Source organism: Scyliorhinus torazame, chromosome 11, assembly GCF_047496885.1.
Source record: "Scyliorhinus torazame isolate Kashiwa2021f chromosome 11, sScyTor2.1, whole genome shotgun sequence".
Lineage (NCBI taxonomy): Eukaryota > Metazoa > Chordata > Chondrichthyes > Carcharhiniformes > Scyliorhinidae > Scyliorhinus > Scyliorhinus torazame.
The window spans coordinates 124,113,723-124,402,080 of record NC_092717.1 but is presented as its reverse complement, the minus strand read 5'-3'; the positions used below and the strand labels follow the sequence as shown (position 1 = coordinate 124,402,080).

Genomic DNA, 288,358 nt, shown 5'->3' with positions numbered 1-288,358 from the left:
CTCTGCGTATCTCCTGGCCACTCTCAAATTCTCCCCCGCTAACCTCTGCCTTTCCATGCCCTCTGAACTCTCCCTATGAGCCCTGATGGAGATTAGCTCTCCCCTGATAACCGCCTTCAACGCCTCCCATACCACCCCCACTCGCACCTCCCCGTTGTCGTTGGCCTCCAAGTACCTTTCGATACACCCCCTCACCTTCCCACATACCACCTCATCTGCCAGCAGTCCCACATCCAGCCGCCACAGCGGGCGTTGGTCCCTCTCCTCTCCCAGCCCCATTTCCACCCAGTGCGGGGCGTGGTCCGAAACGGCTATGGCCGAATACTCCGACCCCTCCACCCTCGGAATGAGCGCCCTGCCCAGAACAAAGAAATCTATCCAGGAGTAGGCTTTGTGCACGTGGGAGAAGAAAGAAAATTCCCTGGCCTGCAGTCTTGCAAACCTCCATGGGTCCACTCCCCCCATCTGATCCATAAACCCCCTAAGCACCTTGGCCGCCGCCGGCCTCTTTCCCGTCCTTGATCTGGAGCGGTCCAGTGCTGGATCCAGCACTGTATTGAAGTCCCCTCCCATTATCAGGCCTCCTACCTCCAGGTCCGGAATGCACCCCAACATGCGCTTCATGAATCCAGCATCATCCCAGTTCGGGGCGTATACATTTACCAACACCACCCACATCCCTTGCAGCCTACCGCTCACCATTACATATCGACCTCCATTATCCACTACGATAGTCTTGGCCTCAAATGACACATGCTTTCCCACCAAAATTACCACCCCTCTATTTTTCGCGTCCATTCCCGAGTGAAATACCTGTCCTACCCATCCCCTTCTTAACCTGACCTGGTCTGCCACCTTCAGGTGTGTCTCTTGGGACAGTCCCGTGTCCGCGTCTCCCTCGCCCTCCAGTTCCCCAGCCGGGTGACCTCCGTCCCGACCACCTCTTCTGTGTCCCATTCCCTTTCAGCCAGTGCAGCAGCAACCCTTTCCCCCCCCCCTTCCCTCCCTCCCCCCCTTCCCCCCCTTCCCCCCCCTCCCCCCCGCTAGACCCCTGTCTAGCTTTTTTGCTCCCCCCATATCACTCCCGTAAGTCAGCTGACACCTGCTGACCCCGGCTTCCCCCGCCGTCCCTTTGACCCCCCCGTGTGGGAATCACCCAATCAATCCTTCGTTCCCCTTCCCGCCTTTCTTCCCGCGCGGGGGGAAAAAAAACGCGCTTTCCAATGCCTGCCCCGCCCCCTCTGGCGCAGCTCCTGTCGCGGCCTAGTCTCTCTCCCCCAGCCCATATAACATTTCCTGCGCGTGATTGACCCCCTATATACAACAACCATCATACTTCAACCCTTAAACACCCCCCACCCTCACAAACCCTCAGTTAGAGTCCAACTTTTCAGCTTGTATAAAGGTCCAAGTAATGTTGGTCCTTGTATGTAACCCACAGTCGCGCTGGCTGCAACATTCCAAATTTCACTTCTTTCCGGTGCAACACCGCTTTAGCCCGGTTGAAACCCGCTCTCCGCTTGGCAACCTCCGTGCTCCAGTCCGGGTATATTCGGATCTCTGCATTGTCCCACTTGCTGCTCCGCTCCTTCTTGGCCAATTTCAGGACCCTCTCTCTGTCCGTAAACCGGTGAAATCTCACCACCATCGCCCTTAGCGGCTCAGTTGCCTTGGGCTTCCTCGCCAGTATCCGGTGCGCCCCGTCCAGCTCCAGCGCCCTCGAAGGGGCCTCCGCGCCCATCATCGCCCCAATCATCGTGCCCGCGTATGCCGCGGCATCGGCCCCCTCCACTCCTTCTGGGAGACCCAGGATCCTCAGATTATTTCTCCTCGACCTGTTCTTCAGGTCTTCGAGTCTTCCCGCCCACTTCTTGTGTAGCGCCTCGTGCCGCTCCACTCTCACCGCCAGGCCCAAGAGCTCGTCCTCATTCTCACTCACTCTTTTCTGGACCTCCTGGATCTTCACCTCGTGGGCCTTCTGGGTTATCCCTAGTCCTTCAATTACCGCCAGCATAGGCGCCGGCATCTCCTTACGCAGCTCCTCGAAACAGCGCTTGATGAATTCCTGCATCTCCTCTTTAACCCCGGCCACCGCCATTTTGTTTTTTTCCCTCGCTTCTCCCGCTGCTCCAATGCCGCTTTTTTGGCCGTTGCACTTCGGGTCCGGGCTATAAAAGTCAGTAGGGGACCTCTCTCTCCTCTTCCTCATGGGTTGTCTGCAAAATAAATTACGTTGGGGCTCCTCTAGCGAGCCCGAAAGTCCGTAATCGCGGGAGCTGCCGAATCGTGCGGCTTAGCTCCGCATAGCCACAGCCGGAAGTCTATTATGCACACTTTTAAGGACATGGAGCTTCGAATCATGCCGGCAAACGCAGCGGCCACTTTTAAACATTGGTTAGCGTACTTCCAGGGATACCTCCGAACGGCCCCCGGCATACCTACAGAGGAACAGAAAATCCAGGTCCTGCATGCCAGGGTGAGCCCTGATATCTACATGCTTATAGAGGATGCGGAAGATTTCCCGACGGCGATCGCGATGCTGATAGGAATCTACGTTCGGCCAGTCAACCAGGTCTACGCAAGCCACCAGCTCGCGACGGGACTGCAGATGCCCGGGGAATCGCTGGACGAATTCTACAATGCACTGTTGATACTGGGGAGAAACTGCAACTGCCCATCGGTTGCGGCTAATGAACACACAGAGCTGCTGGTCCGAGATGCGTTCGTGGCAGGTATGCTTTCATCCCAAATTCGCCAGCGATTGCTTGAAAGAGACACACTAGGCCCCAAAGAGGCACGGGCTCTCGCAGCCTTGTTTGATGTGGCATCACAGAACGCCCGCGCCTACGCTCCCGACTGCGCAGCAGCCCCTTGGGCACCGTGGACTCCCGCCACGACCGAACCCCCGGGACCTCCCGCCCCCCCCCCCACAGGCCTGCGCTGCCAGAGCAGCGGATCACCCGGGGGGGCCCCGCTGCTACTTTTACGGGCAGGGGAAACACCCCCGGATGCGCTGCCCGGCCCGCTCGGCCCTCTGTTAAGGGTGCGTGAAAAAGGGGCATTTTGTCGCTGTGTGCCCAGGGGGTAGCCGCAATCTCCGGGGGGGAACCCCAAACTCACCCCCCCAGCGATCCATGTGCGGCCAACGGGTGCCGCCATCTTGGGTCCCGGACTCCACACGGGCGGGATGGGCGCCGCCATTTTGTGCCCCCCTGGCAACGTGCGATCCATGGGCGGCGCCATCTTGCCCACCCCCGACAGTGTGCGACCCATGGACGCCGCCATCTTGGCTGATGTCTAAGGACCCCGGGATGGATGGCCACACGAGGCCTGAAGAAAATGCTCCGGTGCAACAATTACGACTGGCTTCGGTGACTCTGGCCCCAAATGCTCCAAACAGCATCAACAACGATATTCGTAAACGGGTATGAGACGCCCTGCCTGATCGACTCTGGGAGCACGGAGAGTTTTATACATCCTGATATGGTAAGACGCTGTTCCCTTCCGATCCACCCAAGTAATCATAAAATGTTTCTGGCGGCGGGGTCCCATTCGATAGAGATAAAAGGGTTCTGCATCGCGAACCTCACGGTGCAGGGGAGGGAGTTCAAAAACTACCGGTTGTATGTCCTTCCCCACCTCTGCGCTGCCACACTCCTAGGATTGGATTTTCAGTGCAATCTCCAGAGCTTAACGTTTAAATTCGGCGGCCCTATACCCCCACTCACTCTCTGCAGCCTCGCGACTCTCAAGGTCGATCTGCCTTCCCTGTTCGCGAACCTCACACCGGATTGCAAACCAGTCGTCACTAGGAGCAGACGGTACAGCGCCCAGGACCGATCTTTTATCCGGTCAGAGGTCCAGCGGCTGCTGAGGGAAGGCATAATTCAGGCCAGCAATAGTCCCTGGAGAGCCCAGGTGGTAGTTGTAAAGACCGGGAGAAGCAGAGGATGGTCGTAGACTATAGGCAAACCATCAATAGGTACACGCAGCTGGATGCGTACCCTCTCCCCCGCATATCTGACATGGTCAATCGAATTGCACAGTACAAGGTCTTTTCCACGGTGGACCTTAAGTCCGCCTACCACCAGCTCCCCATCCGCCCGAGCGACCGAAAATACACTGCTTTCGAAGCAGATGGGCGGCTCTATCATTTTTTGAGGGTTCCATTCGCCGTCACTAACGGGGTCTCGGTCTTCCAACGGGAGATGGACCAAATAGTTGATCGGTACGGTTTGCGGGCCACGTTCCCGTATCTCGACAACGTCACCATCTGCGGCCACGACCAGCAGCCGCTGACGCTCCCGCGCATGCGCGGTCTTCCACCGGCCAGCGGAGTCCCTTCGGCCCCGGCTGGCGTGGCGCCAAAGGCCTTCCACACCAGCCAGTGGGACGGCAACCACTCCGGCGCGGGCCTAGCCCCTGAAAGTGAGGGCTTGGCCCCTAAAGATGCTGAGAAATCCGCACCTTTGGGGCGGCCCGATGCCAGAGTGGTTCACGCCACTCCATCCCGCCGGGAACCCCCGCCCCACCGGGTAGGGGAGAATCCCGCCCCATTTGTAGAATCAACACGTGATTCATGACGGCCCAGTTTATCTTAATCTTCCTTAGCTAAGAGCTCCCAAACAATGCTGGAAAGTTTCTTTGAACAATGTGAAGAGGAAACTCCACTTCCTGCTCATTAACTTCCATAGTCACATTGATGAAGTTCTTCGGCAGCACAACCTCTTCGGTATATGTCCTCAGGGCCACATCAGATGGTTCTAATGGCAAATACTTCAATTCCTGACAGTATATAGATTCAGGAATAAGTGATCGTTGCTGGTCTCCTTGTACTGCTAGAATACCAAGCTCAAATTCCTTCAGCTGACTTGATACTTTGGTACTCGGTGAGTCTGCATTGAATTACTTCATTGGTAAACTCGCCCTGTAGACTTTGCAGTATTTTTTTTAGTACACTTTTTTTGTGCTGATGAAGGTTGGCATGACCAACATGCCTTGGCAATGTGACCAACTTTACCACAACTTTTGCATTTTTTTTCCTTGCTCCAACAATCTCCATCCATATTTACCATTTGGTTGCAGCGATGACAGGGTCAGTTCTTGGTAGATCTGTTCCTCACAGACTCCATCTTATGGACTTTAGCTCGAACTCCAATCAGTGAAATTTATCTCCCAGCAAGTTCCCATAGACCTGTGGTTTCTCCAGCAGATTTTAAGATTGATGCACCTTCAGTCAACAATTCCCTTCGGATGGCTTCATCCCTGAGGCCACAAACTTATCGGTTGCGAAGTGTATCATCCAAAGTCTAGTCAAATTTGCAGTTCCTTTCTAGCTTTTGCAGTGATGCAACAAATGGTGAAATGTTTTCTCCTCCCTCTTGTGCAGAACAGTGAAAGCGGAATCTTTCGGCTATTAATAGTGGACGGGGAGAGAAATGTTCTTGCAAGATAGTCATTAACTCATTGTGGTGTTCCTTGTGTTGCTTTAGGATGGTTGGCGAAGTGTTCCACAAAGATTACAGTGTAGCTTTTAACTTAAACAAAGCTGTGATTTTGTTTACACTACTAAACTGGCTTTTGACACTTAGTCCTCTGGAATATAGAATTGATCAATAACATCTAACTCGTCTACTGCTCATCTCACTACTGGTATAAATTATAATCTAACCTTCTCACACTAACTGCTCTTATGATCTTCACTAGTTGTCTCCTGCATACACTCCTCCCCAAAGGTCACTGCTTTATATAGTATCTGCAGTCCCCTCTAATGGCTTTTCTTGATACTACATTAACCCTTGTAATGCTGATGGTTATGATAATACTACACTCATCATGTGACCTGTCTCCAGGTTTAGCTGGGTGAACTAAATTCTGTAGTAACCTGAATGCTTTCATCCCAACTGAGCTGAGAAAAGTTTCAGTATGCAGGTCTGCTGGTGTCTGATTGGCTTTAAGGAACGACTGGAATCTTTCCTCATAAAACTTCCATATCTCCTTCTCCTCATCAAATACGTCCATGGTGCCTTTCCTTCCTGCCATTTTTGGATTGCAGTTCCCTTTTCTGCAGCCTCCAGCCTGTCTTCCCTGCTGTTTATTTTCTTCCTGTTGAAAGCAGACAAACTCGCTGCGCCCAAGCAGACGAGCTGTTTCTGTGCCTGGCTATCGATTCCCGGGCAATAGGTTGCAGTGGCAGCCCCGTAGGTTCGCGTTCCTGCGGCCTGTTTTAGTGCCTCGTGCCCGGCCTCCGCAGCTCCTCCCACTACAACTTTGATCAACCTTTTGACATAAGCCCCAGTATTTCACCGTTGTCCGATAGCTTTTTAAATAAAAAACGTTTTACTTGCACTTGTGGCTGTTGCAATCAAGCAGATAATTTGCCGACGCCCCAGTACAAACAGTACGGTGTCCAAATATTTACCTAAGAGCTGTTTTTCCTTTCCAGATTGATGATTTCACCTCGGAGGTCAACAATATTTCTCCTGAACTCACTCCCAATGGTTTATGGGCCTGGATCTCCATCAATGATTCCTTCTTCTGACTCATAAAATCATGGTCGAAAGTTGTTTTTCCCCCTTTTGGTTTGTTCACAGTCCAGATCTTGTCGCCAGCAGTTTCTCTTTGTTATTTTCTTTGTTGTAGCTGCACAGTGAAAGAATCAGAAGTGGCACACGTCAAGTTAGTATAACATAGTGCAAGGGCTTTATTTACAAGATACTGCTCAAACAGGGTACATTGGTGAACTCCACAAAAGCCCGAGAAATGCTCTGAAGACCTCATTGAGTAACACGTGACATTACACCAGCCAATGGCGTTACTCTGATATATAAAAGCACAGGAATAGGAGAATACATCAGATGAGTGCATGGCTGGAGAGAAGGTGTAGGAGAGAAGGCTTCAGATTTCTGGGCATTGGGACCAGTTTTGGTGAAGGTGGGATCTGTACAAGCCGGTGTTAGGAAAACAAAGGCAGTTTTAAGGGATTTTATTTGTATTGGTAAAAATTTGAAAGAAGGTATAGTTTTAAGTGGGATTAATTTAATATTTGTGTGCCTGGAAGAGTAAAACCTATAGTTAGAGTCATGCTGGACAAAGATGTTTGTATGTGTGGGGGGTTTCAGTCCCAACTGTATCTTTATTGTGTTTAGAGAGGGTTACGGCGTGAATAATAAATAGTAGAAGTCATTGCTTAGCAACAGGAGGCCACTTTTCAAGGGAAGGGCTTTCCTTTGTTCTTAGTTTTAACTGGAATCCAGAGCATTTGGAGACAGGACACTGGGGATTGAACAGCTCTCCACTCTGCCAGGCTAACCTGGACAGGACAAGGGAGTTGCAAAGGTGCAAGTTTCCTAAGGAACAAGGTACAGTGCAGATAACCAGGGAATTGGGACAATAAGAACATTTAAGACACCTGAAGTTAAGAGAACAGAAACCAAGGTATTTTTCATAAGAATTCAAGGAAGAGTAAACAAAATGTTGTGCCTTAGAGAGACAATTGCAGTAACTCAATTTAAGGTGTGTCAGCAGACTTCAGAGGTAGATGAAATTTTAATATAGTTAAAGAATCGAGAGTTAAAGCAATTGTGAGCAATTTGCACAGTAGTCAAGACAAAGAAATCCTAAATGGGTGGATGCAAAATCCTGGACTGGATTCGATGTTAAGAGTGGAGCAGAAGCTTTGTTTAAAAGGGTCATTTGTAAAAGCTGGGCTGGATTTCAGAATGCAACCTGCTAAAGGAAAGCTTTATTATGAGAGAAGATTTTAAAGCGTGTTTTGGGGGGTGGAGTTTGGAAACTCTCAACTGGGGGGATTTCTGAGGAGAAATCCATAGACACAGAGCGCAGTGCAGGTATTTGACCACAGTCATTTTGTGTTAATGAGACCATTGTAGCTTAAAATGTACCTTGTAATTATTGTTAATCTTAAATATGTGTAAATTTGTTAAGCTAAGGGGGTAGTAAATGAGTATTGTATATTAATCCAACTTTTTATGTTAAATGTTTATTTCATAGAATTTACAATGCAGAAGGAGGCCATTCGGCCCATTGAGTCTGCACCGGCTCTTGGAAAGAGCACCCCACCCTAGGTCAACACCTCCACCCTATCCCTATAACCCAGTAACCCCACCCAACACTAAGGGCAATTTTGGACACTAAGGACAATTTATCATGGCCAATCCACCTAACCTGCACATCTTTGGACTGTGGGAGGAAACCGGAGCACCCGGAGGAAACCCACGCACACAAGGGGAGGATGAGCAGACTCCGCACAGACAGTGACCCAAGCCGGAATTGAACCTGGGACCCTGGAGCTGTGAAGCAATTGTGCTATCCACAATGCTACCGTGCTGCCCTCTATTTCTCTTTTTGTTAAAACTAATAGACTGTCTATGACTCTGTTCCTCCACGTTTTATGAAAAAAAGCAAATGTTACCGTCTTTAGAGACTGGGAGGGATTCTCTGATCCTGAGGCTAAGTGTTTTTTTAAAAATATATTTTTATTAAGGTATTTGCAAAATTTTTATAACAATAACATTGACATGGTAAAATAAACATTTCCCCACCCGACCCAATCGTCACACACCTCAACCATCTAACACCTATTCGCCCCCCCCCCGCCCCCCCCCCGCGCCAGAATGCTGCTTCTGCCGACGTTTTAATTCTCCCTGAGAAAGTCGACGAATGGCTGCCACCTCCGGGAGAACCCTAAAATTGACCCTCTTAAGGCAAACTTTGTTTTCTGAAGACTGAGAAACCCATCCATGTCACTGACCCAGGTCTCTACACTCGGGGGCTTCGAGTCCCTCCACATTAACAAGATCCGTCTCCGGGCTACCAGGGAGGCAAAGGTCAAGACGTCGGCCTCTTTCGCCCCCTGAACTCCCGGATCTTCCGACACTCCAAAGATCGCTACCTCTGGACTCGGCACCACCCGAGTTCCTAGCACCGTGGACATTGCCTTCGCAAACCCCTGCCAAAACCCTCTGAGCTTCGGGCATGCCCAGAACATGTGGACATGGTTTGCTTGGGTTCCCACGCACCTCACACATCTGTCTTCTACCCTGAAAAACTTGCTCATCCTCGCCGCCGTCATGTGTGCCCGGTGGACCACCTTAAATTGTATGAGGCTAAGCTTGGCACATGAAGAGGAAGAATTGACCTTGCTTAGGGCGTCCGCCCATAGACCCGCCTCTAACTCTCCACCTAGCTCGTCCTCCCACTTGCCCTTAAGCTCCTCCACCGGGGTTTCCTCCGCCTCCAACAACTCCTGGTAGATATCCGACACATTCCCCTCCCCCACCCAGGTACCGGAAACTACTTTATCCTGTATCCCCAGTGGCGGCAGCAGCGGAAAGGCCGGCACCTGCTTTCTGAGGAAGTCTCACACTTGCAAATATCTAAAACCATTCTCTGGTGGCAGTTTAAATTTATCTTCCAGCGCCTTCAAGCTGGGAAAGCTCCCATCTATAAACAGATCCCCCATCTTCCTAATTCCTGCGCTCTGCCAGCTCTGGAACCCGCCATCCAGCCTGCCCGGTTGCTGCAAATCGGGGTCCAGACCGATGCACCCTCCAGCTTCTTATACCTCCTCCATTGCCCCCAGATCCTCAGTGTCGCCACTACTACTGGACTTGTGGAATATCTGGCCGGCGAGAACGGCAGAGGTGCCGTTACCAATGCTCCCAGACTGGTGCCATTACATGACACCGCCTCCAACCGCTCCCATGCCGAGCCCTCCCCTGTTACCCACTTCCTAATCATGGCCATGTTAGCTGCCCAGTAGTAGTTGCAGAAGTTCGGCAGCGTCAACCCACCCTCCCCCGACTACGCTCTAACCACATTTTCTTCACCCATAGGGTTTTATTCGCCCATACAAAGCCCGAGATGATCTTGTTCACCCGCTTGAAAAAGGCCTTAGGGATGAAGATGGGGAGGTACTGAAAGACAAACAGAAATCTGGGGAGGACTGTCATTTTCACGGTCCGTGCCCTCCCTGCCAGTGACAACGGGAGCATGTCCCATCTCTTAAAGTCCCCTTCCATTTGCTCTCTGAGGCTAAGTGTTGACGTCGTCGTAAACACCGTCGCGTTTTACGACGATGTCAACAGCCCCCCAGGAGCAGCGATCCTGAGCCCGACAGGGGCCAGCACAGCACTGGAATGAATCATGCAGCCCCAGCTGCCGATACCTGCGTCAAACGGGTGCCGCGGGTCTGCGCATGCGCGCTGCGGCCGGCGCAAACTTGCGCATGCGCGCTAGCTTCCTTTTCCGCGCCGGCCCCAACGCAACATGGCGGAGAGCTACAGGGGCCGGCGCGGAGTAAAAGAGGTTCCCACCAGGAGAAGCCGGCCTGCCAATCGGTAGGCCCCAATTGCTGGCCAGGCCATGGTGGAGACCCCCCTCCCGGGGTCGGACCCCCCCCCCCCCCCACCAGGCCGCCCCCGCAGGACGAAGGCCGAAGTCACGCCAGGTAAGGCCACATGTGAACGGCGCCGGCGGGACACGGCCTATCCCGGCGGCCATATGGCTCATCCCACGCGGAGAATCGGCAGGGGGGCCCCCACCGCGCCAGCGCTGATTCTCCGGTCACTGAAAATCTGCGGGGCAGCGTCACGTGAATCGCGCCCAGCCCGGAAATTCTCTGACCAGGCCCGGGGTCAGAGAATCCCACCCAGGGTTCCATTCTGGGATCTTCCAGTCCAGTTATAACATCAACTGGGATTGGAACATGGACAGTCTCCACCTGAACAGGACCGGGATGAATGTCCTTGCAGGGAGATTTCCTAGTGATGGTGGGGAGATTTTAAACTAAATTAGCAGGGAGATGGAAACCTGAAGGCAGATACATTCAGGACAAATAAAGAACAAGGAGTGGGAGGCAGAAAATTAGCAAGTGACTTTGAAAGACAGAAGAAACAAACGTTAAAAGGCCTACAGTACAGGAATTTTGCACTGTTGGAAGGTATTTATTTAAATGGAAGGAGTATAGCACACAAGCCTGATAAGCTGAGGAACAGATAGACACTTGACAACATAATATCATTGCCATAAAGGAAATTTTGTTTAAGGCGGGGTTAAAATGGCATCTCAAAATCCCTCGATATAAAGTTTTATGGCAGGATAGGGCGGGTGCTAAAAAGGTGGGTGTTATAAGCTGCCTGCTTACCATTGGCTGGGGACTAATGACAATCCCACAATCCTGTGGGAGTATGAGCTTCCCCAATGAGGGGGGGGGGGGGGGAGAAACCATTAGTAAACTCCAAGTATAAATAAAGCTGGCCAGTTTAGTAACCAGCAGGAAGAAGTGTGCAGCAAGGGAAGTTGCTGCTGCTGCTGTTACATATATATGTTATTGTAACTAAATGTTATTACTTTGTATCCTTAAAACTCGTGCTGGATTCTTCGTGGCCCTCACAAAACTGGCGACGAGGGTTAAAGTGAATAGCTGTCTACACTGCTGAAGACACCTCCCTGGATTTTTGTTGGATACAGGTTGGAAGTTGTTTTCTATTATACCATGCCTCTGTACGGACGTTTGGATGTTTTTGATGCTGCGCTGGAAAGCTGGAACCAGTACGCACAACGGATGCGTTACTATTTCCGGGCAAACAGTATCACCGAAAATGAGCGCCAGGTGGTCATATTGCTCACCGCCTGCGGCCCGCATACGTTTGGGGTGATTAGGAGCCTTACGTACCCAGTTGCGCCGGACACCAAAACGTTTGATGAACTTGTGAAAAAAATGGGGCAACATTTTAACCCAACCCTGTCAACGATAGTCCAGCGTTACCGGTTTAATACCGCTGAGAGGACCCCTGGAGATTCCCTTGCCGATTTTCTATCCAGGCTACGCAGGATTGCGGAGTACTGTGACTATGGTGAGACCTTGTCAGAAATGTTACGCGACCGTTTGGTTTGCGGTATTAACAATGCGGCCACCCAGAGAAAGTTGTTAGCTGAGCCAACATTGACTTTCAACAGGCAATTCAAATAGTATTGTCCCGAGAGAGCCCAGAACGAGGAGTGCAGGAGCTACAGGGAATGGAAGTGCATGCCTTGGGGCGCAACCCCTTCTGTCCGAAAACGTCCCCCCGCGCTCCTGCGGTACCTTGGGCGAGGCGACGTCCGGACCGACGTCAGTGGCTGTCGGACATTCCTCCCCGAAGGGAGCCTTCTCCAGAACCAATGGATGAGGAGCCATGTCCGTGTCAAACTTGTAGGCGCCGACCCCGTCGCGGCGCCGGTCCTGGGGGCAGCCGTCGTTCCGACCGAAACTGGGACCAGCCCAGGGGCCGTAACTGGGACCAGCCCAGGGGCCGTACCTTCCATGTGGATGAACCTGCGGCGACTACTCCTGAGGACGTGGAGACGGAGGACGACTGCCTGCAGCTGCATTGTGTAGCAGCTCCCCGTGTGGCCCCCATTAAGGTGACAGTATGGGTCAATGGTCACCCGCTTGAGATGGAGTTGGACACTGGCTCAGTGGTCTTCGTGATCGCCCAGAGGACATTCGACCGCATCAAGCAGGGTATACAGACCCTTACATTAACCGACTCACAGGCCAGGTTGGCCACCTACATGGGGGAACCACTGGACATTGCAGGAACTACAACGACCCCTGTTGTTTATCGACGCCAGGAGGGGCGTTTCCCACTTATCGTGGTGCGCAGCATTGCGGTTGCAGTGGCAGCACATCCTCCAAACAGTTTCTGGAGGGTTGACTGAGGTGCTAGGACGATACCCAGATGTATTCCAGCCTGGTTTGGGGAAAATAAAAGGGGCCGTAGCCCGTATCCACGTCGAACCAGGAGCCACGCCGCGCTATTTCCGGGCGCGCCTGGTGCCTTACGCCTTGCTCGAGAAGGTAGGAGGGGAGCTCACTCGTTTGGAGAGTTTGGGTATTTTCAGGCCCTTCCGTTTTGCTGACTGGGCAGCACCAATTGTACCTGTAATGAAGCCAGATGCCACAGTTCGCTTGTGTGGCGACTATAAACCTACAGTGAATACGGCTTCCCGACTCGACCGATATCCAATGCCTCGCATAGAGGATCTCTACGCCAAGCTTGCAGGCGGACTCTCCTTCACAAAATTAGATATGAGTCACGCCTACCTACAGTTGGAGCTGGACCTTGCCTCCCGACCGTATGTAACGATTAATACACACCGCGGCCTGTATGAATATACACGGTTGCCCTTTGGAGTATCCTCTGCCTGCGCTATTTTTCAACGTGTTATGGAGGGCATTTTGAGAGGTTTACCACGTGTTGCTGTCTACTTAGATGACGTTTTGATTACAGGGACGTCGGAGCAGGAACATTTGGAAAATCTGGAGGCTGTCCTTAGACGCTTTTCGGAGGCTGGAGTCCGTTTATGTCACACAAAGTGCGTATTTCAGGCAAAGGATGTAGTCTACCTAGGTTATCGGGTGGACCGCGAAGGTTTGCACCCCGTCGCAGAGAAGGTGCGTGCGATTCAACAGGCCCCCGCCCCGACTGACACTTCGCATCTTCGTTCTTTTCTCGGTCTCGTAAACTATTACGGGAAGTTCCTCCCCAATCTGGCAACTACACTGGCCCTGTTGCACTTCTGCGAAAGAAAAATCACACCTGGGTTTGGGGTCAGCCGCAAGAAACCGCTTTCCGGCGGGTAAAGCAACAATTGTCGTCGTCTGGGTTACTAACCCACTATGATCCTGGAAAGCCTTTGCTCATCACATGTGATGCATCCCCGTATGGTATTGCCGCTGGCCTGTCCCACAAGATGGAGAACGGGGCCGGGCGACCGATAGCTTTCGCCTCCCGCACATTGACTGCAGCGGAGAAAAAGTACGTGCAGATCGAGAAGGAGGGCCTGGCAGTGGTTTTTGCGGTGAAACGCTTCCACCAGTACGTGTATGGCCGCCATTTCACTATCGTGACTGATCATAAGCCTCTGCTGGGACCTTTCAGAGAGGATAAGCTAATACCGCCCATTGCTTCCGCAAAGATCCAGCGCTGGGCTTTGTTGCTTGCTGCGTACGAGTATTCTCTGGAGCACAAACCAGGAACGCAGATAGCAAATGCCGACGCACTGAGCCGATTGCCTTTATCCGACCGGCCCCATGTCGACCCCCATGACCGGTGAGGTGGTTGCAACCCTAAATTTTATGGAAACCTTGCCTGTCACGGCATCACAGATCCATGAGTGGACCCAGACGGAGCCAGTCCTGTCAAAGGTTCGGCACATAGCCCTGTATGGTGGGCAGCATAGACAGCTCCCAGGCGAGTTGCGGGCATTTTCCTCCAAGCTGTCAGAATTTAGCGTGGAAGACGGCATCCTCTTGTGGGGGACGCGTGTGATTGTCCCAGAAAAAGGCCAGGAGCTGATACTGAGAGACTTGCACAATGGGCATCCAGGTGTGACCAAAATGAAAAGGTTGGCCCGGAGTTATGTCTGGTGGCCAGGCCTTGACACCGACATTGAGAAGGTGGCCCAAAACTGCTCCATTTGCCAGGAGCATCAGAAGCTTCCACCGGCCGCTTCCCTACATCACTGGGAATGGCCAGGACGGCCTTGGGCGCGCTTGCATGCAGATTTCGCAGGCCCTTTTCAAGGATCCATGTTCCTTCTATTGATCGATGCCCAGTCTAAATGGCTAGAGGTGCATAAGATGCAGGGGACAACGTCCTGCGCAACAATTGAAAAGATGCGTTTGTCCTTTAGCACGCATTGCCTCCCCGAGGTGCTGGTCACAGATAACGGCATTCCATTCACAAGTGAGGAGTTTGCGAGGTTCATGAAGATGAACGGCATACGCCATATCCGCACTGCCCCTTACCACCCGGCTTCAAATGGGTTGGCAGAGTGCGCAGTGCAGACATTCAAAAGAGGACTAAAGAAGCAGTCTTCCGGATCAATGGACACAAGACTGGCTCGCTTTTTGTTTACGTATAGGACCACCCCCCATGCGGTGACTGGGGTAGCTCATACAGAACTCCTAATGGGCCGGACACTTAGTATGGTTTTCCCGGACATTGGCGCAAAAGTACACCGCACACAAGAACGGCAGGGACAGGGATTTTCTCGGCATCGGCCGATTCGGCAGTTTGCGCCCGGTGACCCAGTGTTTGTTCGGAATTTTGCTGGTGGTGCCCAGTGGGTTCCTGGCATAATCGTTCGCCAAACGGGCCCTATATCTTACCAGGTGCAAGCCCAGGGCCGTCTCCAGTGCAAACATGTAGACCACGTTCGGTCCAGAAGACTATCCCGTCCAAAGATTCCCCGCCCCCGGAGCTCATTTCTACAGCCGCAGAGACCAGAGACAAGGGAAGGTAGTCCTCACAATCTTCCACTGGTGCCTCACTCAAAGCCTGCGCAGGTCGTTACAGAACCGAATGGAGATAGAGATGCTGACATAACGGAGGCAGCAGACTCTGACTCCGAGATGGAGACACAGGACGCATCAGAGGGGGAATCCTCGGGTCCACGGGCCATGGATGTACAACCGTTACGCCGTTCATCACGGAAGCGCCGGTCTCCATCTTGTTACACGCCGCCTGATCCAGCGCCGCTTGCAAATGGTGTCCGGCCTGCGGCAAAACGAGTCCGACACCCTCCTTCGCCAGGGTCTTCGGTGGATTCCTTGGACTTTGGGGGGGAGGGATGTTATAACCTGCCTGCTTACCATTGGCTGGGGACTAATGACAATCCCACAATCCTGTGGGAGTATGAGCTTCCCCAATGAGGGGGGGGGGGGGGGGAGAAACCATTAGTAAACTCCAAGTATAAATAAAGCTGGCCAGTTTAGGAACCTGCAGGAAGTAGTGTGCAGCAAGGGAAGTTGCTGCTGCTGTTTTATATATATATATATATATATATATATGTTATTGTAAATAAATGTTATTACTTTGTATCCTTAAAACTCGTGCTGGATTCTTCGTGTCCCTCACAAAAGTGGGGGTGTAGCGTTATTGGTTAAAGAATCAATTACAGCTGTGAGGAGGGACGGTAATACTAAATTAAGCATCAAATGAGCCAGATTGGTTGAGTTCAGAAATAAAGAAGGGACAGCCACACTACTGGGAGTGTACCCCTGAATCGTGAGAGGAAGATAGAAAAGAAAATATGTAGGCAAATTTCTGAGTGCAAACAGTAGGGCAATAATAGTTGGGGACTTCAACTACCCTAATATCAATTGGGATACTAACAGTGTAATGGACACAGAGGATACAAAATTCTTGAACTGCATTTGAAAGAACTTCTTTAGCCAGCATGTAACAAGCCCATGAGAGGGGGCACAAGTCTAGATTTAGTTTTAGGAAATGAAGCAAAACAAGAGCAGCACGGCAGCAGACGTGGCTAGCACTGTTGCTTCACAGCGCCAGGGTCCCAGGTTTAATTCCCTGCTGGGTCACTGTCTGTGCGGAGTCTGCGTGTCTGCATGGGTTTCCTCCGGGTGCTCTTGTGCCAAAGTGCCCTTAGTGTCCAAAAAGGTTAGGAGGGGTTATTGGGTTATGGGGATAGGGTGGAAGTGAGGGCTTAAGTGGGTCGGTACAGATGGGCCGAATGGCCGCCTTCTGCACTGTATGTTCTATGTTCTGAGTGGATAAACAAGCAGTGGGGGACCATTTTCGAGATAGCTGCAATAATACGGTTAGATTTTTTTTTAGTTCATGGAATGCGGGCATCGCTGTCTGGCTTAGCATTTATTGTCCATCCCTAATTGCCCTTGAACAGGCAGTTAAGAGTCAACCATATTGTTGTAGGTCTGGAGTCACATGTAGGTCAGACCAGATAAGGATAGCAGATTTCCTTCCCGGAAGGACATTAGTGAACCAGATGGGGTTTTTTCGACAATCGACAATTGTTTCATGGTCATCATTAGGCATTTAATTCCAGATTTGCATTGGATTCAAATTTTGTCATCTGCCGTGATTAGATTTGAACCCGGGTTCCAGAGCATTTACCCTGAGTCTCTGGATTGCTAGTCCAGAGACAATACCACTACACCAATGCCTCCTCGCATTATTTGCATTATTATGGAAAAGGATAAAGATAGGACAGGAGTAAAAGTTCTAAATTGGGGAAAGGCAAGTTTTATGAAGCTGAGAGGTGATCTGGTGAAAGTGGTGCGGTTACAGCTACTTGAAGGGAAATTAATAGGAGGCATTTAAAAGTGAGATACTACAGGCACAGTCTGGAAATGCCCCCAGAAAGAAAACGAGTGGTACTGCGAAATATAGAGCCCCGAGGTTATCCAGAAGTATACAGGGTAAGATAAAGCAGAAAAAGAAAGTTGCAAAAAACTTAATACTGTAAAAAATATAAAAAGTACAGGTTGAAATAAAAATTCAAATTAAGAAAGCTAAGAGAGGATATGAAAAAGTATTGGCAGGTGTAAACTATGTTTGTGTTAGATCCGAGGTAAGCAGTCACGTAAAAGCCGTATGTTAGAGCACAAAGAGGTTTATTATTACTTACAGTCAAATCTCTACCACTTCCCGGCGGATGGCAGATCAGAGTATTTATAGTAGAGGGGCTAAACCTGTTAAGGGGGATGTTCATATTCCCTGGAGAACTTGGGAAACCTGATGGTTCCTACCTGTGACGTCTGCTGGGGTATTAACAGTTTTATAAATACATGAAGAGCAGGAGGATAACTAAGAAAAGGATAGGGCCTATCAGAGATGTACCTTATTGCATGGATGCAGAAAATGTGGGCAGAATTCTTTTTTTTTTTAACAAACAATTTTAATGAGGTATTTTTGGCATTACAAACAACCACAGTACAAAGAACAATAGTCATAATGCAGCCATCAACATCCGTCCCTCCAAGGCCCACCTATTTAACCCCCTACTCTATGCTAGCTACCGTAACCCCCCCCCCCCTCCCCCTCCCCGCTGACGATTAATTCTCCGCAAAGAAGTCAATGAATGCCACCTCCGGGCGAACCCTGACACCGACCCTCTCAAGGCGAATTTGATCTTTTCCAGGCCGAGAAAGCTCGCCAAGTCGACTTCGGAGGCCTAGAATCCCTCCAAGCCAGTTATATCCGTCGCCGGGCTACCAAGGAGGCAAACGCCAGAACATCTGCCTCTTTCTCCTCCTGGACACCTGAGTCTTCCAACACCCCAAAAATCGCTACCACCTGAACTCATTTCCACCCTTGTCTTCAATACTCTGGACATGACATCCGCAAACCCCTGCCAGTAACCCCTAAGTTTTGGGCATACCCAGAACATGTGGACATAGTTCGCTGGTCCACCCGCACACCTGACACACATGTCTTCCACCCAAAAAAATCTGCTCATCCGGGCCACTGTCATGTGCGCCCGGTGCACCACCTTAAATTGGATCAAGCTAAGCCTTGCGCATGTAGCGGTCGCGTTGACCCTGCTCAACGCCTCCGCCCATAGGCCGTCCTCCATCTCACCCACCAATTCCTCCCCCCACTTACGCTTCAGCTCCTCTATATGCGTCTCCTCCGCCCCCATTAATTCTTTGTAGATGTCCGAGACGCTCCCCTCCCCCACCCAGCCCCTAGACCATACCCTATCTTGAATCCCTCTTAGTGGCAGGAGTGGGAAGGATGATAACTGCCTGCGCAGAAAGTCCCGCACCTGTAGATCCCCCATCTTCTCAATTCCCGCCCTTTGCCATACCCGAAACACCCCATCTAAGCTCCCCGGAGTAAACAGATGGTTGTCACATATTGGGGACCAAACCGATGCACCCACTGCATCAACGTAGCTCCTCCACTGACCCTAGATCCTCAGGGCCGCCACCACCACGGGACTGGTGGAATATCTCGCCAGCAGGAAGGGCAAAGGTGCCGTTATCAGCACCCCCAAGCTGGTACCTCTGCATGAAGCTGCCTCCATCTGCTCCCAAACCGCCCCCGTCCCCACCACCCACTTCCTTACCATCGCAATATTGGCCGCCTAGTAATAATTACTAAAATTTGGCAGGCCAAACCCCCCTCCCCCCCGATTCCTCTCGAGCATCACCTTTTTCACCCGTGGGGACTTACCCGCCCAAACAAAGCCCAAAATGATTTTGTTGATCCTCTTAAAAAAGGACCACGGGATGAAAATCGGGAGGCATTGGAACACAATTAAAAATCTCGGTAATACCGTCATCTTAACCGTCTGCACCCTCCCCGCCAGTGACAGCGGAAGCGCATCCCATCTCCGAAACTCGCCCCTCATCTGCTCAACCAACCGGGACAAGTTCAACTTGTGTAACCAGCCCCAGTTGCGCGCCACTCATATCTCCAGATATCTAAAATTGTCCCCCACCAACCTGAATGTTAACTCCCCCAGCCGACCCTCCTGAGCTCTTGCCTGGACTACAAACATCTCACTCTTCGTCATATTCAGTTTGTATCCCGAAAACCGGCCAAATTCCCCCAGAATCACCATAATCTCCCCCATTCCTGCCCCAGGATCTGCTACATGTAGGAGTAGGTCATTCGCGTACAGCGATACCCTATGCTCCAACCCCCCCCCCCAACCAGCCCTTTCCAACCCCTTGAAGCTCTCAGAGCAATGGCCAGTGGCTCTATGGCTAACGCAAACAGCAGTGGGGAAAGGGGACATCCCTGTCTTGTCCCCTGGTGCAGCCTAAAATAGTCCGAGGTCATCCTTACTGGGCAGAATTCTTAAGGAGTGCTTTGTCTCTACCTTCACAAAGTATCGGGAAGATGCAGACATTCTAGTTAAAGAGGAGATTGCAAAATATTAGATACAATAAGCATTATGAGAGAGAAAGTATTGGAAGGACTGTCATCCTTGAAGGTGAATAAATGAATAAAGGCAGACCAACTGGCCTATAATTATTTCCCTCACACCCTTTTAAAATAATGGTACAACGTTCACAAGCCTCCAATCCTCTGGCAGCTTCCCCGTATCTAGTAAAGATGGGAAATGATCCTCAGAGCATCTGACATTTCCTCCATGGCTTCCCTCAACAGTATGGGATACAGTCCATCTGGCCCTGGTTATTTATTCACCTTCAAGGATGACAGTCCTTCCAATACTTTCTCTCTCATAACGCTTATTGTATCTAATATTTTGCAATCTCCTCTTTAACTAGAATGTCTATTGCCACTTTCTCCAATGGATTTACTATTTCATCCGTGTCGTGACCGGAGGCGTGGTGTGTTTCTCGGCGGCAGGAGGTGGCCCGCCATTGGCCGGCAGCGTGAACTTCTGGTAATGACCGAAAACCCTTGAAACGCCTGGGACGTTTGCTCTTCCCCATAACAGTCAATTTTCATTTGTGCCAGCCACATTGTCACAACCAGGGACAGTTAACTTATCCATTGGTGCACTCTCCACAGTCATTGCAACTGTTTTCCTAGGGGCATACCACCAGAACAGATGTGTTTTGTCGGCATTGTAAATTTGTTCAAGCAAAAGATTTTCATCTGAATTAAGCACAGCAAGCTCAATAGATTTTCCAGTGGCATCATGGTCTGCAGACGTTTTCCCGTACCTGAACAGGCGCCGGAATGTGGCGACTAGGGGATTTTGACAGAAACTTCATTGCAGTGTTAATGTAAGCCTACTTGTGACAATAAATTGTGTGCAATTTAGTAATGGTCAGAAATCCTGGGGAATGTGTTGTCCAGTTTCCTCCACATAATCTCTGAATGCAGTGATGACAGAAGTAGATAGCAATTTAAACCGCTTGCTGAGAGAAGCTACTGCCCATTCTCCATAATCTGGTCTCAGTTGGTCAACAGACTTTGTCAGGAATACCCAATTAGTCAATCAAAGATGCATGACTGAATTGGGCTGCAGAGGCTGAATGAGAGCCTTTCAATGATATGGTTGTGAATATTCGATTTTTCTAAATTATTAACAAGACTGGTAAACTGTTGATAGTTGATGCTGACAATCTTCCTGTTCCTATCTAATGGGGATACTCCAAATGTTCCCTGTGTGAATGAAACTTTGGCCTGAAGAGTTTTTGTGCCAGGTCACTCTTTCAGTCCATGCATAAAGTGTATGCTGCAAAGGATCAGTTTGTCTGCATACATAATCATTGTAGTATACTTCTGCAAATACTGAGAGCATGCCGCGTTCATGTAATGTGTCATACATCAGAACTCAGTCTAAGAGAAACAGTTTCAAGGAAGTTCTCTTCAACAGACCATCATAGATGTTCCTGTCTGACACAAACCAAGGCAGAAATTCTTAGTTTGGGAGATTAAGTGTCGCCAGGACAGAATAGTGTACAATTTGCATTCCCATTGGAGGCACTATTTGGTAAGCGAGTCAGGACATGCATATGGGCCAGCACTGTGCCCATGTGAATTCAGAGCAATCCCATTCCTGCTGGCATCTGGACTGAAATTAGCACTTGAGAGCCTGACAAGCTGGAGCTACTTATAAGCTCTCCACTGCGCACATGCTCTCATTCCAGCCAAGGAGATGGCTCCAAGGAGACCTACAGCACACTTTCTGGAGAGTGAGCTGGACTGAATGTTAGACGAAGTGGAGGAGAGGAGGGACACCCTCTTCCCCAGGGTGGGTTGGAGACTAAAGCGGCTGTAGTAAACAGCACCTGGGAGGATGGGAGGAAGTGGCAGAGATGGTCAGTGCTGCCAGCCTCATGAGGAGGACAGGGACACAGTGCGGCATAGAGGTTTAGCACAGGGCTAAATCGCTGGCTTTGAAAGCAGACCAAGGCAGGCCAGCAGCACGGTTCAATTCCCGTAACAGCCTCCCTGAACAGGCGCTGGAATGTGGCGACCAGGGGCTTTTCACAGTAACTTCATTTGAAGCCTACTTGTGACAATAAGCGATTTTCATTTCATTTCATTCATTCAGAGCAGCTCAGGTGAGTCACCACCTTCGTGCACCTGGCATCACTCTCGTCCCTCACGCTTCACCCCCCAATCCCCAGAGGCTAACCACATCACACCTGGCTGCATCTCTCTTACAACCCACCATCCACCAAAGCTGTACTGTCCTCGTTGGTCAGGGGCCTTGCATACATGTGACACTAACTACAGATCCCCTGTAGAACTCGCCTCCATGCATCCAACAATGTCCTTTATATGTCCCCTAGGACAAGGCAGCCCATAACAGGCGAGCGTGCCCAGAGAACTGGAGGGGGCATCCCTGACCTGCGTGCGCAGACCCTCGTGGTACAGAGGGCAATGGAGCTAGTGGGCGAGGCCGAGGAAAGGGCAGTGACTGACATGGATGTCGGTTTAGGCCAATCAAGTGAGAGCCCAATGCAAAGCTGATGTCCCGATAGCAAGAGGGTCACCCCTCTCCCACAGACCTGTCCTTCCCAAAATCTCACCATTTCTTTTGTCTTGCAGAGTCAGCAACAGATGACGCCGGGTCGTCTGGGGTTCCGACCTCCCAGCCACATCCCCAGCACCAGAGCACCAGTCTAGGAAAGACACCGACTTCTCATCACTGCTATCACCTGCGCCCTCCACCATTGCAGATGCTATCACCTCAGTGCGGCTGTTGAAACCCATAGAGTAAAGTGTATAGTGGCAGCATGGATACAAGGTTATCTGAGTGACAGGCAACAAGAGTCCGGCAGTAAATGGTTGTTTTTCCATACAGGAGGAAGGGAAAGAGTGGTATTCCACAGGGATCAGTGCATAGACCATTGCTTTTTTTGATGTATATTAATGACTTATGCCCAGGTTTTCACTCCTGAGTCACGAAGTGAAATTGGGAAATCGCTATCCCTGCCTGAATTCACCTGACCTTTGGCATCTTAGTTTTGGGGGAGGAAGGGGGGTGCAGGCTAGGTTGGGGAGGGGGCGGAGGGAGGTGGATGGTGCATGCAGGATGGAGTCTTACTCCCCATTCCCGGAAGCAGAAAGGAGGCAATCACAGAGGCTGCCGAATGTTGAGGTGGGCTGTTCAAAAGGCTCGCCTCAATTATTTTGGACGTCATCCCAGTTATGTTAATTATTAGGCCCTCTAAAGCCCTTGCCTCTCACGCCCACGTAACTCCCAGCCACTCACCATGTCTCATCCATGCCAACTCATATCGTCCGCCCACTCTTTATGACCTCTCATGCCATTCCTGCCAACCGTGCCCTGATCCAGCACCAGTGTCCCCTCATACCCTCCATGCCAGTTCATGGCCCACCCACTCCTATGGTTCCTTCTACCAACTCATGTCAACTTACCCACCACCTTTTGTCCTTACACCCTCCATGTCAACTCACTAGTTTCCACCTTGGGCAGATATCTGGAGCCTTTTTGAGATTAAATGAAATGAAGTTCTAAATATCTATTATAGACTTAGCTATATTAAAAAAAACACACCCACTCACATGGGGAGGGAAGGCATATGAGGAGGGAAGGTGGCCAGAATTAGAAACTGCTACTACAGAGGGGAAGGCAGGCAGGGGGTTTGGGTCTTCCGAACCTGGTGTATTATTATTGGGCAGCGAATGTGGAGAAGGTACGGAGCTGGGTCAGAGAGGTTGACTCCCAGTGGGTCAGCATGGAGGAGAGTTTGTGTAGGGGGTCTGGATTGAAAGCACTAGCAACAGCACCACTCCCGGCGGCCCTGGGGAAATGCTCAGGGAATCCGGTAGTAATGGCTTGGTTGAGAATTTGGAGGGAGTTTCACCAGCACTTCGGGTTGGGGGCAGAGTCAAGGGAAATGCCGATTCGGGGGATCCATAGATTTGAGCCAGGGAAGTGGGATGGAAATTTTCGGAGATGGGAGGAGAAAGGAATTAAGACACTAAAAGATTTGTTTCTTGGGGGTTGGTTTGCAGGATTGTAGGAGCTGGAAGCGAAGATGGGCTGAAGCAGGGAGAAGTGTTTAGGTACATGCAGGTTCGAGATTTTGCCAGGAAGGAGATACAGAGCTTCCCGGTAGAGCCGGCCTCCACATTGCTGGAGGAGGTGCTGATCGACAGGGGGACTGGAGAAGGGGGTAGTGTCGGCGGTTTACGGGGCTATTTTGGAAGAGGAGAGAGCACTGCTGGATGGGATCAAGGCAAAGTGGGAGGAAGAGTTGGGAGAGGGTATGGAGGAGGGCTTCTGGTGTGAGGGGCTCCGGAAGGTGAACACCTCTGTCATGATATGCAGACATGCACGTGGTGGGATGCAAGCAGGCGGCTGGTGAGTGCGGAGAACGGGTCATGGACGGTCGGCGGGCGGGGCACTTCGGTGTGGTTTCCCACTGTGGAGGGTGCGGGGCGCTCACACTCCGCCTCTTTCCACTGGTGACATCTACAGTGTGAGTCAGGGTGTACATATCATACAACTCCTACAGCACGTGGCTGAGAGCTAGTCTGGTTCAGTCAGACAGATTAAACACAGTAGGTTAGCAGAAGTCGAACTCACAGAGGATTGAGCTAACTGTGTGACAGGTTCAATAAATCATATTGAACTAACTTCAAGGTGTGGAGTATCTCTCAGGCAAAGCTGCATCCAGTTGCAACACGACAATCTCCACCTCGTGCGCGACATTCGGGCTGATACAGCTGAAGGTGGTATTTAGAGCACACCTCACAAGGGTGAGGATGAGCCGGCTCTTTGAGGGCGTAGAAGATGTGTGTGAATGTTGCTCGTGGTGGGGGAGGGGGGGGGGGGGGGGGGGGGTAGGGTCGCAAACCACGTTCGTATGTTTTGGTCCTGTCCAAAGCTGGAGAATTACTGGAAGGAGGTTTTTAGGGTAATTTCTAAAGTGGTGGACATAAAACTGGACCCGGGCCCTTGGGAGGCCATCTTCGGGGTGTCGGACCAGCCGGGGTTGGAAATGGATGCGGAGGCAGATGTTGTAACCTTCGCCTCATTGATGGCCCGAAGGCATATCCTGCTGGGATGAAGATCAATCTCTCCACCCTGTGCTCTGGCATTACGGGGGGACCTGCTGGAATTCTTGACTCTTGAGAAGGTCAAATTTGAACTGAGGGGAAGGCTGGAGAGGTTCGACAATTCATGGGCATTATTCAATATGCACTTTTAAGAATTGGATTCCATCGAACATTAGTGGGGGGGGGGGTCGGGAAGGTTGGGGGAGGGGGATTTTATGTGTTAATAGTGACTATGGGTGATTCCTGATTCCTTTTTGTTATCTGTTCACGTTAACATGCATACTGCTGTTTGTGGGTTTGGTGGGAGAATGGGATTGTTGTTATTGATATGGGGATTGACATTGCATTCATTATTGATTATTGTTGGTGGGTGTAAATTTGGGAGAAAATGGGAAAAAGGAGGAGAATAAAAATATTTTTTCAAAAAACACACCCACTCATAGCCCGTTCAAAACATTTAAATCCCATCAGGTACATAATCCTTTCTAAAAACAAATACTTCTATTCATAGCACCACATCAAAGGCAGCTATTCTTTGAATAAATTATTTGAGCTGTCAATCAAGCTCTAAACTTAGGCACCCCTTCTGAGTTAATGATAGGTTGTGAAGAGCAGCCAAGTGTTAATAATAACCTAATGATAGTCTTTGGGGTAATGTCAACAAACAACGATTGTAACTCCTTGAAGATACTTTTCAACTCTGACACAGGCAGCCTATTTATTTTTAATTAAAAGGCCTCAGGATTTAAATAACTTCACAACTAATGATTTTTTCGTCGTACAATCACATGGCCAGCTTTTTTTTTCAAGGATTGGATATTTAAATAATTCCACAACTTGACAGTTATACAGACCTTATCCATCCTTCAAGAGCATTCACGGCCACGCTAAAAGTTTGTAGTACCCATACTGCAGGTAAAACCATTGCGGCAGCAAATCGGGGTCTCTTTGAATTCAGCACTGAGTTCAAATGGCCCTGCTAAGTTTGGGTTTCCCTCATGTGTGAATCATGTCCTGCCCCCTTTCCTCTACTGGCAAAGATGAAATCTGTTGGAAATGTAGGGCATGACTCAACAGACTTGAGTTGATGTTTCTCGCCGCTGCAGTCGCACTATTCAACGACACTTTGCTAAAGCTCGCCAGCGAGAAAGGCTCCTCGCAGATTGGGGCGCCATTTTGTCTGGCTATCCCAATCTTTTCCCCCTTTCAGGCCCCACCAATTTTTGACCCCCCCCAACCCCCCAACAGTGGCGAGGCCCCTGGGAACCCCTCTTACCCCCTCTACCTGGTAAGACCGCCCTGGGCCTGACCCCTGGTACTGCCAGCCTGGCACCCTGGCAGTGCCTCTGCCAGCCTGGTAGTGCCAAGGTGCCCAGGTGCTAGAGGGAGACCCAGGGTGCCACCCTGCCCTGTGCCCAACCACCCGGACATCTTCAATGGCCTGGGTGACCCACAGGTGTCGTTACAACAGGTGAATGTTTGTGTGGACCAGTACTAGAAGGCGACCACCCTGGAGAGGTCTCCCTGGCGTGGCCATTGGGTCCCAGGTGCCAGTTGAATCCGGCAAATGCATATTTAAATAAGCTGTACAGCTAATTTAGATCTAGTGATCTGGATCATGCCCTGTGAGGGCGAGATCCAGATTGCTACGTCTTGCGAGATTCTGTTGAATCTCGCAACATGTTTCGAGCATCAAAGGACTCATCCTGACACCACAGAGCACAATTTCAAAAAGTTGAAGATGACATAGTATTGTGAGTTGTGAAGAGCACGGAGATAAACTTCAGTGGACATGGACAGGCTGGTAGAATCTGTGGACATTTGCTTGGTAGGTTTTAATGCAGAGAGCTGTGAAGTGGCATATTTTGGTAGGATGGGGAGAGACAATATTAAACAATGCACAGAATTCTAAAAGAGTTGCAGGAACAGAGTTGTATGGACAGAAATTATTGAAGGTGCAGGGTGTGGTAATATCAGGTATTGCAGTACCTGAGAGGTGAATGACCATTGGCTAGACCGAGGGGTCTACCATTGGATAATGTACATAGCCCCGCCCTGAGAGGCGGGGTATAAGAACCGATGCCATCCCAGCAGCCTTCACTTTCTGTATCACCACTGCTGGGTACAGTTCTAGCTGATTAAAGCCGATTAGATCTGACTCCTCTTTGTATCGAGAGTATTGATTGTGCATCAATTTAATCAGCTAGTACTTTTGAAGGATGGATCTCCGCATCAAGCCGGCGTGCCTTCAGCTCAGCCCTCACGCAGAAACCTCCGCCGCGATTTTTAAGCATTGGCTGGCGTGTTTTGAGAGCTACCTCGAAACGGCTACCGACACCCCCACGGAAAGGCAGAAGATACACCTCCTACATCCGCGGGTCAGCCCGACGACCTACCCCCTGATCGAAGGGGCGGCGAACTATGCTGCAGCCATGGAGCTGCTAGAAGGACATTACATTCGTCCACTGAACCAGGTCTACGCCCGTCACCTGCTGGCAACGAGACAACTCCGACGCTAGCAGAAGGCCACCACAACGATCGCCATCAACGGCCACGTGACGTCGTGCCTGATCGACTCCGGGAGCACGGAAATATTCATCCACCCCGACACGGTAGGGTGCTGTTCTCTGGTCACCTATCCCGTCAAACAAAGGATCTCCCTGGCCTCCGGGTCACACGCGGTGCAGATAAAAGGGTTCTGCCTCTCGAACCTCACCGTCCAAGGCAGGGAATTCCGCAATTTCCGCCTGTACGTGCTACCGCACCTCTGCGCAGCCACCCTTCTCGGGCTGGATTTCCAGTGCCACCTACAAAGCCTGACTTTTAAATTTGGAGGCCCTATACCCCCTCTTACTGTCTGCGGCCTCGCGACCATTAAGGTCGACCCGCCTTCTCTGTTTGCGAACCTCACCCTGGATTGCAAACCCGTCAGGAGCAGACGGTACAGTGCCCAGGACCGGACCTTCATCAAGTCCGAGGTCCAAAGGCTGCTGAAGGAAGTGGTCATCGAAGCAAGCAACAGCCCCTGGAGGGCTCAAGTAGTGGTGGTAAAGACCGGGGAGAAACATAGGATGGTCATCGACTATAGCCAGACCATCAATCTGGTTTACGCAACTGGACGCGTACCCTCTTCCCCGTATTGCCGACCTGGTAAACAGGATTGCGCAATACAAGGTCTTCTCCACGGTGGATCTCAAGTCCGCCTACCACCAGCTACCCCTCCGTAATAGTGACCGCCAGTACACTGTCTTCGAAGCAGATGGGCGGCTCTACCACTTTTTATGGGTTCCCTTCGGTGTCACGAACGGGGTCTCGGTCTTCCAGCGTGAGATGGACCGAATGGTTGACCGGTACGGCTTACGCGTAACGTTCCCGTATCTCGATAACATCACCATTTGCGGCCATGATCAGCAGGACCACGACACCAACCTCCGTAAATTTCTCCAGACCACGCACCTCCTTAATCTGACCTACAGTAAGGAGAAGTGTGTGTTTAGCACCGACCGTCTAGCCATCCTAGGCTACATAGTGCGAAATGGAGTCATAGGCCCTGACCCCGAACGAATACTCCCGTTTCCCATTCGCCATCCCCTGCCCGGACATGACCACAACCACCGTCATCAAGGCCCTCCAAAGTATTTTTACACTGTTCGGGTTCCCCGCATACATCCACAGTGATAGGGGATCCTCCTTTATGAGCGACGAACTGCGTCAGTTCCTGCTTAGCAAAGGCATCGCCTCGAGCAGGACGACCAGTTACAACCCCCGGGGAAACGGGCAGGTAGAAAGGGGGAACGGAACGGTCTGGAAGACATCCTGCTGGCCCTTCGGTCCAGGAATCTCCCAGTCTCCCGCTGGCAAGACGTTCTCCCAGTGGCTCTTCACTCCATTCGGTCGCTGCTCTGTACTACCGCAAACCAGACACCTCACGAACGTCTCCTTGTTTTCCCCAGGAAGTCCTCCTCCGGGATCTCGCTCCCCACCTGGCTAGCGACACCCGGACCCGTCCTGCTGCGGAAACATGTGAGGGCGCACAAGTCGGACCCGTTGGTCGAGAGGGTCCACCTGCTGCATGCCAACCCCCAGTACGCCTACGAAGCTTTCCCCGACGGCCGCCAAGACACGGTCTCCCTTCTGGACCTGGCGCCTGCTGGAGTCCCACGCGCATCCGCGCCATTGCCCCCACCCCTCCGCAGCACCTGACCGGAGGGTCAGTATTGCCGCCGGAACCCCTATCCAGCGCCGAACAGGCACCGACGCCCCCTACAGGCGCCCCTCCCCCTGCCCACTTTTCGCCCCAACAGCGCCGCCTAGGGGTGACAAAACTGCCTGGGAGGAAGACACCACGTTCCCGGAGTCACAACCGCCGGGGCCCACACCAGGATCGCCGCCGAAACTCAGGCGCTCCAGAAGGACGACCAGGCCACCCGATCGTCTGATTGCTGCATCATGAAACAGAAACAAAAAAAGAAACTTTCTCTGTTACCCTCGACATCATGGTACCTGCAATACCTGGTCCTACCATGCAAAAGGCGACAGTAACACTGGCCATAACCCCGCTGGGTTCTTTTTAACAGGGGGTGAATGTGGTAATACCAGGTATTGCAGTACCTGAGAGGTGAATGACCATTGGCTAGACCGAAGGGTCTACCATTGGATAATGTACATAGCCCCGCCCTGAGAGGCGGGGTATAAGAACCGATGCCATCCCAGCAGCCTTCACTTTCTGTATCACCGCTGCTGGGTACAGTTCTAGCTGATTAAAGCCGATTAGATATGACTCGTCTTTGTCTCGAGAGTATTGATTGTGCATCACAGGGCATGTTAAGAAAGTCGTTATAAAGGCATCCAGGATCCTGGACTTTCTAAATAGAGGCATAGAATAAAAAGGAAATGATGATAAAAGTTTACAAAACATGCTTCAACCTCAAATGGAATCTCAAGTCCTTCTCACACTTTAGGGAGAATATGAAGGCTTTAGGCCTGGTGTCTACAGAATATGGGGCGTCATTTTCCGACCCCCCAGCGGGTCGGAGAATGGCCGTTGGCCGCCGTGAATCCGCCCCCGCCGGTTGCCGAAGTCTCCGGCACCGGAGATTGAGCGGGGGCGGGAATCGGGCCGCGCCGGTTGGCGGGCCCCCCCGCTCGATTCTCCGGCCCGGATGGGCCGAAGTCCCGCCGATAAATTGCCTGTCCCGCTGGCGTAAATTAGAGTACCTATATACCGGCGGGACAAAGCGGCGTGGGCGGGCTCCGGGGTCCTGGGGGGGGCGCGGGATGATCTGACCCCAGGGGGTGCCCCCACGGTGGCCTGGCCTGCGATCGGGGCCCACCGATCCGCGGGCGGGCCTGTGCCGTGGGGGACTCTTTCCCTTCCGCCTCCGCAACGGTCTCCACCATGGCGGAGGCGGCAGAGACTCTCCCCACTGCGCATGCGCGGGAAACTGTCAGCGGCCGCTGACGCTCCCGCGCATGCGCCGCCCCGACATGTCATTTCCGCGCCAGCTGGCGGGGAAACAAAGGCCGTTTCCGCCAGCTGGCGGGGCGGAAATCCTTCCGGCGCCGGCCTAGCCCCTCAATGTTGGGGCTCGGCCCCCAAAGATGCGGAGCATTCCGCACCTTTGGGGCGGCGCGATGCCCATCTGATTGGCGCCCTTTTGGGCATCGCGCTGTTTGGGGAGAATTTCGCCCGAGGAACTTCACTTACATAGCTAGAGAAGCTGGGATTGTTCTCCTTAGAGAAGTGAGGTTTCAGAGACGAATTGATAGAGATGTTCAAAATCGTTCGGGGATTTGACAGAGTAGACAGAATCTGTTTCCATTAGGGAAAAATAATTTGTGTGTGTGTGGATGAAAATGAATGAAAAACAAAAACAGAAATGGCCTCATAAATGTAAAAATAAGTTTCTGTTCTGTTCTTTAAAATTATTTAACAGAGTTTTGTCTATAATCTAGCAACCTTGAATGCTCAGTTATATGTTGGCATTGGAAAAGTACTCCTATGTCAGTTAAATAGATAAATCAAAGTCTCACTTGTTTCAAGCATAATTTGGCCCCCTCAGGGGACACCTGTAATGCATGAATACAGCAGAGACCTGCTCTTACAGGCCTTTGTTCATTGCATCCCTACAGCGTGAAAATTGGGATGTCCTCCAAAGCTGGGGTAAATTAAATGTAAAGTCCCTGGGCGAGATTCTCCACTCCCGCGCCGGTTGGGAGAATCGCCTGGGCCGGCAAAAATTTCCCGGGACGCCGGTCCGACGCCCTCCCGTGATTCTCCCAAGCGGCGGGAACGGCCCGGTCAAGTTTTGCGGGCCGCAGGCCAGAGAATCGCCGAAGACACCCAAAATGGCGATTCTCCGGCACCCCCGCTATTCTCAGGCCCGGATGGGCCGAGCGGCCAGGCCAAAACGGCGGGTTCCCCCCGGCGCCGTCCACACCTGGTCGCTGCCGTCGTGAACGGTGCGCTGGGGGGGGGGGCGGCCTGTGGGGAGGTGAGGGGGGATCTTGCACCGGGGGGTACCTCAAATGTGGGGTGGCCCGCGATCGGTGCCCACCGATCGTCGGGCCGTCCTCTCTGAAGGAGGACCTCCTTCCTTCCGCGGCCCCGCAAGATCTGTCAGACATCTTCTTGCAGGGCGGACTTAGAGAGGACGGCAACCACGCATGCGCGGGTTGGCGCCGGCTAACCCGCGCATGCGCGGATGACGCCCGTTATGCGGCGCCAGCCGCGTCATCTATGCGGTGCCGCCTTGACGCGGGCGACAAGGCCTGGCGCGTGTAGATGACACGGCCACGATCCTGGCCCATTGTCAGGGCCTGAATCGGTCGGGATCGGGGCCGTTTCGCGCCGACGTGAACCTCGACGGCGTTCACGACGGTGCGGCCACTTCGGCGTGGGAGTGGAGAATCCCGCCCCCTGTATTCCCAGGTGACCATATGCTGCTTTGCCCTTTGAGGAGGGGGGGGGCGGGTGAAGCTGACTCGTGGTGATTTAACTTGAGGGTCACCACATCTCAGGCAAGGGGCAAGGTTGAGAAGGCAGGGCCTTCATGAATAACCTCACTTGGTACAAGAATTGAACCTGCGCTGTTGGCCTCGCTCGACATTACAAACCAGCTGTCCAGCCAGCTGAGCTAAACTAAAGCAGGGATATTATAACCTGGAGAAGGTGAAAATGAGTCATTAGTGTAAGGCACTTGCAGCTATGACAGAGGTGTAGTTCTTTCTGGAATTAGTAGGATAATATTGCCAGATCGTTCCGAATTTTCTCTAAGATCACCACCTCAGTATACAAGCAGTGATAATTCAGCCAAGGGCATTGAAATATTCTTTATGTACTTGGTTAGCTGAAAGTAAAGTGGGCTCGATTCTCCGCTCCCGCGTCGGTTGGGAGAATCGCCTGCCGCGCTATTTTTCCCCGCAACGCTGGTCTGACGCCCTCCCGCGATGCACCCAAGCGGCGGGAACGGCCCCGTCGAGTTCTGCGCGGCGCAGGCCGGAGAATCGCCCGGGACACGCAAAATGGCGATTCTCCGCTACTCCCGCTATTCTCCGGCCCGGATGGGCCGAGCGGCCTGCCCAAAACGACGGCTTCCCGCCGGCGCCATCCATACCTGGTCGCTGCCAGCGGGAACAGCGCGGGAACGCTGGGGTGGTGGCCTGTGGGGGAGCGAGGGGGGTTCTTTCACCAGGGTAGGACTAAAAAGGGGTCTGGCCCGCGATTGGTGCCCACCGATCGGCGGGCCGGCATCTCTGAAGGAGGACCGCCTTTCCTCCGCGCCCTGCAAGATCCATCCGACATCTTCTTGCAGGGCGGCCTCGGGGAGGACGGCAACCACGCATGCGCGAGTTGGCGCCGGCTGGCGCCGGCCAACCTGTGCATGCGCGGGTGACGTCAGTTACGTGGCGGATGACGCAGCGCCGCTTTAATGCGGCGCCAATGCCCGGCGCGCGCTGACGACGCTGCTTTCGCGACACGCCCCCTGAGTTTCTCGCGGCCCCGATCCTAGCCCATATTCGGGCCCTGAATCGGTCGCGAACGGGGCCGTTTCGCGCTGTTGTTAACCTCAATGGCGTTCACGACGACGTGGGCACTTAGTCGCAGGAGCGGAGAATCGCGCCCAGTGTGTCCCATGTTACAAATGGTGCAACTTAAGGAAATGTCCTGTGTCAAACATCAATTTATTTTAATAAGCAAATTCCACATCTCAGAACTTTGCCTTTTAAAAGATTTCTTTAACTAACAATATGCCTTGTTATATCCCCCTCCTCTTTCCCATCAAGAGTAATTCCATGATATTAATCAGACAATATGCCCATTTTGTTTTGAACTGGATTCAATGTCAGATTCTAAATATGATAAAACTGTTGTTGTCAATAGTAATAATAAGTCTCTTTTCCTCAGGCATTTCTAGGAGGAGGTTTTTCATGCAGAAAATGCAATTCCACCAAGTCATAATATACCATGATAAGCCATAAGGTCATGGAGTCATAATGGCACAAAAGGTAACCATTCAGCCCATCAAGTCCATGCCAGCTCCCTGTAGAATAACCCAGTCAGCCCCAATGCCTCACTCTTGCCTTTATTTCCTTTATGTGCCCATTCAATATGTGTTTGAAATAATTGATTCAGCTAATGGGAACAGCTTATCTTTGTCCACCTTATCTAAGCCTGTCATAATCTTGTACACTTCTATCAAACCTTCTCTCAATCTCCTTTGCTCCAAGAAGAAAAACGGCAGCTTCTCCAACCTAACCTTGCAGATAAAGTCCGTCATCCTTGCAACCACTCTGGGAATTCTCCTCTGCTCCTTCTCAAGGGATCTCCCATCCTTCTTACACTGTGTTGACCTGAAATAGGTGTAATGCCCTTAGGAGAAGGAAAGATGTTATGACAACCTAAGTGATCTGAATAAACGAACATGGGATGATGTCCAGACGAATACAGAATAGCTGATGAATATTCACAGTAAGTAAGTGGAGAGAGAACTGAATATAAAATGTAACAAAGTGATTGACCTAACCACTGGGGTTTGTTCCTTGTATAACAGTTTTTTTTTGTTGTAATATTAATTCATGCTGTTTTATATTGAACAATAAATCTTACGCAGCATAACATTTTCAAATTGAGTAACATTCAGTTGCAAAAGTCAACATTTGTAAAGCCAAATGGGGTGAGCCCATTTGAGTTTGAACAGTATTTTACCTAAAGGCCTTGGGGAGCTTGCAAAGGGGATTTATCAGACGGCTGCAAATTCTGAAGTAACTAATTCTGAGTCAGGGATGTGGACTCACCAAAATTAATCTGAGCAAAATAACACTGATGGAGAAAATAATAGCAGGAATGTTCTTTTACTGTTCAGAATCTAAAATATTTCCTGCGGGCCTGTCCAAGTCCTTTAAAGTAGCCAAAAACTTTAGTTGTGTTGAGAGAAACTAGATTTATTTTCTTTAAAGCAAAGTTAGGTGAGTTTGATGTTCAAAATCTTGAAAGGTTTTAAACAAGTAAATAAGGCAAAACCCTTTCTAGTGGCAGGTCAGTAACCAAAGGACAAAGTAATTGACAAAAGAATGAGAAGTGACATTAGGGAAGAAAACTGATGCGGTGAGTTGATATGGACTGGGATTTAGTGGAAACCGCCAGAGTGGGCTGGGCGGCAGGCTGGCCCACATAATGGTGGGTAAGCTCATTCCTGGCGGTAGGAAAACTGACCCCATTTAATCAGTGACAGGAATGGGCTAATATGGGATACTAGCTAATCAGGCTCATTATTGAGTCACTCAAAGACCATTATCCTTAAATACACCGGGACTTAGTGGTAGCTCAAAGATTCTCTTGAACTCACATGGGTTTACATTGCCGCCTGAAGACTGTCCAGCAGCGGCCTCCAATAATGTCCCTCTTTCAAAGGCACTTAATACCCAATTGAGCGATCTGGTATTGGGAATGGGTTGCCCACTCAGAGCCACAGCCATGCCCTTGCATTGAGCGACGCTCATTAGCGACCCCTCCTCCGCCCCGTAATCCCCAACCCACGTTTTTAAAATAAATTTAGAGTACCCAATTAATTTTTTCCAATTAAGGGACAATTTAGCATGGCCAATCCATGTGCAAACTCCACACAGACTGTGACCCAGAGTCGGGATCGAACCTGGGACCTTGGCGCCGTGAGGTGGCAGGGCTAACCCACTGGGCCACCGTGCTGCCCAATCCACAACCCACTTGTTTCCAAAGATCTAGTGATCTTCCCTGGTTAAGGCCTCAGAGCATTACTGGCAACAGTCACCACTCCTGATGGTGCTGCCTGTAATGCAGATCTGCTAGCTGCTGATTGTATAGCAGCTCTCGGGGAAGGAGACTTAATTCTGTGGGAGCCTTGATGTTACCTAACTAAGTACCTGATTGCACTTTTGCATCAGACACCCCTTGGAGAGGTGACGTGGTTTTCCACCAGTGGGCTGAACCCGCGTCACCTACACTAAATTCAGCCCATCATTTGGAATGCACCGCATGAAGAGGTGGTGGATGCAGTTTCAATAATAATTTTTAAAGGGGAAATGGATAAACTAAATTGGAAAAATCGGTAGGGGAACAAGCAGGGGTGTGAGATTAATTGGATAGTTCTTTCAAAGTATCAGCACGGGTATGATGAGTTGAATGGCATACCCCTGTTTTTTTTAATAATCTTTATTGTTACATTGTGTTACATTATTCTTGATTTAAAGGGCAGCACGGTAGCATTGTGGTAGCACAATTGCTTCACAGCTCCAGGGTCCCAGGTTCGATTCCGGCTTGGGTCACTGTCTGTGCGGAGTCTGCACGTCCTCCCCGTGTGTGCGTGGGTTTCCTCCGGGTGCTCCGGTTTCCTCCCACAGTCCAAAGATGTGCAGGTTAGGTGGATTGGCCATGATAAATTGCCCTTAGTACCCAAAATTGCCCTTAGTGTTGGGTGGGGTTACTGGGTTATGGGGATAGGGTGGAGGTGTTGACCTTGGGTGGGGTGCTCTTTCCAAGAGCCGGTGCAGACTCGATGGGCCAAATGGCCTCCTTCTGCACTGTAAATTCTATGATAATGAGGTCTATGATAATTTCTATGGGAAGGAATTCTCCTTCCCTTTTAGTCATTCTCCTTTTTTATAATAATAATCTTTATTGTCACAAGTAGGCTTACATTAACACTGCAATGAAGTTACTGTGAAAATCCCCTTGTCGCCACATTCCGGCGCCTGTTTGGGTACACAGAGGGAGAATTCAGTATGTCCAATTCACCTAACAGCACGTCTTTCGGGACTTGTGTGAGGAAGCCGGAGCACCAGGGGGGAACCCACGCAGACACGGGGAGAACGTGCAGACTCCACACAGACAGTGACCCAAGCCGGGAAACGAACCTGAGACCATGGCGCCGTGAAGCAACAGTGCTAACCACTGTGCTACCATGCCACCCTTCCAAAATTCAAGTGCACATTCTATTGGATATGCTTCATTGTCTCCTCAAAGTAAAACATAGGGCAGGATTGTTTCAGATGGCAGTGTTTCAGCCTTCCCCGCCACCTGAAGAGTCAGCAGGGAAGGCAGCCTTGCCAATCACAGAAAAACCCACAGCCTTTCAACACCGCGATGGAGGTCTCGCATCAGAGAGAGGGCAGCCAATATGAGTGCCTAACAGGTCTGTAGCCTGAGCTGCGGTGGCCAAGATTGGGAACACAAACAGAGACTAAGGGAGCATTCAACGGCCTTGTTGTACCCTCGCTCGAGCAAAACGAGGCCGGTGAATAGCGGGCGAGGCCAAAAATGAGAACCTCGCCAGACAGTTTGCGATGCAACTGGCCAGCTCCCATAGGTGAAATCGGGATCTCACCATAGTGAGGTGAGAAACCAATTACCACCACTTAAATCGTATTTCCACACAATTAACCAAAGCCACCCCATATCCAGCAGCCTCCCATCATTCGGCGACCTCCCCACCAAGTGCTCAGGTTGGAGACGATTAGTACTCCTTTTGAAAAATGTGAATCTGGTGGAAGGGCTTCTGTGAGGAGCTGAGGAGGTGAGTAGCCATCTTTGCTCACAGGCAAAGAGCCTGGGGGGGCTGGGCTTTCCATGTCAGTGCTCAGCGGGGGAGTGGGGGACCTTCGGCTGGGGATGGTGGACTAACTGCAGGGGTGGGTTGCCATGGGAGGGTGGGGGGGCAACCAGGGGGGCATCCGTGTGCGGCACCACCATGCCAACCCCTGGACCATGTGTACCCATTCCGGGGGGGGGGGATCTCTGTCCTTGCCCGTCTGCCCCACAGACCACCCATAACCCCCATCGACGCTGAAGCCTCTGGTCGTGCGGCTGAAGGGCGCATGGTAACACAGTGGTTAGCACTGTTGCTTCACAGCGCCAGGGTCCCAGGTTCAATTCTGGCTTGGTTCACCGCCAGTGCGGAGTCTGCACGTTCTCCCCTTGTCTGCGTGGGTTTCCTCCGGGTGCTACGGTTTCCTCCCACAAGTCCCGAAAGATCAGGGGCGAAATTCTCCCCCAACGGCGGGATGTCCACCGACTGGCGCCAAAAACGGCGCCAATCAGACGGGCATCGCACCGGCCCAAAGGTGCGGAATGCTCCGCATCTTTGGGGGCCGAGCCCCAACATTGAGGGGCTAGGCCGGCGCCGGAGGGATTTTCGCCCCGCCAGCTGGCGGAAATGGCGTTTGTTGCCCCGCCAGCTGGCGCGGAAATGCGGCGCATGCGCGGGAGCGTCAGCGGCCGCTGACAGTTTCCCGCGCATGCGCAGTGGGGAGAGTCACTTCCGCCTCTGCCATGGTGGAGGCCGTGGCGGAGGCGGAAGGGAAAGAGTGCCCCCACGGCACAGGCCCGCCCGCGGATCGGTGGGCCCCGATCGCGGGCCAGGCCACCGTGGGGGCACCCCCCGGTGTCAGATCGCCCCGCGCCCCCCCCAGGACCCCGGAGCCCGCCCACGCCGCCTGGTCCCGCCGGTAAATACCAGCTTTGATTTACGCCGGCGGGACAGGCAATTTCTGGGCGGGACTTCGGCCCATCTGGGCTGGAGAATTGAGCGGGGGGGTCCCGCCAACCGGCGCGGCCCGATTCCCGCCCCCGCCCAATCGCCGGTACCGGACCCCGGCGGGGGGTCGGAGAATGACGCCCGTGCTGTTAGGTGAATTGGACATGCTGAATTCTCCCTCAGTGTACATGAACAGGCGCTGAAGTGTGGCGACTAGTGGTTTTTAACAGTAACTTCATTGCAGTGTTAATGTATGCCGACTTACGACACTAATAATGATTATTATTATTATCATTGCTAATAGGGAATTGGCAATCCTGGTTAAGTGAGCACTTCCCACAATCCAAGTGGATTCCCGTCTGTGGACAGGCCTTGTAGCATGTGGGAGTCATTGCCTAGCATCCCAATCACACCTTGATGCCTGAACACTGTGCCTGAACACTGCGGGAGGCAACACCAGACACGTAGCAGCCAACATCCGAACACCCAGGGGATGGGACACAGCTCCGAGGACATGAACATGGCCGGAGAGTGGGCGAGTGCCATGGAGACGGGGGATGCCTGGAGAGATGGGCCAAAGGTTCAAAGGTCAGTGTGCATTGCGGAAGAAAGTGACAAAGGCATCATACCGGTTGTGCCCAAAGGTGTTTATTATGTTTTACAATTCCCCACCCAACCGATGGTGCTGTGTCATCCCCCACCCCCTCACCCCTGACCTACTTCCTCCACCCCTTCCCCCCCCTCCCCAGTGCCCTCAATGAACCTCAATGTCCTTTGTCCTCCTAGCTGTACCATTATGTCTAGGTGTGTGCCCAGGTTGCAGATCTGAGGTAGAGGCAGCCAGCTGCTTACCTCGTCCCATGGCCTTCGATGTCCCTGGCAGGTGTCCTCTGGTGGCTCTGGGGTTTCGAGCCCCAGCTGCCCCTGCATCATCTGGCTCTGCCCATGGTCCACACCATATTGTTGACACCCTTGCTGATGCTCCTCAGTCACTGGGGCATGCTCCACAGCGCCTCGGCAATTCCCACCTGCGACAGGACGACCTCAGCAGCGCCTTGGTCATTCCCATCTGAGAGTGGGACATGTCCCACAGAACCTCAGCAAAGTCAGCCTCGTACTGAGTCCCATCCCTCAGCGAGTCGGACATTCTGCCAAGGCCCTGTGCCATGGCCGTCACCAACTGCACAACACCTTGGACACTCTCACTAGTGGTGCTGGCGTCTTGCACCAGGCTCTCCACTGCGGTCATCACCCTAGCAGTGTTGGCCTTGGTACCACGCATTGCCGGCGACATCGCCAAAGGTCGTAGTTTCTGGGTCTCCTCCAAGCTGTCATGGATCTGCTGGAGTGACGCTGACATCTCCCTCTGAATGTCTCGGCCGCACCCTTTCATCTCTATCAGTACTGGGATGGCCTCTTCCACAGGCTCAGCATCAGGCTGGGACCGAGCTGGGTCCTGGGATCCAGCAGCCCTTTGACTGCTGCCTCGCCTGGGGGTTCCTCCCTCCACCTGATGTGCATCATCAACTGTGTGGTGCTCATTGTTGTGTTATGCTGCTTCGTGTTGCATAAGCTGCTTACTTGATGTATGCTTTGAAATGAGTTCAACGTGTTTATTGAACTATTAACACACTTCTTAAATGAGTTTGACTCTCTGCTGATCTAACTGTAGTAACTCAGCCTATCTTTACCAGCTTGCTCTAAGCCACGTGCTGGGTGTGATGCTGCTGATCAACCCTGATGTATTCTCTAGATGTCTGTCTGTGGAAAGAGGCTGAGCATGTGTGCCCTGTCCTTTTATATGGGGTGTGAAGTGCCCCCTTGTGGTAATGCCACCTCTGGGTGTCCTGATTACCCATTGGTTGTGTCCTGTTGTAATGACCCATTGGCTGTATGCCTGCATATCATGACATCTCTGGTGCTCCCTCTAGTGGTTACTTAGTCATAGTGTATTTACATTAACCCCTTGTGTATATACAGTGATGCATATCACCACACTCACCACTAACATTTCCCACCAAGGTGTGTGTATCTGCACTGGTGGAGGGTGGGGGTGAAACAAAAGAAAAAATGCTGGAACATCTCAGCAGGTCTGGCAGCATCTGTAGGGAGAGAAAAGAGCTAATGTTTCGGGTCTGATGACTCTTTGTCAAAGAGGGTGGGGATGACAGCTGTACCGCGACAATATGGTGGCATCTTCGGAGCTCTCCCATGGTCTCATGGGAGGCTGGAGAGGGGGCCACCCGGGATGGGCCGGCACCATCGGCTGGAGGACCTGCGGGAGAATGGACATGTGGTCAGTGGGAGGGGTGGGTCAGTCAGTAAGGCAATAACAACTCACATTTGACAGGTCCCCCAGGTGGAGCACGGTGGTTCCTCACCTCTGCAGCGTCCACCAGCCTCCGATTGGGTGACCATTCTGTCCTTGGCCACCACAGTCACCTCCATAGATGGCCCGCTCCTCGAAGATGGTGAGTATTTTTATGTCCAGCACCCCACCGCCAGACTGGGCCCTCTCCCGGTGATTATGGGAGAGCATTTCCTGAGGAGACACAAAGAGGGCATTGTTTGCCACACATGTGGTTCACAGTGGTGGGAGGGGGTGTGTGTGAAGGAAGGGTTGGGGGGTTCAAGGGGGAGGGGTGTGGGAGGAGGATTGGGGATCACATAGAGAGTTGGAGGGTGGACGCTTGCGTGGGGGCAGAAAGGTCTCGGAGGCGGGTGGGGGGGCATTGGTGTGTACTCACTCGTGCTGCCCGGTGTAAATCGTTGACCTTTTTCCTGTACTGGAGGCCAGTCCTCCTGGTCACACTCACAGCACTCACAGCCGCCACCACCTCGTCCCAAGCAGCACTGGCTGCCCTATGGCTGTCCCTCCGGGACCCTCGGGGGAACAGGAAATCTCTTCTGGCCTCCAGTTCACCCAGCAGCCTCCCCAATTCAGCATCCCTGAATCTTTGGCCGATCTCCTGGGTGCCATTGTTGCGAGCTGGCTGGATTGGCTGAGGAAGTGCTGCCTAAGTGCTGCTCGACCTTGTTAGTGGAAGGTGGCGAGCGCGATGCTGGTGTGGTAAACCACTGTTTGTACCTCTATTAGGTGATGAATGATAGGATCTGTACTACAGGTACGTTGGTAATCCCTGCCTGCTGGCTCCGCCCAGTAGGCGGAGTATAAATATGTGTGTCCTCCAGGCTGCAGCCATTTCACCAGCTGCAGTGGGAGGCCACACATCTTAGAGCAATAAAGCCTCAGTTGTACCCAACTCAAGTCTTTGTGCAATTGATTGTGCATCAGCTGGCGAATCAGCTGGGGAGCTTTCATTTGCGGTGAGAAGCCCCTGGGGCCTCGTTAAGTGGACCAATTAACATTGAATAGCATTGCCGGCCTCGCAGGCCGAGCGCCGGGAAGCTCGCAGCAGTTCCTGCTCGTTACGACACTTAAAAATGTTTCCGGAGAATCGTGCCCTTTGTCCCTCTATCCATGATAAGATAAGTGCAGTTCTCAAGGCAGGGAAGGGAAGTGAGATCCAGAGCACGCGGGAGGGAGGGAGGGAGGGAGGGAGGGAGGGGGGGAGGGGGGGGGGGGGGGGGGGGAGTCAGGGAAGGGGGGGGGTCAGTGGGGAGAGTGAACAGGGGAAGGGAAATGGGATAGAGGAGAAAGGGGGCGCTGGGAACGATCTTGGTACAGAGGCCAGATGTGTAGGGGGCACGCATGAAAGGAAAACCTTGAGGAGAAGGACAGGATTGTCAGATGTGGACAGGGGCCTTTGAGGCCCTGAATTCCTCTTTGCTAGCTTCAAAATTGGGCTGGGGCCAGAAGCAGCCCTTAAGTGGTCAGTAATTGGCTACTTAAGAGTCTCAATGGGGTCAAGAGTGGGTGAGCTGTCCTGAGCCTCGCCTCGCCTGCCCCATGTAAAGTTGTTGCCAGGTTGAGGAGAGGCAGGTGGATGGCAGGAAAAGCACTTTGGAAATTCTACAGGCTCCCCCAACTGCAAAACTCCAGTGGAAGCCTGGAAAATTCTGCCCATAGATTCATTTAAATGTGACGTTCCAGTCAAACATGCTCATACTCTCAAATAATGCATACTTTCCAATCTGGAACATTGGTTTAGCGATTAAGAGTGGGAACTCTATGCGGCAACTTTCTGCCCTTTTCTGCTGTTTGCACTCATAAAACAAGATGATAAATAAAACAGCTGTTTGTGCCACCCACAGTCCGTTGCTTTTACACTGGCCCCATATTTTCCGGGAGCAATAATTCTGGTAAAGCAAGCCCAAAACAGGTCTGTGCATAAAATCAAATTGGAGCCAGGTGGTGTTATTATACAATTAATGCCATTTTCAACTTTAACCCACCTGACTAATGAAACTTCCTGCTCTTGATCACAGTCATAGCTAGTAAACATTTGAAAAAGCATTTCAAATACTATTTGAAGGGAGTCTGTGCTGCTCTGAGATAACATATGTAGCTTTTGGAGACATTTTTGCAGATTTTTAAATTCTTCACTGGACATGATTGTGCTTGTGGCTATGAATGTAAATTCTGAATTGTAAAGGTACTTTCTTCCCATTATTTTCTTCGTAATTGTTTTTTGTTTATGTTCATTTTGTTGAATCCAGATCCCTGATTTTGTATTAGTTTCCTTGGAAGTTGGTCCCTTCCACTCACAGTAAATACTGATGAAAAATGATTATTTGACATGTCCGCCATTTCCTTATCTTCATTGTCAATATCAACACTTTGGCAACCTTCCTTTTCCTAATATTCCTAAATTCTTTTGTGTTGATTTTGATATCCTACGTTAGTTTATTTTCATACTCCCTTTTTGTACTTCTTAAAAACCTGTCCTTTGTTCGTCTTTCCCATTTGCCAGGATCTGTGCTTGTTTATGCATTTTCTATGCTTTATTCTTTTCTTTTTATGTTGGGCGCAATCGAGCGCCCAAAGACAGAGTCCCGTTTTGAGTGTTTCTAGGCACCTGCCGCGCCGGGAATGACCCCATTGTCACACGGGACTCTTCTTTTTTGGCCTCGGTGAGGAATGTCACTTACCTCACTTCCTGCACTGATGACTCAGCGCATCAAAACAAGACGAGACCGGGTGCCATTTTTAAATACCGCCCGGATCTTTCTACCCCTCTCGGACTCCCCACTCTGCCTCCGGACCCCCCCCCCCCAATGGCCCAACGTATCTCTTAAGAGTGTTGTTGAGCCCACTCTCACCCCACCCATGGGCAGGGTACCAACGGACCGATCCCTGACATGGGCAAAATCCCTGACAGGCACCTTAGCACTGGCAGTGCCCCTGCCAGTCTGACAGTGCCATATGGGCATCCTGACATTGCGGTGGTGCATAGCAGTGGTGTGTGGTGCCAGCCATGACTTGTCGGGGTGTAGGGGGGTCAGGATGGTGTCGGGGGGACCGGTGCCAAGGGGCCAGTGTCAGTTAACCCGTGTGGTCCTTTGAAGGTCTTTGGCTCTTTTCAGCACAGTACGGCGGTCCTCCTGGTCAGGTTTCCCACACTGACGGCTGCTGCCACTGCCTCCCAAGCATTATTGGCTGCCCTGTGGCTGACCCTTGCCTCCCTTGGAGGAACAGGATGTCCCATCTTGCCTCTACGACGTCCAGCATCCTCGTCAGGTTGGCATCCCTGAAGCTTGGCGCTGTCTCCGTGGTGGCATGGCTACGCGTGCAGTACGGATGTGTTCAGGGTGTGTGTTTATGTATGGTTCCCTCTCATTAGTGGGGGCCGCCGAGCGAGGGCCTAGGCGAATTGCCGAGCGAGACATCCATTTCTGCCGAGGAGCTCGTGGGGGATCATTTCCTGCACTGAGTGCAGTTCAACAGTAATTAGGAGCTCACCTACACAGCTGTCGAGGAGCTCATGGACAGCCTCACACGTTATGGCACTTAGGACTTGTCCTGTTCAATTGCGCCTATTGTTTCAGAAAACTATCTCTGACACACGCGATCACTCATTAATACTCTACCTTTGCTTCATGTTTGTCTAATCTCTGCATTTACGTGATCTATCACTTAATAACTGCTACAGGGGACCAATATACAATTCCACTGCAGTCTTAAATAAGTTTCTGTTTCTTAATTCTACACGAGGTCTTCCCTGTTCGCTTTCTTCCAGTTGTATCCTCTCTTAGCTTTGAGGTGATTTAATCTTTCATCGTGAATGCTACTCCTTCCCTCCTACCATTTTCTCTATCTTTACTGTCGACGTTATAAGCTGTACATATACATATTCCAAACCATACCTGCAAATCAAATTATGGCATATTTCATACCAAGGTAAACTAATCATACTTGTACATTGCATTCCCTTAATGGCTGTCCTAGAGTTCCTACACAATGTTATCCTAGTAGCTGCAGCATAATTGGTGGAAGGTTGCTGACATTCAGTGGTGGAGACTAGGTGGCCTTGGAGGATGACCTCAAGCAGCTCTGTTGCTGGAGGGCCTGGCTTCAGATTGTACCATTTTGGCATGCTCCTTGAAAATGAACTCAGGCTTTCAGGCATCTGGCCAATATACCAAACATTTTGTTGTAGGCGTCCACCAGTCTTTCTCTGTAGCCTCACCTATCAGAGTTCTCATTTCAGTCCTCAGCAGCAGAACTTGCTTGCTTATGCTTACCTGAAAGGATAAAGAGAAAAGATTGCAGGGGTTGTAAAAAATTCTTAAACCATCCGCAACTTGTAAATCAGAAGGTGAGATGAGAGGAAGGTGGGATGTGAGAAGGAGGATTAGATATAAGAGTACCAATTTTGTCAATGGATTCCATGCCCCAGTGACCATGGCCTCAATAATTACCCTTGCCACAATTACCAGTACTGTCTCCTCCAGGGAGTTTGAACATGCAGGCATGCCTCTCTCCTTCTGGTTAGTTCCTGCTACCCTTGGTTTTGCATCATGTCTTCCTGCAAGAGAGAGGGAAGTCTGTCCATGAGTGTTGCCTGGTATATAGTTGGATTAATAATAATCTTTATTGTCACAAGTAGGCTTACATTAACACTGCAATGAAGTTACTGTGAAAAGCCCCTAGTTGCCACATTCCGGCGCTTGTTCGGGTACACAGAGGGAGAATTCAGAATGTCCAAATTACCGAACAGCACGTCTTTCGGGACATGTGGGAGGAAACCGGAGCACCCGGAGGAAACCCACGCAGACACAGGGAGAATGTTTTCATGGTTGAATAGTTAATAGTGTGCAAGCTGTGACATGTGGGTGTGCGGCGTACAAAAATGTTGGTGTGGAGGGTCAGTGAAGCCTACGAGTGTTAGGCATGATCTTGATTGATATGAATTTTTGGTAGGTGAGTGATGGTGTGGGGAATTGGTGTGGTGAGACTAATAGTACTGTTGGTGGGAATGATAATTAAAGATGCTTTCAGGTTGACCAGTTGTGTGAGGTCAATTAAACTTTCTATAGCACTACAACCAGGTCCCCAAGGTAAAACTCAGCACTGACCTCTGTTGATATCTATTCCCATTGACTATCATTGCGCATCTGGAGGGTGCCATTTGCCCGCTGCAGACACAGGAATGTTTCCTCCTTTCCACCTCCTCCACCAAGGCCTCCGGTGTAGCATCTGAAAACCTTGGTGCACTCACACATTCCCATGGCCAACCATTATTCCTTGTTGCACGGCACCATCCTGAATGCTGTCAGCACACCCAGCAGCCATTTTAAGTAGTACTGATGTGTAACACTATTGAGCTCCTTGCTGATGAGTGCAGCCAATCGACAGTGCAGTTAGTGCTGGGTACACATAGGAATCATTATAATCAGCAGACAGCACGAGGTTGGCGTGATGTCTGCAATACACTAATAGGCACGGGGAAATCACTCAGAATGATCCCTGCACCTGTTGTCAGGGGTTATCTAATTTAACCCCTCCCTCCAGACCTCCTCCTCTCTTCTTCGTATCTGGTTCCCACTAAGGAACAGATGTTTTAAATACAGTTTTAACGACAATGCAGATATCTTAGAATGACAACCAGAACGATTAACCGTTGCCTTTGCATAGCAAGAAAAGTTCTGTTGTTCAAAATGTGAATTAAATAATCTAATTGATCTTTGGAATAAAAATGCTATGCTGCCAAATTATGTCCTTTGAAATGAGGGCTCTTCCTGACATAATATTACACTAATATAAATTATATAGTAATGTTTGTTCAATTTACTGGTTACCTGCTTTAATTAACTAGTATGATCCTTCTGAAATGTTCATCATGTGGACTTATAACAGTGCACAATAAATTACAAAAGGTTTCTGGTTAACTCAAAAATGTGATTTGTCACCATGACTTTTTTATTTTTTTCAGCATCGTCTCATGATTTTTGCGCTGTTAGCAGTACAGAAATTGGTAGCCTCCCTCTGAGAGCGCAACAGTAACCATTATAGGAAATGGAAATGTCAGACTGAAGCTGTAGAAGGTATTCTTCTGAGATTGGAGATTCAATTCCATTGTTTTTGGTAGGTTTACTGCATAGTTAGGTGCCAGTTCTCATCTGGGAGTACTTAATACAGTAACTGGGTTCCTTGAATTCGGAAAGCATTCCATTTTCCAGCATCAATGTTCTTAATTTTGATGAGCAGTAACACTATAGAGCAAAAGGCCTACTATAATTTACCCACCAAGGGATATTGGCAAGCGTAGTTTTCCCAAATAAACTAGTGACATGGAATAATAGATACTTGGAAATGATTACAAGGCAGTAATCTAATTAGGCAGTTCAGTTGTGATAAACCACAAGAGCAAAGCTTGAACACTGACATCCTGAACTGCAAGATTAAATTGCTGCCTGGAAGTTATGCCAGAGTATCTATTATTTTTAATAACAAACTTGACAGAGCTGCTCCATTCTGATTTAAATCTGCTTTCATTCCTGATTCAGCTGAAAGTGATTTTTAGAATTGAGACGGGGGGGGGGGAGGGGGGGGGAGGATGGCTATGTTTTCGCGATCTCCGGCTCTGCCCATCTTTTAGTCCTTTCATCCTTGTCCGCAGTTCTTTTTTGTCTTTTCGTGGTGTACATGGTTTGTACTATGTGCACCATTGACAACGCCTTTACCCTGAGGACTGCCCTGCATCTCAGTTGTTATCCTGTGCTTTGCACCCTGTTGATCGTGTTGTTGTTTGCTTGATGTTGCCAACTGTTTCCTTTTTACAGGGAAGTGTATAATGTGGGTGAGATGGCCTGCACCGTTAGTTATCCTGATTTAACAAGTTTGTATCATTAATGTTGAATTCGGGATTTATGCAGTCTTTACTCTAAATGTATGAAAGACAGGTGAGTAGAACTCCGGAGCCGGTTGAGGGGTGAAAGGTTGGGGTGGAAAGGATTAGTTTCTCCTCGCTACAATCGAGGAAGGCCCCATTCCCAGTCAGAGCTAATCAGTTTTGGCGGGTTAAAAAAAAATCTTCTTCTTTTAATTTTGTTTTGATAATAAATCAAACATGTTTTATCTCCAGAATTCATCTTTACTTTTGTGCCTGAGGAAGTGAGTTGGGTGTTGCGTGAATAAATGCATCGGTGCTTTAGGCCCAGGCAGGCTACATGTTATCCTGTGGAGGAATGGGTTTATCTGACTCTTCCTTTGGGTCGAGTTGGTCTTTTCTCCTGATATTGGTCTCCCTCTTTAGCTGTTTTCCCCTATGTGTGGAATCTGGTAACTCGGGTCTTTATTTCTCAATCCTTGCTCTTCTTGTGATTCTCTATGGGAGATCCAGGGTCTATTCTGAGTTTTACTTGGACATGTACTAACCAGCCCTCTCTTTGTAGTACTGTAGTCATAGGATGGTTCTCTCTTCTGTTGTGGACCAAGATAGGGGTTCGATTGCATTGTGGCTTTTCACTCTAATATTATTCCTTCCTAGCACAGGGGTTGTCATGGTTTTCTTTCTCCTCTCTTGGTTTTCTTTGAAGTGATGGGTATGATGTAACTCTGTGCTGTAAACAGCTGACTTGTAATGCAGAAGATCAGCAGCGCAAGTTCAATTCCCGTACCGGCCTCCCCCAACAGGCGCCGGAATGTGGCGACTAGGGGCTTTTCACAGTAACTTCATTGAAACCTACTTGTGACAATAAGCGATTATTATTATGCTGTTTTGGTGCAAATGGTCTTGTATTCTTGAAGGGAACATGTTGGGGTTGTTTATAATGACTCCTGTTATGTGCTGTACCTAATTTACATTAATACAAATGTGTTTTCTCTTTTTCCTTGGTTTTGCTGCGATGTTTGTAAAAATTAGAATAATATATTTTAAAAAAAGAATTGAGAAACCTTTGCAGAGTGTGCAGTTTGGTGAACCCATTTTAAAATGACTATGATACTCTTCTTGTTATGGGCGAGGGGAAGGTGGTGGAATAACTTTCCCACTTGCTCTTCACCCTTGAGTTGTCTGCAGCAAGATGTGGTTTAAAAATTCTGAATAATGCGATTTTCAATAATAAAACAAATCTATTGGGTAAGTTTAAATCAAAAGAAAGGATAATATTTATTCACACAACACACAACTCACTTCCTCAGGCACAAAAGTAAAGATGAATTCTGGAGATAAAACATGTTTGATTTATTATCAAAAGAAAATACAAGAAGTAAACCTCATCCAAATTTCAGCCCTTTAAAAATGCACATGTTTCCGGGCTGGGTAGTTTCTCTCTCTTTGCATGAATGGAAGTTGGAAGCCAGATAAAGTTGTGCCAAGAATAGTGAGGCGAAGCTTTTCAGGTGAAAATAAATTAGTCCCGCTCTCTCACTACCTGGGTTGATTGGTTGTTCGGTGGATTCTGTTCTCCTCACTGGACAAATGGTCCCTCTTGTCCTGCTCTTTGTCCAATTATGTATCCTTCTCTGGTTCTTGGAGTAAAAGAATTTATGATCAAAGGTCAGTTTTGGTTCATACCTCCATTGTCCACAAAACTGATTTGAGGTTAAAAGTCACTGCTGCACAATGGGGTTTTAATGGTGACTGTTCACACCTGCTTGTGAGGAATTGGTTTTGCTGGATATTTCATCATTAAGGGTCGAGTTGGCAGACATTGCATGTAGGAGGGCATTTGATTTAAAGGTTTATTAAATATCCAGTCATTGGGAGGTGTAAATTCACAAGTGGTTTCACATTGTGAACATCACTCACAGTCACATATATTTTAAGGACTTTCCAGAAGCTGGTTCACACATGAATTAATTCTTTGTTTGTGCTGAAATCACAGAAAGTCATCTGACCCTCAGCAGGCATCTTGGGAAGACATTTTTTTAAAAAAGTCAATTTTCAACAGTCCGCATTAACTGAAGTCTGTATCTTGAAGTTGGGAATACAGCAGCCTTGCAGGCATGACCATGACACTTATGTGTGATTACATGAAATACCAAAGAGGATATATCGTGAGTACATTAAACTTTTGCCCAAGTATAACTGCAGTTTTTCAAGAAATGTTCTGATCAGTAGGCAACAAAACTAAAGGGAGGAAGGTATTTCCTATTTTACAGAATACTAAGAGATAAAAAGTTTTACTATTTTATGTTGTATTTTAGAAAGTGCAGGACTGGATGCAAGTTGGTTGCAGTGTGGGATTATTTGAATCGAATCAAGCCAACAAAAACAACAACCAAAAGAGAAAACGCTGGAAAATCTCAGCAGGTCTGGCAGCCTCTGTAGGGAGAGAAAAGAGCGAATGTTGAGTCCAGGTGACCCTTTGTCAAAGCTGACAAAGGGTCACCTAGACTCAAAACGTTAGCTATTTTCTCTCCCTACAAATGCTGCCAGACCTGCTGAGACTTTCCAGCATTTTCTCTTTTGGTTTCAGATTCCAGCATCCACAGTAATTTGCTTTTATTTAAAAAAAAAAAAAATTGTATTAATATTGCACTGGTAATGTAAAAAATATCCTACAGGTACCTCCCCAATGTGCAGTAACTCTGATATAGCTTTTGGTGTTTTACAAATCTAAATCTAGTCTCGTAAAGCTCTGGGGTATAAACCAATCCATTCCTTGTGATTTGTGTGCTTTGAACCTTTCTAGGGCGTTCTATTTTATTTATATCAAAGTCACTGATCTTACTTTGGTTCTCTCAGTTTGGAAAGAATGCAGAAAAAATGTCCCCCTGCATCATTATTGAAATTGTGCTTCACTGTCAACCACAGTAAGTATCAATCTCCTAGTTCCCCCCAAGCAAACATCTACTTCTTGGGGCACAGCAAATGTTCCCAGTGCACTGTTGATGGAGGTGAGCAACTTGACAGGATCCTCTTGTGCATCAGTTTCAGAATGGCGGCCCCTGATGCTGCTTTTTTGTGTCCAGGTTTGGTCAACAAAACTGGGTATGTGGTGGACAGAAAACATGATTTTCTCATTTGATTAATAAATTAATTGATTAATAAATGGGATGTTGTGGAACACCCTCTTGAAATGTGGTTGAAAATACCTCCTTCTTTACACTGGTATGGCAATGAACAAACTGGACGTCTTGTCATGGCTCTTTTCCTTCTCACTTTTCAGTAATCCTTTTCTTCAGCCTTGTTCATAATCACTTTACTTGAGTATAACAAATTGTAATAACTGTTTTCTACAACACAAATGTAAATTGTAATGGTTTGATCTTTTAACACCCATTTCTATTCTATGAACAATTAGTTCTGCTTTATCATTCATTTAGCAAGTATGCGATAAGCTATGTGATCCTCAACTATGCTTTGTTACCACCAGGGTCAACTGTTCCAATGATCTCGCAGCCAGCCTTCCAAACATTTGAGCTCATCCAAACCTCTGCTGCCTACGGGAGCGATTTAACCACCCCACTGCACTCAGTGTGGATCTGGGTGTGCCAATTAAATAGCAGGAAAGGCCATAAATTGGAATTTGTGTCGGGTGCGAATCTGTTTGCTATCTAACCAGCCCATTCCCAATGGAGAGTACCAGATCTCACCGAAATGTGGAAAGCGTATCATTAACCCTGATTTTCTCCTTATATGCAGATGACTTGTTGCTGTATAGCTCAGAGCAGAGTACTTCGGTGGGAAACATAATGTGGTTGCTCCAAAGATTTGGGCCTTTTTCAGGGTACAAATTGAATTTAGGGAAAAGGGTGTACCTCATGTTGTCCCTCTGGAATTGGGAGTGGGAGTGGGGCTGCCATTTCGGCTGGCGGCATCTCATTTTAGGTATCTAGGGGTACAGGTGGGTAAAGGAGCGATGTGGGGAGGGGCCTGCCGAATCATGTACATATGTTTTGGTCCTGCCCGAAGATGAAAAGGTTTTGGAGGACGGTGTTTAGCACCATTTTGGGGGTTCTGCATTTGGACGTGGAGCCCGGTCCCCTAGAAGCCATATTCGGGGTGTCAGACCATCCAGAGCTGCAGGCGGGTGCAGGGGCAGATGTTTTAGCCTTCACCTCACTGATTGCTTGTAGGAGGGTCTTGTTGGGAGTGGCGGGACCTGCTGGAGTTTCTGATCCTGGAAAAGGTGAAATTTGCTTTTAGTGGCACGAGTGATGGATTCTACGAGTTGGTTACCGTTGGCTGTTGGGGGGGGGGGGGGGGGGGGTGAGGTTATGTGAGCTGGGGTTTTTTTGTGGGCTGGATTTGAATTGTAAAACTGTTGAAAATGTTGAATAAAAGTACTTATAAAAAACCCTAATTTGCACTAATTTCAATCTCATTAGTGAGATTGAAGTCGAATGCAACAGCCTCCCGGAAATTAATCGGCTCCCCAGCGTGAAATCCAGCGGTCGGCGTTTACCACAATTTTTTTAAAACTTGAAGTTGCTAATGGCTACTGAGGGGAACGGAGGTGGTGAGTAGCCAATTCCATTTTTGGTATGCAGCTCAAGGGTAATGGAGCTGCTGGCCCAGTCCTTGGGTGGAGTGGGGCGGTGGTAAGAGGGGTCGCTGAAGGGCTTTTCATCCATGAGGCCTTCACATCATCTTCAAATATTGTGGAGACTCTTAACAGGGGTAACTACAGCTGCAGCCTGTCTGTCGCACCAAACACTTCTAGGGCACAGCCTGTTCTTGGTTATATGCTAAAGTCACTTTAATTCCCTTTGTCTGTGAGCAGCCTCTACTTGCACAGATGAAGGCTACAGCTAATGAGAAATCTGCCTTGTTAGTTGTGAGAGCACTTCACAGCTGCAGGTTTGTTTGCTGTTTGTTCCTGCTGGTGGCTCAAGATACCTGGAGGCTGCTGTTTTTGTTTCCTTCCTTTTCTGTAGCTGGAAAGAAGGACAATTGTTTCTAAGATACCTGGGTCCTGGAACACCCTGCGCAGGGGGATGTACGAGTCCAGAAGGCAATCCGGTTTGAAGCAAGGAGATGCTGCGGGACCTGGTGTACGACATGGACCCAAATGGGCCACCTGCTAACGCTGTTGGAGAAATGCTTCAGCAGATTGCCGATGCTTTTGTTATTGTTGTGGGGAGTGCTGCATGTAACTGGCACATCACCGCAGGTTAAACACGCTGGAAGTCAAGGATGTTCAACATTGAGCACTAGTGGAATATGTGGATGCCAGGATTTGGTTCTGGTGAGATTGGGGTGTGGGAGGACCTGCACAGTTGCGGCTCCTGGACAGAGAATGACACTGACACATGGAACAAGTAACACATTGATGGACAGATCATTTCCGTGAACAGTGATACCGTACCTTTGTTTTATTGTGAAAATTATTTGATGTAGCTTTGTATTGGTACCAATGTTGAATGGTGACATTTCCTTCTTGTTTAATGGTTGGTGTGATATGTGGAATGCTATGTCGTTGATTTTCAAATCTTTGTTACTGTTGACCGTTTTTGCCAATTGTAATCGGCCAGGGTTTAGAGAACCCCAAAGTGTAGTGCACCTGACCCACAACTTTTAATAGATTGTGGTATGGGGAGCACACGACCCACTCTACAGGTGTAGTACAGCAGAAATGGAAAAGTATTTTTTTAAAAGCAAAACAATGTTTATTCTATGAACTCAAGTTAACCTTTTTAAAACATAGTGAACATCTTAGCAACCATTAATTCAAATACAACCCCCAAAGAGTACAACACTAAGTAATCCTTAATAACTTCCCAAACATCCAGAAGACAAAAGAAACACCATTTAACAGAAGCACATCAGGTTTACATTCACTACTGAAAACATTTATAATTCTAAATTCACCAAATGATCAGGAGAAAATATTTTCATGGCAGAGAGAACAACAGTACACCTGCTTTTTCTGGCTTCAGCTCCAACACTGAAAACGAAACCAAAAAAACACACACACCTAAGCTTTTCTCAAAGTGAAACTAAAAAGCAGAGCCAGAGCTCAGCTCCACCCACACTCTGACATCACTGCAGTAACATGAGCATTCAAACATTTCTTAAAATGAAATTCTCATGACACCTCCCCCAAGAAAAAAAAACCCATCACCTTCAAGATGGTTTCATTTTTCACCTTCTCACTATCCTTTAAGATCCCCCCGCAAGTCTCCTCGCCCTGATGAAATGCATCCCAGGGTGATAAAAAAGATGGCTAGGGAAATTGCAAATGCACCAGTGATAATTTATCAAAATTCACTAGACTCTGGGGTGGTCCCGGCGGATGGGAAATTAGCAAACGTGACACCACTGTGTAAAAAAGGAAGTAGTCAGAAAGTGGGTAATTATAGGCCAGTTAGCTTAACTTCGGTAGTAGGGAAGATGCTGGAATCTATCATCAAGGAAGAAATGGCGAGGCATCTGGATGAAAATTGTCACATTGGGCAGACGCAGCATAGGTTCATAAAGGGCAGGTCGTGCCTAACTAATTTAGTGGAATTTTTGGAGGACATTACCAGTGCGGTAGATAACGAGGAGCCAATGGATGTGGTATATCTGGATTTCCAGTAAGCTTTTGATAAGGTGCCACACAAAAGGTTGCTGCATAAGATAAAGATGCATGGCATTAAGGGTAAAGTAGTAGCATGGATAGAGGATTGGTTAATTAATAGAAAGTAAAGAGTGGGTATTAATGGGTGTTTCTCTGGTTGGCAATCAGTAGCTAGTGGTGTCCCTCAGGGATCAGTGTTGGGCCCACAATTGTTCACAATTCACATAGATGATTTGGAGTTGGGGGCCAAGTGCAATGTGTCCAAGTTTGCTGACGACGCTAAGATGAGTGGTAAAGCAAAAAGTGCAGAGGATACCGGAAGTCTGCAGAGGGATTGGGATAGGTTAAGTGAATGGGCTAGGGTCTGGCAGATGGAATACAATGTTGACAAATGTGAGGTTATCCATTTTTGGTAGGAATAACAGCAAAAGGGATCATTATTTAAATGATAAAATATTAAAACATGCTGCTGTGCAGAGACCTAGGTGTGCTAGTGCATGAGTCGCAGAAAGTTGGTTTACAGGTGCAACAGGTGATTAAGAAGGCAAATGGAGTTTTGTCCTTCATTGCTAGAGGGATGGAGTTTAAGACTAGGGAGGTTATGCTGCAATTGTATAAGGTGTTAGTGAGGCCACACCTGGATGGAGTATTGTGTTCAGTTTTGATCTCCTTACCTGAGAAAGGACGTACTGGCGCTGGAGGGTGTGCAGAGGAGATTCACTAGGTTAATCCCAGAGTTGAGGGGATTGGATTACGTGGAGAGGTTGAGTAGACTGAGACTGTACTTGTTGGAATTTAGAAGGATGCGGGGGGATCTTCTTGAAACATATAAAATTATGAAGGGAATAGATAGGATAGATGTGGGCAGATTGTTTCCACTGGCAGGTGAAAGCAGAATTAGGGGGCATAGCCTCAAAATAAGGGGAAGTAGATTTAGGACTGAGTTTAGGAGGAATTTCTTCACCCAATGGGTTGTGAATCTATTGAATTCCTTGCCCAGTGAAGCAGTTGAGGCTCCTTCATTAAATGTTTTTAAGATAAAGATAGATAGTTTTTTGAAGAATAAAGGGATTAAGGGTTATGGTGTTCGGGCCGGAAAGTGGAGCTGAGTCCACAAAAGATCAGCCATGATCTCATTGAATGGTGGAGCAGGCTCGAGGGGCCACATGGCCTACTTCTGCCCCTAGCTCTTATGCTCTTATGTAAATGCACACAGTAAATATACTTTTTCGTTTCCAAAAACAACACACGCAAACAGGTATAATAATATAGTCAATTTTTCTTTCTTTTTTTTGTTCTTCTTCCTCCAACTGAGCCTGCTTCCGTTCATCACATTCGTGACAAAGCATCAGCTATCACATTTTCCCGTCCTGCCACATGTACAATTTTTAAATGAAATGGCTGTAACAATAAACTCCGCGAAACAGCCTTGCATTGTTATTCCGGAATTGCTCCAAAAACCTCCACGGATTATGATCAGTATATATAACGGTGTGAGACAGATTGCTGGTCACAGAAATATGAAAATGTTGCAAAGCCAGCACCAAACACAAAGTCTCCTTCTCCAATGTGGAATACTTTTTCTGGTGAGAATTAAATTTCTTTGAAAAATAACCAATCGGCCGCTCTAGCCCTTCGTCGTCATCTTGTAGAAGCACCGCGCCTATACCTACATCACTCGCATCAACCGCCACTTTAAATGGTTTCGTATAATTTGGGATGGCTAACACAGGAGCAGTGGTCAACACAGCCTTCAGGCCGCCAAATGCTTGTTGACACTTCGCTGTCCACGAGAATTTGTTACGCTTCTTTAGCAAGTCCGTCAGTGGACTGCACACTGCTAAAATTCGGCACAAATTTCCAGGAAAATCCACTCATACCAAGAAATCGCATTATTTCCCGTCATGTCGAGGGTATCGGAAACTCCCCAAAAACTTTTGTTTTCACATCCCGTGGGACCATTCGACCCTGTCCGATTGTATGGCCAAGGAAAGTGACTTGGGCCTTTCCAAATTCACTTTTGGCTAGGTTTATCACCAAACCCGCCTCCTGAAGCCGATCAAATAACTCCATCAGATCTTTTAAATGCTGCTTTAGCGACTCGCCCCCCGAGTTTCTCGCGGCCCCGATCCTGGCCCATTTTTGGGCCCTGAATCGTTCAAGATCGGGGCCGTTTCGTGAACCTCGACGGCATTCACGACGGCGTGGGCACTTAGTCGCGGGAGCAGAGAATCGCGCCCCCTGTCTTTATCTTTTTCCCTGATCTGTATCTCCCTTTCTCTTTCTTTTTGTTCTGCTACGGCGGTTCTTTCTTTCTTTTCTCCTTAATTCTCCTCTCTCTCTCTTTCGTATTCAAGCTGCTTTAATTCTTTCTCATGTTCCATTTGTTTAAGTTGTAACTGAATTTTTGCCATTTCCAATGAGTCAAACTATATCTCAGGCAATCTTAAATGCTTAGCCACCGCCATAATTACCTCACCTTTTTGCATTTTGTCAGGCAATGTTAACTGCAATGTTTTTGCCAAATCTAACAGTCTGCTTTTCGTCTCTGTCCGTAAGGTACTGCGTGTGACCGTCTCCACCCCCAAAAACTTCAGAGCCTCTGAAAGAGCCATTGTCCACAACACACTCCCTACTTAAATTAAAATACCACACCTGAAAAGCAACCACAATATGCTCACCCCTCACTGTCTTTAAGTTCACGAAGCCAATCCAATAGATGGACTTTTATCCCGGACGAGCCCCCAATTTGTTATGCGCCAGGGTTTAGAGAACCCCAAAGTGTATCATGGAGTTCACTTGACCCACAACTTTTAATAGATTGTGGTATGGGGAGCACACGGCCCACTCTACACGTGTGGTACAGCAGAAATGGAAAAGTATTTTTTTAAAGCAAAACAATGTTTATTCTATGAACTCAAGTTAACCTTTTTAAAACATACAGTGAACATCCTAGCAACCATTGATTCAAATACAACCCCCAAAGAATACAGCACTAAGTAATCCTTAATAACTTCCCAAACAACATCCAGAAGACAAAAGAAACACCTTTTAACAGAAGCACATCAGGTTTCCATTCACTACTGAAAACATTTATAATTCTGAATTCACCAAATGATCAAGAGATAGTCTTTTCATGGCAGAGAGAACAACAGTACACCTGCTTTTTCTGGCTTCAGCTCCAACACTGAAAACAAAACCAAAAAAAACCACAGACACACCCAAGCTTTTCTCAAAGTGAAACTAAAAAGCAGAGCCAGAGTTCAGCTCCACCCACACTCTGACATCACTGCAGTAACATGAGCATTCAAACATTTCTTAAAGTGACATTCTCATGACACAATGAAAGAAATACCCACTGCGCCACCGTGCTGTCTCCCAGGGAGCATGCATGACAGCTACATCCTGGGACACCCAGAGATCCCGGGGATCTTCGAGGACCACCACAGGATGACAGGTTGGCTCTTGGGTGATAAGGGGTACCCGCTGAGGTCCTGGTTGATGATGCCGGAGCCTGGAGACCGAGACGGAGACCCAATCTAACAAGGCCCATGTTGCCACTGGTGCTGTCATTGAGCAGTGCATCAAACTGCTCAAAATGCGGTTCTGATACCTGGACCGCTCTGGTGGTGCACTGCAGTACACCTCCCATGGGGTCTCTCACTTTGTAGTGGTCTGCTGTGCCCTCCATAACCTGGCATAGCAGCAGGATAACATGCTGGAGCAGGAGGAGGGACATGCAGCCTTGTTTGAGGAGGAAGAACAGGAGAGGTGGAGGATGAGCCCAGGGAGGATGGACAACAGGTGGCGGCAAGGGTCCGGCATGTCCAGAGAACCAGGGAGGCCCTCATCCTCACCCGATTCTTATATGATGAGGCTTTGTCTGTCAGCTCATCCCCCTCCCCTATTCCCTTCCTTCTTCCCACCCCCCATTCCCTTTCTTCCTTCCTCCACCCTCATCCCCATCCCGCCGACTACCTTGTTCCACCCTCACAGGGTCTGTGTAACACCATCCCTGGTGATGGGCCTATGTCGGCACTTTCAGGGGGTCAATATAGAAGACAGAAGAGTGATTATCATTTGCTGCAAAGTAAGCTCTGGTGTTCCTCAGTATGTTCAAGGTCTGACTCCAGTCCTCCTGCTGACAGTGCACTCACTATCCTCTGAACAGGGTGTGCATCGGGGTGGGGTGGGGGCGGTTGATCTTGGACTAGAACATAGAAAATACAGCACAGAACAGGCCCTTCGGCCCACGATGTTGTGCCGAACCTTTGTCCTAGATTAATCATAGATTATCATTGAATTTACAGTGCAGAAGGAGGCCATTCGGCCCTTTGAGTCTGCACCGGCTCTTGGAAAGAGCACCATACCCAAACTCAACACCTCCACCCAACACCAAGGGCAATTTGGACATTAAGGGCAATTTATCATTGGCCAATTCACCTAACCCGCACATCTTTGGACTGTGGGAGGAAACCGGAGCACCCGGAGGAAACCCACGCAGACACGGGGAGGACGTGCAGACTCCGCACAGACAATGACCCAAGCCGGAATCGAACCTGGGACCATGGAGCTGTGAAGCAATTGCGCTATCCACAATGCTACCGTGCTGTCCTTAAGAACAAATAAATCTACACTATATCATTTTACCGTCATCCATGTACCTATCCAATAGCTGCTTGAAGGTCCCTAATGTTTCCGACTCAACTACTTCCACAGGCAGTGCATTCCATGCCCCCACTACTCTCTGGGTAAAGAACCTACCTCTGATATCCCTCCTATATCTTCCACCTTTCACCTTAAATTTATGTCCCCTTGTAATGGTGTGTTCCACCCGGGGAAAAAGTCTCTGACTGTCTACTCTATCTATTCCCCTGATCATCTTATAAACCTCTATCAAGTCGCCCCTCATCCTTCTCCGCTCTAATGAGAAAAGGCCTAGCACCCTCAACCTTTCCTCGTAAGACCTACTCTCCATTCCAGGCAACATCCTGGTAAATCTTCTTTGCACCTTTTCCAGAGCTTCCACATCCTTCCTAAAATGAGGCGACCAGAACTGTACACAGTACTCCAAATGTGGCCTTACCAAAGTTTTGTACAGCTGCATCATCACCTCACGGCTCTTAAATTCAATCCCTCTGTTAATGAACGCGAGCACACCATAGGCCTTCTTCACAGCTCTATCCACTTGAGTGGCAACTTTCAAAGATGTATGAACATAGACCCCAAGATCTCTCTGCTCCTCCACATTGCCAAGAACTCTACCGTTAACCCTATATTCCTGATTCATATTTGTCCTTCCAAAATGGACAACCTCACACTTTTCAGGGTTAAACTCCATCTGCCACTTCTCAGCCCAGCTCTGCATCCTATCTATGTCTCTTTGCAGCCGACAACAGCCCTCCTTACTATCCACAACTCCACCAATCTTCGTATCGTCTGCAAATTTACTGACCCACCCTTCAACTCCCTCATCCAAGTCATTAATGAAAATCACAAACAGCAGAGGACCCAGAACTGATCCCTGCGGTACGCCACTGGTAACTGGGATCCAGGCTGAATATTTGCCATCCACCACCACTCTCTGACTTCTATCGGTTAGCCAGTTCGTTATCCAACTGGCCAAATTTCCCACTATACCATGCCTCCTTACTTTCTGCATAAGCCTACCATGGGGAACTTTATCAAATGCCTTACTAAAATCCATGTACACTACATCCACTGCTTTACCTTCATCCACATGCTTGGTCACCTCCTCAAAGAATTCAATAAGATTTGTAAGGCAAGACCTACCCCTCACAAATCCGTGCTGACTATCCCTAATCAAGCAGTGTCTTTCCTGATGCTCAGAAATCCTATCCTTCAGTACCCTTTCCATTACTTTGCCTACCACCGAAGTAAGACTAACTGGCCTGTAATTCCCAGGGTTATCCCTAGTTCCTTTTTTGAACAGGGGCACGACATTCGCCACTCTCCAATCCCCTGGTACCACCCCTGTTGACAGTGAGGACGAAAAGATCATTGCCAACGGCTCTGCAATTTCATCTCTTGCTTCCCATAGAATCCTTGGATATATCCCGTCAGGCCCGGGGGACTTGTCTATCCTCAAGTTTTTCAAAATGCCCAACACATCTTCCTTCCTGACAAGTATTTCCTCGAGCTTACCAATCTGTTTCACACTGTCCTCTCCAACAATATCGCCCCTCTCATTTGTAAATACAGAAGAAAAATACTCATTCAAGACCTCTCCTATCTCTTCAGACTCAATACACAATCTCCCGCTACTGTCCTTGATCGGACCTACCCTCGCTCTAGTCATTCTCATATTTCTCACATATGTGTAAAAGGCCTTGGGGTTTTCCTTGATCCTACCCGCCAAAGATTGTTCATGCCCTCTCTTAGCTCTCCTAATCCCTTTCTTCAGTTCCCTCCTGGCTATCTTGTATCCCTCCAATGCCCTGTCTGAACCTTGTTTCCTCAGCCTTACATAAGTCACCTTTTTCCTTTTAACAAGACATTCAACCTCTCTTGTCAACCATGGTTCCCTCACTCGACCATCTCTTCCCTGCCTGACAGGGACATACATATCAAGGACACGTAGCACCTGTTCCTTGAACAAGTTCCACATTTCACTTGTGTCCTTCCCTGCCAGCCTATGTTCCCAACTTATGCACTTCAATTCTTGTCTGACAACATCGTATTTACCCTTCCCCCAATTGTAAACCTTGCCCTGTTGCACGTACCTATCCCTCTCCATTACTAAAGTGAAAGTCACAGAATTGTGGTCACTATCTCCAAAATGCTCCCCCACTAACAAATCTATCACTTGCCCTGGTTCATTACCCAGTACTAAATCCAATATTGCCCCTCCTCTGGTCGGACAATCTACATACTGTGTTAGAAAAGCTTCCTGGACACACTGCACAAACACCACCCCATCCAAACTATTTGATCTAAAGAGTTTCCACTCAATATTTGGGACGTTAAAGTCGCCCATGACTACTACCCTATGACTTCTGCACCTTTCCAAAATCTGTTTCCCAATCTGTTCCTCCACATCTCTGTTACTATTGGGGGGCCTATAGAAAACTCCTAACACGGTGACTGCTCCTTTCCTATTTCTGACTTCAACCCATACTACCTCAATAGGGTGATACTCCTCGAACTGCCTTTCTACAGCTGTTATACTATCTCTAATTAATAATGCCACCCCCCCCCACCTCTTTTACCACCCTCCCTAATCTTATTGAAACATCTATAACCAGGGACCTCCAACAACCATTTCTGCCCTCTTCTATCCAAGTTTCCGTGATGGCCACCACATCGTAGTCCCAAGTATCGATCCATGCCTTAAGTTCACCCACCTTATTCCTGATGCTTCTTGCGTTGAAGTATACACACTTCAACCCATCTCCGTGCCTGCAAATACTCTCCTTTGTCAGTGTTCCCTTCCCCACTGCCTCATTACATGCTTTGGCGTCCTGAATATCCTGAATACTGTGCCCGGGATGCAGGCAGGCCCACTGTGCAGATTAAAGTGAAAAGAGGCTTCACATGTATGATGTGTAATATGTTTTAATATTGAAAACTGGGCATTTCCATCTTCCCTAGCTACAAATAGTGATAACGCCCCATGCCCCTCAATCTTCTTGATCTCACGTGGTCTCGTGCTACATATAGGTCTATCCCAAGATGCACATCAGGGGCGAAATTCTCCGGTATTAGCGCGATGTCCGCTGACTGGCGCCCAAAACGGCACAAATCAGTCGGGCATCGCGCCGCCCCAAAGGTGCGGAATGCTCCGCATCTTGGGGGGCCGAGCCCCAACCTTAAGGGGCTAGGCCCGTGCCGGACGGATTTCCGCCCCGCCAGCTGGCGGAAAAGGCCTTTGGTGACCCGCCAGCTTGCGCGGAAATGACATCTCCGGGCGGTGCATGCGTGGGAGCGTTAGTGGCCGTTGACGGTATTCCCGCGCATGCGCAGTGGAGGGAGTCTCTTCCGCCTCCGCCATGGTGGAGACCGTGGCTAAGGCGGAAGGAAAAGAGTGCCCCCACGGCACAGGCCCGCCCGCGGATCGGTGGGCCCTGATCGCGGGCCAGGCCACCGTGGGAGCACCCCCCGGGGCCAGATCACCCCGCGCCCCCCCCAGGACCCCTGAGCCCGCCCGCGCCGCCTTGTCCCGCCGGTAAGGGAGGTGGTTTAATCTACGCCGGCGGGCCAGGCATTTTAGCAGCGGGACTTCGGCCCATCCGGGCCGGAGAATCGCGGGGGGGGGGCCAACCGGCGCGGCGCGATTCCCGCCCCCGCCGAATATCCAGTGCCGGAGAATTCGGCAACCGGCGGGGGCGGGATTCACGCCAGCCCCCGGTGATTCTCCGACCCGGCGGGGGTTCGGAGAATCTCGCCCCATAAGTGGAGGCAGCCTGCTGCTTTTCCCACCCTGTGGTGTTTGGTGCCCTTGGCGGATGTCCTCTGGAGGGCCTGGAGCCGGAGGGCCTTGGTCGACTTACCAGTGTCACTGGCTTCGCCGTGCCGCCCTGTTCTGCCCGCTGCCCTTGAGATGCGCTGGTGTCAGGGGAGGGGGAATTCAGAAGAACTGGAGACCACCATTGTATCTTTATTGGCAGGCCTCAGGTTGGCCTCCAGCATTTCCTCCTCCCGACGGTGCACTAGACGTTTCCATGGCAGAGTGGCAGCTTGAGTGACCTCTAGAGGCCTCTGCGTCATCTGCCTCTGCCAGTACTGGTGGCTCCTCGTTGTCTGCACCATCATGTCGACGCCCTCAGTGAGGCTGTCAGTGGCTGGCCGATACTCTGGAATGTTCACCTGCATCTGGGACATGTCCCTCAACGACTGGGAAATGATGTTGAGGCCCTCAGCCTTGGTCATCATGAACTGAGCCATGCCTTGGACCCCACCACTCAAGATGCAGACATCATGCTCCTGGCTTTCCACTGTGGTCGCCACCCTATCTGTGTTGGATTTGGTGCCACGCACTGTTTGCAAAATCTCCTGCGCCCATAGCCTTTGGGACCGCTCCAATTTGCTGTGCATTCACTGGAATGTTGCTGACACCCCTTCCTGAATCTTATGGCTGTGTCCTATCATCTGCATCAGCTCTGGGAGAACCTTGTCGAGAGGCTTGGCATCTGGATGGGACCCAGCTGTGTCTGCTGGGATCCAGCAGATCTCCGACTGCTGACTCCCTTGGATGTTCCTGCCTCCATCTGATGTGCATCAGCAAATGTGTGGTGCTCGCTGGATTTTGCCCCAGAAGACTGTCCACTACTGTCACCTACCAAGGTGTGTGTCTCTGTGCTGCTGGAAGGTGTGGTTGATAGCTGTGATGCCTTGATGGTGGTCTCCTCGGAGGTCTCCTTTGAAGTGGTCTCTTGGGTGGCAGGAAGGGGAACGACTCTGGATGGTCCAGCCCCATCAGATGGCGATCCTGTGAGACAATGGACATGTGGTCAGTCAGAGGGAAGGATCATTTTGTCAGACATGAACAGCTCATTTGAGACAGGTCATCTGGGTGAAGGGTCAGTCGATCCTTACATCTGCGATGGAGGCCAATTTCGCTGTTGGTGACTGCTCTTTCCTCGGACAACCCCGCTATTCCCAGGGCCCATTCTTCATAGGGGGTGAGGATTCTGTTCTCTGGTATTCCGCACCCAGCCACCCCCCCCCCCCCCCCCAATCTTGGTCACTTCCAGCTTATTATGGGCTATCCTCCCCTGCAGGGACAAAGAGAGAGCTTTGTGAGCCACACACTTAATGGATGGGGAGGGGGTCAATAGCAGGTGGCATGTGTGGGCACTGCAACTGGACTAAAGGAGTTATGCTGGCGGGTGCTTGGGGGTGCTGTGAAACAAGCATGAAATACGCCTGTGGGGAGGGTGCGTGGTATCAGCCAGTTATCTGTGAGGGGATGGGGGAGGAGTTGTGGATTTGAAGGGTGACAGGCAGAACTGATGTCAGGAAAGGTTGTAAGTTATCCTTGCAGCTCAGTGGAGGTCATTGGTCTTTTTCAGACATTGGGTGCTGGTCCTCCTGGTCATGCTGCCTGCACTGGGAGCTACTGCCGCTGCCTCCCAGGCGGTACTGGTGGTCCTGCTGCAGGCCCTCTGAACCCCTTTGGGGGAAATGGATGCCCTGTCTCTCATTCACAACGTTGAGAAGCCAGTCCAGGTTGGCATTGTCAATGCAAGGAGCAGGTCTGCATGTTGCCATGCTTGTGAGTTGACTGGGAATGAGTGGTGAGGAAGCGTTTAAAAGCAGCTCCCACTGGTTAGCAGCGAGAAGCAGAGGCCCAAGTCCAGCGAATCAGACCGTGAGACAGCTAGTAATGGTGAGGCACTCGTGGGGCCTCATTTTAGAAACTAAGTGCTGTTAAATACAGGCTGCAATCCCGCCAATGCAGCCATTGAGAAACACCCTGCCAATCAAGCCCAAAATGATACGTAGAAATGTTTCCGTTAAATCGTGCCCTATATCTTAATTGGTATCAAGTCTTTTACCTCTGTGCTCGCTGATCTACATGGTCCCCAGGTCACCAATGCCTCAATTTTAAAGTTTTCACCTTTAAAATTCCTCTATGGTCATGTCCCTCCTTGCTTCTCGAGGCTCCCCATTTCTGCAACCCTCTGAGAGCTCCCTAACCCCAACATTTTCTGCATATACATTTATTTGTTCCATTGTTGGAGTCATAATAATAATAATCTTTATTGTCACAAGTAGGCACACATTAACACTGCAGTGAAGTTACTGTGAGAAGCCCCTAGTCGCCACATTCCGGCGCCTGCTCGGGTACACAGAGGGAGAATTCAGAATGTCCAAATTACCTAACAGCACGTCTTTCGGGACTTGTGGGAGGAAACCGGAGCCCTTGGAGGAAACCCACGCAGACACAGGGAGAACGTGCAGACTCCACACAGAAAGTGCTACCCGCTGTGCTACCAGTGTTGCTTCACAGCGCCAGGGACCCGGGTTCGATTCCCGGCATTGGTCACCGTCTGTGCGAAGTCTGCACGTTCTCCCCGTGTCTGCGTGGGTTCCCTTCGGGTGCTCCGGTTTCCTCCCACAAGTCCCGAAAGACGTGCTTGTTAGGTGAATTAGACATTCTGAATTCTCCCTCGGTGTACCCGCACAGGCGCCAGAGTGCGATGACTAGGGGATTTTCACAGTAACGTCATTGCAGTGTTAATGTAACTCTCCTTGTGACTAATAAAGATTATTATTAAAATTCCTTCAGCCATCTCTACCCGAAGCTCTGGGATTCCTTGCCAAAAGCTTCTCCACATCTTCTTCGTTAAGATGCTGCTTAAAAACTGTCTTTTTTCCCCCGATTACACTCCTGTGAAAAGCTGTTGGATCTTTTCTATGTTAAAAGGTGCTATATAAATGCAATTTGTTATCGTTATCAGAGCCAGGCAGGATGTCACCTTTCCAGGGCAATGTTGAAGTAGTTATAATAATAAAAGGGTAATTGCACATATTGTTATATATGTTGAATTTCAATTTACGGCTGGAAAATAATAAGCAGAATAAATTAGGCGACATTATTTTGTCTAATTTTGAATATGCGGAATATAAATTATTTGAACATTCTCTCACCTACCCAGTAACATTAACTTGATAAATGAAACGTATGCCGTATGTCTTTACAGTAGAATATTTGGTCCTGACGGTTATACGTGGGATGGAAATGACCTTAATTTTCCGTATATTTACCTGCATAAAATGTAAAATAAGATGTATAAAGGATTGAGCAAAAATGGTCGTCGCTTTTTCAGTATTTTTAACGAAGCACAGAGGTTTATCGTTGTGTTGCTTTAACGCCCACTGTCTCCTGAATCTTGGTCTTTTCAGTAAATGATCACCCACTGCAATACGCCTCCAATTTTCCTTCGCAAAGGAGAGAGCACTTCGCCTGATTTAGGCGACTGAACCATTAAATAGGGGGTGTAAACTGACAATCATCCTGGTCGCGATTAGCTTCTGCTGGATTTCTTGGCAGGCTGTCAGCGGGTACCATTGCCACTGAGTGGGCAGGTCCTTTTTGAAGGAGACAATGTGAGTTGGGACGTTGAGGCGAGGGAAGACGTTGTTGCTGGAGGTTTGATCCCCTGTGTGTGTTGTTGGAGGTGGCTGTGCTGCTGGCAGTCCGGCTGAGTGTGGAAGCAGCTTCTCTCTCAGTATCGCTGCTGGAGCTGGCTTACAATGTTACTCTGGGTTACAATGCCGGGTTACATTGTCTCCAGCTCAACCTGATCCGGCCTCCGCTCCGTTCGCACCCCGACCCAAGAATTAGATCGCAGCATACATGTTCTTTGTTGGTAAGTGAGATGTGTTTAGTTTACATATATATATGAATACGGGCAATCATTGCAAGCGCGCTTTGACTGTACTTCCACGGTTGGTAGCTCCCAGCTGAGGCTCCGCTTCCTCGTCCGCTGGAATTGTCTCTGTGTCTTGGGGCGGGGAGGGGGAGAGATTGGCAGAAACGCCTCTTAACGGTAGAGGAGCTTCTGTCATTTTTCCAAGTTGCAAAGAGCGCGGAGTACCCCAGCGCTGGTCTCTGCTTCGTGCCGCCTGCCGCTCTTTGTGTGTGTGTGTTTTTTTTTGAATGAAGTGGAAAGGTCATGAGTGGAGTAAGAAAAAAGGAAGTTCCAGCCGGCATTTGTTTTGGAAAATGTTTAACTCTAGGTGCTACTGTGAAGCTCTTGGAAAAGCGGGGAGGAGAAGGGGTTGTTGGTGGATTTAAAACGCATTGGCAGGAGGCTAAAAAGCCAGGGATATTACTTCAGAGAAAGGTGACTCTCAAAACGGTCAGCGGGTGAAAGGCTGGCAGGGGAACATCCAAAGGCTGTGAGAAATGGGTCTTGAGAAATTCAAATGAACCTAAACCGACCTCTAAACTTTTGCATCATCTGCATTTCGGGACTTGGCTGTGACTGGGCAGAACATCCGGAATATCTTTTTTTTTAAAGCTGAAGTAACGCAAGAGCTCATCTTTTTAAAAAAAATGTAAGATGGCAACGGTTTCAAAATTTTCTCGCAAAATTGTTGATGCCACTCGGCCCGATCGTACCTGCTCTCCTCATCGCCGCTGTCCTGCCTTCTCCCCGGTGACTCTCCTCTGCACGTTGTTTCTCTCCAAATAATCATCCAGTTCCCTCTGGAATGTTCTCGATTGAACCTCCTTCCACCACACTCTCAGGTAGTGCATTCCAGACCCGAACCACTGTGTGTGGAAAAAGTTTTTTCTCACACCGTCTCGTTCTTGATACTTTTAACAAGTGGGGACTGTTTCTCATCTTCTCTGTCCAGACCCCTCATGACTTTGAAATTGTAGCTCTGTCACAACATCACAAACAATTCTGTCAGAAATGTATGGAGGCAGGCTTGTTGGTATGAAAGAGGTAGAATAGATTCAAGTGCCAGGATCCTTGATGTTAAGAACCTTGAGTCGTTTTTGATGATCCCGGAGCATAGAGGAGCCACCAAGCATCCAGGGCAGCACGGTAGCATTGTGGATAGCACAATTGCTTCACAGCTCCAGGGTCCCAGGTTCAATTCCAGCTTGGGTCACTGTGCGGAGTCTGCACATCCTCCCCGTGTGTGCGTGGGTTTCCTCCGGGTGCTCTGGTTTCCTCCCACAGTCCAAAGATGTGCAGGTTAGGTGGATTGGCCATGATAAATTGCCCTTAGTGTCCAAAATTGCCTTTAGTGTTCAACATTTCCCTTAGTGTTGGGTGGGGTTACTGGGTTATGGGGATAGGGTGGAGGTGTTGACCTGGGTAGGGTGCTCTTTCCAAGAGCCGGTGCAGACTCGATGGGCTGAATGGCCTCCTTCTGCACTATAAATTCTATGTTCTATGATTGTTTGAAAACCAGTGACATTTTAAATTAACCTTGATAAAATACAAGGTTTGATAGTACCAGCAGTAGGGTCAAGCAACCAGAGCACTTACTTGGGGTCCCAGGCCGTGATTATAGTAGGGTGTGTGAACTAGAAAGTTTGGGTCATGTGGAAAGACCTACACTTCATCTGATATATAACCTTCCTCTGATATATCCTCTTAAAGTGGTGTAGTTTAGTTCAAGACACTTTGTGAAATTTAAAGTGTAAGTCATCCAAATATGTGGGTGACAGGAGGGACCTCCCTCCATAAATTAGCCTCTGCGAAAGACTCCCATGAATTTAATGCGGGAGCTGTGGTCTGACTTGGGTAGACAGTGGGAGAGAATGGATGGAAAACATGCACCACCTTGGAACATTGAATGCTTTGTGCAGCGGGAAATGAGAGGGGCTTCTAGCCTACAGTATTTATGGAAAGGTCATAAATTGGTGTAGGATCCTGGCATTGCAACAAGACTAAGAAAAGCTTAAATAATTGGTAAACTGTAATTGACTTTGAAGAACTCGTCCATATATTTTGTCCTGTAATAATGAAATTTGACTGCAAATGTTTCTCAAGTGACCATAGTCACCAAATTTTCTAAACTCAATCTGAGAAGACTGGGTGGGAGCTCAGTAAAGTAACTAGGATGGAAAATGTAGGCTTAGCATGGCACGGAAAACATATTAATCAGGCTATATTTTGTTGCAGATAATACACTACAGTTGACAACATATGCATATAATTATCACAGATGAGACATCACACTATTGAAGAGCATTCAGGTGCCCGTTACAAATAATACAATAACGTGGTTCAGGAATGTCAGTGTTTTTTTTACCCATTGTTTATATGGCTAGTCAGCGTTGGCTTGACTTGCAGAAAAATAATTGGTCACAGAACTTGACCGAGCACATTCTCCAAGAACAGCTTTCTATTTTGTGGAGCCCTCACTTTCTTTTATAGATGTCCTTGCTTTCATTCCAAATGGAAAATATTGACTGGCATATTGAACATGACACAAATGTTTCTTTCTGATTGGTAGTAACAACAGAAAATCCTTTTTTGAAGTTGTCTGTTAAAGCAGCATTACACTTAACACCATTTTCACTTTACACAGAATCTCAAATCTTTCAATGTCATACACCATTCAGTCAGTATTGTAGCTATGGCAACTGCAATAATGTTGTAACACCTATGTTATAGCTAATTGTCATAATAGAACTGTTCTGCAAGTTTCTCAATTTTATAATTGTTTAAATCTTTAGGCATCTTTATCCAAGACAATTGTGCTGCAACTCACTTATGCATCAGTCATAATTCAAACCACGAATTCCAAGGTATTCTGGGTGAGCTTTGTGAAATGAGAACTCATCCTCTGGGAACATTGCTTGTCCGGGGACAGAGGACCTCATCTAGGGGCTGTCCCTGGAACACAGGGACATTTGGTTACATTACTATCATTTGGGGTGACTACTTGGGTTAAGTTGCAATTAAAGCGAAGGATTTACTGTGCAGTTAAGTTTCAGAATGAGCTGTTCTTGTTCTGACAATAGTTCGTTCTTCAACCAAATAGGTATGGTTATTAAAATGCTCTGGTGTTTTTATATTGCTATCCTGTTAAATTGTAGTGCTTACACTTTGTCAATATATGCAAATATTATATAAGAGGCAGCTGAATGCAATAAAGACAATAGACCTTAACAACATCTGGACTGCTTGTTCTGAACACCTGTGCTCCCACACTGAGCTCATCCAATACAGCTGAGTTAGACAGTGACTTCAACCCAATAATATGGAAGATTGACTAGGTATATCCTATCCACCAGCAATAGAATAAATATAGTTAACCAGCCAATCAATCTTATCGGCATCAGTAAAATAATGTAAGGATTCATATTATGTGCCATGAAGCTATATCAACATGGCCTTGATTCATTTATGGATGCAATAACTATTCCTGAGTGAAAAGTGAAAGTAGTTGCCCTTGATGACAAATCTACATTTGATGAGTATGGCACCAAGGAACTCTCGCAAAACTGAGATCACTGAGGAAAAGGCTGGTTGAGGTACTTTAAGTAATTGGAGGCAACCTATTGACCTAGGTAGGGAATTGGTTACGAGGTAGGAGGTAGACAGTAGGTATATACTCCAGTTGGCAACATACGGTGTTGCCAAATAATCAAGACAGTCTCAGCATTTCACTGCATTTTTTACAATCTTTATCTTTATTTATTATTATTTTTTTAAAAATTCCTTTTCTGAGTTACCAAGCTAGGGCTCAGAGTGTGGGTCAGGGACGAACCCCTAATCCAGCTCCTTGCCTGCTCCAAAAAACTAATTCAAATTGAATCAAATTTATGGTCCCCACAAGAAAGACATACCAGATCTGAACCCAAAGGCTCAATCTACAGACACTTGATACTACACTTGATCTTAGCCAAAAGGCCGAGAAGCGATCTTCTTTATCTTTATTGTTACAAGTAGGCTTCCAATAACACTGCAATGAAGTTACTGTGAAAAGCCCCCAGTCGTCACATTCCGGCGCCTGTTCGGGTACACGGCGGGAGAATTCAGAATGTCCAATTCACCTAACAGCGCGTCTTTTGGGACTTGTGGGAGGAAACCGGAGCACCCGGAGGAAACCCACGCAGAGACAGGGAGAACATGCAGACTCCACATAGACAGTGACCCAAGCCAGGAATCGAATCTGGGACCCTGACGCTGTGAAGCAACAGTGCTACCCACTGTGCTGCCCGAGCACGGTATTTCTAAGTTATTCAAGTTAATTGGTAGTGCACATAATGTATATGGAAGTAGAAAGTTGCCAAAGGATATTGACAGATTAAGAGACCAGACATGCAAAATAAGCAGATTGTGTTGATTGTGCGGTATAAGGTGACCCACTTTGGACCCAAAAAGTGAACTTGGAGCATTTTCTGAAAGGTGAGAAGTTTGGAACTGTGGATGAGCAGAATGGTTTGGGGGTCATAGTATAAAATCACTGAACGCTACTGAACAAATACCAAAATAGTTAGTCGAATGGAATGTTGCCCTTTATCTCAAGGGGCTGGAGTAAAACCGAGGTGGAAACTATGTGATGTGAAGCTCTGGTAGCATTTGTTTTTGGGCATAGCAACCATGGATGGATATATTGGCCTTGGTGAGAATGCAGTACAGAGTCACCAAGCCAAAAGGATTAAGTTATGAGACCAAGCTTGCATAGAGAAGCCTTGTATTCCCTTGAGTATAGAAGGTTAAGAGGTAATCTATTGAGAAGTTTAAGACGAGAAAAGGATTTTATAGAGTAAATGGAAACCATTTTCTCTGGTGGGGGAGTTCAGAGTAGAGGGGAAGAAAGCAGAGGGCAGGAGTGAAATTTTGGACTAAATTAATTGAAACTTAAAAATAATAGATTTTTGTTGGGCAAATGGACTCAACTAAGATGGATAGATGCTGGTAAGGTAAAATCAGCCATGATCTAATTGAATGGCATAATCAGCTGAAAGGGATGGACCCACTCTTATTCCCGTGAGACCTGTCATTGCAGCCCAATGGTATTAATGGAAGAGCTTTTTATTGGACTATCTTAACTCTTCAATAACCCTCCCCTTATGAGATCAGGAATGAGGCTACTGTGAAGGACAAAAGTAGTAACATTGTGAGAATGCCTTCAACTCCAAGTTGCACACTACTCTGACTTGGACATGTATATTGCAGTTCATTCATTCTGTCTAGGTAAATATCAAGGAATTCTCCAAACAACAGCATCATCAGAAGTTGCTGCAACATTTTGTGGAGAAGGCCCACCACAGTTTTATCAGGGAAGCTAGTAATAGGAAATATGTGGTCTTGCCAGAGTTTCCCACGCCTCAAATTATAAAAGCAAAGTATATATATCTATACTTTGGTCTAAGAGTGGGAGGGAACCCAAGCCGCATTTTAAAAGCTTTTTAGGTGTGTAGCTGGCACAGCATAAATATTGCAGGCTACAATTACTTTGAGTTAACTGCAGGATGCTTAATTGCTGGAACACCTTTTGGGAAAAGACATTTAGTTTCCTGAAACTTCATCATTTCTAGCTTGATGCAATTTTGTTGAAGCCCTTTTTTGCCTTTTAGCTTTTTATGTTAGCGCAGGTTTATGCTATTTGAAAATCGCTTATTTATAGCAGCAAAATATGATTGATTGAATTCTGTTGTGGGGTTTAGAATCACAAATTTGCTAATATTTCTGCAAACATGTAATAATCCCCACCCATACAAATTTTAACAAAACAAAACTTTAATCCACAATGTAAAATATCATTTTTGTAGCAGTCTGTGAATTTGAATAATGGGGAGTATTCGCGTCAATGCAGGCAGCTCTGAAAGTGGAGATTGAGTATCAACAGACTGACTTGATTGTATTACATCATGTATTGCAACCTGTAAGGTGAGATCACTATGATCAACTAAATATATTGTCCTCTGGTTACTTTGTCAGACAGTCTCAGTTAGGTTTGTCTAACCACTGGCTGGATGGCTTAGTTGCTGGAAATATTTCTGGAGGGAGTGAAGCCATTTCGGAGAACAGCAGGAAAATGGTACTCTGGTCACTGATATGTTGATAAATGGCCACCGCATTTACAAGAATGGCATTTTGTTTTACTACTTAAACTTTCTAAACCTGTATAGAATCAGAAATCTGATCCAGCTGTGGAAAGAAAAGGAACTGGCAATAAATGTAAGTGAGTTTTGATTCTGCTTGTGTAGTTTGGCTGCTGTCTGGCATACTCGGACTGCACCTGTATGAGTCTTCTGATTTATTGCTGGAGTGTGTTTCAGGTTCCGATCTGCTGCAGCAAATAAATGTTAAAGTACGCAACATCGTAAATCACGTGTGTGTGTGATCATTTTTCTGCCTTGTTTATAATTGTGGAAGTGCTTTGCTGTCGCTTTTGATATATTAATATCTCAATCACCTGCAAGAAGACCAATAATAAATTGTCATGTTCAGACATTTACCTTTTTGTGTTAATTTGGAGAGGATATGAATGTACAATGATCCATTCCTTTTTTCTTTTTATCATCCCTTCTGTAAGGGACATCAGGACATTTTCTACAATAGGGATGCTATTTGTGGGATAAGTGCAAATTGTTACCCTAAATGGCAAGCATTAAGGGTCAACCGTTACCCTAATATTCCAGCTTGAATTGGCAGGGTTCATTTTCTGAAGTTTGATTTCTCCAGCTTCCATGACTTCTCTATCTCTGGTCTTCTGATCCTAAATATCAGATTCACTGAATTTAGACTCTCAATTTGCCAAGGTAGTATTGGATCTCTTGACCTTTAGATTGAAGCCCAGTATCAGAACCATTAGAATGTTGCACACCAAGTTGCTGTTTTAGATATCATAGATATCATAGAATTTACAGTGCAGAAGGAGGCCATTCGGCCCTTTGAGTCTGCACCAGCTCTTGGAAAGAGCACCCCACCCAAGGTCAACACCTCCACTTTTTTTTACTTTCAGTTCCTGAAATATAGGTTGCAAGCCAAATATTGCAGATACAGTTTATTTAATTAATTTGGTTCACTTGAAATGCCTTGGAAAATTATGGACAAATCCGTGAATTTGTGCAATTACTAAGCAAACATAGAAGCATTTTGGATTTGTGTGTTTTCATCTTGAAGGTGTTGAATTGGAATGTAGTTTTGGTATGGGGTAGACTCATTTGTTTGGTAGCAACAGAACACTTAGAAAGATTCTTCAGTACCTCAGGTGAATGTCCTCTCCTCTTCTTCCCCATAAGCTTGCATTTATATAACCTGTAGTTAAACCCCATCTTCTCTCCTAAGGATAATTTGGAGAAAAATGATACTGAGAGAATTCCTGAGGTAAAGCAGAAGATCTGTTGTGCGGCATTGGGAATTGGTGGAGGACAGAATTCTGGGTATAATGGGTGAGTGTACAGAATACTAATAGTTAAGCTTTCATAATTCACTTAAGTTCCTAATATTGCCTTTTAGCTACTAATCACGTTTGCAAGGTGCCATTAAACTGAAAATTGATCCAGTAAACCATTTTATGCACCCAATGAGATTGCGATTTTTAGCTAATGGCTTAAAAAAAAAATGGGCCTCAAAATTGTGGGACACTATTGTTTGCGATAAGTATGGTAGTGCCAACTTTGAATATTGCAACTGACTACTGTGAGACACAGGGCCTCTCCAAAAAGCTAGCACTTCCATATGAGTATGAAAACAATAATTTACATGCATTTGGCTGGCTAAGGATACATTTGAAGCAAGCTCACTTCAGCAAACTGATTGTAAATTCCAGCCGAAAAGTTGGAGTTGCTGAAGTGCATGTTTGTTCCCCGTCCCATCCATGTGCTACTGGCAAAGATACATTGATGGGCGGCACGGTGGTTCAATCGTTAGCACTGCTGCCTCACAGCGCCAGAGACCCGGGTTCAAGTTTGCACTTTCTCCCCATGTCTGTATGGGTTTCCTCTGGGCACTTGGGTTTCCTCCCATAGTCCAAAGAAGTGCAGGTTAGGTGGATTGGACATGCTAAATTACCCCTTAGTGTCCAGGGATGTGCAGGTTAGAGTTTATGGGTCTACGGGGATAAGGCCGGGGAGTGGGCTTAGTTACGCTGGTCTTTCAGAGTATCTGTGCAGACTCGCTGAGTCAAATGGCCTCTTCCGGCACTGAAGGAATTCTATTTTTACAAAAGCCATTCTGGAAAACTGGGTTCTCTTGCATGTTCTTCTTAATTATGCATGAGATGGGAACATTTTTGTTGAGTGGATTCTGGTTGTTTTAGTACAGTCCAGTCTAATCCATGTTTCACTGTTTTTGACTGGAGAGAAGGATGAATTTTGTGGCTTTTCTCCTGGAATGAGCCTAATAAAAGCTTGTGACCGAGAGCTATCTACAATATATTTGCTAGATTATATTTATGATATTTGTATCTTGGTCGGTTACTGGTCTGGTGGGCTTTAAAGATTTGTAGCATCCATGGATTTTCGATGCCCTGCTGCCTTCTACCATTCGCAGTGAGCATTGAATTTGAGTTCTTATTTCACTTTCAAGTTCCAGCCATGTGTGCAACTACGATTAAGTAAATTTGCATGAAGAAAAGTAAACGTGGTCGATTCTTCTGTACATTCTTCTGTATTAGGGAAAGGGACTTTGGAGTAGGCTAACTGAACATTCATCTACATCTGTTCTTGTATTATTTCTTTCAAAATCATATTCCCATAAACTAAGGGCGCGATTCTCTGGCCTCATAATGCTCTCGCTCAAGCGAAACAAGGCCGGTGAATAGCGGGAGAGGCCAAAAACGAGATCTGCATCGGGCACCAAAAAGTTTGCGAAGCAGCCGGCTCGCTCCCGTAGGCAAAATCGGGATATCGTCGTAGCGTGGTGAGAAATCAATTATGACCACTTAAGCCCAATTTCCATACAGTTAACAGGAGCCACCTTATTATTGTTAACCAACGGCCTCCTGTCATTCAGCAGCCTCCCCAGCAAATGGTTACGCTGGCTCGATTAGTACTCCGTTTTGAAAAACGTGAACCGGCGGAAGGGCTTCTGTGGGGAGCCGAGGAGGTGAGTAGCCATCTCTGCTCACAGGCAACGAGGCCGGGGTGCTGGGCTTGTCAACCCAATGCTCGGTGGGGGGTGAGGAATCCTCGGGTGGGGGCCCTCCATAGGATGGGCTATCATGGGAGGGTGGGTGGGAGGAGCTGGGGGAGCAACCGCGCGTGGCTCCACCATGCCAATCCCTGGATCATGTGTACCCATTCCGGGGGCAACCCTTGTCCCTGCCCATCTGCCCCAATAACCACCTATAACCCCTAGCGACTGCTGAGGCCACTGGCTGCGCAGCTGAAGGCTATTGCTAATAAGGAATTGCCAACCGTGGTTAAGTAAGCACTTGGCACATGTCAAGTGGATTCCCGTGAATGGGTGGGCCATGTAGCATGTGGGGGTCATTGCCTAACATCCCAATCACATATTGATGTCTGTACACTGTGCTTGAACAATGCGGGAGGCAACAGCATACACAACAAACGAACACCCAGGGGATGAGTTAGAGCTCCAGGAACATGGCCACGGCCGGAGGGTGGGTAGCACCACGGATTGGGTGGGGCGATGCCTGGAGAGATGGGCACAGGGTCCGGAGGTCAGCCTGCATTGCAGAAGCAAGAGACAGAAGCAATAGTAATGGTTGTGCAAAAACGTGTTTAATGTGTGTACATTACCCCTCACCGCACTATACCCCAACCCCCCCATCTCCTCCCCCGGTACCCTCAGTGATCCTCAACGTGCTTGACTCTCCTATCTGTACCACTAGGTCTAGGTGTTTCCCCAGGATGCACATTGAGGTGGAGGCTTCCAGCTGCCTACCTCATTCCGTGGCCTTCGATACCTCTGGCGGGCATCCTCTGGGGCTGCCCTGTCCTGTGTGCTGACCTCGAGATGTAGCCTCATCTGAGGGGTGGAACTAGGGGAAGCTAGTGGCCACCTTCAACACTCTATGGGACAGATCTGCGTTGGCACTCAGTGCCCTTCCTCCCGGTTGGTGCCCATAGGGTCCTGGGGTTCACCTTGGGACGCAGCTGGTTCGAGTCCCGGCTGCCCCTGCATCATCTGGCTTTGTAAGAAGTCTTACAACACCAGGTTAAAGTCACCTGGTGCTCACCCCAGTCCAACGCCGGCATCTCCACATCATCTGGCTTTGCCAGCCCTGGGGGTTCCCCATGGTCCGCATCATTGTGTAGATGCCCTGAGCGATGCTCTTCAGAGACTGGGCATGCCCATCTGATAGCAGGACATGTCCCGCAGAACCTCTTCAAAGTTGGCCAGCGAGTTGGACATTCTGCTGACACCCTCAGCCGTCACTGACTGAGCGACGCCTTGGACACCTTCACGCATGGTGCCGATGTCGTGCACCAGGCTTTCCACGATGGCCGCCACCCTAGCACTGTTCGCCTCGGTGCGACGCATTGCCGGCGCCATCTCCTGCGCCTGTAGCCTCTGGGACTCCTCCAATCGGCTATGGATCTGCTGGAATGATGCTGACTTCTCCCTCTGAATGTCTCGGCTGTACCTTATTGTCTCGATCTCCTCTGGGTACGTCTGTACCACAGGCTCAGCATTGGGCTGTGACCCAGTTGGGTCCTGTGATCCAGCAAACCTCCAACTGCTGCCTCACCTGGGGGTTCCTGCCTCCATCTGATGTGCATCATCAACGGTGTGGTGCTCACCAGATTGTGCCCCCGAAGTCTGTTCACTAACATCTCCCACCGAGGTGCTGGAGGAGGGTGGGGATGACAGCTGTGCCACGACTATAACAGTTGCTTCCTTGAAGCTCTCCTCCGAGGTGTTCTCCTGGGAGGCTGGAGAGGAGGCCGCCCGTGATGGGCTGGTGCCGGGGGCTGGAGGACCTGCAGGAGAATGGACATGTCGTGAGTGGGAAGGATGGGTCAGTCAATAAGGCAATAATAACTCAGGTTTCATGGGTCCTCCGGGTGGAGCCATGTGGATCCTCACCACTGCGGCGTCCACCAGCCTCCACATGGGTGACCGATCTGTCCTCGGCCACCCTATTCACCTCCATGGGCATGCTCCTCGAAGGAGTTGAAGATTCTTAAGTCCGGCACCCCTCTGCCAGTTTGGGCCCTCTCCCGAAGATTATGGGGGGGCTTTTCCTGAGGAGACACAGAGAGGGCAACGTCAGCCACATGCGTGGTTTACAGTGATGGGGGTGGTGTTGGTGGGAAGGAGGGGTTGGGGGGATGAAGGGGGAGGTGTGGAGGAGGGTTGGAGTCGCATGGGAGGGTTGGGGGGATGCTCCCTTGGGGGATGGTGGTGCCTACTCACTCGTGCCTCCTCGTTTACCTTTTTCGATACTGAAGGCCAGTCCTCCTGGTTACACTCCCTGAGTTGGCAGCTGACGCCACCTCATCCCAGGCGGCACTGGCTGCCTTGTGGCTGACTCTCCGGGACCCGTGGGGGAAAAGGACATCTCTCCTGGCCTCCATGGATCCAGCAGCCTCCCCAGGTTAGCATCCCCGAATCTTGGATCCGGTCTCCTTGGTGATGGCTGGGGTTGACTGTGCAAGTGCAGCTTAAGTACTGCTCGACCTTGTTAGCGGGGGCCTGGTGAGCGCGGTCATGGCGAATCAGCTGGCAAGCCTTTATTTGCGACAAAAAGCCCGTGAGGTCTTGTTAAGTGGACCAATTAATGTTGAATTGCGTTGCTGGGCCGACCGCCGGGAAGCTTGCGGCAATTCCCGCTTACTACCACACAGAAATTTTTCTGGAGAATTGCGCCCTAAATGTTTTGGACATTTGGATTTTTTGTTGTGAAGATGAAGTTATTGACAAACTGTGATTTATACTGTGACATTGATTTGTCATATCTGCTAGTTTAAAATTCAAAGATTTGTCATTGGATTTGATCCCTTGAGATTATCTATTCCACGGTTGCTGTAATTCAAGAGTGCACAATGATTTATTTATAGCACTTTAGCAGTGGCCACAATTTCAACGCTCAAGTTAATTTCAGCAGAACTCCATTGTGATGAAGTGCCTTTAATTAAAATGTTACTGTGGATATTTTCAATGTAATCTGCGGTATGACCCATGTCAGAGGTGTATCTTTTGAATGGGACATTAAACTGAGGTCCCTGGTGGACTGGACATAAAAGGTACCGAGGCACTGAGTCAAGGAGGAACAGGGGAATTATCCTGGGGACCCCAGACAATATATCGAGGAAGAGCAGAGGAATTATCCTGGGTACCCCAGAAAATAAATCGAGGAAGAGCAGGGGAATTATCCTGGGTACCCCAGACAATAAATTGAGGAAGAGCAGGGGAATTAACCTGGGGATCCTAGACAATAAGTCAAGGAAGAGCAGGGAAGTTATCCTGGCTACCCCGGACAATATTTATTCCTCATTGAAATATCTCTGGTCATTTATCTCTCTGCTGTTTGAGTTTGCTGCGCACAAATCAGAGGCTGTGTTTTTATATTACGACAGTTCTATTTCAAAATGACTTCATTTACATGGCCATCCTGAGGTTGTGAATGGTAAATACAGGTCTTTTAATACATTTTTATTAACATTATGAATAAAAATGTAGCCATAAAAGTTTGGCAAATCAAGGTTTTGATTTTGAGCAAGAAATGGAATTAAATATTGTTTGGAAATGAAACACTTGTGACGGCTGGATTTTTTTTGCTTTCACAACCCAAATGAAAACACATTGCAGGTTACAGCGATATACCTTCCATATTGCAAGCATTGTTTATTATAATTAAAGTAAGAGTCACACTAACCTTCTGAACTAGTAACTTGACTTTCTAAATAATGCACATCACTGCTTCCTTGATATCCATGCCCCATTTTATTTATCTAGTCCCGATGAGCAGGCTTCTTCTCGCATTCATTGGACAGTTTAATCTCCATACCAAATGGCTCTTCCAGTACAAGGTATAAATGTGCACATTGCTGCATGTCTGAATGCTGTTCAGAATCAAACCCTGAATTGTGAGGCCCCAGGCTGCGCAATTTCCATGGGCCTGAAATTCTTTTCAAGCAGATTTCTCACTGCCACTTGCTTCAATAAATTCAGCGCAATTCATACTTGTGTCAGCTGTTTTCCACCCCCATGCCCCCACCCCCCAAACCTTCAACAATGAATGGAGATTGCCTTTTCAGCCTGCAGTGGTATATTTCACTGTTTATTTATGGGCCAGCCAAAGAAAATTAATTTAAAAACTAATCTCTGCTGAGATTAGTTCAGGAGCTTGGACATTGACATTGCTGCTTTGTCGTTTTGAGTCTCGCATCTCCACCATTTCGTTTTGAGTCTGTTGAACAACTGTTCTTTCTAAAACCATTTGATGCCCTGATGTAGGAGTTGACAAAGTGATCCAGTGATTTCCCTTAAGCAGAATGAATTTGGGTAGTTTTATCATCTCCAAGAAACGCTATAAAGTGTGCTTATTGACCAGACTGCCCATGTGGCGACTGGCCGCAGTCTTTGGGTCAGGTTTTACACCACCATCTGTCAGCAGGCAGCCTACCTATTGCACCTGATGGACCCTAAATTGGCAATTTTGCAGGATTGAGCTTCAAATTGAAATCCCTGACTTTGTTTAGGATACAATGAAGACGCTCATCATATTCAGCTACAGTACAACTCCAGATAAAAAGGTCATCAACTATGATTTCACATTGTTGACCTGTAAAGAGCTGTTCCATACAGTGTTGAAAAACCTCTCTGCCAGCAGAGATACCATACGACATTCAGAGAAAACTATCTGCCTACCAGGGGCATGAATGTGGTCCACCTTGAGAATGCCAGATCCAGTGGGATTTGTCAAAATTTGCATTTAACACACTCTTGCTTCTGATCTACTGTCTTCATGGAGTGACTATCTTCATGGGATGATGTGGCCTGAGTATATATCCTAACCGTACCATCTGTTTTCATTGTGGCTACCAGCCGAAGCCCATTCTGTGGTCTCTTCTGCAGAGGTAATTATGCCCATTTCTGTCATTCGATGTAGCTTGTTGATTACCCCTTGCGTCACCACAATCTGTATCCTTCTTGGTGCACGTTGTTGGTGTGACCAAGTTGTCTATGGTAGATAACCGGTAGCTTGCTGATTTTTGTCTGACAGTTGAAAATGTCACTGTACCTTATCATCTCCTGGGGCACAGCATGGACTTCTGAGCCAAGTTGGGACCATATTCGGAACATGTTTCTATAGGAAAATTGCAGGATCCTCTATGTCCTTCCGAATTTAATTGAAACAATCTAAATTTTGCGATCACAGTAGGACATGCAATGTTCAGCGGGATATAGGCTTATACCTTTTTTCATTTTTTTCAGACAGTGCTACATGCAGAAGATAATCCATTTGTGCTTGAATCTGTATAGTTGCTTGCTCAATTTTCCATCCAATTTACTGGAGGTACGGTGAGGAGTTGTCCTGAAACCAGAGGAAAATTCTCCACCCGCCCACTGTGCTTCCTTGTGTGTAAGATGGTTTAGATCCAAAATAATATTTTCCAGGTGATTATCACCTGGGTGTAGGATATCCGTGATATAATTGATTAATTTTGTGAAGCTTCTGAGTAAAGCATTTCTGCATGACATTCTTCCATGTAACTTGATATGAAGTTAGAATCAGTGTTTCTGTCTTTTTTTCAGCACATTTACTGAAAGCTTTGTTCTGTTTATCATGCTGATGCTGCAATATCTTCAGCTTTTTAAAAAATAGCAACTGAATCATTTTTTAAAATTGATTTAGAGTACCCAATTATTTTTTTTTTCCAATTGAGGGGCAATTTATCGTGGCCAGTCCACCTATCCTGTACAGCTTTTTTGGGTTGTGGGGGGGTAAGACCCATGCAGACACGGGGAGAATGTGCAAACTCCACATGGACAGTGACCCGGGGGTGGGATCGAACCAGGATTCTCAGCGAAAAGCAACTGAATCCTTTGGAAAATTTTGGTCAGGGCAATACAATGACATTGAAGGTTTTGAAGTGAGATAGATTCTAATGACTGAGAAGGTGCATAGATTTTTACATTGTGTTCAAAAATCAAATGAGCTCTCGATCTAGTAAAATCAGTGATATTCCTTACATTTTCTCTTCTGTATTTCTATATTTTTGTAAACTTTCAGAAAAAAGCTATGTTATTGTATTGGTAGGTAGAGAAACTATTGTTCGATGTTCTGACTTTGAAATGATTGTTATATATTGTTGTATGATCTGTAAATATCTATAAATAGCCAGTAAGTGCTTGTTTCGGAATCAATATGTTGTTTAAGTGTTCCAGGGGGCCACATTTCATAGCAGCGCCAGAGACCAGGGGGCCACATTTCATAGCTGCACCAGAGATCAAAGTGATGTGTGCAGAGTCAGTTCAATCCTGTCCTGTTTTTTTTTGTACTGGACAGCATGGCAAAATTAAATGGAGGGTGGGAATTTTCCCATTTTGAGACCAAACAAAGGCAGGAATGTAGAGTGTTTACTGCTGCAGCGGCCGGTGAGAAAACACACCAAATCGTTCGGCCCCGAACTCATAGTTAACCGGGTGTTTCACACTGTATTGAGTGGCACGGCAGGCCTGGATGGTAGATCCAGGTGCCATCTTGACAAAAGTACTCAACATCACTGACTCACTATTGAAGAAAGAAGGTGGATCGCCTGAAAATGAAGATGGATCTCCAGGAACATCTGAGGCTGGAAGATGGGCCCCCTCCAGGACACCTAATTTGGAAGGTCCACCTGCAAATGCACCCACAAACACACTGCTGTGGTGTTCCAGGGTTGCAAGCAGCCTCCATCCTGAACTCCGGATGCAGCCCCAGGTGTTGCTCAGATAAGCCACAACATCATCTGAACAACACATTGTTCCGAATGTGTTTCATGACAGTGTGTTTTCCTGCTCTCATCATGAAAATTTGGCACGGGATGCAAATGAGTTTCACGTTGGCCTCTGGCGGGTTTTCCAACCCCCACCATGACGGGCACTAGTGGAAAATCCCACTATAAATTAATGGTGGCGTGAAACCGATTTCTGGGCAACGCACCATATTCCGTCCCCCCACCCTCGCACCATGCCTGCCATCGAACTTGCCGGTGGGGGCTTGGGAGAATTCTGCCCAGAGATTCTGGCCTGTGTATGCTTAATGTGATTATTGATAACATTTAGAAACTAAAAAACAACAAGAACATGTAGCATGGGGGCAGCATGTCTCTGAGCAAACCTAAAGCATTTTAAACTAATTTGATGGTAATTTGTAAAATCGACCTGACCCACATATAGTGCCAGAAGAGAAACGTGTGAAAACAAAGTTAAATGTATAGCTGCAGCCCATAATGAATTGGGAAGTTGATGATGTCTTGGAGGTATTTACACCGTTTAAATGAGAGTGCAGATTGACATTCAGTTTTCTAAAAGGCACCAGCAATGAAGAGAGGGTCAGCTACATGCTTCTGTGGATAGGAGATATAGAATTAAATGTATTTAATAGTAGTGAGCTTACTGATGAGGACATCAAAAGACCCAAATGATTGGAATTACCGGTCCGAATTGAAAGGTGTCAGACAGGAGTCTTTAAAATGTTTTTTTAATAATCTTTATTGTCACAAGTAGGCTTACATTTACACTGCAATGAAATTACCATGAAAAGCTTTCAAGTTGTCACTTTCCGGCGCCTGTTTGGAGACACAGAGGGAGAATTCAGAATGTCCAAATTACCTAACAGCGTGTCTTTCGGGACGTGTGGGAGGAAACCGGAGCACCCTCTATTGATATTGTTGGGAAAAAAATTTTTAAATGCAGCTTAAAATGTGTAGGTTTTAAGGGCACAAAATGAAAGGCTGATTCATCTTTTTTGATGAAAATCATATGAATTTGGGGTTCTGCATAGTATGAAGTGCAGAAAACGCTAATCAAGAAAGCTGAGCTGACAATATCTGTAGATACTGCCAGAGCGCACAAGCCCACAAGAGAACAGATGAAGATGCTGACAACCCAAATGGTTAACCTTCTTCAGTTAAGCCAAGAGAATGGCAGCAGCAACAAAAGAGAGGAAGATATAGATGACCACATGAATTCCCATACAGGAAGATATGTCATGCATATAGATTAGTCTGCAGAGCTTGTAGAAAGGCCAATCGCTAGGCAAAGATGTGCAGAACAAAAGTAGAAACTGGTGGATGAAACAGCAGTGTCAGAGCAACTGGGTGAATGGACAAGAAAATAAACCAAAATATCCACACACTGGGAGATGATGGTGAATTTCTGAACACAATGGACATGGAAACCATTCGTATTGCATGATGTTGGAAAATAATTCCCAGAACCATTCAGATCAGGAAAGATTATCGAATTACAAGTGAAAAACTGATATCGGAGCAAGGAGTAACATTACCTTGCTCAGACTATCCCAGATGCTCTTTACTGAAAATTTAGAAGAAAATAGTTAGCCAAAGATTGGTGTTCTGGCGGCATATTGGGGGACCGAGATTCAAGAGCTGGGGACAACCCAAATTGGAGGGACACGCAAAGAAAGATGGTTACTGTATGGTCTGCATCACTGAAACAAATGGTCCAACTATTCTGGAGTTGAGCTGTAGTAAACCATGAGGTAAATGAGGCAACAGAGGATTGAAGAGTTACACCCATTGAAAAGCAACTCCGATCTGTTGTAAATGTACCCCAGTATTTCGATGAGATGGTTGCATGCTTTGAAGGTGTTGAGTATGACATCGCCATCAACCCAGTGATTCATCTGCTATGTAAAGTACCGATAAAACTAAAAGGAATGTTTGATTCTGGCAATTGCCTTTTATCTCTTGGTGCTCTTTGACAGAGGCTACAGGTTTGGGCAAATTCCCTCACTGAGAGAAGCCAAATGAATGGCTAAGAATTTGCTTGGATCCCAAAAGTCAGTCAAGCCATTATGCCTCCGACTTGTAGAATTAACCTTCATTGCTCTTTGTGATGAGTTGGCATGCTGCTGCACAGGCAATGTGCGTGCTGTCCATGGAGTTGCAGAAGTTGAACTTCTAACTTGTAGCTGTTGCCTCTCCCTCTGTCATGCATCTGGCCAACACAGGTAGAAATCTACCTAGCCACAGCATTCAAAAGGCACAATGAGATGTGATTTCAAAAGTAATGGGATGCAGGTGTCTGGACAAATGATATATAGTTGCCAACCCTTCGAAGCAGAGAGGCAGTTTAATCTAGACCAGAAGCCTAGATTAGCATCTACATCTTGGAGCTAAGGTCGTGCAGAAAACTTGTAAAGGTGGGTGTAAATATCTTTGCTGGACCAGAAAATTTGTTTTCCAAACTTGACTATTCACACTGTTGTGGGGTAATTTTAAGATGGATTTGATTTAGATTTATTTAATTTGGATTGTGTTTGAGAAAGGGAGTCTTAAGGAGATCTATTTTGGAATAAGGGATGAGAAAGGCAAAGGATATATTTTAGAACAAGCTAGACTGCTTAAACATACTGGAGGAAGTTTTACAATGAAGATTAATGAACCCCACAGAATACTTTACAATTCAGATTATAAAACTTGTGTTCTGTAATCAAAAGTTTATGCCATTATTGTAGACTTAAATATTGCCATCCTAATTTTAGTACATTTTACAGAGCAATATCACAGGTGTTTTAGTTTTAACTCTCACATATGGAGAACTTTGTTATCTGGCCAGTGGTCTAAATAACCTCTTCTTCTGTAGTGACGTTTTTGATACAAATATTCAGACCAAATTTATATTGCAATTTAAAACAAACAACTTGCAACTTTTCTATTGTCTATATTGTATAAAATTTGCCTGGCTAGCTCAATGTCGTCTTCCTCAGCCATGCCAACTCCTGCTAGGACTTTGCTCAATATCTCAATTGCTGAAAATGGACAATGTACATCTGTTGGGAGATGACTTCCAACGGTAAAATGTGCCAGTGTCAAGTTGCGGCTCAGTGAATAGATCTCTTGCATCTGGGTCAAAAGATTGTTCGTTCAAATCCCACACCTACAATTTGAGCACAAAAATCTAGGCTGACATGTTTGACGTTTAGCTGCTGTTGTATAAAGAGTCAAAGGTTATTCTCCTTTTGACAAACACCTTTATTTCACTTTAACAGACTCTGCACAGAACTCCATCTTCACATCGCCTGACACAAAGGCCACCTCGAAGCCTCTTTACATATCAGTGTCAATTATTGGATACTTAACATAAATGAGACAACTAATTGGAATGTCTCTTAACCCATTACTTAACAGTCTCTCCTTCCTTGGAGAAAAAAAATAATTAGGTGAAAACAAAATTACAAGAAACTCAAAAACACACATGCAATTTCCCCCCTTCTCTTTTTTTCCCATTTTTTTTGGGAAGAGAACAAAACAGACATAGAAATAGGTGCCCTTCATTAACAATATCCAAAAGTTTCTGTGAACTAGCCCCTCTTGTAAAACAGTCTGACAATTGATGGCTTCTGTCGACCCATTTAATTTTTGCTATTTTCCTCTGTCCAACATCTGCTTCAAACTTGCGATGTCTATCCCAACCTTTTTTCATTGACACTTTTTGTAGCGTGCACATTTTCCCACTGGGATATATTGTCAATGTGACATTCAATAGGTATATTACCCAAATCCCCAAATTTCAGTCAATATCTGAGATATATAAAAGGCCATAACCACCGCCTCTACAAGGCTTAACTTATCTGAGATATATAAAAGGCCATATCCACCGCCTCTACAAGTCTTAACGTCTCAGCAGCCAAAGTGCTTTTGACCACTCTCCTTATTTTCTTTGTTTCCCACACAAGCGGGCAACATTTACCATTGTTCCCCAAAAGGAAAATTATAAAACCTCCTGCACTTGAAACCCCATCACATAAATTTGCATAGGACGCATCACTATAAACTATGGGCGCGATTCTCCGTTCCCGTGACTAAGTGCCCACGCTGTCGTGAACGCCGTCGAGGTTCATGACGGCACGAAACGGCCCTGATCTCTACCGACTCGGCCTGAAAATGGGCTAGGATCGGGGCCGCGGGAAACTCGGGGGGGGGGGGGGCGTGTCGCGAAAGCAGCGTCGTCAGCGCGCGCCGGGCATTGGCGCCGTGTAAAAGGCATAACTGGCATCACCCGCGCATGCGCGGGTTGGCCGGCGCCAACCCGCGCATGCGTGGTTGCCGTCCTCCCCGAGGCCGCCCCACAAGAAGATGTCGGATGGATTTTGCGGGGCGCGGAGGAAAGGAGGTCCCCCTTCAGAGAGGCCGGCCTGCCGATCGGTGGGCACCGATCGCGGGCCAGACCCCTTTTGAGTCCTACCCCGGTGAAAGAACCCCCCTCGCCCCCCACAGGCCGCCCCCACAGCGTTCCCGCACTGTTCCCGCCGGCAGCGACCAGGTGTGGATGGCGCCAGCGGGAAGCCGTCGTTTTGGGCAGGCCGCTCTGCCCATCCAGGCCGGAGAATAGCGGGTGGAGCGGAGAATCGCCATTTTGTGTGTCCCGGGCGATTCTCCGGCCTGCGCTGCGCAGAACTCGACAGGGCCGTTCTCACCGCTTGGGTGAATCGCGGGAGGGCGTCGGACTGGCGCCCGGGGGAAAATGGCGCGCCATGGGATTTTCCCAATCGGCGCGGGAGCGGAGAATCGTGCCCCATGAGTTTCAAGTGCCTAAGGTCACCTAAAACCGGGAACTTCATAACACACTCCTGCATTTTTAGTTTGACCAATGCTTTATTTGCTCTTATTATGTCTTCCACATTGGGATCATTCATTTTTGTACTCCACTCTAAGACGTCATGTCTGTCTGCTCTGTCTAACCTTGATGAATGTACCCTAACAGTTTGATTACCATGTTGCAAAATAATTGATTTGCCATCTACGCCTATGATCTTCCCTGGGCCTTTCCATTCATTACACTGTCTCTCTTATAGTATACTATGTCTCCTTGCTGAAAAACGGTATCTGATGGTCGTACATTATGTCTTAAAGCTCTGAATTCTTTCAGAGACTTCTGATTCCAAAAAAGCTTTTCTACTGCTATGTAATGCATTTAAATGTTCAGCAAAGGCAGAGCTAATTGTAGTCCCTTCCCAAGCTGGAGGCTGGTTATCTAAAATGGACGGAATTTTAGGATTTCTACCAAACACTAATTGATAGGGATTATAGCCCCCAACCATCTGCAATGAATTCTTTGCATGTCCCGCCCATGCTAAAGCTGAATTTAGCTTGCAGTTTGGTCTATCTGCCAAAATTTCCCGGAGCATGTCATCTATTACGGCATGATTTCTTTCACACACACCATTACTAAATGGGCTTTCATCAGCCGTATTCATAACTGTGATATTCACGTTTTCACACACATCCCTAACTCAGCATAAGCAAATTCTCCCCCATTGTCCGTTAGGAATTTTTCCGGTGGGCTCATTCCTGTCCCTGTCCATTTTTCCACAATTTGATCCAGATTTTCTCTCTTCTCTTTACTTCGTACAATCGTTGATTGACTAAATCTGGTTGCTAAATCTACAAAATGCATAATAAATATATTATTGGCTTTATCCCAGATCTTAAGGTCCATGGCCTCAATGCCATTAAAATCCCTGGCCAAAGGTAGGGTTACTATCGATCGTGCTGGTGTCCTTCTGTACTTTCTACAAACTTCACAGCGATCACTAACCCTTCATCCCTTACCCCTGCATCCTTTAATACATTTTTCAGAGGGAAATGGAAGGGGGTGGTTTGAGGGGGAGAGGAACATAGAGTGTCACTGTATGCAAATGACCTGTTGCTGTATGTGGCGGATCCAGTGGAGGGGATGGTTGAGGTCATGCAGATCCTAAGGGAGTTTGGAGACTTTTCGGGCTATAAGCTCAATGTGGGAAAGAGCGAGCTCTTTGTGGTGCATCGGGGGATCAAGGAAGAGGGATAGATGACCTACCGTTGAGGAGGGCGGAAAGGCGCTTTCGATACTTGGGGATTCAGGTAGCAAGGAGTTGGGGGGCACTGCACAAACTCAATTTGACGCGGCTGGTGGAACAGATGGAGGAGGATTTTAAAAGGTGGGACATGTTGCCACTCTCGCTGGCGGGCAGGGTACAGTCGATTAAAATGACATTCCAGTGCAATACTTTTTAAAAATAAATTTAGTGTACCCAATTCATTTTTTCCAATTAAGGGGCAATGTTAGCGTGGCCAATCCACCTACCCTGTACATTTTTGGGTTGTGGGGCGAAACCCACGCAAACACCGGGAGAATGTGCAACTCCACACAGACAGTGACCCAGAGCCGGAATCGAACCTGGGACCTAGGTGCCGTGAAGCAGCAATGCTAACCACTGCGCCACCGTGCTGCCCTATTCCAGCGCAATACTGAGGGAGTACTGTCCTGTCAGTTAGATGGGATAAGGCCCCCATCTTCCCTCACATAGTTGTTCAAAATATTGCTATGCAATCTTTTGCAAGATGGCAAAATCATACTCTTCATATGGTATCAGTGCAGTATTATCCCATAGGATGGACGACGGATCTTTCTTATGACCAGATTAAACTGGGTGTTTCCAAATTTACTGGAGAGGGTAGAGGTCAGTCAGAAAAAAGATCATGATTCGGGAAAATCCAACGTCTTTCAATGGAGGATACTGTATACGTCAGAAATTTTGGAAGCGGCTCAAGTTGGGTCCCATGAGTCATTGTATCAAACTCAGGACCTTTTTAAAATGTATTTTACTACAAACTTGTATCAAAACGGGTTACAGCGAATAAACACTCCAGGAAACATACTTCCCAACAATCAACCAGCTGTACAGATGTTTCCCCATTTTCACCACCCCCCCCCCCCCGCAACGAACAGACATCCCACCCTTCCTCAAACCCCCCTGACGAGTCCCTTAACTCATACTTTATCTTCTCTAACCGCAGGGAGTCGTACAGGTCACCCAACCAAGCTGGTACCCCCGGTGGCGATGCCGACCGCCACTCCAGCAATATACGGCGCTGTGCAATCAGCGAGGCAAAGGTCAAGACATCGGCCTTCCTCCTTTCCATGAGCTCCGGCTTCTCTGAAACCCCAAATATCGCCAGCAAAGGGTTCGGTTCCACTTCCTCCTCCACTGTCCTGGCTAAGACCGCGAACACTCCCGCCCAGAATTTCGCTGCCGTCACCATAGCCATCAAAATAGACCCCTTACAAGATTCCTCCTCCACTCTACCCCTTCTCCTTCCCACCACCGCTGCACCTTGTCCACATTCACCGCCCAATAATAATGAAGCAAGTTCGGCAACACCAACCCCCCTGTTGCCTCTGTAGCAGGGTCCTCCCCACCCTCACACCTTCCCCGCCCATACAAAGCCAGAACTTATCGTGTCCACTTTCCGAAAAAAGGCCTTTGGTGTAAAGATCGGAAGAGCTTGAAAAATAATCAAGAACCTCGGCAGAATATTCATTTTCACCACTTGAACCCTCGCCGCCAAAATTAAGTGCAATGTATCCCATCTCTTCAGATCCTCCCTAGCCTCCTCTACCAGCTTCGTTAAGTTCCACTTATGGAGCCCCATCCATTCCCTCGCTACCTGAATCCCCAAATACCTAAACCTATCCCTCGCTACCGTAAATGGCACCCCCCCCCCATAAATTATCCCACTGTTCTAGCTCATTCACGGGGAATACCTCGCTTTTCCCTATATTCAGTTTGTACCCCGAGAACCCTCCAAACCTCCCCAGCAGGTCCATAATCCTTCCCATGCTCTCCAACGGATCCGAAACATACAGCAAGAGGTCATCGGCAGAGAGCGACACCGATGCTCCCTCTGCCCCCTCATCCCCTCATATCATTAGTCCTCACCCTCTCCCTTGGTGCCACATACAGCAACCGTACCCATCCCACAAATCTCAGCCCAGACCCAAACCTTCCCAGAATCTCGAACCAGTACCGCCACTCCATCCGATCAAATGCCTTCTCTGCGTCCATGGACACCACCATCTCCGGTACCAGAGCCCCCAACAGATTCATCACCACATTCAACAGCCGTCTTATATTACTCGCGAGCTGCCTGCCCTTCAATAAGACCGTTTGATTTCTGCCACCCCCCGGGACATACTCCTCCATCCTCCCCGCCAACAAGTTAGCCAATACTTTCACATCCGTGTTCAATAGTCACATGGGTCTATACGACCCATATTCCACTGGGTCCTTCCCCTTTTTGGGGATTAGTGTGATACTGCCTGCTTCATCGTCTCCGGCAACTCCCCCTTCTCTAGTGCTTCATTAAACGCCCCCAACAGATGTGGTGCCAGGTCCGTCGCAAATTCCTTATAAAATTCCACCGGTTACCCATCCAGCCCAGGGGCCTTCCCCGACTTCATACCCCTGATACTATACAGCACCTCCCTCTGCCCCAGGGGCTCGTCCAACGCCTCCCCTTTTGCTTCCTCCACCTGAGAAAATTCTAGCTTGTCCAGAAACCGCCCCATGTCCCCCTCCTCTCCTCCCGGGTCTGCCTCATTTAAGTCCCTGGTATTCCCTAAATGCCTCATTTAGCTTCCCTGGCTCTGACACCCCATCCCCAGTCCCAGTCCTTATCTTCAATATTTCCCTGGACGCAGCCTGTCTCTGCAGCTGGTTCGCCAGCATGCGGCTCGCCTGCTCCCCATACTTGTATTGCATCCCCCTTGCCCTACGCAGTTGCCGTACTGCCCTCCCTGTTGTCAGCCTGTCAAACTGCTCTTGTAACATTTTCTCCTTGCCAATCCCTCCACAGTGGGCATCCCAGAATAATCCCTGTCCACCTCCACTATCTTGCTCATGAAACAGTCATGTTCCTCCCTCCTTTCCCTATCCGCACGAGCCTTAAACGAAACAATTTCCCCCCGGACCACTGCCTTCAGTACCTCCCAAAAAATGGCCGCCGACACCTCCCTGTTCTGATTCAACTCCACATACTCCAACTCCACATACTCCTTAATCGCCGCCCGCACCTTTTCACAAAAACCTCCATCCGTCAACAACCCATGTCAAACATCCATCCCGGCCTCTATTCTCGTCCCGATCTAAACCGAATCTCCAGCCAGTGGGGCGCATGTTCCGGGATATCTATCCCCGCATACTCTGCGCCCTCCACCCCAACCAAAATCTCCCGATTCACTACAAAGTAATCAATCCTCATATACACCTTTATAGACGTGTAAAAAGAAGTAATACTCCTTTCCCCCTGGGTTCTGAAAGCGCCATGGATCCACCATACCAATTCTCTCCATAAACCCCTCCAGCTCCTTTGCCATTCGTACCCTACCCATCAACCCGGGGCTCGATCTATCCACCCTCGGATCTAAGAGACAGTTAAAATCCCCTCCCATGATCAACTGGTGCGTGGCCAAATCTGGAATCGCTGCCTGAAACCCCCTCATAAAACCCGCATCATCTCAATTTGGGGCATACACATTTACCAACACCACCGGTGCCCCTTCCAATACCCCACTCACAATCACATATCTCCCACCCGGATCCCTCACCTCCTTCGCACTCACAAATCCCATTTTCTTGCTCATTAAAATTGCCACTCCCCTCGATTTCAAATCAAACCCCGAGTGAAAAACCTGCCCGACCCACCCCTTCCATAACCTAACCTGGTTCTTCACACGGAGGTGTGTCTCCTGCAGAAAGACCACCCCAACTTTCAAGCTCCTGAGGTGCGCGACCTGTTAGCCGGCCCATTCAGTCCCCGGACGTTCCACGTGACCAGCCTTACCGGAGGCTTACGCCTCCAATCCCCTCCACCGTCTGTCATCTTCCCCACTTAACTCTCGCCCCTTTAATTCCACCCTATACCGAGCCCATCCCAAATGGCCCCCTTTCCCCGTCCATGACCATGTCATCTCTCAGCCCCTGCCACATCGCAACAACCTCCCCCTCCCCCGGCCATCCTTCTCAGCCTTCTCCCCCACCACCTCACTTCCGTTCACCAGCATAACTTGCTAGCGCAGCAGCCCCTGCCCAAGGCACTTACCAATGACCTCCCCATTCTCTCCCCCCCCATTCTCTCCCTCCCCCCCCCCCCCTCCTTGTCAACCCCAGGAGGAAGGCTCCCTGTTGACGTTGCCCTCCTCCACCCAAACAAAGACTTCTCCTGAACTCCAGGCAGCCTTCTCCAAAAGCAAACAAACAAATGTTAAACATAAACAGTCCCAGAAAACAGGAAGAGGGACAGGAACATCCATCCCCACAAAAACCTTCAATACCGTACAATCCCAACAGTAAACAGCACCCCCCCCCCTCCTCAAAAAAGATTAACATTCTCCAATCCCTACCTCCACTTCAAACACGCTCCCAGCCATTACAAAGTGCCAGCAGCCCTGTTCCCAAGGATTGTCCGCTCAGTTTTCCCGCAGTTTATGCTACTTTAATGAAGTCTTCAGCAACTTCTAGGCCGGGGTTCCTGGAGCCCGTGCCGGGTCAGAGAATCACCGGTGACACGGGAAATTCCCGCCACACCGCTCCGGCATTGGGACGTGATTCTCCGCCAACCGGAGAATTAGCGCCAATCGCGACCGCGCAGTCGACGCGGCAGCGGTTGGTGGCCGTGGAAAGAGGCCCCCGCGGCAATTCTCCACGGTCGACCAGTCGGATTCCCGCCGAGTTGGAACCACACCGGCGGGAGCTCGGACCCGCGGCCACAGTGGCCGTCCTGGTGGGTGGGCTGGTGTATCAGACTGGGGGCCTCCATGGCGTCCAGGCCCGTGATCAGGGGCTACCGATCGGCGGGCGCCCACGATCTGGAGGGGGCCTACCTCCTTCTGCACGGGCCCGCTGTAGGGCTCCGCCATGTTGAGCGGCGCCGGCGTGGCAGTGCAGGGCCACGTATCGTCGCCGGAGATGCGTGAAGCACTCCGGCACCCTGCTGGCCCCCTGAGGGCCGCTGAATCGCTGGGCCAGGAGGCCCATTGAAGCCAGCGTGCACCACTCCGGTGTTTACGCCGGCGTCAACAATTCGCCTGGATTTCGGAGAATCCTGGCCCACTGGTCTCAAGATAAAACTCCTGGCATCCGAACGTCACCCATAATTTCGCCAGGTAGAGCACCCCAAACATCATCTGCCGCTGGTACAGCACCAACTTGGCCTTGTTGAAACTTACCCGTCGCTTTGCCAACTCGGCTCCAATGTCCTGATAAATTCAGACCTTATTTCCCTCCCAGGCGCAGGTACTCTTCTCCCTGGCCCATTGCAGAATCTTCTCTTTCTCTTCAAATTTTTGGAGACTCACGATCACTGCCTGCGGTGGCTCCCCAGCTCTCGGCTTCTGCCTCAGGAACCTATGCGCTCGTTCTACTTCAGGTGCCTTATCCAGCACCTCTTCTGCCACCAGCCCTGCCAGCATCTTCGAGACGTACCTTGTGGCACTCACACCTTCCACTCTTTCAGGCAAGTCCACCATTCGCAGGTTCTGCCTTTATTGTCCTGCTCCTCCACCTTTGCCTTCAATGTTTTACAGAGGTCTCCAAGGAGGTCCACCTCCGCCTCCAGAGGCACCACACGATCGCTGTGGTCTCAGATCACTCCTTCAATCTCCCGAATCTGTGACCCCTGCACCTCCAAACACTTCTCCACCCGTTCCAGAGAACTCTTCAGGGCTGCCACAGCTCCTTTGATGGCCTTTGCGCCATCTTCCTGCATTTTTTTCCTCTGCTGCTGGAAATCAGCTTTAATAAAGGCCATCAAGTCAAGCTGAAGCCTTCCAGCTTGCATCAGCCCTTCCCTACCTGCATGCCTAAAGTGACTGTTGCTGATTTTGCAGCACATGTCTTCTCCAACTTTTCAACCAAATCTCTCACTGTTTTCTGTCGGGTCTTGTAACCACCAGACATACCGTTCCCGGGGGAAAGTACTCCTCCAACATTCACTTACGTCTTTTCATCAACATTCCACACCCCGTATTGGGTAAAAAGAGCTCTTTTCTGTGACTTTAAGCAGGAGCTGCCCTGTATGTGACCACTCACTCCATGGTCTATTTCGGAAGTCCCTAAAACAGGACCTTTGGTCTTGTGTTGTAAATGTACAAGGAAGAATCGCCCAGGAGCATGTGGACCATTTTGTGAGGATGAGAGTTGTCCTGCCACCTAAAAGCCCATGTTGCCAGCAGGAAACATTGATTACTCAAGCATTGAAGGACTGAGCCAGCCTGTGACTGGTGAGTCTGTTGTCCCCATGGAAACGGATGAAGCTGAGATGCCACGTACAAGTGCTTTCTGCAGAAAGCATCCCCAATGGATTTAGTCCCCTCCACTAACAATTAGTCTACCATAAATTGAGTCTTTCAGGTCATTTCCAATTTCATGTGTTAATTTTATAATTATCAACTTTGGTCCATTGTTCCCCAAGCTTTCCACCACAGAGTTTATTTCCTCTCGTGTCTGGGCCTGTTGTTGTCTAATCAATAGAAATTGATTGCCATTAAGTCAACAACTCCATTATCTTTTTTTTAATCATGCTACTACTGAGATTGTGGAAGACAAAAATGATATACCATTGTCTTTTTTTGTTGTCTAACAATTCCTCTCGATTCCTGTGACTTTCTTATGAGTGCCACCTTAGACTGAATACCACGTCTTGGCCACTTACATTTTGACACTTTAATGATGCAATTACACTGTTACTTCAGGTTGACGTGAGGCAGCTTTGGGTGCTTATTCACACAATGTGGAGCAATATAACTGACCAGCTGAGCGCAATAAAGCTAACTGATTTAACATTCCTTCCAGGAAGACTTCTTGCAATTTTAGGTTTATGCCAACTGCAGTATAACTTCAACCTGGGGCAATGTTGCAATTTAAAACTTTTGAAGTGCTGAGTGGAATGTTTTATTGTTGGGTGAAATAGCCGTTCCTCTTGCATCTTCCTAATATAAACGATCAAGCTTTTGTCAAGTGGAATTCTGCAGTTGTGAAAGCATACAAGCACAGAACTTCATTGTCACTGCACTTCAGTGTGGGTCAGACTAAGGTCACTCTAATATAATTCCAGCCTGTCGACTGCTCATTAGAAATGGCAAGTATGAGTCCACTGCAGCCTGAGTAGGTACATGAAACTTAATTTAAGATTTGTTTCCAAATTGTTGTTGAGTGTTTTTGAGTGCCTGAGCCTCTCGAGGAACAAACGTTAACAGGCCTCAATAGGTTAGATTGCTGTGTCCAGTTTTGGTTGTCTCACATGCTGGATGATATTGTGGCTTTGGAAGGTGAGAGGGGGGGCACAAGATAAATCTTCACTTTAAAGCATCTTAAATTACCAAGATAGGCTCAAAGACTTGGAACTCTATACTTGGGAGAAGTGTAAAGGAAAGAATGTTGGGAATTGAGACATACCAATGAAGTGGAGTCACGGACAAAGGAAAAAGCCAATTTGCAGTAAGATTCCATGGACAACAGTGAGATAATGACCAGAGATTTGATGCACAGGGCCAGTGTCTCATCATCGAGTCGGGAATTTCCTGCCTCAGCAGACTTGTCTCCTCCTGGAGGTCCCATGCTGGCCCTAGTTTTGTTAGTCAGGACTGCCGTAGGTAAGTAGTATCAGGCGGGTTAGAAGGTCCTCCTCGGTTCTTTGGGACGTAAACCCAATTGTGTTAAAGGCTATTAGGTTCTCATACCCTTGTTCCACATGCTTCCTCCATGCTCACTCATCCTGTATGCGATGTAGAACCAATGAGCTGTATAATAACAGTGGCTCTTAAAAACACTGATTCAGAAATCTGCTGGGTGGCAGGGGGGAGGAGGGGGGAGTCTGCTGCTCTTACAGCCCTATTAAAGTGGGAATCATGCAGTCATTATTGTATCAATAACTGAAGCTTTACTCCACACAGAGATTGAAGGAAAGTGTTCAATAAAAGAATAACTTTTTGATTAAGCAAACACTCCACTTCCACCTGTAAAGACAGACCCCTGCTGAACTAATCCATGAGCGAGTCTTGGAGCCTCAGCCAAGCATTCATTTATGAGTCCATTTGTGAACTATTATCAGAAATGTTACAAATCTGGCATCCAGTCTTGTAAATATTTTACCCATGAAAACATTTCATACTTTTAAACTTCCTGCTATCCCAGGTAGAAACATACATAGAAAATAGAAGCAGAAGGAGACTTCTGATCGCGTGGGAGACCCCCATGAGTGCTGTTCCGTCTTGTCCCTGTTTGTGGAGACCAGTACTGAACGGCGCACACCCAAGGTCTCCTGAGGCGAAGGGGATAGATCCCACGCCGCAGGTAACTCAGGAATTTGCACGTTAAAGTCAGACTAGAACATAGAACATACAGTGCAGAAGGAGGCCATTCAGCCCGTCAAGTCTGCACCAACCCACTTAAGATGTCACTTCCACCCTATCCCCGTAACCCAATAACCCCATCTATCCTTTTTGGTCACTAAGGGCAATTTATCATGGCTAATCTACCTAACCTGCACGCCTTTGGACTGTGGGAGGAAACCGGAGCACCCGGAGGAAACCCATGCAGACACGGGGAGAACATGCAGACTCCGCACAGACAGTGACCCAGCGGGGAATCGAACCTGGGACCCTGGCGCTGTGAAGCAACAGTGCTAGCCACTTGTGCTGCCCTAGCTGTCTCGCTCTAATGTGCAGATTTGCTTAAAAGTGATCCGGCCACAATGGGCGGGATTTACATTACAACATCTCGCGAGGCGTTGCGAGCCAGGTAGATCTCGGGAGCGGGCCCCTCCCGGCTTCTGTCGGCCACACTGCCCCGTGACGAGCTGCTTTTGGGTGCAGCATGGCTGTTCAATCGCGCTGGGCAGATTTCTGGACATGTTACTTTCCACGTTTCACCAATGTGAAACTACCGTTTTGCTTTCTGTTCAGTCGGCACTTCTCAATCCATATGGTTACATTTTCTTTACCAGTTTTTATGCGGCACCTTCTGAAAATTCAGTTTTATGATGTAGTCATGAAGACCTACCCTTCAAAAAATCCATACTGAATACCCTGATTAGCTGAAGTTTTCTTAAATGCTCTCTAAACTATTTTTGCACTATGTATTCCAGCAGTTTATATACAATCTAATTAAGTCTTAACTGGCCAATAATCTTTCTCTTTTTATCCCCCTCCATCTCTAATGGGAGTAATATATTTGCCACCCTTGAGTGTTTAACAGTTTCTTATTCCAAAGATCTTTCAAAAGCTACCACCTGTCCACAACCTTCAGTATACTGGGTCACTTGTTCTCTCATTTGCCTTCGAGTTCTGAGTACATGGTGACTTTTCTACACCCTCCTCTGGAACTACTGTCCTATTTTGATACTCATTTGTAAAAATTGAATTTGAATGAGCAATACTTTCCTTCCTGAATCACAAAACCATTTTTGGGGTTTTTTTTCGTGTGTTTTTTAAAAGCACTAGTTATGTTGCTTAGTTGATTCCTAGCCTGTAGGCCTTCTTCATTTTTTCTTGTTTCCTTTTTATGTATTTTAATAATTATCATGGTTTCCTTCTGTAATTTCTCTCATTTATTTGCTTTTTCTTCCCAAAGGTTAATTTAACTTATCCCTCTGCATTATGAAAACTCTGCCATTTTACTCTGAGCCAAGATGTACCTCTAAGTCCATCTTTATAATTAAATATCTGCCAACCCTAGTCTACATTTTGACCTGACATTTTTTTTCAATCAGTTAATCCAATTTTGGTTCCCCACTTCATCATCTAGCTGAAATTAACAATTTTCCAGTCCACTACCTCAGAGCCCTGACAGCTAATTTTCTTTAGTATATTATCTATTTTTGGTGTGATTCTGATATCCACTCTCCCAAATATTCTCCCTACTTGTTCTGCTTCTTTATCTGGAAATAGATGTACTACTACCTCCCATTTTCTGGGCATGCAAGAGGTAGATTAAGCAAACATTCTGGGGTATATCCAAGATCTCTTTTCTATTTCGACCTTGTTTGACTTAGTACACTGGAGACCTTCTACTAATTTGCTTACTAATCTTCAGTTGATTTTCTACTATTTAATGATCTATAATTCCCTCTGATATGGGAATTCAGAAAATCATGGAATTTTACAGCACTGAGCAACACTTGCATGTTACTCAAAAGCTGTTGACTCCCCTGCCCATGACTGTTCAACATTTTTATTTTTCAATTAATTATGTACTTCTTCCAGCTACCATTACTTCTGTTTTCATCATGTTCCATTTCCAGCCATCTTCATTATAGAAACTCTCCTCAGCTCGAGCTCATTATTCTTTTTGTCACATTAAATTTATTTCCTTTTTGCAATGAACTTACCAGCAGGTTGAAACAGCTTTTCCAAATTGAACACTATTAAGGAGAAGTGATAAATTAAGAGGAAGTCTTCAGAAAGTTCACCCAAGTCAGAATGTATCAGGTGGAAGCACCGACAATTTATAATTCTATTTCCCATTCCTGGTTCAGAAGAAGAGAGCCCCAGTTTCTCTAATCCTCAAATCTAAAGCCTCTCAGCTCTGGCATTGTCTTAGTGAATCTCTTCTGCATCCTCCCTGAGACATTGATATCTTTCTGAAAGATAAAGATGTCTGTTACTGGACACTATTATACAGTAAATTGTGATTTGCATATGTTTGGCAATACCTGTTTGCAGTTTTACTCTAAGGAATCTAGTATCCAGTATGTTTTAATTTTAAATATTTTAAAAGCTTATATATCTGAGTCCCCAGGGCTTCTTGCTCCGCTACTTTTTAAAGTTTTACAATTTAATGTGTATTTCCTCTCCTTATGCTTCCTCCTGTGTAAGCATTCTCTATTATTTTTCTTTGCAGTAGCGGGTGAGTTTGGGTTGCTTCCCAATGGCGTGAAGTGAGCATGAGTAGATGTTCATTTCTAGAGGAAAAACAAGATTATTAGGAGGCAACAGGATAACTCTGACCAGCTTGTCGACAGAAGTACTAAATTGGAACTTAATCTGTGCCAAATTAAGAAAATGTTCAAAAGACAAAAGGTTGGCGCCCGATTTAGGAAATTACTTTTGGCATTCCTTCAATTTGGTGATTTCTTAAAATGCTTAAGAGACAAAATTAGCCTGAAACAAAAGTGAAGTTTACTACATGTGCCTTGTATTCCGATGTATTACTTAGAACTTGGTAGTGTAATAATCAGAACCATATTATAAAACTAAGTTTATAATGTGAATGAACACTGGTTAGCTTTGCTTTCTTTCTTGTTGTGCTATGCAATATTCAATGTATTTTTTTTGTCAGTACGTCAAATAATGTGTTGAAGATGTCAGGCGCGATTCAGCAGAGAAAGACCCCGCTATTCAACGCCTGTTTGCCGTTTATTTTGGCCCCAGTGAAGAACTCCCTGCCGAGGCCATTATTTAATTCATTTCCTGCACTGGCGAGCTGAGCTTGTCACTGCAGGAAGACAACTCGTGGATCAGGGCGCCATTTTTAAAGGCAGCCCCGTTCTTTCGACCCCCCCCCCCCCCCCCCCAGCACGCCAACCGCGGCCTCAGGACTCAGGACCCCCCACTCCACCCGACTTAAATCTTCCGGGGCCTTTGAGTCCCTGCTTCCCCCACCTCTTATGGAAAAGGCCCTGACCCTTGATGGGCATCTTGGCACTGCCAGCCTAGCACCCTTGCGGTGCTCCTGCCAGTCTGGCAGTGCCACCAGGGGAAACCAGGGTGCCATCCTGCCCAGTGTCCGACCAGCCGGAGGTCTCAACTCCCCAGTGAGAACCGCCCCCCCCCCCCCCCCCCCCCCCGCCCAAGGTACCATCACGACTGGTTCACAACTTTGTGAATTAGTACCAAACGGCTCCTGGTTGAGGCCTTGCTGGTGAGGCCGGTGAATCCTTGGTCCTGGGTGAATTGGGCGGGCACATATTTAAATTGGCCTAATGGCTCCTTTAAGTATGCGTGCCTGGATCTTGCCCAGCAAGAGCGAGACATTTCAAGCATCGCGATTCTCGATGAAGGTCTCTCGCGAGATTCAACGGCCAAGTTGGGCGGGATGAGGCCCCTGAATCACACCTTCGTCTTTTCGTGTTATCATTTTCTTTTTTGGTTTTCCCAATTATAATCCCAGGTCAAACCATTGAATGAACTGCTTAAGGGTCTGACTGAGACATTAATGTAACTATGTACCAGGAGATGTATAACCATGTCTGGAGTGATTTCTGTCTTGTGTATTATTTTCATTTTCTATCTGAAAGCCTTTTGTCTCATGGAACGAACGGTTGGACAGAACACTGCAAATGCTCTCAAACACTCGCTCGATGGAGCACACCTGGGGCTGGATTCTCCGAGCCTCCGCACCGAAATCGTGGTCCCTGGAGAATCGCTCGGAAGTCTCTCTCGCGCGAACTACGCAGTAGGGGGCCATTGACAGAGAATCCCCCCCGCGATTCTCTGTGGAAAACTGGCCGAATTCCCGACGGCATGCCGCCAATCGGCCGTCGGGAACGGCTGGTGGTAGCTGTGGACTCAGTCCACGGCAGCCCTGATGGGGGGCGGTGGGATCGATCACTGGGGGGGGGGGGGCCTCATGGACAGCCAGGGGGGCGATTGGGCATCACGGACCAGCGGGCACGCACAATCTCAGGAGTGGGTGGGAGAAAAGCTACATTTCTGGTGCCGCTCCGAGGTCCGAGTCTGCCATGTCCCATGGGGCGGCCGCTGCAGGCCGCCGCCGTGCGCACGCATGCACGGATTCCCGACCGGAAGTGCAGGGCCCCGTATCCGCAGCCAGAGCCCTGCCAGTCCCCTGCAGGTAGGAGAATCACTCAGGACTTTCTTAAGGAAAGTCCAGAGTGATTTGCCAGCGTAACATAGCCCCATTATTGGAGAAACCTGCCCCTGGTCTTTCCAAATACCAGAAATGCTGTTTGAGGGCTATATGATGTGTTCCAGAATTTAGTTAGTATTGTTGGTGGGGATACAGAATGTCAAGTAGTCAGAGAAGATGGTGTTTTTTTTCTTGTTCCCTTGCAGTCGTCAGCTATTTATTTTCCACCTTCAAATAATTATGGCAACATCAATTGCCACAACATGATAAAAATCATGACTGTTGCTGGAGTATCTTGCAGTGCATTGCGTTACTCTGAAATCACCTGTACCTGAATTGAAATTAACATGATTTATATATGTCACAGGATTGTTTGATGCCCTGAAAGTGACAGCAGTGTCAACAATTACACCATGTGCTTTAGGGAACCACCTACCTTATTGGGCCCACTCTAATTGATGTCTCCCTTCCTATTGTAAAAGTGGAAAGCTTGGTGACACTGGAAAACATTACTCCCAGGTCGCCGGAGGCCCTAGCGTGGTTGGGCTGTGGGAAGGGAGTTACCTTAGCACCCCTGACACCTGGGCACCTTGCACTAATGCCAGGTTGCTTGTGCCAGGAACTGTGCCTGGGGCTGACCTCAGGTGGGGTGAGGAGAGGCAAGGGAACCCCCTAAAGATGTAGGATGAGGCAGTGGGTGGGTGGGAGGGGGGTCCGGATGCCGCAGTGTGTTGTCTGAGGCGGTGTTGAGAGATCAGGGTGGCCTTTAAAAATTAGCTGAGCTTGTCAATGCAGGAACGAGGTAAGTGCAGCCTCAGCAGGGCATTCCCAACGAGGCCAGAAGAAACAGATTCCTGTTTGGTAGTGGGGTCGTTCACAGCGCTGCATACTATACGCACCCAAAATGGGACTATGTTTTGTGAGCATTAAATCGTGTCCAGTGTCTTAATCATATGATGTCATTCTTGGACCGTTTGTAGGATGTGTGACAAGTAGGGACTGTGCCAGCTTAGTTGTCTCTCCTCCTTCTTCTGGATTTCTCTTTCAAAACAAGGTAAAGAAACTAGGGTAACCATTAGCTGGGAGAGATGAGATGTTCATGGTCAGAACCACTTGCAGCTGCATGGCAATAGGAACGCAAAGGTCCGCTTTACCTAACACTCCGAAATAATGCAGGTCCTGCAAATATGGTAACTTAGTATTGTAACTTCAATGACAAAACTGTTTGCTTGCCTCCCAATGCCTGTTTTGTACAGGTTCTCAGCTAAACAAAACCTGTACTAGAAAATAGCAAAATAAATTTGGCCGCCTTGTGTTTTTCCAACCCACCAAGTGTACAACACAGAATTTGTAGAGAAATAAGAGCAAAAGAGCCTTGATGATAAATCCAGAAAAAAAAATTCTTCCTAACAGGAAATCTGGACCTTTCCGGTGCATGTCGCTGTCTTTTATCAGGTTGCTCTTGGAAGCTCTGACCTTCTTGGCTGCATGTATATCAAAATTGTTTACTCCAGACATTTTCTTGTAAAAAAATATAGACACATCTGTAATTAAAGCTGTTTAGTTATCTGGTTGATAGTAATCATAAAGTGAGCCTTGGCTGGATTTGTTGATGTTAAAAACTATTTAGCCTCTTGTAAATTTAGAAAATCGTGAGGAATTTCATAATCTGCATGCCTGAAAATCCTCATGGGCACCAAACTCAACATCTGGAAGATTCATGTGGTGCAAAAATTTTATAGTAAGTACCTCATCAATTATTATTTTACAACTTTATAACTTCTTCAAGTCTATTTTGTTGTCAACAATATATTATGATCATGTTAATTTAGAGAAAAGATGAAAATAATTTTAAAATGCTGTGGTTCTGTATTTCACTGTTTTTCAGAAAAAAGAACTGTACATTACAGAAATTGTATTTTGCGAGCACACATTATTTCGCTTTAAAGAAAGCATTACGAGAAAATCATAGAATTCCTACAGTGTAGGAGGAGGCTATTCGGCCCACCAAGTCTATACCGACCCTCTGAAAGAGCACCCTGCCTAGGTTCACTCTCCCGCCCTATCCCCGCAACCCCACAAAACCTCTGGACAGTAAGAGAGAATTTAGAATGGCCATTCCACCTAACCTGCACATTTTTAGATTGTAGGAAGAAACTAGAGTACCCGGAGGAAACCCACGCAGACCAGGAAAAACGTGCGAATACACACACAGTCACCCAACGTTGGTATTGAGCCTGGGTCCCTGGGTCCCCACTGTGCCAGCATGTTGCCCCATCTTATTGTATATCTGCAAAACAACTAAAAGATATTTCCTATAGATTAAACTACAAGGACTTTCCTTTGGCAACACTTGTACTTAAAAATTTCCAATAACGAATGTTTCATATGAAAGACATTTGGGAAAGGAGACGATGAACAAGTAAAATACGTGATGGTAGTCTTACATTTAACAGTAAGATTCTGGCAGTTCTTTTAGAGGCACGAAAACTTTGGCATGATTTATCTTATTTAAGTGCTCAAGTTCTAAAATAGACTTTATTTGCCATTTGTAAGCCTGCTGCCTTTTAGGAAGGTATTGTGAGATGCAACAAGTGATATCACCACTGCTCCAGTTGTGTCATGGAGGGTAGGAGCTTTGTGGGTTAGTATTACGTTTATGGGAGTTACTTACGGGTAGACAAAGGATAACCAAGTTGCCACACCATAGGTTACCGAACCAGTGGTCAGAGTTTACTTCTGAGTTGTTGCTTGCGTCACAGTCTATGATGGAAGAGAGAAGTGCCTCTGGTGATGTCACCACATATCACATGACATTCTATACAGAATGACGCTGGTTACAATACATAAATTAGATTTCCAGTTAGTAATATACCACTTAACACTTTCTAAAAAGGAATTTGGTGGTTACATGATGAGGAACAAGATTGAGGATTATAAGGCTAAAGTGTGTTTGATCAATTCTGTTAGCTAGATTAGCTCCTGTAGCTGCTGATTGTTATTTTGTGCTTCATTTAGGTTTAGTCAATAATGAATGTGTAGTAGAGAAACTGAGCAATAAAATCCCTCAGCTTTTTTTCCAAACTTGACTAATCAAGTTCTTCAAGTAATCACTTCACATGCCTGGTAGGTCGTGATTGCAATTACCCCTCCATGAACAGGTCATGAACAGGTACTTAAAACTGGACTAACACCTTCATGAAGCACTATATTTAGAGTTGGACCATCAGAAATGCTGCATCAGTTGAAACATTATGAAGATTGGGCAGGTGGATTTTTAACAAAGCGCATCAGCTGTTCAAGAAGAGCTGGAAGTTCTCAGTGTTGTAGCTACCATTCCTGCCTCAGTGAACTCTCTAAAATAATATCTGGTCATTCATTCACTTGTTTTCTATGTGCCCATGATATGTGCAAATTGACAGCACTGGTTGTAAAAGAACATTGGTTGCATTTCAAAAGAAATCCTTTATTTTTTTAAAAGCACTTGGGAAATCTGAGGATGTGATAAGTTGTCATGTTTGTGCAAACTTCCCTCTGTTGAGGTTCTCATTCCCTTTAAATCCCTCCATTGTCTTACACTTGCCTATCCCAGTGTGCCCCTTCAGCTATATGTCCTTCTGTGCACACCACCTGGTTCTTCAACACCAAACCCTATCTCTTACTTGCTACTCCTTTTACCCACCTTCCTCTAACAGTCTCTCCCGCACATCTTTGCCTTCCCATCTTCTTCCGTGCCTTGAAAAACCTTGAAAAATCAATTTTCCCTGTGCTTTTGTCTCCTGTTAACCCTGCACAGCCTTTTGCCTCCAAAAAAGGACTTGCATTTATTTATTTGCACTTTTCATGATCATTAGATCTCACAAAGCGTTTGACAACTAATGAAGTACTTTTGAAGTGTAGTATACTTGTTATATTTCTTTGTGGCCACAAAGAGAACATGTATGGAGGTTTATTAAGGGTGTTGCTCATACAATCAAAGATGGTGATCTGCCCAAAGCCCGTGCAAACACTCTGCTGATATCACTACACATCATGTGAATGGTCTGCTCAGTCGTCATTTACTTCATTTTCGTGACTTCCGACCACTTTGGGTGTGGGTCCACAATCACTAAACATGTGACTCTCCAATGGACCAGCATAGTCAATATGTATTCTCTACCATGGCTGAGTTGGTCATTTCCTCGGATGTAATGATTGTAATGGTGGAGTGTTCTTAATTTTGCACAGGAGTGACACTGCCCTACTTTCTCTTCAATTTCAACATTTAATTCTGACCACCAAAAATAACTGCATGCCAATTCCTTCATCCTCACCACACCAGCATGTTCTTCATGCTCTTGGTCAAGGGTTCTCCGTAAGCACGGAGAAATAATCACCATGATAGGACTCCATTTTGGACTTTCAAAGCCAAGTCTTTGTGTGATGTAAGGCTGGAGTTCTGGATTTTTCCTGTGAACACCCTTTTAGGACCTGACCGCGTTCCTTTTTGGACCAGAACTGGATTGATTTTTCTATATATCTTTAAATTTGTGATAAAGTCACTGGTACACTATCCACTCACAAGAAATACAGAATATTCTTCTGGGTCTTGCTTGACTTAATGGCAATCGTAACAAAGCATCAGCAATTTGCAAGCTGCTTTGACTTGCGATGTTGGATATTGTATGTGTGTGCCGACAATATCAATGACCATCTTTGCAATCTACTAGCTGCCAATGTAGGTATACGTTTATGCAACCCAAAGATTGTAGTCAAGGGTTGATAATCCATCAAAAGAGTAAAATAACGTCCATAAAAGTAATGGTGGAACCTTTGTGCACCTAAAGTGATGCTTAAAGCTTCTTTTTCTAGATGAACATAATTCATTTCTGCTCTAATAAGAGCTGTGAATGCTATCGGTTGTTCCTCTCCTGAAGGCATAATGTGCGAGAAGAATGCACCAATGCCATAGGGTGAGGTATTGCAAGCAAATTGTAACTTCACTTTTGGATTTTCATGAACCAACAGCTCTGACTTCAGTAAAGCTTCTTTCGCTTCATTGTTTGCATTCTCTCATTCTTCTGACCAGTGCTATGCCTGTTTTGCATGGCTATATTGTGGTGTTAAATTCAGCATGCATTTACCATAATTGATGGATCCTAAAAGCGACCTTTAATTGTGTCACACTTTTGAGGACGTGGTGCTTCTAAGATTGCTGACATTTTCTTCAGCTCCTTGTGTAAGTCATCTTTGTCGATGATGTGAACAAGGTAATTTCTGGATGACTTGGAAAATGTCAGACATTTCTCTTTAACTCTCGGGTTGTGGCTCTATCACCGCGTCAGGGTAGCTTCCAAAAATTCGCCAAGTGTTCCTGTTCACTCGAACCAGTGATGAGTATGTCATCTAAATAACATTGCACTCTATTTAATCCATTTAGAATTTGTTCCATGGATCTTTGAAAAACAGCAGGTGCAGATGCGTTTCCAAAAGGAGGTTTCTGTAATGAACCAGACCTTTGTGCGTTATGAGGGTGTGTAGTGGCTGTGAATCAGCAGCCACATTCATCTGCAGATATGGCTGTGAAAGATCAATTTTACTGATTTTCTGCCCTCCAGAAAGTCCAGCAAACAAGTCTTCAATTAGTGGCAATGGATAATGAACTGTGCACAATACTGGGATGATAGTTTTAAAATCTCCACAAATTCTCACTGAGCCATCATGTTTTAATAAAGAAACTATTGGTGTTGCCCAATTACTTGTAGCAACAGGTTCAATGAACTCCTGTTCGTACCAATCTTTCTACTTCTTCAACTTTAGGCCTGTTGGCATATGGTACAATTCTAGCATTGAGATATTTGTGTATGCTGTCTGACTTGATTTTTAGTTGCTCCTGCACTCCCTCAAAGCCCAGTGAATCTTCAAAAACCTTTTTTTGTTGCAAGTTGCTCTTTGAGTCCACTAATTGATAAACTGTTTCCGAGTAAGCTTAATCTTCGCCAACCATGCTCTGCCAAATAGAGCAGGAAAATTTCCATGGGACAACATGAAGACGCAACTCCACTGTCTTATCTATTTGCTTTTATTTTCACCATCATGGATTATTTTAATGGCACAACCTCTTCGGTGTACATTCTTAGGATTACCGTTTGACTGCTTAAAGGCAAATGCTTCCGCTTTTGATGATAAATTGTCTCGGGTATTACTGATACTGCTGCGCCCATATCCACTTCCATTATAATTTCATTACCTTCAAGTTTTGGATATGTCCAAAAACGTTGTTTATCACCTGGACTGTTGCTTCACAGCACCAGGGACCTGGGTTCGATTACTGACTTGGGTCATTATCTGTGCGGAGTCTGCACGTTCTCCTCGTGTCTATGTGGGTTTCCTCCAGGTACTCTGGTTTCCTCCCACAAGTCTCGAAAGATGTGCTTGTTAGGTGAATTGAACATTTTGAATTTTCCCTCGGTGTACCCAAACAGGCGTTGTAGTGTGGCGACTAGGGGATTTTCGCAGTAACTTCATTGCAGTGAGCCTACTTGTGACACTAATAAAGATTATTATTATTGACAAGACACCTAGCTTGAGCTTTTGCAGTAGCTCGGTTACGTTGTCTTTTGAGTGATTATAAGCTCCATCCACTAAATTGTAGACACAACTAGATTGTTTAGCTATTTTTTTTTCATGCACACCCTTGGTGTAAGTGATGTTTTCTGAACCCAACGCGCATTGGCAATATGGCCCTTTTAAAAAAAATATTAATTTAGAGTAACCAATTGCTTTTTTTAAATTAAGGGACAATTTAGCATGGCCACTCCCAACTACCCTGCACACTTTTGGGTTGTGGGGATGAGACCCACGCAGACATGGGGAGAATGTGCAAACTCCACACGGACAGTGGGCCGGGATCGAACCGGGGCCTTCGGCACCGCGAAGCAGCAGTACTAACCACTGCGCCACCGTGCTGCCCTAATATGGTCTTTCTTGCTACAGTTCTTCCATGTATTTGATTTACTCCAGCATTTCCCATGAGTGTCCAACCTGTGTACAGTGGTGACATGGTTGAACCTTTTTCAGCCATGTTCCTTGAGGTATCCGTTTTGTGGAGCTTTGTGTATTTGCGAGGTTTCTCTCATTGCAAACTCCAAAGATGGGGCAACTCCCACAGCGGCTTTTAGAGTTAAATCACTTCCAGTAAGTAGCTTCCTGGAGTCTATAAACCAGAGTATCATCAAGTGTTGTACCAAATTCGCATATCTAGCTAACCTTAAAGTCACTACGAATTGTAAAATGCTTTCGCCTTTTGTTTTAATAGATGTTTCATCCCAAACTTAAACAATAACAACAAAACCAATTTCCAATAAACCCAGTTAACAGTTTGTACATTTTCCCCTTTTAATCCCTTAACTCCCCACCGCCCCACCCACAATGAACAGCTCCCCAACTATCTTCATGAATGGCCGCCTTCATACCACAAAGCTCTCTTCTGAAGGTAATCTTTTCCAACTGGTACAGGTCTCCCAGCCAAACCCCATCGCCCGGTGGTGTCTCTGACCTCCAATTCAAAAGAATCTGTCACCGGGCAATCCGAAGTGAAGAACGTGACAATAGCCCCCTTTCCCTCCAGCAGCTCCGGCACCTCCGAAACCCCAAAGATTCCCACTATGGTGTCCAGCTACACCTCGTCTCCACTATTCTCGATAAGTCCCAAACACCGCCTCCCACAAGCTCTCCAACTTCCCTCAACCCCAAAACATGTGACCATGACTCGCTGGCCCCAGCCCACACATCTCAGATCCATCCATTTCTCCCGGGAGGAACCAAATAATAATAATCGCTTATTGTCACAAGTAGGTACCTACCCATCCAAACTCCAGTCTTGTGCATCACTTTAAACTGAATCAAACTCATTCTAGCAGGAGGAGTTTGAGTTCACTTGCCGCATTGCCTCAAACCAGGGGCCCCATCATATCTCCCTTCCCAATTCCCCCTCCACTTCTGTTTAATCCTTTCCACCAACGCCTTACCCTGCTCTCCCAACCACTGATGTCCCCCATCCTGCCCTACCCCACCTCATCTGGGAGCAGCAATTTCTCCGCACCGGAGTTGCAGAGTTGCCGCAACTCCGGTAGTTGCGGCAACATCGGCAGCTCCTTTTCGTGCATAGTCCCCCGCCTGCCAGCACCTAAACTCACTCCCCCTCGGTATCACAAACCTCTCTCACTGCTCATCCAATCCAGCAAATTTCCCCTCCCAGAACATATCCCTGACCTGCTCCAAGTCTTCCTTCCTCCACCGCCTATACACCCTCCCCCAACCCACCAACACCTCACCTTCTCCACATTCGCTGCCCAATAGTAGTGCATCAGGTTTGGGAGCGGCAATCCCTCTCTCTGCCTCTGTCTTTGTAGCAGAGCCCTATTCACACTCAGTACCTTCCCTGCCCACACAAATTCCAAAACCAGCGCTTCTACCTTCTAGAAACAGGCCTTAGGGAGAAAAATCAGGAGGGACTGAAAAACATACAGGAACCTTGGCAGCACATTCACCTTCACGACCTGCACCCGCCCTGCCAAGCTCAAGTACAACGTACCCCACCTTTTAAAGTCCCCCTTAACCTCTTCCACTAAACCTGTTAAGTTCCATCTACGCATTGTGGCCCACTTGTGCGTTACCTGAATCTTCCATTACCTAAGCCGCTCCTGTACCATCTTAAATGGTAGCACCCCCAGGTTTGCCCCCCCCCGCCCTGCACATTCACCGGAACACCTCGCTCTTTCCTACGTTCAACTTACAGCAGGAAAGACCTCAGAATCTCTCCATCAAGCCCATAATTCTGCCCATACCTTCCAATGGGTCCCACACAAACAACAACAGGTTGTCTGCATACGATGATGTACAGGACCCCCTACCAACGCCCCCCCCCCCCCCCCGAAATCCCCCGCCACGCACCCGAAGGGCCATCGTCAAAGTCTCAATCGTCAACGCAAATAACAACTGCAACACAGCAGGCACCCCTGCCTCATTCCCCCCCACCCCCGGCAACTAAAAATACCCCAAACTCATTTTGTTCGTTCGAACACTAGCCATGGGGGATGCATACAACAATCTGTTGCCAATTCGGCTCCGAGACGCCAATAATGTTGCTCATTTTAACTGGATACTAATATGACAGTTATTAATGATTTGCTTTCAGAGTCGCCAGGTATCAGAGTTTAGCCGGATATCGATCAAAGACCCAACAACAAGTTAGTTAGTTCAAGTTCAATGATAGTTTATTTACACAAGAATTACTTCGACATGCAACATAAATCACTACAAGCTAAATTACACCTAATACTACAACAACCTGTACTTAACTTCAAGCACCCGGCTTTAGGCTTTATGCAGAGGAACAACGCTTTTGTTCGGATCTTGCGTGGCTGGGTCTGGAGAAGTGACTTAGTTTCTGCTGGGCTCATCCGTCTGGTAGCGATCGTTGGTCTTGAACTTGCTTCTGGTCGTGGTGCTGCAATTGGTTTTGGGCACAAGCCGGGGCCAAGAGAGTGCCGGTGCGCCGGGGCCAAAAGAGACTGAAGACATGGCAGTGCCTCTTTTTATCCTTCGGGGGTTTCGCGCTCTTTTGGGCGGTCCTTAACTTTGGACCCAATAATTCGGCAGGCTTCGATTACTGCCTTCGATTTTAGCCAATAAAGGGGCGGGTGCCTTGATGGCTGGGCGTGTCCTGAGCGGTCATTGACCTTGGCTGTTTTGGCTTCCTGGGTGAAGGGAGTGGCGCTGATGAGTCTGGCTCTGTATAGGATACCTGAGTACAAGTCTTTTGTTCTGGGGAAATGGGCCATTAGAATGTAAATTGGCTGGGGGTTTCGATCGTGTCTAGTTATCTAGTGGCAAATATACACTTAACATCTGAGTTCGTCTGGATCCTGCATTGGCCATATTTCCCGTGATTCTTTGCAAGTGGCCATGTTTCCCTTTGTAAGTGGCCATCCCAGATGGCTACAAATCAAACCCATACCACAAATTTTGGTTCAAATCCAAACCTTCCCAGAACTTCAAAACAGGTACCTCCACTCTATCTGGTCAAATGTCTTCTCCGAGTCCATGGACACAATCATCTCTGGCTTCTGTCCCCCTGATGGAGTCATAATTACATTAGTAAAGCAACCTCCTAATGTTACTAGGGAGCTGCCTCCCCTTCACAAAACCCATTTGGTCCTCGGAAACCATCTCTGGGATGCACTGCTAGAACCTACACGGCAGCACCTTCGCCAGGACGTTCACCTCCATGTTTCACAACTTTTTTCGGGATCAACAAAATCAACGCCTGCGCTAACATAGCCAGCAACTTTCCCTTTTCCACCGCCTCACTAAATATACCCACCAGGTGGGGGGCAACTCTGTCGCAAACTGCTTGTAAAACTCCGCAGGAAAATGTGACGCATGGTCTGATTCAAGCATGGCTCTCAAATGGTAAGTGTTTAATTCTGTAGAGGGAAAGAAAACTGCTGGGCTACAGGGGAAAAGGCAGGGGAGTGGGAGTAGCTTTAACAGAGCCTGGACAGACCCAATGGACCGAATGGCTTCATGATCCACAATGGGGATGTGGCGATCTCTATATGTGCATGTACACAAGGGGTTAATGTGTAATCAGTCGCACCACATGATCACTAGAGGGCCGGACCAATAGGAGAAAAAGGGCAGCCACATTGGGTCTCTCTCTCTCTCTCTCTCTCTCTCGGGTGCACGGTGATCAAAGCAACAGCAGACTAGTTTAGATGGCCAGTGGAGTTATGTATAGTTACCATAGTTCGATCTTGTTAACCTTATCACTAGTATCAAAGTTAAAGTAAAGAACTCATGTAAATATTGTTGTAGTTCCTCAATAAACCTTTTGTTACTACTGGAAGAGTTCGAATCTTCTTCATCGGGATTCAGAATACCTCATCACTAACCAGGGTTTGAGTAGCACATGTTACCTACCAGACCGGTAACAAAACAGGGGATGTAACCCAAGAAATAGTTTTTTTTACATTTAACAAACCGGAAAGAAGAGTTTTGTGTAATGATGGACAAATGGTATGCCAAAATATATTAAATAGAAACAAAATGCTGGAAGAACACAGCACACCAGTCAGCATCTGCTGAAAGATTACACATCTGAAACATTATAACTTGCAGATGATACAAATTGACCTGTATATTTCTGCCATTTTGTATGTATATCAATATTTTCAGCATTTGTAGTAGTTGTTTTTTAAATGAGTCTTTGACGCTGTAATATTTTACCTTTAATCCGAATGCAATATTTTGCATCAATAAATTTGTATAGCAGCAGTGGATGAACCACTGATATAAGTGCATAGAATCACTAAAACCATTGCAGAAGGTTAACAAAGCCATAGAAATCATACTAGCTTCATATAACTTTGGGCAGTGATATCCAAATAGTCAATCACGATTGACAGATCAATTCCAGGGTCTCAAACGATACATTGTCGTTGCTTGCCGAACCATTCCAAATTGCATGAGACTCTGGATTTCTCATAATGACGAGGGAATCGCCTCTTTGCTGCCAAAGAATGCCAAAAATCTTTAGGACTCGGGCAGTGAGATTCTTGCATGCGCCAAAAGCTGGAATAAGCTAGTTGAAGACAAAATGATGAGCAAGGACTCGGGGACCTCCAAGAGAGCAAAACCTACAATTCCCACCAGGAATGGGAAAACAAATTTATTTTTACGACTGCCAAAGGCAAGACCATTTGTCTCATTTGCAGCCTTGAGTAAAAGAGGTAATTTGGAACGGCATCACAAGACAGTGCATGCAAAATTTCAAGCAGATTTCTCTATAAACAGCATGATTTGAACGAAGAACGTTGTGGGGGTTAAAGTGAATTTTGAAAGCTCAGCACTCTTTTCAAAACCTGTGGCTAAAGGCAAGGCTCGCAATGAAGCGTCTTTTTGCATTAGCCATCTGCTGGTGAAATATACTTTGCCATCGGTCAATGGTTTCTTATCAAGGAGGCTATGACTGTTGCTTGTGACACTTAATTTCATCTTTGCTTTTCAAGTCTTTGAACTATGACAACCATCAAGAGTATGCCGCTCGGCACTTTAACAGTAGCCAGAAGGATGGACTTGTTTTCTGAAGACTAGTCTCAGCAAATACACCCAAGACGTATCAGGTTGTGAATGTTTCTCACTGCAGTTTGATGAATCAGTAGACATGATGGATATGGCTCAGCAATTTGTTTTCGTTTGCGTGGCATTCAAGGACTCAACAAAAAAGGAGAACTTTCTCTCTCTTTTGAGGTTATCTACAACAAATTCCAGACAGCACGGTGGCGCAGTGGTTAGCACTGCTGCCTCTAGGCGCCGAGGTCCCAGGTTCGGTCCCGGCTCTGGGTCAATGTCCGTGTAGAGTTTGCACATTCTCCCCGTGTCTGCGTAGGTCTCACCCCCACAACCCAAAGATGTGCAGGGTAGGCGTATTGGCCATATTAAATTGCCCCTTAATTGGAAAAATTGAATTGGGTACCCTAAATTTTAAAACAACATATCTACAACAAATTCAAAAGGTATGTGTCTGAGAAAAACATTTCCGATCAAGAAACTGGTTTCAATCACAACCGATGGTGTACCATCAATACTGGGTGTCAATGCAGGATTTGTTGCACTTTGCAGAAATGATCCTGAATTCCCCTCCTTTGTCAATCACCACTGTTATCCATATTGACTTTTACCCTGTAATGACAGTTGTCAAGATAGTCAATCAATTTGTGCCAGAGGTCTGCCACATCACTTGCTCAAATTGTTAGAGCTGAATGCCCCCTATGGTGAACAAATACTTCTTGCAGATGTGGGGTAGTTAAATGGAGGATATGTCTTCCCTAGATTTGCTCCCTGAAATTATCAGCTTTCTTAAATCAAGAAATGAGGTGTACAACGAGCTGTCAGATAATGCATGGTTGCCAGACTTGGTTTTTCTTACAGATATAGCGGGCGGGATTCTCTGATCCTGAGGCTAAGTGTTGACGCCGTCGGAAATGCCGTCGAATTTCTCGATGGCGTCAACATGGCCTCAGGAGCAGCAATTTTGACCCCTACAGGGCGCCAGCACGGCACTGGAGCGACTCACGCCTCTTCAGCTGCCGATCCCCGGCATCAGATGGGCGGCGCGGGTCTGCCCATGCACAGTGGGACCGCGCCAATGCGCGCCTGCACAGTGGCTCCCTTCTCCGCACCGGCCACGACGCAACATGGCGTAGGGCTATAGGGGCCAGCGCGGAATAAAAGAGGCCCCCAGCTTGAGAGGCCGGCCCACCAATCGGTGGGCCCCGATCGCGGGCCAGGCCACAGCGGAGCCCCCCCCCCCCCCCCCCCCCCCACAGGCCGCCCCTGGATGGATCCATGCCGAGGTCCCGCCGGGTAAGAACAGGTGTAAACGGCGCTGGCGGGACTCGGCTTTTTTTGCGTGGCAGCTCAGCCCATCCTGGGCGGAGAATCGCTGGGGGGCCGGCGCCAATGGCGCTGATTGTCCATTCTCCGGAGAATCGGCGGACCGGCTTCGGGGCGGCGTGGCGTGATTCACACCTGTCCCAGCGATTCTCCGGCCTGGCCTGGGCTGAGACAATCCCGCCCAGCATCCTTACAGACATAGCCAAATTGAATGAGCTTAATCGCGAACTGCAAGGGAGGGACAGAGACTTGTCGCACATGATCGGTGCAGTGAATGTGTTCACGTTGATACTGGGCCTGTGATTCTCTTCATTAAAGAACAAAATTACTGAGCACTTCCCAAATCTGGAGCAAATCTAACAACAGGTCAAACCGAAAAGGCTCCATCCAAACAAATTCTATGACCACCTGATCAAATTGGAAAAATAATTCAACAGATGATTTCAGGAGTTAGATGCGATGGAACAAATCACTGTTTGTCTCCAATCCTTTTTTTCCAAGTGGACATTGGTGAACTGACAGCATAACTTCAGCAGGTGTTTAAAGAAAGTTTGGACTTGACATGGAAATCATCACCATGCAAGATGTAAATGGAGCTGAAACCTAGGTCAAGGGACAAAGACGTTTAGGGACTTGTAGACAGGAGAGTAGTACTTCCTTCTGACATCCTGCGCCCTCAAGGTGAAGGCCTACTTTGATTCTGCATACCTCTGTGAGATGGCTTTTTCGCCAGATGGAAATCATCAAGCCCAAATATCGCACTCGTCTCACAAGATGTCCTGTATGAGACTGACCATCTCAAACAACGACCCAGACTTCGTAGAACTCAATGTGCAAGCACAGGTGTCATGCTAATAATAGGTGAGTGTTATACATTTTTGGCGATTCAATAAAGTTGAATTTTGACCTTGTGCTGCAGTTAGATTCTAAAAGTGATCTTGTGCTTAAAAAGGTTGGTGACCACTGACTTAGGTGTAAGTCATGACTCAGTTGGAATGCAATTGCCTCCAAGTCAAATTTGAGGCTCGTAAACACAATTTGGGCTGGCACTATGGTGCAATACTGAGGAGGTGCTGTTTTCTGTATGCAATTTTGAACCAAAGCCCTGTCTGCTTTAGATGGATGTGAAAGATCCCATGGCACTATTTTGAAGAAAAAACAGGGGAGATCTCCCCTTCGTATTGGCTACAAATCCTTCCGCCAACAAATCCCTCCGCCAACCTATCATGTGATCTTGCTATGTGCAGATTGATTGCCACATTCCTATATTACGACAGAGGCAACATTTTGAAAGTACTTAATTGACTGACCGAAACTGCTTCGAAAGATTCCGAGGTTGTGGGACCCTTGAAACCTGCGTGGGCTATCTCTTTACTTGATATGATTTTTGTTTCCATTTTATATTTTGAAACATGAACGGACCAAAGTAATAAAATAAAAGAAATGGGAAGGATTCTTGCAGTGTGTATGTGGAGGTTGATGAATATTTTATTATTATATCCAGATCGGTGCCAGTAAAGTAAAAGTAACCTATATGTTAAACTTGAAACCTGGTTCTTTTATGGTCTTAGCACGTAAACAGTTAAATGCTTATGGAATTTTTCTAAGTTAATAAAAATACCCTGTTTTCAATCACAAAATGGGGATGGAAAAGTGGGGGGAACGTTCAGCCCCTCCTCATCCAATTGTAACCGAACCCAGTCGTTGGAAAGCGCTGGTCAGAAGGGACTGCATGTCCTGTTTTGTGAAGTCGGAGCATGAATTCACAAAGCAGGTGATCGCAATAATGTCCCAACAAAAAAATGATGTGATTTCCCCAAAACCAATCAAATTCAAAAGAAAAATTACAAAAGGCGAAATGCTGTAGTTCAAAGATTTACAAAAATTTAATATAGGGGGCTGGATTCTCCGGCCGCCGACTCCGAAATCGTGTTCGTCGAACGGCCGGAGGATCCAAGTTCCCGACCGAGTCAGATGCGGTGCCGCTTTCGCGATGCTCCGTCCCCTCCAAAGCGTGCCACGTATCGACGGCTTCAGGACATTGCCTGAGGCCCGCCCCCCGATTCTCTGCCCATGACTGGCCGAGTTCCCGACGGCGTGGGTCGCGTGTGGTCTCGCCCATCGGGAACTCTGCGTGGCAGCTGCGGGCTCAGTCCAGCGCTGCCACAGTTGTGGGAGGGCTGATCCATGGGCAGGGGGGGGAACATTATTCGGGGCTGGGGCACTTTGGTGGGGTGGTCTTGGGCGTGTGAGACGGCCGAAGGGGGGGACTATTTCGCGGGCCGGGTCTGCGAGCATCCGCCGCCATGTTGCACGGCGCAACCGCAGCAGGCCCCCGCCGTATGCATGCGCGGCCATGAACCCGGAAATTCTCCGAAGCATATTGCCAGCTAGAGCTGGGTGCTCTACGCTGCCGTCCTGGTAACCCCCAGCAAAACGGGGAATCGGCAGTTTTGGGACAGTTTATCTGCCGTAAAACGCCACTGTTCCCACGCCGGCGTGGGGACATAGCCCCAAAATCGGAGAATCTAGCCCAGGTAGTTTTACTTGACGAGAACTACCCGTCTTCAAATGAAAGTGTTTGTCAATAACCATCTTGCATTTCACAGCATCAAATTGTTTTTTCCTTGGAACTGAGCATTTTGTTCATTGGTCTGTGAAATGCTTTACTCCACACAAACCCTTCCAAATTAATGTCATTTTATGGAGAATGATATGCTGCGACATTCTAGTCTGTTTCTATTTCGTACATGAACAACCTTGCATGGTGGTCTTGTATACTAGATGGGTGGCCAACTACTGAGGTTTATACATTATAAATGAAGGATGGCACATAAGCCAACTATATATAATGTCCCTTTGTGACTTTCCTGCTAAGAAAAGCAATGTTTATATGTATTTTAATGTATTTACTTGTCTTGTAAAGCTGAACAAATAAATCAATGGTTGAAATAACCACCCTATTGAAAATGTTGATTCAGTCTTGATTGAATTTCTGCGGGTGTTGCTTTCAATACATATTTAAAAGGATACTGAAGCCTGCTTTACCCATTACTATAAAGCCCTACCATTTAATTTCTCCTGCCCTCCAGTCTATCACAAACCTTCCTTTTTGTTCTCCTCACCCTTCCACCTGCTCTAAACCTATTTGTACATTTCAATCTTTCCTCCTTTCTGAAAAAAAAGGCCTTCGGGCCTTCATCAACCCAAAGTATTAATTTTATTTCTGTCCCCAGCTGCTGTCTGACCTGCAACATTTTTCCAATTTTACTGCTGACCTGGGCTAGATTTTGAAATCGGCCCCACAGGTGAAGGTCTGTGTCTTAACCTATTGAACCACCCAGAATCAATTCTTTTATACCCTGTTTTGCAGCTTTTGGACAAGATTATGTAACCACCAGAGAAAATAACAATTATCCATGTACATTGTTCTCTTCCCCCCCCCCCCCCCTCATTCTTTCCCTTCACTACACCTAGAGATCCCTTCTTTACTTCATAAATAAATAATCAAAATTCCACCCCTCATTCTTCCTTCACTGCTCCTTGAGATCCCTTCTTTACTTCATAAATAAATAAACAAAATTCTATCTGAACCTTAGTCCCTCTTTACCACATGCCCCCCACTCCCCATATTGAAATTCTGAATTGTGTGCCTCAGTACCTAATTAACTCAATTTTTTGAGTTTTATTAGAAGGGCCTGATTCTGACTGGAACCAATTCATAGCCGTGTAGTCTGTTTATACCCATACTTCAGCTCCTCTTGCCTCCTGTAGCTGAGTTGCCTTCAAGGCAGAATTGTTTTTTTTACAATTAGTGGCCTTCCTGGTCTAGTGCTTTCCTATTACCTTGGTGAATTTAAATCCTCTCAAAATTTTAAAAATATTTACATGCATACAGTGAGCATTAATGATTTAATCAGAAAAGCCAGTTGAAAAGATTTACTTAAATTAATCTGTTAATTGGCACCATTTGTGTCGTATTACCAGTTTTGCAGAACACCAACAGGCCATTCGGTCCAATTGGTGTTTAGCCTCAGGAAGAATCTATCCACCCTTAACCTAACTTCTCATTAAATGCATCAATTACGTTCACTTCATCCACTCCATATGATAGTACATTTCACAGTGAGTTTCTCTATTCTTTCCCTGAAGACCCTTGCTCCTGTAAAAGTGTTGTTCCATTTGTACTGGCATCTCTCTTGGATACCTGATCTAAATTATAATTTTTTGTTTGACGGGGCAGCACGGTGGCGCAGTGGGTTAGCACTGCTGCCTCACGGCGCTGCGGTCCCAGGTTCAATCCTGGCTCTGGGTCACTGTCTGTGTGAAGTTTGCCCATTCTCCCCGTGTCTGCGTGGGTTTCGCCCCCACAACCCAAAGATGTGCAGTGTAGGTGGATTGGCCACGCAAAATTGACCCTTAATTGGAGAAAATGAATTGGGTACTCTAAATGTATATTAAAAAAAAATTCAAAAGGGTGTAAGAAAGTTATGTGATCTTATGATAGGCATTACAGCCCAATCCTGTCTTAATTGAATCATGATCGAAAGACATGTATGTTATAGCTAGTCATTAAAAATTATGGCTAAATTTAAGAAATGGACACTATTGCTAATACTTGTTTAATTAAATTATTTCAATATCAAATTTGACAATTATGTGACACTTAAGGGTACAATTTAACCAAAAAAGTTCAAAGTGTCAGATCAGGGTGTTTCCCGTGGGCTGAACCGGTGACATCGTAGCCCGTATTTAACGGCACAGTGCCGAAAACGATTCCCCATGAGCTTCACGCCGGTACTGGCTGCCCCGCCAGCTGATTCGCCAGACTCTTACCCAGCAGCTCCCCATTATCCAGGGGCTGCTGCTTTTTTTAAACAAACATTTTATTAAGGCATTTATGATTTTATAACAACAACAGATATAAATACAAATACAAATGTAAACATAATTCAGTGTCTAACGCCCCCCCCCCCCCCCAACCAACAATACTACGCCAATATAGCTTATACACATTTTCCAAGTCCCTCCATCTCCTCTCGCTGATCCCGCCTAAACTGAACTAAGCAAACTAACTCCTCCTGCCGCACTTATTCCCTAACCCTTATTGTATCGGCTAACAGTTTAGTTTTCCCCGAAGAAGTGGATAAATGGCTGCCATCTCCAGACGAACCCTAACACTGATCCTCTGAGGGCGAACTTAATTTTCTCAAGCCTGAGAAACCCAGCCATGTTGCTAACCCATACCCCCGATTTCAGGGGCTCCGAGTGCCTCCACGCTAATAAGATCTGGCTCCGGGCTACCAAGGAGGCTTCTCTTGCCCCCTGGACTCCCGGATCTTCCGACACTCCAAAGACGACCACCTCCAGACTCGGCACCACCCTCGTTTTTAGCACCGTGGACATGACATCGGCAACTCCCTGCCAGAATCCCCTAAGCTTTGGACACGCCCAAAACATGTGGACATGATTCGCGAGCCCTCCTGCACACCTCGCACACCTGTCCTCTACCCCACAAAACCTGCTCATCCGGGCCACCGTAATGTGTGCCCGGTGAACCACCTTAATTGTATCACGCTGAGCCTGGCACATGATGAGGACATGATGACTCTGCTCAAGCATCCTTCCACAAACCTGCCTCTAACTCTTATCCCAGCTGATCCTCCCATTTACACTTTACCTTCCCTCTCTGGGTTCCCTCCCACTCCATAAGTTCTTTATAAATCCCCACATCCAATCACCATGCTTGTGACCCAAGCACACCCTGGCGCCTACCTACACAACCAATCCAAGTCCAACTGAGTTGCCATCACATTGCACCTGCCACAGGCACCCCCCTTCCCCCCTCGCCCCTACTACACCGCCGATGCACCAAACGCACAGCTCACAAAACCACCTCGCTGTCCCTGCAGGAGAAGTTAGCTCATAATTGGCGTGAAAGTGCCCAGATGGATGGCGGAGTTCCAGATATTCGTGTCCTCATCCCCTATGAGGAATGTGTCCTGGAGATTGCGGGGTTGACTGAGGGGAGGGCAGTTACCGACAGAATTGTATACAACCTCATGGCCCGGCATATCCCCACTCTACCATTATCACCAAGCCAAGGGATCAACCCTGGTTCAATGAAGACTGCAGGAGAGCATGCCAGGAGCAACATCAGGCATACCGAAAAATGAGGGGTCAGCCTGGTGAAGCTACAACACAGGACTACTTGTGTGTGCCAAACAGCATAAGCAGCAAGTAATAGACAGAGCTAAGCAATTCCAGAACAAACGCATCAGATCTAAGCTCTAGTCCTGCCACACCCAGCTGTGAATGGTGGTGCACTATTAAACAACTCACTGGAGGGAAAGGCTCCACACATATCTCCATCCTCAGTGATTTAAAAAAAAATGTATTTTATTACAAACGTTTATCAAAACGGGTTACAGCAAATAAACCCCCCCCCCGGAAATATACTTCCCAGCAGTAAACTATAGTGTGTACAGATTTTTTTACCTTTTTCACCCCCACCCCACGACGAACAGCTCCTCAAACAAGGTCACAAACATCCCCCATCTTTTCTCAACATCCCTACAGAGCCCCTTAACTCATACTTTATCTTCTCCAACCGCAGGAAGTTGTACAGGCCACCCAACCAAACCGCTACCCCCGGGGGCAATGCCGACCACCACTCCAGTAAAATTCGCCGCTATGCAATCAGAGAGGCGAAGGCCACTACATCAGCCTTCCTCCTCTCCATGAGCTCCGTCTTCTCTGAAATCCCAAATATCGCCACCAATGGATCCAGGTTCACCTCGTCCTCCACTATCCTGCCTAAGACCGCGATCACCGCCACCCAGAATCTCCCCAATTTTTCGCAACCCCAAAACATTGCGTGATTCGCTGGCCCCCGCTCACACCTCTCACTCTCATCTGCTACCCCCTGAACGAACCCACTCATTCTCAACCGAGCCATATGCACCCTGTGCACCACCTTAAACTGTATCCGGCTCGTCCTTGCACAAGAGGAGGTCCCATTTACCCAACGCAGTGCCTTACTCCATAGTCCCCAATTGATCTCCCCTCCCTACTCCGCTTCCCATTTCTCTGTGATCTTCACCACCCGCTCGCCTCCCTGCTCCCCAGCCACTTGTGTGTATATATATCCCTAATTCTTCCCTTCCACATCTGGAAGCAGCAGTCCCTCCAGCAGGGTGTATCCTGGCAACCTAGGGAACCCTCTCCGGACCTTTTGCACAAAATCCCTAAACTGCAGATACCTGAACCCGCTCTCCCTCGGCAGCTCTACCATCTCCCTTAGCTGCTCCAGACTGGTGAACCCTTCCTCCAAAACAGATCCTCACCATGACCAGCCACACGTCCTTCCACCTCCTGTATACATTATCCACCCTTCTGGCTCAAACCCATGATTCTCGCACAGCAGTGTTAACACCGACATCCCTTCCACCCTAAAATGCCTCATCAACTGATTCCATATCTTCACCGTGGACTGCACCACCGGGCCCCCTGAATACCTACTCGGAACCATTAGCAACGCTGCCATCACTATGGCCCTCAAACTATACCCCTTACAAGATTCTTCATCCTAACCCACTCTACCCCTTCGCCTTCCCACCACCGCCGCACCTTGTCCATATTCGGCGCCCAATAATAATGAAGCAAGCTTGGCAATGCCAACCTCCCCCTACTGCCTCTGCCTCTGTAGCAGGGTCCTCCCCACCCTCGACACCTTCCCTGCCCTTCCTCATCCTTAATGATGGAGGAGACCAGCACATATATGCAAAAGACAAGGTTGAGGCATTCGCAACAATCTTCAGCCAGAAGTGCCGAGTGGATGATCCATCTCAGTCTCCTCCGGAGGTTCCAAGCATCACATATGTCAGTCTTCAGCCAATACAATTCACTCCATGTGATATCAAGAAACGGTTGAAGGCATTGATATTGCAAAGGCTATCCCAGCAATAGTACTGAAGAACTCCAGAACTTGCTGCACCCCTAGCCAAGCTGTTCCAGTACAGCTACAACACTGGCATCTACCCGGCAATGTGGGAAATTGCCCAGGTGTGTCCTATACACCAGAAACAGGACAAATCCAACCCAGCCAATTACAGCCCTATCCATCATCAGCAAAGTGATGGAAGGGGTCATCAACAGTGCTATCAAGTGGCACTTACTCAGCAATAACCTGCTCACATGCTCAGTTTGTGTTCCGCCACAGTATCTCCGCTCCTGACCTCATTACAGCCTTGGTTCAAAAATGGACAGAAGAGCTGAATGCAAGAGGTGAGATGAGAGTGACTGCCCTTGACATCAAGGCAGCATTTGACCGAGTAAGGCATCAAGGAGCCCTAGCTAAACTGGAGTCAATGGAAATCGGGAAAACCTTCCGCTGGTTGGAGTCATACCTGGCACAAAGGAAAATGGTTGTGGAGGTTGGAGGTCAATCATCTCAACTGAACATCACTGCAGAAATGTCTAGTGTCCTAGGCCCAGCCATCTTCAGCTGCTTCATCAATGACCTCCCCTCCATCATAAGGTCTGAAGTGGGAATATTTGCAGATGAATGTCTGCACAATGTTCAGCACCATTCGTGACTCCATATCCAAGCAGTCCACATCCAATGCAGCAAGATCTGGACAATATCCAGGCTTGGGCTGACAGGTGACCCCCCCCCCCCCCCATCCCCCCAAAAGCCTGTCAACCATCTACAGAGCAACAGATACCTGGGAACCCCACCACCTGGACGTTCCGCTCCAAGTCACTCACCACCCTGTCTTGGAAATATATCGCTATTCCTTCACTGTCACTGGGGCAAAATCCTGGAACTCCCTCCCTAACAGCGTAGTGGGTGTACCTACATCTGAAAGACTGCAGCGGTGCAAGAAGGCAACTCATCACCACCTTCTGAAGGGCAACTGGGGATTGGCAATAAATGCTGGCCTAACCAGCGACATCCACATCCTGTAAATTAATAAAAGAAAAGTGAGGTTGGCCTGCACCGCAGAGACGACGATCCACTGCTTTATCACCCAGATGACTTGCCTGAAGTAAGTTCATGTCCGACAAAATGACCCTTCCCTCCCACTAACCACATGTCTATTCTCTCACAGAATCTCGATCTGATGAGGCCAAGTCATCCGGGGTCTTCTCTCTTTTCCTCAACCACCCCCGCCATCCAAGGGAGAACCTCGGAGGAGAGCTCTGAGGAAATCTCCACCAAGGAGTCACAGCTGTCACTCTCACCTCCAACAAAGCAGAGACACACTTTGGTGGGTGACACTGGTGGACAACCTCTGGGGAACAATCTGGTGAGCACCACACAGATGCTGATGTACATCAGGTGGAGCCAGGAACATCCAAGTGAGTCCATAGTCTGTGATCCCAGGACTCAGCTGAGTCCCAGTCAGATGCAGAGCCTCTCGACAAGGTTATCCTGGAGTTGATGCAGACACCAAGACATGGCCATGAGATTCCGGAGGGGAGATCGGCGACTCTGGCTATTGCATAGCCAAATGGAGAAGTCCCAAAGGCTACAGGCGCAGGAGATGGCGACGGCAATGTGTGGCATTGAGGCCAGCACTATTTAGGTGGTGACCACAGTGCAAAGCTTCAGCGCCTTGAATGGTGGTGCCCAAGCATGGCTCAGTCAGTGACGACCATGACTGTGGGCCTCAACATCATGTCCCAGTCGATGAGGGACATGTCCCAGGCGCAGGTGGACATTGCGGAGGCACCCCAGAGCATGTCCCAGTCACTGAGTTGGTGCAGACAACGGCGAGGTTCTAGGATTGGGAGACCGATGACGCAAAGGCCCCTCCTCTAGCTGCCCCTTTGCCCCCATGGAGAACCCCAGGAGCCTACGGGCATTGTGTTTGGTCTTCTGTACTTTGTAAAGGAATCCACCAAACACCTTGACTTGTCCAAACTGGATCTTTATTGAGTTTTGTGTGGTAAGACAGCAATCTGTTACAGAGCACGTTATCATGGAGTCTCCTTATTACTCCTCTGGAACTACACCTGGAACTGCCCATTCACTTGTATGTGTTACTACCATCTGCAACCAACTGATGATGGCCTCCACTTATATGGTAGTCACTGGTCACATGACCATGTTCTTGGGTCTGCATGATGTGCCTGCACCGCTACCTGCAGGTAGGAGGTCGCGCACTATCCATCTATGATATTGCCCATGGGCATATCACCACAATGGGCACCATCCGGGAGGAGGGAGTGATGGAGGTCAACCTGTGCCTGCCACGGGCAGCACGGTAGCCTTGTGGATAGCACAATTGCTTCACAGCTCCAGGGTCCCAGGTTCGATTCCAGATTGGGTCACTGTCTGTGCGGAGTCTGCACGTCCTCCCCGTGTGTGCGTGGGTTTCCTCCGGGTTCTCCGGTTTCCTCCCACAGTCCAAAGATGTGCAGGTTAGGTGGATTGGCCATGATAAATTGCCCTTAGTGTCCACAATTGCCCTTAGTGTTGGGTGGGGTTACTGGGTTATGGGGATAGGGTGGCGGTGTTGACCTTGGGTAGGGTGCTCTTTCCAAGAGCCAGTGCAGACTCGATGGGCGGAATGGCCTCCTTCTGCACTGTAAATTCTATGATAATCAGGGAGACGACAGCGGTCTCCACCACTGCGTCGACATTGCTGCCCCCTTCCCTGGCGTCTGGCCTCCTGGGCTGCCGCTAGCACCGCTAGGGCTGTTGCTGTGTGATCGACAACACTGTCCATCTTGGTTGCTGGAAGGAATTAGAGGAGAGAGACCGAATATCTGTTGGGCCTCCTGACCGGGACCCTCCTCTTCCCCCAATCTTCCCCTTACCCTTGTGTGTCCTGCCTTCTCTCAGTGCCATGCGCCGAGCCAGTTGGGCTGGAGAACCCTGCTGTGCACACCCGACCCCAGACCCCTGCCAGGAACAATAGGGGACCAAAATTTAGTACCCTCCCTGACCCACACTCACCCTATGCTCGTGGGGATATCCCCACTGATGGAGCCCGGGTCTTGGGTGTTCGATTGTTGGCTGCTGCCTCTGTGGTGCTGATGCCCCCAGGGTTCAGGCAGAGTGCCTAGGCCTCAGTTTGATTGGAATGCTAGGCAATAAAACTCATCTGAGACATGGCACCTGTACCCTGGAGAATGTACTTCAGAATATTTTGCTTTGTTTGAGAATACATTTGAGAATATTTTGTTTATTAAATGGTCAACAGGAACAAAGATTTGAAAATCAATTATGTAACATTCCGCATATCACATTAACCATTAACCACAAGGAAAAGGCAGCATAGTGGTTAGCACTGCTGCCTCACCGCTCCAGAGACCCGGGTTCAATTCCAGCCTCTGGTGACTGTGTGAAGTTTGCACTTGCTCCCCATGTCTGCGTGGGTTTCCTCTGGGTGTTCCGGCTTCCTCCCACAGTCCAAAGATGTGCATGTTTATCGAATTCACAAACATTTGAGGAAAATTATTGCAATTCAAATTGAATTGGTTTATTTGCATTAACTTCTAGGTATGTATTTTCTATCACAGTAAATTGTGAATATAATGAGATTAGCAGTCCATTTATTCAAGGTGAAGGTGTCAGCATGATAAAGAGTATGTGCAGGATAGTGCAGGTGTCACTTTCCGTGAGAGGCTGACCTCAGAGCTGGACAGGTTATAAGCTTATATAGCAGCTGTAATCTTAATGCTGCATTGGAGAGAATAATCAGGGATGTGCTTACAGTTGACAAGTGTCTTGTGATCAATGCACAGTAAGTAGTGTTCTTTCAATATTGTGTTTTCGGAGTGAGATAAATCCGGCTACAGGCAACATCCAGCAAGGACCCTCCACACCAGGCGAGTGGGTATCTTTTTCTTTTTTTTCATGTTTTACGAAACAAATTTGTGCATAGAAATTAATACTGTTGATCATGCTATTGAATTTAATATTGCTGGATGTAATATAATTTGTACTCCAGTGGGACATAGCAGCAGATGGGACCCACTATTATTGTGGTAGGAATTAGCTTATTGTTGACTTATTTTTGGCAACTGGAGCACAGATCTATTGGTGTGCTCCTTGTATACACTTCAGAGTGCATGTAATGTTTTTGGATATCTATCTTTATTCTGTTTAATTTGCTCTTTATAAACATGTTTCTGAATGCCAAAGCCTGTGCGCATTTTACAAGTATATTCCGGGATTGTTTGATTACACAAGGCCTCAAAGGTTTGGCATTGGGTCCCTTATCAGCATTGTTTGTTTTGAGATAGCGTTTGTCTTGAGCATGCATTATTCAGCATAGAAATGGCAACTTGTAGAATGACTTTTTTAAAGCAACATTTAACTTGGAACAATTTTACAAATGCAATTAAGCAAAAGCACAGCATCTTTTCACAGGCAATGTGTTGTATTGAAAAATCATCAACATTTAATTACTACAGGTATTTTTTGTAATTATGTCAATCTTACATGCCACATCATGTATTTACCCCCCCCCCCCCCCCCCCCGAGTGAGCCCCAAATCCCCCCGAAGCCATGGCTCACCTTGTTTTGGGGGGGTGGGGGGAGAGAGGTGCCTGCAACCGCATCCCACCCCACCCCCACCTTACACGGACAGGGCATGCCTGGCATGGGGAAAATGCCAGCCTGGCACTGCTTGACATCCATGTGGCAGTGCCAAGGTGCCTGGGTGCCACCAGCAGTAACAGGGTACAGAAGAAACCACCTGGGCACCACAGATCCCCTAGGAGACCCTCCACAAGTGCCATTCTGTCTGGTCCCCGTTTGTGGGGATCACGTGGCCGGTAGATCGCGCCCGAAGAGTAATCACCATAATTCAACCAAATTAGTGACTTTTTCTTTTACAACGTTTGGTGCACAACAGAATTGATGGTAAAACACTGCGTTCTGAAGTTGATGCTACTGGAAAGGAATTTTGGGGTGCTTAGCTCTGTAATAGCTTTCAGCTCAAAAAGCAAATTGAATAATTTTTTTAAAATTAGGCATTGGGCACGATCAAACGGCCACACTGCACCCGAAAAGCAGCTCACCATGGCGCAGCATGGTCTATAGAAGCTGGGAGACCCCGCTCCCGGGATCTACCCAGCTCGCAACGCCTTGCGTGGTCCAAGGCGTTCTCACGAGACGATGTGCTGTAAATCTTGCCGATTGTGGGCGGGATCACTTTTAGGCAAATCTGCGTATTAAAGCATGACCGCTGGTCTCCCTTTAATGTGCAGATACCCGAAGAGTGGGATCTATCACCTTTGCCTCGGAGACCTCTGGCGAGCACCGGTCTTCCACACTGATCTCCAAAAACGGAGATCTATCTTCATTGCCTCAGATACCTCGGGCGAATATTGTTCAGTACTGATCTCCAAAAATGGGGGCCAGACGGAACGGCACTTGTGGGCCTCTCCCAGGGAATGGGAGGCTCCCAGGTGCATACCCCCTGGGCAAGGTGGCACCCTGGCAATGCTGGTGCCGCCTTGTCATCCTGACACTGCCAGCCTGGCACTCTGACAGTGCTTCGCTGAGGACGCTGGGAAACACACGGCTAAATGTGCTCGTTATGGGGCTTCGTTCCTTTTTGTAAAATTGTGCCCGTCGTTACAATTTCCATAAAGACTGACTTTAAAAAAAAAACTTTACTTCCAGTTAATACCTGAAAGATAACATTTGCTGTAAAGCCAGATCAAATAAACTAGACAGAAATTTCAGAAAAAGTGGCCAAGTGTCCGCTTCTGACTGAAAACCGGAGTCTTTGTCCCCAGGAACACTGCCAGGTTTTCAGTCCAGATCTTTTGACACGTTTGTTAGAGTTATGGGCGAGGCATTTTCAGAACCCCAAAATGTATCATGGAGTTCAACCAACCTCTCCCTTTAATGGATTTGTTGCTTTTCCTAGCACACGGCTTTTTCCCGAGGTTTGGGATTATAATTATGGACACGTGGGTTTTTAAACACAAAACACTGTTTATTCCATGAACTCAACGAAACATCTTAAATAACCATTGGATCTCTTAATACCCTTTACTTCAAAAATAACTCAGAAAATATTGCAACAGTAAATAATTCCTTAAAGGTTTCCTTCAAACTTCCTTAAAATGTTCCTTCAAACTTTCAAGAGACTTACCACCTTTAAACAGTATCACATCAGGTTAAAGGATATATATTTTCTATAGAATGGCAGAGATATATTAGTTTGGTTGACTTCAGCTCCAGCACCTTGCTTTTTTCCTGCAGCTCTCTGGAAACACACAGACACACACAAACTGCTTTTTCCAACTGCAAAACTAAACTGCAAAATGGCTGACCTGACCTGAGCTCCATCCACTCTCTGACATCACTGTTTTTTTAAAGGTACATTAGTTCAACATCCATGTCTTAAAGGTACCCTCATATGACACCTCCCCCCAAGAAAAGAAAACCCATCAACTTCAAGATGGTTTCATTTTTCACTTTTGCACCATCCACTAAGAAATGTACACCGTAAATATACCTTTACATTTTTTTAAAAAAACAACAAATGCAAACAGGTCTAATAATATAGTCCATTTTCCTTTGTTCTTCTTCCTCCAACAGAAATCCTTCTCGATTGATAGTCTCTTTGAACAAACTCTCTGCGCGATCCATCTATTCCTCTACTCCTTGGCATTTCTCTTTAGAATCAGATACTTTAGTTCAATCTGACCACAGAGCCCCGTGCAATTCTCTAATACAGGAACATTGGTGATCACAGCTTTCAGGCAGTCAAATGCCTGTTGAAAGTCCGCTGGCCATTGAATTTTGTTACGTTTCTTCAGCAATTCCATCAGTGGAGTAATCACGCCACAAAACTCTTGCGCAGCTGTTCGATCAAATCCACTCATGCTAAGAAATCGCATTATTTCCCTTTGTCTTGGGGGTATCGGAAACTCCGCAAGGAAAGTGATTCGGGCTTCTCCAAATTCACTTTCGGCTAGGTTCATCACCAAACCCGCCACCTGAAGTCGATCGAAGAACTCCAGACGATGGTTTAAATGTTCTTTCCATGTCTGGAAGTTGGAAATAAAAGCAGATTGTCCCACTTTCTCCATGCAACCCTTCAATGATGGGACAGGATAAGAGTCCGTTCTTGTAACTGCATTCACCTTTCTATAGTCCACACACAACCATTGGGTACCGTCCGGTTTAGGTACCATCACTATGGGTGAGCTCCATTGACTGTAATCCACTTCAATTATGCCATTCTTCAGCATACTCTCAATCTCTCTGTTAACCTGTGCCAATTTTAAAGGATTAAGTCTATATGGATGTTGTTTGATAGGAACAGCATTTTCCATATCTACATCATGTATAGACATTTTAGTACTTCCCAATTTATCTCTACAAACTTGCCCATGTGATATCAATAACTCTTTCAGGTCAGTTTGTTTTTCCTCTGGAAGGTAACTTAACAATTCATCCCAATTTTTAAGAACATCCTCATTTTCCAATTTAATTTGAGGTATGTCAAATGCCCAGTCATCTGGATTTGGTTTGTCACTTCGAGTTAGAATCATTAAAACCTCCTTTTTCTCTCCTTCCCTTTCAAAGTACCCTTTAAGCATATTCACATGACACACTCGGTGAGTCTTCCTTCTATCTGCTGTTTTTACCACATAATGACCTCACTTAATTTCCTTTCAATCTGATACGGTCCAAAGAACCTTGCTTTTAAAGGCTCCCCTACCACCGGTAACAACACTAAAACTTTATCCCCACTGGCAAAACTATGAACTTTGGATTTCTTGTCCGCTCCCCGTTTCATCACATTTTGTGCAACTTTCAAATGTTGTCGAGCCAATTCACCTGCCCTATTTAATCGTTCCCTAAAATTTGACACGTAATCCAATAGTGTAATTTTCGATTTCTCACCCACCAATTTTTCCTTAATCAATTTAAGTGGTCCTCTTACCACATGACCAAAAATTAGTTCAAAAGGACTACATTTGGTAGACTCATTAGGTACATCCTTAATTGCAAACAATACGAATGGGATTCCTTTATCCCAATCCTCTGGATAATCTTGACAATACGCTCTCAACATTGTCTTTAATGTCTGATGCCACCTTTCTAACGCTCCCTGCGATTCTGGATGGTACGCAGTTGATTTAAATTGTTTTATTCCTAAGCTATCCATAACTTCTTTGAATAACTTTGAAGTAAAATTCGTTCCTTGATCCGATTGAATTTCTGTGGGTAGTCCATATCTCGTCAAGAATTGAAGTAACTCCTCCACAATCCTTTTAGCTGTAATATTACGTACTGGAATGGCCTCTGGAAACCTAGTAGACACATCCATTACAGTCAAAAGATATTGATTCCCACTTTTTGTTTTAGGAAGCGGTCCTACACAATTGATTAGGACTCTTGTAAAAGGTTCTTCAAATGCTGGAATGGGTGTTAAGGGTGCTGGTCTTATCACTGCTTGCGGTTTCCCTATCACTTGACATGTGTGACATGATTGACAAAATTTAACTACATCTTTATGTAGTACAGGCCAATAAAAATGTTTCTGGATTTTAGCTTGAGTTTTCCTTATTCCCAAATGACGTCCCATTGGTATCTCATGTGCAACTCGCAACACCTCCCTTCTATACCCTACCGGCAATACTACTTGATGAATTGCTGCCCACTTTTCATCTGCCTGCATATGTACAGGTCTCCATTTTCTCATCAAGACATCATTTTTATGGAAATAATACTCTGGTATCCTCTCCGATTCCTCTTTCTGATATATCCGTTGTATTTCTACATCTTTCTGTTGTAACTCCGCCAATTTTCCGCAGCTAAAAATATCCGCCTCATCCTCCACCTGTTCTTGTTCTTTTTCAACTATCTGATCAAAAATCGTTTCTGATAATTGCACTTTAACTTCATCTTCATTCTTTGATTTCTCCTCTTGTCTTAAGCTGCGACTTTGCGACCTTGTTACTACACAATCCGGAAAAATCCCAGGATATTCGACCCTCAACACTTCAGTTGTCTGATTTTCCACTGGCTTATCAGCCACAGTAGGCATCACTCCCACCTACGATCCAGCTATATCATTATCCAAGATAAACTGTATTCCTGGACAAGATAGTTTATCTATTACTCCTACTACCATTTCACCACTCTTCATTGGACTTTCCAACCTTACCTTACATAATGGAACGCTACTCCTCTCACCTTGAATTCCACATATCATCACCTTTTCTGGCAACATTCTTCCCAAACTACATAATTCCTCATCTCTTACCATTAAAGATTGACTAGCCCTGTATCTCTTAAAATTGTGACTTCTTCACCTGCTCCTCTTGATACACATGAGTAAACATTACCCACACAAGTAAATTCTTCAAAGACATCTGGCACCTTCTTAACAATTACTTCTTGAACAGGCTGTACAATCATTTGCACCTCCTTCGCTTCCCTTGGGCTTTCCTTTACCACTTTAACAACCCCACTGTCTTATCCTGTTTTACCACATCAGCCTTCCCAGTGCTTTTCTTCAACCACCAACACTGACTTTACATGGCCTAGTTTATTACAGTGAAAACATTTGAAACTTGTCATGTCTCTTCCACCCTCCTGGATTTCTTTTTTAATCTGTGGTACACTCTCTTTATTGTCTCCCATCAGATCACCTTTACCTTTACCACTTGAGTATTTCTCATGTCCCCAGTTTCTATCCCCCACCGGCTTAAACTGATGTCGGAAACCAATCTTCGATTTATGAACTAATTCATAATCATCTGCCATTGCCGCTGCGAATCTCGCAGTTTTAACCCTCCATTCTTCCACGTGAGTTCTCACTACATCAGGAATTGAATTTTTAAACTCCTCCAAAAGTATAATTTCCCTGAGAGCTTCATACGTTTGGTTTATTTACTACTTTAAAAAAAATCTAATTGCCTGTACAAGTTTACCCATCAGGATATCCTGCCATAACATCGTCGGCAGTCTGTTAAGGCCATTGACTCCCTTGCTTTACTCCACATCTCCAGATATGGAGATGAATAAATGTAGACGCAAATTTCATTTTTGTTCCTGTTCCCTTTGTATTCGGGTCTTTTTAATATCAGACATTATCAGCTATCTCCCCCAAGTAAAATCGATAAAAATGGTCCATTTACTTCATGAATGTAAGTCAACTTCTCTGCATTTTATGTAGGGAGTTGGGCACAACTGATATCTCCCGATGCAGCAATGTTAAAGAGCAAGAGATTATTTATCCAGGGTGCAGATGTGCTTTCAGATGACTGACGAGGCACTTGTTCAAAGCAGCTGCCACAGATTTTTAAAATATGTAACAAATAAATAGGAACACCATCACCTGCAAGTTCACTTCCTAACTTGGAACCATAGCTCTGTTCCTTCACCGTCGCTGGGTCAAACAGCTCAAAGTGAAAGTCATAAACTATTGATGGAATGAAGTAAAATTGTAGACATTGTGGAATCGGCATACAATGTCAACAAATGCTTTGGGTCAATTGTTGAGAGAGTGGATCCACGAGCTATTCAAGGGGCAGAGCATCAGTGGATCCAGTGGTGAATATTGACTAGTGGAATTGGAAGATAGGATAGGAGCAGTGAGTTAACTAAGAGCCAGGGGAGTTTGGTCCTGCAGTCCATCAGCAGTGTAGACCAACCATTCTCCTGGATCAGCAGAATGACGATGAGCTGAAGGAGGGAAATCCATGCTGACGGGGATGGAAACTGGGCATGGCAACAGTGAGGAGGTCATGGGTGGGGGTGGGCCAGAGGAAGCCCGATACATGGCTGGGGGGCTGGCCAAGGAAAGGGGATGGCTGATCGGCAAAGGGGAGGGGCAAAGTGCCCCCCAACCAGGCTGATCACCTGGAATGTTGGAGGGTTAAACGGGCCAGTGGAAAGGGCGCGTGTGTTGCGCATCTGCGGGTTCTGAAGGTGGACATAGTCTTGTTGCAGGAGACGCACCTGAAAGTGGCAGATCAGGTTAGGTTAAGGAAAGGCTGGGTCAGTCAGATCTTTCATTCAGGGCTGGATTCTAAGATGAGGGGGGTTGCGATCCTAATTAAGAAAAGGGTACAATTTGAGGCAGAGGGCACAGTCGTGGATGGGGGTGGCAGGTTCGTTATGGTGAGGGGTAAGAGTAGTCCTGGTCAGTGTGTATGCCCCTAATTGGGACGATGTGAATTTTATTAGGAGGATGCTAGGGAAGATCCCCGACTTGGATTCGCGTAAGTTGATCATGGGCGGGGACTTTAATACAGTCCTGGACCCGAGCCTGGACCGGTCATGCTCAAGAACGGGCAGGTTGCCAGTGATGGCAAAGGAACTGAGAGGAAATGGGGGGAGCAGATCCGTGGAGATTTAGCCGGCCGACGGCGAGGAAATTCTCTTCCTACTCCCACCCCCACAAGGTGTATTCCCGAATTGACTACTTAGTTGTGAGTAGGGACCTGCTGGCCGGAATGGTGGGGGCAGAATATTCGGCAATTGCCATATCGGACCATGCTCCGTACTGGGTAGACCAGCAGTTTTGTAAGGACAGCTTTCAGCGCCCACCATGGAGGCTGGAAGTTGGACTACTCGCGGATGAGGCGGTGTGTGAGAGGCTGAGGAAGTGCATGCAGAATTACCTGCAGGTGAACGATACTGGAGAAGTCTCGGCAGCAGTGCTCTGGAGGCGCTGAAGGCAGTGGTGAGAGGGGAGCTGATTTCAATCTGGGCATACAGGGACAGAACAGATAGGGCAGAGATGGACCGACTGATTAAGGAAATTCTACGGACGGACAGGAGTTACGCGGAATCCCAGAGGCCAGAGTTACTCAAGAAATGACAGAGGCTGCAGGCTGAATTTGGGGTGCTGACTTCAGGCAAGGCTGTAGAGCAGCTTAGAAAGGTAAAAGGCGCGATTTATGAGCATGGGGAGAAGGCCAGTAGAATGCTTGCGCAGCAACTGAGGAAGAGGGACGCGGCCAGGGAAATAGGGAGGGTAGTGGATGGGGAAGGTAATCTAGTGGGTGATCCAGCAGGGCTGAACAAGGTCTTTAGGGACTTTTATAGGAAGCTGTACACTTCGGAATCACCTGGGGGACCGGGGGGGGATGAGGCGATTCCTGGACAGACTGACCTCCCCAAGAGTGGGGAGGGGGTTAATGGACGAGGGGGCCCTGGTCAGGATCGAAGAGGTATTGGGGGGCCTGAATGTCATGCAGTCGGGTAAAGCCCCGGGACCGGATGGGTATCCGGTGGAGTTTTGCAAAAGATTTGCCGCGATAGTGGGGCCGGTGCTGGTCAGGGTCTTTAAGGAGGCAAGAGACAGAGGGAGTTTACCCCCGATGATGTCACAGGCCACCATCTCGCTCATTCTGAAATGGTATAAGGACCTGGAGGCCTGTGGGTCATACAGGTCGATCTCTTTGATCAACGTAGGCGCCAAGTTACTGGCCAAGGTTTTGACGACCCGAATTGAGGATTGTGTCCCGGATGTAATTGCGGAGGACCAAACCGGGTTTGTAAAGGGGAGGCAGCTGGTGGCCAACATAAGAAGGCTGCTCAACGTGATTATGATGCCCCCGGAGAGTAGGGAGGTAGAGATAGTGGTAGCCATGGATGCTGAAAAGGCTTTTGACCGGGTCGAGTGGGATTATCTGTGGGAGGTACTAGGATGGTTCGGGTTCGGGTCGGGGTTCATCGACTGGGTTAGACTATTGTATCAGGCCCCGGAGGCGAGTGTAAGGACGACATCGGACTACTTTAGACTGCACCGTGGGACAAGATAGGCTGCCCTCTCTCCCCACTGCTATTTGCGCTGGCCATAGAGCTGCTGGCAATTGCACTGAGAGCGTCTAGCGGCTGGAAAGGGCTGGTCCGGGCGGGAGTGGAACATAGAGTCTCATTATACGCGGATGATCTGCTGTTATATGTTTCGGACCCAATGGTGGGGAGAGACGGTATTATGGCAACCCTGAGGGAATTTGGCAGGTTCTCCGGATACAAACTGAACATGGCTAAGAGCGAGTTGTTTGTAATTCAGGCGAGGGGGCAGGAGAGTAAGCTGAAGGAGTTGCCGTTCAGGCTAGTGGGGGAGAGTTTCCGATATTTGGGGATTCAGGTGGCACGGGACTGGGGCAGGTTGCATAAGGTCAACCTGTCCCGACTGGTGGAACGAGTGAGGGAGGAGGTCCGGAAGTGGGATGCGCTCCTGCTGTCATTGGCACGGAGGGTGCAGACTGTTAAGATGATGATTCTCCCGCGGTTCTTGTTTGTTTTTCAGTGTCTCCCAATCTTTATCCCGCGGTCCTTCTTTAAGAGGCTGAATAGAATTATTCTGGGATTTGTATGGGCAGGGAAGTCCACGCGGGTGAAGAGGGTAATGCTTGAAAGGAACAGAGGAGAAGGGGGGCTGGTGTTGCCGAACTTCAGCAACTATTACTGGGCGGCCAACATAGCGATGATAAGGAAATGGATGGTGGATGCGGGGTCGGTTTGGGAGTGGATGGAGGCTGCTTCGTGCAGGGGCACTAACTTAACAGCCCCAGTCACGGCGCCTCTGCAGCTTTCGCCGGCACGGTACTCCCCCAGCCCGATAGTGGTGGGGGCTCTTCGGATCTGGGGCCAGTGGAGGAGGCATGTAGGGGAGGTAAGAGCATCAGTGTGTACCCCAATCTGCGGCAACCACCGATTTGCTCCGGGGAACATGGACAGGGGGTATCGACTGTGGAGGAGGGCGGGGATTGTGAGGATGGGGGATCTGTTCCTGGAAGGGAGCTTTCAGAGCATGAGGGCGCTGGAGCAGAAGTTTGGGCTGGTGAGTGGAAACTACTTTAGATACTTGCAGGTGAGGGATTTTGTACGCAGACTGGTGCCATCCTTCCCACGTCTCCGGCCGAAGGGGAGGCAGGACAGGGTAGTTTCTAGGGGAGAGGTGGGAGAGGGTAGTTTCAGACGTCTACAAGGAACTAATGAGAGCTGAGGATACGCAGACTGAGGACCTAAAGCTTAAGTGGGAGGAGGAGCTCGGGGGTGTGGGGTGGGGGGGGGGGTGGCTGGAGGACGGTATTTGGGCAGAAACCCTGAGCAGAGTAAACACGACCGCAACATGCGCCAGGCTCAGCCTGATCCAGTTTAAGGTCGTGCATCGGGCCCACATGACGGTGACCCGGATGAGCAGATTCTTCGGGCTGGAGGACAAGTGTGCTAGATGCGCCGGAGGGTCGGCTGACCATGTACACATGTTCTGGTCGTGCCCTAAACTCGGGGTATTGGCAGGGATTCCCGGGTGTTGAAAACTGGGGTGGTAATGAGCCCGGAGGTGGCATCTTTTGGGGTTTCGGAGGACCCGGGAGTCCAGGAAGAGAGAGAGGCCGACCTTCTGGCCTTTGCTTCCCTGGTAGCCCGGCGACGAATACTGTTAGCATGGAGGCATTCAAAGTCCCCGAGGGCTGAGGTATGGCTATCGGACATGGCGAGCTTTCTTGGCCTCGAGAAAGTCAAGTTCGCCTTGAGAGGTTCGCTCCTAGGGTTCGCCCGAAGGTGGCAGCCATTTATTGACTTCTTCGCAGAGGAGTAAACGTCAGCAGGGGAGGGGAGGGGAGGGGGGACACAAGGGTAGAGTAGAGTAGAATAGGGGGATATTGAGGCAGGTCCGTGTGTGAAAAGAGCCGTGGTTTGCACTATGTTTAATTTGTAATTTGTGTCTTAACTTTTTTTTTGTACTGTACAATGTCACTTTTTCTATATGCCTAAAATACCTCAAAATCGTTTGTTTAAAAAAATAGGAGGGAAATCCAAAGATCAAGAGCAGTAAAGACCATGCAGCCAAGGAAAGATGAAGGGTATATCTATGGAATCAATACAGATGTCTCTGCTAGTCCAGGGAACAGCTATTGCAAGTGGAACAACAGACTATCAAATAGAGTCGGATGTGATGTATTCTAACCTCTAAATTGTATTTCTAAGCGATTCCCTAGGGAACTAAATAGGTGTTCCTTCGTGGGGAAGTATAATATATTTTTAATGGATTACACGCTGTGTGCACTAAGTCTGCTGGTTGTGCAGAAAATCCTGCCCTTGGGCTGCTATTTTCAGCCCATCCTGCCGGCAGGATCTTTTGGTCCTGTCGAAGGCGACCCTCTGTGGTGGCTTCGACAGTGGGGCAGGCGAGCCATTCATACACTTCAGCGGGGCCAGAAGATCCTGCTGCCGGTCCATGGCATAAAACATGCCATGCAGTGGGGGAGCGGGAGGGGGGAGTGATTGGAAAATGGCCTTAGTTTATTTCAATGAATAGTTTAGTTACTGGAAGATGTGCCTAAATAAACTTGGTTTGCTCTCACTGGAACGACGGAGGTTGAGGGGCGACCTGATAGAGGTCTCTACAAAATTATGAGGGGCATAGACAGAGTGGATAGTCAGAGGCTTTTTCCCAGGGTAGAGGGGTCAATTACTAGGGGGCATAGGTTTAAGGTGCAAGGGGCAAGGTTTAGAGGGGATGTACGAAGCAAGTCTTTTACACAGAGGGTAGTGGGTGCCTGGAACTCACTGCCGGAGGAGGTGGTGGAAGCAGGGACGATTGTGACATTTAAGGGGCATCTTGACAAATACATGAATAGGATGGGAATAGAGGGATACGGACCCAGGAAGTGTAGAAGATTTTAGTTTAGATGGGCAGCATGGTCGGCACAGGCTTGGAGGGCCGAAGGGCCTGTTCCTGTGCTGTACTTTTCTTCATTCTTCGTTCGTTTTAAATATAGACCATGTAACTTTGCCTTCTTAGAAAGATATCAATGTCATCCACTCTCACGTTATTGTATTTGAAATTTGGTTGAATACGAAGTAGAGATGAGGGAAATGTTTTTAAAATGTTCATGTTTCTTGTAGCAGCCATTTGTACTTGCCTTTAGAAGTTGCTGGTAATCTACCAGGATTATGGGGGCGATTCTCCGTCGCGTTTCACGATGGTGCAAACGGGGCCCGGACCTATGGGCCAGTACGGCGCTGGAGCAGTTCACGCCGCCCCAGCGTCCTTACGCGGTGCCAAATGGGCGCCGCACAAACCCGCATATGTGCAGTTGGGCTGAGCCATCCTGCGCATGCGTGGGGAACGTCTTACGCACACCAGCCCCTCACCAACATGGAGCCGGTGTTCTGGGGCCGCGCGCGGAAGGAGGTAGGCCCGGGGAGGGGAGACGTCGGCCTGCCAATCGGTGGGCCCTGATCGCGGGCCAGACCCCATCGGAGGCCACCCCGGTGAAGGAGCCACCCCCCCAGCGTTCCCGCAGAGTTCCCGCCGGCAGTGACCAGGGGTGGACGGCGCCCGCGGGAACGTTTCGAGTCGTAGCGGCCGCTCGGCCCATCCGGCCGGAGAATCGCCGCTCGCCAGTTCTCAGAGCGGATCGCGCGCTGCTGGTTTCCGGGGGGTGGGAGAATCGCGGTCGGGGCGGTGTGGCGTGATTCGCGCGACGCCCCGGCGATTCTCCCATCCGGTGTGGGGGGGGGAGAATAGCGCCCATAATCTATTTAAAAAAGTTCTCTTCATTTGAAAAGTTTGAACATGCCAAAAGCCACAAAGACAATTTTTAATGATCCCATAGATCAATTTGCAATGAATATTTCTTGAAATGAAGTAAATTACAGCAGTTTATTCTGCTACATCATAAAATTGTTGCAGTTTCCCATTAAGGGGCTGCCTTTACATTTGTCCCTAATTTGTCAATTTTGTTTACTAATTTGCTCAAAAGACCGTGGGCGAGATTCTCCACTTCCGCGCCGGTTGGGAGAAACGCCTATGCCGCCAATATTTCCCGGGTCGCCCTCCCGTGATTCTCCCAAGCAGCGGGAACGGCCCGGTCGGGTTCCGCGGGCCGCAGGCTGGAGAATCGCCGGAGACACCCAAAATGGCGATTCTCCGGCACCCCCGCTATTCTCAGGCCCGGATGGGCCGAGCGGCCAGGCCAAAACGGCGGGTTCCCCCCGGCGCCGTCCACACCTGGTCGCTGCCGTCGTGAACGGTGCGTGAACGCTGGGGGTGCGGCCTGCGGGGGGGGGGGCGAGGGGGGATCCTGCACCGGGGGGTACCTCAAATGTGGGGTGGCCCGCGATCTGTGCCCACCGATCGTCGGGCCGTCCTCTCTGAAGGAGGACCTCCTTCCTTCCGCTGCCCCGCAAGATCCGTCCCCCATCTTCTTGCGGGGCGGACTTAGAGAGGACGGCAACCACGTTATGCGGCGCCGGCCGTGTCATCTATGCGGCGCCGCCTTTATGCAGGCGATGAGGCCTGGCGCGTGTAGATGGCGCGGCCCCGATCCTGGCCCATTGTCAGGGCTTGAATCGGTCGGGATCGGGGCCGTTTCGCTCCGTCGTGAATCTCAACGGCGTTCACGACGGCGCGGCCACTTTGGCGCGGGAGTGGAGAATCCCGCCCCATATGTAGAAGCAGAAAAGATCTTTAGAAGTAGGAGGGCGGGCAACTTGGTAAAATTACAGAAAGGTGCAATGGGATGCCTGAATTTATAAATAAAATACAAATACTTGGAAGTAATACTAAACAAGGATATGAGCAGATGAAATGGCCAAAACCGCTGTAAATGGTTTTCACTAGAAGCAAATGTGAAATCTTCCACTTTGGACCGAAAAGGGACAGAATCCAGGGCACGATTCTCCAGCCCCGCGCTGGGCTGGAGAATCGCCGCAAATGCGCCACTCCACCCCGACGCCGGCCTGCGATTCTCCGAGGTGCGGAGAAACGGTGCCATTTGCGCCGGCGCCTTTGGCGCGGCGCCGGTCGTGTGCCGCTGTATGAGGCCGGGCCGCCGATTCTCCGGCCAGATGGGCCAAGCGGGTGCGCAGAAAAAGGAGAGTGCCGCCGGCGCCGTCCACACCTGGCAGCCTCCAGTGAGGCTGGAGCGACGTGAACCGCTCCGGCGCCGTTCTGGCCCCCTGTGGGGGCCAGAATTGCTAGTGCCCGTTTCGCGCCGTCTTGAAACGCAACGGCATTCACGACGGCGTGGACACTCTATCCCGCGATCAGAGAATCGCGCCCCCAGTATTTTCTAAATGGAGAAAAGCTAGAAACCATGGAGGTCCAGAAAAAATGTCGGGATTCTGGTACGTAGAACATTAAATTGTAATGAACAGGAATGTAAAATAATCAAAAAGGCTAATGGAATGCGGAACTTTATAATCAAGGGTTAGAAGTCCTGCTGCAGCTTTACAAAACCTTGGTAAGAACACCATCTGGGATAATTTGGACAGTTCACAACATAATACCTTGGGAACGGTATATAACCAGTCTTGGAGGGAGTGAGGTGTAGATTCACCAGAATGATATTCGGATTCCAAGAGTTGAATTATGAGGAGAGATTACACAAACTGAGGTTGTATCTCCTGCCACGTAGAAGATTGAGGAGTGATACAAAGAACAATATAGCACAGGAACAAGCCCTTCGGCCCACCACTATCATGAGGGTGGTCATGATACCACCCTCAGCACTTCATAGTGCCAAATCCCTCAGCACTTCCTAGTGCCGTATCTCTCTATGCCCATCCTATCGATGTATTTGTCGAGATGTCTTTTGAACGCCATTAATGTATCTGCTTCCACAACCTCCCCTGGCAATGCATTCCAGACACTAACCACCCTCTGTGTAAAAAAGAAAAAACAACCTGCCTTGCACATTTCCTCTAAACTTTGCCGCATGGACCTTAAAACTACACACCCCTGGTGACCGACCCCTCCATCTGGGAAAGAGTGCCAGCCCATCCACTCTGTTGATGGGTGTTTTCAAGATCCTCCAAGGAACTGATGGCATAGCTAGAGATAAACTATTTCTCCCAGTTGCAGAATCTGCGACTAGGGCAAATAGTCTAAATTGACCTTCAGGAATGAAATTGGAAATAATCTCTTCCACAATTGGCAAATGGAGCGTGATCAGTTGTGAATAAATCCAAGATCGTTGGATTTCTGTTAATCAGCATATTAAAGGGCAATGGGTGGGGGGGGTGGGTGGGGGGGTGGGGGGGGAAGTGTGGTGTTAGAGAGAGAAAGAGCATGTAGCGTAGGATCGCAGATCAGCTATGATCTGAGTGGTGTAACAGGTTCAAGGATTAAATGATCTGCCCCTGTTCCTTTGTTCATTAGACTGCAATTAAAACCTCTATTCAGTTTGTACAATCAACTGTTAGGAACACTATTCAGGCAATGACGAGAGTTCAGAAAAGGTGTACCAAAATGGTCCCAAAGATGAGATGCTTTAGTTAAGTGGCTAAAGAAACTGGGACTCTTCATTAGAGCAGGTGTTAAAGTTCATTATGAGTTTTGAAAAGATAAATAGGGGTTGGTTGAGTGATAGTTTTAAGATTATAATCTTTATTAGTGTCATAAGTAGGCTTACGTTATCACTGCAATAACGTTACAATGAAAATCCTGAAGGGAAAGTTGTGAAATACTTTTACACAGACAGTTGTTCGGATTTTTCTTAATTTGTAATGGTGTACCCATGTGTCCGTTGCCCTTGTCCTTCTAGGTGGTAGAGGTTTGGGTTTGGAAGTTGCTGTCAAAGGACCATGCAGAGTACCTTGTTTGTGGTACACTTTGCTGCAACTGTATTGGGAGGTGTGAATGTTTAAGGTAAGTGGGTGGGTGCTGATCAAAGTGGGCTGCTTTATCCTGAATGGTGTTGTGATTCTTGAGTATTGTTGGAGCTGAATTCATTCAGGTAATTGGAGAGTATTCCATTAAATTCTTGACTTGTGTCTTGTGAATATGGTAGACAAAGTTTGAGATAAGTTACTGACTGCAAAATTCCAAGCCTCTTACGTGCTGCTCTTTTCTGATCAGGAAGTGGTCATTGTAGAATAATCCATTTCAAAAGAAAATTGGATAAATGTTCCAAAGACAAAGAAAATGGAAAAGAATGTGGAAAGTGCATGAGAATAGATGGATAGCTTAACATTTTGCCTAATGAATTGTCTGAGAGGATCCTAGTTCAACCCCACATGGTTGTAAGCAAACCGTGATTACACCAGTCCAGACAAGACGGTATTGCAGTGTGATCAAGAAAGTTTCTAAGAGGGGTTGATACAGATTATCTGGAACCCACAAGGATAGATTAGTCGATTTGTATAACAACTTAAATTTTAAAAGGAGAAATAAGTTGTGGTGTTGGGCGTTCTGACACACAGATGAGCCAACACGGTTGTATATGGTACAACGCTATTTTATTTAAACTTTCTATGTACAGTTTTGTCTTGATACTCTGCACGTGGGGATTCCCTGTTTGTGATCTTGTAACAGGTCTTGTCCGTGTCTTTGTCCCCAGACCTACTGTCCACTAGGTGTCGTGCTCGTGCTTTTATGTGGTTGGTGTCCTTGTGTGTGATTGGTTGTGGTGTTGTGTGCTCTGATTTGTCTGTTGGTGTGTCCATCATGATGTGTGTGTTTGAATATCATGACATAAGTCTATTGGAATTTGTGCAATGTCAGCTTTTTATTGGGGAAAAAAATCATTCTTTAAGTTAGATTTACTTCAAAGGAAAGCTGAATGCTAAAGAAGCTGAGTTAATCCATGGGCCTTTTTAAAAAAAGAAACAACTGATCTTGCTGACTGAACAGGTTGTGCATGGATATTGTTACAATCTCCATAGAGACTGATAACATTTAAAAGAGAAATTTCCTCGAACTCCGTGAAAATAAAATCATTGGACAATATTTCACGTTTTAGAAGCTTTTACTGTAACAAACCAACATCATTCAAATGTTAATTAACAAGCAAAGGACATTTCAAGTAAAGGACATTTCAAGTAAAGGACATTTCAAGTAAATAAGTAAATTTCATTTTGAATAGTCAATACAACAAAGATAGGCCTCATGAAGTTACAAGCACTCACTTTACTTACTGCAAAAAATTCAAATGTGGGACGATATGTAATGACAGTCTTTCCACCAATGTCTTAAGTTTGTAGGAGATTGCACTTCCAATAATTTCTGTCCTGCAGCCACATTCACCAGCAACTATATTCTCTCTGAAATCCTTTTACATGGTTATGACCAACAAAGCACAAATCGATGAACCCCCTCTCACTCTGGTCATGACAGCCCTAATGGCACAGAATCCCCAAAGACTTTTTCCTTCAATCTCCTTGAAAGGTCTGGTGGACTATGGCAATACTGACATAAGCAATTGGTCTTGTCCAATGCACATTCCCTTGGGTCTTTCTGGCTTCTGTTCTATGCTCTTTACAAATCTATGACATGCAGTAACATGATATTGAATTTTCGTTCCTGAATTGGGAGCACAACTGCAAGGTCTGATTTTTGTTCTGGGTCAGGGGACTGCGAGAGAGAAACTACAGTCTGACCTGCCTGCCACCTCTGGAAAGACTTCGGAGGCAGTCACAGGAATTGCTAAGTCTGAGGATTGCCGGTTACAATTCCTGCCTCACTGCTCAGGGACTTTGTAGCAGTGTTTTTTTTAAATCGGTGAAACCAAAAAAAGAACTCTACTGTCTCATCTTTGCCTCCTCTTTCCCTTTACCCGCCCCCTACTCATACCCATGGGCCTTTTTATAGCCTGTATGCCAACTTAGTCCCAGCCCTTGCCACCTCTTACCACCCTTTGCCATCACACCATCCATGCCAGTTCACTCAATATTTACCCTGGGGAGACCTCAGGGCCAGGATGAATTCTAATTATCTATTTCAGACTTCATTTTATTTTAAAAATAACCTCCCGCATTGGCATAAGTCTGGTGAATACATTTGGTCACATTCAAGTATGTAATCCATTATAAAAACAAACATTTGTATTCATAGCCCCATATTAAAGACAGTTAATACTTTTATAATCACTTAAGGGCTGTTTATCAAACTAGAATTATGTCAATTTCGCATGCCACATCATGTATTTACTTTTTAAAAGAAATGCATTTGGACAGTGTGTCTATTTTTGGGAATTTTAGTTTGTGATAGTTTTACTTTTTAATAATTGTGATTAAAGGTAGTGTGCAGCCTTTCTCATGTGCTTTCGAGGAAATCATCTCTATGGAAGTGTTTATTTGTCTTTAATGAGGGAAGAGATGTATGTCAATTATCTGTATGCCTCATGGCGATATTTGGTGATTTTTGTATTTGATACAACTTGTGACGGGACTTGACATGCCATTCATTTATTTACAGACACTTGGGTGGGATTTACCGACCAACCCACTGCATTTGTTTCAGTGGCAGAGGTGTCCTACCAGCGGGATTTACCGACCATGCTGTTGTCAATGGGATTTCCCGGTGACGGCACCCCTTGTCGCTAAGAAACCCTTGTGCCGACATAGGACCAGAATATCCCGCTGGCATGAACAGCCGGTAAATCCCGCCCCGCATCACAAAATGGGACTTGGTGACGTAGTTATTTGGACAATAACTTGGGACCCATGTTCAAATAGAAACCCAAATTGATGGCATGAAAGTCTAATCCATCTGCTGGTAAGGGCTTGCATGAAATAGATTTTCAGAGTCGTAAACTGGCTCTCATTGGGCTGAGGCCCACAGCACAGAAGTGCTTGTAAATCAACACGATTACAACCGTACTCAGACATCAAAGTCATTGTGTAGGAATAGAAAATTGTCATATTGGTGGTGTAGTCATGAAGCTCTCAACCTCCTCCACTGTTTCTCAGTTTAACTCTACATTTAACTGTTATAACTACCTTAGGAGTGCCTGATATTGACGCTGGTTTGTGTTAACGAAAACAACTTCGAATTAATAACATAACAATCAGGACTTTGATTACCCAAGGTCGGAATCAAAGCCGAATCCCTGGCGCTGTGAGGCAACAGTGCTAACCACTGTGCCACCATGCCGCCCCTAAATAATATGAGGGCTTGCTGATTTCCGAGAACCAGTCCACTTTCTACACACATTCATCTATAGTCTTATGCGCCCAAAGGGGATATCTGACCTCTTCAAAATGAACTCTACAAAGAACCCTGCTAGTTTCAGAACTTTTTCTCAAAAGTCAAAGCCAGTGAGTTGTATTTCTGAAAGTTTGATTAAACTTCCTTCTGTTTGCAGGTAGCTGCAAAATGTGCTGCTGTCTACCTGAGCTGCGAATGTGTGAAATGCCTCCTACCCTTGTTCCTCTCTAACTCTGCCCCCAGAAATAGTGCATGCCAGGTTCAGGGGTGGGATTTCAAATTTGGAGCTTCAGGGCTTCAATGTCATTTTGACATTGATTGCTTGTCTGACTCCAGTATTAGATGAGCAAATGTTTCCTGTAATTAATGTTAAAACTGATGCTGCTGTCTTTGACCGTGCTTCCCAAACCCTTTTCCAATGTGACCCCATTTTAATATCTTTGTGAGAGGGTTTTTAAAACCACTGAAAGAAGCGAAAACCTGCCTTTTACAGGTGAAAATTGTATCAGTAATCGGCCTCCAAGAACAGACAATTAAGACGTCCATGGGCAGAAAAATAACACCAACTTTTAAAGGTGTATTACAGCTGTCAAAACCCAGTCTGAGCTCCACGTCCACCATTGCTGCCTCTGAGCTCATGACCCCCAAATCTTATCCCCACCCCGGCGTGACCCACCCAAACCTCCTTCAACCATCTTGAGATCCCTCCAGTTGTGATCAGTTGTATATCTTCAATTTTAACTACCTTACTATTGGCAGCTGTGAAGCTCCTAAACTCTGGAATTTACCTCTCTAACCCCGAGTGCTACCTTCATCTGTCCTTTGTTTTATTCATTTATGAGATGTGGACGTCGCTGATTAGGCCTGTACTTATTGCCCATTTCTAGTTGCCCTTCAGAAAGTGGTGGTTAAGTTGCCTTCTTGAACCGCTGCAGTCCTTGAAGTGTAAGTACACCCACTGTGCTGTTATGGAGCGGGTTCCTGGGTTTTGACCCAACGACCGTGAAGGAACAGCGATATATTTTCAAGTCAAGGTGGTGAGTGACTTGGAGGGGAACCTTCAGGTGGTGGGATTCCCAAGTATCCGCTGCACTTGTCCTTCTAGATGGTAGTGGTTGTGGGTTTGGAGAGTGGCTAAGGAACCTTAGTGAGTTACTGCAGTGCATCTTGTTGATGGTACACACGGCTGTCACTGCCCCTCAGTGGTGGAGGGTTTGAATGTTTGTGGAAGGGGGATCAATCAAGCGGGCTGCTTTGTCCTGGATGGTGTTGAGGCTTCTTGAGTGTTGTTGGAGCTGCGCTCATCCAGGCAAGTGGAGAATATTTCATGACACACTTGACTTGTGCCTTGTAGATGGTGGACAGGCTTTGGGGTGTCAGGAGGTCAGTTACTCGCCGTAGGATTCCTAGCCTTTGACCTACTCTGGTAGCCACAGTATAAATTTGGCTAGTCCAGTTCAGTTTCTGATCAATGGTAACCCCCAGGATGTTGATTGTGGGGATTCAGCGATGATAATGCCAGTGAAAGTCAAGGGGCAATTGTTTGTTCCTCAATTGTAGGAGATGGTCATTGCATGGCACTAGTGTGGCGCAAATGTAACCTGTGACTTGTCAGCCCAAGCCTGGATATTGTACATGCATGGTTGTATTTGGACATGTATTCTCAGATAATGAAGTCCGCGAATGGTGTTGAACATTGTGTAGTCATCCGCAAACATCCCCACTTCTGACCTTCTGATGGAAGTGAGGTCATTGACGATGCAGCTGAAGATGGTTGGACCTAGGGCACTACCCTGAGGAACTCCTGCAGTAATGTCCTGCAGCTAAGATGATTGATTTCCAACCACAACAACCATCTTCCTTTGTCACAAGTCTGGCTCCAACCAGCGGAGAGTTTCCCCCCTGATTCCCATTGACTCCAGTTTAGCTCGGGCTCCGTGATGCCATACTCGGTCAAATGCTGCCTTAATGTCAAGGGCAGTCACTCTCCCCTCACTTCTGACATTCAGCTACTGTCTGTCTTCTGTGGCTCAGCTGGAAGCTTTGGTTATGTTCTTGTGATGTTCTTTGGAATGTTTTACAGTGTAAAAAGCTCATATAATTGTAATTATTATGCAAATAAGGGACAACAATATTTTTATGGCTCTTGTTTGTGTTTTGTTTTGTTTAGATCTCTTTTCTAAGGATCTCATCAATTGCAGTGGATAGAAAAAGCAAAGTGCTCCTACCAACCACCTGCCTGTTTCTGTGCTTTATGGTGAGTTTGTATCATTGGACAACATGTTTTAACTATTATTTTAGGCCTAAAACTATTTGTGTTGTCTGCCAGCTGAATTAGTAAAGACTTACAGGCACACCTGTCTTAGCCTGGTATTGTAAGAATTTTCCTTCCCAATCTGCCTGCCTTCTATGCAAACCTGACACCAGTTGGGAAGTAACATCAATGAATGGTTCTCAAATTGCTGTTTAACTGTTTATCGTGTTTCCCTTTTTGTGCCGTCAGTAATTACCATTCAGCATGCTTTGAAATGCTCAAAAGTATTGTTAAAACAGCAGGGTTCACCACAACTTAGAGCCTCTCTAGTCCCAGACTCCCAGCATTACAGACTTCATTCCTTGACTCCGCGTGTTGCCAGCAAGGCTGGAAGCCCGCACCAGGACCTTGTAATTTCAGCCCTTGTAGGTAAAATACAACAAGCCTATTTATTACTAAGCTAGTAGCATGTGAGAAAATAAATACAACTGAAGTATGCACTGGAGTGAAAAAACTTTATGAAGAATTTCAGTAAACTTACTTTGAATTTTCTTTGTTTTGTATTCGAATTAAATAATTACTACAAGGATACCGAAGAAACATTGACTAGTTAACCTTTAATTAGCTGTATTGCACATAGGTGCATCTGGAGTAACTATGTCAATTTAATTAAAGTGGCTGCTTTTTCTACAGGATGAGATGCCTTCACAGCTGGCCATAGCAGATCATATAGGAAGAAGTTCTCCTGCAGCCTGGCCAGCATTTATTGTACAGCAGCATTACCAGAACAAATTATTTTTTCATTTATTTTGGTAGTGTTTGTAGAATTCTGCATCTTTCACACATTACAGCAGCAGCTACAGTCCCTTATAAAAAAAAGCACGGCATAAGCTGTCCTTTTGGGACACCGAGATTGTTTGCATCCAGCTTTTCTAAGAGCCTTATCAATTCAGTGGCATAGAACAACAACTTTTATTGCTTTGTATCTTTTTATAAAATATATATATATTGATTCAAATTTTCCAACAAAATTTTTAACGAACCCCCCCCCCCCCCAATTACAAAAAGAAACACAAACACAACAGTCAAAAATTATACAAAACTTTTACACTGGGTTTCCCCATATACAGTATCCCCCCCATATGGCATTCAAAGGTACTCGTAGGGAAGCCCCCCCCACCCACCCGAATTCCCCCCCCGAAAGAGACCACCCCCCCCCCCCCCCCCACCCTTGGGTTGCTGCTGCTGCTGACCTCCTCCTAACGCTCCGCGAGATAGTCTAGGAACGGTTGCCACCGCCTGAAGAACCCCTGCACAGACCCTCGTAAGGCAAACTTTATCCTCTCCAGTTTAATGAACCCTGCAATGTCATTTATCCAGGCTTCCACACTGGGGGGCTTCGCGTCCTTCCATAATAGCAAGATCCTCCGCCGGGCTACCAGGGACGCAAAGGCCAGGATACCGGCCTCTTTCGCCTCCTGCACTCCCGGCTCGTCCGTTACCCCAAATAGTGCCAACCCCCAACTTGGCTTGACCTGGACTTTCACCACCTTGGACATAGTCCTCGCGAAACCCCTCCAAAACCCATCCAGTGCCAGGCACGACCAGAACATGTGGACGTGATTCGCCGGGCTTCCCGAGCACCTCCCACATCTATCCTCCACCCCAAAGAACCTACTCAACCTCGCCCCTGTCATATGCGCTCTGTGAATAACCTTGAATTGTATTAGGCTGAGCCGGGCGCAAGAGGAGGAAGAATTAAGCCTACTCAGGGCATCAGCCCTCAGACCCTCATCTATCTCCTCCCCAAGCTCCTCCTCCCACTTGCCCTTTAACTCCTCTACCGAGGCCTCCTCCTCTTCTTTCAGCTCCTAGTAGATCGCCAAAACCCTGCCTTCTCCAAGCCATACACCCAAAATCACCCTGTCCTGAGTCCCCAGTGCCGGGAGCAGTGGGAATTCCCTCACCTGCCGCCTCACAAATGCCCTCACTTGCATATATCTGAAAGCATTTCCCGGGGGTAACCCAAACTTCTCCTCCAGCGCCCTCAGGCTCGCAAACGTCCCATCTATAAACAGGTCCCCCATTCTTCTAATCCCTGCCCGGTGCCAGCTCCGAAATCCCCATCCATCCTTCCCGGGACGAACCGATGGTTCTCCCGAATCGGGGACCAAACCGAGCCCCTGTGTCGTCTCCACTGCCCCCAGATCTTCAACATCACCGCCACCACCGGACTCGTGGTGTACCTTGTCGGCGGGAGCGGCAGCGGTGCCGTCGCCAGCGCCCTCAGGCTCGTGGCCACACAGGACGCCATCTCCAACCTCTTCCACGCCACCCCTCTCCCTCCATTACCCACTTACGGATCATCGCCACATTGGCAGCCCAATAATAGTCGCACAAATTCAGCAGAGCCAGCCCTCCCCTGTCCCTACTACGCTCCAGAAACACCCTCTTTACCCTCGGGGTCTTATTTGCCCACACGAAACCCATGATACTCCTACCTACCCGTTTGAAAAAGGCCTTGGGAATCATAATGGGAAGGCACTGGAACTCAAAGAGAAACCTCGGGAGGACTGACATTTTAACCGACTGCACCCTGCCCGCTAGCGGGAGTGGCAGCACATCCTATCTTTTGAAATCCTCCTCCATCTACTCCACCAACCGCGTCAAATTTAGTTTGTGCAGGGCCCCCCAACTCCCAGCCACCTGGATCCCTAAGTACCGAAAGCTCCTTTCCGCCCTCTTCAACGGCAGGTCGTCTATCCCCTTTCCCTGGTCCCCTGGATGCACCACAAAGAGCTTGCTTTTCCCTACATTGAGCTTATACCCCGAGAAGTCCCCAAACTCCCTTTGGATCCGCATGACCTCCGCCATCCCCTCCACTGGATCTGCCACATACAGCAACAGGTCGTCCGCATACAGCGACACCCGATGTCCCTCTCCCCCTCGGACCAGTCCCCTCCATTTCCTTAGTGCCATGGCCAGAGGCTCAATTGCCAATGGGGACAGGGGGCACCCCTGCCTCGTCCCTCGGTACAGCCGAAAGTACTCCGACCTCCGCCGATTCATAGCCACACTCGCCACCGGGGCTCTATATAGCAATCTGACCCAGCTGATGAACCCCTCCCCAAACCTCCGCAGCACTTCCCAAAGATACTCCCACTCCACCCGGTTGAAGGCCTTCTCCGCGTCCATAGCTGCCACTACCTCCGCTTCTCCCTCCACCGAGGGCATCATAATCACATTAAGGAGCCTCTGCACATTAGTGTTTAGCTGCCTGCCCTTTACAAATCCCGTCTGGTCCTCATGACCCCGGAGCACAGTCCTCAATTCTCGTAGCCAGCACTTTTGCCAGCAACTTAGCGTCCACATTGAGGAGCGAGATCGGTCTATACGACCCACATTGCAGTGGGTCCTTGTCCCGCTTCAGGATCAGAGAGATCAGCGCCACGGACATTGTCGGGGTCAAGGTCCCCCCCTCCCTCGCCTTATTGAAAGTCCTCACTAGCAACGGGCCTAGCAGGTCCACGTATTTCCTGTAAAACTCGACCGGGAACCCATCTGGCCCCGGGGCCTTCCCCGCCTGCATGCTCCCCAATCCTTTAACCAGCTCCTCCAGCCCAATTGGCACCCCTAAACCAGCCACCTCCTGCTTCTCCACCCTCGGGAACCTCAGCTGCTCAAAAAATCGTCGCATCCCCTCTTCCCCCGCTGGGGGCTCAGATCTATACAGATCCCCATAGAAGTCCCTAAATACCTCGTTTATTCTCACCGCACTCCGCACCGTATTCCCCCCGCTATCCTTAACTCCACCTATCTCCCTCACTGCCTCCCTCTTACGAAGCTGGTGTGCCAGCATCCGACTCGCCTTCTCCCCATACTCGTACGTCGCCCCCTGCGCTTTCCTCCACTGGGCCTCTGCTTTCCCTGTGGTCAACAGGTCGAACTCCGTCTGGAGGTTCCGTCGCTCCCTGAGTAGCCCCTCCTCGAGGGCCTCTGCATACCTCCTGTCCACCCTTAAAATCTCCCCCACCAACCTCTCCCTCACCCTGCTCTCTCTCTTCTCCCTGTGGGCCCTGATGGAGATTAACTCTCCCCTGACAACCGCCTTCAGCGCCTCCCAGACTACCCCCACCTGCACCTCCCCGTTGTCATTGGCCTCCAAATATCTTTCAATGCACCCCCGCACCCGCCGCACACCTCCTCATCCGCCAATAATCCCACATCTAGATGCCACAGCGGGCGCTGGTCCCTCTCCTCTCCTAACTCCAGCTCCATCCAGTGCGGTTGCTTTGTATCTTTAATGCAGTCAAACAACCCGAGGTGCTCTACAGAGGTGTAATCAGCCAAACTGATGCTGAGCGAAAGAAGGAAACATTAGTACAGGTGACCAACAGCTTGGTCATAGTGAATGTATTTGAGAAATATCATAAGGGAGCAGAGAGACATAGGAGAGAATTTCCTTAAGGTCTTGATGACTGAAAGGCATCACTGGTGAAGGGAGTAGAAGTCCAAGGCCAGAATCTGAGGTATGTGGAGAGTTGCAGGGCTGGAAGAGATTAAGGCAATACTGTGATTTTGGTGGCTTGGTGAATTATGTGACCGCATCTTTTTTAAACCATATTATTTTCAGCTTGAAGATGTGAAAGGTGCTTTTTACTTTATTTTCTGAATGAATGCTGTGGCTGGGTTTGGAAACCTGAAGCTCTAAGCTAATCCAGTCTGTCCTCTTGACATCACGAAGCTGGGGTCAGCTAATGAAGGCCTTCAGCAATCTTGCAGCTACCCAGTAATCTGTTCCCATATCATTTTATAGTCATGCTGAAGGGGTTTCAGTAGCAGAAAATATGAGAAACTGATCCGCGTGATGCTTCTGTGTCTCAGGACGGGATTCATAATATGCAAGTGCCTTGGGCATCACTATCCTCCTATTTCTGTCTCCTAACAAGGCCATGGGTGCAATCTTCCCAAAGGGGAACAAAGTCCCTGAGCGAGCGCATTAGCCACTCAGTGCCGAGAAACACATGGCTATTCAGGGCGGCACAGTGCCTCACAGCTCCAGGGTCCCAGCTCTGGCCTCGGGTGACTGTCTTGTGTGGAGTTTGCCCTTTCTCCCCATGTCTGCGTGGGTTTCCTCCGGGTGCTCCGAATTCCTCCCACAGTCTAAAGATGTGCAGGTTAGGTGGATTGGCTATGCTAAATTGTCCCTTAGTGTCCAAAGGGTTAGGTGTGGTGACGGGTTTCAGGGATAGGGTGGAGGTGTGGGCTTAAGTAGGATGCTCTTTCCAAGGGCCTGTGCAGACTCGATGGGCTGAATGGCCTTCTTCTGCACTGTAAATTCTATGATTCAGTGTGACTTGCTTTAAATAGGGGGCCTAAATGGAGAACATGCGGCTCAGGTGAGGCTGCACAGAACCCTGTTTTTTATAATGAGGATCTCCGCTTGCTGGAACTGCCCGTTGTGGCGCGAGATTGGGACACCATTTTTAAATGGCGTCCTGATATCCGACCTCTACCCACCCCACTCCACCCCCTCCTCTCCTCTGCTTCCGCCCCCCTCTCCTCCGCAACCCCCCCTCTCCTCCCCCCCCACCCCTCCTCCCCAGGCTGGCACCCAGGTGGCAGTGGCAGTGCCAAGGTACCCAGGTGGCACCAGTGGTGGCAGGGCACCATCCTGCCCAAAGGACATGCAGCTGGGGACCTCCGATCTTCTTGGAGACCCCTACGAGTGCAGTTCCTTCTGGTCCCCATTTGTGGGGACCTATATCAAATGGCGCTCGCCCCAGGTCCCCTAGGTGAAGGGATTGAATCCCTGCACATTAGAGTGAGGCGTATTGCCTTGATCTAATATGTAGATTTGCTCAAAAGTGATCCCGCCCATTGTGGAAGGGATTGCATTGAATCTCGTGAGGCGTTACGAGCCAGGTAGATCCGGGGAGCAGAATCTCCCGGTTTTCACTGGCAACACTATGCCATGACGAGATGCTCTTCCTGTGAAGCATGGCCGGAGGATCGCACCCCACAGGTTCAAAAGACAGAGTTCCTTAGCTAATATGTAAAAGTGGCTGACGGATGCAGTGTTCAATGTTTAAGGCTCAATTTTCCCCATACCATTGGCTAGAGTGGACATTGGAAAATTGGACGTGTGCAGCAAGATTTTCAGTCCCACTCTTCCTTGGCATTGTAGATGCAAATTGGACGCTTCAGGTATAGTAACCCAATCCCTATTTTAAACTCATTCTGTCAGTGTTTACACTGGAAAGTCTTTTCTCCATATTTGTAATGGAAACTGATTAAACAAACATAATAATTGTACCTCTCCCATCAGTGATGAAACTGCAATGGATGTCAATTTAATTCAAACATTACAAAGAATACAATGTGATTCCTCGTTTAGTGGTGAATAACAGATGTTTTATCATCTTTGAAGTTTTGCTTCTGGTCTCTCAGGAAATATGTTGGATACCCTCTACATTCAATATTTATGACAGCCCAAACACTTAACTTTGGGCGTGATTTAATAGCCTTGTCATGCCAAACCTGGTGACGCAGCGAGGCCATTTAATCTCGTGAAAGGCCATTTGCGAGAGTCGCAATGTTCTAACCGTCACGTGTGTTTCAACTAAACGTCTCGTGTGTTTCAACCAAGCAAGAGTCACTGCGATCTGGATCTCTCCATCGCTGGGCAAGATCCAGATGGCTCATTTAAATATGTCTGCGCTGTATTCTCCCGGGACCCAAAAACTTAACAGCCATGCCTGGGAGACCACGCCAGGGTACCATTTAATACTGGCCCACGCAAACGTGGACCAGGCGTATCGATACCTGGGGGTGTCGCCCTGTCCTTTGCAGACCCCCGTGTGATTGGGCTCTGGGCAGGGTACTACCCTGGCACACCTGCTAGCACCCGGCACGTAGGCACTGCCAATTTGGCACATTGGACACTGACACCTGGTCATTGGAGAGGGCGGGGGGGGGGGGTCCTTGCCGAGGCCAAATGAAACAGCAAAGTGCCATTAAATAGCAGTGTCTTTCTTGGCACTGCCAACACGGAGAAACACCTCAGGCAGGACTCTGCTTTTGTCCTGTTAAATCGCGCCCATTATCTTGCGAAATCCTAATGTGCAGATGTGCAAAGTGGATTTTTAAAATTCCCTGGTAGAGTGAACAGGCAGCTCAATCAAGCATTCAAGTTAGTTTTCATCAGAAACACATCTTTGATTTTGAAAGCCATCAGACTATTTTCCAGCACACTAACTCACTTCGAATTTGCTGCCGGGTTAGTCTTAAACTTTCTAGATTTGTGACTAATTAGTTAATATATTTTATCAATACAATTTAATGATACAGTTGTCCAGCACACTTGTTTCAGTTTGCATTTGTCGGGTCAGCAAAAGTATTCTTTCTGAAGAGAAATTAAACAGTTTCAAGGAGGAAGTTCTGTACTTGCCAAATAATATCTAATAATATCTGTGGCAAGCTTTGCTTTCAGCCTTCATGTACCCTGTACTGTTGGAAGGCTGAGAACCTGCAGCCTTGTACTACACTTTAATTAAGACCTATTTTAATGCACCTGCCCAATCAGAAGCCTGTCCCAGAATATTGGCCTTTCTAGTCTCCTGCATTTTAGCGGCCAATTGCTCTATTCATTTAATGAAGGTGGGGCATATCATATAAAAGTGTCTGGGAAAGTAGAGATTCTTTTTCCTCTTTATCCCCTCAATGTGTTCATTTTCCGTCATGACCAAAACTGCTAAAAGTGGCAGGTGCGATTCAACCAAAAATTTTCAAAGGGTGGGTTTCTCGGGCCATGCCCGCCCGGCGACCGGAGATTCCCGCCCGAGGTCAGTGGACCTTTACATGGTCCACGTCTCACCCGTGACGATCTTGTGGCAGGTGGAAGAACCCAGCCCTAAGTGTCATTTTGGGTGATTTGGCAAGGTGTTTCTTGCTGGCTTTTTGGGTGAGATCCACACCGGTATTCAACCACATGTAGTCATTCTTTTGGACGTTGGGGAGTTTCCCCCGGTCAAGCCCACACTCATCACTGGGGAGCTGAACACACCGGTGAGACCGGCTCCTCCGAGATCGTGCAGCCATTTTAAAAGGGTGCCACGATCTCCTTGTGAGCTTGCCCACCCCCCTCTACCCACGGGAAATGCCACCCCCTGCACACTAGGGCATTACCCCACACTCCACCAAGTGAGGATACCTCGTTACGAGGTTCTGAGGGTCCCCTCCCTTTTCAGGCTTCCCCAACCCCCTTTTGGGCCCCCCCCCTTTGGGACCCGCATCCTTAAACACCCCACTCTTTATGAGGCCTCTTCACCCCCCACACTTTATACTCCCCCGCATCCCTCTTTCATTAGCATGGCCTCACTCAAGCTCAGACCCTTGGCAGTACCACCCTGGCACTTCCACCCAGGCACCTTGGCAGTGCCCAGATGCCAGAGGGTGAGCCAGGGGGCTACCCTTCCCTGTCCCTGACCACGCAGGGGTATCCAATGGCCACGTTTGTGTGGACCAATATTAAACAGTGCCTGGTCCAGGCCTTGTTGGGGAGGCTGTTGTTCCCAGGCACAGCGAGAATCTGGCGCAGTCGTAGCTAAACGATCCTAATGGCTCATTTAAATATGCCGACCTGGATCTCTCCCAGCAAGGGTGAGATCCGGATCTCGGTCTCGCGAGGTTTGGATCAATCTCGCGAAACATCTCAAGCGTCGCGAATGTCGCGAAATTCAACGGCCTTGCCGCATCACCAAGTCAGGTACGCAAGGCCGGTATATCACGCCCAATACTTGTTAGTTTTTTGCTTCTCTCTGAGTATAAGCTACAAAAGGGAAAAAATGCCTTCACCTGGAAGAGCAGAGATTGGATTTTGCAATTGTGTTTTATGTTTTGATTTGCGAAAGCTTCAGTTGGTGCAGATATGGAACAAGGTGATTAATGGATATTTCTCCTGTTCTACTTTAGTCCAACAATCATTACAAAGTGCGCTAATGCACAATGAATGATGGAACACGAGCAATGTGAGATACAATTGAGAAAATTGAAGTAAAATGTTGCCAGAAAAATAATGAACCATGAAAAAGCCCATTTTAGGAAGGGATGTCTCGTCAAAAATTCATATTCCTTTTTTTTAGTGTTTTCAAAAAATTAAATAGTAATCAATTGCACATTCCAGAAATCTGTTACGAAACTCTTGTTTTTCAAAAAGGAACAAAGGTTGACAATGATTAACTTTTCTTTGCAAAGCCCAAGAGCAGAGCAATAAACCAGGAGCAAATGAATGTGAATTATTCTCACGCGTTTAGTAAATTTAGGGAACATAGACCATAAAGCCATTCTCCAGAAACTCTGAAAATGATCACTTTTATTTTAAAGGAATGAATTACATAATGCCATTTTTGCCAAAGGAACTTTAAATGCTAATGAATTTATGGACATTGTCAGTACGTCAAGTTTTTGTTTACTATAATCACTCCGAGCACCAGTGTGTCTCTACTGCTTTTCAAAATTTGTTTGCAGAGCTAGAAATAAGTTGTATATACAGAAAATTAATTTTTAAATGTGATTGAGGTTGTGATGGTTTCATTGGCTCCGACCACTTCAGATCAGTGATTTTTTTCTTCCTTAATTATTTTTAAAATTTTGGGACACATGGTGGTAAGCTTTCGTTTAAGACCAGATTGTGAATGAAATCACATTTAGCACTAATTTAACATAGTGCATGCTGAGGACAATATGAGTCCACTCCATTTAAGTGTTACCTAATATCAGTCAGTGCAGACTGTAAGGCTAACACTCCTCCGTGGCTCTAAATGTAAGCTGGGTTATTCACTCCTTGAAGCCAGTGTCATCTACTTGGTACAAATTCTGAAAGCTTTGTATTGGCCTTTCCATTGCATGTCTGGTGCTGTATGCTAAAAAGGATCACTGCTCAGACACTCACCACATCAAGCCTAAGTTACTTAGGGACTCCGCTGTCATTGAAGAGAGATGAGAAAAGCCTCTGCTGCTCCATTTCATGAATTCCAAGTTTGATCTCTTTTATTTTATTCTTTTTTTCATGTGGCTCCTTTTTCAGCTTTCTGTAATTCCTATCTGGCCTCCAGCAGTCAGTAGCTGAAACTATAATAAAATAACAATGATGGATTCAAACTTTACCAGGAAATTATTAATTGAAAATAGGGAATTCCTTTTTAAAGGACATGACATGTAGATTTACCAAACAGTCCCAATTTCCCTGTACAGAATCAACCAAAAAACTTCTAAGGGCGTGATTCTCCGAAAATAATTTGAAGCGTTGTAGCGAGCGGGATTTGCCCCTACCTTCCCGATGCTCGGCCCAGCGAAGCCGGCAACCCATTTCAACGTAAATTGTTTTACTTAACGAGGCCTCATGGCTTTTTGCCGCAAATTTGGATTTGGATTTTGGATTTTGTTTATTGTCACGTGCACCGAGATACAGTGAAAAGTATTTTTCTGCGAGCAACTCAACAGATCGTTAAGTACATGAAAAGAAATACATAATAGGGCAACACAAGGTACACAATGTAACTACATAAACACCGGCATCGGGTGAAGCATACAGGGCTGTTAATCAGGTCAGTCCACAAGAGGAGTCTGATAACAGTGGGGAAGAAGCTGTTTTTGAGTCAGTTCGTGCATGTTCTCAGACTTTTGTATCTCCTGCCCGATGGAAGAAGTTGGAAGAGTGAGTGAGCCGGGTGTGAGGGGTCTTTGATTATGCTGCCCACTTTCCCCAGGCAGCGGGAGGTGTAGATGGAGTCAATGGATGGGAGGCAGGTTCATGTGATGGACTGGGCTGTGTTCACAACTCCCTGAAGTTTCTTGCGATCTTGGGCCGAGCAGTCGCCATACCAGGCTGTGATGCAGCCAGATAGGATGCTTTCTGTGGTGCATCTGTAAAAGTTGTTAAGAGTTAATGTGGACATGCCGAATTTCCTTAGTTTCCTGAGGACCTATAGGCGCTTTTGTGCTTTCTTGGTGGTACTGTCGACGTGGGTGGCCCAGGACAGATTTTTGGAGATGTGCACCCCTAGTAATTTGAAGCTGCTAACCATCTCCACCTCGATCCCGTTGATGTTGACCGGAGTGTGTACAGTACTTTGCTTCCTGAAGTCGATGACCAGCTCTTTAGTTTTGCTGGCATTGAGGGATAGATTGTTGTCGCTGCACCACTCCACTAGGTTCTCTATCTCCCTCCTGTATTCTGGTTTGTCGTTATTCGGGATCCGGCCCACTATGATCGTATCGTCAGCAAATTTGTAGATGGATTGGAACCAGATTTTGCCACGCAGTCGTGTGTGTACAGCCCCGGTATTGAGGACTATTGAGGAGGCAGTGTTGTTGTTTATTCTTCCTGATTGAAGGCTCACCAGCTGACTCACTGGGACCTTGCATGCCAGCACACCGCTAACGAGGTCGAGCAGTACCTAAGCTGCACTTACTCAGCCAACCCCAACCAGCTGACAAGAATGGCGTCGAGGAAACCGGCGCCAAGATTCAAGGATGCTGACCTGGGAAGGCTGCTGGAGGCCAGGAGGGATGTCCCGTTCCCTGAGAGTCTCGGAGGGTGAGCCATAGGGCAGTCAGCGCTGCCTGGGACGAGGTGGTGACAGCTGTGAGCTCGGGGAATTTGTGACCAGGAGGACTGGCCTCCAGTGCCGAAAACAGTCAACGTCCTACACCTGGCAGCATGAGCGAGTAGACACCAACCCTTCCTCCAGCCCCATCCCCCAGTCTCCTACTGCACTGTAGGAATTCTATAGTTCTATGAATCAAACTTAACTTGCTCAAAGACAATGAAATGTTATTCTTTATATATGGTTGAACTTAGCGACCTTAGATCCTGGTTGTCTTCTGTGTGCAGTAAAGGAAATACGTTTGTTTATAATAGTTCACAAGCAACTGTTTTTCTTGAGAGTTTCTGATCTGTTGTGAGTCTCTTTGAAAAGTTTATATTGGTTGCTAGTTGAGAATCGTTTTTCACACGTCTTTCATGTAGCAGAAAATTCAGTTCGGGAGATGATGGCCTCCAATAGTTGTAGAACAAGAGGGCAGTCTCAGCTGAAAGTAGGTGGTAGTAGTTTTCCTAATTTCGATGGTCCCGTAGAATCTGAAAGCTCTTGAGTTGTTTTTTTAAAATTACAGTTTCTATGATAGCTTATTAATCCTACAACATCTGAAAGTGTGTTTATGATACAAATGTAGTGTCTGATTTATAGGTCATCTAACTCGGAGAGGGGGGGGGGTGGGGGGGAAGTGCTGCCCATGATTTTCTTAAATGCAGAAAATGTTGGACACAAAATCCATGTTATTGATTTTTGCCCAACTGATTAGCAAGATATAAACTTGTAACAGTTTGTACTGTTTGCTCAACCAGCAAGTTTTTGAAACTACCGCCCAATGTGTTAGCTTCAGACCAGTCATGTCGAGTCTACCAGGGTAAGCTGGCAGGTGAACTGCACTTATAAATCCCAAGTATTCTTGCTGTTGGGTCGGATACAACAAAAAGGCATTTACTTTTCTCCTCCTAAATTATCTTTGTGGTATAAAAGTTATGATGGGGATTGTCTAATTTGCCTGAATTTCCACACAAGATAAACAGCCTCATTGGCCCAATTTGGTGACGTAACGAGGCCATTAAATCTCACGAGAGGCCTCACTGGGCGAGATCCAGATCAGCAGTGGCTCGTTTAAACATGTCTGCGTCGGATATACCAGGCACCCGGGAACTAACGGCCTGCCAAGCAAGGCCTCGACTGGGCACCGTTTAGTACAAACGTAGACCAGTCGTAACGGCCACCTGTGGGGTTCTCCCAAGCCATTGGTGACCACTGAATGGCCGGGCTCTGGCCAGGGTGGCACCCTAGCACTCTGGCACCTTGGCACTGCCACCCAGGCACCTTGGCACTGCAAGGGTGCCCAGCTGGCGGTGCTGGAGTGCCAGGTTGCCCATGTCAGGGGCCGGGCCAAAGGGTGCCTTACCCTTAAGAGATGGGGTGAGGGGTGGCTCGAGGACCCCAGAAGAAGTAGGTTGGGTGAATTGGGGGGGGCTGGACACTGCGATGAGGTGTCTGAGGGGATTCGAAAGATTGGGGCTGCCTTTAAAAATGGTGCACCAATCTGCGAGTCGTCTTCCTGCAGTGACAAACTGAGCTCACCAATGCAGGAAATTATGTAAGTGCGGCCTCGACGGACATTCCTCACTGGCAAAGTTTTCTTAACTTTTTATTAATTCATTGGGCTTGTGGCAATGCACCATTCACTTACATATATGGGACAGACTATTCATTTTGTAAACAGTGGTTGGGACGTATGGAGTGCCCTGTTTGTTAATGCTTTGTCAATTATATTGTTGAACTTTATTAATGTCACGTGAATTACACTGTTATGGTTAAGGGAAACCAGTAATGGGTATGACGCAAGTAGTTTTTGTTACAGTGCGCCACCAGGGGCTGTCACCTCAGTTTGTTCGTTTTTTTATTGACTATAAATAGGGGAAAGCTTGGGGACTGGTTTGAGTGGGAGCAAAGCGGAAAAAAGTCGCGTGTCATGTTTTCAGCTGTAGAAACCGGCTTGGATCTTATTTACACTTTTTTTAAAAAAAAAATACGTTTATTAAAATGTTTTCATAATAAACAAAATCATACAAAACAATTAACCAAAGTCGAGACTAACAAGCAAGAGCACATATTAACAACCTCAAAAAACCAAACTAAGCCTTCTATCAGTTGACGGTGACTAGCTCCTTAAGAAAGGAACTGAATGCCTGCCATTTTAGATAGAACACTTAACCGACCCTCCATTGATGTACTTAACCTCCTCCAAATGTAAAAAAAAAACATGCGGTCACCCAACCAAGCCGAGACATTGTGGGGAGCAGGAGAACTCCACCCAAGCAGAACTCGCCTCTGGACTATTAGTGAGTAGAAGACGAGGACATCCCCCTCACCGCATCTGAAGAACCGTTGAGTCTGAAACTCCATAATGGTCACCAGCAGACATGGATCCAAATCAACATTGAGTATTTCCGACATGGCGTTTAAGAAAGAAGCCCAAAAGCTTACTAACGTAGGACAAGTCCAGAACTTATGAGTGGGTTCAGTCGGCCCACGAGAGTAATGCTCACGCTTGTCCTCTCCCCCCCCCCCCCCCCCCCCCCCCCCACCCCCCAGAGAAAAATCTAACCGTGCTCGGTTTAGTCTGATGCAATTTAAGGTGCACCACCTTAAATTGGATCAGACTTAGCCGAGCACATGAAGACATGGAGTTGACCCTGTGAAGGGCCTCACTCCATGCCTCATCATCCAGAATGGGACCCAACCCACCCTCCCATTTTGCCCTTGCCTCACTCCGAAGCTGACTCCGCTGAGAGGATATGGCCATATATGTCTGAAATAGTCCAACCATCAGACCAAGCCAAAGACAAAATCCTCTTCAACAGGGAAGTGGCGCCAAGGGAAAGGAGGGAAAGCACTTTTCACAAATTTGTTGTCTGTTCCATTCTGCATCTGAGTTACCACAGTGGTTAAACTGATGAAGCTGAATGGAGACTCTGGGGGAAAATATGAGGTGAGAAAAGTGCAAATCTTTAACAGGATTTTGCTGATTTTTACACAGTTTATTCAGATTCCTGAAGATTTTGGAACATGTGTTAATATAAACGAAATTTTAAGGGCAGCATGGTGGCACAGTGGTTAGCACTGTTGCCTCACGGCACCGAGGTCCCAGGTTCGATCCTGGCTTTGGGTCACTGTCAGTGTGGAGTTTGCACATTCTCCCCGTGTTTGCATGGGTTTTGCCCCCACAACCCAAATATGTGCAGACTAGGTGGATTGGCCACGCTAAATTCTCCCTTAATTGGAAAAAATGAATTGGGTACTCTAAATTTTAAAAAAATGTTTTAAATATAAACTAAATTTCAAGAAATTTAAGTAAATCAACTTGTCCTGAGCCATGGCAATGTTGGGCATGATCTATTGGTCTCGTCATGCCCAAAGTCTTTTGCGAGATTTATCCACCTTGTGAGAGCTAACGAGATCTCACGAAGCATCACAATCTGGACCCCACTCATTGAGGTCGGAATCCAGATTTGCATATTCAAATGAGTAGTTAGTCTCACTTGAATAGATCTATGCTGGTTCTACGCACTACCCAGGATTGAACGGCCTCACCTCCGAGACCCAAGCGGGTGCCACTTAGCACTGGCTTCCTCAAACATGGACCAGGAGTAGCGGCACTTAGGGGGGGTTCTCCCAGGTGATTGGGGGCCGCTGCGTGGTTGGGCTCTGGCAGGGTGGTTCACTGACACTCTCGGTGCCACCTGGGTACCATGGCAGTGTCATCCTGATAATTCCAGGGTGCTCAGGTAGTAATGCTAGGCTGTCAGGGGCACTGCCAGGGTGCCAGGCTGGCAGTGCCCAGGGGGCAACTTGCCCAGGGGTGCTCTGCCTTTATTAGGTGGGTTGTGGGGGGTGTTCCATGACCCTCTAATTTGTAAGTTGGGGCATTTGGATGGCGTCCAGAGGCCGTGGTGGAGGTCCAGAGATCAGGGCGCCATTTCACTTTCTGCAGTGGTGAGCGGAGCTCATTAAAGTGCGGGCATTCCTCGCCGAGGCCCAGAAACGAAGCAGAGTCCCATTTAATAATAGAGTCCTTCTCGGCGCTGCCAACGCTGGGAAAAACCCAGCTAAACGCAGCTGACCCATTTAATTTACATTTAATTGCGTTGGTTATCTTTCTGGAAATGATGCAGTTTTAGCTGCTGCATACAGCTAAAATGGCCACTGTGCAGGTGTGCTTATTTGAAGTTGGTGCATGTTTGAGTGACACTGCAATAATATATCTTTTAGCTATCTGTGTGAGTTACTTTATTGGCTATAAAATTATTGCCTCTAATTTGGCACAAGTTAACCGGCACACTTAACCCACACAATGGCTGATGCGCAGAATGGACAAATGGCTGCTGTATGGAATGAAAGAATGTCATGCTGATGCAGTAGAGTGTACCTGTTTCAGGCTGTGGTTGAGACAAAGTAGGGGGAGCTTTATACTGAAACAAAATATTGGAATGCCCAGCCAGCACAAATCACCATTCACTTTGGTAAGCACAAATAAGCTGAGCAAAGAGATTTTCTGAGAACTTCCTTGAAATTTAAATCAGGAATAGTCAAAAAGAACAAAGAAAAGTACAGCACAGGAACAGGCCCTTCGGCCCTCCAAGCCCGTGCCGGCCGTGCTGCCTGTCTAAACTAAAATCTTCTACACTTCCTGGGTCCGTATCCCTCTATTCCCATCCTATTCATGTATTTGTCAAGATGCCCCTTAAATGACACTATTGTCCCTGCTTCCACCACCTCCTCCGGTAGCGAGTTCCAGGCACCCAGTACCCTCTGTGTAAAACGCTTGCCTCGTACATCTCCTCTAAACTTTGCCCCTCGCAACTTAAACCTATGCCGCTTAGTAATTTCCCCTCTAGTCTGGGAAAAAGCCCCTGACTATCCACTCTGTCTATGCCCCTCATAATTTTGTAGACCTCTATCAGGTCGCCCCTCAACCTCCGTCGTTCCAGTGAGAACAAACCAAGTTTATTCAACCGCTCCTCATAGATAATGCCCTCCATACCAGGCAACATTCTGGTAAATCTCTTCTGCACCCTCTCTAAAGCCTCCACATCTTTCTGGTAGTGTGGCGACCAGAATTGAACACTATACTCCAAGTGTGGCCTAACTAAGGTTCTATACAGCTGCAACATGACTTGCCAATTCTTATACTCAATGCCCCGGCCAATGAAGGCAAGCATGCCGTATGCCTTCTTGACCACCTTCTCCACCTGTGTTGCCCCTTTCAGACCTGTGGACCTGTACACCTAGATCTCTCTGACTTTCAATACTCTTGAGGGTTCTACCGTTCACTGTATATTCCCTACCTGCATTAGACCTTCCAAAATGCATTATCTCGCATTTGTCCGGATTAAACCCCATCTGCCATCTCTCCGCTCAAGTCTCCAAACGATCTAAATCCTGCTGTATCCTCTGACAGTCCTCATCGCTATCCACATTCCACCTACCTTTGTGTCGTCTGCAAACGTACTAATCAGACCAGTTACATTTCCTCCAAATCATTTATATATACTACGAACAGCAAAGGTCCCGCACCTGATCCCTGCGGAACACCACTAGTCACAACCCTCCAATTAGAAAAGCACCCTTCCATTGCTACTCTCTGCCTTCTATGACCTAGCCAGTTCTGTATCCACCATGCCAGCTGACCCCTGATCCCGTGTGACTTCACCTTTTGTACCAGTCTACCATGAGGGACCTTGTCAAAGGCCTTACTGAAGTCCATATAGACAACATCCACTGCATTACCTGCATCAATCATCTTTGTGACCTCTTCGAAAACTCTATCAAGTTAGTGAGACACGACCTCCCCTTCACAAAACCATGCTGCCTCTCACTAATACGTCCATTTGCTGGGAGTAGATCCTGTCTCGAAGAATTCTCTCCAGTAATTTCCCTACCACTGACGTAAGTCTCACCGGCCTGTAATTCCCTGGATTATGCTTGCTACCCTTCTTAAACAAAGGAACAACATTGGCTATTCTCCAGTCCTCCGGGATATCACCTGAAGACAAGTGAGGATCCAAAGATTTCTGTCAAGGCCTCAGCAATTTCCTCGCCAGCCTCCTTCAGTATTCTGGGGTAGATCCCATCCGGCCTTGGGGAGTTATCTACCTTAATATTTTTCAAGATGCCCAACACCTCGTCTTTTTGGATCTCAATGTGACCCAGGCTATCTACACACCCTTCTCCAGACTCGACATCCACCAATTAGATATATGAATGGGCGGGGAACAGAGGGAAGTAGATCCTTGGAAAATAGGCGACAGGTTTAGATAAAGGATCTGGATCGGCGCAGGCTGGGAGGGCCGAAGGGCCTGTTCTTGTGCTGTAATTTTCTTTGTTCTTTGTTTGTTCTTTGTTTAATTCCTTCTCTTTGGTGAATACTGATGCAAAGTATTCATTTAGTACCTCACCCATTTCCTCTGGCTCCACACATAGATTCCCTTGCCTATCCTTCAGTGGGCCAAGCTCTTGCTTTTTATGTACGTGTAAAAAGCCTTGGGATTTTCCTTAACCCTATTTGCCAATGACTTTTCGTGACCTCTTCTAGCCCTCCTGACTCCTTGCTTAAGTTCCTTCCTACTTTCCTTATATTCCACACAGGCTTCATCTGTTCCCAGCCTTCTAGCCCTGACAAATGCCTCCTTTTTCTTTTTGACGATGCCTACAATATCTCTTGTTATCCAAGGTTCCCGAAATTTGCCGTATTTATACTTCTTCCGCACAGGAACATGCCGGTCCTGAATTCCTTTCAACTGACATTTGCAAGCCTCCCACATGTCAGATGTTGATTTACCCTCAAACATCCTCCCCCAATCTAGGTTCTTCAGTTCCCGCCTAATATTGTTATAATTAGCCATCCCCCAATTTAGCACATTCACCCTAGGACCACTCTTATCCTTGTCCACCAGCACTTTAAGACTTACTGAATTGTGGTCACTCTTCCCGAAATGCTCCCTTACTGAAACTTCTACCACCTGGCCAGGCTCATTCCCCAATACCAGGTCCAGTACAGCCCCTTCCCTAGTTGGACCTTCTACATATTGTTTTAAGAAGCCCTCCTGGATGCTCCTTACAAACTCTGCGCCGTCCAGGCCCCTAGCAGTCACTATTGGGGAAGTTGAATTCCCCCATCACAACAACCCTGTTGTTTTTACTCGTTTCCAAAATCTGTCTACCTATCTGCTCCTCTATCTCCCGCTGGCTATGAGGAGCGATTGAATAAACTCGGTTTGTTCTCACTGGAACGAAGGAGGTTGAGGGGCGACCTGATAGAGGTATACAAAATTATGAGGGGCATAGACAGAGTGGATAGTCAGAGGCTTTTCCCCAGGGTAGAGGGGTCAATTACTAGGGGGCATAGGTTTAAGGTGAGAGGGGCAAAGTTTAGAGTAGATGTACGAGGCAAGTTTTTTACGCAGAGGGTAGTGGGTGCCTGGAACTCACTACCGGAGGAGGTAGTGGAGGCAGGGACGATAGGGACATTTAAGGGGCATCTTGACAAATATATGAATAGGATGGGAATAGAAGGATACGGACCCAGGAAGTGTAGAAGATTGTAGTTTAGTCGGGCAGTATGGTCGGCACGGGCTTGGAGGGCCGAAGGGCCTGTTCCTGTGCTGTACATTTCTTTGTTCTTTGTTCTTTGGCTGTTGGGAGGCCTGTAGTAAATCCCCAACATTGTGACTGCACCCTTCTTATTCCTGATCTCTACGCATTATAGCCTCGCTTCCTTCTGAAGTGTCATCCCCTAGTACAGCTGTGATATTCTCCCTAACCAGTAGCGCAACTCCGCCACCCTTTCTACATCCCCCTCTATCCCTCCTGAAACATCTAAATCCTGGAACGTTTAGCTGCCAATCCTGTCCTTTCCTCAACCAGGTCTCTAATGGCAACAACATCATAGTTCCAAGTACGAATCCAAGCTCTAAGTTCATCTGCCTTACCTGTAATACTTCTTGCATTAAGTTCATCTGCCTTACCCGTAATACTTCTTGCATTAGTTCATCTGCCTTACCCGTAATACTTCTTGCATTGTTATCCACTTCATTAACTGTAAATGGACCAAGTTTCTGATGCGTCAGCTTTTCTGTATTTGTAAATAAAAGCAATGTTACACCTACTCCAAAATTCTAAATAACAAACCTGTCTTTTTTATGGGGTGCCGTCAATAAGTTCACAGTTATGCTACTAGATGAGTGATCCTGAGATTTAGAATAGAATCTCACTACTAAAATTTTAAAATCGTATTTAATAAATCTGAGCATTTGTAGGATGGCTGCTAAATAAAAATGGCTGAGTTGTCCCAACCAGTTGACTAATATTTATTGGAAAAGGAACCTGGAACCTTGCCCTGCTCAAGGCTTCCTGTGACTTGAGTTCCGTACTCTGTGATTGGCTCCAGTGTTCCCTTTGATCTATGTATGTGTGCAAACAAGCAGCATCTCAAAAGGGTATCGCAAAAGTCGCTCACCAGTTGTCCCCTTTAATATACTGCAGTGTGTCTGTACAACATTTTTTAAAGGTACCCACCTCAAAATGAACAGGCCATGGACAAGAAGAAAATATTAGAGGCAACATTGGTTGATTCTTCATGTCTTTAGGGCATCAAGGAGTGAACAATAAATATTATTTTGCCAGTCCACAGCTTAAGAATCTAAACGAGTAATTTGCAAACTTGAATGTCATGCAGTGGAATGTCTCCACTGGAATGTTTATAGTTGTACGTCTTAAAATAAATGACTGGTTGCACATAACCACTTTATGAAATCTTTATTTCCTAAAGCAAAGAAATGTGGAAAATTATTTTAATTGCCTTTCCTCCTGAATGCCAAAGTTCCGGAGACATTTTAAAGTTTTCAATTATCCTAAATTCCATAAATATCGTAATAGTATTACACAGCTTATAACTCTGGGGCCTGATCCACCTTGAACATCCTTGATAAACCTAATGGGTTTCCAAGTTCCTGTCAAAATCTCAGTTTGTCTTTTTAGTTTGAAAGCTGTTTCGGTATGATCATAGAATTTACAGTGCAGAGAGAGGCCATCCAGCCCATCGAGTCTGCACCGGCCCTTGGAAAGGGCACTCCAATTAAGCCCACACCTCCACCTATCCCCTTAACCCAGCAACCCCACCTAACCATTTTTGGACACTAAGGGCAATTTAGCATGGCCAATCCGCCTAACCTAAATATCTTGGACTATGGGAAGAAACCGGAGCACCCGGACGAAACCCACGCAGATACGGGGTGAACGTGGAGACTCCGCACAGATAGTGACCCCAAACCAGGATCGAACCTGGGACCCTGGAGCTGTGAAGCAACTGTGCTAACAACTGTGCTACCGTGCTGTCCCTGCAGGACAGAACGATGGCAGGACAGAAACCCAATTGGATCGATTAAAACATATAATTGAAGGAAAGCCATTTGATTTACGAGTACAAGGACATTGGAAATGGGGCCAAAAGTTTGGAAACACAGAGTGGTCAAAGGTATTGTTTTTGGGATCGGGATGATGATGAAACACAAAACGGAGAAAGGTACAGTGCCCGAGGAGAGGAAACCTCTCACAATATCACCCAGCATTCTGATTGGAAGAGAGGTTAGGTGGTCATCAGCTTTATGGGAATAGGGTGAAAGAGATGGGTCTTATGGCCAAGATGAGCTTGAAGACAGCATTAGAGGAGATTGAAGAGAAACTAAGGAAAGGTGTGAGTTCAGTGCTCGAGTTGGGAGTTAGTTTGACCAATGAACTAAGGGAAGAAGCAGAGGCAGCTGAAGGGGTGATCTCTTTTTTCTGACAAACATGGCCATGTGCTCATCATACTTACTGTTGGAGGTGAGAGTATGTGGAGAAGGGAAGCTGAGTTATTACCTTTGCAATCCAAGATGACCTTAGAATAGTGAGGTGATGAATGCTTTTGTTCACTATAGATGTTTAAGCATGTGCCACTTAAACTTCAGGAGTAGAGATAAGGAATACAATTTGCCGGCCGCCTCCCGCCGGAATCGGGACGGGACGCGGTCGGAAGATCCCACGAGAAGAAACTTCTAGGTTTACTGATGGTTGTTACGCCTCACAAGATCTAACAAGACATCGTGATCTGGATCCTGCCTACAATGGTAGGGACCCAAACTTGCAGTTAAGTGTGCTTAAAAGCTCACAGGAGCTGAAACTTGTACAAACATTATGGCCGCAATTTAACTGAAAAAGTTCCAAGTGTCGTTTTGGGCGCGATTGGCGGGGTGTTTCCCGATAGCCAGGTTGGCAAGATCACGGCCCTTATTTAACGGTACTTAGTGCTGGAAATGAACCCCTACAAGCTTCTCGCCATTCTTGGTTGTCTCGCCGTCTGATTCACCAGACTCGCGTCTCAGCGCCTCGCCACTAACAAGAGGGAGCTGCTTTTAAACGCTCCCTCACCACTCAGTCCCAGTCAGCACACAAGCATGGCAGCGCGTAGACCTGCTCCTTACTTTGGCGATTGGATTGGATTTATTTATTGTCACTTGTACCGAGGTACAGTGAAAAGTATTTTTCTGCGAGCAGCTCAACAGATCATTAAGTACATGGGAAGAAAAGGGAATAAAAGAAAATACATAATAGGGCAACACAAGGTATACAATGTAACTACATTAGCACTGGCATCGGATGAAACATACAGGGTGTAGTGTTAATGAGGTCAGTCCATAAGAGGGTCATTTAGGAGTCTGGTAACAGCGGGGAAGAAGCCGCTGGTCGATGCCGACCTGGCCAGGCTTCCCGAGGCTGTCTATGAGAGATGGGGCATCCTGTCCTCCCTAAGGGGTCGGAGGACCAGCAGCAGGGCCCCTATACTGACTGGGAGGCAATGGCAGCATCAGTGTGGGCAGCATGACCAGGAGGGCCAGCTTCCAATGTCAGAGGAAGACCAATAATCTCCGCTGAGCTGCAACAGGAAGTTACCACCGCTCTCCTGGCATCAGTTCTGCCTACCACTCCTCAAATTCCCAACCCTTCCCCCCTACAAATCACTGGCTGACACCTCGCACCCTCCCCATCTTTTGTGCATGTTCCTCAGCACTCCATTGTACACAGCAGCCCAACCCCTTCATGTCCAGTTGCAGTGTCCACACACGCCACCTGCTATAGACCCCCTGATCCAGCAAGCACATGGCTCACAATACCCTTGTTTTGTCCATGCAGAAGATGGCCCTTTCCTGCTTATTATGGGCTAAGGTTGGGTGGGGGTGGGCGGAGTACCAGAGATCAGAGTTCTCATCCCTATAGGGATCAAGCCCTGGAAATCGCAGGGCCGTCCAAGGAGCAAGCATTCAGAGGCGAGGATCCACTACCCCTTCAGTCTGCTGAACGGTCGCAAGTGAGTTCATTACAGACAAAATGATCCTTTCCTCTCGCTGACCACATGTTCATTCTCTCGCAGGATCTCCACCTCATAGGGCCGAGCCAACCGGGTCTCCCCCCCACCCCACCCCGCTCGCTGCCCAAGAGATGACCTCGGAGGAGAATTCTGAGGAGACAATCATCAAGGTGTCACAGCAATAACCCCACCTTCCACCAATTGGGCACCCCACCTTTGGGCAGCACAGTAGCACAAGTGGATAGCACTGTGGCTTCACAGCGCCAGGGTCCCAGGTTCGATTCCCCACTGGGTCATTGTCTGTGTGGAATCTGCACGTTCACCCACCCCATGTCTGTATGGGTTTCCTCCGGGTGCTCCGGTTTCCTCTCACAGTCCAAAGACGTGCAGGTTAGGTGGATTGGCCATGCTAAATTGCCCTTAGTGTCCAAAAAAGGTTTAGGAAGGGTTATTGGGTTATGGGGATAGGGTGGAAGTGAGGGCTTGAGGGTCAGTGCAGACTCGATGGGCCAAGCGGCCACCTTCTGCATTGTATGTTCTATGTTCAATGCAGAGATGCAAGCCTTGGTGGGTGACATTACTGAACAGGCTTCTGGGGCACAATCTGGTGGGCACCACATAGTTGGTGATGCACATCAGGTGGTTGCAGGAACATTCAAGAGAGTCAGCAGTCGGCAGCCTGATAGATCCCAAGACTCAGCTGAGTCGGTCAGCTGCCGAGCTTTAGACAAGGTTATCCCAGACCTGATGCAGATGCTAGGGCACAGCCTTGAGTTTCAGGAGCAGATGTCAACGACATTCCAGTGAGTGCATAGCCAATTGGAGATGTACTAAAGACTACGAACGCAGGAAATTATGCCAACAATGCATGGCACAGAGGCCAACACTGCTAGGGTGCAACCGCAGTGGAAAGCCTGGAGCACAACGCCCGCATCTTGAGTGGTGGGGTCCAATGCATGGCTCAGTCCTGACATCCATAAATGAGGACCTCAACATCATGTCTTCCAGATTTATCTCATGAACATTTACCGACTTGTGCACTTCTATTTTTTTATTTGGAAAGCACTGCTTTGTAAAGTGATTCTTGCCTTTGCATTTAGCACACACATTTTTGAATGTTGGACATTGCCTTTGCAAACAAGCACTTGTTGCCACATCGTTTGCACAAATGGTGGCATCGGGTAATGGTTTAAAATGGCCGTCGCAGTTGAGACCACATTTTGCTTTTGGGTGCATCACAACACCAATGGCGTCGGCTGCATCTCAGATTTTTATACCACAATTTCTTAAGTTTAAGGTACTAACCTGCTGCGCAGCTAACTCGATGACATGGCAAATTTTAATGGCATCGTCAAGCGGGAGTTCATTCTCCCTCAACAATCTTTCACCAACTTTGACATTGTTAATCTCAAACACAATCTGATCTTGGATCATGGATGCTTGCAAAGTTATATGTTTGAGCCTTTAACCTCAAATCTGTTAGGAAACTGTTAAACGATTCACCAGCCTGCTGTGTGCGCGTTTTGAGAAATGTACCGTTCAAATATTTCGTTCTTTTTAGGTGTACAGTGTTGATCAAATTTTTTCATATTTTATAACTTTGTCAATTAGCTTTGTTATCAAACGTGAATGTATTAAAGATTTCAATCACCTGTGGACCTGCTACAGTGAGCAGCAACACTATTCTCTATTCAAAAGAGAAAATGCTGGAAAATCTCAGCAGGTCTGGCAGCATCTGTAGGGAGAGAAAAGAGCTAACGTTTCGAGTCTGATGACTCTTTTGTTTCAGATTCCAGCATCCGCAGTAATTTGCTTTTATCCACTATTCTCTATTCATCAGGCTGTGCCTGAAGACCTAGAGCTACCACATAGAATGTAAATTGCTGTTTAAAAGTACGCTAATTTACATCTATATTACCAGTCACCCGAAGATGGTATGGTGTCTTCAAACCATCCATCATTGACTTAGATGACTAATATTGCATTGAGCTATGTTCTGTCAATGCTCTTCGCAGTTAGTAGAATTTTTTCTTCTCTTCTTTATTACCTTGGTCTTTGGTCTTTTAGATCTTCTGATCGCCATCCTGGTACAATGTTACGTTCTGGTGCTTGGCCGGATGGAAGTAGTGCACTGGAGAACGTCTTGTTTATTGATTAACAATAACATTGGTCAGCTAACAATATGAAAACTACTAAAACCACTAAGTATTAAATTACTATTATAAAATTATCCAGGAGTTATTACAATGCGACTGTCCACTATAACGACTATCTTCAGACTCTCTTGAGGTTGCAGTGTCACATGGTTGTTCTTTACTGCCAGCTGCTAGTTGGAGGTCGTATCTGTTAATATTTACATAACACCCACTCTAAAAGAAAATGGCAGATGCCACTCAATCAATCCTCCATGGATTTTCCCTCAAATTCCCCACAGACGATTGTTACATGAGTTTCCAAACTCCACTCTTTTTTAAAAAAAAAAAAACACATTTTAAAATCTTCCTTCAAATGACTCTATTGGCTATTTTCATCAAGGATCCACCTCCATGTTTTTCAACTCTCCTTTCAGGATTCTTTTGTCTTGAATGTTCTTGTACAAACTCCAAGATCTGGCCACCGATTGCTCCACAATTATTCCAATGACTGTCTCACAGATTGTAGTAAGATATCGCAAACTTAGTACCACTTCATATATCTTTCTGGCTTCTGACTAGCCATCTCCTTTTTCAGCTGATATAAAAGCAAAATATTGTGGATACTGGAAATCTGAAATAAAAATAACATACTGGATAAACCCAGCAGATCTGGCAGCGTCTGTAGAGAGGAAAACGCAGTTACCGTTTGAGTCTAAATTACCCATCAACGGTTTGTCTTCACTGAACAGCATCCGACTCTGCTCCTCATTTCCTCTCTTCCTTTAACTTCAGGTACCCTGGTAACACGTCTTCATTTCTTTAGTTTCCATAACTAGGTCTCCTTTAGATTTCTGGAATTAGCTTTCCTAACCATTACTTCATCGTATGGCTGTTCTTCTAGCAAAGCCGAGAGAGATGTTCCCCCTCTAGCTGCTTGTCACCAGGTGCTATGAATTCAGTTATCAACAATCACAAAAAGCCTTCCTCCCTTAAAGGTGCCTCTGGTAACTAGCAACCACTTTCTTTCCTTCTCCAAACTTTTATTTACTTTTTATGCCATTTTAAAGCACAATAGACACATAGTTTGAACTGACCAAGCCCCCCACATGTGCTAACATCTTTGTCTAACATAAATCTAACGATAGTAAAACTCTTCTTGCACAGGACCACTAAATCAAACCCACTTAAATCTATACCTTGTTTCTAATATTTAAAATACAAATATTGTTCAGTTAAATTACCTCTGTTTTCCTGACATACATGGACTTCAGTAAGGCCATTGACAAGGTCCCTCATGGTAGACTGGTACAGAAGGTGCAGTCACACAGGATCAAAGATGAGCTGGCAAGGCGGATACAGAATTGGCTCGGTCATAGAAGAAAGAGGGTAGCAGTGGAAGGGTGTTTTTCTGAATGGACGGCTGTGACTAATAATATTCCACAGGGATCAGTGCTGGAACCTTTGATGTTTGTAGTACATATATAAATGATTTGGAGGAAAATGTAACTGGTCTGATTAGTAAGTTTGCGGACGACAAAGGTTGGTGAAATTGTGGATAGTGACGAGGACGGTCAGAAGGTACAGCAGGGCGTAGATCAGCTGGAGACTTTGGCGGAGAGATGGCAGATGGAGTTTAATATGGACAAATGTGAGGTAATGCATTTTGGAAGGTCTAATACAGGTGGAAAATATACAGTAAATGGCAGAACCCTTAAGAATATTTACAGACAGAGGGATCTGGGTGTACAGGTCCACAGGTCACTGAAAGTGGCAAAGCAAGGTAGCCAAGGAGGCATACAGCATGCTTGCCTTCATGGGTCGGCGCATTGAGTTAAAAAATTGGTACGTCATGCTGTAGCTGTGTAGGACCTTAGTTGGCCACACTTGGAATATAGTGTTCAATTCTGGTCGCCATATGACCAGAAGGATGTGGAGGTTTTGGAGAGGATACAGAAGAGATTTACCAGGATGTTGCCTGGTATGGAGGATATTAGCTATGAGAGAGGTTGGATAAACTCGGTTTGTTCTCACTGGAACAACGGAGGTTGAGGGGCGACCTGATAGAAGCCTACAAAATTATGAGGGTCATGGACAGAATGAATAGTCAGAAGCTTTTTCCCAGGATGGCAGAGTCAATTACTAGGTGACATAAGTTTAATGTGCGAGGGCAAAGTTTAGAGGGGATGTGAGAGGGACGTTTTTTACACAAGAGGGTAGTGGATGCCTGGAACTTGCTACCGGAACATGTGCTGGAAGCAGATACGATAGTAATGTTTAAGGGCGTCTTGACAAATACGTGAATAGGATGGGAATAGGGGGACATGGGCCCTGGGGGTGTAGAAGGTTTTCGGTTAGCAGGGCAGCATGGTCAGCGCGAGCTTGGAGGGCCGAAAGGCCTATTCCAGTGCTTTACTTTTCTTTGATGTGGAGATGCCGGCATTGGACTGGGGTGAGCACAGTAAGAAGTCTTATAACACCAGGTTAAAGTCCAACCGGTTTGTTTCGAATCACTAGCTTTCGGAGCACTGCTCCTTCCTCAGGTGAATGAAGAGGTGGGTTCCAGAAACATTTATTTTTCTTTGTTCTTTGTATACATAACTTAAATATTGCTGAAATAGAAACATGTTGTTAAAGATTATCATCGTGCGCTCATCAGGACAAATACAAGAATCCCAAATTTCAGATTATCGCAACAATTTATAGTATAGGCAAAAAGGGCTCATAGAATTTACAGTGCAGAAGAAGGCCATTCAGCCCATCGAGTCTGCACAGGCCCTTGGAAAGAGCATCCTACTTAAGCCCACATCTCCACCCTATCCCTGTAACCCAGTCACCCCACCTAACCCTTTGGACACTAAGGGACAATTTAGCATAGCCAATCCACCTAACCTGCTCATCTTTAGACTGTGGGAGGAATTCGGAGCAGCCGGAGGAAACCCACGCAGACATGGGGAGAAAGGGCAAACTCCACACAAGACAGTCACCCGAGGCCAGAGCTGGGACCCTGGAGCTGTGAGGCACTGTGCAGCCCTGAATAGCCATGTGTTTCTCGGCACTGAGTGGCTAATGCGCTCGCTCGGGGACTTTGTTCCCCTTTGGGAAGATTGCACCCATGGCCTTGTTAGGAGACAGAAATAGGAGGATAGTGATGCCCAAGACACTTGCATATTATGAATCCCGTCCTGAGACACAGAAGCATCATGCGGATCAGTTTCTCATATTTTCTGCTACTGAAACTCCTTCAGCATGACTATAAAGTGATATGGGAACAGAATAGAATACTGGTAGCTGCAAGATTGCTGAAGGCCTTCATTAGCTGACCCCAGCTTCGTGATGTCAAGAGGACAGACTGGATTAGCTTAAGAGCTTCAGGTTTCCAAACCCAGCCACAACATTCATTCAGAAAATAAAGTAAAAAGCACCTTTCACATCTTCAAGCTGAAAATAATATGGTTTAAAAGAGATGCGGTCACATAATTCACCAAGCCACCAAAATCACAGTATTGCCTTAAAGGTGGTGGATGGATACGCCACCTGTTCTGTGGTCCGCATTGGCTGCTGGTTCATAACTCCACAATTTAAAAATTTGCTGAATGATTGACAAGTCGATCCGATTCTGAGGTGTTGCCATGGAGGAAACAACGGGGAGCATATTGCCTCCCCATACCTCCGCATAATTCAGAAGAGGCACAAGGCTTGAACATAGTTTTTTCATTTTCAGGAACAGGTTCCTGCATGTGAATGAATGTTGTCCCTGCTGTCATAATCAACATTTATCCTTTGAACTGTATTTTAGTGATATTAATTGTCTAGCTTTTTGTTTCTTTACTGTTGTGGGACTTGTGTACAAGCTGGCAAATATCCTAATTAAAACAGTGACTATTATTCAATGTACTTCATTGATCATAAGAGTACTTTGGAATGACCTGACAATGTGAAAGAAAGGTGCTATATAAATGTCAGCTTTTTTGTTTCTGTCAGGAGAAATTACAATGTTGATCTGGCACAATAAAAATCAGTCACTATTCCTATTCCTAATTGCTATCTGAATACCTTTATTTGAAAATGAATATTCACGGTCAGTATTGGGCTCACCTGCAATACCATTGAAGAAACCCACCATCAATTGCTTTCCAGGCACAGACATGAAGCAATGGCTGCTTGGATGAGATACCAGATATCTTGCTATTTTTTGTGGAATGACAACTGGTTAGGAATCGCTGCCATCAGAAGCAGAGAAAATTGGATGTGGAGTATGCCTTTCAGTAACAGAAGTAGCTTTGTTACAGCTAAAGAGTTGATGTGGAATAACATACAAACACTGCATTTTAAGTGAGGAGTTGTACAGCTTTTTTAAAAAAAAAGTTAGTCTCTGTCTAGCAAAAACAAATGCCAGCTGAAGTGTGGTAATAGTGAATTACATCTGACTGGCATGAGCTTCTAAACAAAAATATCTTTATGAAATGGAAAAGTATTCCAGCATTGAGCATTGCTTTGAATGGAGCGATTGTATGTATTGCTTTATTCCACATGTGTGTTGAATAACTATCAAATGAGTTGCATCACACTGTTACAAATGTGGGATTAGACTTGGTGCAATTCACAGCTCAGACCAGTTGAGCTACCTCATTGTGTTTTTTTTAATTAAAAGATATGATTCTATCAAAATTCATTTTTAGCTATAAGCACAGTACTGAAATATTAATTAAATTCCAAGTGTGGCATAAATACTCAGATTTTTGTCATCTTTGATCTTTGATTAATACCAGCAGCACCCTTGTTAAAGTAAAGTTAAAATCCCTGAAGTGAAATGTATTATTGCTGTAGCCTGCCTAGGCCTTACTTTACCCTTTAATTTTCCTCTAATATTCTCATTCACGTATAATTGATTTGGTTTCCTGAAGACTAATTCTGAATGTGATTCCAAAGGCACTAGTAGACATCTAGTACTTCATCCAAACAGTCATTCTTTATATTGGACCCCAGACTGTGATCCCAGATTTTCCAATATGTACGTGATTAAGACCCACATGGCTACTGACAGACTGAAACTCAAAGGAAAACGTGTTGTTTGTACCCAGTTTCCCTGAGCTTGAATTATTTACATAGCCTTGAGTCCATGTTTGGACAGGTGCCCGTGGCGCACTCATGGTGGGAGTGGGAAATTGCATCAAAGTGAAATTCAAATGTTTAACTGTTTGAAATGGAAACTTCCTGTGCTGCTGATGACAGAAGGATTGGCTGGATGGTTAACAGTGAGGTTGAGTGTCTTGGTTTGCAGGAAGATATAGATGGGATGGTCAAATGGGCGGAAAAGTGGCTGATGGAATTTAACTCTGAAAAGTCTTGTGACACAGAAGTATTCAATGAATGGCATGATACTGGGAAATTCAAAGTAACAAGGCTATCTTAACGAGTTTGTCCATACATCTCTGAAGGCAGAAGGGCAGGTTAATAGAGTGGTGAAAAGGGCATTTGGGACACTTGCCTTTATAAATTGAGGCATAGATTACAGAATCAGGGAGGTTGTGTTGGCGTTAGATAGAACTTTGGTGAGGCCATAGCTGGAGTATTGTGTGCAATTCTGGTCACCACATTATAGGAAGGATGTGATTGCACTGCAAGGGGTGCAGAGGTGATTCACCAGGATGTTGCCTGGGATGGAGTTATGAAGAGAGGTTTGATAGGCTTGGTTTTTTTCGCTGGAGCAGAGAAGACTGAGGGGTGACCTGATCAAGATTATGAGGGGCATGGACAGGGTGAATAGGGAGCAGCTGTTCCCCTTAGTTGAAGGATCAGGTACAAGGGGATACAAGTTCAAGGTCAGGGGCAGGAGGTTGAGGAGGGATTTGAGGAAAGAATGTTTACCCAGAGGGTGGTGACGGCCTGGAATGCATTGCCCGTTCGGGTGGTAGAGGCAGGTTGCCTCGCATCTTTTTAAAAAGTAGCTGGATGAGCATTTGGCACGTCATAACATTCAAGGCTATGGGCCAAGTGCTGGCAAATGGGATTAGTAGGCAGGTCAGGTATTTTTCAAGCGTCGATGCAGACTCGATGGGCCAAAGGGCCTCTTCTGTGCTGTATTATTCTGTCATTCTGATCCTGCTGGTTCCCACCCTGGGGAAATCATGCTGTGAGATCTCCCTACCTGTTTTCCATTATCTACCACCTGATTTATAGTGAGAAAAATAGTAGAAAATGGATGCTTGAGTATTAACAAACTCCTGTGAGGGACGTTACAGCCAAACAACAATTCCCCTCCCCAGAGATTCACACACACACACAGCTTCTAAATAGAGTCATTAGCTAGCAGGACCTATTCAATTTACCTACTATGGAAATGATGGGCACGATCTAACGGAAAGTTTCCAAGTGTCATTGTGGTGGGTTTTGCTGGGGGGGTTTCCCCTGGGTCTGTCAGTGAGTTCCTCACCGCTATCTCACCACATATAAGTCACTTTCTGGGGCCTTGGGGTGTTTCTCAGCAGGCTAGCCCACACTTAGAATTATTTTCATCACTGAGCAGCTGACCTGACTGGTTAAGACTACGATTGGCACACCATTTTCAAAGGCACCCATATCTCGAGCGAGCTTGAGGAGTCCGCACACCCTCACCCATGTTCAATGCCACCGCCCACATCAGAGCGCTACCCCACGCTCTCCAAGTGATGACACCCTGCTATTGGGTTGCTGAGGCACCCCCTTTTCAGGCCTTCCACACTCTCTTTCACCTCCCCCCCCCCCCCCAACCATCTAGAGGCCCCTTCATTCCTGCCCTGCACTACCCCTCCACCCTCATTTCATGAGCATGGCCCCCTTCAAGCCCTGACCCTTGTGGCACTGCGACCCTGGCAGTTCTCTTGATGGCTTTGCAGTGCCACCTGGGAACCTTGGCAATGCCAGGGTGACAGTGCCAAATGCTAGCCTGGCAGCGCCATGTGCCCATGTTCCAGGGCCAGAGGGCAACCTTGCCCTGACCCTGACCAACCAGGGGCCTCCGATGGTCCGGGAGTCACTTCCCTGGGTGACATTCGCCCTGGTCCATGCTTGTGTAGACCAGGACTGAACGCTGCCTGGCTGGGAACACCCGGGGGAGGCCGGTAGATGCCAGGAGGCTAGTAAATCCTGGGTAATCACGCCTAAGTGGGTTGAAAACCTACTTGGGCATGCCAGGCTTGATCCCATCCATTGTGGGTGGGATTCTGCTCGCGATGCTTCACGGGACATGGTTAGGAAGTATTTCAGCGTTAATATACCATGATGCACTATAAAATCAAACAAAGCTAACCCTCCTTCGAAAATGCCATCAGCTGTCAATCAAGAGGCTTGAAAAAGTCAATAGGGAGTGAAATGGAAAGTAAATCAATAAGTACAAAGGGACAAAAGGAGGCATACTGCTACATTGAAACTGAAGAACTTATTGAGACTTCAAGGGGAGTGAAATGGAATTTAAACAATTAAGTACAAAGGGAAAACTTCAAGGGGACTGAAATGTTTCACAAGAAACAAGCTGTAGAATGGCTCTGTCCTGTGAGAGGATTTTAGGGCAGACAGGCTGTAACTATGCTTTACCTCTATGGGGTGTTCACATGAAATAAAGAATGCTTCAAGCTTCACCGACCCAAAATCGCACTCCCCAGATCCCTTGAAGAATTCCCCATTTCCCCCCATGGCATCCGGCCAGCGGCTGCTGTGTCCTTGTGCTCCCTGGCCGTAATTAGAAGGGGGTACTCATCCCCTTGCTCCCTTTCTGCATCCATGGTGCCCGGCCTCAGATTTAAGGAGCCTCCACTGAATTACGCCCCCATGATTTCCCGCTTGGGGGTGGTGGGGAGAATACCGGGTGGAAGAGACTGCATTCGACTTTATTCTCCCCAATGAGATTAAAATGAATGCAAATTAGTTGTGATCAGTTTCTCTCCCTTTCTGGATGAGATCCTAATCATGCCAGCTGTAGTGGGCCGGGAGAATTGGAAACTGATTTGCATCTGATGCAAATCCCGTTTCAGGTCTCTCCTGGAATTCACCCGACATAGCAGGGTTTGCGACAGAACCAAATCAGTTTCTGATTCTCCTGGCCCACTCCAGCTGAAGACAACTGGAGAATAGCCCCCAATGTCTTTGAGCTTCCCATTTTGGAATTGGAAAAAAAATACCACTCCCATTTAACTCTTCCGTTTTTGGAACCACATGATATACAATACCGAATCTTCCTGTAATCAGGTGTATAAATTATAATTGGTAAGGAATAATGCACATTTGGAATATTATTTAAAATAAGTCAGGCCAGGGTTAGGATACCGGACCAGACCCAAACGTTTGTTGGGATTCCGGCCGAGATCCGTTATCCCAAATTGTAAAACTGAGAAAAGGATACTTCACCCCAGGAGTGATGACTCTGACCAATAACTATCTTTATGTGAAAACAAACTATAATTTAAGCACAGAATTAAACACATTAACATCAAATAAAATAGCTTTACAATTAGCAGTTAAACAGTTCTTAAACACAAGGAAAATCTTAAACTTACTATTTATACCTGCTACTAAATCCAATTAAGCAACCCAATATTGCTCAAATGCCACTTATAAATAAAGTTAACATGTTTACTTACCTGTGTAGAGATTTTGGAGAGAGTTTGTTTCAAGAGCAGATCCAGTACACCAATATCTTGTCAAACTCCAATACTATGGCAAACTGCAAAACTATAGACCAACCAATAACCTGTAACCCACTAAGTTTCATGACCTGCTTAATTAGTACTAAACATCACTTCCTCATAAATTATCTACACTCCAGAGAATCTCCATCAATGAAAACATGATTCCATTAGCCCATTATCTATAAAGCAAATCAGCAGTTGGAATCAATCATGACCTTACCTTTTACGACTTTTTAATTATAGCATTAGCAGACACAGTCTGGTTACCTTAACCGAGGTTCTTTAATAATATTATTGCAACAAATATATATCTTAACCCAGGCTTTTAAAAACATTATTGCAACAGATATAAAATATAATATATAACAATTACTACATTAAACACACCAGTGGGTTTTAAATTTAAATGAGTGAGAAGTAAACTTAAAATGTATGCTCTTTATTCAAACAGTGTTGAATATTTGAAATTATGCCAAAGCATTACGTTCATTTGAATACTAAAATGAAGCAATAGTAGAGGGATAAACAGAATCACCTCTTCCTATCCAGAACATGTTCTTCATGTTTTCCATAAATTGCATCAGTCTTGGCATTTTCCAACATGTATGAATGAAAGGTAAAACAAGTTTATCCTTCAGAGGTATATTTTATTCTCGTAAGTAATTCAATTAATCCTGAAGAATTTAGAAGTCCTGTTCCATTGTGATCAGTAGCGTGGTTCCTTTACATAGTCAAGATTTGAATTTGTTAACCAGAAGGTTATAGGTTGAAGCTTGGTTTTGATTTACACTTCACTTCATGGGGAACAATTAACTACTTCTTAACTGATTGCTAGATGTAGCAATGCCACTGTTTGGCATTTGATCGGAAATGATGAAGCCAAAAAGGAATCTAGAAACCATTTATGTCCCACGGAGTTGGATTTCAGCTGATTGCACAATATTGACAGTAATGTCGCAGTGACCTCTTGCACAGATTGACAGTCATCTGAGTGAATAGAGAAAATGCAGCACCCAGTGGAATATAATTGCTGCGATGATGTACGAATGCTAACTTGGGAATTTGGTGCAGTTAAGTTTTTCTTGAGCTATAATTTAGATTCGTAGTCAGACTCAGACTTGCTGCAAGCTAATTAAGAAGCCGAGTTAATAGCAACTGCCTGGCAATGGCAGTTACCTGTCAATCAACAGAAAATGAGTTGATGTTAATCAGAGTAGAGGAAGCTGACTTCCTCGTGGATGTAAAGTCATTAATTTTCTATGCAAGTAAACTAGTTTTGGGACTTCCGGTGGCGGCCATGGAGTGAGTGGTCGCACATTTGGTGGCTCCCGCTTGAGGTGGGTTTTTTCGGTCCTTCCCCACCCCAAATTGTGTGGTGTTTGAGGGCAAAAGGTGCATGAGTGCCCAGAGAATGTAATACTCCTCTGGTGCGGTTGGTGTATGGCTCATCAGACGAGGAGTGTCACGAGGAAGAGAGAGCAGCAGGAGCAAGAAAGTTTTTGTGGTGTGACTCAGGAGGAGATGGTGGAGAGCAAGGGGGCAGTGCTGCCCTCCCAGAGCAGCTGGTGGAATACCTCTATGACAAATTTTAGCAGCAGACAAAGGGGACATCAGAGGATTTGGCCATGGTGGTGGAGCCACTTAGGGTAGCGATCAAGTAGGTGGAGCAGAAGCAGGAGGCTCAGGACCTGGCGATCCAAAAGGTGGAGGAGTCGGTGGTGGCGCACGAGGATCGGTTGACCTCGCTGGAGGCGGAGATGGGAATGGTGTTGAGCAGCCAGAAAAGGCTGAGGGAGAAGCTGGGGGACCTTGAGAACCACTCCAAGAGGAAGAATTTGCAGATTGTGGGGATGCCCGAAGGCATGGAATGTGCGGAAGCCACCATGTATGTGGTGAGCATGTTGGAGAAGCTGTTGGGGAGGAGCTTTTGATGGCTTTGAGGTGGGTTGACGCACAGGACACTGAGGAGGCTGCAGGTGGGGATGCCGCCAAGGTCGATGGTGGTGCAGTTTTTTCAGTTCTTGGACAAGGAGACGATCCTGAGGTGGGTGAGGCAGACCAAGAAGTGCACCTGGGAGGGGTCTGAGCTGCAGATTTACCAAGACCTGGGTGCAGAACTGGCCAAGTGGAGAGCTGGGTATAATCGGATAAATGCCGCCCTCCACAAGAATGGGGACTAAATGAAAAAGCAAACCTCAAAAGGTGGTAATCCCTCGCTTACTCCCCATGCCACAATCAAATTGGCATAGAGTAAATATGATTAGAGAGTTGAATACATGGCCAATGATTGTTATGGGAGAAGTGGGTTTTGATTATGGGACACTGGCCCCAGTACTGGAAAAGTAAGAAGCTGTACCATTGGGAAGGTCTTCACCTGAATCATGTTGGAACCAGTGTCCTGGTGAATCTTATTGGTTGGGCTTTAGACAGTATTGTAAACAAAATAGTGTGGTGGATGGTTCATGTGAGGGGAGATTTGGAAAGCGAAGAGAAAGAACAAGGTAATAGTGCAGGGTAGGAATAATGCAGGGTAGAAATAGAGATAATGATAACCAGGGTGTGGCAGAAAGGGTCAAGCGAGTACAAAACATGAGAATGCAACAGTAAATAAAGTCGAAATTGATATTTTACGCAAAATTAATGGCCCTTCATTTGAATGTATGCAGCATTCATAATAAGATATATGAATTGACAGCACAAATGATTAAAGCAAATCACTGCGGATGCTGAAATCTGAAACAAAAACAGAAAACACTGGACAATCTCAGCAGATCTGGCAGCACCTGTGAAGAGATAATGGAGCTAACATTTTGACTGGATGACTCTTTGTCATAGCTGAAAAGAACTGGAAATAGGGTCAGATTTATACTGTTGATTGATACTTTATGGGGGGTGGGTTGTGGAGCAGTGGGGGTAGATAGAGGGCCAGCAATAGGTGGAGATTGACAAAGCTGTCGTGGACAAAAAGATAAAGAGAATGTAAATGGGGGTGATTATGGCTAAGAAGAGTGCTGATAGTGTCATATACTGAGATGAGAATGTGTTAATGACAGAACAAAGGTAAGTAGTGTGTCAAAGGGTAACTTTGATGGACAGATGGCCCAGGTGGGGTGGAGTGAGGAGAGGGAGGAAAATGGTGAGGGAAAAACAGATCGATGGAAGAAGTGAAAATAAACTGATAGAAATAAAACTGGAGTGAAGGTGGAGGAGAGAGTTTACAGTCAGAAGTTGTTGAACTCAATGTTAAGATGGAAGGCTGTATCATGAATAATCGGAAGATGACGTGCTGTTCCTCCAGTTTGCGCTCAACTTCACTGGAACATTGCAACAGGCCAAGGATGGGCATGTAGACATGAGAGTAGGATGGCGAGTTGAAATGGCAAGTGATAGGAGGGTCTGAGTCCTGCTTGTGGACAGACCGAAGGTGTTCTGCAAAGTGATCACACAGTCTGTGTTTACTTTCTCCAATGTACAGTAGGCCACATTGGGAGCAGTAAATGCAATAGACAAATTGAAGGTAGTGCACGTGCAAAAACAGCCTGGAGGATGAGTTCATAGCGTATATTCGGGACAGTCTCTTGGAAAAATAGGGGAGTAAGTGCTTTTAGATTTGGTATTGTAAGAAAACAGGATTAATTAATGATCTCCTAGAAAAGCATCCTCTTGGTAAGACTGGTCATAAATTGAAACAATTTCACATTCAGTTTGAGGGTGAGAAATTTGGGTCTGAAACTAGTGTTTTAAATTTAAATGAAAGCAATTACAAAGATATGAATAATGTCGGCTAAAGTGGAATGGGTAAATAGAGATGATAGAGAAGCAATGGCAGACATTTTAAGGAGATAGATTACGTGAAAAGGTTGCACCATCCATGGCTAAAGTTCAGGATGGTATCAAATTAAAAGAAAAGAGGTACAATCGTGCAAAGATTAGTGGTAGCCCAGAATATTGGGAAAGTTTTAGAAACCAGCAACGAATAAGGGCAAAATAACAAATATAAAAACAGACAGTAAAAGCATTCACACATTTACAAAAAAGAGGAGAGCGTGAATAAAGTAAGCTTTGGTCCCTTAGATAGAGAGCGAGACTGGACAATTAGTAATGAGAAACAAGGAAATGGCAGACTGTGAACAAATATTTTGTATCTGTCTTCACAATAAAAGATGCACAATGTATCCCAAGAATAGTTTTTTTTTAAAGTAAGAGGAAAAGGAAATCTAGAATTAGGGGGTTCAGTTTCAAAATAAGGGATCTCACATTTAAGATGGGGATGAGGAGAAGTTTCTTCTCTCTTGAAAGTTCTTAATCTTTGGAATTCATTACCCCAGAGAGTAATTAAGGCTGGATTATTGAATATATTCAAGGCGGAGTTGGACAGATTTTGATTGCCACAGGTATGGGGGTGCAGGCAGGAAAGTGGAATTGAGGCAGCACGGTAGCATTGTGGATAGCACAATTGCTTCACAGCTCCAGGGTCCCAAGTTCGATTCCGGCTTGGGTCACTGTCTGTGCGGAGTCTGCACATCCTCCCTGTGTGTGGGTGGGTTTCCTCCGGGTGCTCCGGTTTCCTCCCACAGTCCAAAGATGTGCAGGTTAGGTGGATTGGCCATGATAAATTGCCCTTAGTGTCCAAAATTGCCCTTATTGTTGGGTGGGGTTACTGGGTTATGGGAATCGGGTGGAGATGTTGACCTTGGGTAGGGTGCTCTTTCCAAGAGCCGGTGCAGACTCGATGGGCCGAATGGCCTCCTTCTGCACTGTAAATTCTATGTTAATCTATGAGACTGCAATCAGACCAGCCATGATCTTATCAAATAGCAGAGGGAACCCAAGGGGCTGAATGGCCTACTATTTCTTATGACTGATTTAGTTTGGGTACAGGTTGCAGTGGTGGAATCAGACCTTTTTTAGTACAAGAAGTGTTTTAAAAACCTCTTGTCTAGTTCCATTTCACTTGTATTAAGTGCTGTGTTACAGGACTTTGTTTTGCAATGTCCCTCCATACAAGTAACTGCAGTAAATACTCGGAAGGTGTATTTGATTTCAGATTACTCAGTCTCCACTCGTTTCTGCTATGTGGATAAGGTATGACACATTGAACAGAATGTTGAGCAAAAACTATTAATCAAATTTAGTGTAGAACAAGGTCCCCCCCCCCAAAAACATTTTTATGCATCTGTTGCATCAAGTTTGCTGGTCCAAAAAATTGCTTCAAGGCAAAGTATCTCAAACTAACACTAGATTGCATTCCCAGCCATCGGCATTGAAATTTTGGCCTCTGAAATGTGTCTATTTACCTTCCACCCTCACCCCTCAGAATTTACGAAACAGTGAAGCCTGCCTTAATGCTTAACATTTTTAAAAACATATCTGCTCAGACTTGGGTCAGGCAAAATCTGTAGCCTGAATTATAATTTTATTCCAGATAAAGAATATTTGTAGCTCTAATGCTAGATGAACTGGAGGGTCCAGCCAATGCTATTCCAGGCTTACAAATGAAGAATAATCACTTTGAGCAACATAGTGAAAACTTTTGAAATTCTATCCCAGTCTGAATCTTTGGTCTCAGGAGAGAGAGGATGAGATTGGAAAAAATCAAAACAGAATTTTTTTTTAAATGCAGTACACAGGGTTGAAAAGAAATTTCAGACTTATAAATGTTTTAACACTTGCCTACAGTAGCTCCTTTGCTAGGTCAAGGAGTTTATCCAGTGTCTGGTAACACTATGCATCGGAAAGATTGGAGACGGGGATTGAGTGAAATTATTTTGGTTTCATTGAGTGCGATTAACGGCCGTATCCCGCCGGAATTAGGATGGGGCGGCCGATAGATCCTGCGAGACGCCTCCTCCGGGATTGCCGACAGTCATTGCACCTCTCGCAAGATGTTTTGATCTGGATCCTGCCCATAAGAGGCAGGACCCAGACTTTCATAGATAAGTGGGCTTAAAAGCTCACTTTAGCTCTGGCGACATCGGATCTAACCAGCAAACGGGATCTACCGGCCCGCTGAGGAGACCTCAGCCGTGCGCCATTTAGCAATGGTCCCCACAAATGAGGGCCTTGCAGAACAGCACTGAGTGTGTTCTCCTAGGTAATCGGAGGCCCCCGGGTGGTTGGTATCTGAACTGGGTAGCACCCACGCACTGTTGGTGCCACCCAGGCACCATGGTACTGCTGGCCTAGCACCCTGGCAGTGCCACCTGCGCACCATGACAGTGTACCTCAGTGCCAGACTGGCACTGCCAGAGTGCTCATGTGGCAGTACTGGACTGTCAGGTGCCTAGCATTATGAGCACGCCAAGATTGGACCCGGGGGGGGGGGTTTCCTGCCGGTATGAGGTGAGGTGCAGTGGGCTCAAGGACCTCCCCAACAGGTGGGTTGGGCATTGGGGAGGTCCACTCGTGATGTCAGGGAGTTGAGAGATTGGGGCGCCATTTTTGAGTGTCGCCTCGAGGTGGGGTTCCCCATTAAGTGCTGTTAGATAGCGGGGTTGTTCACAGTGCTTGTAGCACTGTTCCCGCTCTTCAGTTCCCGCTCTAAACTCTGTTCCCAGCTATGAACCCTATTCCTCGTCCTGGCAAAAACCAGAGATTAAGCCAGTTTGTTTGCAAAGGTGTTGTCATATTTCCGAGCATAAAAAGATTTTGAAGGCATCCCAGTAGTCTCAAATGTCCAAAGTTTTGTAAAAAATCTGTCTGAAGCATGTATGAAGAAACAGAGCTCCTGTGTGTTTGCACCATAGAGTAGAATATGCCACGGTGCCCCCCCCCCCAATAAAGTTTAGTGTAGCCCCACAATCCTAACAGCTGCCCTGTTATCATGTAATAGTGGGAGCAGCCTTAATTAATTTAAAGAAAGTTCTGACCCTTTCTCAGGAGAAAGTCATGCCTAAGGGCCCTCCCCGCCGTGCTCTCCCCGCTGCAGGTAAAGTTCTGACAGAGATTGAATGAAGTCCTTAATAAGCCCGGGCGTGGGCGGCACACCCAATGCCTCTCCCATCAACCCCCACAACGGGGCAGTCAGACTGCCTGTTGGATTTCACAAGCTTTCTTCTGTTCCTTCAAACCCACCAGCAAGGGAGTGAAAAACCCAGTTAAACAATTACGTTATGCTTGCTGGTTTTGTTACATTTATGCAGTGAGATTAACTGTTTTTAAAATAGTTGTTCTAATGTGTACTGCTTGTTGGTTCTTTTATATTGGTTTATCTTCGCAAATTTGCAGCCTTTCTCCACACTCACTCCCAGACTGACAGGAAACCGACAATTCATGGGTAGATAAGCTAGTTGAAGCCAAGTCATTTGCCATGCACGTCAGTCTAAAAATAAGCAGTTTAAATTTGACAGGGCAAATAGTGAAATGGGATAGTTGCCACTAATCCACTTTTTATTGTGTTGCCCAAACCATTCAATACCATGGCTTGCACTGGTCTCTAAGGATTGCTAAGTCCTTGAGAACTTCAGGCCTTAAATGTTTTGCAGTCCACCACCCTCTCCAAATGGGAGATTTAGGCTTGAGCTGGTTGGAAAGAGAAGAGACTTGGAGCATAGGGTGGGCTTGAGGCCCACTGATTCCGAGAGCTGTAGCAACAATATGGTCTGTGGGAGTGGCAGCAAGAGCAATCAGTAAAGTGTTATGGATGAGGGTTTAGAAATTCCGAAGTATATTCTCGAGTTCAGCTGACCTCTCGCTTTTTGTTGAATTTGGCTAGGATGAGCACAAGAGCCTTCACTTGAGGTGTGATTCAACAGTCTCCCTAGACACCTTAATCAAAAACAAGCTTTATTCTAAGAATTTAGTTAACATTTGTATACACGCACACAGCAAGAATTTGTGTCAATTACAAACATAAAGACCCCACACAGCTACAGTAATCTATGTATAATCTTTAATAAATCCCCCCTTAACTGTTCCAATTCAAAAACAAAATCCCATAAACCAAAACCCCCTTTTTAAGGGCATGGTCTAGCATTCTGCATTCTCGCTTGAATAAGACTGGCTTTTCCTGAGATTCTGACCCCGTCCCATCAGCAGGTTTAAACCCTTCTGGAAAGAAAACTATATCTTTTAAGTTGCCAAAACAGCAGGTAGTTATAATCAATGTTTTTTTTCTTGGAACAACTCTTTAAAATGAAAATATAGAGACAGGCCTAAAACACGTCTTTTCTCTGTCTGAGTCCACAGCAGCCAAATGTGAAAGCGAAACCAAAAACAGCTCACAGAGCCACAGCCCAGTTCCACCCACACAATGACATCACTGAAGCCATGTGATAAGATAAAAACACTTCTTAAAGGGACATTCACATGACAAAAGGAATAGCATCCTGAAGTTATAATGTCACAGAAGGAGACCATTTGGCCCATTGAGTCTATGCCTGCTCTATCCAGTCAGTTCCATTCCCCCACTCTATTCCCATAGCCCTCCAAGTTTATTTCCCTCAAATACTCATGCAATTGTTTCTGAAATCATTGATTGTCTCTGCTCCTAACACTCTCATGAATAAGATAAACCTGGGGATGTTACGGAGGGTGAAAGGTGAACTATCATTTTCACTGATTGGCAAATGGAGGATTCTCACTGGAAGAATAAATGAGCAGGCTCGAGAGTTATGAGACCATTAGATAGTTCACCACAATTGGCTGTTGAGTTGAGATGAGATTTTGGGTAAAATAGGTAATTTGTAAAGGAGGAATATAAAAGGATCTGGTAGGAATGAGGTCACAGAAGAGAGCACCAGGCCAGACACTGGGGGTGAATGATCATCTCTGATTTCTATCACCCTATGAAAACACCCTATGAGTCCAAACCATATGGTTTAGAAATGTTGGCATTGAGCTTAGCTCAGAACAATATGCTCTGGGAAGTAACTATTGCCCTTTGTGTAATTTCTTAGCTTGGATTAGGTTGGCTTGTGCTGACCTGTTTTAATGTGTGATGTCCAAATAAAGATTTACTCGAACTGAAGAATTGAGTGCAAATCAAATTCCAAGGAGACAGAGAAAGATCGGTCCTTTATAAAAATGATATCAACTGGTGAGTCTGACTGCACTTTGTGCAGGAGTATTCTGGCTGTAGTTGGAGGGTAGATATTAGAGAGTTGTAGCATTAATACCAGTATAAGTTTGGGCTGGTAAACCTGCTACCATCATTTAAGTATAAACTGCGAGTGAATTTGTTTATTACTGTTAGAGGCATCTGCATTATCAGTATTACTGCCATAAGGTAATAGACTGATGACTAGGGTCAGAGCTTGCAGAGTAGTAGAATGAATAGCAAATTGGCAACTTAATAGAAAATTGAGATTAAAGGTAGATATTCGGACAAATATTCGGAAGGTGGGAAGTGACGTTCCTATGGGTTGGTTCAGGGGCCACTGATGTTTACCAGTCATAAATGATTTGGACCCTGGAATCAGTGGCATAACGTAAAAATTTGCAACAAATTAGAAAACTGAGTTAACACTGAGACTACAGCAAAATTATAAAGAATGAACACTATGTTAGAAGCCATTCAGCCCGCCTGGCCCATGCCACTTGGTGTGCATGTTCCACACAAGCCTCTTGCCATCCCCCTTCAACGAACCCTATTGCATAACCTCCTATTACTTACTCATGTATTTAACTTACTTCCTCTGAAATGCATCTGTGCTTCGGGTCAACCTCTTGTGGTGATGAGTTCCATGTTCTAACCAGCCTGTCAATAAATTTCTTTTGAATTCCCTATTGGATTTATAGGTAATTTATCTTGTATTTATGGCTCTTCTATCTAGCCTATCAAATAATTTCATAATCTTAAAAGACCTCTATTAGGTCACCCTCTCTGTCTTTTTATTTTGTAAAAGGAATCCTTTTCAATCTTTCCTGCTGGACATAAATAACCTCTTGGTTCTGATATTACCCTTGGAAATCTGTTTTGCACTTTAAAGCCCAGATTTTCAATTCCTGAGACAGGAATCGTGAGTTGGGCCATTTCCAGACATTGGAAAGCCACCTTCTGCCAAAGTACCCACCCACGTTACTTCTGTGGTGGGATGGCAGGATGACGGGAACCAACCATACCTCCAGACCCAGGCCTGAGGTAGGAATGGAGGTGGGCAGATGCTGAGGTAGGCAGGGTAAAACGCCGGTTCCCATTCATTGACCAGGTTCTTTTCTTTTTAAATATTTTATTCGAGGCATTTAACAAATATACACACACATCAAGCCCCTAAACAATCACAACCCTCCAACCCCCCTTAAACCAATACCAGCCACGTTCCACCATCCCCATTTTAACCCCCTTAACCCCCACCCAAAAACAATTCTTGCTGACCCCTCAATTCTCCTTGAAGAAGTCGATGAACGGTTTCCACCTCCGGGCTATCCTCTCTACCTACCCCCATAGAACAGACTTAACCGCTCTGGACTGCCGGGTCTTCTGACACGCCAAATATCGCCACCTCTGGACGCTGAACCACCCCCAGAACCTCGGACATCGTATCCAAGAACCCCTGATGGAATCCCTTCAGTCTTGGATATGTGAATGTGATTCATGCCCCCCCCCCCCACCCCCGAGCACTGCCCACACCATCCTCCACCAGATGTCGACCTCTGGGTGGGCAGCACTGCCCTCTGCCAGCTTCACTACAAAAACTTTCCTGCTCCAGCTGCTCTTTTTCCCCATGGCACTTCTTGTCCTCTGATCCATACAACAACCTCACCAGAGAAGTATCACCTTCCCTGGGCACTCACCTTTCGCCCTCAAATAAAACCCCATATGCATGGAGAAGGACCACCAAAATCCACCTTGAGCAGGAGCCATTAAATGTATATTCACTCACTTCATGGCTGCCACCCGAAGTTAACATTGACCAAGTTCTCTATGTACTAGGCACATTAGCCCTTAACAACACCCACCCACACCCTCCCTCCTTGTCCGGTATCCACTGGGGTGGCACGGAGGCACAGTGGTTATCACTGTTGCTTCACAGCACCAGGATCCCAGGTTTGATTCCCGGCTTGGGTCACTGGCTGTGCAGAGTCTGCACGTTCTCCCCGTGTCTGCGTGGGTTTCCTCCGAGTGCTCCGGTTTCCTCCCACAGGTCCCGGAAGATGCTGTTAGATGAATTGGACATTCTGAATTTTCCCTCTGTGTACCCGAACAGGCACCAGAATGTGGCGACTAGGGGCTTTTCACAGTACCTTCATTGTAGTGTTAATGTAAAACTACTTGTGACAATAAAGATTATTATTATTATTACTATGGGCAGAACTCAAGAATACTAAAATTGCGTTACAAAGTTTTTGAGATGCTCATGAAACTGTCAAAATAAACAAACAGCCATTCAGAAACATCTTCCAAAAATACTTGAATTCTCCAGGAGTTCAAAAAAACTGCCATCAAATACAGCCATTCAAATTCCACGTGGAAAAAGGTTAATCTCAAATGCTTACAAAACTGTCAGTTCAAAATCTTTAATTCTCTTAAAAGCTCATAAAACCAGTAATCAAAAGAAAGCTCTCATTCCCCTTCACAGCTGTATTAATGATCCCTAATGATTTGAATAATTTATTAGGGGTTGAAGCTCAGCCAAGCATTCATAATGGGATTCCAAAGGACATGTTTACATCTGGGAAGCTATTTTTCCTCAGAGAAAAGGCTGAAAGGTTACCAGATTAAAGTGTTTGTGCCTACTCTATTGAATCTCATTATAATTGGGCGAAATTTGGGGAGTCCCAGACTAGGGACCATAAACATAAGATATAATAAATCAGCTGAGTTTGGTAGTGATGAAACTGGTGAGTGTGCACTTCCTGCAAAAATATAGTTGCACTGTCTGTGACATCAAAACCAATGGCTGAAGAGCTCTGATTATTAAAATAACAAAGCTGAAGCAGATTTATGGAATTCTTTCTGGATTGGAGTGCCATGTTAAAACAACAACCCGAATGGCATTCAGTAAACTCTGCTCACAAGAGTTGTTGTACATTATTTCCCATACTGCAAACATGTTCACCTGTGCTTATGCTATTTAGTTTCCTGCATTAGAATTTTGCATAAACTGACCTTGGTGTGGCATATATCAGGATTGCCATGTATGTTATGAGATGCAATGTTATTTTGGCACCTTGAAATAACTGATCATGACCACTACTGGATGAACCTCGCTTTGCAACGGCCAAAGAATCGCATAGCGAGAGCTCAGGAGAGGACCAGCTGGAGCAAACCAGCTAACAGGTGCACACCAATGATATCAGAGGTAGGATAAACTGCACATGTGCTGGCAGGCACAATGTGAGCCTAGCGCACATACACAACCATGCCTGGCAACTGACTAGTTGGCATCAGCAGTAAATCCAATAAATTAATCAGGAAAAGCTTTTCATTCAGTGGTGAGAATCAGCACTTGCTAATTCATGAGTGGTTGAGGAAATTAATGTAGATGCCTTTGAGGGGCAGCTGGATAAGTGTATGAAGAATAACAAATAGAAGGATGTGTTGATAGAGTGAGATGAAGCCAGGTGAGGGGCTTGTGAAGCATAAAGCATTAGCATAGACCAGTGTACTCTGTTTATATGCTATACTTTTAGTTATTGGTGTAATTTCAGCGAGCTACTATTCGTTACTGGAGAATTAATGTTCCTCCCAGCCCCGGCTTTGTTTTCCTCTCTCCTGCCCTCGGTTTGTCCTTGGGCCTTCTCATCCAATAGCTGGTGGTACAAAATCATGATGGTCATACGTCACATAGTCAGTCTTCCAGGCGTACCTAAAAGTAAGTGTTTGCATTTGGAATTTTTCTTATAGATATAATAACGAGAAACTAGACTCCAGATATTTTGGTGCATGTTTGAGATGGTTATTGTTTCCATCAAGTTTTCCTTCTTCATTTTCCTCATATTTCTACACAATCTACTTTCAGTGATGTTGCATGATATTTTTAGCTTTTGTATCCTCATCCCAATGTGCAATTTTACAAGTTTCTCCAGCAATGTATTTTTTACTTTTATTCCTAGTATATTTTTGGTTCTAAAAGGTTTTTTTTTGTTGACACTATTTTAATTCAGGTTTTGAGAGACCATAATGACAGAGTTTATACAACTAAGTTCTTGCCTTATCCTAACAGCACAATTATAGGCTTTCACAATGTCCGAGTCTGATCTACAGAATGAGGAAGGCAAATTCATCAGTAGAAATTTTCGGAACCGTTTCACTAATGCTACTCTCCAAAAACCTAAACTAAAGCTACGCCAGTGTAGGAACAGTTTAATGTCAGCTCATCATCTAATGTAAGTCAGGTGTTAAAAGCCAAACTGATCTGAAGCCAAACCACACTCTACCCTCAGGGAGTTTTACTCCATTTAACGCTGGAAGCAAATCATACCCGTACTCACATAGACTTCATTTACATTCATTTACTAGCTTACATTAATAGTTTAAATGCACTAAAGTTACATGTTCAGAGTTGAAGGCTGCTTCCAATTTGTAACTTGCCCACTTTACCTGAGCCATGAGCTACTTTCAATAATGAGCACTGTATAAAAGTCCATCATTTTAGGATGGCAAAATCAATAATGCCTTTACTCTGCAAGCAATGATTTTGACCCAGTGTTTGCACAGCTCCTGCTGTATAGCAGTGCCTCTGCACCATCATGTACATGGGCAAAGTGTATGCACTCGGGTGTTATTTTAGTGCTATTTATCAGGGTTGTTTAAAAAGACATTATGAAATAATAAAGTAATTCCAATGGATCTTTAAAACCTTTTAACAAAAATCTTTGCCTTTTCACTGGTTCTTGAAGTATTGGTATTTGCCATATTGTCATGTGCCTCAATTTGATGACTTCAGGCTAGATTTAAACTACTCACAATTTAAACTACTTCCCAAATGTGGAATCACATTTAATGTTAGATACCCTAAATTTTGCAAGCACTGGTTAAGTATGAGTATGGTCAGTATTCAGTTATTGCAAACAGCTAAAGAGATGTGCTGTTTGATATGATCTGTTGGGTACATAGGCCCTACTATATACCTGGCATCACAACAGCATTTTGATTCACATATCACATCATTCATTTGTGAGGTAGGCGGAACATCTATCTGGCTTGATGATAGCATCCTGTTAGTGAAAACTACCATTTGTATTGCTGCTGCACAGTAGCAGCATGAATTAGCAGAGTAATGACTGTACTCGACCAGTCTCTGCTTGCAAAACTCAACATAAAAGAAGTGATTCCAAGATTGGAAACATTTGCTGAACAATCAAGATTATACTCCTAATTATGCTCATAACCAATTTAAGATTATCAGTCTGGTTCACAATGTGGCTCACTTATGCCTGCTAGAAGCTATATAGGTCACATGCATAAGAACCTGTCCTCTGCGGGCTAAAGAAATATGTCCAAGCATTGCACCTTTTTTTATGAATTAAACAAAAGAGTGGGAGACTTTAGTTCCCTGGTGCATTCCCCATCACTATATCTCAGACAATCAGTCGACTTGCCAGCCAATCAGCACCCTTTTCTCATGTAATATAAATAGCTGCTCCTTTGAAATTTGGGATTCTTGTACCTCTCTGGATGAGTGCAAGACAAGCTTCGCCTGTATGTCTCTTTTACATCAGCAAAATTCATGGAACAGTTGCACCTGCAAAAAAACCTAACTTTAATAGCTTCCAATAATAACATGTTTATGCCATTAAAAGAGATGTTAAGGCATTACATGAGTGACCAGGACTCATGATCCCAGAGTGAATGTTTTGCATTGTAAAGTAGATAAATATTTTGCAGTAACATCGCACACTGAATTTGCATTCATTTCCCAGGAGACATGTCAATTACCTATGTGAAAAGATATCACTGGACCCTAAAGGGACCCTTTAGGGCAGCACGGTAGCACAAGTGGATAGCACTGTGGCTTCACCAGGGTCCCAGGCTCGATTCCTCGCTGGGTCACTGTCTGTGCGGAGTCTGCACATTCTTCCTGTGTCTGTGTGAGTTTCCTCCGGGTGCTCCGGTTTCCTTCCACAGTCCAAAGATGTGCAGGTTAGGTGGATTAGCCATGCTAAAATTGCCCTTCGGGTCCAAAAAGATTAGGAGGATTGGGTTGCGGGGATGGGGTGGAAGTGAGGGCTTGAGTGGGTCTGTGCAGACTCGATGGGCCGAATGACCTCCTTCTGCACTGTATGTTCTAAAGGAAAAGACTAAATTGCTGCCATAGTTTATTAACACTTGCTTTGTATGTAGAGAAGAAGAAATATCAACCATACATTACAGTTATGATACACGACCAGCTGGTCAGTGCTCATTAAGCAATCAGCTTTTCCTTTTCACATTCCTATAGTCCAATAAATTGGGATTTTGTTTCAGTGACGATATACAAGTTGCATCCTTATTGCTGCAGGAAGGATTCCAAGCAAATAGCAACACTGACAATTTATGTACATTATTACTTTGAAGTTTGAACAGACCTTGACAACCATTCCTCAAATCAATTCACAAATGGTGCCTTGTTTGCTTCATTAGTGAGGTTCAAACAGCTTGATACTTGTAGCTCCCAATTGTATTTTATGGTCTGGCGGCAAGGTGGTTTCTATTTCACAGTAGTACAAAAGGATAGTATAACTGCAGTCAGAACCCAATCTCACTCTGAAGTTCAGTGACATGTTTTAGGAGGGTTTTTTTTCACTCATGAGATACGAGCATCGGCATCCAGACCTGCATTTATTGCCCATCACCAATTTACCCCCGACGGTGATGGTGGAGAGCTGCCATCTTGAACTATTGCAGTCCTGTCCATGTGGTGTAGCACGCACTGGAGTTCCAGGAATTCACCACATTCCTCTGGATTAACACCAAGGGAAGTATTACTACAGTGGGTTGTCAAGCTGGATTGGTAAAGTGCTCCTGGTGTCCGCTGCTCCCAGCCACAACCCCAGGACACGTCCAGCAAGGAAGCGATGCGAGCCCCCAGACGCCAGCAACAGTCCAGGGACGACACCAACCTCCCATCACAGCTGTCTTCAACACCATCCACCATCCCAAAGACAGTCTTGGGCATATTAGTGAGGAGGCTACTGGGGCACAATCTGTTGTGCACCACACACGTGCAGCGGTACATCAGGTGGAGATAGGGACCCCCAAAGGGGCGGATTGTTGTAGGGTGGCCCAGGGACTAGCTGCCATCCAGCTGGGCCTCTGGCTCTGTAAACGGTGGTCCCATCGATGCTGGAGGTGCAGACACAGAGCCAAGACTACATGAACACCTGTCAGCGACCATCCAGCGTCTGCAGGTGAAGTTGGAGGGGTCCAGCACCACTAGGGGCAGGAGGTGATGCCAACCATGCATGCCACCCTGGCCTACACCGCATGAGTAGCGTCCATGATGGAGGCCTTGGGGACGAAGTTATCGGCCATGAGGGCGGAGGCTTTGGGGGCAAAGGTGTCGGCCAGGGGAGCGAAGGTGTCGGCCAGGGGGGCGAAGGTGTCGGCCAGGAGGGGCCATGGTATCAGCCATGGGTAAGGATGTCCAAGGCCTAGAGCGGGAGATGGCTGAGGCACAGGACAGGGCTACCCTGTCACAGGCAGCTATGTACCAGGGTCACCTGGACATTGCAGCGGCACTCCAGAACTTGGCTCAGTCACAACGAGTCATGGCTGCGGGCGTCAACGGCATTGCCCAGGCACTGGCTGACCTGAGCCAGTCACAGGGGAAGGTGGCACAGTCCCAGAGGGAGGTGGCCCAGTCCCTGTGCTGAATGGCTGTGAGCATTGAGACGAGACGAGAGCGGGCCTCCAGGACTGGCAGTGCCAGGCAATGGGGGATCACCTGAAGCTCGTTCCGTTCACCCCCGTCTCAATGAGTAGCCCGGGGGGGTCATTGGGTACACCGAGGGACACGCAGCTGATGGGGCCGGTGCCGGTACCTCCTGCCTGGGTGGTGTTGGACCATTGCAATGCCTTGGACTCTTTCTCCCCCCCGCTCCCCCCCCCCCCTCCCCCCCCACCAAATCCCCTCCTGTCCCTGGCGCATCTGATGGGCGGTAGGCAAACAGGGTTGCAATGCGCCACTTGGAACGCAGGGGAGACAGCCAGGTCTGACTAGGCCCGATCGCTCCAGAGGACGGCTGCCAAAGGGGACCCAAATAAAGATGGGAATCATCCCCACCCCTAATGTACCTCTTGGAGATCCACCTAGATTGAGCGATAGGGCCTGTAAGGCCTGAAAGTTAGACATCAGTCAAGTTCGCATGGGTCCAGCACACAGGATAGAGGTAGGAGCTACGGCACAAACATGTAGATCCATGTCACCTGTTCACAATAAACACCTGTTCACAAACGTTTCAGCCTGCCTCAGTGCTCAGAAGCGTGTGAGGGATGTGCTGGGCGGGGCTGGACTGGGCCGGCTGCTGAGGGTGTGCTGGGACAGCCGGTGGCCCCATGCCCTGCCCATCCTGGCCCTCTCCCGCATCCTCCTCGTCAGACGAGGCCTGGTATTCATCCCCTTCCTCCAGCATGTTGTCCCCCTGCTGCACGATGTTCTGGAAGACTAGGCTGGCCACCACAATGTGGGAGACTCCCATTAGAACTATACTGGAGGGTCCCTCCAGAGCGTTCCAGGCACCTGAACTGCATCTTTAGGACACCAATGCACCGCCAACCTCTATTTTCGGCTGACACAGAATTCTTCTCCCAATCATGTTTTCCAATTCCGACGTCGGCCGACGGAGAATCCCATCCTAGGTTTTTCACAGAAGCCTCAGACATCCCACTTGCCTGGATGAGGGCACATTGAAGTGAGAAATGAAAGTCAAATAACATTATTGGGTTTATTTCTAAGCGGGATTATCACCATAAGGTGTAAGTTGATGTTTGGGAATACTGTTAACATTAAATTATCTTGGGGACAAGGTCACCCCAGCAGTAACGACTTTGGTACTAACCTTTGCAAGGAGTTTATTTTGAGTTGGCATGATTATGATCCGCACAGCTTGTTTATAAAACTGCTGTGCAATATGCTTCAATCAACAATGCTCTTTATTTAACATTCAGGAATGTGGTTTCATTTTATTGTCGTTATATTTCATTGTCTTTGAAACCTTTAAGGTAAATATAATAACACAATAGGTGGAATCTGTATTTCAACAAGGTCACTGTTAAAACTAAGTTAACATTTACTTAATGCTTGCTGGTGTGAGTAGTTTTCCTTAGTTTATGGAAAATAATCTATTTAAAGCTTTGAAAAAATATATAGAGACTATTCCTGCCAAAGTCTCCTGCTAACATTGGCAAGGGCTTCCAATATTATTGAATTTCTGCTGGGACTGCTTCAGCTTTGCACGTAGAAACGTGGCTGCAAAACAAAATTACATGTTTCCAAGATGCGTTTCTTGCGAGACTGGATTTTGGCACTGTTAGATATATCAAATTGACATATTTCCATTGGTTTTAGTAAGTAAGTTCCTAAAGTCTGCAGTACTTGCAGTTGCTCCTTTCCTGATGAAGCTTTTCAGAACTTACTTCCTAATCATAATGCATAAATTGTTTTTCACATTTTCGGGTTAATTCATTTCAACAAATGTTCAATTCACACTACATTTAGCACTGTAGCACTTCACTAGTATAGGTATTTTTCATCTTGTAATACACTTCTATTCATCCATAACCTCTGTTACTTTAACATATACATTTTGAAAAAAGAACATGACAAATAGCAGCAGGATAGATGATGTGGCCCTTTGATCCTGCTCCACCATTCAGCAAGATCATGACTGATCTGATTTTGACCTTAACTCCACTTTCCTGCCTGTAGCCCAGAACCCTTGACTTTCCAATAGTTCAAGTAAATGTCTAACCCAGCCTTGAATATATTCAGTGAACCAACCTCAACAGTTCTCGAGGGTGGAGAATTCCAAAGTCTAACGGCCATCTGGAGAGAATTAGTTTCTCGTCATCCTGTCTTAAATGAGCGACCCCTTATTCAGCCCCCTTGTTCCCTCACAATGGGAAACGTCCTCTCAAAATCGACATTGTCAAGCCCCCTTAGAATCTAATAAGAAGACTTCTCATTTTTCCAAATTCCAGCGAGTATGGGCCCAGCCTGTTCAACTGTCCCTCTTGATGCAACCTTATTCCACAAGGTGACCAAAAGTGTACACATATTTTAACCATGGTCTTCTCAATGCCTTATGCAGTTGTAGTAAAAATTCCCTACTTTTATAGTGCATCCCCCTTGCAATTAAAGGCAGAATTCTATTTTCCCTCCTAATTACTTGCTGTCCCTGCATGCTAAACTCCTAGGTTTCATGTATGAGGACACCCAGATCCCTCTGTACTACAGGATTATATGGTGTCTCATCATTTAAAAAATATCTAGTTTTTTAATTTTTTCTACCATAGTTGATAACTTGATGTTTTCCCACATTGTACTTCATCTGTTAAATTTCTGGCCACTCATTTAACCTATCTGTACCTCTCTTCTCTCCCCCCCCCCCCCCCCCTCCTCCCCCCAGCCATACAAATTGCCATTGACTTTGGTGGGACAGAAAGATCCTGCCGGTGACCAAAAGCTCAACGCCTCTGGGGAGGACAGAAAATTCTAGCTTTTGTGTCCTTGTGATGGGCAGCATGGTCGGCGCAGGCTTGCAGGGCCGGAGGGCCTGTTCCTGTGCTGTACTTTTCTTTGTACTTTGTTCCTCCTCTAAACTTGCTTACCCAACTATGTTTGCATCTCAGCAAATTTGACTTAATTCCTTAATAATGAATTCCAGCATTTTCCTTAACTGGCGCATAGTTTCCTGTTTTTTTATCTCCTTACTTTCCGTAATCAGAGTGTCACATTGCACTTTTTCAAACTTCTTTGAGAATGTAGGGAACTTTGGAAGATTACAACCAATGCATTCACTATCTATGCTGCCTCTTTTAAGAGCTTAGAATTCAGGCTGTCTCGTACTTTTTCTCATGGCTGCTTTACGTTTCTCCTTTCCTTTTGTCCCTTAACTCCCAGCTGTTATTGGGATGTTTTTAATATCATGATGAAGGATACAAAATATTTGTTCAGATCCTCTGCCATTTTTTGGTTCATGTTATTTATTTTCCAAACTCATCCTACAGGGGAGCAATGTTTACTTTAGCTACTCTCTTCTTTTTTTAATATCGTCGAAGCTCTTACTTTCTTTTTTTAAATAATATTTTATTAAGGTATTTGAACATTTATATAACGGTAACAAAAACAATGACATCAACATGGTAAAGTAAACATTTCTCCCCCCCCCCCCAAGCCCATTCATTTCATCTTCATGCACCTCAACCATACAACAATAATCCCCCCCGCCCCCCCCCCCCACTTGGAATACTGCATCTGCTGACGTTTTTAATTTTCCCCAATAAATGCGACGAACGGCTGCCACCTCCGGGAGAACCCTAAAATTGACCCTCTTAAGGCAAACTTTATTTTCTCAAGACTGAGAAACCCAGCCATGTCACTGACCCAGGTCTCTACACTCGGGGGCTTTGAGTCCCTCCACATTAATACGACCCGTCTCCGGGCTACCAGGGAGGCAAAGGCCAGGACGTCAGCCTCTTTCGCACCTGAACTCCCGGATCTTCCGACACTCCAAAGATTGCTACCTCTGGACTCGGCACCACCCGTGTTTTTAGTTCCGTGGACATTGCCTTAGCAAAATCCTGCCAAAACCCTCTAAGCTTCGGGCATACCCAAAACATGTGGACATGATTTGCTGGGCTTCCCGCGCACCTCGCACACCTATCCTCTACCCCGAAAAACCTGCTCATCCTAGCCGCTGTCATGTGTGCCCGGTGGACTACCTTAAATTGTATCAGGCTAAGCCTGGCGCACGATGAGGAGGTATTAACCCTGCTCAGGGCATCTGCCCACAGACCTGCCTCTATCTCTCCACCTAGCTCGTCCTCCCACTTGCCCTTAAGCTCCTCCACCAGAGTTTCCTCCGCCTCTGAAAGCTCCTGGTAAATATCCGATACCTTCCCCTGTCCCACCCAGGTACTGGAAACTATTCTATCCTGTATCCCCCGTGGCGGCAGCAGCGGAAAGGCCGGCATCTGTTTTCTCACGAAGTCGCGCACCTGCGAATACCTAAAACCATTCCCTGCTGGCAATTTAAATTTATCCTCCAAAGCTTTCAAGCTGGGAAAGCTCCCGTCTATAAATAGATCCCCCATCCTTCTAATTCCTCCCCTCTTCCAACTCTGGAACCCGCCATCGAGCCTACCCGGTACAAACCTGTGGTTGTTATAAATCGGGGTTCAAATCAATGCTCCTCCACTCTCTTATATCTCCTCCACTGCCCCCAGATCTTCAGAGCCGCCACTACCACCGGACTTGTGGAATATCTGGCCGGTGAGAACGGCAGAGGTGCTGTTACCAATGCTCCCAGACTGGTGTCTTTACATGACGCCGCCTCCATCCGCTCCCATGTCGACCCCTCCCCCACTACCCACTTCCTAATCATGGCTATATTAGCCGCCCAGTAGTAATTGCAGAAGTTCGGCAGCGCCAACTCCCCCTCCCCCCGACTGAGCTCCAGCAACACTTTTTTCACTCGCGGGGTTTTACTCGCCCACACAAAGCCCGAAATAATCTTATTCACCCGCTTGTAAAAGGCCTTAGGGATGAAGATGGGGAGGCACTGAAAGACAAACAGAAATCTGGGGAGGACTGTCATTTTCACGGTCTGTACCCTCCCTGCCAGTGATAGCGAGAGCATGTCCCATCTCTTAAAGTCCCCTTCCATTGGTTCTACCAACTGGGATAGGTTTAGATACTTGTATAGTACCTCCCATTTCTGGGCCACCTGGATTCCCAGATATCGAAAGCTCATCCCTACCATTCTAAGTGGCAGCTCTCCCAGTCTCTTCTGCCCTCTTGCCTGGATCGCAAACATCTTGCTTTTCCCCATGTTCAATTTATACCCCGAAAAATTGCCAAATTCCCCCTAGATTCGCATTACTTCCCCCATGTGTTAACCCGCCGACAGACCGCCTCATCCGCTAGCAACCCCCAGCCAGTCTCCACAGTGGCGTTGCCCTTTCTCCACACTAACCCATAGATCCACCCAGTGCGGGGCATGATCCGACACTACAAGTGCCGAGTACCCAGTCACCACCACCTTCACTATTAGCGCCCTGCTCAGAACAAAAAATGTTGATGCAAGAGTATACCTTTTGGACATGTGAAAAAAAGGAAAACTCCTTCGTCCTCGGCCGTGCAAACCTCCATGGATCTAATCCCCCCATCTGTTCCATAAAATCCTTCAATTCCTTTGCCGCAGCCAGCCTCCTCCCTGTCCGGGATTTTGACCGGTCCAATTCCGGATCAGTGACTGTGTTGAAGTCCCCTCCCATGATCAGTTTATGTGACTCTAAGTCTAGGATCTTACCTAACACCCGCCTCATAAATTCCACGTCGTCCCAATTCGGAGCATATGTGTTCACAAGTACCACTCGCACCCCCTCCAGCTTCCCACTGGGTAGTCGGCTGCCCTAGATTGTATCTAATTTAACGAACAGTTTGTTGTGTTGGTGGTTTTGATGGCAATTGCATAAAAGTATCAGATTGTAAAATGGATGCTTCAAGCTCCTGATGCTTGTACCTGTGCCACTGAAATGTTACCGTTACATGTTATTTCACTACTCTTGACAATGCATCCTGAACAGTCTAATTATTATCCACCTTTCTCAGGCAGGAACATCCAGATATCGGGAATATAAATGAGATGCTCCATTGAGCTTCTCTTCCGCCTTCATGAAAAATGTATTTAATATCGATGGTTTGCGAATGCATAGTTTGCTTTGAGCCATATGACATGGATGAACAGCCGCTAGCAGCAGATGTTTGATGTTACTCCCGTTTGTGCCGTTGGCTTGATCACACGAACCACTAGCTAGAAAATAATTAATTTAAAACAATAGGAAGCTTTGAGCATTCACCTTGCAGTCTGATATGAATCGGATACAGTTCTGTTCTCAAATTTAACAGACTTCATGCCAATGTGATATCTTAGCGTGGAAGTAACATTGCAAGATAAAGGTAGCATTTGTATTCATTTTGAAGCCTGTCCAGATTAGTTTTTGCACCATACATGTGATCAGAGTATCTGCTTTGACCCTAGGGAAACACTATTTCACTTGTGCATAATTTTCAATAGACTTCCTCATTTTAGTGCCAGATTTACAGGAACACTATCTGCTCTTTCTCAAATATATCCGCACAAAAACAAAATGCTTATTTGTTTAAAATCTTCCATAATGTGTACATATGACATAAGCAGAGTTAACACCAGGAAGTGCTGACAATTATGAATCTTTTTCTGGCTGAAACTTGATCGTCCATGCTTAAGGCATTGATTATGATCAGTTATTCAAGGAATTTGTAAGATCAATGCCATATATAACTTCCTAAAGCGTGTTCTGTTTGTGTGCAATGAGGAACAATGCAAAAACACATGCACAAGTATTTGCTCAGATATTGTGTATTTATTTTATGGGTTTAATTTGGGATTTTGTGTGTTTATGTTTCCTGTCCAAACTGATAAAATCAAAGATATTTATTTGTTCTGCTGGATTCTCTTAATTTCCGATGCAGCTTGAAGTATTTCAACAGCAACATAAGGACCGTGTTTAAATTGTGATTTGTTTTAAGAAAAAAACTTGCATTTTATACTGTACCCTTAATGTCCTCTGTGTGTGAGAAAGCCATTATAGCCAATTAAGTAGTCACTGCTGTAATGTAAGAAAATGTGGCAACAAATCTGCCATACAACTAAAACTGCATGCCTACATCTTGCTTTATGGCCATTTTATTTACTTCCATTTGTGTGAAACGTGTACAATATGAACTGATCATTATCATCATCAAGCTTACGTGGCAGCCCATAGTTGTCTGGCTGGCGTTTGGTTTTGGTGGCATGCTTATCGGTCCTACCAAGAAGTGTTTGTTAACATCAGCTGTGGCAAATGGTGCGGAAAGTAAATTTCCTCCTAACAACTTTGAATTTAATTTATATGTTAATAAAGCAATATATATTATAGGCATAATAAGTGTTAACAGGTAAGAAGTAGGGGGCGCGATTCTCCGCTCTCGTGACTAAGTGCCCACGCCGTCGTGAACGGCGTCAAGTTTCACGACAGCGCGAAACGGCCCCGATCGCAATCGATTCAAGGCCCGAAAATGGGCTAGGAGAGGGGCCGCGAGGAACTCGGGGGGGGGGGGGGGGGGGCGCAGCGCGAAAACAGCGCGTAAATGGCACCATCCGTGCACGGAAGGACCCCGGAGGAGGAGAAGGAGGAGAGATGGCTGAGCCCCGACGAGCCGCACCGAGGTTCCGGGACACGGACCTGGACACCCTCCTCGATGAGGTAGAAAACCGAAGGGCCACCCTCTGCCCAAGATGTGGGCAGTGCCAGCCATCCAGCACAGTGAGGCGTGGTTGGCGTGAGGATGGCACCGCTGTGAGTGCTGTGGGGCACACCCCCCGGTCCGGGGAGCACTGTCGGAAGAAGCTGCACGACCTCACTCGGTCTGCCCTGCCAGGGTAAGTGTCATGAGGGTGCCCCCGGGTCACAACCAACCCCCCCTCCGGGCACGAGGGGGGGCGGGGGGGGGTCGGTCAGGGTGCACAACGTTGTACTCGACCCACATGAGCACCGGGTCCCCCCTGAAGAAATGCCATGGCGTGGCTCCAACTGTCTCCTCACCCAGCATTAATATAGCTTATATCTGCACGCTCTGATGATACCCGCCTAATTGTGATGCTTTATCCAACCCACCCCCCCCCCCCACCCCCCAGGACAAGACAGCACACAACCATCATGAGCGTATGAGAACTGGAGGGGGTTCTCCTGTGCTGCACCCCCTAAATGTTCAGGAGCAGAGGGCCCTGGACCTCGCTGGGGGATCCGCCACCCGGGAGGTCGCGACTCTGGCCACTGCACCCTCAATCCCCTACCCCCTCACACTGGCCACTGCACCCCGATCCCCTCCCCCCCCCCCCCTCAGACACTGCCCCCACCACCACCATACACCCGGCCCAGCATGTCTAACGAGCTCCGTATCCTTGTGTTCCTCAGGGCCAGCCGCCGAACGTCCAGGATTGTCTCGGCCAAGGCACAGCCGACCATCTCCAACCTCGAGCGCACCCAGGGACGCACGCCAGAGGGTGGCAGTCAGTCGGACAGGAGGGCCATCCTCTCAGTCTGGGATGCTGGACGGGGACGCACAGAGGACGGACAGAGACAATACTGAGGGGCACAGGATGGACAGTGACGAAAGTGATGGCCGTGCATTGCCCGAAGGTAGGGCCATGAGCCACGACAGTGACGGGGACAGTGGATGGTGACGCACAGAGGACAGCCACACAGTCCACGGATTCACCTGGAGGGCGACATGACATGGGCCGCATGCACCTTGCACCGGGCCATGAGGGGGACCAGTACACACCAGACTTCCTAACGGACGATGACCTCGAGCTAGCGGCACTGCTGTCTCCCACACTATCCATCATCGCAGAGACACTCCCCTCGGTTGGGCAGATAAATGATGAGGCTCCCGGGTCACAGTCTGGTGCGCACCACACAGCCGAGCCGGTACAGCAGGTGGAGTTTGGAGCAGTCGGATGCAGCCCAGGCCCAGCAAACAGCTGCCGCCCAGACGGCTCCCGACTTCCTGGATGAACTTGACCCACCCGGACAACCGATGCATGTGGACACCCAGGGACTGAATAACGGGATGAGGGCCATCTTCCAGGACCTGCACACGCAGTTGGAGGAGTCCATTCGCGTCCAGGAGCAGGGAGTGGTGCCGCTCATCGCAGCCACCCAGGCCGACACCGCACGGGTGGCGTCCGCGGTGGAGGCAATGGGTGAAACGATATCGGCCATTGGTCAGATTCTGCAAGGCGTTGGGCTCCACGTGCATGCGTCATCCATGGCCCAGGAGAGGGCTGCCCTCTCACAGGCAGCCATGCGCCAGAGCCAGCACAACATTGCCGCCGCTCTCCGGGCCCTGGCCGAGTCTCACCATGCCATGGCCCGGTCCCAGCAGGCGATGGCACAGTCCCAGCAGTCAGTCGCGGAGAGCATAGACCGCCTGGCGCACGTGGTGGATGGCGTAGCGCACTCACAGGTAGAGATAGCACAGTCCCTGGCAGGAATGTTGCACTCCCTGGGCTCCGTCTCTGCGAACATTCAGACCGTGGTCGATACCGCTGCAGGCCTCCAGGACTAGCAGCGCCAAGTGTCGATGGTGCGACGGGGCATGTCTCTGATCGCACCTCCGTCCCACAGTGAGGCCCGGGGGCCACCAGGCTCCCCGAGGGAGGAGGAGGAGGTTCTGGGGCCCGTCCCATTCCGTCCAGTAAGGGACGTCCCGACACACTCGGCCTCCCCCCGTTCCATCCCTGGCGCATCTGGTGGGCAGCAGGCAGGACAGGGTGGCTCAACGCCATCCAGCATGCCCGCTGAGCAGCCTGGCCCATCGAAGCCGGGCCGCCACAGGAAACGCGTGCCGACGGGGAGCCATGTCGCAGGGCGTGATTCTCAGCAGTCCGCCTCCACTCCTGCTGTACCATCTGGGGAGACACCTAGACGTCGTGGTCGGCCCCGTAAGGCAAAGACGTTAGGCACATAATAAGTTGGCACGGGTGCAGGGCACAGTTTAGTTGTAGGGGGTAGGGCATCTGTATGTGAATGTCACAAATAAACTCACTGTTGCACTTAACTTGTAAGACTCTGTGCTATGTCCGTGCCAGGGGGCTCGTGAGGGTGACCGAGTGGCGCTGTGGTTAACGAGTGGTTCAACGTCGGTGCCGGATGTGCTGTCCCTTTCCCCCCCTGCCTCCCAAAATCGGACACCGTAGTCCTCGGCACTCGGACGCCAGCTACCCCACACGGGCACTTGATGAAATGTCCGTTACGAAGGCTGTGACCACCGGAGTGCATGGTTCAGCTATAGCCATGAGTCAGCCCTTGGCTGGCAAATCTGAGCTCACAGCTCATCGCAGAGCGGGCTGTCATCATTCAACATGGCACTGATCACACCCGCTTACCCAATCATCAACGTTGTGCAATCCCGTAGTGCCGCAGTGGTAAGGTGATGTGGAATTGGTGCCGTGAACGCGGTGCGGGGGTGCGGGGGGGTGGGTGGTGGGTGCAGCATGGTGCCCGTGTGCAGGACTGGCGGTGCAAGTGGCAGTGTTCAGCGAATCCCTCCCCCACGGTGTGTGAACCGTGCGGCCACCAACGCGTTGCGTGCCCGCTGTCCTCGACAGTGCCGTCATGCAGCCTCCTGGACGTAACCAGCACCCGGGCAGTGTCTGTGTCCTGCGCCCCTCCCCCCACCCTGATGCACACCATCCTCCTCCTCCTCCTCCCCTTCGTTTGCGTTAGCTCCGGTGCCGTCGGGTCCTCCCTCCGACTCCTCCACCAGTGCACCTCCCTCTGCATGGCTATGTTGTGCAGCGCACAGCAGACCACAACTATGCAACCGACCCTGTCGGGCCGGTACTGCAGGGCCCCTCCGGAGTGGTCCAGGCATCTGAATCGCATCTTCAGGCCGAAGAACCGCTCCACCACACCCCTGGTTGCTGCATGGGCCTCGTTGTATAGGCTCTCCGCGTTGGTCTGAGGCCTCCGTATTGGCGTCATCAGCCATGACCTCATCGGATAGCCACTGTCGCCCAGCAACCAGCCCCTCAGCGGGGGGGGGGGGGGGGGGGCGCATCTATCGAACATTGCGGGGATGAATGACTGTGCCATAATGTAGGCATCATGCACACTCCCGGGGAACCTTGCACACACGTGCATGATCTTCATGTGGGGGTCGCACACCACCTGAATGTTAATGGAGTATGCGCCCTTCCTGTTCATGAACACTTCCCTGTTGTCTGCAGGTGGGCGCATGGGGACGTGCACACCATCAATGACACCCTGGACCATCGGTATCCCGGCCACCTTGGCGAATCCACGTGCCCGTGCTTCCTGCTGTGCTCGGTCCTCGGGGAATTTAATGTACCTGTCCGCGATGGCGTACAAGGCTTCGGTCATGGCCCTGATGCACGTGTGGACCGATGCCTGTGAGATCCCGGATGGGTCCCCGCTCGGCGCCTGGAAGGAACTGGTAGCGTAAAGGTTTAGGGCCACCGTCACCTTGACGGAGACTGGTATAGCGTGTCCTCCACTCATTCCAAGTGGTACGAGGTGCGCCACGAGGTGGCATATACGTGCGACCGCCTCCCTACTGAACCGTAGTCTCCTCCTGCATGTGATGTCCGGTAGGGCCTCGAACGACATTCTGTCACGGTACACCCTAGGCCTTGCTAGATGCCTGTAGCGCCCTGGCACCACCATCAGTGGCTCCTCCTTCCCGCCCCCCCCCCCCCCCCCCCCGCAAGTACTTCGATATCAGTGCCCACTTCCTGTGCATTCCTCGCCGTCGGGGTCAATGTTCCCCTCGGCATCCCCCTGCACATTCCGGCCCTGAGCGCCTGCGGCCTGCACGGCGACGATGGGCCACTCCGCGGCCATCGCCTCTGCTGCAGCAGCAGCAGCCGCTGCATCTGCAGCCACTGTGGGCCGTCGCAATCTACGCTGCCGGATGGCCAACTGCAGAGCTGCGGCTCCAACCACAGCAGTGAACATCGCTGTCTGGTTGGCATACATGGTGACCTGCAGGAGGGTGGTGGGGGGCAGAGAAACAACATGTTACACGGAGGTTCTTCCACACCTCGACAGCCGGGTTGCATGGGATACCTGTGTGCCCCGGTGGCCTGGTCGTGCTGCAGATACGCAGCAAGCCTGACACCTGGTCACTGCCTGCGTCCAACGGTCAGTTCACATCATCCTCCTCACCAGTGTGCCAGTCGCCTGTGCCCATCAGCCACGCGACAACCTGCAGCCTTGTCCTCGTCACCGTCCTGCAATATTAGGGCTGTTGACATGTTGACATGGACGACACCCGCCACACTCTCCCTCACCCTTCCCACCTCCACTCCCTCCCTCCCTCCCCCCTCCCACCTCCACTCCCTCCCACCTCCACTCCCTCCCTCCCCCACCTCCACTCCCTCCCTCACCCCACCTCGACTCCCTCCCTCACCCCCTCCCACCTCCACACTCTTTCCCCCCACCCCCCCAGTTGGCCACAGCATTGTCGGGGAAGCCTACACGGGCTGCAGGAGCTCCGGAAAAGTCCGCTCACCTCCTTACTGCTCAGCGTCAGCCAGCACGACTGGCTGACAACTTTATTTACCAGGTGTGAACGGCGACGGCATGAACTGGGGTCACGCCATCGGGACTTCGGCCCATTCGGGCCGGGGGATAGCGGAGAATCGCCATTTTGGGTGTCTCGGGCGATTCTCCGGCCTGCGCCGCGCAGAACATGACGGGGCCGTTCTCGCCGCTTGGGTGAATCGCGGGAGGGTGTCGGACCGGCGTCACGTGGAAAAATGGCGCGCCAGCCGATTCTCCCAACCGGCACGGGAGCGGAGAATCGCGCCCAGGATGTGTGAGAGTTCAGAAATGGAGAAACAATCTAGCATTTGTAAACTTTAGCTCGTCTAGATTTAGGCTATTGTAATGCAAGAAGGTCTGGGCCTACAATTCGTATGTGGTAGATCCCAAAACTAAAAGTTTCTGAATACCAAAATGTGATTGGCCCCAAGGGTTTCAAATAATAGATACTCAACCTGTAGTAGAAAGCATTAACGTTGTAATTAAAATTGCTAACTTTGTGTTATCTATGTGATACATTGTCAGTTAATTCAGTTGGCTGGACGGCTGGTTCATGAAGCGGAGCGAGGCCAACAGTGAGGGTTCAATTCATGTACCAGTTGAGGTTGTACATGAAGGCACCGCTTTCTCAACCTTGCCTTTCGCCTGAGGTGTGGCGGCCCTCAGGTTAAATCGCCACCAGTCAGCTTTCTGCCAAAGGGGAGAGCCGCCTATGGTCCTCTGGGACCGTGGCAACATATTGCTCCAATAGATTTGTTGAATGGCTGGTTGTTTGCAGCAGCATAACCATCAGAAACTGCACTCAAGCTCCTGGAAATCCTGTAAGCAGTGCCACTGGAGATCTGTGGATTTTCTATGAATAAATTAGAATTATTAGCCGTGTCTCCAATTCTTTACACAGGGGTTACTTGCACATCCATTAAAAGCTTTTGCTGTAGAAATTTGTCACTAGTTTGACGGTCTTTCTCTGGGTGAACCATCACAAAGCATTTCAATTTTTACTTGATTTCAAAATCATTTGATTTAGAAAGGATGGAAATGTTTTGCATTACAAAGGTCATTGGTAGCTTTAATTACAATTTTGTTTCATTGAGTTGGCTTTAAGAAAAAATCTTAACAGCAAAGTAGATTTTAAAATAGCAGAAATGTATCTCAAACAGCTTGGCCTTGTAATTACACCAAAGTGAATTCATATAAAAAGATAGCACTTGTATTGAAATGCCAAAGAATTTCATAAAAAGAGATTAAGCAATCTTATGCTGATATTTAATTTGAAGCCCTTTATGTCTCCACAGCGCCACTTAAGTTTAGTTTTATTATCATGTGTTTTTAATATCCTCAGTACACATGTTACATGATTATTCTGTAGGGTTGAATTGAACAGATAAACTTGTGCCAATTACTTTTCGTGTTTTCTGCATTTGTCTTTTGTAATAATTTTGCTGCACCAATGCAACTAGTAACCTCACTAGTTGACCAGGTGATGCTCGATCAATGACTCCAGAAGCGAGATTGGATGACAATTGAAGGCTTTATTGGACTAGATGTTTCCCCCAGCAGCGCAGGAACAGAATGCAGCTGCTAGGGAGACACAGACTCTTATACTCCGCCTTACTGGGCGGAACCAGCAGGCAGGCTTCACCAATGATCTTCCTGTCTCAGGTACCTCACACACCAATGATCTTACAGCCTCAACCTAGATACCGTAATACCCCTAATACCGATTACCACATTCACCCCGTTTTTTAAAAAAAAGAGTCCGGCGGGGGTGGTAGTCTCGGTTCATACAGTGGTAGAGGTTATGGTGGTACCCGTCGGTGGTACAGTGTGTTGCCTTATTACATGACACAACTATTTACAGTATTCATTTTACATGTACATATCAGAAGCAATTAGTCGATCGGGGGCCCTGGTTGTCCTCTGTGATCGTTGCAATTTCGACGGTGATGCAGGCGCCGGCTCGGGCATCCGTGACTCCGAGAGCATAACTTCTTCAGTAGCTTCATCACCCCTAGGTGGGACCAGTGGAAGAACCAATCTACCTGGGAAGGAGGCAGCCATGGGATGCGCCGGTGGGAGTGAGGGTGGGGGTGTGTGGGTGGGGATCCAGCGGGCGGCAGGTCCCGTAGGGAGACAGCGGGCGCGATTCTCCACCCCCACGCCGAAGTGGCCGCGTCGTCGTGAACGCCGTCGAGGTTCACGACGGCGCGGAACGGCCCCTGTCGCGACCGATTCAGGCCCTGACAATGGGCCAGTATCGGGGCCGCGTCATCTACCCACGTGAGGCCTTGTCACCCGCGTAAAAGCGGCGCCGATTAGATGACGCGGCCGGCGCCGCATAACGGACGTCATCCGCGCATGCGCGGGTTGGCCGGCGCCAACCCGCGCATGCGTGGTTGCCGTCCTGTCCACATCCGCCCCGCAAGAAGATGGGGGACGGATCTTGCGGGGCGGCCGAAGGAAGGAGGTCCTCCTTCTGAAAGGACAGCCCGACGATTGGTGGGCACCGTTCGCGGGCCACCCCACATTTAAGGTACCCCCAGGTGCAGGATCCCCCCTCGCCCCCCCACAGGCCGCCCCCCCCCCCCCAGCGTTCACGCACCGCCCACGATTGTAGCGACCAGGTGTGGACGGCGCTGGGGGAACCCGTAGTTTCTGGCCACTCGGCCCATCCGGGCCTCAGAATCGCGGGGGTGCCGGAGAATCGCCATTTTGGGTTACTCCGGCGATTCTCCGGCCTGCGGCCCGCGAAACTCGACTGGCCCGTTCCCGCCGCTCGGGAGAATCGCGGGAGGGCGTCGGACCGGCGGCCCCGGAAATTTCGGCGGCCCAGGCGATTCTCCCAACCGGCGTGGGAGTGGAGAATCGTGCCCCGTATTCTGCCGGCCGTCTGGGTACACCATGTAGGCGTACTGAGGGTTAGCGTGAAGGAGGTGGATCAATGGTTCTGACTTGTGCACCCAAACGTGTTTGCGGAGCGGAATAGTTCCAGGAGCTGCCAACCAGGTTGGGAGCGAGGTCCCGGAGGACTTCCTAGGGAAGACAAGGAGACGTTCATGAGGTGTTTCGTTTGTTGTGGTACACAGCAGTGATCGGATTGAGTGGAGTGCATCGGGAAGGACCTCCTGCCAGCGGGAGAGTGGGAGATTCCTGGTCCGTAGGGCCAGTAGGACCGTCTTCCAGACCGTTCCGTTCTCCCTCTCTACCTTTCCGTTTCCCCGGGGTTATAACTGGTCGCCCTGCTCGAGGCGATGGACTTGCTGAGCAGGAATTGACGCAGTTCGTCGCTCACGAAGGAGGACCCTCCTATCACTGTGTATATAGGCGGGGAAACCGAACAGGGTAAAGATACTGTGGAGGGCTTTTCTGACGGTGGCTGCGGTCATGTCGGGGCAGGGGATGGCGAATGGGAACCGGGAGTACTCGTCAATCATGTTCAGGAAGTACGTGTTGTGGTCGGTGGAGGGGAGGGGCCTTTTGAAGTCCATATTGAGGCGTTCAAAGGGACGGGAAGCCTTTATCAGGTGTGCTTTCTCTGGCCTGTAGAAGTGCAGGTTGCACTCCAAGCAGATTTGGCAGTTCCTGGTGGACGGTCCACTTGTGCGTTGGCACGTGTGCCGCAGGATAGGGCATCAGGAGGCTTGTTTAGCTTCCCGGAACGATACAAGATCTCATAGCTGTAGGTGGAGAGCTCGATCCTCCACCGTTCTTTATCTTGCCCCGCTGTGCATTATCGAACATGAAAGCTACCGACCGTTGGTCAGTGAGGAGCGTGAATCTCCTGCCGGCCAGGTAGTGCCTCCAGTGCCGCACAGCTTCTACTATGGCCTGGGCCTCCTTTTCATCGGAGGAATGATGGATTTCTGAAGCAAATGGGGGGTGCGTGAGAAGAAGGCCACGGCCCTGCCCACTTGGTTGAGGGCGGCTGCCAGAGCTACGTCGGACGCTTCGCTCTCGATTTGGAAGGGAAGGGTTTCATCGATTGCGTCCATCGTGGCCTTTACGATGTCCGCTTTTTGCGGCTGAAGGCCTGGCGGGCCTCTACTGACAGGGGGAAAACCGAGTATTGGATTAGTGGGCGGGCCTTGTCCGCATAATTGGGGACCCACTGGGCGTAATATGAAAAAAATCCCAGGCAGCATTTCAGGGTCTTGGAGCAGTGGGGGAGGGGAAACTCCATGAGGGGGCGCATGCGTTCGGGATCTGGGCCTATGACTCCATCATGCACTACGTAGCCAAGGATGGCTAGACGGTCGCTGCTGAACACGCATTTGTCCTTGTTGTAGGTTAAGTTAAAGGTTTTTGCGGTATGGAGGAATTTGCGGAGGTTGGTGTCGTGGTCCTGCTGGTCGTGGCCGCAGATGGTGACGTTGCCGAGGTACGGAAACGTAGCCCGCAAACCGTACCGGTCAACCATTCGGTCCATCTCCCATTGGAAGACCGAGACTCCATTTGTGACACCGAAGGGAACCCGTCGGAAGTGGTAGAGCCGCCCATCTGCTTCGAATGCAGTGTACTTGCGGTCGCTAGGGCGGATGGGGAGCTGGTAGTAGGTGGATTTGAGGTCCACCGTGGAAAAGACCTTGTATTGTGCAATCTGATTGACCAAATCAGATATGCGGGGGAGAGGGTACGCGTCGAGCTGCGTATACCTGTTGATGGTCTGACTATAATCCATGTCCATCCTGTGCTTCTCCACGGTCTTTACAACCACTACTTGAGCTCTCCGGGGGCTGTTGCTAGCCTCGATAATATCTTCCTTCAGTAGCCGTTAGACTTCCGATCTAATGAAGGTCTGGTCCTGGGCACTGTACCGTCTGCTCCTGGTGGCGACAGGTTTGCAATCTGGGGTGAGGTTCGCAAAAAGTGAAGGCGGGTCGACCTTGAGGGTCGCGAGGCTGCAGACAGTGATGGGGGGTATAGGGCCGCCGGATTTAAAGGTTAAGCTCTGGAGGTTGCATTGGAAGTCCAATCCCAGGAGCGTGGCAGCGCTGAGGTGAGGGAGGACGTAGAGTTGGAAATTTTTTAATTCTCTTCCCTAGACCGTGAGGTTCGCTACGCAGAACCCCTTGATCTCTACAGAGTGAGACCCAGAGGCCAGGGAGATTCTTTGGTTAACTGGGTGTATGGGAAGAGAAAACGCCTTTCCGTGTTGGGGTGTATGAAGCTCTCGGTGCTCCCGGAGTCGATCAGGCAGGATGTTTTGCGCCCGTTGATGAGCACAGCCGTCATTGCGGTCGAGAGCGTTTGGGGCCGAGACTGGTCCAGGGTCACCGATGCGAGTCGTGGTAAAAGTAGAAGATTTTCCTCGGGTGGTGTGTGGTCATCTGAATCGGGGCCCTGAGACTCCAGCCAAGATGGCGGCGCCCACCGGTCACACATGGCTGGGGGTGGGCAAGGTGGCGGCTCCCACACATCGCACATGGTCCCTGGGGAACAAGATGGCGCTGCCCGCGGCCCGCACATGGCTCGGGAAAATGAAGATGGCGCGGCCCGTGGCCTGCAGGTGGGCCGTGAAGAGAGTTGTGGAGGCGGCCCCGGTTCGCCCCCGGAGACAGTGGCGACTGCCCGGGCCTGGTATACCACCACAAAATGGCACCTTTTGCCACAACGTTTGCAGGTGGAGGAGCGGGCCAAGCAGTGCTGCCGGGGATGCTTGGCTTGCCCGCAAAAATAACAGCGGGGCCCCCCGGGGTTGCCTGGTAGCCGCGCGGCACAAGCTTGTGGGGGGATGGGAGATGCATCGGCGTTGGCCGCGGGTGAATTCCACGCTGCCCAAGGGGCTGCCGTGTGGTCGGGGACGTACGCGCAGGTGTTTCGGGAGGCCACATCCAGGGAGCTAGCAAGGGCCCGTGCCTCCTTGAGGCCGAGTGTCTCTTTCCCCAGCAGCCACTGACGGATTTGGGAGGACAGCATACGTGCAACGAATGCGTCTTGGATTAAAAGTTCTGTGTGATCGCTGGCTGAAACTTGCGGGCAGTCACAGTTCTACCTAGTACCAGGAGCGCGGTAGAATTCATCCAGCGATTTCCCCCGGGATTTGTCGCTAGCAGATGTCGGGTGTAAACCTGGTTTACTGGGCGAGTGTAGTGTCCTTTCAACAGGGCCATCGCAGCTCGAAATTGTCCGCATCCTCGATGTGAATGCAGATCTCTGGGCTCACCCTCGAGTGCAAAACTTGCAGTTTCTAGTCCTCCGTGGGTGCAGTCGTGGCCGTCCTGAGGTACCCTTTGAAGCACACCAGCCAGTGTTTGAAGGTTGCCGCTGAGTTTGCCGCGTGGGGACTGAGTTGCAGACACTCCGGCTTGATTCGGAGCTCCATTCTTTAAAATCTAGTCCAATACATTGATGCTCGATCAATGACTCCAGAAACGAGATTGGATGACAATTGAAGGCTTTATTGGACTAAATGTTTCTTCCAGCAGCGCAGGTACAGAATGCAGCTGCTAGGGAGACACAGGCTCTTATACTCCGCCTTACTGGGCGGAACCAGCAGGCAGGCTTCACCAGTGATCTTCCTGACTCAGGTACCTCCCACACCAATGATCTTACAGCCTCAACCTAGATCCGTAATACCCCTAATACCGACTACCACACCAGGTTATTTGGCTTTTGATCTGTGTCATAGCTGAAGTCCCAATTGTATTTCTTTTGGTGGAAGGGCACGGTGCCGTTCCCCTTTCCATAAGAATTGGTACTGAGAAATGTGTGCAAGATATTTGCTAATTGTTGGAAGGATCACTGAAAACAAGCAATCTGTACTGAATGTGCAGCTGTACTTAATTTGCTCGGTAACATGGCCAGAGTTTGTCGACGGGTATGTGAGCTCTTGTGTTCACCACACGTAATTATAGACTACGGGTGGAATCGAACGGAAAAGTTTCTAAAAGCGCGATTTGCGTGGTGGATTTTTTAGGAAGTTCTCCGCCTGTTCTGCCGGCGGGTTCCCCACCGCTATTCAATGACGCAAGTCACTTTTTTGGGCCCTAGGGAGGTCCTCACCAGTTTAGCCTGCACTTCGAATTTTTTAGCACTGGGGAGCTGAACTCTGAAATGGGACCGCCATTTTGGAAGCTGCCCCGATCTCAAAGTGAGCTTGTGGGTTCCCCACCCTTGGACAATGTCACCCCCCCACACACATAGACACTACCCCACACCCCTCCAAGTGAGGACACTCCGCTGTGGGGTCCCTGGGAAGCTGCCCCCTTACAGCACACCCTCCCTTCCAGGATCCCCCCCCCCTTCACTCCCTTACATCCCGGAGGCCTCTACTTACCTGCCCTCCACACCCCATCCTTCAAACCCCCGATCCACCATCCTTTCATGGGCATGGCCCCCCTCAGACCCTGACCCTTCTCAGAGCCACCCTAGCACCTGGGCACCCTTGCACTGGCACCCAGGCAGTGCTCCAGCAAGCCTGTAAGTGCGAGGATGGCAGTGCCAAGGTCCACCTGGGCAGTGCCAAGGTGCCCACGGTCTGGGGGAGGGCCTCACTGCACTGACCCTGACCACCCAGAGATCTCAGATAACCCGGGAGACCCCTGGGGTGCCGTCCTGCCTGGGCCAAGTTAGTGTGGACCAGTGCCCAGCTGCATCTTCCCTGGGGAGGCAGAAAACCGAGGGAGGCCGGTGTATCCCAGGTAAGTAGGTTTAAGACCTACTTCTGGGAGCGCAATTTGACCCTGCTCCTTTTGGGCGGCGTTCCGACTCTGACGCCTCGCAGAACTTGTGTGAATCTCGCGCGGGGCGGAGGTTGCCAGGAGGCCCGCAAGAGGACTCCCCCAGGATTCTCCAGCCGCGTTATGCTCTGTGCTTCTCGTCAGGCTCATGGCTTGTAACAGTTCTTTGGAAAATTAATTCAGACATTATGCCCTCTTTTTAGCCTCCTCCCACTGTCATGGATACAGGTTTTAACTACGCACAGCTATCGTTTCTTTATAAAATTAACATTAAATAATCCATTCGCTGATACTGCTATGTATTGGCTAGATTTACTAAAATATACATACACGTTTCCCATTTTGTCAGCCTGTCAGCACCTTTTATATCTATAGAGTATGACCTAAATTAATTGGTAGATGTAAGCAACATACATGTCATTAAGAAAACTGAACGTTGCTGAAATTCAGTGAAAGTCACTGTAGTCCCAGAGGACCAGATGCTGCTCTTCCCTTGAGAGAGAAGATTGAGAAGACGGGGCCTTCACGGTAACCTCGACTGGTATGGAAATCGAACCCACGTTGTCAGTGTCACTCTGCATCACGAACCGGCCGTCCTGCCGACTGAGCAAACCAACCTCCCTGGTGATATTTAGTACAATTTAGCTGTTGCAATCTTGCAAGTATAAGAGGTGCTATCCCCCCCCCCCCCCCACCAAGCCGGGTGGGAGAATCGCCGGGGCGCCACGCGAATCCCGCCCCGCCCCCCGCACGCGATTCTCTCCCCCCCCCCCCCCCCCCCCCCCCCAAACCAGCGGCGCGCGATTTGCACCGGACCGCTCGGAGAACCAGCGAGCGGCAATTCTCCGGCCCAGATGGGCCGAGCGGCCGCTACGAGACGACCGTTCCCGCCGGTGCCGTCCACCCCTGGTCGCTGCCGGTGGGGACTCTGCGGGAACGCTGGGGGGGGGGTGGCGTATGGGGGAGGGAGGGGGGCCCCTACACTGGGGTGGCCTCCGATGGGGTCTGGCCCACGATTGGCGGGATGGCCTCTCCCCATCCAGGCCTGCCTCCGTCCGCGCGCGGCCCCAGAACACCAGCCCCATGTTGGTGAGGGGCCGACGTGCGTAAGACGTTCCCCGCGCATGCGCAGGATGGCGCGGACCAACTGCGCATGCGCAGGATTGGGCTTACCCCCAACTGCGCATGCGCGGGTTAGCGCGGCGCCCATTTGGCGCCGCGTAAGAATGCTGGAGCGGCGTCAACTGCTCCAGCGACGTGCTGGCCCCCTGTGATAGAAAATAGAAAAATTTTCTATAATAGAAAAATTAGTCAATTCAGTTTATCTTAGATACAGTGGGCAGCAGGCAGAGCAGCAGAGAATCTTGTTGCCTTTGATTATACTTAAATGTTGTGGTAAAACCACATGAATCACTTTGGGATGTATTCTTATTGGTGTAGCAAATGTATGTTATTGTCATTATATTTTCAAGAATTTAACATGCCATTTGTAAATATTTTTGACATTGCTTGGATCATTCAGGATTTCACTTCCAATGAAAATGGGAGTCTTTGCATACTGCCTTATCGGGATATAAGAAATAGGACCAACAGTCGTACATGCAACCCCTTGAGCCTGCTCTGTCATTCAGTAAGATCATTGCTGATCTGATTGTGACCTTCACTATGCCTGTCCCCATAATCCTCTACTCCCATGTTAACCAAAAATCTGTTTAGCTCAGCCTTGAATATTCTGAATGACACAGCTTCTACTGCTCTCTATGTAAAAGAATTCCAAAGACTAAAAACCCTCTGACGGAATAGACATAAATGGATCACTTTCTGGTTGGCAGAATGTGATGAGTGGTGTGCCACAGGAATCAGTGCTAGAGTCTCAACACATTACAATTTATATAAACAATTTGGATGGAGGGACCAATGTTTTAGTTGCAAAATTTGCTGATGACAAAAAGATGGTAGAAAAGTAATCGTGAAGAGGACATAAGGAGGCTGCAAAAGCATATAGTTAGGTTAGGTGCGTGGGCAAACATCTGGCAAATGAAGTATAATGTGGGAAAATATAAGGTGGTCCATTTTGGCAGGATGAATACAAAAAAAGCATATTAGGTAAGTGGCGAGAGATTGCAGAGCTCTGAGATTCTGAGGGCCCTGCATGTCCTCGTGCATGAATCGCAAAATATTAGTATGTGGGTACAGCAAATAATAGGAAAGCTGAAATAAAAACAAAACACTGGAAAATATCAGCAGGTCTGACGGCATCTGTGGAGAGAGAAAAGAGCTAATGTTTCAAGTCTGGATGACTCTTACTCAGAGCTAGAGAGAACTGAAAATAGAATGAGATTTATACTGTAGCAAGGGGCCAGTAATAATCTTTTTTTATTGTCACAAGTGTGAAGTTACTGTGAAAAGCCGCTAGTTGCCACGTTCCGGCACCTGTTCGGGCAAGCCGGTACGGGAATGCCGGTAGGAAACAGATAGTTGACAGTAACTTTGAAATTTAAAAAAAGTATTAAAAAAAAAAAAAAAGACAAATTTTAATTTTAATTAATTGACGCAATGTCAGTTAGAGGGGTGCTGTGCTCTGACTGTGAGATGTGGCAGGTCCGGGAGGCTTCCAGTGTCCCGGATGGCTTCATCTGCAGAAAGTGCACCCAACTGCAGCTCCTCACAGACCGCATGGTTCGGTTGGAGCAGCAATTGGATGCACTTAGGAGCATGCAGGTGGCGGAAAGCGTCATAGATCGCAGTTATGTAAGTGTGGTCACACCCAAGGTGCAGGCAGAGAAATGGGTGACCACCAGAAAGGGCAGGCAGTCAGTGCAGGAATCCCCTGTGGTTGTCCCCCTCTCGAACAGATATACCCCTTTGGATACTGTCGGGGGGGATAGCCTATCAGGGGATAACAGCAGCAGCCAGAGCAGTGGCACCACGGCTGGCTCTGATGTTCAGAAGGGAGGGTCAAAGCGCAGAAGAGTAATAGTTATAGGGGACTCTATAGTCAGGGGCACAGATAGGCGCTTCTGTGGACGTGAAAGAGACTCCAGGATGGTATGTTGCCTCCCTGGTGCCAGGGTCCAGGATGTCTCCGAACGGGTAGAGGGAATCCTGAAGGGGGAGGGCAAACAGGCAGAGGTCGTTGTACATATTGGTACTAACGACATAGGCAGGAAGGGGCATGAGGTCCTGCAGCAGGAGTTCAGGGAGCTAGGCAGAAAGTTAAAAGACAGGACCTCGAGGGTTGTAATCTCGGGATTACTCCCTGTGCCACGTGCCAGTGAGGCTAGAAATAGGAAGATAGAGCAGACAAACACGTGGCTAAACAGCTGGTGTAGGAGGGAGGGTTTCTGTTATCTGGACCACTGGGAGCTCTTCCGGGGCAGGTGTGACCTGTATAAGATGGACGGGTTGCATCTAAACCGGAGAGGCATAAATATCCTGGCCGCGAGGTTTGCTAGTGTCACACGGGAGGGTTTAAACTAGTATGGCAGGGGGGTGGGCACGGGAGCAATAGGTCAGAAGGTGAGAGCATTGAGGGAGAACTAGGGAATAGGGACAGTGTGGCTCTGAGGCAGCGCAGACGGGGAGAAGTTGCTGAACACAGCGGGTCTGGTGGCCTGAAGTGCATATGTTTTAATGCAAGGAGCATTACGGGTAAGGCAGATGAACTTAGAGCTTGGATTACTACTTGGAACTATGATGTTGTTGCCATTACAGAGACCTGGTTGAGGGAAGGGCAGGATTGGCAGCTAAACGTTCCAGGATTTAGATGTTTCAGGCGGGATAGAGGGGGATGTAAAAGGGGAGGCGGAGTTGCGCTACTTGTTCAGGAGAGTATCACAGCTATACAGCGAGAGGACACCTCAGAGGGCAGTGAGGCTATATGGGTAGAGATCAGGAATAAGAAGGGTGCAGTCACAATGTTGGGGGTATACTACAGGCCTCCCAACAGCCAGCGGGAGATAGAGGAGCAGATAGGTAGACAGATTTTGGAAAAGAGTAAAAACAACAGGGTTGTGGTGATGGGAGACTTCAACTTCCCCAATATTGACTGGGACTCACTTAGTGCCAGGGGCTTAGACGGGGCAGAGTTTGTAAGGAGCATCCAGGAGGGCTTCTTAAAACAATATGTAAACAGTCCAACTAGGGAAGGGGCGGTACTGGACCTGGTATTGGGGAATGAGCCCGGCCAGGTGGTAGATGTTTCAGTAGGGGAGCATTTCGGTAACAGTGACCACAATTCAGTAAGTTTTAAAGTACTGGTGGACAAGGATAAGAGTGGTCCGAGGATGAATGTGCTAAATTGGGGGAAGGCTAATTATAACAATATTAGGCGGGAACTGAAGAACATAGATTGGGGGCGGATGTTTGAGGGCAAATCAACATCTGACATGTGGGAGGCTTTCAAGTGTCAGTTGAAAGGAATACAGGACAGGCATGTTCCTGTGAGGAAGAAAGATAAATACGGCAATTTTCGGGAACCTTGGATGACGAGTGATATTGTAGGCCTCGTCAAAAAGAAAAAGGAGGCATTTGTCAGGGCTAAAAGGCTGGGAACAGACGAAGCCTGTGTGGCATATAAGGAAAGTAGGAAGGAACTTAAGCAAGGAGTCAGGAGGGCTAGAAGGGGTCATGAAAAGGCATTGGCAAATAGGGTTAAGGAAAATCCCAAGGCTTTTTACACTTACATAAAAAGTAAGAGGGTAGCCAGGGAAAGGGTTGGCCCACTGAAGGATAGGCAAGGGAATCTATGTGTGGAGCCAGAGGAAATGGGCGAGGTACTAAATGAATACTTTGCATCAGTATTCACCAAAGAGAAGGAATTGGTAGATGTTGAGTCTGGAGAAGGGGGTGTAGATAGCCTGGGTCACATTGTGATCCAAAAAGACGAGGTGTTGGGTGTCTTAAAAAATATTAAGGTAGATAAGTCCCCAGGGCCGGATGGGATCTACCCCAGAATACTGAAGGAGGCTGGAGAGGAAATTGCTGAGGCCTTGACAGAAATCTTTGGATCCTCGCTGTCTTCAGGGGATGTCCCGGAGGACTGGAGAATAGCCAATGTTGTTCCTCTGTTTAAGAAGGGTGGCAGGGATAATCCCGGGAACTACAGGCCGGTGAGCCTTACTTCAGTGGTAGGGAAATTACTGGAGAGAATTCTTCGAGACAGGATCTACTCCCATTTGGAAGCAAATGGACGTATTAGTGAGAGGCAGCACGGTTTTGTGAAGGGGAGGTCGTGTCTCACTAACTTGATAGAGTTTTTCGAGGAGGTCACTAAGATGATTGATGCAGGTAGGGCAGTAGATGTTGTCTATATGGACTTCAGTAAGGCCTTTGACAAGGTCCCTCATGGTAGACTAGTACAAAAGGTGAAGTCACACGGGATCAGGGGTGAACTGGCAAGGTGGATACAGAACTGGCTAGGCCATAGAAGGCAGAGGGTAGCAATGGAGGGATGCTTTTCTAATTGGAGGGCTGTGACCAGTGGTGTTCCACAGGGATCAGTGCTGGGACCTTTGCTCTTTGTAGTATATATAAATGATTTGGAGGAAAATGTAACTGGTCTGATTAGTAAGTTTGCAGACGACACAAAGGTTGGTGGAATTGCGGATAGCGATGAGGACTGTCTGAGGATACAGCAGGATTTAGATTGTCTGGAGACTTGGGCGGAGAGATGGCAGATGGAGTTTAACCTGGACAAATGTGAGGTAATGCATTTTGGAAGGGCTAATGCAGGTAGGGAATATACAGTGAATGGTAGAACCCTCAAGAGTATTGAAAGTCAAAGAGATCTAGGAGTACAGGTCCACAGATCACTGAAAGGGGCTACACAGGTGGAGAAGGTAGTCAAGAAGGCATACGGCATGCTTGCCTTCATTGGCCGGGGCATTGAGTATAAGAATTGGCAAGTCATGTTGCAGCTGTATAGAACCTTAGTTAGGCCACACTTGGAGTATAGTGTTCAATTCTGGTCGCCACACTACCAGAAGGATGTGGAGGCTTTAGAGAGGGTGCAGAAGAGATTTACCAGAATGTTGCCTGGTATGGAGGGCATAAGCTATGAGGAGCGATTGAATAAACTCGGTTTGTTCTCACTGGAACGAAGGAGGTTGAGGGGCGACCTGATAGAGGTATACAAAATTATGAGGGGCATAGACAGAGTGGATAGTCAGAGGCTTTTCCCCAGGGTAGAGGGGTCAATTACTAGGGGGCATAGGTTTAAGGTGAGAGGGGCAAAGTTTAGAGTAGATGTACGAGGCAAGTTTTTTACGCAGAGGGTAGTGGGTGCCTGGAACTCACTACCGGAGGAGGTAGTGGAGGCAGGGACGATAGGGACATTTAAGGGGCATCTTGACAAATATATGAATAGGATGGGAATAGAAGGATACGGACCCAGGAAGTGTAGAAGATTGTAGTTTAGTCGGGCAGTATGGTCGGCACGGGCTTGGAGGGCCGAAGGGCCTGTTCCTGTGCTGTACATTTCTTTGTTCTTTGAATTGAACCCGCGCTGCTGGCCTTGTTCTGCATTACAAACTAGCTGTCTAGCCCACTGAGCTAAACCAGCCCTTATATAAAGGCTGGATTGAGGGGAGGCGATAGGGGGAGGCTTGGAAAAAATTAGCAAAGATGTTGTGGACAAAAAGACAAAGGGACTGTAAGTAGTGGCGACAATGGTTAAGAAGGGTGCTGACAGTGACACATTAAGAGATCAGAATGTGTTTGTAGCAAAACAAGGGTAAGCAATGTGTCTAAGGAAAACCTGGAACAGGGAACAGATAGCCCAGGTGGGGTGGAGGGAGGAGAGGTGGTGGTAAGAGAAAAACAAGATGTAAAGTGGGATGTAAAGAGGAATGGAAAAAAGAATCAATGGAAGAAATAAAAATTAAATTGATAGAAATAAAAATAGGATGAAGGTGGAGGAGAGAGTTCACAGTCTGAAATTGTTGAACTTCAGCGAACGCAGTTGTTGAATTTTCTATTAGGAAAGCTAATAGAATGTTATCATTTATTGCAAGAGGAATTGAATTCAAGGGTAGGGAGGTTAGGCTTCACAGCAGCATAGTGGTTAGTACTATGGCTGCACAGCGCCAGGATCCCAGGTTCGATTCCCAACTTGGGTCATTGTCTGTGTGGAGTCTGCATGGGTTTCCTCCGGGTGTTCCGGTTTCCTCCCACAAGTACCAAATGACGTGCTATTAGGTCATTTGGACATTCTGAATTCTCCCTCCGTATACCTGAACAGGCGATGTGGCGACTAGGGGCTTTTCACAGTATCTTCATTGCAGTGTTAAAGTAAGCCTATTTGTGACAATAAAGATTATTATTATACTTACACAGGGCATTGGCGAGAGCACACACATCAGGAGTATTGTTTACAGTATTGGTCTCCTTATTTAAAGAAAGATGTAAATACATTGGAAGCAGTTCAGAGAATGTTTCTATGTTGATAGCTGGAATGGACAGAATGTCTTGTGAGGAAAGGCTGGACAGGCTAGGCTTTGTCCACCGGAATTTAGAGTAAGAGGCGACTGGAATGAAACATGTAAGATTCTGAGGGAACTTGACAGGGTGGATGTGGAAAGGATGTTTCCTCTTGTGGGAAAATCTAGAACTAGGGGGTCACTGTCTTTAATGGACGACCCTTATTTTTAAACCAAGATGAGGAAAAATGATTTCTCTGAGGGTTGTGGCGTTTTGGAATTCTCATCCTCAAAAGGTGGTTGAGGCAGAGTCTTTGAATATCTTTAAGGCAGAAATAGATAGATTCTTGATAAGCAAGGAGGTGAATCCTTAAGGCAGAAATAGATAGATTCTTGATAAGCAAAAGTTATCAGTATAGGCAAAATTGTGAAGTTGAGGTTAAAATTAGGTCAGCAGTGATCTTATTGAATGGCTCGTGGGGCCTACTGCTCCTATTCTTATGTTTGTATCTCAGTCTTAAATGGGGAGACCCCTTTTAAAACTGTGCACCATCGATCTAGAGTCCCCACAGGGGACAACATCCTCTTGTATTTATTCCGCCAAGTCCACTCCAAATCTTGTACATGTCAATAAGATCACCTCTCATTCTTCCAAGCTATAGGCCACATCCGATCAACCTTTCCTCATAAGACGACCATTTCACCCTGGGAATCAGCCTGATGAGCCTCATTTGAACTGCTTCTGATGCAAATATATCTCTTCTTGGGTAAGGTGACCAAAACAGCACACAATGCGCAAGGTGCGGTCTCAACAATGCCCAGTATAGTTGTAGCAAGCCCACTCTACATTTATACCCCATCCCTCTCACAATAAAGGCCAGCATTCCATTTACTTCTTAATTGCTTCCTGTACCTGCATACTAACTACAGGTTACGTGCAGTGCGTAATTCTCGGGGGCTTTAATGTAAAACTCTTCAAGCATTTTTAGGAGTTGAATCATCAATTAGGTTAGACATGACATGCCCATAGTTAGTGCTGTGCTTTTCCCTCTACAAGAGAAACAAACACGTTACATCTTTTTAATGATAACTGCTGTTTGCTTTATATATACCCTATCCAAATTCTTGCATGAAAACAGGATTTATTAGGCTACGGCTATCCCCAGCTACCTGTTTACTGAGTATTTAGCAACAGCCGCTGTCATGCTCAAATTTGTAATATTCCCCATTTTATCACAAACTACCTATTATTTACTGACATCAAGCTTCAGGATAGTGCTGATGCAGTGCTGTTTTTGGAAAGCGAAATTATGCATGTTCAGGTCTGTGTAAGCAGTCATGTTACTTTTCAATAAAGAATCATTCTCCTGAGCAATACCTCCTTCAGCGCCATTAAGTGATTGTGCATTCATTTGCATTTGTGGGTCTTAGCTGTACCCATATTGGTTACTGTTCTATAACAACCGTGACTACACTTCAAAAGAAATTCATTGGTTGCAAAGCACTTTGGGATAAATCGAGGATGCGATAAGTACGACAATTCGTTGCTTCTATTTAACTGTCACCACTTTGAGAAAATATCGAGGATATCTTGATCTGAACAGTTTTTTTTGTGTAAAATCAATTAGTTGATTGACAGCCCAAAATAAGCAGAATGTTATTCAGCATTAGTCAGTGCAGATGTTCACTAACTGCACCCAGATTTGACATCACCACTAGATGAATCAGGAGGACACCCATACCATGGATGCAGCGCAATGCTGCAAATTATCTCGTTTTTATGGCATGATTAGTAAGTTACATGTGTGCCTGACTTTAAAAAGGAAAAGTACTTCCCTGAAGTGCATTCTACCTCTTTCAAAGAATCCTGGTGTCGAGACATTAAAGGCATTATCCTCATCTTTGTTCAGCTTTTTAGCACAATCAAAAGAAAATTGGTCTCATAAGACCATAAGACATAGGATCAGAATTAGGCCCATCGAGTCTGCTCCGCCATTCAATCATGGCTGATATTTTCTCATTCCCATTCTCCTGCCTTCTCCCCATAACTCCTGATCCCCTTATTAAACAAGAACCTATCTAACTCTGTCTGAAAGACACTCAGTGATTTGGCCTCCACAGCCTTCTGCGGCAAAGAGTTCCCCAGATTCACCACCCTCTGGCTGAAGAAATTCCTCCTCACCTCTGTTTTAAAGAATCGTTCCTTTAGCCTGAGATGGTGTCCTCTGGTTCTAGTTTTTCCTACAAGTGGAAACATCCTCGCCACGTCCACTCTATCCAGGCCTCGCAGTATCCTGTAAGCTTCAATCAGATCCCTCCTCATCCTTCTAAACTCCAAGAGTACAGACCCAGAGTCCTCAACCGTTCCTCATATGACAAGTTCTTCATTCCAGGGATTCATGTGGGATTCCATCTATTGTGTGGTGATGTTTCTTTGATACAAAGCTATGCAGAGGGACAGGAAGTATTGAGGAAGCAGGGGGGCTGCAGAAGAGACAGGCTAGGAGAGTGGGCAAAGAAGTGGTAGATGGAATACAATGTGGAAAAGTGAGGTTATGCACCTTTGTAGGAAGAATGGAGGCATAGACAATTTTCTAAATGGGAAAGGGCTTCGGAAATCAGAAGTACAAAGTAAGAAGTAGAAGTTCTAGTCCAAGATTCTCTCAATGTTAACGTGCAGGTTCAGTTGGCAGTCAGGAAGGCAAATGCAATGTCAGCATTCATGTCAAGAGGGCTAGAATATAGGAGCAGGGATATACTTCTGAGGCTGTGTAAGGCTCTGGTCAGACCCCTTTTGGAGTACTGTGAGCAGTTTTGGGCCCCGTATCTAAGGAAGGATCTTCTGGCCTTGAAAAGGGTCCAGAGGAAGCTCACAAGAGTGATCCCTGGAATTAAGAGCTTGTTATATGAGGAATGGTTGAGGACTCTGGGTCTGTACTCGTTGGAGTTTAGAAGGATGATGAGGGATCTTATTGAAGCTTAAAGGATACTGAGAGGCCTAGATAGAGTGGACGTGGAGAGGATGTTTCCACTGGTAAGAAAGACTAGAACCTGAGGACATATCCTCAGACTGATATCCTCAGCCCTGAAGGGTTTAAAACAGAGATGAGGAGGAATATATTCAGCCAGAGGGTGGTGAATCTGTGGACCTCTTTGTTGCAGAAGGCTGTGGAGGTCAATTCACTGAATGTCTTTAAGACAGAGATAGATAGGTTCTTGGTTAATTAGGGGATCGGGGGTTATGGGGAGAAGGCAGGAGGATGAGAAAAATATTAGCCATGATCGAATGGTGGAGCAGACTCGATGGGCAAGTAGCCTAATACTGCTCTTATGTCTTACGGTCTTATGATACATAATTTGCAAGTTTATTGTTGCTCTGGGTTGTTAATATATTTTCACATTGATTGTATCTATGATTGAAAAAATTAACCCAAGCTATTTGCATTGCATCAACCAGAACAAGCAATTTTGCCCTATTTCCTAATGCAAAATAGAATTATACACGCTTTTGAGCGTGGCTTTGTTTTTGATTTTGTTTCTAAATTAGTGTATTCTAGCTGTCAAACTTCTAATAACTCATTCTCAGAAATGTGAAAACTAGTGATAGTTTCAGCCTTGACCAGTTTTTTAAAAGCATTGTGTTATGTTCTAATTATGATGGATTTAGAGTTTTATTTTGCTGTTCAAATCTAAATGACATTGAATTCCTTAAAGAATAAGGGGCCATTTAAAGTATCAGTGATCTTGCTTTTGAATTATCACCAAGAGGAAATGCCATACCTGCTTTTTAGTAATGTTTAACACATCAGTACAATTTTACCGCTGAATTTGCACTGCCAAGCTAGCTAAATAGGTGAGAACCCTTTTAACTTGAACCTTGTATTTTAACCCTGAAACATCGCCAAGGGCCACCGTGAGTAGTTGTGTGGGAGTTATAGGATTGGATTGTTTTCAGATTAAGGGCCACTTTTGACTGTGGTATAGATCTTGACCATCCTTGGTTTGGGGCATTGAGGCTGATGGTGCCTTGTTGGCAGTTGTCAATCCATGTAATAACTCCTTAATGAGACTATCATAGATTAAAGAAAATGTTTGTATCTTCTGTCACTTCCGCTTTGGTTTCAGCTGGATCAAAGATAAAGAGAGTGGATTTACATTTATATAGCATCTTCTGTAATCTCAGGATTTTCCAAAGTGCTATACAGCCAGAGAAGTACTTTTGAAGTGTAAACACCATTGTAATATGGGAAATGTGTGACAGTAAATTTGCACATAGCAATGAAAGAGAAAATGCTGGAAAGTCTCAGCAAGTCTGGCAGCATCTGTCGGGAGAGAAAAGAGCTAACATTTCAAGTCCGATGACTCTTTGTCAAAGCAGTCAAAGAGTCAATAGCTTTGACAAAGAGTCATCGGACTTGAAACATTAGCTCTTTTCTCACCCTACAGATGCTGCCAGACTTGCTGAGATTTTCCAGCATTTTCTCTTTCGTTTCAGTTTCCAGCATCCGCAGTAATTTGCTTTTATTTTGTACATAGCAATGTCCCATAAACAGCGATATAATGAATGGCAAAATAATAATTTTTTAGTGATGTTGATTAAGGCATGAATATTGTTGAGGACAAGTTTGCTCTTCAATTAGTGTCATCTCAAACTTTACCTCCAACGGAAAGCAGAGATGAGACCTGTTTAATGTCAATGGCACCTCTTGAGAGTGCAGCACTCCCTCAATATTTCACTGCTGTGTCAGCATAGATTGTGCACTGAAATCACTGGGGTGGGCCTTGAACCCAAAACATTCTGACTCAGAGGTAAAAATGCTACTACCAAACTAAGGCTGACACTTAAATTGTTCTTGACGAATATATGCTTTACATTGCCTGAAAGCAAGAAAACATTCCATGTCATTGGGGGTGGGGGAGGGGAATAAAATCTGGCAATATATGGGAAGATGAGCATGTTGGTTTCCTGCGCAATGATTGTTGGCTTATTCACTGATTTATAATTCTTCCAGATGTCTCTGGTCTGTAACGTGCTTGGGTTGGGGAGTAGAAAGTAACTTCTTATTGGGGTCATTAATGGGGAGATAACTGACAGATTATAAAAAGTTTTGCTGGTGATGTATTAAAATTCTGATGACAAGCTAAAACAGGGACACGAGATGGCTGTAGGCATTTCATCAAAGCAAGCTACTGTGACATTTTAATTTTTGCTAATGCAAAGATGATGGAGCAAGGTTTTTTTAATGATTCAAATAAATCAAGCAAAACATTTTAAAATGTGTATTTTTTTCTGTGCTAGCCACTACTGTGAGGAAGGGATTCCAACTAATAAATTGTGATACATGCACAAATACCAAAAATTGCAGCTTTTACTAATGTTACCCTTCAGTTTTCGGAATGATCCTCCTCATAAAAGGTTCCAAGTGGAATTCCACCATAAACCAATTGTATTGTGGATCTAAAACTAACTTTAGCACAAACATTATCCAAATTGTTTCCTCTTCAGGCAGGAAATCATGATTTGTGACCATTTCTAAAGTATCTTAATCTTGCACAACTTTGGCATTATAATTGGCTTGGCACTGATCATCTGAATCCATGGGCGCAACTTAACGAAAATGAAAGAGACCCGTTTTGGGTGCATTTAGCCAGGTGTTTCCTGGGCCTTGGTGAGGAACGCCCGGCCAAAGTTAGGCTCATTTGGTGCACAACTGAGCGCAGCTCGTCGGTGCAGAAAGAAATCGGTGGACCCTCCAACAGCCCAACTTACCAATTAGGGGCTAATTGAAGCCCACGCACCTCACCTCATAAGGGCAGGGCATCCCCAATCCTTGGCACGGGCAAGATGCCAGCCTGGGAGTGACACCTGGGAACCCTAGAAGTGCCACCGTGCCTGTGTGACATCGGAGGTGTCAGGGTACTACCCTACCCAGAGCCTGACCACTCAGGGTCCCCTGATGGCCTGGGATACGCGACGAGGCCGTTAGATTGTGCCCCATAACGTTTCTACCTATGTACGATTGTCCACCTCTGATTAGTTGGCAATTATTACCCATTCTTATTATTGCCCTAGCCTTATGAGGAAAGGTTGAGGGAGCTAGGTCTTTTCTCTTTGGAGAGGAGGAGGATGAGAGGCGACTTAATAGAGGTTTATAAGATGATGAGGGGGATACATAGAGTGGACGTTCAGAGACTATTTCCTCGGGTGGATGTAGTTGTTACAAGGGGGCCATACTATAAGTATAAGGTTCAGGGTGGGAGATATAGGAGGAAATGTCTGAGGTAGATTCTTTACTCAGAGAGTGGTTAGGGTGTGGAATGGACTGCCTGCTGTGATAGTGGAGTCGGACACTTTAGGAACTTTCAAGCGGTTATTGGATAGGCACATGGAGCACACCACAATGACAGGGAGTGGGATAGCTTGATCTTGGTTTCGGACAAAGCTCGGCACAACATCGAGGGCCGAAGGGTCTGTTCTGTGCAGTACTGTTCTATGTATTAACCAATCTCAAGCCTCTTCCAGCCATACATTACTTGCCATAGCTATGATTGTCCAGTTCTGGCCTTTTGTCTACCTCTGCCTCCATAAATTTCACTGTTGGTGTGAGCACCTACAGCCATACTGACCCTACACTTTATTACGTGCGTAAACATCTCCACACATCCCTCCACCAAAACTGTTACGCATATTTTACCTTGTGCCAAGACTCATTCAGCCATTATGTACATTGGTTGGGATTTTCCGAGCCTCCGTGCCGAAATCGCGCTCGGTGCGGGAGCAGAGAATGGGGCGTCAAGAAGCTCTGGAGAATCAGCTCCAGTTGCACGCATGCGCACGGTCAATGCGGTGCTGGTCAGGGGCCGTTGAAAGAGGCCCCTGCGGTGATTCTCCGCAGCTGACCGGCCGAGTTCCCGCCGCTTTGGTTCGACCCGCCGGGAGCTCGGCGTCACGGCTGCTGTGGCCGTCCTGGTGGGGGGCGCAGGGGATCAGTCTCAGGGAGGGGCCTCCACGACAGCCAGGCCTGCGATCGCGGGCCACCGATCGGCGAGCGCACGCGGTCTTAGAAGGGGGGCTTCTACTTTCTTCCGCGCCGGCCCGCTGTGTGGATCCACCATGTTGCTCGGGGTCGGCGCGTGTGTGGCCGCTGCGTACATGCGCGAACCCGCGGCCGGCAATGCAGGGCCGCGTATCGGCAGCTGGAGCAGCACGGAACACTCCGGCGCCATGCTGGCCCCAGAATCGCTGGGTCAAGAGGCCCGTTGACGCCGGTGTGAAACACTCCGGTGTTTACGCCGGCGTCAACATTTAGCCGCAGTTTTGAAGAATCCCGGCCATTGACTCCCAATCCAACAACACCTCTATTTTAAAATCCTCATTCTTGTTTTCAAATCCTTCTATAACCTTGCCGCTTTTCTATCTCTGTCACTTACTCCAGCCCTACAGTGTTTGTCCATTTCTGGCAAATCCCCAGTTTTAATCGCTTTATATTGGTAGTCGTACTTTCAGCTGCCTTGGCCCTGATCTCTGAAATTCCATCTCTAAACCTCCCTCTGTTTCCCTCATCCTTTAAGATTCTCCTTAAATCCTACCTATTTAAACAAGCTTTTGGCCATCTGTCCTGATGTCTGTTCAGTCCAACTTTCTTTTTATTGATGGCATTCTTGTTAAGCCCTTGAGGCCTTTTCCTATGTTAAAGTTGTGATGATATACCTAAGCAATCATGTAAATAGTAATGGAAACGACCTCCAACCAGCAGGTGGCAGTGTAGAACTACCACGTGACTATGTACCCCTCGGAGTCGGGAGATAGTTGTGTTAGTGAATAGTCATGCCTGCAGTAGCTCTCGAATACTTTATCAGAATTAGTAGTGTGTAATATATTTCTGATAGTTGTCTGAACCACGCATTTATTTTATAATAAAACATTTTAACTTGTCAAGAACTAGACATTCTATTGTGCATGATTCTTACCGGCCAAGCACCAGAACGTAACAAAAGGTGCTCTATAAATGAAGTTTTTAAAAGTCAAAGTTAATTCCTGGATGATCATTTTAATAAAAACTTGTCTTCTTAAATTTGTACACATTCTTTAGGTCAGATGTATAATGAAATCAGAGGTATGTTTTGTAATATGTATAGGAAAAATACTAAAGTTAATTTTAAACTAGATGAGCCAATTACCTATTTCTGTAATTTAAATGGATTTCTATGAATAATTATTCAGATCATCGCTGCTTGCGACATCTTCCTGTGAGTGCAAAGCTGTTATGTTGCTTACAACAATAATAACATATTAAATGCATTTCAAATTAATGTAGTGTATACAGTTCAGAAATGTTTCAGCTTTTTGTATAAATCGAGATAAATGGAAAACTCCAACAAGCTTCCTGGTAACCACTACAACTACTTAAAATGAAGTTCTTGCATCTTGACCTTTTGCCTCAACTTCAGACTTCTTTCCCTCACTCCACCCATATCATAATTCTCTTTTTTCCTTGATAGTTTCTCTTCTACTGACTGTGCTAAACATGGCTTCACAATGAAACCTTGTTCCAGTTTGTCTTCCAAGAAACAATTCAGCTGGCATTCTGCCAGTGGTAGTCATAGAATTTCATCATAGAATTTACAGTGCAGAAGGAGGCCATTCAGCCCATCGAGTCTGCACCGGCTCTTGGAAAGAGCACCCTACCCAAGGTCAACACCTCCACCCTATCCCCATAACCCAGTAACTCCACCCAACACTAATGGCAATTTTGGACACTAAGGGCAATTTATCATGGCCAATCCACCTAACCTGCACATCTTTGGACTGTGGGAGGAATTCGGAGCACCCGGAGGAAACCCATGCACACACGAGGAGAATGTGCAGACTCCGCACAGACAGTGACCTAAGCCGGAATCGAACCTGGGACCCTGGAGTTGTGAAGCAATTGTGCTATCCACAATGCTACCGTGCTGCCCCAGTGTGAGGTGTGTTATGATAAAACATTTGTCAATTTGTGATTCAATGACAATTGGTGTTCTTTCCAATTTGTATCTCGAATTTTAACAAGAGCATGCTTAAAGATTTGTGCTTTGCGCTCTCCTACTCCATTTACTCCGGTGTGTTTTACTCCGTTCATTCTGAAGAAATTTGAAAACTCTTCTGAATAAAACTGAGATCTGTTTTCAGATACAATTTCCTCCTGAGAACCCATAAGCAGCAAACAAACTGTAAAATATCTACAGTTTTGCTAATTGTTGAGAACATTCATCAGAAACCCCTCAATTTTAAATGGCTATATGTCACAATGAATAGCTATTGCCCTTCAAATTTGTAAAATCTATGCATCAACTGTCGCACTCAAGCTGACCATTTTCATTGTGGCTTCTTTTCTACAGCTTGACATGCTCTGCACTATTTCACTGTGTCTTCAATATCCTTGTCTAACCCTGACCTCCAAAGATAGCTTCTTGCTAGACTCTTTGTCAAGCTCATCCTGAACTGTTGATCATGAAGATCACATAACTGGTGGCACGATGACGCAGTGGTTGGCACTGCTACCTACAGCATTGAAGACCCGGGTTCAATCAAGGCCCCTGGTCACTGTCTGTGTGGAGTTTGCACATTCTCCCCGTGTCTGCGTGGGTTTCACCCCCACAACCCAAAGATGTGCAGGTTAGGTGGATTGGCCACACTAAATTGCTCCTTAATTGGAACAAAGTAATTGGGTTCTCTAAATGTATTAAAAGAAAAGAAAAATAATGAAGATCACATAACAGCTGCGATCTGTACCTTTCAGGAATTGCAACTCAAGACTCCACACATAACACAACTGTTATCAATGGATAATTCATTCTTGCACATAAAATAATTTCCCTATCTGTGTTGGTGACCCATTTGTGATACAGTCATATATTCTTGCCAGTACATGGTCCCTAAGAATTGTTCTACCAGTGTCATCTGCTGTGATTATCAACTCCTCTGGATATGAAAGGAAAAGTACACTTCTCCCTGTTGGGCTCTACCTGAGGAGGATGATAATCTAGACATTGCTTTGGCATGCTAGTACTTAATGTCGTACTGATAAGCAGACAAAATCAAAGCCCATCGCTGAATTTGGGCTGCAGCTGAAGCGAGTACAGTCTTGACGTGAAACCCTGAATTTATGAAATATTCTTATTCCAAAAATTAAAGACGCTGCTTCACATTCCATCTGAGCATAATTCCACTGACTGGCACTGAGGGTGCACAAGGCAATTGCAATTCGTCTCTCCTCACCACCATCCAACATGCAGAGATCACAGCACCTACTCCATATGAAGCGAGCTTAATCCTGTTGGATATATTATAATGTACAACCATTGTACCATCTACCAGTTGACCTCTTACACAACTGGAATGCTTTGTCACACTCCTTTGTCCAATTCCATGCAACATCTTCAAGCATTCATTCAATGGATGCAGTAAGGTTGCCAAATTTGATATGAATTTACTGTAGTAATTCTCTAAACCCCAAAAACATCTGAGCTTAGAGATATCCAGTGGGTGTAGCACATTTCCTATTGCTTGAACCTTACACTCAGTAGGATGTAACCTACATTTGTCTCCCCTGTGATCGAAACACTCTCCACAGTTTTGAAACATTTCACATTTGTGTACCTTCACCCAAATTCTATGCTTGTCCAATCATTGGAGCACCTTTTTCAGCAAGTCATCTGCCTGTTTGGAGCTGAAATGGGTGTGTCATCAAATCCCACACTGCTCCCTGAATTGCTTGCAAACTTTCATTCATTGCCCCTTGAAAAATTCTCGGGGCTGAAGAAACATCAGATGACAGCCTGTGAAACTGAAATATATCCACATATGCATAATAGTGAAATCTGACTTTGGCCGGGATTCTCCGGTAACGCCCGCTGGAAGTGGGATTCGTGATAGGCTGCAGAATAGCATGCCGGCCCAAAACCTGGATTCGCGCCGGGCGTGGATCCATTGCAAATCTCCAGACCCACCCCGCCCCGCCAGCCATATCGGAATTCCTGCCCCACAATAGCGGGAACATGCAAAGCACGAATAAGCATTCATTTTAATGTGATTAACAGGCTGGAAGCCTGATGCACCAGTTGCCTGTTATGCTCCACAGCCCGGAGTGTCACAGGCGTGATTTGGTGCAAGTACTTAAAAATGGGTTCCTGACGCCAAGGCCTTTGAGGGGAAGTAAGAAGTTAAGTTGATGGGGCTGCAAGTCGATGTAGATGTTACAGGTACTTCAGTGGCTGCCCTGCTAGTAGGAGTGCAGCAAATCGTCAGGAAGAAGGTGGTGTGATGTTCAATACTGATCATCTACCGGCTCTCGCCTCTGCGAGAATCTGTGGTCTCCTATAGCCTCCTCTCAACTGTCCATGAATGAAATACAGGCTCTACCCCAGGCTCAATATCCAAGCATAGCTCCATGGAGGAGAGAGTCTTAGGCAGGGCTTGAGCCTAACAGCAATGGGCTCACACAGGGGCATCCACTGTCACCAGACCATGAGGCTCACCATCACTCAGGGAATGAAGTGAGGGGTCACCTGGACCGGAGGCAGCGGACAAACATTAGGGGATGTGAGGTAGTGCAAGTGACTGTGCTGAAATCCTATAGCGGCCACCAGCTCTGTAATGTTGCGCCGGGCGGCAGGAATGGTGAAGGGTAGCTCAGCAGGCACATGTGGGAATCAGGGTGAATGGATGGTGAAAGATGCATGACCTTGCTGACTGTGTGCATGTGTGTGTACATGTGTGTGGTTATGTACGTATGTGTGTGTATGGAGGCCCCAGACTGAGGCGGAGAACCATTATAATGAAGCCCACACAGTAACTCGGGCGTCATCTAGTCAGGCTGCTGAGATACACTTCCGCTGTCTGGGTTCCTCAGGTAGGGCGCTGCATAAAAGCATCCAGAGAGTCTTGTGCATCGTGGTGGTCAATTGCGTCCCCACCCCACCCCTTCCTCTTACTCTTTTATACGCACACACACACACAGGATAGAGCAAGGTTTGAGCTCATAGACTCGGGATGCTGTCATACCAGGGCATCTCACACAACTGGTCTCATGTCCAGTCACATCTGGCTGAGGGTGGAAGACCTGTGAAACATCCATGGGTCTCAGGTGCACTAACCCTCCAACCCATAGCCCCAGCCCAACCCTCCCAAAATAGTGAGAGTGAGAGCCAGCTTGGAGTGCTACTGCAAATGTGTTTAATAGTACATGTTTACATTGGATGCTCCCTTCCCCCTGACTATGTGCAACGACATGCATGGCAACATGTGCCTCAGCCATGGATATCAGTATGACCCAAGCCTTGGACATCCTCACATACGGCTCTAAATGCTTGCCCCAGGCTTTCCGTTACAGATGCCACGCTTGCAGTGTTGGCCTGGGTGGCATGCATTGTTGGCAACATCTCCTGCACCCTGAAGGCAATTGGACTCCTCCAGTTGTTCCTGCAGGCACTGGAATGTTGCTGACACACCCTCCTGTAAGGTCTGGCTCTGAATTTGCAAATGGACCGATGATGACATAACCTTTTCCGGAGGCGCAACATCTGTCTTGGGGGGCAACTGTTCCCTGGGATCGGGCAGCCCTCCGACTGGCCGCTTCTTCGGGAATTCCTGCCTCCACCTGATGGTGCTGCAACAGATATGTGGTGACACAGGAACCTGACCAACATGTCCCACTAAAGTGATTTGTCTCTGTGCTGGTGGATGGTGCAGGTGAATGCAGTGTCGAGAATTCGGTATCCTCCCCGGAGGTCTGTTTTTACGTATTCTGAGGAGCTGGACGGGGGGTATGGAGCCCGTCGGCCTGGCTTCATTTGGTGGGGATCCTGGAATATAAGGGGCATGGGGGTCAGCTCTTGGGAAGGACAGGCTGTGGGAGATGAAACACTCACTTGAGATCGGATATCTGGATTAAGTTGCTTTGGTCTCTCACTTCTTCGGCGCATACCGACCCCCATGTCAGTGACCGCTCGCTCCTCTGCCTCCCCCATGAGTTCCATGGCCCTCTTCTCAGAGGGGGTGAGGACCCATATCTCAGTGATGCCCTCTCTCATCTTCTGATGCTCCCTTCTGTTGTGGCCTGTTTCATCCTTGAGTGCACAGAAAGAACATTGTGATGCACCGGCAGGCCAGGTTTGGGGGCATTTAGAGCTGGTGGCCTATGTGAGCAAGGCCCCTCGCCAAAGAGGGTAGCAGTCGTGGTGGCGATTACTGGGGGGTGAGTTCTGAGGGAGATGTTGATAGGTAACCTGTGTGTTGGAGGGTTACATGGGTTTACGGCAGATGGCATAGGGACTGGAGTGATGTCAGGGGCACACATGTGCTTATTCACCCTAGAAGCTCGAAGGAGGTCATTTATATTTTTTCTGTATTGTATGCTGACCCTCCTGGTCTTGCTGCCAGCACTCACTGCCTCTGCCACCTTATGGTAGCATAGTAGTTAGCACTGTGGCTTCACAGCACCAGGGTCCTAGGTTCGATTCCCTGCTGGGTCACTCTGTGTGCGGTGTCTGCGTGGGTTTCCTCTGGGTGCTCCGGTGTCCTCCCACAGTCCAAAGATGTGCAGGTTAGGTGGATTGGCCATGATAAATTCCCTTAGTGTCCAAAAAGGTTAGATGGGGTTATTGAGATGTGGGGATAGGGTGGAAGTGGGGGCTTGAGTGGGTTGGTGCAGACTCGATGGGCCAAATGGCCTCCTTCTGCATTGTATGTTCGATCACGGGATTGATTTATGACAGTTGGCTGATGCCTGCAGGTCAACCTGGAGAATAGGATGCCCCTCCTCTCCTTAACTGCATCCAGCATCCTTTACATGTCACCATCCAGGAACTTTGGAGCTGGTCTTCCTGCAGCCATCTTCTTGGCTGGACTGACAGTCTGTGGTGAGCGGAGAGCTTAAAATCTATTCCAGCTCGACAGGCTAACAAGGTGATTCCTCAACTCCACTGAACCACTTGCCTGGGGAATCGGGAATCCGACAAGATTCACGTGAGCAGAGTGATAACCCATTTGCATGCTATGAATCTCACCTGTCCAGCACTCCCACCTCCATTGGGAAGCACTCTGATTTTCCCGCTGGCGGGAGCACTTAGTAGACTGCTCATCTAACTCCAGTTGTAGATAGATGCTTGTCAGATCTAAGTTTGAAAAAAATCTAGCCTCCTGATAATATTTTGAACAGATCCTTCACATTTGGCAAAGTATTGGGTGGATTACATTTCATTAACTGATTTAAAGTTACTTTATAATCTCTACCTATTCTTACACTACCATTTGATTTTGATACTATATGGGAGTAGCCCATTTCTGCTGCTGTTCTACTTTAGAAATAATGGGTTAGATTTTTACCGAGTCGGGGAGAGTCTGTGAAGGTGTGACGATGACAGCTGGAACACTATTTTGGGATTCCATACCCTGTGACCTTATTCCTGGGTTTTCTGATTTTCACCAGTGCCATTCAAGGCTGGTTCAAGTTGCGAGCCCTCAGCCTGTACTCCCAACCTGACTAGCTCCATTGGGGGTGGGGGTGGGATAGGCATGTCCTACTACTCCCACGATTACATGGAGTCAGGCCAGGTTTTTTTTAAAGACTTGTTCATAGCACCTCAGAGGGGTTGTGCACCATAGCCTTGATTAGGGTTGCTGAAAGGTAAGTTCATAAGTTCTTGCCCATGCCCAGGTGGTCCCTCATACCTACCTTGTCAAGCTTTAGCACTTCCAATACCATTCACCCACTATAAACTTGTGCAGACCCAATGAACTCCATAGTGACATTAGGCTGTGTTAAACAAGCATTTACAATAGCACAGTAATAGTGTCAATCATCCAGATCCTTTAAGTTAAATAGCAGAAACTTCAAGCACCTGAAACCTCTATCTTGTGTAAATAAATATTGTGAAATTGGCAGAAGAGATCAGAGAGCCAGAGCTGTCGATCAAGCAATATTAGCCGTGAGGCGCAGCTGTTTCAATACTCAAGTGAGTGTCTGAGTTTTCATCCCGAATACATAATAAGGCTTGTGCTTAATTGCTTCAGTTTCACCTATTGATACTTTACAGGGTCTGCAATAAAAGCAATTTTTGTGAATGAATTACAACAGCTTTTATTTTAAATGCATCCTAGTCACTATAGGGCTCATTGACTCCATAAGAGTGTATAGTGACTGAATGGGCATGGAAGTGCCCTAGCCTGTCAAGGAGTGTATGAGGGGTTAGATGGAAGGGGATAACTTGGAATCTAGTGTATAGGGAGAACATACGGACAGGTGGGATGCATGAGGTTACATGGATGTGGCGTGTGGAGAGTGGCGAAGGCTAGAGATCCTTACTGTTATTATAACTGGAACAAAGTCTCAAAGCATCATGGCTTCCTCCACCTTTTCCAGAGGCAGTGTAGCCGACTACTACTTTCACTCACCATCCCCTTCCCTTCCTATACAACAACACTCCTGTCAGTGCAGGCACACTGAGCCATAACATTTCCCGATTCCTGCTCCTTGCCAAAAGGATAAAAATCCAGTCCAATGTTCTCCGTCTCTAGTTCTTCCTCTACTTTTTCTTTCTGGAGCTTAGGGTGCTGAACAAGGCCTATGATAAACTAGACTCTATGTTGACTTTCTATCCTTGAATCGGATTGCCTGTTTCATTAAAAAGCTTGATGGCTTTGCCTTGTGAATTTCACTTCTAGGTGAAAAAATATGTTCCAGTCTTTTGTACTGTTAATCAGTTTCTTCCTAACTAGGCTTGTCACTACAATAATGGACACTTTTGTACATTTCTCCTTATATGTGACTGGAACCAACACAGTCCCATTATGCAGATTTTCCCTCTTCCACAACTTTGTAATTCTATGTGTGATTTCTGTGCTGACTCAACTTTTGACAGTCTAGCGATTAATGCACCCTCATGTTTACCAGAGCTCCACCTAACACTACTTGGACTACGGTGCCCTGTTAATTTTCACAGCCATACTGTTAATTTCCACAGCCATATGCAGTGACTGCCATTTCCTCCAGCCAGTGTTTTCTCCATTTACCCTCTTTAGACAAGCCTAGGCATGGTGACTCTTCGTCCTGCAGCACTCTTTCTTCAGAACTGGACAGTCCTATGTCCAATGTTGGTCTAAGCACCAAGAAGAGGACTTTTTAGAATCCCTGCTGTTACTAACTGCTGTCATTAGGGCCTCTGGCTTACTCAGCTACAGTGTACTTACTTCAGCAGACAACTGGTGTTTTATCTCTTGACTTCTGTTGAGTCATGTTTCTCCATGTCCATGGACAATACTGTCTGGTAAACAATATTCAAAGTTAACTTTGGCAATGTCAGCAACTTACTATAAATGCATTCACTTTTTAAACCTCATACAAAGCTCTTCCACAATAGAATTTTCAAATTAAAAAGGAAGAACCGCTTTCTCAAAGCCACAATAAACACTCCAATGTTCTCACTGGGCAACTGGCTCCTCGTCCAAACCCAACTGCCTTCAGCAATCTCCAATGGCTTGGGACGGTAGTTGTTAAGTAATGGGTTAAGAGACATTGCAATTAGTTGTCTCATTTATGTTAAGTATCCATTAATTGACACTTATATGTAAAGGGGCTTCAGGTGGCCTCTGTCAGGTGATGTATAGTTAGAGTTTTGTGCAAAAGCTGTTGGAATGAAATAAATGTGTGTTTGTGAAAAAGGAACAGAACTTTAGACTCTTCAAATCACAGCAACTAAAACGTCTAACAATTGGTAGAAGAGGATGGTTGCTGTGTAAATGTGAAGGGTTGAAAGAGACAAGTTTTCCACATCAAACCAAGGGGTGAGTGAGAAAATAAAAAAAAAAGAAGGGATATATGGCTGAACCGAGGATAAAGATGGCTGGATATGACTATCCTCCCTTATTTTCTGAAAGGGAATCGTACGACCAATGGAGAAGTGCAGTAGTTATGTGGACTAAGGTAACTGCTTTGGGAAAGAGAAAACAAGGTATGGCATTGGCTCTTTCTCTACCATATGGCAGTAAAATCCGAAACAAAGTGCTTTCTGAGCTGGAATTGGAAGAGTTAGACTCCGAAGAAGGTCTGGAGACTTTATTACATTATATGGATAAGGTTTATAAGAAAGATGACTTGTTAAGTGCGTACGAAGCATGGTCGGATTTTGATAAGTTCCGGAAAATGGAGGATATCTCCATGGAAGACTATTTAATGGAATTTGGCAGACTATATAAAAGGCTGCAGAAACACAATCTGAAATTTCCACAGTCTGTGTTCGCCTTTAAATTGCTTGACTGTGCTAGAGTGAGCAACGTGGATAGGCTCCTGGTTTTGACAGGAGTTCAGTTTACTGATAAGGATACCTTATTCGAACAGATGACAAAAGCTTTACAAAAGTTTCTGGGGAAACATTCGATTCCGATGGCTCCGATGGCTCTGATGACCCAAATAGGTCAGCCTGCAATCAGGCAGAATATGGAAGATACACTAGTAACAGGATGGCAAAATCGTATGGCTACGAACAGGGCTCAAGACTATAGACAGAGACCGAGACAAGGAAATTATGAAGACAGAAACCCAGTTAGAACCTACCATAGGAAGATGAACGCCAGAAATGCACGCGGCATGATAAATCGATGTTTTCGATGTGTCTCTCAATACCATTATGCTTTCAACTGACCAACTCGTTATGATAGAGTATTTGAAGCGACACATGACATGGAAGAGTCAGAAGAGGAAAAAGATAGTGACCAGAAAGAAGGCATTGTCCTATTGACAAGCAGTTTTACGCCGGTAATGAGGGTGTTGGTTGCAGAATCCTTCAACTGTGCTGTATTGGACAGTGGCTGCACATCTACTGTGTGTGGAATTGACTGGTTAAAAATGTAACCTGGACTCTAAGAATGCTGAAAATCGTAACAAGGTTAAGGAATTTGAAAGTTCCACAAGTTTCAGGTTTGGGGATGATAATACTCTGAAGTCGCTGGAAAGAGTGCTGATCCCTTGCAATATTGCCAGAGTGAATCATTTCATTAGCACGGATGTTGTATCAAGTGAGATACCTTTGCTTCTGAGCAGACCGTCGATGAAGAAAGCACACATGAAACTGGATATGGAACAGGATAAGGCAACAGTTTTTGGAAAGACGGTGGACTTACAATTTACACAGTCGGGACACAATTGTATTCCATTACTGACAAATAATTTTTCAATTAGAGTGGTTAAAGATGTGTTAATGGCAGTTGAAAACGGGACTTTAGCTGATAAAAAGCTTGTGATTTGCATAGGCAATTTGCACATCCGTCTCCTCGGAGGCTGAAAAATGTATTAAAGGATGCAGGGGTAAGGGATGACGACTATACTAGACTGATAGAACAGGTAAGTGACCGCTGTGAAGTTTGTAGGAAGTACAGAAGGACACCACGACCGATAGTAACCCTACCTTTGGCCAGGGATTTTAACGACATTGTGGCCATGGACTTTAAGATCTGGGATAAAGCAAACAATATATTTATTTTGCATTTTGTAGATTTAGCAACCAGATTTAGTCAATCAATGATTGTACGAAGTAAAGAAAAAACAGTAATTCTGGATCAAATCGTGGAAAAATGGATAGGGACAGGAATGGGTCAACCGGCAAAATTCCTTACGGACAATGGGGGAGAATTTGCTAATGATAAGTTTAGGGATATGTGTGAAAACATGAATATCAGAGTTATGAATAAGGCTGCAGAAAGCCCATTTAGTAATGGTGTCTGTGAAAGAAATCATGCTGTCATCGATGACATGCTTCGGAAAATTTTGGCAGATCGACCAGATTGCAGGCTAAATTCAGCTTTAGCATGGGCAGTACATGCAAAGAATTCATTGCATATGGTTGGGGGCTATAGTCCTTATCAATTAGTGTTTGGTAGAAATCCTAAAATTCCGTCCATTTTGGATGAGCAGCCTCCAGCTTGGGAGGGGACTACAATTAGCTCTGGTTTTGCTGAACATTTAAATGCATTACATCGCAGTAGAAAAGCTTTTTTGGAAGCAGAAGTCTCTGAAAGAATTCGCAGAGCTTTAAGACATAACGGACGGCCATCAGATGCCGTTTTTCAGCAAGGAGGCATGGTATACTATAAGAGAGACAATTCTAATGAATGGAAAGGCCTAGGGAAGATCATAGGCATAGATGGCAAAACAATTATTTTGCAACATGGCAATCAAACTGTTGGGGTACATTCATCAAGGATAATGGGTACAGATTACAAATTTTCAAATTTAGACAGAGCAGAAAGACATGGCGAGGAACCAGAGTCACCTGGTACACATGTGTTACAGAACTATGAGGACCAATTAACTGATATAGACAGGGTTTCTGTGGAGGAACATAACACTTCTGGTGAATTAGAACAGGCCATTTTTCTTAAAGGGCAACTGCCAAAAGTTGGTTCAAAAGTGACATCCTTGCCTGAAGGGTCTAGTCAATGGAAGGATGCAGCTGTTATTAGTAGAGCAGGGTAGGCCACTGGAAAGTATAAACATTGGTTGAATGTACAGCATTCAGGGGAAGGAGTCAAGACAATGGATTGGGAAAACTAAGTTCAAAAATGGAGGGCACCGAAACGCAGTGCCAGTTCAGATAGTACATCGGATAGTGAACAGGTCCGCAGGAAAAGGTCGAGAACTATTGAAAGGACATCCCACAGCAGAAGGGAAAGATCAAGCAGTAGCAGTACAGAACGAGATACCAGGCGGGAGAGGGGACGTAGTTTGTCAAGATCTCGGAACATGAGTAAGACTACGAATATTAATAGGAGTAGAAGCCCACATGCACGTGAGATTTTGGTGGCTTCAAATAAATTAGATGAAAAAGTTATTAAAGAAGCTAAACAGCAAGAATTGCATAGTTGGAGTGAATTTGGGGTATACACGGAAGTACCGGATAGGGGACAAAGAGCTCTATCCCACAGATGGATTTGCACGGAAAAGGTTCTTCCGGATGGAACTTATAAGGCAAAGGCCAGGCTTGTGGCAAGGGGATTTGAAGAAAACTTAGAAGATCAGGATTTAAGGGTAGATTCACCTACAGCAGGAAAGGTTATTTTAAAGATCTTCTTGTCTCTATTCGCCACAAAGGCATGGGGATGCAAATCTATAGATATAAAAGCTGCCTTTTTGCAGGGGCATCAGCTCCAGAGAGGCATTTTTCTACGTCCTCCTAAAGAAGCAGCTAACACAGAAGGTCGAGAACTATCGAAAGGACATCCCACAGGAGAAGGGAAAGATCAAGCAGTAGCAGTACAGAACGAGATACCAGGCGGGAAGTTGAACAAATGTGTATATGGATTAAATGATGCATCTAGAGTCTGGTATTTTTCAGTAAGGTCAGTTTTGTTAAAGTTAGGCTGTTGCCAGTTGAAAGCAGATCCTGCAATGTTTTACTGGCACTATAAAGGAAATCTTTCTGGCATTTTTATGATGCATGTCGATGATTTTTTGTGGGGTGGGACTAGTGATTTTGAAGCTATTGTAATCTCTGGTTGAGGAAAGAATTCCGGGTTGGAAGTCAGGCTTCCGGTGCATTTAAATATATTGGACTGGAAATTGGACAGACTAAGTTAGGGGCAACTTTACGTCAGCAATCTTATTTCGAAAGCATCACCCCAATAGCAATTAGTCGTGGCCGAGTTTCACAAAAAGACGCAATGGTTTCAAAGATAGAAAAAGAGCAACTGCGAAGTTTAATTGGGTAACTGAACTGGTTAGGTAGACAGATTGGACCGGACTTGAGTTTTGATGTCTTAGAGTTGTGTACAAAAATGAATGATCCCAAAGTGGAAGACATAATAAGAGCAAAGGTAATATTTGGGTAATATATAAGTGTACTTTACCTGAATGCTCGTAGTATTTGGAATAAGGTAAATGAGTTGATGGCGCAAATCATCGTGAATGACTATGATTTAGTGGCCATTACTGAAACATGGTTAAAGGATGGTCACGACTGGGAGTTAAATATCCGAGGGTATCAAACTTTTCGGAAGGACAGAGTGGATGGTAAGGGAGGTGGTGTAGCTCTGTTATTTAAGGATGACATCCGGGCAACAGTAAGGGATGACATCGGTGCTATGGAGGATAAGGTTGAATCCATTTGGGTGGAAATCAGGAATAGTAAGGCGAAAATGTCACCGATAGGAGTAATCTATAGGCCACCAAATAGTAACATTATGGTGGGGCAGGCAATAAACAAAGAAATAACAGATGCATGTCGAAATGGTACAGCAGTTATCATGGGTGATTTTAATCTACATGTTGATTGGTTTAACCAGGTCGGTCAAGGCAGCCTTGAGGAGGAGTTTATAGAATGTGTCCGCGATAGTTTCCTCGAACAGTATGTAATGGAACCTACGAGGGAACAAGCGGTCCTAGATTTGGTCCTGTGTAATGAGACAGGATTGATTCAGGATCTCAGAGTTAGGGATCCTCTCGGAAGGAGCGATCACAATATGGTGGAATTTAAAATACAGATGGAGGGTGAGAAGGTAAAATCAAGCACTAGTGTGTTGTGCTTAAACAAAGGAGATTACAATGGGATGAGAGAAGAACTAGCTAAGGTAGACTGGGAGCAAAGACTTTATGGTGAAACAGTTGAGGAACAGTGGAGAACCTTCCAAGTGATTTTTCACAGTGCCCAGCAAAGGTTTATACCAACAAAAAGGAAGGACGGTAAAAAGAGGGAAAGTCGACCGTGGATATCCAAGGAAATAAGGGAGAGTATCAAATTGAAGGAAAAAACATACAAAGTAGCAAAGATCAGTGGGAGACTAGAGGACTGGGAAATCTTTAGGGGGCAACAGAAAGCTACTAAAAAAGCTATGAAGAAGAGTAAGATAGATTATGAGAGTAAACTTGCTCAGAATATAAAAACAGATAGTAAAAGTTTCTACAAATACATAAAACAAAAAAGAGTGGCTAAGGTAAATATTGGTCCTTTAGAGGATGAGAAGGGAGATTTAATAATGGGAGATGAGGAAATGGCTGAGGAACTGAACAGGTTTTTTGGGTCGGTCTTCACAGTGGAAGACACAAATAACATGCCAGTGACTGATGGAAATGAGGCTATGACAGGTGAGGACCTTGAGAGGATTGATATCACCAAGGAGGTAGTGATGGGCAAGCTAATGGGGCTAAAGGTTGACAAGTCTCCTGGCCCTGATGGAATGCATCCCAGAGTGCTAAAAGAGATGGCTAGGGAAATTGCAAATGCACTAGTGATAATTTACCAAAATTCACTAGACTCTGGGGTGGTCCCGGCGGATTGGAAATTAGCAAACGTGACACCACTGTTTAAAAAAGGAGGTAGGCAGAAAGTGGGTAATTATAGGCCAGTGAGCTTAACTTAGGTAGTAGGGAAGATGCTGGAATCTATCATCAAGGAAGAAATAGCGAGGCATCTGGATGGAAATTGTCCCATTGGACAGACGCAGCATGGGTTCATAAAGGGCAGGTCGTGCCTAACTAATTTAGTGGAATTTTTTGAGGACATTAACAGTGCGGTAGATAATGGGGAGCCAATGGATGTGGTATATCTGGATTTCCAGAAAGCCTTTGACAAGGTGCCACACAAAAGGTTGTTGCATAAGATAAAGATGCATGGCATTAAGGGGAAAGTAGGAGCATGGATAGAGGATTGGTTAATTAATAGAAAGCAAAGAGTGGGGATTAATGGGTGTTTCTCTGGTTGGCAATCAGTAGCTAGTGGTGTCCCTCAGGGATCAGTGTTGGGCCCACAACTGTTCACAATTTACATAGATGATTTGGAGTTGGGGACCAAGGGCAATGTGTCCAAGTTTGCAGACGACACCAAGATAAGTGGTAAAGCAAAAAGTGCAGAGGATACTGGAAGTCTGCAGAGGGATTTGGATAGTTTAAGTGAATGGGCTAGGGTCTGGCAGATGGAATACAATGTTGACAAATATGAGGTTAACCATTTTGGTAAGAATAACGGCAAAAGGGATTATTATTTAAATGATAAAAAATTAAAACATGCTGCTGTGCAGAGAGATCTGGGTGTGCTAGTGCATGAGTCGCAGAAAGTTGGTTTTCAGGTGCAACAGGTGATTAAGAAGGCAAATGGAATTTTGTCCTTCATTGCTAGAGGGATGGAGTTTAAGACTAGGGAGGTTATGCTGCAATTGTATAAGGTGTTAGTGAGGCCACACCTGGAGTATTGTGTTCAGTTTTGGTCTCCTTACTTGAGAAAGGACGTACTGGCACTGGAGGGTGTGCAGAGGAGATTCACTAGGTTAATCCCAGAGCTGAAGGGGTTGGATTACGAGGAGAGGTTGAGTAGACTGGGACTGTACTCGTTGGAATTTAGAAGGATGAGGGGGGATCTTATAGAAACATATAAGATTATGAAGGGAATAGATAGGATAGATGCGGGCAGGTTGTTTCCACTGGCGGGTGAAAGCAGAACTAGAGGGCATAGCCTCAAAATAAGGGGAAGTAGATTTAGGACTGAGTTTAGGAGGAACTTCTTCACCCAAAGGGTTGTGAATCTATGGAATTCCTTGCCCAGTGAAGCAGTAGAGGCTCCTTCATTAAATATTTTTAAGATAAAGATAGATAGTTTTTTGAAGAATAAAGGGATTAAGGGTTATGGTGTTCGGGCCGGAAAGTGGAGCTGAGTCCACAAAAGATCAGCCATGATCTCATTGAATGGCGGAGCAGGCTCGAGGGGCCAGATGGCCTACTCCTGCTCCTAGTTCTTATGTTCTTATGAAAGGCGCTTGTTTCTGTGACAGTTTTTTTTCTTTCTCGTCCAAACAAAAAAAAGGGGGGGAATCATGTGTGTGTTTTTGAGTTTCTTGAAATTTTGTTTTCACCTAATTATTATTTTTTCTCCAAGGAAGGGGAGACTGTTAAGTCATGGGTTAAGAGACATTGCAAATAGTTGTCTCATTTGTGTTAAGTATCCATCAATTGACACTGATATTTAAAGGGGCTTCAGGTGGCCTCTTTCAGGTGGTGTGTTGTTAAGAGTTTTGTGGCTGTGGAAGTGAAATAAATGGTGTTTGGTGAAAAGGAACAAGAACTTTAGACTCTTCATTTCACAGCAACTAAAACGGCTCACAGTAGTGCAGCTCAAGTATACACAAAATGCCCCATAGCGGCATGTCTTTAGACTTGGAAGGGGTGAGCAAATTATTGAGCGTTTTATACACACAGAGGCCTGCTTCAGTCAGAGACCTCGCCCTTTTTTCCCCACTGTCTGATTAACAGCTGGATTATCAGAAACATTGAGGATATTATGAGCTGCTCCGCATACACATTGAAAGAATCTTGCTCACACTTATACTGTCCCAGTCACCGAATGATATCTCTTGATGTAGCTATCCTGAAGATCAGTCCACCTATGTGTACAAACAGCCTTTTCATCAAGACTGGATTTTAAAACTATATCTCTAAATATCTCTGCTGGTTTGCTAGAGAAATCGCCAACCCAAAGTTGTTCAGCTAGGGGCATCCACAATCCCACTTTGTGCCCAACTGTGAAATATTTGCAGGACAGAAAAGATTGCATCCTGCATGTGGAGTCCAAAGTTAACAACTGAAAACTAGTTTATTCTGGTTTGACTGTATATATTCACAAATGGCCACAAGAGGGTGGTAATACAGTAAGGTTATAGATATTGCTATGTATTCTTAAATTAATGGGGGAATTTCTATTGGTACTCCCTCAGATATGCCAGAAGCTGTAGAATGCACTGAAAGTTAGCATTTGCTCAGTGTTTCTACATTGAGTAAGAGAAGCCTTGTAGAAATTCACCCAGAGAAAAATGTTTCGGGTTAAGTAAATTATGGGTGGAGTTGCACTTTCCAACATTGTGCAGTAGTAATAAATCAAATATTTAATTTCTGGAAAGCTGGTCAGGTAAGCTGTGTGGATGCTTCAAGTGATGCTACTTATCTCTATTGTACACTTTTGTGTCCGGTTTAACAGCAACATTTTTGTTAAACTGGTGAAGCACTTAATCAGTATACAACAAATCTAAGATTTTACCTGCTTCGAAGTGTAACTTGAAATGTATGTAATGATGAACAATCCTTCATCTTAAAAATGCTAGTCAATAAGTAAAGTTTAAAAAAGATGACCCCCACATCCATTGTAGTTGAAGTGCAACTGGTCTAAAGGTCAATTGATGTGAAAGTACTTCCTCTGAGTGCTTGCCAAACGTCTATTCATTCTCCGATGAACCACTTCAAATAGTTGTATTTATTTGTTTTACACACTTTTGTTGCAAAAGTCATTTTACTTGAATATTTAAAACTTTTAAACTTAGCCTGTTAATTAATGTAACTTCAAATTGCTACATAACAATTGTTTTTCTTTAAATCTAAGCTATTTACAGCTCAGTTTTTACATTCAGCAGGATATTGCCTGCCATCCAGCGAGGAACGCTTCCTTTTAATAACTTTATTTTTATATGTGCTCAGCTTGTAAACAAGCAAAAGCTGATCGATAGCTTTTGAAAAAATGCTGACAGATTCTTAAAAGCTGGCAGCCCAAGAGCTGCCCTGACATTTGAAAACTAAGTAATTGTCCAGACTTTGTAAATTAAACTGTTGGAAAACACAGCAGCCCAAAATTCCAGGGAGGCCTTTTGGAATGGATCTCAGACAAACCAAATGTATCTCCACCCATAGCTGTGCACTGATTTCTATCCCAGGATCAGGGCATTTATATGCAGCATTAGGTGCAAAATGCACCATTAACAGTGCTAGTAAGCAGGGGAGAGATTGTGCCTTGTCACTGCATTATGTGGATTCAGACTTCTGGCTCAACATTTTTTTTAAATTCTTTAAGTGCTGCAACTCTCCTATTGGACCAAATTCCCAGTAAAATTCTAATTAAATGCTGCGCTACTGTTATCAGGAAAGCATCATAAACATTTTTAATTCTTCCCAGTAAGAATGCTGAAAGCCAGGGGTGCATGTTTCCAGCTTTGTGATGGCGGGAATGGGCCACAGGGCACAATAAGCTTCTCCAAATTCTTCTGCCTCCACTTTTGGAATTTTTGATGAGTGAAAATAAGTGTATGAATACATCATAACTGGATCCCTGTCGTGAATTTAAAACACCTACCCAGGTATTGGCACTTCACTTAGTCCAGCGATGTTCCTTTACTCGCATCAGGAAGGAAGATCCAAAAGTCCGTGAAAGGCTGGACTAAATCCAAATGTTGAAGCCACATATGGTAACTGATGGTATCTTGCCTGAGTGTGGGGGGGGGGGGGGGGGGGGGAGGGTTCAGTTCCTGCTTCCCTCAAAAATGTTATTAAAAATTAAGGAGAGAAGTCCTAATGCCCCTGGAATCCAAATCCCAACAAGAATTACTTGTTTCAAATGGAAAATTTTTGTTTGAAAGTCGAGCAGGAGAAAGTCCATTTTTCAACTGTGTATCTGCCGTAGGGAAAGAGAAGAAAATGCCTTGAAGAGAAGCTGTGACTCCCTGTGGGAGAAGATAAGGAAATTACAAATGTTATGTCTTAGGGGGTTGAGGCTTCAACTTAAGAGCTTCCACCCATTCTGCTTTTTTTTAGCAATGAGATGCATAAAAGGGTCAAATTTAACTCAAATGAACATACCTCTGTGACTGATTTGCAATTTAAGTGTTCAATCTGATCTCCAGAATGCTCAAATCCTTAACTGGTCTGCAGGCACAAAGCCAGCACAGGAGGGCCTACATGTTCGTTCATTTGCACAACTAAGCTGCAAAACCACAGAATTCCATACCTGCACACACATTGTCACTGTCTGCACTTGCACAGGACTCAGCAGATTCACACTTGCAGTGATATTTAATGGCTTTTTAAGGAAATGTTGCCAAACATCAATCTTAAATTACTGCCATTAAAACATGGATGGTCTGAAGAAATATATGAAATACTAATAATTGACAAACAAGCCTCATTCAGAGGTCAGCTGAACCAACGTCCTCCTCCAACCCCAACCATCCCCCTTCCGTTCACACATTAAATCTGTGCAAGTCTTTCAATGTTTTGTTCTATTAGCAGCAGGAGTTTTATTACATTTTATAAAACATGTTTGTTTTTCCTTTTGATATTATATTTTGTCAGCTGTTCTTCAGTGCTTTAATAACTATTGTCTGAGTAAAAAAATACATTTTTGTCGTACAGAACTTAGTATTGCTGAAAAAAAGAGACATTTTGGTCAAAGCCTTTTGTCTTGGACTCATCAGGACATTCACAAGACTACAATGTAAGGGAAATCAACAAATTTATACTTCATGAGGGCTGATTGGTGGCAAGTGGGCTCTGATTGGTAGAGGCGTTGCCATGGAGAATGTACCAGTTGATGGTGACAGACTGCTAACTACCAAGCATTGTTTTAAATTTAAACATGGCAGCTACACTCTGGTCAAGGCATTTCCATGGATCCCCTCTAGGCCCAGCTCTCAGAAACATGGGGGTGCGGTTCAGTGGCCTCATCATGCCCAACTTGGTGTTCAATCTGCCAGATTCGCAGCGCCCGAAAAGTCAACGGAATCATACGAGGCATCGCAATCTGGATCTAGCTCTTGCTGGGCGAGATCCAGGCGTGCAAGTGGCTCATTTAAATATGCGTTCGGCGGATTCACCATGGAAGAGGTAGGTTGGGTGAAGTGGGGGGTTCGGAGGCCCCTGTGAAGGGTTTGAAGGATTGGGGCTGCCTTTAAAAATGGAGTCCCGATCCCCATGTAGTCTGCCTGCACTAACAAGCTGATTTGCAGTGCAGGAACTGACTTAAAGAGTGGCCTACCTTGCGAAGGCCAAAATATATGTCAAAGTACTGGTGAATAGCAGGGTCTTTTTTGGCGCTGCAGGCTCCGAGGCACACTGTTAAACCTGCCGTTTAGTGGACTTTTAACTCGAGCAGGTGCTGTTTAGCCCTGGTTTCCACAAACATGGACGAGGCGTACCGGCACTTTGGGGGGAGCATCCCAGGTGATCGAGGGCCCCTAGGTGGTCTGGGCAGGATGCTGCCAAGACACCCCCACTGCCAGCCTGGTACCCTGGCACAGGTGGCACTGCCAGGCTGTCAGGGACACTGTCAGGGTGCCACACCAGCAGTGCCAAGGTGCCAGGTCGAATCATGCCCTGACTGGGGATCGGGCTCAGGGGTGCTCTGCCCTTACGGTGTGGGGTGGATTTAATAACCCCCTTATTAGTGAGTTGGGCGTTCGGGGGTTCCGGAGCCACAGTGGGGGGGTCTCGAGATAAATAGCGGCCCAATCTCTTCCTGAACTGGCAGGCGAAGCTCGTTACTGCAGAGATGGGGATCAAATGCGACCTCACCAAGGCCTAGAAATGAAGCAGAGTTTAGCGTGGTGATTCTCGGTGCTGCAAGCGGGAAGCACACGGCTAAACACCTTCGACAGGGGACTCTGTTTCATTTCCATTAAATCGCACCCTCTGCTGGCAACCAATTTAAGATTCAGCTGGGGTCGCAGTTTGGTGCATTTCCGTGTACAAGAAGCTACAGATTAATACACTGGGCCCTGTTCCTTGCAGACCAAAGGACATGTACACACATTACATCTGTTTCTGATGAACAAAATATGATTATTGTTTGATGATTCATTCCTCAGGGCATTGACCAATTGAGCTGCCTGGTTTATAGTCTCAAGCAGTGCGCGGCAGTTAATTGTCAGTCACCATCAACTGGTGCATTCTCCATGGCAAAGGGTCTACCATTCCGAGTCCACTTGCCAACCAATCAGCAGTCCCTTCTCATACAGTATAAATTTGTTAAATTCTCTTTATATTTTACCCCTGCGAATGTCCTGATAAGTGCAAGATGAAAAGCTTTGACAAAAAAATCCAGTTTTTGCAGCAATACCTTTGTCATTTCTTTTCTTTGGAACCAATTAAATATTGGTAGAAATCAACAAATTTTCATATTACAGCCTGGTACTCAGTGATTCCAATCAAAATTGACAAAAAGAAATAGGATTTACTGATATCTGGGGCGACATTCTCCGACCCCCCGCCGGGTCTGGCGTGAATCCCACCCCCGCCGGTTGCCGAAGTCTCCGGCACCGGATATTCGGTGGCGGCGGGAATCGCGCCGCGCCGGTTGGCGGGCACCCCCGCTCGATTCTCCGGCCCGGATGGGCCGAAGTCCCGCCGATAAATTGCCTGTCCCGCCGGCGTAAATTAAATCACCTACCTTACCGGCGGGACAAGGCGGCGTGGGCGGGCTCCGGGGTCCTGGGGGGGGGGCGCGGGGCGATCTGACCCCGGGGGGTGCCCCCACGGTGGCCTGACCCGCGATCGGGGCCCACCGATCCGTGGGCGGGCCTGTGCCGTGGAGGCACTCTTTCCCTTCCGCCTCCGCCACGGCCTCCACCATGGCGGAGGTGGAAGAGACTCCCTCCACTGCGCATGCGCGGGAATGCCGTCAGCGGCCGCTAACGCTCCCGCGCATGCGCCGCCCGGAGATGTCATTTCCGCACCAGCTGGCGGGGCAACAAAGGCCGTTTCCGCCAGCTGGCGGGGCGGAAATCCCTCCGGCGTCGGCCTAGTCCCTCAATGTTGGGGCTCGGCCCCCAAAGATGAGGAGCATTCCGCACCTTTGGGGCGGCGCGATGCCCGCCTGATTGGCGCCGTTTTGGGCGCCAGTCGGCGGACATCACGCCATTTCCGGAGAATTTCGCCCCATTTGTTTGACTCTGATGTTTCTTATTCTTCACCTGCCTTGGCCATTATGGATATTTCTGTTCTAAACCAAGAAATGAAGAGCATATTTAGTAGAAAGGACATGTACACACATTACACCTGTTTCTGCTAGACAAAATATGATTATTGTTTGATGATTCATTCCAAAGGATTGGGGTGACTGTTTACTCTCAGGTGTGATTTTGGCCATAGTAATCTTGAAGCTCAGTTCTTGAAATAGAGTCAATCATAGGCAATTACAAAACTGCTCTTTAAAGATACACAAGCAAATATACTCTTTGCCCATTATGCTTGTGCCATTCATTGTGAGAGCTGCCCATCCTCAAAGCCATAGCTTTCTCTGCTTGGCATAATAATCAGATTTTTTCCCCAAAATATGTAACGCTCATTAACTTAGCTCCCTGTCCTAAATTTTAAAACTCTCGTCCTTATTCTCAAATTTTCACTTGGCCTTGCGCCTCCCTATTTCTATAATCCCCTCCAAGCCCCCAACACTCCAAAATATCTGCACTCCTCCAATTCTGTTTTTTTTTGTGCAACCCTGATTTAAATAGTTCGGCCATTGCTGTCTGTTGCCTTCAGCTTCTCAATCCTCCGCTCTAGAATTCCCTCCCTAAACCTCCATACCTCTCTTCCACTCCCTCTTTTCGAGATGATCTTAAAAACCTATCTCTTTGATCAAGCTTTTGATCATGTATGCTGTTTTCCCATTTGTGGCTCATGGTAAATTTGTGTTAATGCTTTTGTGAAGCACCTTGGAATGTTATACTATGTTTAAAGATGATGTTGAAATGTTTTTTGGAAGTTGAGTGACCTCACATTACTGACTTCTCATCCAAAAGAAATTGGGCGCGATTCTCCACTCCCACGCTGGTTGGGAGAATCGCCTGGGCCACCAAAATTTCCGGGGACGCCGGTCCGACGCCCTGCCGCGATTCTCCCAAGCGGCAGGAACGGCCCGGTCGAGTTTCGCGGGCCGCGGGCCGGAGAATCGCCAGAGACACCCAAAATGGCGATTCTCCGGCACCCCCGCTATTCTGAGGCCCGGATGGGCCGAGCGGCCAGACCAAAACGGCGGGTTCCCCCCGGCGCCGTCCACACCTGGTCGCTGCAGTTGTGGGCGGTGCGTGAACGCTGGGGGAGCGGCCTGTGAGGGGGGCGAGGGGGGATCCTGCACCGGGCTTCACCTGGAATGTGGGGTGGCCCGCAATCGGTGCCCACCGATCGTCGGGCCGTCCTCTGAAGGAGGACCTCCTTCCTTCCGTGGCCCCGCAAGATCCGTCCCCCATCTTCTTGCGGGGCGGACTTAGAGAGGACGGCAACCACGCATGCGTGGATGACGTCCGGTATGCGGCGCCGGCCGCGTCATCTATGCGGCGCCGCTTTTACGCGGGCGACAAGGCCTGGCACGTGTAGATGACGCGGCCCCGATACTGGCCCATTGTCAGGGCCTGAATCGGTTGGGACCGGGGCCGTTCTGCGCCGTCGTGAACCTCGACGGCGCGGCCACTTCGGCGTGGGAGTGGAGAATCCCGCCCATTGTCTTTCCCTCATCCCTTTGACAAAGCTCTTAAGTTTAAAAGCCTCTTTAAATCTCTGTGCTGTATAGAAATGTTTCCAGTATTTCCAGCCTTTGACATAACTGCAATTTTGTTCTCCCCAGCACCATCCTGGGTAAATATCTGTCATGCAGCATTGTGCAGTCACGAAGGTTTTAATACCTTAGGTGGGATCCCCCCCCCCCCCCCCCCCCCATGGACCGAGCAATATGTTTTGCAGAGTCAACCCACCATTGACCAGTGGTGGGATCTAGTGGTTCCACCACTGTAAACAGGGTTTCCCATTGTTTGCACCCTCCACTGCCAGGGTACCCATGACAGGGGGATTGCCATTGATGGCACCAGAAGATCCCACTGGCCAGAATGGCCAGAAACCTTGGGCTCTTGTCTGTCATAGGTTGCCCAAAACTGCACCCAGTACCCTTGATGGTGGCACAGATGTAGACTTCTATAAATTTATCTTTGATCCTTTGCTGTTATGTGTGTTACAATGACACTATTTCAGTGTGTAGTGCCTTGTGGGGGGTGGGCGGGTTCCACACAGCATGTGGCAAATCCCTGAGTAGCAAACCTTAGCTTCAGAATCTCCATGCTAATCTGCACAAGCCCCAAATCTGAAGTCAGTTTCATGGGCTACTGACAGCGAACACTGACAGTTAGCACATCCCAACTGAAGTGACAGTAAAGACCGTATGATTACTTGGTACTCCTGCATTAGAGAGAAGGAAATCTGTGTGTGGGTGTTTGATGACAATGAGATCAGACTTTGCTGAAATGAGTGAGGGGTGGAACAGCTTGCCAATACTCTGCCTAGAATTGGAGTATAAGTAGATGAACAACAGCAAGGAATGAACATCTTTAGAGAAAAAATAGATTCTTTAAAAGGATGGTTGCTCCGTATTACAGTGAATGAGATCACTACCTATGTATTTTGAGATTATTAAACCGTCTCAAAATTGTAGCAGAATTAATGCATTTGTTCAAGTTGTAAACTGTTTGGATCCCCTTTTCTTACTGGACATAACTTGTGGATTTTCATCCACATGCCCAACAATTTGTACTTGGCATGGTTCAATTCTACCAATATTCTCATGCATGCTGACCTCGCAAACTTTGAACAGTTGACCATTAGTTTCAAAAGCTGTTAACTCAAAAATGAACAATTGAAAACAGCTCTGAATATAATCATACATGACAAAGTTCACTAAGATGTTTTAAGGTGACTAAATGCATTTGGTTGTATAGCATTGCATTCGGAAACCCAGTGGCTTTACTCATACTATGTGGAGAAAAAAGTAATTTGACTGAGAATGGACATTGTAATTTAAGTACAAGCTTCCACTAGTCAAATTACAAAGGGCAAAACAAAGGGCAAAAGTGGAGCTTGGATAGGAAAAATCATGGATTAAACCCAAGATTTGGCCATGAACTCCCATAGGCTCCAGCTTTTTGAGAGCTACAGACTGCAGAATGAATGAGGGATAGAAAACTGTGTAATTACTTCTTCTGAGCGTTGGAACACTCTTACATGATAGAATGCACAGCTTATTTTTTTAATTCATTTGCGGCGAGGGCATTGCTAGCTAGGCTAGCATTTATTGTCCACCCCTAGTTGCCTCTTGATATTAGAAATATGAGTTTACAAATGTTTATTTTTAAAGTGGGATCTAGCCTTTAAGTTTTTTCTTATTTGTAACCTCCGGAACATCTGATATGCATGTGGTGACTACTCGATTCGTCACAGTCTTTGGACTCGATAAGATCTCTAATTTTGTGAAGGGAAACTACATTCGCACTCTGAAACACTTGAGGTATATGTACCTTCAACAGAAACTCTTTGTCAAAGGCAGTTACAAAAATAGCTCTTGCGGTCATTACCATGCCTTCCCAAACCCACCTAAAACAGCAGTCAAATGCTGGTATTTGATGTGCCATCTGAACTTTAGTCCCTGCTGCATATCCCTCTTTGCTATCACTTAGACTCTCAAGTACAATTTCATATGACCAATTTCTTAAGTATAACTTCTCCCTGAGGGCTTCAAATAGTTGGTACATGATTGGGTGTTATTTCATTAAAAGCCAGCAAGGGAAGCCACCTGATTGGACTGCTGTGCTTGTGTACGAGTTATGTGCATATGCAAATAACATTTCTACAGTGTTAGTGCACATTGTGTTGTATTGCAAAATAAGTTTTTGGAAAATCTCCCAAAGAAAAATATTTGAACCTCGCACCTTTTTGAGAAATAACATTTTGCATCAAGTGAGCACCACCTTCCCTCAGGTAATAGGGTAGCAGCCGAACAGAATAGCGTACATTAGCGCAAGTTAGCAATGTTGTTACAGTGTAAGCATAGACTGCCTCTGTGAAGGATAGCTGTTGACCCATGTACTGCCAGTATTTCCATTTTTGTTGATACCTCTAATTCCCCCATTTGGTCTTTTTGATTTCTACACATGTCTATAAAATAAATGTGCATTTACCTATGAAAAACAGTAGCAGTAATTTCAACATTCGCCAACGGGACAAATTCCAGTGAATGTCAGATTAAGGTAAGAGGCGAGCTCAAACATACTGCAGATAAGAAGAATTTCTTTTTAACTTGGACATTCAAAATAACAGGAAGTTGCTAATCTCTTCTGAGTCCTTACTTCAAATGCTACTTTGGAGACCACAGGATACATCCAGGTAGCAGCTTGTTTACTGCTGAAAATATCAAATGTCCACCAAGTTCAACATTTTTCCCCATAAGTTCTGAATGCAAATAACCATGGAAACGACTGAACAGGACAAGTTCTAAGTGCTGTAGTGAGCGAGATTTCCCATGAGCTCCTCGACGACGGCGTTGGCGAGCTCCTGACCGCTATCGAACGGCGCTTTTTTTCAGGCTCTTGCGGGTTCCTCGCCAGGCGAGCCCATTATTTTCATTACTGGGGAGCTGAGCTTGCTGACCTGACCAGCTCCTCTGAGATCAGGCTGCCATTTTGAAAGGGAGCTTCTGGGTCCCTCAAACCCACCGTCCATGGGCACTCTCCCCCCCCCCCCCCCCCCCCCCCCCCCCAACACACACACACACACATGGGCACTACACTTCACCCGTCACCCTGTATATACCGCTCAGCCCACCTTCCACAAGCATTGCACTCCGCAGTCCCTGACCCCTGGCAGTGCCACCATGACACCCAGACAGCCATGCACTGCCACCTTTACACCCTGTCAGTGCTCCTGCCAGCCTGGCAGTGCCACCGTGGCACTTTGGCAGTGGCAGTACCAAGGTGCCAACTGGGCAGTGCCCGGGTGTCAGGGGAGGGACAACAGTGACACCTTGCCCAGGCTCTGACCACCCAGGGGCCGTCAACAGCCAAGGAGATCCTCCAAGTGCTGCTCCGCATGGTCCTTGTTTGTGCAGACCAGCACTAATCATCTCTCGCGGGACCTCTTGCTAGTGGGCCGGTTCGATCCCAGGAGGCCATTGGATATGGCGACCATATCGTTAATGAAGTGGCTATTGACCTGTAAGCGTTGAATAAGGGGCCTGAATGGAGAAAGCGTGGCCGAGGCCACACACAGCCCCATTTTTTACAATGGGAATCTCTGTTCGTCGGAACTTCCCCTGTCTAGCAAGAGATCGGGGCACTATATTAAATGACGTCCTGCCTGCAACCCCCAAACACCCATGGCAGTCAACCCCGGCCCGATCATGTGTGTGCAAAAAATGCCAGCTTGGAATCCTGGCAGTCCAATCTGGCACCTTGGCAGTACCCATGCCACCTGGGCAATGCCACTCTGACACCCATGTAGCAGTGCCAGGTGGCACTGCCAAGGTACCCAGGTGTCACCAGCAGTGCCCGGGCACCACCCTGTCCAAAGGGCATGCAGCTGGTGTCCTCCAATCCCCTGCGAGACCCCCATGAGTGCCGTTCGGTCTGGTCCCGGTTGGTGGGGACCAGTACCAAACGGTGCTTGCCCGAGGTCTCTGAGGCAAAGGGGTTAAATCCTAAAGCCACAGGGACCTCGGGAATCTGCACATTAGAGTAAGGCTTGCTGCCTCGCTCTACTATGCAGATTTGCTAAAAAGTGATCACTCCCATTGTGGATGGATTCACATCACAACGTCTCGCAAGATTGTGTTGAAACTCATGGTGCATTGAGAGCCGGGTAGATTCCGGGAGCAGGGTCTCCGGCTTTCAACGACTGCTCTGTGCCGCAGCGAGCAGTGCAAGTCGTATTTTGGGAGAATGGCTCCCGATATAAAATTTTGGTTCTACTTTAGCTGGTTTGACTGAGAGGTTATGTTACAAGTCACAGTTGATACACTTGATTTAGGATGGCACACCATTACTAATGCAATTTTTCATATGCATGTCTAGATTATTTCCTGCATTCCGTACTAGCCAGCTACTGCAAACTCTGCACTTTTTCTGTATTGTTGCTGTAGACTAGCTGTGTGATATCATCCAGTAATACTAACACATAGTTGGTTATTCTGTGTTTCAGATCACTGCTTGGAGTTGCACATAAAAGAACAGACAAGTCTCCCACATCTCTTAGTCAGCTTAAAAAAAAAATCAGCAGAGCAGATTAATACAACCTTGTGTCTCGTGGCCAATTGTACAAAGGCTGGTTTTAAAGAGAACATAGTGGTATTTAATGAGCTATGAGATGAGGCCCTGCTGGTGATATTTGCAGCATAAGACTCTTCCCCTCTTCAGTCTGCTTGAAATACATGATTCAACACAGTGTATTTGGAGTTACTCAACACAGATTCCAAGACGGCTGCTGGGGACAGGCCATCGAGCATGCCTACAGAAATGCTACAAGCAGATAGCATGGTCAAACCTGTTGGTTCGGCAACTACCTTTACGTCAGCTGTTCCTCTTCGCATACTGAACAAAGGGCCAGACTATTTTCGAAGGCAGGCAGAGCCTAACCCTAAAAGACTCAGTGCAGTGGAACGGCTTGAAGCTGACAAAGCAAAATATGTAAAGAGTCAAGAAGTGATCAATGCCAAGCAGGAGCCGGTGAAACCAGCTGTGCTGGCAAAGCCACCAGTCTGCCCAGCAGTCAGGAGGGCAGCAGGTACCCCGTCACAAAAGCTATCCAATAATCATAAGGCAGACAGCACTGCAAAAAGAGAAAACTTAAATCTGGAAATTTTGAAGAACATAATTAATAGCTCAGAAAGTTCCACCTCAGGATCAGTACACAAACACAGTGCACGGAACTGGCCCCAGCACAGACCTGCCTCCACAGAAATCAACAGGCGCACGTTTGCAGAATCTATTCAGGTGTACAGTAATCAAGGCCATAGTAGTCTGCAGGGAGGCAACCTGAACGTAACCAAACGATTGTTTGAAGACCAAGTCAGTGATTCAGCCCTGCACATTTCTCACAGTTCAGCAGATGTGAGGAGGGTTGTTGAAGGGAAACCTCTAAAACCAATACCCAGCAGCAGTTCTGCTCCTCCTGTTCTACCCAAGCCTAATATTTCAACTTGTAATGTACCCAAGTCACCAACACAAACCACTCCAGACTTGTCCACCAACCCAAGCAGGCGACCATCGCTGCACCGCTCCAAATCTGATCTCAGTGATCGATATGCTCGTGCCAATGCAGATGTGGAGCGGTTCTTTAACTACTGTGGACTAGATCCTGAAGAACTTGAAAACATCGGAATGGAAAATTTCACAAGGGCAAATTCGGACATAATTTCCCTGAACTTTCGCAGTGCAAGCATGATTAGTTCAGACTGTGAGCAGTCACGGCGGAGCAATGATGACCTGACAGATGACGAGGAAACCAATGATCGTGTGCCATATGGTATTTCAGCAGTGGAAAGGAATGCTAGAGTGATTAAATGGTTATACAGTTGCAAACAAGCTAAGGAATCCCAGAAAATATCACATGTTTAAGAAAGGGACAGAAATTCTGGTTGAGTCAATTTATTTTTTGCATTTTTATTTTTGTCTGTGAATCTTTTAGTTGTGAAGAGTTGTGAAGTCTACTGGGATATTTCTTGCAGATCTCAGTTCCACTGTCTTGCTAGCTATATGTTCTCTCATTGCATGCTTATCGACTTGAGCTCAAAACTGGCCTATACTTCAGAACACATGAAGACATGGACGTTTCAACTGTATTATGATATATGCCTATATACATATGTATTGATCAACAAGAGCACGGGGTACTATGTCCACATTTTATTGTACATTTCAAACAATTATATATGAGAACAAATGGCCTTTACTGAGGCAGAAACTTTATTCGTAAATAAATGTTATCAGGGCAAAAGAAAATCATCTGTCTGCAGCATTGCAACAGCAGTCATGTGTAGCTCACCTTGGTCTTGCAACGCTTGGTACAACCCATGTAACCTTTAATAGTCCCATATAACCTCTAATAGCAGTGAGTTGTCTATAATGTTTTTCTGGAAGCTGTCCAGTTAAATGCATCAGCACGGTACAGCTCTGACAATCCATGTCTTCCAAATCTGCTTCAACTGCCAGTCTAACTGTCTGCTGTAATGTGGTGCCGAGAAGTGAAAAGTACAGCGGGTGATCTCATTAAATTGTTCATTGTTGCTTTTTAATATACTCCAGCGCTGCACTTCATTTCATTAAAAGACTTGCCTAAGCTGATGGGGGAACCAGAATTCTTTTTGTATTATATAAATGCTGTAAGAGTTTGTAAATACGTTAAAGCTGTTATCAGATCTGTAAAGAAGAATCTGTTATACTAATAAATAGTTTCCAGTCCATTTGTCACCCTTCTTGAATTTAGCTTTTTCATTCATGATGCCGGTGTTGCTCTAGTTTTAAAGCGAACATTTTAAACAAATTTACAATATTGTGACATTTGTTTACTCTTATTGAAGCTTAATGGAGTGACAGTACACTGCAGACAATGTGCAATGATGGCCTTAGTTCATAATACTTCACATCGATTGCTTGGTATTCAAACCCTAGAAATATATACGGCTCTTAATAATTATGCTCACCACTGTAATGTTATCACTTTTAGAGGTTGCAGTGAGATTCAAAAGGTGTCGCAATGTAATACTTTAAACCTGCAGCAGAGACATGATTGCAATTTGAAGCCGTGTTCAAACTGTGCATGCACCGGGGACAGTACCTTTTTGTTTTATATTTGTATTTTTGGAAATTATATGTTTATGGTATGATGTACTTCACACTTATTTAACAGGGTAAAGGCTTCACATGTCCTTTGCATGGGGTGGGTTATCTCCCATGTGCATCTTGCTGTATTCACAATCAACTAAACACTGTTAAGCCATTTTAAGATCCATACGCAAGTTGCAATGAATTATAAAGCAGGATTACAGGAATCATAATGAGACTGAAGGCATCAACATGAGTCTTGTTCATAGAATGAACATAAATAGTGAATACTAAAATTCAGAAGGGAAAACCAGAATTACAGGAAATTTGCAGGAGATGGTGAGGCAGCAGCTGAAGAAGAAAGACTGAATATTTACAAACAGATAATTAGTCTCACATAAACCATTCATCGTGGACAGACTTTTAGCCCCCATTTGTAGGCAAGGGGCATGTAAATTTGTGCCATCGCCTGTCGTTCTGCAGAAAGCAATTCAGAAGGCAAATGGCCTTCACTGCAAGGGGATTGGAGTACAAGAATAAAGCAGCCTTGCTGCGATTGTACAGAGTTTTGGTGATAATTCACCTGGAGCACAGTGTGCAGTTTTGGTCTCCACATTCAAGAAAGGATATACTCGCATCAGAGGTAGTGCAGCAAAAGTTCGCTTAATTGATCCCTGTGGATTGAGGGGTTAGTCGTATGATGAGAGGCTGAGTAAATTGGGCTTATATTCTCTAGAATTTAGAAGAATGCGAGATTTCATTGAAACCTGCATAGTTCCGAAGGGGCTTGATATGGTGGACACTGAGAGATTGTTTCCATTGGTCGGGGCATCTAAAACACTGTGGCAGTTTCAGGATATGGCCAATCATTTAGGACTGAGTTGAGGAGAAATCTTTTCACCCAAAGGGTTGTGTATATTTGGAATTCTTTACCCCAGAGAGTTATGGATGCACCATTGAAAACATTTAAGGCTGGGACAGACATATTTTTGGTCTTTCAGGGAATGATGGGATATGGAGTTGAAGCCGAACATCAGCCATGATTGTACTGAATGGTGCAGCAGGTTCAATAAACCACGTGTCTACTCCTGCTCATATTTCCCAGGTCCTTACCTACTCATGGGCCATTGTTGCTGGAGGTGTGATCGGGGGCAGAAGGGTTACCCACCCTTGGGTAGCAAATTACGACAGGTAATCAGCAATTTGAGGCTAATTATCTGAGGCTGACTGAAACATTCATATTTTCCATACTGCCCTGTGGAGAGGACATCTGGCCAGAATGCTGACCTGGTTGCTGTGGCCACTTTGTAATTGTAATGTTTTAAAAGTGCCGAGAGGACACCACAGGATATGTCCTCTTTCTTACCTAACTGAAATGGTAGACTGTAGCTTCTTCCAAGCTGGAGGGCCTACATTAGCACTCCAGCTTCAAGAGCCTGCCCGATGTCCCTAACTGGAAGGTGAGCATGCCCTCTGCCGACTAATGGACCAATTTAGGAAACATCATTGCCAGGTTAATGTTTCCCAGGCGGTGCATGATCAGGGTCCCCAGTTGACCCTGATTTTGGGATGCTGATCTAAAATCCAAATTCCTGCCATTTTGTATAAAATGGACATTGGTATATTAGGAACGTTTTAACAGTTCTGCGAAAACACTAACCAAGCTTTCTCTTTCAACTACTGGCTGGCCACTCATTGTACATTTTCTGTCTTTATTGTAGTGTTTTCATTGTGCCATTGTTCAGAATAAGAGTGGATGATTAGATTGCCAATGTTTTTATTTTGGTTGATGGGCCTTGTAACTATTTGGCTTCTGTATTTGCCACATACTATTCGGACACTTTCACTTCATGTTTGAACCCTGTGCTGAACCAAAACTTAATAGATATTTATCTGTGCACTATTTTTCTGTACTTGTATTGTATCCTCTTTATGTATCATCTTGTACTATAAGCACAACTAAGTTTGCAGGATTTGGAACTGATGCTACACAACTCTTAACTATGGAAATATAAATTAATGACTAACAATTGTAAGCTCTTGGTGCTTTTTTTAACTAGTTTTTCAATAAAAAATGTTTAATATGTTCCTGCACTCTAGGCTGAAAGTAACTGATTTTAGTACAGCTAATAATATTTTGCGGTACCAAGGTAGAGGAAAAAGTTGAATCTTTTACTTGATGCTGCCACATTTTTCATAATTTGCTTCCATTTTCTACTGAAGTAGCAGCTAACCCTGACCGTGATTCTGTCATTGCTGGCAAATTTTCTCCTCTTGCACATCCCATTTCAATTGCATGCAGTATGATCATTCAATTACATTTGTTTTATTTTTTTTGATCCGCTTTAATGTCCCTGTATTGAGACTGTTTCTTTTTTAGTTTAGATTTTTAAAGTGCCTCATTATTTTAAATTACATTTTCAGAAACAAGGTTAACTTCTGCACGATCTTTCCTCTCCCAGGCACAGTGCGGGGAGCACAATAGGTTACACATAACAGCTAATAACGAAATAGACCTGAAAACAAGTATGTCCTGAAAATTCGTACCAAGATCTATTAAAACAGCAGGGGTATTTTGGTTGATATTTTAGAACTGAAGTGGCCCATTAACACAGTGTTTGGGAAAAGTATATAATGGTGCCAAGTTTAAATGCAGTAATTTTCAGTTATACTTGGGAGACTCAATATTATGTTTCTGATGTCAAAGTAATGAACATCTTTGACTGAGAGCTATTGAAATCTCGACTGTCTGCAATAATTCTGACAAATGAACCTTGACGTCATGCAGCTTTGTTTTGTGACTTACACTTTAGCTTAAGCTATTTATTCTTGGAATAAATTGATACTCTGCATTACTGACTTGAAGTCTTTCACCTCCAAGCTGAGGGGCAAACAGAAAATGAGATTGATATGTAAACAGTAATTGTATTCGGTGGTCGAATTAACGTTTGATGGATAAATGTGATAAGAAATAACTCACAATTGATGTTTGTTGGCTTTCATATTTTAGGTTGTTTTAGAAGTCTCAGAGAAATATTCCAATATCTATGGAACGAAGACTTGATCAAATACTGCCTTTTGAAGAGGAGCAGTATGTATTCAAACTTTAAATAAAAAGGTGTGCCAACAAGTAGGATGGGGGTTTGCGGTTAAATGATAAATTATTGTAAAAGCTTTCTCAAAAATAGCACAAAAAAACAAAAAAAGAAAAATTAGAGGAAAGAAAAAATCAAGAAAATAAACAAAAAAAACAACCATGCCTGCTCCGAGAATTGGACAAGAGGAGGGCCACCTGGTGTGGTTGTATAGTGGAGATGAAACTGGTATGTAACGGTTGTATTATTATTTTTCTAAAACATTTTTGTTCACCATATTTTCATCATTTTAGGCATACAAAGAAAAGAAAACAAGAACAAAACAACCCCCCAACAATGTAGGACATAAAACATCGACTTGCAACTCAAAAACGAAAAGCAAACAACAAACAAGCCCCCACCCACCCCTCTGCATTCCACGGCAAACATGAAAGTGCATGATAAACAAAACCCCAAGAATTGTAGAACCCCTTCTTTGTCCCCCTCAGCTCAAACTTCACCTTCTCCAGGGTCAAAAACTCCAGCAGGTACCCCCGCCATGCCGAGGCACAGGGAGGAGGAGCTGACCTTCATCCCAGCAGGACCCACCTACGAACGACCGGCGAGACGAAGGTGAACAAGTCTGCCTCTGCACCCACCTGCAATTCTAGTCGGTCCGACACCTCAAAAATGGCTTCTAGGGCACCAGACGCCACATCCATGTGGAACACCCAAGATAGTGCTAAATACCTCCCTCCAATACCTTTTCAGCTTCAGGCAGGACCAAGACATAGGAACATGGTTTGTGGGGCCCCTCCCACACTGCTCACAAACATCCTCCAACCCCTAAAATAGCCAGCTCATCCTTGATTCTGTGCCATGCGCCAGATACACAAGCTTCAATTGTATCAGCCTGAACCTCACGCACTCCGTTGTGGCGTTGATCCTTCGCAGCACCTCACACCACAATCCCCCTTCCATTGCCCACCCCCCCCCCCCCAAGCTCTTCCTCCCATTACACCTTAACCCCCACCATGGATACCCTATCCTCCTTCAGAATCCTCACATATATCGCCAGTACCACCCTCTTCTCCGACCCCCCCCCCCCCCGCCAATATTACCGCCTCCAACAGCAAGGCGGCCGGCAAGGTCGGGAAAACCTTCCTTGCAAAATCTTGAACCTGCAGATATCTAAACTCTTCCTCCTGCGCAAACCCGTACTTCTCTCCCAGCTCCTCCAAGCTCGCAAATCGTCCCTCAAGGAACGGGCTGGATTCTCCGTCCCGCCGTGCCACATTTCTGTTCACCCCGCCGCTGGGATGTACTGTTACACTGCCTGGTCAATGGGGTTTTCCATTGTGGGGCATCCCCACGCCGTCGGGAACCCCCCGGGCTGTCGGCAAAACGGAGCAACCCGGCGGAGAATCCAGCCCCAGATCTTTCATTTACTTAATCCCCCTCTCCTCCTATCCCCAAAACTTTGCATGCATCCTCCCTGGTTCAAAGCCATGATTCCCCCTAATCGTCATCCTCCCTGACCCGGCCCCCAGCTTAATGTGCTGTCTAAACTGCCTTCAGATCTTCCAAGTGGCCACCACCACCGGATTTCCCAAATATTTATCTGGAGCCATTGGGAGTGGCGCCTTTCAACCCCCTACATGGGCCCTCCTCCATCTAAACCCATTGGGACTCCACCCTCCCCTTCCCCCTCACCCAGCCCCGCACCTTCCCTTCATTCGCTGCCCAGTATTAGTACAATACATTGGGGAGGCCTAGACCTCCACCTGTCACCCTCTGCATCACCACCATCCTAACCCTGGCCACCTTCCCCCACCAAATAAACGAGGTGACTAATTTGTCCACCTCTTTGAAGAAAGATTTTGGTAGAAAAACCAACAGGCACTGAAATAGGAACAAAAACCGTGGTAACACATTTATTTTAACTGCCTACACCTGGCCCGCTAACAACAGAGGGAGGTTGTCCCACCATTCCAAATCGGCCTTCACCCTCCCCACCAAACAAATACAATTATACCTTTGGAGCCCTCTCCAAACCCGTGCCAACTGCACCCCCAAGTACCTAAAGTGGGTTGCCGCCATACGAAATGGCAGCCCGCTCCCCACCCCTACTCCCGGTTGGGAGACCATGAAATACTCGCTCTTGCCTAGGTTCAATTTCATAGATTATCATAGAATTTACAGTGCAGAAGGAGGCCATTCGGCCCATTGAGTCTGCACCGGCTCTTGGAAAGAGCACCCTACCCAAGGTCAACACCACCCTATCCCCATAACCCAGTAACCCCACCCAACACAGAGCAATTTTGGACACTAAGGGCAATTTATCATGGCCAATCCACCTAACCTGCACATCTTTGGACTGTGGGAGGAAACCCACGCACACACGGGGAGGATGTGCAGACTCCGCACAGACAGCGACCCAAGCCGGAATCGAACCTGGGACCCTGGAGCTGTGAAGCAATTGTGCTGTCCACAATGCTACCGTGCTGCCCATAAATTTATACCCAAGAAGACCCAAATCTTTGGAGCAGCCCCATTATATTCCCCACCGATGTGCTCGGCTCCTTGATGTACAGTAGCAGATCATCAGCATATAAGGATACCCTATGCTCCACTTCCCTCACTATCCCCTTCCACAACCCCAAGCTCCTTAGCATGATGGCCAAAGGCTCTATAGCCAATGCAAACAGCAGGGGGGGGACAAAGGACACCTCTGCCTAATACCCCGGTGCAGAGCAAAGTATCCCAAATTCATATTATTAGTGTGAACAGTCGCCATCAGCTCTCTATAGCAGCCGTACCAACGCCGCAAACCTCGGCACGATCCCAAATCTTTCTATACTGCCATCAAATAACCCCATTCTACCCGATCAAACGCCTTCTTTGCATCCAGTGCCTCCATCTCCTTTCTCTCCGCCATTGACATGACCATATTTAACAACCTCACGTTTGAAAACTACTGCCTTTTCTTCGAGATCGCCATCTGATCCTCTCCTATCACCTTCAAATGTCACCCTTCCAACCTTGCCGCCAGCACCTTTGCCAATATCTTGGCATCCACATTTCATAGGGATATGGGTCTATATGACCCACACTCCACTGTTTCCTTAGCCTTCTTTAACAGCAGGGAAATCAAATCCTGTCCCAACGTCTGTGGCAAGACGCCCCTACCTATCACCTCCTCAAACATTCCCACCATCAGGACGGCATGTGGTTAGCACTGGGACTGCGGCACTGAGGACCCAGGTTCGAATCCCGGCGCTGGTTCACTGTGTGCAGTTTGCACATTCTCACTGTGTCTGCGTGGGTTTCACCCCCACAACACAAAGATGTGCAGGTTAGGTGGATTGGCCATGCTAAATTGCCCCTTGGAAAATAAATAATTGGGTACACAAAAAACAAAAAAATATTTTTAAGGAAAAAAAACATTCCCACCATCAGTGGTGCCAACTCGTCCTTAAACTTCTTATAATATTCCATTGGGAATCCATCTAGACTGCAACCTCCCAATTGCCTCCTTTACCACGGCCTCCCCCAACCTCGGGTACTCCAACCCATCCAGGAACTCCCTCATCACTAGCTCTCTCCCAGTTGCTCCGACCTATATGACGTCTCGTAGAACTCCACAAAAACTTAATTGATCTGCTCTGGGGCCACCACTCGCTTCTCCATCCTATCCCACACCTTGACTATCACATTCGCAGCCGTCTCCCTCTGGAACTGGCTGGCTAACATACACCCCGCCTTTTCCCCATGCTCATAGACCGCTCCCCTCACCCTTCTCAATTGGTGCACCGCTTTCGCTATGGACAACTGGTCGAACTTCACCTGAAGCTCCTTCCTCCTGGCCAAAAGGGCTGGACCTGGGTCCCCCGCATACCTCCTGCCCACCTCCAGCATCTCATCTATCAATCTTTGACACTCCTCCCTCTCTTCTTAGTGCACCTTGGCCTTAAACAAAATCACATCCCCTCTTACTACTGCCTTCAGAGCTTCTCAAACCACCGACTGTGAAACTTCCCCGATGCAATTAAATCCCACATATGTAACAATGTGTATTGTAAGGAATACAACGGGTCAACAATAAGGTAATAATAGTTCTCACCACCAGATGGAAATAAGGAGCAGTGATATAGATATCTGGGGCGTCATTCTCCGACCCCCCGCCGGGTCGGAGAATGGCCGTTGGCCGCCGTGAATCCCGCCCCCACCGAAGTCTCCGCTCCCGGAGATTGGGCGGGGGCGGGAATCCGGCCGCGCCGGTTGGCGGGACCCCCCGCTGGATTCTCCGGCCCGGATGGGCCGAAGTCCCGCCCAGGAGTTGCCTGTCCCGCCGACGTAAATCAAACCTGGTATTTACCGGCGGGACCAGGCGGCGTGGGCGGGCTCCGGGGTCCTGGGGGGGGGCGCGGGGCGATCTGACCCCGGGGGGTGCCCCCACGGTGGCCTGGCCCGCGATCGGGGCCCACCGATCCGCGGGCGGGCCTGTGCCGTGGGGGCACTCTTTCCCTTCCGCCTCCGCTACGGCCTCCACCATGGCGGAGGCGGATGATACTCTCCCCACTGCGCATGCGCTGGGAAACTGACAGCGGCCGCTGACGCTCCCGCACATGCGCCGCATTTCCGCGCCAGCTGGCGGGGCAACAAACGCCATTTCCGCCAGCTGGCGGGGCGGAAATCCCTCCGGCGTCGGCCTAGCCCCTCAATGTTGGGGCTAGGCCGCCAAAGATGCGGAGACTTCTGCACCTTTTTGCCGGCGCGATGCCCGTCTGATTGGTGCCGGCTTTGGCGCCAGTCGGCGGGCATCCCGCCGTTGGGGGAGAATTTCGCCCCATGTTTCTGGGAGAAGGTTGTCAGGCGTTAGAGAGATTAGGTGCTCAGTATAGAGTTCTGTTGCAAGAGATATATTGTTTTTAATAACCTATTCCTTGTTAACTGTTTATAATCTTTAATTTAGTAGTGTAAAATAAATCGGCTTTGTTTATTAACTCGGCTTGATGTTCTTTTTTAACATTACATTCTCTGAGCATCCTGATAGAACCAACAGATAACATTACATGGTACCAGGAGTGGTCACCAAGGTAGTTTAGTTAGTTGGAGAGAGAAAAAGAAAAAAATCTCGACGAGTAAAAACTTGCGGAAAAAATATCTCATCCAGACTCTGATCGCTAAGACATCATGTGAGCCAGTAGCATCAAACAGTGAAGCCCAGTCGGCGCTCGATGGAAGGTCTACAGACTCCGAAGCCATTCCGCACTACGGATAAAGTAGATATGCACTGGAGGCAATTCAAACAAAAATTTGAATTGTACCTCTCAGCCTCAGACGTCGAGGTGGCCAATGAGCAGCGAAAGATTACGTTGTTTTGAACTATGGCATTATCTAATTTGACAGACACTGTGAATCACAAATCAATGAAACTTTTGAGCGTTATATTTTCCAAAAACGTGTCCAAAAGGTAGGTGAAACATTTGACTGGTTTACAACTGATCTCAGGCTCAAGGCCCAGACCTATAATTTATTAACAGGCTCCCTGCTGCATGATCAAATAGTATTCGGTATTAAGAATGAAAAGCAATGTGAGAGATTGTTCCGGGTACAAAAATTAACGCTCGAAGAAACCATCAGTATGTGTCGTGCGAGTGAGCTTGCTAAGCGTCAGTACTCCAAAATATTAATTTGCGAAAGTGGCGTGAAAACAAACCAAGTGGCTGACGCCATTGAAGCTGTGGCGCACTCACAAAAATCAGTGTGCTACAGACGGTGGCCATTTTGCGGATGATTGACACCGCATCGTGACGTGCAAATGTTGTGGCCATGCCCACCCAGTGGAAAATGCCCAGCATTCGGGAAAATGTGTGAAGCGTTGCAGGCAGAATCATTTTGCAGCGCAGTGCCGCACAGTTACGAAAACACCTCCATTTACTAAAAGAAGCTTAGTGAATGAGAAAAGTGTTCAGAATAATTGTAATGCCATACAAATGGGTAAAGCTGACACAGTTCCAGACATGTACCACCTGGAAGATACGTTCTTTTTTGGAATATTAGAAAAGATTGAAGACACTTTTTAAATTCTTTTTCAACAAGACAAAATTTGAAACAAGTCTGTAAAGTCCGCAACACCGATGACTGGACAATTCCATTAACAGTGAATGGAACAAACATTTTAGTCAAATTAGACACGTGCTCATGCAAATCTCACTAACATATTGGACTTAGCCAAATTAAGTCAACAACCTACCGTTCATGATGCTGATTGAAAACTACATGATTAGAGTGGCAATTAAATCAATACATGGAGAACATGTAATCTAGCAGTGCAACATAAAGATAAAAGGATGTATTTGAATTTTGAGATAGTTGGTCCCAAAACATCATCACTACTGGGTGTGTAAGCATGTGAGTCATCGCGATTAGTGAAAAGAATTCACCGCGCTGACAAGATTTCAGTCCGTGCATAAGATGAGTAGATGCTCTCATTGAAAGATTTCCAAATGTCTTTCAAAGTATGGTACACTTCCATTCCACTATAAGATTCAGTTAAAAGAGAATGCCAAACCGATGATTCAACCACCGAGGAAGATTCCAGCTCCATTACAAGAACGCCTAAAACAGGGGGCGAAATTCTCCGTAATCGGCGCGATGTCCGCCGTCCGTGCCAAAAACGGCGCAAATCAGTCCGGCATCGCGCCGCCCCAAATGTGCGGAATCCTCCGCATCTTGAGCGGCCGAGCCCTAACCTTGAGGGGCTAGGCCCGCGCCCGACTGATTTCCGCCCCGCCAGCTGACGGGAAAGGCCTTTGGTGCCCCGCCAGCCGGCGCGGAAATTACATTGCCGGGCGGCGCATGGGCGGGAGCGTCAGCGGCCGCTCACGGCATCCCCACGCATGCGCAGTGGAGGGGGTCACTTCCGCCTCCATCATGGTGGAGACCATGGTGAAGGCGGAAGTAAAAGAGTGCCCCCACGGCACAGGCCCGTCCGCGGATCGGTGGGCCCCGATCGCGGGCCAGGCCACCGTGGGAGCACCCCCCGGGGCCAGATCGGCCCGCGTCCCCCCCCCCCCCCCCAGGGCCCCGGAGCCCGCCCGCGCCGCCTTGTCCCGCCAGTAAGAGAGGTGATTAAATCCACACCGGCGGGACAGGCATTCCAGCAGCAGGACTTCGGCCATCTGGGCCGGAGAATCGCCGGGAGAGGGCCCGCCAACCGGCGCGGCGCGATTCCCGCCCCCGCCGAATCTCCGGTGCCGGAGAATTCGGCAACCGGCGGGGGCGAGATTCATGCCAGCCCCCAGCGATTCTCCGACCCGGCGGGGGGTCGGAGAATCCCGCCCAGGAACTTAACAGAATGCAGTGTAATGATATAAATAGAGTGCGGTTAGTGATGGGTTAATTATTACATCTCAGTGTAAATCAAATGCTAGAGGGCGCCATCACTTCTCTGTATTTAAGTCAGACACTGAGGGAATTCTGAGTATTAGCATAAGAGTTGGTGAAGGAGAAAGCATGAGATCAGCACTAGGAGAGGATTATTGATTACTGCTAGACAGATTCAATATTACTTTATTCTTAACTATAGCTCAATAGCGTGTGCGAACTTCATTTTATTATTCGCTATACAATAAATTAGTTTTGTTTCAATCTAATGATTGGTGGATTCTTTGTCATCAACACAACGGAGTATTCTGGAAGAAAAGACAAAGAACACAACATATTACCATCAAGGGTAATATATCATGTTACCAGGATTAGAAACATAACAGGCAGCAATTGGGAAAGTGATGGAGCCCACTGACTGGGTCAGTTCAATGGTATGTGTAAAGAAACTGAGTGAAGATCTTCAAATATGTATAGATCCAAAAGATCTGAATCAGAACATTAAAAGGGAACATTATCGCATCCCAAAGTATGAAGAAATTACCAGTGAGATGGGGAATGCAAAAATGTTTTCCAAACTAGATGCCTCAAAAGGTTTTTGGCCGTTAAAACGGGACAACTCCAGTCGGAAGTTATGCACATTCAATACTCCCTACGGTCGATATTGCATCAATAGTACATCCTTTGGCATTATATCCGCTTCTGAGATATTCTATCGTGCAATGGAGCAGATGACTGAAGGAATTGAAGGTGTGCGTGTCTACGTTGACGATATAATTATATTGTCATCAACTCGTGAAGAACATAATGCAAGACATCTGCAGGTACTACAGCAAGTAGACAAATATGGTTTGAAGCTCAACTGGACCAAATGCCAATTTGGGATATCCAAGTTAACATTCTTGGGAGATCAAATCTCTGCTAAAGGTGTATAACCTGATGATGAGAAAATTGCAGCTATAAACAGGGGGCTGGATTCTCTGCTGGCGGGATGCTCCATTTTACCGGCAACCCGGGGGTTTCCCGACGGCTTGGGGCTGCCCCACAATGGGATACCCATTGACCAGCCGGCGTGCTGAAACAGAAATGTGGTGCAGCGGGGCGGAGAATCCAGCCCAGGATGTCCAAACCTAAGGATAAGAAAGCAGTTCTCAAATTCCTTAGAATTGTTAATTTCCGAGGGAAATTCATTCCAAACCTCTCTTCTAGGACTTCAGCATTGAGACAATTCATTAAGAAGAATGTTCTGTTCTCATGGACAGATGAACATGCAAACGAGTGGTCTGATTTGAACACAGCACTGACCACTGCACCAGTGTTATCATTCTTCGACCCAATGAAGGATACAAGAATCTCTACTGATGCCAGTAAAGATGGCATTGGAGCGGTGGCCTATTCAGAGAACTCCTAAGGAGCATTGGCGACCTGTTGTTTACGCTTCCGGAGCGATGACGCCAACAGAACAGAGATACTCTCAGATAGAGGAGGAATGTTTAGGTCTTCTAACAGCCATTGAAAAATTCCATGACTATGTCTATGGATTACCAACGTTCACAGTAGAAGCTAATCAACGTCCATTAGTACATATCATAAAAAAGAACCTAAAGGATATGTCACTACGTTTACAGAAGATCATGATGAAACTGCTTCGTTATGATTTTCAACTTGTATACACTCTCGGAAAGGATCTTATAGTAACAGATGCACTCTCCAGAGCTACTGAGGAAGATACACAGATGAGTTATAATCCACAGGTAATAGAAGCTCAAGTGAGGCTCCTGCAGGAGAATCTACTCGTATCTGATGAGAAATTCAAGTTAATTAAAGAGGAAACTGAAAAAGATGCTACATTGCAACATGTAATGCAATATCTAAAAGATGGTTGGCTTGAAGGACATTGTTCTAACTTTAGAAACATTTGTGCAAATTTAAGCGTGATCAATTGATTCCTGCTTCGGCAAGATCGCATTGTTCTTCCAAGTACACTAAGGCAGATGATCCTAGACAAAGTTCACGAGGGTCACTTAGGTATTGAGAAATGTAAAAGACGTGCTCGACAGTCTACTGGCCAGGCATTAATACAGATATTACTAACCTAGTGTTGGAATGTCAAAGCAACCAATCACTCCAACAGAAAGAGAAGTTGAATATGCATGATGTGGTAAAGACTCCATGATCTAAAGTCGGCATCAATATCTTCTATTTTCAAGGCAAGGATTACTTGTTAATCATTGATTACTACTCTAATTACCCAGAGGTGATACTTTTACCGAACTCAAGTTCGTCAGCAGTAATCAAAGCCACAAAGGAAGTGTTTGCTCGACATGGCATTCCGCTCATAGTTATGTCTGACAACGGTCCATGCTTCGACAGCTGCAAGTGGATGGAATTTGCAAAACAGTATGATTTTGAACACATAACTTCAAGCCCATTATATCCGCAATCCAAGGGAAAAGCGGAGAGAGGTGTTCACATTGTGAAGAAACTACTGAAGAAATCAATGGATTCTGGCAGTGATTCATTTCTAGCTCTATTAAGTTACAGAGCTACTCCGCTAGCTACAATTTTATCAGTTATTGATGAATCGGCAGCTACGCACAACATTACCATTCTTAAAATTAGCAAATCCTGACAATTAAGACGTTGTCAACAAAATGGAGAAGAATAAACAGCTACAAATACAGTATTATGATTGGACAGCTAAAGAACTACAACAACTAGAACTAGGTGATCACGTCAGAGTACAAATGCCTACCAGTGGATGGTTAGGCATGGCACGAGTAATACGCCAGGCAGCTCCACACTCGTATGTCATGATGACTGAGGAAGGGTATATTCTGAGAAGAAGCAGGAGAGCACTTCAGAAAGTGAAGCCAACTAAACCGATATTTCCGAATATTGAGCTTAACACAGAACTATTCAAAGCTACAACTTCGAGAACACAAAATCGAAATGTGATTCAGACGGAAAAGTCAGAAGCATCTGATTTGACACCATCAAGTTTGAGCAGATTGACGTGGACCAGAAGAAAGCCAGGCAGATTCAATCGATGAACTGTAAAAGTTAATGACTACTTGTTAACATTACGATATACATTGAAATATACATAGCATACATTGACTACCGTGTATAAATGTTTGTGATGATGTACAAACATTGTCAAAGAAATGGGGATGTAATGATATGTGTATTGTAAGGAATACAAGGGGTTAACAATGAGGTAATACTGCTTCTCACCACTAGATGGAGATAAGGAACAGTGATATAAATATCATGTGACTTCTGGGAGAAGGTTGTCCGGCGTTAGAGAGATTAGGTGCTTAGCATAGAGTTCTGTTGTAAGAGATATTGTATTTTATTTAATAACTTATTTCTTGTTGATTGGTTAGAATCTTTAATTTAGTAGTGTAAAATAAATCAGCTTTGTTCAATAACTCCGCTTGATGTTCTCTGTTAACACTACTTTCTCTGAGCACCCTGATAGACCCAACAGAGAACATCACAACATATTCCTCAATGACCTCTGCAATCCTATTGCAAAAGCTCCAGCCCCCTAACAATCCTACATCCATTCTCCACTCTGGCCTCTGGACCACCCCCTTCTCCAGGACCACATGCACCCAATGAAGCGCATGGTCCGAAAACAATATCGCTAAATGCTCCGACCCTTTGACCCCAGCCAATAACAGCTTCCCCACCATTAAAAAGTCTATTCTCAAGTACACTTTATGCATCGGGGAGAAAAACGAGTATCCCCGCTCCCTTGGGCGCAAGAACCTCGACGGGTCCACTCCTCCCATCTCTCTCATGAGCCCAGCCAGCACCTTCGCCACCCCCTGACTGGGTCAGCGAATGTGGCTGAGACCTGTCCATCCTAGGCACTTGCACCATATTCCAATCCCGCCCCCCCCTACAATTAACTCATTGGTGTCCAAATGCAGGATGGCAGCCTCTTTGCAAATCTTGCATCATCCCAGTCGGAGCCATATATGCTCACCAGCGCCATCAACGTCCCTTCTAATGCCCCGTCACTATCACGTATCTACCTCCCATGGTTCACCACCACCTTCTCCACATGAAACATCACCCTCTTGCCCACCAATACCGCTACACCCCCCCCCCCCCCGAGCCCTGCTATCAAACCCCGAATGGAAAACCTGACTCACCCAGCCCTTCCTGAGACTCACCTGATCCTTCACCCTCAGATGGGTCTCGTGCGGCACCAACACATCAGCCTTCAGGCTCTCTAAATGCACAAACACCCATGACCTCTTCACCAATCCCTCCAACCCACTCACGTTCCACGTTACTACTCTGACTGGGCGGGTCTCAACCCCCAACGTGCCCCATCCCTCCTATCCACCATCATCATAACATCGGGTCTTGCCCACTGGGCCTGACCCGCCCGATCTCTTTGTTGCCATCGAACGCCTCCCAGAATCCCCTCATCCACTTCCTCTTGAAAACACTTTGCCCAGTATCATCCCCAGCCCCCACCTTTCACACCTCCCAGGCGCATCGAAATCTGTTCGACCAGGTTCCAAAGACAGCATCCCCCACTACCACCACAACACTCCCATTCGCCAGCCAACCTTTACTTGCTAGTGTGGAGGCTCCTGTCCAGGCCCCCCTCCTCCCAATCCCCTTCCACATAGCCCAGTCCCTGAAAAAAAAGACAAATAATCAAAACCAGTGCAAAAACCTGCGCCCCAGAAAACTGCCATAACCCCAAAGTTCAATATTCTCCTACCCATTGTAACCTATAGCAGAGGGCACATTACCCTTCCCCACCAACCAACCCAAGAACCAAACCCCTCTCAGTCTAGAGCCAAATCCCAGTCCCATCTCTAATTTTAACCTCAATCTTTCAGCCTTCATGAATGTCTCCACCGTCTCAAAGTAGAAATCCTTTGAGTTGGCGTTCACCCTCAGCTTCGGGCAGACCGCGTTGAACCTCACACCATTACTGTAGAGTGACGCCTTCACCCGAACAAAGGCCGACCACCTTCTTGCCAGCTCCTCAGTTAAGTCCTGGTATATACGAATGCCAGCTCCTTCCCTCCGCACAAAACGGCTTTGTTTCGCCCAACTCAGGACCTTCTCCTTAACACGTAATTTGTCCACTTCCACTAACATTGTAAGCTATTGGCATCTGGTGCTCAACGCACGGTAAAACTTCAAAGCCCAGGATGGAAAGTATCAGGGCACCACAACAGCTTTGGATTACCGGTAATGTAGACGAGAATTGACAGGTGTTTAAGTAGCAGTTCAAACTCTATGTTGCAGCCCTGGGTCTGCAGGTACAGACTGAAGAGCGGTGTATCGCGTTGCTGCTCACTGTAGCAGGTCCCCAAGCAATTGAAATTTTCAGCACATTTGATTTCGAAAGCGAGGTAGATAGCGAGAACTTCAACGACGTTCTCAAGCAATTTGATCGGCATTGCTCTCCTAAAAAAAAATGAAACATTTGAGCGCTATATGTTATGCACACGCACCCAGCAACCAGGCAAATCATTTAATAGTTTTCTAGCCGACTTGTGGTTGAAGGCGCAGTCGTGTAATTTTAGTACCCTCATGTTGCCAATGATCCCCAATCAGATCGTATTCTGAGAGGCTTTGAAGAGAAACAGAGCTTCAACTCAAAAATGCTATCCAAATATGTCATGCTAGCAAGCTTGCAGCAAAGCAGATCAGCACATTGAATCTCTGGCATTTTAGCGTGAAGGTAGAAGAGGTGGCCAACACCATTAGTGTGGTCCCACGCAGGCAGCCATTTTGAGAGGCCAACCTGATCCGCCATTTCATGCCAGCAATGCGGCAAACGGCATTTGCCAAGACAATGCCCAGCGTTCGGAAAGGTAGGCTCCAAATGCGGAAGAACAAATCATTTTGCTAGCCAATATTTCTTTAATCAAAAAGAGGAATAAACAAAAGCCATCAACACAGTTGATGATGTGTGCCTCGAAGACATGTTCTTCGGTCGACATGATCTCTAGTGGGGACAAGTATAGTCATTGCATGCAATATGACAATGTTGCAATGACAATTGAAAGCAACAGGGCAGTTAGTCAATGCAGAAACTCCAGAAGACAAATGGACTGTTCCATTAATGATTAGTGAAGACCATGAAAGCTTATTGGACATTAGTGAAGAGGTGATAACAAGTAGCATTGAATCTGTGCAGGAGAACGTTGATTGCCAAAGTTCTAAGAAGGAGTGTGCAAAGACTGAAAGTGAGATTGCAACAAAAGACCAAATTAAATGAGAACAAATCAGCTGAGACTAACCAGCTGGAAATTTTAAAAAAATAATCCCCCTTTTGGAAGTCATTGACCTGCCCAAAATATGGGAATACGAGGGTTTGTAGATCATTCCTGAAGCCACAAACTTGCCTTCAACTCCAAGGCGTCCAGGCATTTGCTGACATTAGATGCCTCACCAGTTCATGGACACAGTATAGCTCTCGAATGCAAGCGCCATGGACCAACCAAACCCCTTCAATCCAGCAAAAGATGCAGAAACAGCTAATTCCTTGGCCGAGACCAGCAGAAAGGGTGATGCCAAAGGTTCACAGGCAGATGTGAGCATGGACCTTGCCAGGTTCGAGGATGATGGCACCAAAACTAACCACAAAATGAAAAAGAAAGAGCTGATCTTTCAAAAAAGAGGGAAGTGCATGAGACAAGGACAAAGTCTATTGGCCAGGCATCAGCCGCGACATTGAAGCAATGGTAAAAGCCTGCACACTGTGTAAAGAGTCAGTTACTCAAAGACCAGAGAGGAAACTGATATTTTGAAAAAAAGAAGAAATATCCCACCCCCTGCTGCTGGGCTGCTCCTGGGAGGCTGCATGCATTCAAATGGCAGCCTCCCAACCCACCAGGGGTTGATGCATCATCGGCAAAATGCCAATGACCTGGTAAATGGCCACTGATGAGTCATTTCTATATTTAATTTTGTTTCCTGCCTCCTTGTGACAGGAAGCCTATCAGAAGCTGATCCTGCCATTGATAAAATGCCCAACAGTGGAATTGCGTCGAGAACATAATCCAGCCCAGCTCCCATTAATTTTATCCACCTCCTCGCCATGATCCTGCCTCCCGGAGGCCGGTGTAATTCTCCCCATCGTCCTGGTGTTTATTGGACTTTTATATGCAAATTGGCTGCCTTGTTTGCTACGTTACTACACTCAAATCGCTTCCTTAACTGTAAAATGCTTTAGATTATAAAGGCGCTATGTAAATACAAGTCTTTCTTTATACCAGTTCTTTGTTCAAAACTAATCCAATTATCCTCAGCTTTCATCGTCATCTTGTATACTCTCCAGTTTCAAATATTAATTCAATTTTACTTTAAAAATGCAATGCTCTCTGCCTCAATCCCTCCCTGTGGAAAAGCATTTCATGTTCCAACACCGCTTAATGATACTTCTGTTCATGATCTTCTCCCTCTTTTAGAGTTCATTTTAAATTGAAAGACCACTCATCGCTGACTCTCCCGAGTAAATAATCTTGTCCTGTTCACTCTTTAAATGCTCTTCAAAAAATGTAAAAGTCTGTTCAGTCTCAGCCTCTTCTGCTCCAGTGGAAATGGCTCCAATATCTCCTTTCTGTTAATATCCTACTGAATCTACACTATACACGCTAGCTAGACACTGCTGTGTCCTACATATCTTTATGAATTCAGTCCACACACTATTTATAACTCCTAAACTTCTGTTACCTTTTGTTTTCATTTGAAAATGAAATGAATTTACCTGCATTTGAAAATGAAATGAATTTACCTGCATTGCCTCGTTTTTTTTGTCTAGTGTCAACTTTTCATACTTATGAAGGATTGTAAAGTTGTTTCCAGGCCTTCTGCTATTTCATAAGAACAGAAGTAGTAGGAGCAGGAGTAGTCCACTTGGGCCGTCAATCCTGCTGCATTATTCAATAAGATCATGGCTGACCTGATTGTGGCATTATTCCACATTCCTGTCTGCCCCACATAAACCTTGACTCCCTTGTCAGTCAACAATCAGTCTAACTCGACCTTGAATATATTCAATGACCCAGCCTCCATGGCTCTCTGTTGAAGAGAATTCCGAAGATTAACAATCCACCTTAAATGGGAGACTCTAATTTTGAAATCATGCTGCTATGTCCTGTTTCCTCCACAAAGGGGAACATCCTCTCAGCATTTACCCTGTCAAGCTCTCTATGAATCTCCTCTGACTTCCATAAATATATAGGCTACATGAAGTCTAGACCACTGGCAACTTGTCCATTTTGAGTTGAGGAATATCACTCTGACCACACACTGGATAAATGAAGGGTTTGATGGGAGTCGAACCCGGATCCAAGGGCAAGAGCTGGTGTACGTAGCAGTGCATATCGAAAGATACGCCATTAATTTTTTAATGACAAAACTGTATAAAAGCACTTTGTATCGTGTGGTCACCATTAAGGATCTCCAATACACATAGGGGTAGAAACACAACCTCGTAAGTAAAAAACACAGAATTACAGCAAGAATTAAGATTTGAAGATTAAACTAGATGAAATCATGAATATAACACAATGACGATAACAGTAGATAAATCCTGACCTCTTTATAAACAAGTTAGCTCCAAACGTGGTGAAACCTATGAAACAGAGAGAAATAGACTGTACTCTGTGACCTTGGGCTGATAAACGTAAATTCTTATATATACCTAAGTGAAAGAAAACCCTCAAGATAACAGGAATAACATTGCATATCAAACAGGCTTAAGTCAGAATTATTGTCATCGCATATTGAAATGGTGATGCACGATCAATTGCAGAAAGACTAAAGTTGGGTACAACTGTTGCTTTATTACAGTCAGATGCGTGGCCTCCAGCTGCAGCTGGCGAAATGGCAGTGTACTGGAGGTCATGCATATTTACACAGTTCTCTGTGGGCGGAGCCAGCCGGCAGGAGCTACCGGCGAACATGTAGTGCAGGTCCTACCTTACATCTCCTATTACAGTGGTTCATCACATTCACCCCCTGTTAAAAATGAATCCGGCGGGGATGACGTGAAACTATATACAATTAGTGCAATTATGTGCAGTGATAGGGAAAGAAAAGTCCATGTTGACGGTCCGGAGTCCGTCAAAGGTTCAGCCGCTCCGGTGCTTTGGTGCTCCTTTGGGAGCGGCATAACGGTGGCGGTGGTGGCGGTGCTGATGCTGACCAGTCATCGGGAAACTCCGGGAGCGTGCCAAAGTCCTCTTCGTCCTCTTGTGCGGAAAAGGGGAGAGGGTGGGCGAGGGGGGCGCAATGATGGGGGGGGGGGGGGGGGTGTTGGGGTGGAACCTGACGGTGCCAGGTCCCTGAGTGAGACAGTATCTTGGCGGCCGTCGGGGAACTCAACGTAGGCATATTGAGGGTTGGAGTGGAGCAGGTGAACCCTGTCCACCAAGGGGTCCGCCTTGTGGAGTCGGACGTGCCTACGGAGAAGGACAGGTCCTGGAGCAGCGAGCCAAGTCGGGAGCGACACCCCGGATGTGGACTTCCTGGGGAAGGTAAAAACACGTTCATGGGGTGTGTTATTAGTGGCGGTGCACAATAGTGACCGGATGGAGTGTAGAGCGTCAGGGAGGACCTCCTGCCAGCGAGAAGCTGGGAGGTTTCTGGACTGTAGAGCCAGCTGGATGGCCCTCCAAACCGTCCCATTCTCCCGTTCTACTTGCCCGTTTACCCGGAGGTTGTAGCTGCTCGTCCTGCTGGAGGCTATACCCCTGCTGAGCAGAAACTGACGCAGCTCATCGCTCATGAATGAGGATCCCCTGTCACTGTGGATGTAGGTGGGGAAATCGAACAGAGCGAAGATGGTGCTGAGGGCCTTGATGACGGTGGCAGACGTCATATCGGGGCATGGGATGGCGAAGGGGAATCTGGAGTACTCATCGACCACACTGAGAATGTACGTGTTACGGTCGGTGGAGGGGAGGGGGCCTTTGAAATCCACGCTGAGGCATTCAAAGGGGCGGGAGGCCTTCACCAGGCGTGCTCGGTCTGGCCGGTAGAAGTGCGGCTTGCACTCCGCACAGACCTGGCAGTCCCTGGTGACTGTCCTTACTTCCTCGACGGAGTCGGGCAGATTGCGAGCTTTGACCAGATGGTGCAATCGAGTGACCCCCGGGTGACAAAGGCTGTCGTGTAGGGCCCGGAGTTGGTCCACTTGTGCGCTGGCACATGTACCTCGGGAGAGGGCGTCTGGTGGCTCGTTGAGTTTACCAGGGCAATAGAAGATCTTGTAATTATAGGTGGAGAGCTCGATTCTCCACCGTAAGATTTTATCATTTTTGATCTTGCCCAGCTGTGTGTTATTGAACATGAAGGCTACCGACCGTTGGTCCGTAAGGAGAGTGAATCTCTTACTGGCCAGGTAATGACTCCAATGCCGCACAGCTTCAACGATAGCTTGGGCCTCCTTTTCGATGGATGAGTGGCAAATTTCTGAGCCATGAAGGGTGCGGGAAAAGAATGCCACGGGTCTGCCTGCCTGGTTTAGAGTGGCGGCAAAGGCGACGTCTGAAGTGTCGCTTTCTACTTGGAAAAGCAGTGACTCGTCCACTGCGCACATCCCGGCCTTGATGATGTCTGCTCTGATGTGGGCGAAAGCGTGTTGTGCCTCGGCCGCGAGAGGGAATTGGGTGGACTGAATGAGTGGGCGGGCCTTGTCCGCATAGTTTGGGACCCACTGAGCGTAGTAGGAAAAGAACCCCAGGCAACGTTTGAGGGCCTTGGGGCAGTGGGGGAGGGGAAGTTCCATGAGGGGACACATGCGGTCGGAGTCGGGCCCGAGAAGTCCGTTTTGGACTATATAGCCGAGAATGGCTAACCGGGTCGTGCTGAACACACACTTCTCTTTGTTGTAGGTCAGGTTGAGAAGTGTGGCAGTGCGGAGGAATTTATCGAGGTTGGCATCGTGGTCTTGCTGGTCATGGCGCAGATGGTGACATTATCTAAGTACGGAAAGGTGGCCCGCAAACCGTACTGGTCGACCATTCGCTCCATCTCTCTTTGGAAGACCAAGACCCATTTGTGACACCGAAAGGGACCCTAAGGAAGTGGTAGAGGGGACCGTCCGCCTCGAAGGCAGTGTATGGCCGGTCCAACTTCCGGATGGGGAGCTGGTGGTAGGCCAATTTCAGGTAAATTGTTGAGACGACCCGGTACTGCGCAATCTGATTGACCATATCAGATATGCGTGGGAGGGGGTACGCGTCGAGCTGCATGCACCGATTGATGGTCTGGCTGTAGTCCACGACCATCCTGTGTTTCTCCCCAGTTTTAACCACTACCACTTGGGCTCTCCAGGGGCTGTTGCTGGCCTCGATAATACCCTCCTTAAGCAGCCGCTGGACTTCGGACCTGATGAAGGTCTTGTCCTGGGTGCTGTACCATCTGCTCCTAGTGGCAAAGGGCTTGCAATCCGCAGTTAGATTGGCAAAAAGGGAGGGGGGATCGACCTTGAGGGTCGCGAGGCCGCAAACGGTAAGGGGGGGGTGGGGGTAAGGGCCCGCCGAATTTGAGGGTGAGGCTCTGGAGGTTGCACTGGAAGTTCAGGCCCAACAGGAGTGCAGCACAGAGATTAGGAAGGACATAGAGGCGGAAGTTACTAAATTCTATGCCCTGGACCGTGAGGGTGACAGTACAAAAACCTCGGATCGGGACGGAGTGGGATCCGGATGCTAGGGAGATCCTTTGATTGGCAGGGTGGACCGCGCGAGAGCAACGCCTTACCATATCTGGGTGAACAAAGCTTTTGGTGCTCCCGGAGTCCAGCAGACACAAGGTCACGTGGCCGTTGATTTTAACCATCGCTGACGCAGTGGCCAGGTTGCGCGGGCGAGATTGGTCCAGCGTCATCGAAGCGAGCTGCGGGTAGCCATTGGATGCTTCGGGTGGCGAGCGAGTGCGATTCCGATGTCAGGATGTCCGGAGACCCTGTGGGGGACAAGTTGGTGGTGCCCATGGTGTGCACATTGCGGGGTTGGGACAAGATGGCGGCGCCCATGGGGCGCACGTGGCCGAAGGGGGACAAGATGGCAGCGCCCATTGGTCGCACATGGACCCGGGAGGAGAAGATGGTGGCTCCCATTGTGCGTCTGGCGTGGAGGAGGGGGCGATAGTGGGCGCGATCGCAGGGACTGTGCGGCCCTGGCACACAGCCGCGAAGTGGCCCTTTTTACTGCAGGCTTTACAAACTGCAGTGCGGGCCAGGCAGTGTTGGCGGGGGTGCTTCTGCTGACCGCAGAAGTAGCAGCGGGGACCCCCGGGGTGCGCGGATCGGCAATGCGGCGCAGGCGTATTGGGAAGGCAGGGCCCCGGCTGAGGAGGTCGTCGGCGGGGTCCCGGAGGGGTAGGAAGGAGTAGAAGGGTGGGCAGCGCGGCGGGAGGGGTACGATTGTACGTTACGGGATGCGACCGTCATGGAGGGCGCCAAGGTTTTCATCTCCGCCAGTTCGAGCGTGGCCCCTTCCAGTAATAATTCTCTAATGAGGTCCGACGCAATCCCCGTCACGAAGGCATCGCACATGAGGAGATTTGCGTGTTCAGCGGCCGTAACGGCCTGACAGTCACAGTCCCGGACGAGTGGAATTAGGGCCCGCCAGAAGTCTTCGATGGACTCACCAGGTAGTTGCGAGCGGGTGGCGAGTACATGCCTGGCGAAGAGCGTGCTCGCCTTCTGCGCGTAGTGTCCCTTAAGGAGTTCCATTGCTTTTGTGTAATTCGTGGCGTCTTGGATCAACGGGAACAAGCTGGAGCTCAGTCTGGAATACAGGACGTTTATCTTCTGAGCCTCCGTTGACTCAGGATCCGCAGCCTTGATGTTGGCCTCAAAACATGCTAGCCAGTGAGCAAAGTCTTTCCTGGCGTCGGGCGAGTGCAGATCCAGCTCCAGGCGATCGGGCTTAATTCTGATATCCATTCTGTGGAAAATCTGACTGTAATAAATTGATGCACGATCAATTGCACAAAGACTAAAGTTGGGTACAGCTGTGGCTTTATTACAGTCAGATGCGAGGCCTCCTGCTGCAGCTGGCGAAATGGCAGGGCACTGGAGGTCATGCATAGTTATACAGTTCTCCCTGGCTGGAGCCAGCCGGCAGGAGCTACCGGCGAACCAGTAGTGCAGGTCCTACCTTACAGCTCCTATTACAGTGGTTCACCACAAATGGTTTGACAACAAGTCCGTTCAGGCGACCGTTTGCAGCCGTAGGTCGAAAAATTAAAAGAAATAGATATGCTATACTAAAGATATGTTTTAAAAAGACAGGCTTATTCAAGAGAGAAATCTATTCCTGCACCTCTGTACAAGCGAGGAGTTGAAAGTTCTGTTCCTCGCCCGTTCATCAGACAAGTCACTTCAACTTGTAAGTATGAATTTCTCATTCTAATAAATGCCTTTTTGTAGTCGAGATAGCCTTTGGATATCCATGATTATTACAAATACTCTTACTAATGACAATCCATTGCAATATTTATACCTATGAATTCTGCAAATCTGTTTTAAATTGTATGGGCGGGATTTTCTGTTTCTGAGACTGTTGACGCCGACGCAGAATTCTTGGATTTTCACAACAGCAAAACTGGGACCAAACCTGGATCGATTCCGTTACTGTGGACGGGCTAGCACCAGCACCACGTGGGACACAATCGCTACCAATGAGAAACGGTGCGGGATTCGCCGGGTCTGAGATTAACACTCAGGAGGCTGATAAGCTGCAGCCGCATGTACAAATTACAACCCCACACACAGTCCAACAAGCCAACAAGATGCCACTGGTTGTGCTGGAGCGGGCCCAGACAGCTGATGGGTCGGCTGAGGCCAGGGGGCACCTATAGGGC

General features: G+C 47.1%; 1 protein-coding gene and 1 pseudogene across 6 annotated transcripts; one reads left to right on the top strand and one right to left on the bottom strand.

Annotated features, from left to right (window-relative positions):
- The first annotated feature begins 65,841 nt into the window (after nt 1-65,841).
- Nucleotides 65,842-266,120, top strand: fam110b (family with sequence similarity 110 member B). 6 transcript variants are annotated; one of them, XM_072467732.1, is made up of 4 exons: nt 65,863-65,997; nt 102,535-102,629; nt 147,389-147,475; nt 261,406-266,120. In XM_072467732.1, the coding sequence occupies exon 4, from the start codon at nt 261,708-261,710 to the stop codon at nt 262,818-262,820; it is 1,113 nt and encodes a 370-aa protein (XP_072323833.1). In that variant the 5' UTR covers nt 65,863-65,997; nt 102,535-102,629; nt 147,389-147,475; nt 261,406-261,707; the 3' UTR covers nt 262,821-266,120. The 6 variants fall into 6 exon arrangements, with proteins under 6 accessions (XP_072323832.1, XP_072323833.1, XP_072323837.1 ...); XM_072467733.1 differs by lacking the exon at nt 102,535-102,629 and adding an exon at nt 73,402-73,505 and having other exon boundaries at nt 65,884-65,997; XM_072467731.1 differs by lacking the exon at nt 102,535-102,629 and having other exon boundaries at nt 65,842-65,997.
- Nucleotides 69,817-70,023, bottom strand: LOC140386104 (U2 spliceosomal RNA; annotated as a pseudogene).
- Nucleotides 266,121-288,358: the final 22,238 nt, after the last annotated feature.

What these genes read in the sequence shown, in the direction of transcription:
- fam110b (XM_072467731.1), top strand. Translation starts at nt 261,708, where the DNA reads ATGCCTACAGAAATGCTACAAGCAGATAGCATGGTCAAACCTGTTGGT.